Raw genomic sequence first — 256,153 nt, forward strand, 5'->3', positions numbered from 1 at the left:
GCCTTCCACATGCCCAGCACCGAGCCAGACACAGGGGAAGGAGGCTCTGGTCCAAGAGGTTCACAGAAGGGGAAAAAAATGGTCAATAAATAAACGGAAAATGTTAAACCTTGCTAGTGTTTATTTATTTGTGCACTGCTATGTTCCAAAAAAAGATTTAAGGCAGCTTACAAGGATGCATAAAACACGGCCAGATTGCATAAATTTTAAGTAGGAGAGACGGGAGAAAAAGAAAAACAAAACAAGAATGAGGACTGAAATGGGGCCAGAAATGAGAATGACACAGAGGTACATCAGATAAACTCCTCTCTGCCTGCAGCCTGGTGTAGTCACTGGTGTAGTAGATACTGTGGGGGCCCTGCCCAGAGTCCCTCAGCACTCAGCTGTATACAACAAAGGATGCTCATTGTTATACCTGGGACTCTGAATGAGGGCTCTGCTTTGGCTGTGGAAGCACAATGGCTCCGAAGGCCTGAAGTGTTTGTGTCCCTACAAATAGCCCCACCTAGTGATGGGTGGGATTGATAGAGGAGTTTGCCAGCTTCCTCTCCTTCCAGTGAGGTGACGTGAGGCTTGTTCTCTGCAATCTCCCTGAGCTCCCTGGGATACTGAGCTCCAGTTGCCCATAGGAATAACTTGCTTGGCACATGCCCTTTATTGGCCATCTTTTTTCCTGTGCCGCCCTTTCCCTCTCCCCATTCTGTTGTTTCCTGGGATCTCCTCCCAAATAAGCTATCTGCCCTTGAATCCTTGTATCAGAATAAGCTTTTTGAGGAACCCAGCCCAATAGACCAGCCATCCCTCACCTGCTCTTTATTGTAGGACTCCACGTTCCTGCAAAGTTCACCCCCTGTCAGAATTTCTGGGGTTGCCCAGGAGAAAGCCACCCATGCTCAGAAACAAGTCTAGTCATCTACCATGTTTGCGGACATTTTCCTCTTTTTCTCCTGTCTTGGACACCCCCACATCAACCAGGCATGCTGCTATTTCTGCTCCTTATGACTAGCTTGGTTGACTTCCACTTTATCTAAGAATCACCTCCATCACTGGGTATAAGATGGTACCCATCTTGTATCACTGGATAAGACCTTTCCTACTAGGGACTGCTGCCTCCTTTTAGGTACCAGCTAGCACAAGGTGCCAGATGCCAAAGCTGTCCGATGTTCAACAGTGATGTTCAGTAGAGAGGAATGCCTCCCATCCATGTGTGTGGATGAGATGACAGGACAACATTACCGGGGGACCAAAAAGAGATTTTCACTAGACAACTACCTTAGTTTTTACTTACAGAAATAGCCACATATAACTCAGCCATGGTAAATCCATAAGAACTGGTCATGAGAACTAATCTGTGTGACAGGTACTCCACTGTCCTCCAAAGTCACCCATCCAAACTCTAGACAAATATAAGTGTTGTTTTGAGACTAACTCATTGACTAGTACTGTTTTTCCTTTGATGAGTGATTGCCTGGGAGGTCCTTGGACCCCGGTGCAAATAGGATACATGCAAAATCTCCAGGGTGTCTTGGTAAGTGGAATTAAATTAATTAATTAAAATGCTATTGAGTATTGGAGGACAGCTACCCATACTAATCAGTGTTTAGTTCTTTCTGGCAATTATAGAACAGGGTCAGCTATCCAGTGAAGCTACTACTGGATCATATGTGTGAAAAAAATGTGTCTGGTTACTCTTGTGCTCTAAAACCTTCAATGACTCCCCATTATCCTTAAAATAAAATTTAGGCTTCTTAATATGCCCTACTGGCTCCTGCTTGACAGCCTCATCTCCTATTCCTTTCGACTTTGCTCACCATGTCCCAGCTGTATGACTGCCTTTCTGTTCCTCAAACACATCATACTCTTCCCCAGATTAAGGCCTTTACATCTCTTGTGCCTGGACTGCTCTTCCCATGGCTCTTTGTGTGGCTGACTCCTTTTTTCTCCAAATGTCATCTTCTCAGACAGATTGCCCGGCTACCTTATCTAAACTAGAGAAATACACACACACACACACACACACACACACGCCACGCACACACCACATATCAATAAGTTAACTCTTTATCAAATCACCGTGTTAATTTTTTTTCATAGAATTTGTCAGAACCTATGATTATCTTATTCACTGGTTTTCTGTCTCCTTTCATTAAAATGTGGGCTCCATGAGGGCAGAGACTTTTTTTCTCCTAAATTCCCAGCACCTACTACAGTGCACACAATATCCGCCCGATACTGTTTTTTTGTCTTTTTTTTTTTTTTTTTTAGGGCGGCACCCACGGCATAGGGAGGTTCCCAGGCTAGGGGTTGAATCAGAGCTGTAGCTGCCGGCCTACACCGCAGCCACAGCAACGCCAGATCCTTAACCCACTGATCAAGGCCAGGCATCGAACCTGTGTCCTCATGGATACTAGTCAGATTCATTTCCGCCGAGCCATGCCAGAACTCCCACCCTATATGCTGATGAGTGACTGTATATAGACAAGTGCTTATTCTTCTGGTCTCAATAGCAGAAAGGTGCATACTTTTGGTTCATCAAAAACTGATAGTATATCATTGAAGTACAGTTTAAAAAGCAAGGAGGCCAGTAAACATCCTGTATTTTCCCTCATTTAAAATACTTTTAACTATTGTATCATAAGGCATTTCCTGGTGAATCTGACTCTGTCTGAGCATCAGTAGCTGGCAGGAGAGGAGGAAAGCTTCACCAAACTCCCACAACTTAACCCACAACCAATTTCTGGTCCAGCCTAAAGTCTAATAAAAGGTTCATAAAACTGGCAAACAGTATTTCTAACCAGCTTTTTCACACAGTAGCAAAAAAATATCAAATTCACCATAGATGCTCAAAGAAATATTTGAATTAGTAGCTAGTTTGTGTTAGATCTTTCAACTAGACTAGCACTGTCCAATAGAAATATAACGCAAGTCACGTGCAGAATTTAAAATTTTCTAGTAGCCGCAATGAAAAAAGTAAAAGGAAACAGTTGAAATTAATTTTAATAATACATTTTATTGGAGTTCTCTTGTGGCACAGCAGTTTAAGGATCCAGGATTGTCACTGCAGCAGCTCTGTTGCTGCTGTGGTGTGGGTTTGATCCCTGGCCCAGGAACTTCCACATGCTTCAGGCACAGCCAAAAAAAAATTTAGAGTTGAAAAAGTAGATTCATATATCCAAGGAGTTCCAAACATACTTAAAAGTGTTTCCAATAATGAAATCAAGTATCAGTTTTAAAATTTAACACAGAATGATATTATGCTAAGTTAAGGAAACCAGAAATATGATTCTATTTCTATGCAATGTCCAGAATAGGTAAATCTATAGACATATAACATAGACTGGTGGTTGCCAGGGGGTAGGGGGAGGGGAGAGTGAGGAGTAATTGCTTAGTGGATATGGGTCTTTTTGGAGGTGATAAAAATGTTTTGGAACTGAAGAGTGGTGGTGGTTGCACAACATTGGGAATGTACCAAATGCCATGGAACTGTTCATTCTAAAATGTTTAATTTTGTTATGTGAATATCACATTGACTTTTAAAAACTGAAATTTGGAGTTCCCTGGTGGCTCACTGAGTTAAGGATCTGGCGTTATCACTGCTGTGTCTGGGGTCACTACCATGATGCTTGTTCAATCCCTCACCTGGGAACTTCCACATGCCACAGACATAGCTTAAGAAAACCAGAAATTAATAAAATGTAATTAAAATTACAACCTCACTTCCTCCGTCACACCAGCCACAATCCAAGTGCTCAAGAGCACTAGACTACAGCATTGTACAACATGGGACCAAACTATTCCCGTGCAGAGGCCATGGCTTTTTAAGTCATTTATTTCTGTTTTCATAGGACTCACTTCCCAGCACTTACCAAAAGATTTCAAGGTGAAGTGTCCTAGATTATTTAAGCACCACCTGGCAGCCACTGAAGTGTCACGTTTCTGTTTCACAAGAGCTAGCTATGAATCAGATTGCTCCTGTTCCACATGATTAGCACATTTGGGTGACAGATTGTTAGGGCCGTCACACTTCTGAGCATGTCGTGACTCTTGAATAGGTTTTCTGAAGGGCACCAGGCATCCAGAAGCCTGTGGTCAGTGATAATGGTCTCCAGTAGCCTTGACCTCCAGAGAGCTGGAGGGGAGCCGAGGAGGAGTGAGGTGACAGATAGCACACAATGTGCTGGTCATGACACACATGAAAAGGGCAGTTTAAATGATTAGGGACATGAGACCCTAGGAACCCTGAAGACAATGCATAGGACTCTGAAGGAGCTGATGAACTCACCTGGTCCATCCCAAATGAACATGAACAACTTGCTCTTTTCTTTCAACTCCCCAGAGATAAAGATCTACAACCACTCTTGTCTTCGCATTGCACTGAATCAGACCTCTCAGGTATCAAGAAGTGTTCCCTGGGAGGTCTCTTCTGGTTCAGTGAGTTAAGCATTCAGCATTGCCATTGCAGTGGCTCTGATCACTCTGATCCCTGGCCCAGGAACTTCTTCATGGCCTTGGGTGTAGCCAAAAAACAAAAACAAAAAAGTAGAAGAATAAGCATGCCCTAAGTCTTTCTTATCAAAACTTTTTCTATTAGTTTATCTTTTAAACCTACCAGCCAAGCCTTATGTCATCATTCAGTGATGGCTGTTCTCTGAATGTCAGGACCCTTTATCTGGATATATCTCCTTAGCACTCTCTCAATTTTGATGCTTCTACATCCCAATATGATTATTCAGTTCATAGGTTGCCTGGACTGTTTGTTCTCTCTCTGTCTTTTTTGCTCCCCATTGCCCTCCCCAACCCTCACTCCTGGCTCCTTTATCAGATAGGAAAGAAAAGTAAATAAAATTTCCACTGGTCAGTTTTTTCTTGGCCAGTTCAGTAGTGGAAATGAATTCAAATTCTACCTTTCTGCTACTGAAGTGATAGCTATCACAATAAATCTGTATCTCTTATTTGTTTATAATACAGACCTTGGGTAATTTCTTTAAACTGCAACAACAACAATAAACTATAAACCATGGTGGCACATTCAGTCCTGTTGCTGATAAAAGTGATGTCTTTTATTTCTTATTTTATTTTATTTTTGCTTTTTATGGCCGTACCTGCGGCATATGGAGATTCCCAGGCTTGGGGTCAAATCGGAGCTACAGAGGCCGGCCTACGCCACAGCCACAGCAATGCAGGATCCGAGCCACTGCGACCTACACCACAGCTCATGGCAACACCAGATCCTTAACCTACTGAGCGAGGCCAGGGATCGAACCCGCAACCTCATGGTTCCTAGTCAGATTCATTTCCGCTGCACCACAATGGGAACTCCAAAAGTGATGTCTTTTATAGATGCCTCAGAAGGAATGAAAAATATTCACCCCAAAGAGTTGGTGTCCTTTTTACCTCTTTCTAGGTTGGCTGTATGCAATATCTTATTGGCAAAATTTTGATTGCAGTTAACAGAAATGTCCTATGGTTAACTTAAACCAAAAAAGAAAAACCAGATAAGAGAGGAATTAATGGAAGGATGCTGAGGTATTTTGTGGCATCAAAGGAAGAGTTGAACAACTAAATCTGGGGGAAGGAAGAAACCAAGGGTGAGTTTTAAGAATTCAGTAGTGGTTCATGAACTTTTCTCCAGAGCACTGCCAGCACGACTTTGTTCCACATCTCCTCCTACCTTGTCCCTTTCTATTTCCAGTTTCCGATTCCTAGGAGAGCCCAGAGTGTGGGTCAGGTGACCTTTAAGAAATTTGGTGCAAGAGAAAGATGAAACTAATGTGTAAGAAGGAGGTCATTCAATTTGCTCAAATGAGATAACACCAGTATGGCGAATTGCGTTTTCCAAAGATATCCACAACCACACTTCCCAGCCCACACACTCTTCCACAGTGTGACCTTGTCATTCCCTCATCAAGAGTTACTATAATCCTTCTCCTTGAATCTGGATGGCTTAATGGCTAACACATAACAAATGCAAAAAAGACAATACCAGTGACAAAAGTGATACCATTCTTTGTGCCCCATTATTAGGTTTGATGGATAAAATACAGAACATATGGTTAGCTTTGAATAGAAGATAAATAACAAATAATTTTCAGATAAACAATGAATATGTTCAAATGGGTCACACATGTGAAAGAAAAATGTGTATCTGAAATTCAGTTAACTGGGATTATCATGTGCTCATTCTGGCAATCTTATCTATATCTATTCTCCCTTTCTTCTTTTTAATCATAGTACCCCCTGACAGGAGTTTCGGCCCAGCTAGAGACCATGTCCATGGTTCCCTTGCACCAGGAGCAGTCATGTGACTAGATTCTCACCAGCAGAGTGTGAGTGGAAGCGAAGGGCCACTTCAGCAGTTTTCCCACTTGGTTCCTTTCTCTTGCCCCCTTCTCACAGGATCCAATGCTGACGCAGTGCTAGAGAGCCAACTGGTTCTATGTAGATAAAGACAGTACTGCTCGGTACTGCGGAGCCACAATGCAGAAGGAACCTGGGTTCCCACTCAGCTTCCTGGAGCAGAGCTGCCTAGTCTCCTCGGACCAACTCCTACCTATTGACATGAGAAAGGTGGAAATTTGTACCTTTACTAAGCCCCTATATTTTGGGGGTCTGTTTGTTACAGTAGCTTATTGGTCAAATAATAGAGTTGGCATCACTGTGCTGGATCTGAAGGGACTTACATTTCCTGCCTACAATCTAGTCATTCAGAAACCCAGCAAGATCCAGTTTCCACACAAACAGCAGAGCTGAGTTGTATGCTTTTATCTCGATTCCCATGAGGCCTGGCAGCCTTTTGAGATCTCTGCTTTCCTCATTTCCATTCACATGATTGTAGTAACAGACCATCTGTTTCCTGATACCAAACTCTCCTAAAAAAACAATTCTCCCCTTTAATCTTGCACTTCTCATTTATATGTGTCCTTTCTGTTTTCTCAGATAAATGTGGGCTCCATGAGGACCAGAATCATTATCTCTCTCCACTGTTATTTCCTCAGCACTTGGTGTGATACCTGACACATAGGAAGTGCTCTGTAGAGGATGGATGGATGGGTGGATTGATGAAAAACTAGACTGTGGCTTATAGGAAGGAAGGTTTTATGGAATTTCTCTCTCTAAGCTCCTTCTGCCTTGACATTCTATGTGTCATTGTGACATTTGAATAGACCGCATTCCCTTTTTCATCTCCAATTGTAGAGGCTTGCCTCGACAGAAGTGTTAAATTAGGGAAGTATGCCTTTGGGACCTTTCTTTTTAGTGTTTTCTAAATTTTACAACCGTCTTCCTAAGAAGCCAGAGGCCTGCTATTATGAACCTTCCCTTTATCATAATCAAAGATCCCTTTCCTTGGTTCTATCTACTTCACCTGGTTCATCTAGAAAACAGAAACTGAGACAAGGATTAAAGTGCTAGCACATTATTTAGGAGGCAAATCCTACAGAGGTGAGGATGTGGGGGAAAAAAGAGAGAAATGAGGTGGGGAAAGATGCAAAGTAATGTGATGCCCTCCCACCATGGCCACTGATCCCAGTCATCCATGGCAGGAAGCTGAGGCTTGTTCTCTTGCAGACAGTCTTTTCCTGAGAGGCCACGGGAAAAACCACAGCTAAGAGCAGATCTGCAAAGGGGAGGGAGGAAAGGGAATGTATCTGCTCGGCCCTCTCCCATCTCCCACTTCCCAGTGGTCAAGACTCATCACTTGGGAAACCAACTTCCATACATGTCCTGGTTGTGTGTAAGCTGGCACCTTGCAGCCACCCAGGCTGGAAAATTCCCATGGCATGGCATCGCATCAAGGCCAGAAGTAGAAAGATAGCTCAGCGTGGGTAGGAAGCTGATCAGGAGAGAAGAAAGAAGGGATAGTCATGATATCTGGAAAGATTTATAAGTGCATTTCCCCTGCATTACTCAGGTCCACTCATGCCCTCCTGTAAGATAATACTGGGCCACCATTGTGTCTGTAAGAACCCCATCGCCCGGACTCTTTCCCAAAGAGGGGAGAGACAAGTTCAGTCATTTATAGAGCCTTTCTCAGGGAGGTGGCTGTCACCAACTGCAGGAAGGCTGAGACAAGAGGATTAGTGACACAAGTTATGGTCTGTGGTAGAAGGAATAATGCTCCATCACCCCTGAAACATATCCATGTCCTAATCCCCAGAGCCTGTCAGTATGTCATCTTACGTGGCAAAAGGGTGTTGCATATGTGATACAGTTGAGGACTTGGGGGAAGGGGAGCATAGCCTGCATTATCCAGGTGGTTCTGATCTAATCCCATGAATCCTTAAAATCAGAGAACCTTTCCTGTGGTTAAAAAGACATGACAACAGAAGAAAGGTCTGAGTAAGGCTGCACCGCTGGCTTTGCAGTGGAGAAGGGGACCACTAGCCAAAGACTGTGGGAAGCCTCTCAAAGTTGAAAAGACAAGGAAATAGATTGTATCCTAGAGCCTCAGAAAGGAATACGCCCTGAGGACACTTGATTTTAACTCAGTGAGATCCAGCCTAGACTTCTGAGCTAAAGAACTGTAGGAACATTCATTTGTTGTTCCAAGCCACAAAGTTTGTGGTGATTTGTTACAGCAGCAATAGGACACTAACACACAGTCTCTACTACTAGAGCTAGTCCTAGGCCATAAGTCATTTATCATCTCCCTCCTCTACTACCCATCTGGATTTCATCTAGGATTTTGGTTGCTCAAGGTGATCTGCCTGGTGGGGTGTCCAGACCTTCATCCCCAAGGGGAGTTTGTGTTTAGGTGACCTGCCAGGTCATAGTTATTGTAACTGACCACTAACAGCCATTTCAAGCATAGACATAGCAAGTGATAACACTAGTGGCTCCTCTGGATTCCAGACATTCTCTGACCTCCCCCTGTTGAGTCCAATTGAACCATGAACCACAAGAGGGTTAATCCACATATAATTTGTAGTCAGCTGTCTGAATCCATGGTTCCTCTGCATTTATGGGTTCAACCAACCGTGGGCCAGATCATGTAGCACTGTAGCTTTACTGTTGAAAAATGTTGGAGTATGAGTGGATCCTGGCAGTTCAAATTCATGTTGTTCAGGAGCTAACTGTAGCAGCAGCCCTAAGAAGTCCCCCTGGTGATCAGAACTGACTAATAACTCAAGTAGTACAGTAACTCCCTTCTCTGTGGGTTTGATGACATGAGAAGCCTGAAGTGACTTAGTCACAATGTGGCTCGGTGGAATGTTCATATGTCTCCTGGCTTCAGTGCTTCTCCAGGAATTAGAAACTTACCCTAAAGAGCCAACTGTCACAGGGATGAGAAGCAGGGAATCCGCAAATGTATCGTTGGGTGGAACTGTGAGAAAGTCATGGTCTCCATCCCTGCCACCATGGTCACCTTGCTCATGGGCCCATTGCGCAAGTTACAAGTGCATTGGGTAGTCAGCCCCACTAAAGACAGAGTTCCTTGCTCTTTTTTGTATAACCAGCATAATAATGCTTTTTACATTGTAGTTAATAAATATTGTTGAACTTTTTGTGTGTCTTTTTGTTGTTGTTGTTGTTGTCTTTCTAGGGCTGCACACACAGCATTTGGAGGTTCCCAGGCTAGTGGTCAAATTGGAGCTTTAGCCGCTGCCAGCCTACGCCAGAGCCACAGCATCTTAGGATCTGAGCTGTGTCTGCAACCTGTACCACAGTTCACGGCAATGCTGGATCCTTAACCCACTGAGCAAGGCCAGTGATTGAACCCACAACCTCATGGTTCCTAGTTGGATTCGTTTCTGCTGCACCACAACAGGAACTCCTGAATATTGTTGAATTTGATTTATTTCCTCAACAACATTTATCTACAATGTTGTAGATGGTGAGATAAGAGTATCAGCTAAAAGTATCAGTCCTGTATTGTGGAGTTGGTTTATATGGAAGCAAACACTGAGATGGAGTTTTGGGGAAAAATATTTAAAAAACTGGAAGAGGCAAACGACAATGTGCAAATGTGAGCTTGACAGAGCCTTGGGCAACCCATGTCTTAGTTCATGTTTGGGCTGCTATACCACAATACACAGACTGGGTGGCTTATAAACAGCAGGCTTTTTTATCATAGTTCTGGAGGCTGGGAAGTCCAAGATCAAGGTGCTGGCAGATTTGGTATCTGGTAAGAGCCCTGGGTCACACGCAGCTGTTTTCTTGCTATAACCTCACATGGTGGGACAGGGGATTTCTCTGGGGTCCCTTTTGTAAGGGTACTAATCACCCCCAAAGGGCCTACTGTCAGTACTATCACATTGGGGATTTGGTTTCAGCAGCTGGATTTTGTGGGAACACAAACATTGGGTCAACCCAGCAGGAAGGTCTTAGGACAAAACAGCCATCCCTTGATATGCCCTCATCTTTTCAGCCCTGATGCAGGCTGCCCTGACAAGGGCATGATCTCAGGCAAGGCCCAACCTGCAGGAGCTGACATCTCTGCTGACTGCACTCCTCACAGCTGGGCAGCAAGTCCTGCCTGGAAGAGGGATCCTAATGGGACATCCTGCATCTCCCAGGGTCCACCTCTTGCTCTGCTTGGCCCCTGTCTCTGTGTGCTCCCCCCCCAAGGACTGGCTCCTCCAGGGCTCCATGGGTCTCTTTCTGAGGGAGAGCTCAGAACACACAATCGGTCGGCTGAGCCACAGCCCCGGCTGCTGCAGTTGGTCTCAAGGCTGCAATCGATGCTCATCCTCTTCCTCCTCCACTCCCCATTCTCGATTCACCTTCACCTCCACCTCACCTTCCACCCCTGCTGACTTTGGTGTCTTCAATGGTGATTTGATTCAGACCTTGTGCTGGAGCGTCACAGGCAGGAAGTTTCTTAGAGAAGGTTCTCAGCAGCAACACTTGTGGGGCAAGTGAAGGAAGCAAGATTGGACAGAGAGAGATGTTATGACACAGTCACAGTGAGATTCCAGCTGACCCCATGGGGAGCTCTGAAGCTGGCTTTCTGTTCAGAGCTGTCCCCAACTGAGACCAAAAGGCCCTGGCCTTTTCTGCCCTGCCTTGACCTCTCATTGGGTGCAAGCTGCCTGGGGGAGTGGGTATGGCATGTGGTCAGATGGCTTTCTTCCATCGAGGACAATTCCTACAAAGGGCTGACAGCTGAAGGCTGGTAACTGGGGCGTGTCAGCTGTGGCAAGTGTCCTTCAGTCCTGTAGGGGGTGGGGCGGTGCCAACCACAATAGCCTCATCTGTGTCCAGGAGTCGATGCTTGTCACTCCCTGTCACGGTCTCAAACTTGGCATCAGAGTTGTTTCTCACTGGCTCTTCTTTCCAGGGTTTATTATTGTAGTAAGATGCACATAAAAGAAAATTGACCATCTTAACCATTTTTAAGTGTATGGTTCAGTATCATTAAGTATATTCACAGCATTGTGCAACCAGTCTCTGGAACTTTTTTATCTTGGAGGGCAAACTCTATAGCCAGCCATGAAATTACTCCTTATTCTCCCTTCTCCCCAGACCCTGGCAACCACTATTTGGCTCTCTATCTCTGGAAATTTGACCATTCTAGATACCTTATATAAGTGTCTTTTTTAAGACTAGCTTGTTTCTCTTAGCATAATGTCCTCAAGACTCACCCAAGTTGAAGCACATATCAAAATTTTCTTCCTTGGGAAACCTTACTGATCCTCCATTGTGGAGCTCCCGTCATGGCTCAGCAGTTAACGAATCTGACTAGCATCCATGAGGATGCAAGTTCAATCCCTCACCTTGCTCAGTGGGTTAAGGATCTGGTGTTGCCGTGAGTTATGGTATAGGTCACAGAGGTGGCTCGGATCCTGCATTGCTGTGGCTGTGGAGTAGACCAGCAGCTACAGCTCCAATTGGACCCCTAGGCTGGGAACCTCCATATGCCATGGGTGCGGCCCTAAAAAAAAAATACTCCATTGTGTGTATGTACAATATTTGGTTTATTCATTCATCCATCAATAGATACTTGGGTTGCTTCCACCTTTTGGCTATTGTAAATAATGCTTCTGTGGACATGGATATCTCTGTTTTTTATTATAGTTGATTTTAAATGTACCAATTTCTGCTGTACAGCAAAGTGACTCAGTTACATATATATATATATATATATATATATATATATATATATATATATATATTCTTTTTTAAAATATTATTTTCCATCATGGTCTATTCCAGGAGATTGGATACAGTTCCCTATATTATACTGTAGGACTTTATTGTTTATCCATTCTAAATGTAATAGTTTGCATCTGCTAACCTCAAACTCCCAGTCCCTCCCACTTCCACCCCCAACTCCCTCCCCCTTGGCAGCCACAAGTCTGTTCTCTCTGGCTGTGAGTGTTTCTGTTGTTTTTTGTTGTTTTTTTGTCTTTTTGCCTTTTCTAGGGCTGCTCCCTTGGCATATGGAGGCATATGGAGGTTCCCAGGCTAGGGGTCTAATTGGAGCTCTAGTCACTGGCCTGCACCAAAACCACCACAACTCGGGATCCGAGCCATGTCTGTGACCTACACCATAGCTCATGGCAACACCGAATCCTTAAACCACTGAGCAAGGCCAGGGATTGAACCCGCAACCTCATGGTTCCTAGTTGGATTCGTTAACCACTGAGCCATCATGGGAACTCCTGCTTCTGTTTTGTATATAGGTTCATTTGTGCCATATTATAGACTCCACATAGAAGTAATGTCATATGTATTTGTCTTTCTCTTTGACGTAATTAGTATGATAATCTTTAGTTGTATCTATGTTGCTGCAAATAGCATTATTTCATTCTTTTTTAAGGCTGAGTAATATCCCATCGTATGTATGTACCACATCTTAATCCATTCATCTGTCGATGGACATTTAGGTTGTTTCCATGTTTTGGCTATTGTGAATAGTGCTGAAGTGAACCTAGGGGTACATGCATCTTTTTTTTTTTTTTTTTTTTTTGCTATTTCTTTGGGCCGCTCCTGCAGCATATGGAGGTTCCCAGGCTAGGGGTTGAATCGGAGCTGTAGCCACCGGCCTACGCCAGAGACACAGCAACTCGGGATCCGAGCCGCGTCTGCAACCTACACCACAGCTCACGGCAACGCCGGATCGTTAACCCAGTGAGCAAGGGCAGGGACTGAACCCGCAACCTCATGGTTCCTAGTCGGATTCATTAACCACTGCGCCACGATGGGAACTCCCCATGCATCTTTTTGAATGAAAGTTTTATCCAGATATATGCCCAAGAGTGGGATTGTTGGATCCTATGGTTGTTCTATATTTAGTTTCCTGAGGTACCTCCATACTGGTTTCCATAGTGATTGTACCAATTTACATTCCCATCAACAGTGGAGGAGGGTTCCCTTTTATCTACACCGTCTCCAGCATTTGCTCTTTGTAGACTTATTAACGATGGCCATTCTGACCTGTGTGAGGTGGTACCTCATTGTAGTTTTGATTTGCATTTCTCTAATAATTAGCAATGTTGAGCATCTTTCATGTGCCTACTGGCCATCCATACAAATATCTCTTTAAAACCCTGCTTTAAGTTCTTTTGGATACAAAGTCAGTTCTAAGAAATTTTTATCCAAGAGGGTTTTAATCTCACACTGGCTTAGCTTCTTTAAGATCCAGACAGAGGTTAGAATGAACCACCTACTGTCTTCTTAGGGAGGCGTATCTTATAAATCGGAACATTCTAGGAGAGTCAGCTTGATGGGTATTAAACCTGGCTCACGATTAATTATGAGCCCATATACGCTGTCCAATAGCTCTTTCCACCAAAGGTAAAGAAACCATCTGTAAAGGAAATTTCCCACATGCTGCTTGAACTGTTTCACCTTTTGTTATCCTAACCGCCAAGGTTAGTTAATCACAAACAGGACTTTGAGAAACAGTTTCTATGATGAAAGAAAATCAGGTTAAGAAGCAGGCAGGGGGCCAGCTCATTACTGTGCTAAAGCTGATGAGTGTATCTTTGTGATGAGGAGGGGTAAAAGCAGGGGCTGACAAAGGAGGGTGAGTGGAGTTTTAAAATTTTTGACCAAGAATCTAATAGTACCTCATTTTGTTGACCTGGTTGTTTTAGACTAAATAATACCTGAGATTTCAAACAGCAAGAATGAAAAGTGCATTCATTGTGCATTTTTAAAAACAACTCAGCCTTCTTGTATAAGACCTATAAATTTGAACAAACACATACATTGGGTTTACTTCCTCTGTTTTCATTAAAGTTAAATCCAATCTGTACGATGCTAGCTAAAAGCCAAAAGCGGCATCAGATGTCTTTTGAACTTTTCTTCACCCCAGGTAGCCAGCTGAAATGAGAAAGTGATGAAAGTAAACTTAAAATTCAGAACACATTTCTCAAAGGAATTCTCAACTCTGCCAGTCGCCCACACAGGGCTGTGTGCAAGTGGATAATTGATACTGAATACATTAATGGCAAAATCGTATGCATGCTTCCTAAAATAAGCACAACTGTATCACAGTGGTTGGGAAGGAGGCTTGAACTAAATAAATAAAATAAATAACATGGAAGTTCCCCTGTGGAGCAGCAGGTTAAGGATCTGGTATTGCCGTAGCTGTGGTATAGGTGGCAACTGCAGTTCAGGTTCCATCCCTGGCCTGGGAGCTTCCACATGCCACAAGTGCAGGAAGGAAAGGAAGAAAGGAATGAAGGAATGAAGGAAGGCGGGGAGGGAAGGAAGGAAAGAACTCCCTACCACAGACTCATTTTAAACATCATGTGAAATAATACCAGATGACTCTGTTTGAAATTCCCAGGAATGTGTTCTGAAAAGACCAATTAACCCTAAAAGTTGTGTTTTTATGGTGCAGTGTTTAGTGAGCTATAGGATAACCATAGCCGTTAACTTTATCCTCTTGAGACATCCCCATTTTTATGGAGCAGTTGCATGTGATACTATATATGTTTTCAGTTTTGTATAATGATTCTATACCTTAAATGACTTCCCTGGTGTTCATTTCAAGGAGAAAAAGAAATTGGCATAAAATTAACAAAAAACACCAAAACACCTGAGCACATCTGACTTTCTCCATAGTTTCTCCTTTAATTGACCAAAACATGGATAATTCTAAACCCCTTTCCCTTATTCCCTTCAGCAAAGTTGAGATCATCTATAATTTTCAAAAGGAGCTTCATAGTAAACACAGGAGGTACCAAAAACAAGAAAAGAAAAAAGTTGAAAAATAGAGATTTCTGAGTTTCTGATCCTACGAATGCTTGCTAGCTTACTGAGACAGCTGGTTCTGATCTGACATCCTGATCAAACAAGTTCTTGCTTAATTTTTCCCCCCTTTCCCCTCTGGATGAGGGTTTGATCCCTGGCCTCAAAGGATACAACGTTGCCACAGCTGTAGTATATGTCACAGATGTGGCTCAGATCTGGCATTGCTGTGGCTATGGTGTAGGCTGGCAGCTACAGCTCTGATGATTCAACCCCTAAACCTGGTTTATATGCTGCGGGTTCACTCCCCTCCAAAAAAAAAAACTTCAAGGGAGAAGTGAATGGAAGGTAAGTGAGGTTAGTGGCCCAAACAATGGACTTTTCACTCTTCTCTAGGTGGTTTTGCCATAGAAGGTCTTCCCATCCCTAGGAAATGGTCATGAATTCATGTCTTAGAGTAACAGTTTGTGGTAATACCTCATTCAGAATATCCATTATACAAGAATCTAATGAGCTTCCTTAAGCCAACTTAAGTGCTGGAGACTTAATCCTGGCTTTAAAGTCAAATTCCATCTGTATGAAAGGAGAAGTAATTTTTATCATGGAAGTCACAGCTGTCTTTGATGTAAAATTGTATCCTTCAGTTTTCACGGCCAAAACTTTCCACAGCTGAAACAAACCATCCTGAACTGTTGGTAGACATCTTAAAGGCCAGTTACCATAATGACCTAAGTGTTAAATTAAGGGTGAGAATTTTCTGAAAATGTTGTCACCATGTTACATAAGTGGCCAATATAGTGGATGTGCTTAGGTGAACACACACTAACTTGTTTTTCTGGTTAATTAGAATAATATTGCAGAAGAGATTAATGAAAGGCTCATTTGTACATCATTCATTTATATTTGGATATTCACCATGGCACATCCACACCATCCTAACCCACTTCCCCAGTTTGTAAAAGCAGTCCACAGTCTATAAACTCAGTAAATGAGTCAGGAAACCAGCATTTTCTGAACGTTTTCTTTGATATTTAATTAAAATCCTCATTTCAATTAGTGAGCAATTGCTTACCACTGTGATGGTTAATTTTATGTGTCAACATGATTGGGCTAAGAGATGCCCAAATAGCTGGTGAAACATTATTTCTGGGTGTGTCTGTGAGGGTATTTCTGGAAGGGACTAGCATTTAAATGAAATCGGTAGACTGTTAGAGAAGTTTGCCCTCACCATTGCAGGTGGGCCTCATCCAATTCCTTGAGGGCCTGAACAGAATAAAAAGGTAGAGCAAGGCTCTATTACTTTTTTTTTTTCCCTGAGCTGGAACATTCATCTTCTGCCGCTGGACATTAGTGCTCCTGATTCTTAGGCTTTTGGACTTGGAACAGGATTACCCCAGCAGCCCCCCAGTTCTTGAGCTTTTGGACTTGGACTGAATTACACTGGCTGCTTTCCTGCTTCTCCAGCTTACAGAGAGCAGATTAGCAGATCATGGGACTTCTCATCCTCCATAATCATGTGAGCCATTTGCTGTAATAAATCTCATAGATAGATAGATAGACATAGATATCCTATCCTATTTTTCTGGAGAACCCTAACTGATACAACAACCTTAAGTAAAATAACACAGGGTATGTGGGTATGTTATTACCTATCTCTGGTTAAATAAGTCCACTCATTCACATTTTCTTTCTAAGTTCTGTTTTCCAATTGTCTAACCATGTTTTGTGCTTCTCTGAACTATTGCCTGTTTGGGCATCAGATACTGACTCATAATGAGAGCAGCAAAGTGGTTGGTGGATGGTCCCTCGCTTTGCTTCGGGTCTTTTGGACTAAGCCTAGTTTCTTCAAAAGAAACAACCAATGTCTGTCCTAGGTTCAGACCAGTTCCCTTCCATGTTACTCTTCTGCACCTGCTCTCAAACTACCTTATACTTACTCTTCAGCAGCTCACCCACACCTGGAAGCCTCTAATTTAGCCCAAGAATTTCTCTAGTCTCACCCAGAGTCATGCAACTCTCACAAAACACCTTACATTCACACAAGAGCAAAAGCCCTTTCTTTAATGGCCCAGAATGCTTTTTTTTTTGTCTTTTTTTTTTTTTTTTTTTTTTTGCCATTTCTTGGGCTGCTCCCGCAGCATATGGAGGTTCCCAGGCTAGGGGTCTAATCGGAGCTGTAGCCACCAGCCTACGCCAGAGCCACAGCAACGCGGGATCCGAGCCGCATCTGCAACCTACACCACAGCTCACGGCAACGCCGGATCGTTAACCCATTGAGCAAGGGCAGGGATGGAACCCGCAACCTCATGGTTCCTAGTCGGATTCGTTAACCACTGCGCCACGACAGGAACTCCTGGCCCAGAATGCTTTAAAGGGACAGTAGAGATCAAACAACAGGCTTGAGAGGTGACATCAAATGGGTCTCATATGACCCAAAAGTTTTTCCCTATTGACCAAACTCAGTCAATTAAATTCTGCAATTTGGGAGTGTTCCTTGGCAATAAATTTCCAAGAAGGTTAAAACATCCATGTGTAATCCATTGTCATTATCAGTCATGACTTCATTGGCATGAGTAAATTTCTCATCTTGGCTACACTGACCCTGCCAGCCCTTAAGAACCTGCAAGCTGGGATATGTGAAGGCCAGAGCTTGGGGTACTTCCTGTGGGTTTTCTGGCTTTGTCCTGCCGGAATACAAAATCTTGAGGGTGAGGGGTGCTTGGAAGCAGAGGGAGAGGCACCAAAGGAGGAGGTAAGAATAGACAACCAAAAGAAACCCTCACAAGTTTGCTTTCACTTTGAAAATAAGAGTTATATTGGAGTTCCCGTCGTGGCTCAGTGGTTAATGAATCCGACTAGGAACCATGAGGTTGCGGGTTCAATCCCTGCCCTTGCTCAGTGGGTTAACGATCCGGCGTTGCCGAGAGATGTGGTGTAGGTTGCAGACGTGGCTCGGATCCCGCGTTGCTGTGGCTCTGGTGTAGTCTGGTGGCTACAGCTCCGATTAGACCCCTAGCCTGGGAACCTCCATATGCCACAGGAGCAGCCCTAGAAATGGCAAAACGACAAAAAAAAAAAAAAAGAGTTATACAGATTCCAACAGAAAAGGAGCAAATGTGCTCTGTGGGGTCAGACTTTATCTACCAAGCAAGGTCATGTGGTAACAATGTCTTGGAGAATTTCCCATCAATAACAAGATTCAACACATGTACAGTGTTTATTATGTGGGAGGCACTGTTTTCAACACTACACATGAATTCATGTAACCATTACAGCAACCCCAGAAGGTAAGCCTTGTTTTTAAACTCCATTTTCAGATAAGAAAATTGAGGTTCAGAGACATCTATGGCTTGGCCCTGGTCTATGATCTGAAAGGCTTAAAAACCAGATTTTGCCAGCGTTTCAAGAGCAGGTCCATATTTTAGACTGGACTCATATTAATTAAGATTACTAAGTCCAACATTCAAAGCCAAGATGCCAAATTATTAATTTAGTTTGACGAATGTAAACTCTCAAAGACCACAATGCTGAGGTTCGCATGACTAAAAGCATTCTCAATTGATAGAGAAACCAAGTTGCAGTCAGTACACACCCTAAGGAACATATAATTAGAATAAAGAGAAATTGATGAATGAGCTAAAAAAGCATCCCTCAGTTGAGTTTTTAATTTTTTAATTTTAATTTTTTGTCTGTTTTGTCTTTATAGGGTCACACCCGCGGCATATGGAGGTTCCGAGGCTAGGGGTCTAATCAGAGCTGTTGCTGCCGGCCTATGCCAGAGCCACAGGAACACCAGATCCGAGCCATGTCTGCCACCTACACCACAGCTCATGGCAATGCTGGATCCTTAACCCACTGAGCGAGGCCAGGCATCGAACCCGAAACCTCATGGTTCCTAGTGGGATTCATTTCCACTGAGCCACAACGGGAACTCCAGTTGTGTTTTTTAGACACACTTGCCCCTCTTGCCAATGAATCTGTAATACCAGACGTCCACTGCTGAGTCACATTTAAATAGGATTCTCAATATTTACATCTATCCTTTTTTTGTGCTTTCAAATAGACTAACTCCTCTTCTGATAGACAAAAGTTTCTGGCATTTGTGTTGAACCCCTGATTTCAAGCCTTGCTCTGGCTTAGGAGTGACTGTATCTCTCTACTCTAATACATTGTGTATTTTCTAGATCTCTTTTGTACCACCATATAAGTCTTATTCATAAACTTTACAGAGCCTAGCACAATGATTATACAAGTCCTCAGTAATGTTTATTGCAAGAAGCAAAAAAAAAAAAGACAAAAAAAAAGCAGAGTGAAGGAATGAATGAATAAGTACATCTCAATGGCAGATGACTAAAAATAACTCTCCCATCACAGTGGAAATCAGTATGGCAGTTCCTCAAAAAATTAAAAATAGGATTACCATATGATCTGGCAATTCCACTTCTGGATATATATGCAAAAGAAATGAAAGCAGGGACTCAAAGAGATATTTGTACACTCATGTTCCTAGCAGCATTATTCATAATAGCCAAAAAGTGGAAGTAACCCAAACAATCCAACTGATGAATGCAATGTACACATACAATGGAATATTATTTGGTTTTAAAAAGAAGGAAATTCATACACATGCTACAACATGGAAGAAACTCGAGGTCATTATGCTATGTGAAAGAAGCCAGTCACAAAAGGACATATTCTGTCTGATTCCACTTATAGGAGGTACCTGGAATAGTCAAATTCATAGAGACAAAGGTACAACAGTGGTTGCCAGGGGGTGGGGAGAGAAGGGAATGGGGAGTTAGTTTTTAATGGGTACAGAGTTTCAGTTTTGCAAGATGAAAAGAATCCTTTGATTGGGTGATGGTGACAGTTGCACAATATGATGTACTTAGTGCCACTGAACTGTACACTTAAAAATGGTTAAAAGAGAGTTCCCATTGTGCTCAGAAGGCTAAAAACCTGACATAGTGACCGTGAGGATGAGGATTCGATCCCTGGCCTTGCTCCGTGGGTTAAGGATCTGGCATTGCCACAAGCTGAGGCAGAGGTTGCAGATGCAGCTCTGATCTGGTGTTGCCATTGCCATGGCTGTGGCATTGGCCGGCGTTTCCCATAGCCTAGGAACTTCCATATGCTGCAGGTTTGGCCCTAAAAAAAGTTAAAAGAGGTAAATTTTCTGTTATGTCCATTTTATCATATCTGGGAAAAAAAAAAAAAAAAAAAAGCTCCTACATGCTGACTCCCAGCTTATGTTTTTATTTTTTGTCTTTTTAGGGCCATACCCATGGCATATGGAGGTTCCCAGGCTAGGGGTCAAATTGGAGCTGTAGCTCCACCACAGCCACAGCAACTCAGGATCCAAGCCTCACCTGCAAACTACACCACAGCTCACGGCAACTCGGGATCCCCAACCCACTGGGTGAGGCCAGGGATCAAACCTGCATCCTCATGGATGCTAGGCAGATTCGCTTCCGCTGGGCCAGGACGGGAACTCCCTGGCTTATGTTTTTAAACCTGAGCTTTGTCTCCACAAAACCAGTATAATCAACTCCTATATTTGCCCCTATGCAGTGCAAGGTTTGTCCTGTTAAATTTCATTCTGTTTGAGACTCCCTATTATATGTATCACTTTATCAGCTATATTGCAGAGTGGTGCAACACAAAATGCAGCATTTCAAGGTAAAATGACAAACAATATTGTCTCTACTTGCCAACTAAAAGGACAGACTTTCAATCAAGAAAATCATTTTTTATTTGTGGTTGATAAACCAAGCAATTTAATATTGAGTTAACACCAACTTTGACAATCTTAACATACTTATTTTTTAAGATCTGCAAGAAACAAATGTACCAGCTGAATGCAGTTGAACAAAATCGTTATAGGATTAGCAGTTTTCTGACCCACTTACTAAAATAAGCTGAATCATTCAGTTGAGACCCCAGGGAAATGCAGATTTCTACCTTTGACGTATTGCTTGGTTTTCTTCAATTAAATTAAATTCTGTAAAGTTTTTGAATCCTTACCATCTTCTTTTAATTGGGTGATTTCAAATGCCTTCTTGAATATAAGCCTTTGCAAATTCTTGATTTTTGCAAGTGCAAATGTATAATGAAACATGCATACTGCTTTCTTCTATGCAATTATTTTCTCAACACATCAGGGAGGCCTGCCTCTCTCCCTAATCTTTCCCTTTATTAGATTGGGGGTGGGTGGGTGGAGTGGTCTTTCAGAAAGAGAAGTCCAGTGCTCCTTGCTTGCAGATAGAATGTGGAAGATAGGAAAATGGTCATTCCATCTGTAGTCACAGTGACCCAGTAAAAGAGTGGAGCATCCATTCACATAGATGTGGAGCCATGGTCAGCTATTTCCTATTGCCAGGCCTTGACTAAAGCTTTTCCAACCACAGAGAGCAACCTTCCTCCAGTCAAGTATTCTAGCCCTTCTTTTCCATCCAGCGTGGCTTCCTAGGAGAAGACCTCTTCTAGAAGAGGAAACTCTTTTCATTTTCAAGCCCATTGATACAATTCCTGATCAATACCTTAACAATTCACTCTTATAATTGTTATACTGATTACATGCTTATTTCCCTGTATAGGCCAGATGTACTTGGTCACAGCTAAATCAAAGGGCCTGATTGTGTGATTCTCTTTTTCTGGCTTTCTTGTTTCTGGCAGTAGCACCATCATTCTGTTGCCCAGGTTAGTAACCTCAGAGGCATCTCTTTTTCCTCACTCCCACTCCCTAATCTCAATCAGTCTCCAAAGCCTAGGAATTCTTTTTTCTCAACCTCTCTGACATCTTGTCTCCATTTCCATCATCCCTTCCAGCAGCATCATAACCACTCTCCCTGATTCTCAACTCCCACCTTGAGCTCATCCTTAACACCAGTGCCAGGTGAATCTTCCTGAACTACAGCCTTATTCAGATCACTTCATGATTTTTTTTTTCCACTTCATGATTTTAAAATCTCCAATGGCTCCCCATGGTCTTTGACTTGGTGTTCAAGGCTAGATAGGTGAAAAGATCACAGGTTTTATAAGCAATCTGATCTCTGTTCAAACACTAACTGTGCCCTTTACTAATTGCAGGATTTGGCGCAAGTCCCTGACACACTCAGAACCTCAGTTTCCACATCTCCAAAATGGGTATAATAATACCTACCTGGAAAGATTATTGTCAAGTTTAAGCAAGATAATGTAAGCCAGTCCTTTGTCTACCCATAGTAGGTATTCAATAAGTGGCATCTCTCCTTCTTCAGCAAGTCAATGCCAACCTATCTTTATTCTCCCTCCTTGGCTGTTCTCCAAACACAGCTTACCAACCCCTGTCTTTGTAGAAGCTGTTCTACTTGCCTTCCATCTTCCATAGGGAATCCTCTATGTCCTTTTAAGGATCAAAGTCATGAAGTGTTCTTTGATCAGTTTTTGTCAAATATTGTCAGTGTCATGCCAAGGGGGGAGGTGAGCGTGTGTCACCACTGAAATTGCTTAGAATTGCCAGCTCATAGCAATAATAAAAAGCACACAGACTTTTAGTTTTATGCTACTGTATCTAATACCTCCTTTCTCTGAATTCCAAAAAAAACCATATAGTATAATTTATAAGATATTTAATCTACTGTTTAATATAATTCAATATTGGTTATAATTATAGTTATTTCTATTCATGTTTTCATCCTTTATTAAATTATAAACTTTTTGAGGGAAATTAGTGTAACATAGTCATTTTTGTTCCCCTACATAATATCTGACACCACAGCTTCTATGCAGTAACTGTTCTAGATAAATGAAGAGGTTAATACCAACCATACAGACCAAGTTAATATGTAACATGTTTGGCATTCTGAGATCAAGGTCGTTGGTTTTTTTTAACATCTTATTTAGTGAGCCCCTACTGTGTGCTAGGCAATATGCTAAGTGTTTTATATACATCAGTCATTATAAAAATGTATCAAGTTCCTACTTTGTCGTAGGCACTGTGCTGGGCCTTAAGAACAATGGGGGTTTGATCCCTGGCCTTGCTCAGTGGGTTAAGGATCCAGCATTTTCGTGAGCTGTGGTGTAGGTCGTAGATGCGGCTCAGATCTGGAGTTGCTGTGGCTGTGGTGTAGGCCAGCAGCTGTAGCTCGGATTTGACCCCTAGCCTGGGAACCTCCATACGCTGCAGGTGCAGCCCTAAAAAGACCAAAAAAAAAAAATCTTATTTCTCCCAGTCACTGTCAAGTATAAATTAAATTACTATTAACTGCTGCATTATTCCAACTATCTATCTTTCCAGAACATTTAACATGCCCACAAACACACCCCAGACACAAACATAACTACATTCTGCAGAACATACAATTAAACCTTGACTTCAGACAGTGATGGTTCCTCTTATCACAGCAAGACACCAAGAAGTCCATATAGGTTTTTTACTAAGAGCAAGAAGGGTAGCAGTAAGCAATGATAACACAAACTATGAAAAATAAGCAAAAGGCGTTTTACTTATCTACTAGCAGAAGTTTTTAGTTGTCCTGGCCACTGGATGATATACTGATTCTCTAATCAGTTTATTCTGAAACTAACAAAGAAAAATAAAGACAACATGAGGGGGGGATTCATTTAAGAAACAGTGTTAGTATGAGCAGTATCAGCGGGTATAAATAACTTGCCTGCCAACAGATTAAACCAGAATGTGATGCAGAAAGAACAAGACACAATAAATGTTTGGCAGATTCTTGAAGTGAAAAAGAACTAGGAAATATCTAAAAGTAGCTTTGGATGAATGATATATGTGTAAAACACATCAGTAGTGTGTTGAGGGCCAAGATCATTGAAAAGAAGCAGGAGTTTCCCCTGTGGTGCCGTGGGTTAAGGACCCAGTATTATTGCAGCTGTGGCTTGGATTTGAAAAAGAAGCAGCAGGTAAATGTGAACACAGAAAATTAAATCACAAATCCTTCTAGATGCGGGCATTGGAAGAACCAAAGATAGCCACAAAGCAGTTGTTTCCTGATGAATTTGAGCAATGGAGACCCCTAAGTCACTAGAAGAAGGAGAAGGAAAGTATGGAGTAATTTAGTCAATATTGGTAGCAGTTCAGTCCAAAACAGAGGAGTTTTGTTGTTTGTTTATTTGTTTGCCTAAGTGGTATGGGTCTATTATGGGCTGGCTTCCAGATGTGAATTCCTAAGAGGACCCCTAGGCTCATGTCACAACCTCTCTTGTGTATCACACATTTATACCTTAGGCAACAAATCCCATTGTCAGATTGTAGAGGCCTGCTGTTTTAGATCAGGGTTTCTCAACCTCGGTGCTACTGGCACTTCGAGACAGATAATTCCTATTGTGGGAGGCTGTGCTGTGCACTGCAGAGTGTTTAGCACCATCTCTGGCCTCCACCCAGTAGGTGCCCATAGCAACCCCCATTCCCAGCTGTGAAAACCAAAAATGTCTCCAGATATGGCCCCATGTCCCCAGGAGGCAAAATCACTCCATGTCGAGAACCACTGGCTTAGGAGATGAAGAGATGATCTTCCAACCCAACCTTGTACCGTACAGATGCGGAGACCAAAGCCCACACACCCTGAATGCCTTGCTCAAATGTACACAGCTGGTTAATGATGGATTTAATCCAGGAACCAGAACATCACTCTCAATATCTCCACTCTACACCAATTTTAGTCAGCTAAATGCCACCATCATGATTTTGCTATACCCAATGTCACTTATTTTTCTAGTTGACTCATTTTTTAACCTTATAAATTCGTCTTTAAGAAGAAAAGGGGAACTGTACTCAATACTTTGTGATAACCTTTAATGGAAGTGAATCTGTGATCTGAGACTCACTTTGCTATAAACCAGAAACTAACATAGTATTGTAAATCAATTATACTTCAAAAAAAGTAGCAGGGGGAACAGGCATATAAAGGAAAAGAAGTCAGATATAAATGATGTGATATATTGCGGTGTCAGAAGGAGAAATCTGTGCTCGCTTATTTTATGTATTTATTTATCAAGCACCCACACTGTCCTCACCATGTGCCAGGTACCATTTTAAGTAGTGCAAATATATGAAATATTTTTATCTTAATAACAACCTAAGGGAAAAAGGGAAAGGGAGTGTGGGTTCAGGTTGAGGGCCAGGAGAGGACCTTGGAGGGTGAGGGGAGAGGTGTGAAGGGGCTGCTAAGGGGAGAACCTAGAGATGGGAGGGCTGGGAATGAGGTCACTACTGAGTATCTGTCACTGAAGTTAATGTTTTTCCCTTAAAAATCAAGTTGAGAGTCACTAGAGGTACATTTGCAAAATGTTGAGTCAGTTCATCTCCAAAAAACATAAAAAGCTTTTGGGTAACATTTTAGGAATTTTTGAGACTTTTATGTTCTCATGACTAGTTCATAAATAAAATATAAAACTTTAAAAAAATGCATACATGCTTAAAATTGCTGAATGAAAATAGCAAATGTAGAACTACTTTATCACATGTTTTGCCAGCTCCTCATGTTTCTTCCACACCTGACTTCAAAAACAAATTTTCTGGAGGATATTTTGTCTTTTACACTTTCTAGTTTTTGCAGATCAAGATGCTAATAAAAATGAACTTAAGGAAATTTGATGAGTCTTATCATATTTGGAAATATCAGAATCTCTAAGGAAGAAAATTTCATGCTTTACCCTTAGTGATGTGACCGCAATCTACGGCATGTTAAGATGGGTCATATCCAAGTTTACCAGAATATCCAGGTACCAAAAGCAACACTGATGCAGATACATTATAGAGGAATATGAAAATGATTTTTTAAAAAAGGTGAGGCTGAGTAACTAAGAGCAAGTGCTTTAGAGTCAGACAGCATCATAGCATCATGTAGTACTATGTAGTGGTGTTCTATACTAGCATTATAGGGTTATTGTGGGGATTAAATAAGATGTCATGTAAAGGACTTAAGGAATTAAATGATGAATATATCAGTTACCATTATTCTAGTATGAAGCAGAATAAATGAAATAATAAGCTTCTTAGAAGTCTGAGCTTCTTTTCATATCTTTGCTTGGATGGGTTTTGCATCCCATCATCAACTTCCATGTGGGGAGGTACTTGTTCATTCTTCTTAGCTTAAGGTTGACCTAATGGTCTCAAATAAATGATTTTCAAAGTGTGGTTCATCAACTCCTGAGCTCCCAAAGACCTTTACAGAGGGTCAGAGAAGTAAGCACTATTTTTGTAAGAGTTGCAATGATAACGATTCTAATTTTATTAATAACAGTAACACTAATTTCATAATCTCATGGTAGTAGACAATACCAACTGTCTACTACTCTTTTTGTTTTTCAATGTTATTGACATTGGCATTGGTTGTGCAAAGGAAGTATTAGGATAGCCTACCTTAGCATGATTCATGGCAGTGGTACCCAAGCATACTCGTAGACACATTATTCTTTACCATTATGTGCTCACAGGATGAAGAAGAAAATTATTTTCATTAAAGAATGTGCTTGCTGAAGCAGTCCTTTTTTTTTTCCTTTTTTTTCTTTTTAGGGCCATACGTGTGGCATATGGAAGTTCCCAGGCTAGGGGTTGAATTGGAGCTACAGCTGCCAGCACACACCATAGCCACAGCAACTCAGGATCTAAACCATGTCTGTTATCTACACCACAGCTCACAGCAAAGCCAGATCATTTAACCCACTGAGTGAGGCCAGGGATTGAACCCTCATCCTCATGGATACTAGTTGGATTCGTTTCCTCTGCTCCACAACTGGAACTCCTAAATATTAAATCCCAATACTTGAGTATACATCTTTTTCATATTCCATGTGATGAAACAGGAAGTACCCATAAAGCACTTCTGCGTCATACCTGAGTGCGTTGTTGCCTTGAGATTAAGCCCTTGTACCATCATTTGAGTTAGGAGTTGAACTAGTCACATTTTTCATGGAATACTGCTTTTACGTGAATGAATGATAGACACTATGGTATTCAGATTTGGGCACTTAGTAGACATTTTCTCAAAAATGAATGTACCAAGTCTGTCACTTCAAGAAAAACCATAGATGCTATGGTTACCAATGATAAAACTGAAACCTTGCAGCAGAAATAAGAATTTTGGAAACCTCACACCCACATCAGTGAGCTTGATAGCTTACCAACACTTCAAGACTATTCTGATGAGATCAGTTGTAATATTAATGAATGGTATTTTTAAATATATAGTATAGGTGAATATGATAATATAATAGAATATGTATATTCTTTCAGATTTTTTTCCCACTATAGGCTATTAAAAAATATTGAGTATGTTTCCCGGTGCTGTACAGTAGGTCTTTACTATTTATATTTTATATATAGTGGTATGTATATTTTAATACCAAACTCATAATTTATCTCTCCTCTCCTTGCTCATTTTTTTTGATTTGAGAATATATAGTTATTTTTCATTAAATACATTATGTTAACATATAATAGGTTTATTATAAGTATTCAAAATAAATATTAAGAAATTTTCCATTTCAGTTTTTTGATACAGTAAATATCTAAACCCCTATAAAGTTTTTTGAGATCTTCAACAAGTATTAAGACTGTAAAGGAGTTCCCGTCCTGGTGCAGCAGAAAAGAATCCAACTAGGAACCATGAGGTTGTGGGTTCAATCCCTGGCCTCACTCAATGTGTTAAGGATTTGGTGTTGCGGTGAGCTGTGGTGTATGTTCACAGACACCATTCGATCTGGTATTGCTGTGGCTGTGGCTCTGGCGTAGGCCAGCAGCTACAGCTCTGACTGGACCCCTGGCCTGAGAATTTCCATATGCCACAGGTGCGGCCCTAAAAAAAAATAAATAGTACTTCAAGGAGTTCCCTGGTGGCCTGTTGATTGGGGATTTGGCATTGTCACTGCTTTGGCTGGGGTTCAGTCCCTGGCCTGGAAACTACCCACATGCTTCCAGGGTGGCCAAAAAAAAAAAAAAGTAGTCCTCCAAGCTTAGGGTGGTCTCCTTTGACTTCCTTTCACAGGAGGATAGTACTTAGGGCCAAAGCTGTAGTAGCAAATGATCACTTCTTGGTCAGGTTAGGCAGGAGACCATTGTGAGGAAGGACTTTCAGAAATTAGAGTTGCACTTTAATATGAACTTTTGTTCATTCTTATAGTAACAGGCAAGTCTAATAGAGTGGGACCATTGAGTTTAGGGTAAGACATAGACTTCTGGGGAAAGATAGGCTGCAAGTCTGTATCAAGGAAAAATAAATAGCTGAAACTGCTTTTGATTAGGAATTCTGTTTGCTTTTGATATGTGTGTCCCTAATCTATTTTTAAGAGTAAATTATTGGAGTTCCCATTGTGGCTTAGCAAAAATGAACCCGACTATTATCCATGAGGACGTGGGTTCAATCCCCAGCCTTGCTCAGTGGTTCAGGGATCCGGCATTGCTGTGAGCTGTGAGGCAGGTTGCAGATGTGGCTTGGATCCCAGGTTGCTGTGGCTGTGATGCAGGCCGGCAGCTATAGCTCTGATTACTAGCCTGGGAACTTCCATATGCTGCAGCTGTGGCCCTAAAAAAGAAAGAAAGAAAAAGACAAAAGGAGGCGTTCCCGTCGTGGCTTAGTACTTAGCGAATCCGACTAGGAACCATGGGGTTGCGAGTTTGGTCCCTGGCCTTGCTCAGTGAGTTAAGTATCTGGCGTTGCCATGAGCTGTGATGTAGGTCGCAGACTCGGCTTGGATCCTGCGTTGCTGTGGCCCTGGCGTGGGCCGGCGGCTACAGGTCCGATTCAACCCCTAGCCTGGGAGCCTCCATATGCCGCGGGAGTGGCCCTAGAAAAAAGGCAAAAAGACAAAAAAAAAAAAGACAAAAGGAATTTGCAGCTGGATCTCACCATGGGCCCACAGTTTCTGCTCAAAACGGCATAATAAAATAATGTTAGAACAGTGCATTGTTGGAATAGTACCATGGTCAAACTTTCAAAATTAGCTCTATAATTGATGTAGGAAGCCCTCTGTTGTCTATCTCCTTTTCAGTCAAAAGAGAACAAAGTTAGCCCTGAGGCTCAGAACCCTTTTGGGATTCTCACCTTCAATCTGAGGGTGGAAAATGATGTATACACCTGAGTATCATTTAGGTCCTGAGTTTAACAAGGAGAAAAAGCCATGAGAAACTATTTGACTAATTTCAGCCACTGGTCCTGAAATTTCCATCTCACTGTGATGAAATAAAGTATGATCTAACTCAGAAATGGATCATTGTCCAATAGGAAAGGGAAAGAATAGGGACCAATTCTAGCTTCAGATGGGATTGTTTCTGAAAATAGGAAACAAACATCACCAATGAGGTCAAAGCAAAAGCTGACTGGAATCACCCAGCAGGCTCTTCAGTTCTTGGTTTGGTCATTGCAGAAAGCTTTCCAGATAGCACTGTGGAGTTAGACCCAGGTCATTTTGGTCACAAACTACCATTTACCTTTCTCAAGACTTAGGTGCGAGGAAAGTAAAGAATATTACCGTGAACCCTGGAATCAGCCTGCCTGGATCTGATCCTGTATCTCTCATGGCCTCAATTTCCTTGCCTGTAAAATGGGACGAGTGATCGTACTGACTTTATAAAGTTCTTGAGAGAATTACTTAAGATAGGGCATAGAAATAACTCAAGACACGGTACATACTAAGTGCTTAATAAAACATAAGTTACGATCAAGGAGTCTTTCCTTTGTATTCCTATCTGTGAGCAGGTTTTCTGTCACTTCTCAACAGGACCCCTTCCTTTCGGGCTGCTGATCTTCAAGGTATCTGGTCCCTTATATCCCTGAGTCATCATCAAGATGCTGGGTTTCTGAAGTCATCCCTCTTACTGCTCTCTAGGGCTCCCTCTCTTGACTGCTTAGCTCTCGCGGGGGTGCAGGCCCGGAATCCGTGACCGCGAGTCTGTGTCGGGCTTGGCCAGTCGGGGAACTGTCGCTACTCCCCTTGGAGACCGCCTAAGACTGGGAGATCCATCAGACACAGAGAAACGCCTCAGTCGAGAAGCCGGCGTGAGGCCAAGGGCGGCGCAGTGCCCCAAGCGAGAACAAGGCTGGGGGCGGGGCAGTGCTCGGAGGTGCGCGTGAGGCCACACCTCGAGGTGAGCGTGCTGGGGGGCGGAGCCACACCCGGAGGTGGACGCGAGGCCGGGGGCGTGGCCGCGCCGGGGGGGGTGGCGGGGGGCCCGGACCGTTAGGGATGAGCCACTCGTCGCCACAGGCGGCGCGCGCAGCCGCTCCTGGGCGCGAGGCAGCGCAGGGGTTAAGGCCGCGGTCGCCACCTGAGCGCCGCTGAGGAGACCCACGAACTGGCGAATCGCGCGCGGGCGCGGTGAACAGGTGCCCGCGCGCGTCAGGCGCCAGCAAGGGGCGGGGAGAGGGGGCGCGGCCGGAAGCCCGGGGCAGGGTGCGGCCCGCGGGGTGTTAGCTAGGAGCCTAGGAAGGCAGGAAGGAGCTCGCCCGGCTGCGCCGCGCGCGATGTGGAGCCGCCGCCTCGGCGCCTGCAGCAGCCGCTGTCGCCGCCGCTGCTGCTGCTGGGGCTGCTGCCGAGCCGAGGGACATGGAGCGCGGCTGCAGAAAGCGGCCGCCGGCAGCAGCAGCAGCGAGCGTCGCAGCGACAGCGGAGCGCAGCCCTCCCCGTGAGGCGCTGCCTGGCCGGCGGCGGCAGCGGCAGCAGCAGCAGCAGCAGGGAGGCTGAAAACCCGGCAGCGGCGGCGGCGTTCCTCTTCGCAGTCTCTCTTCCCGCTCCGCATCCCCTCAGTCTTTCCTTCCTCGGCCTTGCCTTTGCCACCCCCACCTCTTACCCAGCTCGCGCTGAGCAGCTGAGCCCGGGGGCGGGGGGAGGGCGCGCGTGCCGCCGGCGCGGGGGAGGGGCGGGCCGGCGCGCGCCGCGCCCAGGGCTCGCGGGGACCCGGGGGGCGCGTGCTGCGGCGCGAGGCAAGGAGCTGGGCTCGGGGCGGCGCGGCGGGGCCCCTCCCCCCTGCAGCCTGGCGCGCGCCGGCCGGGCCGCACCGCTGCGGGCTCCGCACGCGCGGGCCATGTCCGCCTTTTGCCTGGGCTTGGCTGGCCGCACTTCAGCACCCGCTGAGCCGGACAGCGCCTGCTGCATGGAGCTGCCCGCCGCGGCCCCGGACGCTGTCGGGAGTCCCGCCGCCGCCGCCCTCATCTCCTTCCCCGGGGGCCCTGGGGACCTGGAACTGGCTTTAGAGGAGGAGCTGGCGCTGCTGGCGGCCGGGGAACGGCCGTCCGACCCCGGGGAGCATCCTCAGGCCGAGCCCGGGCCTCCGACCGAAGGGGCCGAACTGCAGCCGCCGCCTGCCCAGGATCCCGAACTGCTGTCAGTGATCCGGCAGAAGGAAAAGGATTTAGTGTTGGCTGCCCGACTGGGCAAAGCGCTGCTCGAGAGGAACCAGGACATGAGCCGGCAGTACGAGCAGATGCACAAGGAGCTGACGGATAAGCTGGAGGTGAGGACGTCCCTTCTGGGATGGGTGGGAGGCGGGGGAGCCCAGGCACCCGCCCGCTGGCCCTGGGTAGCCTCAGGAGTCACTCGCCCCGCCCCACCCCTTCGTTGCTCATCCTACCTCACAGAAAACCACCTGGAAGGGGGTTAGAATCGAGGGTTTTGGATTATCAGACCAGGGCATTGATCGAACTCACCTGACTTCGCAACCTGCTCCCAGCAAATAGGTCCACTCACAGCTCCAAACGCTGTGGGCCGTTCTATATAAGTAATGTACACAGCGTCTAAAATAGAGCTTACAGTATGACTAATTCATACAACACTGAGGTGATGTCTGCACAAAGAGAAATTAGAAAGTCGGGAAGCATTTAAAATATGCTCCAGGTTTTCAGAGAAGTAGGTAATCGCTAATCAGGGTGTTAGCCTAAAGCTTTACAGCTTTGGCGTTAAGGCCTCCAGATGCCCTTGTCTCAACTTCCCGGCTGCTCAGAGTTGTGGGAAACAAGTGCCCCTAAAGGAGCTTTATATAGCCTTCAAATACTCGGGGATTAGGAAATAAGGTTCCATTGCAGAAATCAGGCGAGTCTGATTGGGCTCAACATGTGACGGTTGTGTGTTTGATTTGGGCCTCAGTATTTGTATTTAAATGATACTTTTCTGTTTCTGTTCTGGGTCTCACGTGTAATTGGATGGCCACATACATCCTATGAGAACCATCTAACTTTATTGTTGTAAATATCCCTTAAATTATGTATAAAATTTCTGCCAGTCCTCTGGACCAAAGTCTTGCAGCTATGCCCTTTTTTTCTTGCCCTTAACTAGAAAAGGGCAATGAAAGTGGTACAGATGGCCACCATTTCTAAAAATTAGAGATTTAAAAAAAAAAGTGAGGGTGGGGGTGGTGCATCTTTGGCACTGGGGATGAGTTTATCTTCTGCCTGTGCATTTCCTATTGTTACTCAGTTTAGCTGCAACCAGTTCTTTTTATTCTTAGTTACAAGAGAGCACAGCCCTGAGTAAGGGGTCTGAAAATGATTGTAGTGGAGTTCCATATCACTGCTACTGTCCAATAGTCAGAATGTAGATTCAGAAACTTTTCTATAATAAGTGTATCTGTAGTCCAGCGACATATCAGAAGTAAATAAGGAAGGAAAAAAGGGAAACCAATGAGTGCCCTGTAGTTCAGTTAGCCTGTTAACTAGGTCTGCCAGTCGATGAACTCCTGAGATACTTTTTTGAAAAGTGGTTTGTGAAACCTATAGGTAGACTGCCAAAAAGCAACCCAGTGAATTGAATTGTTTAATTTTCACTTGAAGTAAAGGTCTGGAAATAAAAGGGTGTCTTTTATTTTTTAAAGGATTCAGTTACAGACTCTATATAGAAGTATTGTTGCAGAGATTTATGCTTGTGATTTGTTTGAAATTTCTTCAGTGAGGGACCTGATTAAAGAGACAGCTAACTTGAACATCACACCAATCAGTGTGATTCCTGATAGATTTCAGGGAAATTCTGTGTGTGGTTACACACATCCTGGGTTCCATTTGGAACCTGTGTACTAATGTCTTCAACAAAGGAAAAAGATTTCAAATTCTGTAGCAAGAAGGGTTCTATTGTAAAAGAAGAAACTACATTTGACTTTTTGCTCTTGACTTGATAAACACAATAAAATAGTTTAAAACTCTGAACTATTTTTTAAAAACTTCACTCCTTTCAGGTCAGCGTATGAACTCTAGTGTTAAAATTATTTTTAATTTCTGGAGGTTGGTTGCACAACACTGTGAATTTAATTAACACTGAACCAACAGTGCAGTTAAAAATGGTTAAGATGGTAAATTTTGTGTTATGTATACCTTACCACAATTTTTAAAATAATGTTTTTTAAGTTTATTTTTAAAAAGTAAAATATGGGGAGTTCCCATCGTGGCTCAGTAGTTAACAAACCTGACTGGTGACCATGAGGTTACAGGTTTGACCCCTGGCCTTGCCCAGTAATTAAGGATCCGGCGTTGGGGTGAGCTATGGTGTAGGTCACAGACACGGCTGGGATCCTGCATTGCTGTGGCTACGGTGTAGGCTGGCAGCTGCATCTCCGTTTCAACCCCTATCCTGGGAACCACCATATGCTGCAGGTGCAGCCCTAAAAAGACAAAAAAAAGTAAAATATTGATCATTAATCAATATTAATAAGTTATAAAGGGGTTCAGTTATACTACTACTTCTAGGTATGTAAAAATTATTAAAAATTGTTAGTTTTTAAAAAGGTATATTAAAAATATCAAAATATTGTCATTAATTCCTGGTTAATTCTTTTAGTATTCATATGAGAGTGACAAATCTGATTAACAGGGAACTATTTCATTTGATACTTGGAAGTGAAATTTTTCCTTGCAAATTATACCTGCAAGTAAATTTTTTTCCTTTTTTTGGTCTTTTTGTCTTTCTAGGGCCGCACCTATGGCATATGGAGGTTCCCAGGCTAGGGGTCTAATTGGAGCTGTAGCTGCCAGCCTATGCCACAGCTACAGCAACACCAGATCTGAGCCTCGTCTGCGACCTACACCACAACTCACGGGCAACGCCAGATCCTTAACCCACTGAGCGAGGCAAACACGCAAACTCATGGTTCCTAGTCGGATTCGTTTCTGCTGCGCCACGACAGGAACTCAAGTAAATTTTTTTAAGCAGCCTAGATTTTAGAATGTCTGGTTGGACAAATTCTTTCTAAGGTTTAACATAGCCAGTGTGCTAGCGTTTCAAATAAATTCAGTATTTAGGAGTAGAGAGCCACTCCTTATTTTAAAAATCATGCATAGTTTTCTACAGACTATCAGACAGTGGAGTCAAACATTTTCTCATGGGTTAGTTTGAAAGATAAACACATGAATGGACCAGAGAATGCTGGTTTGACTATTAAACAATGAGCCTGGTTATGTTTTAGTCCCATCTGCTTCCTTACAACTTTAGAATTGACCCCTTTCTAACTTCAAGACCAACAAGTCATTTTCAAGATCTTTTCTCCCTATTTTTTTGTTAATATTGACTACCTCTCCAGTTCTGTGCCTCAAACTCAAGGTTTTGTTTCTTCATTTAAGACAGAAAGTACTTGATCTTACACTACTTTCTCACTAAAGGTATGCTCTTTTTAAAGTTTTTATTGGTTTAAAGATTAACATAGAAGTGTTTTTTTTGTTTGTTTGTTTTTTGTCTTTTTGCCTTTACTTGAGCCACTCCCATAGCATATGGAGGTTCCCAGGCTAGGGGTCGAATCAGAGCTGTAGCCAGTGCAGGATCCGAGCCGAGTCTTCGACCCACACCACAGCTCACGGCAATGCCAGATCCTTAACCCACTGAGCAAGGCCAGGGATCGAAAACGCAACCTCATGGTTCCTAGTCGGATTCATTAACCACTGCGCCACAACAGGAACTCCTAACGGAAGTTTTGAGTTATGCTTCTCTTAGGGTTAAAATGAATCTTCATTTTAACTTGAGAGACTGTGAGGTTTTTATTATTTTTTCCACCCTTAAATTGACTATACTGTATTTCATGCCCTGAACTAGATTTTCATATGCTCAAGTATCTGAAAGCATTTTTAAAAATTTATTTCTTCTGCATCTACAATTAGCCATTTTGCTTTTAAAACATTCAGCCATGCCCTTAGATATTTTCCCCCGAGAATATGAACTAAGACAATAACTTGCATTTATACACTTTTTTCGTCAGAGATTCTTTATCTAGTTTTTTAAAATATATTTTTAATATGCAGGCTCCCCTTTCTCCCCATTCTGAGTGAATTACCTCTTCAGAGGTAGTCTTTTCCCTCAATTGCATTTTCTTCCCCCTTCTCTAGGCCAATTCTGAGGATTCTATCACTATTTTTTTTTAAGAGGCAGAACAAATAAGGTGAAAATGATTACCTAATTGGCTAGTAGACTTAGGTAAGCAAATACAGGGATCCTTATTTGCATTCAGTGCTTGGTCCACATACAAATATTTTTTCTTTGTGTATTTCAGGAACCTTAGCCTTGATTTAGAGAATAGTATTGCTTTTTCGGTTCTTTGAAGAAATCCATTTCTGTAGCAGCCAATTTTAGGTGGGCTAATGATACTTATATTTTTTCAAAAATCTTGAACTTTTTAAGAATTGTTTTAGATTTTTTAAATTTACAGAAAAATTGGAAAGATAGTACAGAGTTTCCATATACCCTACCCCCAGTTTCTCTGTTACTAACATCTTACATTTAGCATGGTATACTTGTCATAATTAGCGAACCAATAGTGCTAAGTTATTATTAGCTAATGTCCTTAGTTTATTCAGATTTTCTTAGCCTTTGTCTAATGTCCTTTTCTGTTCCAGGATATCACATTACATTTAGCTTCTGTATCTTCTTAGTCTGCTCTTTGCTGTAGCAGTTTCTTAGACTTTCCTTGTTTTTGATGACCTTGATAGTTTTTGTGTGTATGTGTTCTTTTAAAAAAAAAAAATTTAGTTGATTTACAGACCTTGATAGTTTGGGCATTAACTTTTTTTATTGAGGTATAACTGACATTGTATTAGTTTCAGGTATAGATATTAACTTTAAAATAACATATAACCCCGAGAAACAAATAGCATGGGCAGAGGCTGACCTCCACACCTGCTGATGTTCTACCTAGAGTTTACTGGTTAATTTAGCACTTAATCGAAAATAAAAGTCCAGTAGAAACTTAACTTTTTTCAGAGTAGACAAAAGGCTAAATTCATTATTTAGTATTTTCATTAACAGGTAAGTGTTGATTTTTTTTTCCCCCAGGGTGTGAGGAGACCTGAATTAGGAAGTTTGTCACACGCTCAAAGAAATGTAAGAACAGAATAGACTGATCAGCACCACCTGTCCTCAACCCTGCGCCCCCCTCCCCCAACCCCAGCCCCGCAAGTGGATTGGATTGTTTTAGTTGCTTGGTTGAGCTGTTCACTAACAGCTGTTTGCTGAATATTTTTAAGTCTCTCTGTTCTTTTAGAACACAAGCCTAATTTATCTGGCCTCTCAGTAACACTGTGATTACTGAGTTCTTGCTGTTGCCTTCTGCTCAGTCTTTTCCATTTTGGAAAAACTCAATAAAACCAAGTATCACAATTTTAGGATTGCAATTAGCACTTGCTTCTGTATATCATCTTTCTGAAGTTTGTACAGTGATTAAAACATTCTCATTTTTGGAAGTTTACAAATTGAGGGCAGCATAGAGCAGGAAATTCTCTTGCTAAGGAGTTCAAGTCCCTCTTTTGTCAATCCTTTTCCCATGTGCTCCAAACTGAGGCCATATAAAGTTAACTATAATGTGACTCTCAACAAACACACCAGAGTGGCTATAACCAAATTTTTTTTTGTCCTTTTAGGGCTGAACCCATGGCACATGAAAGTTCAGGCTAGGGGTTGAATCAGAGCTGTAGCTGCTGGCCTATGCCACAGCAACGCCAAAACATTAACCCACTGAGTGAGGCCAGGGATTGAACCCGAGTCCTCATGGATACTAGTCGGGTTCATTACCGCTGAACCACGGGAACTCTTATATCCAAATTTGTTATTCCCTTGAAGTGGTCAACTTTGGGGAAACGTGTTTATTTCATTGAGAACTGCCTTTGCTAGTGTGCTCAGAATTTTAATTGACTGCTCTGTCATGGTAAATTTTCATCTTTTGGGGGTAAATTAGACTCTCAGAAACATTCACAAGTCACTCAGAGCAAATCAGGGGAAATGGAATAATCTCTTTTTAGATCTATCTCATATGTGAAGTAATGGAACTGATTTTCTTGTAAATGTATGCGGGCCCTTAAGGCTTTCCAAAAGAGGAATTCCAAGAAAATTTGTAAGGTTAGAACTTGGATAGAATAAGAACATAGGTTTGCAAGTGAAAAAATGTCTGAGTACTCAGAAGAAGATACAGATGTTCATGTTAGCATGTTGAAACAATTTCAGTGCTTGGTGTCAACCTTCATTGCCTTAAAAATTCCTGTAGAACTTAGAAAGATAGATCCATCCCTAGGCCAATCTTTGGAAGTGATGTTCAGGTGGATATATAACATTTTCTGATAGCACCAAAAGTTTAGGACTGTTGCTTTACATTTCAGTACTCCCTGAGGTATAGACTTGGCTTTTTTGTATGTTTGTATACATATTTGTATAATATGCTTCGTAAGGAAGAGAACATACTTGTTTCTGAAAAGAGGCATTCTTATATCACAGAAACAGAAAGATGTTCTTCCTTCAATCCAAATGATTATTTTCTGAACTGCTACTTCAAACCTTGTGTACTTTCCCTACATACCATTTGTCATAATGTACAATTTATTACTTTTATCACCCTCTCCCTATAGAATGGAAACTCCATAAAGGCAAGCATCATGTCTGTTTTGCTCATTATTGTGTCAGTGGTGTGTCCATAACAGGCTTTCAAGAATGAATGAAAGCCCACTCCTGGGCATCTATCCAGAGAAAACCATGACTCAAAAAGACATAAGTACTCTGGTGTTCATTGCACCACTATTTACAGAAGCCAAGACATAGGAACAACCTAAATGTTCTTGGACAGAGGAGTGGATGAAGATATGGTACATACACAATAGAATATTACTTGGCCTTTAAAAGGAAAGAAATAATGGCATTTGTAGAAACATGAGTGGACCTAGAAGTTATCGTGGGAAGTGAAGTTAGACAGTGAGGCACCAGTGTCAGATGCTGCCACTTACATGTGGAATCTTAAAAAAAGGACACAATGAACTTCCTTGCAGAACAGATACTGACAGACTGAAAAACTTATGGTTTCTGGAATGGTTTAGCAATGAGATCCTGCTGTGTAGCACTGAGAACTACATCTTAGTCACTTTATGATGGAGCATGATAATGGGAGAAAGAACAATGTATACATGTATGTGTAACTGGGTCACCATGCTGTACAGTAGGAAAAGGGTAAATAACAAGAAAAAATGTTTTCAAAAAAAAAAATTACGGTTTCCAGAGGAGACAGGTTGGCAGGGGTGGGGTGGAGGTATGGGCTGGGGGTTTGGAATGGAAATGCTATAAAATTGGGTTGTGATGATCATTGTACAACTATAAATGTAATAAAATTCATTGAGAAAAAAGAATGAATGAAAGGATCAGAAATAAATATGCAGGGCTAATAGGTCATGATTTAATAAATGTAGACCTGAATTTGAAGTTGCCTTAATGATTTTGAAATACAGTCCTGTATATAGCAACAAATGTTTATTGAATTGTCATTTAGAGCATTAAACAGTCTTAATATTAAATATTTTCATTAGGAATGGCATTCTCTTTGTGAAACCAATCTTCTCATCTCTGAAAGAAGGGAATGCTTTTGCAGCTGTGAAATGGGCAACTTTTTCTACATAGCAGAGTGTTTTGTTGTGCTGACTAGAAAAAGGAAAATTAAAAGAAGTGAAAAGAGGAAAAAAATGAAAGACTCTGGAGTTTTTAACATATTTAAAATCCTCTTCACTTTTTATCCAGCACTTAGAACAAGAGAAACATGAACTAAGAAGACGATTTGAGAACCGAGAAGGGGAGTGGGAAGGGCGTGTGTCTGAGCTGGAGAGTGATGTGAAACAGCTCCAGGATGAGTTGGAGAGGCAGCAGGTTCATCTACGGGAAGCAGATCGAGAAAAGACACGGGCTGTCCAGGAATTATCAGAACAGAACCAAAGGTTATTGGATCAGCTTAGCAGGGTGAGTCACAAGTTAATTTATGGTATAAAATACTAAAAGTTGAAACAGAGCTTCTGTGTAATGTCAGTAATATATTCAGTAAGAGTAGTTCTGATTTTTGTTGCCTTTGGTATTGGTGTCAACACATGATGTCTTTTTCACCTATGAGAATTTCAGCTGTGGTGAACTTGAGTCAAGAGCAAAGACGCTTTCCTGTCATTAGCCAGTTGTGAGACTTTGGCAAGCACTTAACTTGGGTGTCTTCTCATTTTTAAAATGAAGGACTTTGCTTAATGATTTGATGTTCGTTGTAGCTCTGAAAGCCTGATTGTTTTACCTAGAGAAAGTCTGTCACTGGTAAAAATTATGTTAATGCATTTAGTTCAGATGTTAAATGGTGCCATCTTTGAATTGAAAAGCTTAGGGAAAATTTCTAGAGCAAATGTTTTTCATTGATTTTTACAGTTGTGAATGTACCTCCCTTATTTAAATATGAAAGGAGGTGTGTGTATCTGTATCTAAAATTTGTTCTTATTTCTACCTTAGGTAAAAGTTCTTTATTTGTGAGTTGAGAGAGTGGTGTCTTGAAGTATAATTAACCAAAATCAAGACTTTAAAATCCAAGCTTCCCGTTGGTGGCTCAGCGGGTTAAGAACCCAACTAGTGTTCATGAGGATAAGGATTCCATCCCTGTTCTCACTCACTGGGTTAAGGATCCAGCATTGCAGAAAGCTGTGGCGTAGATCACAGATGTGGTTCACATCTGGCCTGGCTGTGGCATAGGCCGGCAGCTGCAGCTCCCATTCAACCCCTAGCCTGGGAACTTCCATTATGCCACAGGTGCGGCCAGAAAAAAAAAAACACTATAAAATCACTGAAAAGACAGAGTTTAAGGACTGAATAGGTGGAAATCTAATTTAAATACAGAACACATACCTTTTTAACAAATGCAGGAATGTTGTTAATGCCCTGGTCTCCAAAGCTACCTACTTTTGAAAATTAAGAGGTGGATTTATTATTGTACCTCAGTCCTCTTTAGGTGTTGAAAATAAAACGAGTTCAGTTATCAGAGGAAAAAAGAACTTCTCTGCTCTCATCTAAGCACTAAGTTCTCCTGAGAGCACTGCCCTTGTCTGCCTGGTTAGTGCTTGGTACTTAGGTCTCTGGGAAAGTCTTAGCTAGAGCAGCATATGAACGTTTCACTAGTTTGTGTCAATGTTACTTTCCCTGGGGACCTTGAGACTGGTCAGAACCTTCATGGCTCATAAGGAAGTGCGAAATAAACGCTGCCACAGAGAAAGGGAGAGGAAGAAGGAGAGGTACAGGGGAGAATGGAACAAGGGGACCCTGGGCAGATGGGAGATGGGGAGGGGAGGCAGAGAAGACAGGAAGAGAAAGAGAGATGCCTAATAACTTGGACAATGTCTAGTTGCAGGAGATTTCAGAATGTCTCTGCAGGTGAGAATTCAGGTGGTAGTGGAGCTAAAGATACTGCCTGCAGGTTTCTTCTCTAGGGAATCAAATCACTATTTGATTGGAAAGGAAGAGCATGACAGTTCTTTGATTGGTCAGCTCAGTATCCTTTCGGAGTCAGTCCTAAAACCTTTTTCAAAGCCTGGGAAGGGAATCTCTATCCTTGTAAGATTCTATAGATTTTTGACTCTTTGTTCATTATTCATTAAAGATTAACCATTAAAGATTGGTCAGATTGATTTATTTGTTAAGAAACATTTAATGCTTTATCTGAACAAATGTTTCTTATGGAGACTTAGGAAAGGAATACAACAAACCAGAACTGGTGAAGGGGAAATAACTTGGGAGCTAAGTGTTACATGTTACAAAATAATGTGAGCAGAAGCAGACTCAGCTTTGCTTTCTGATCTGGTGAAAGATGGGAGGTCAGGAGACAAGGGAGAAAGCACATATTAGCAGGACATAGTGAGAGCAGTGAGCTTGGAAACTTGAGTGCATGTTGAGTCTTAACTCTGCTTCTCATTAAATAAGTGACCTTGTTTGTGCTTCCCTTTCCTTATGTTTAAAATGGGGGCAAGGGAGTTCCCGTCTTGGTGCAGTGGTTAATGAATCCAACTAGGAACCATGAGGTTGCAGGTTCCACCCCTGGCCTTGCTCAGTGGGTTAAAGATCCAGTGTTGCCATGAGCTGTGGTATAGGTCGCAGACGCAGCTCGTATCCCACGTTGCTGTGGCTCTGGCGTAGGCCGGCAGCTACAACTCCGATTAGACCCCTAGCCTGGGAACCTCCATATGCTGCAGGAGCAGCCCTAGAAAGGGCAACAACAACAAAAAGATAAAATGGGGGCAAAAATTTGTATCTCATGCAAGTACTGTTGAAATGAAAATGAGATAATGTGTTTATGTTAAGCAGTGTATGAAGTTAAGGGTTCGTTTCAGTGTTGAGGGTTATTTTACTAAGGTGGTGTCTTTGTGGTTGAAGTTCCACTGCCTCATTTCTCTGTAGAAAATCCTGATAAGCTATTCCCAAAAGGATACAGGAGGCTAAGGTTTCCACTAGATCTAGATTCTTGTTATTCTGTCTGGCCTCGAATGTAGGGCCTTGGTGAGTTTTATGGCTTTTTCTCCTTTACTTTTTGTAAGCAGGACAAGCCTCTTGGGTTTCCATCAGTAGCCAGTTTAGATTGCATTTTATTATCATTTTATTAACTGTGTATTCAGGAACTAGAGAAGTTGAGTACTTTGAAGTGAATCAAGATTGTGGTGTAGGCCGGCAGCTATGGCTCCGATTTGACCCCTAGCCTGGGAACTTCCCATGTGCCACAGGTGTGGCCCTAAAAAGACAAAAAAAAAAAAAACAAAAAAACAAAAGAAACCATTGATATATTTGAGGCTCTCATCTCATTCCTTTCCACGTCTCCAGAGTTACTGTCCTTTCTATTCATGTTTTTTTACTCAACACTACACACATATGTGTGTGTATGTGAACCTGTACATATATCTCCTTATGTACACATATATATTTGTTAACAGTGTATAATTCATTTTTTCCATGTTGCAAACATTTAATAAATGGCAACATCTGTATACATCATTCTGCAACTCATTCTTCTGGCTCAGCGTTATGTTTTGGGGATTGACCTGTATTAATATAGTTTCAGTTCATTTATTTTATCTGTTATAGTATTCCATCATGCAAACGTAGTACAATACATTCATTCTTTTTAGACACATTTAAGTTATTTCTTTTTTTTTTTTGTCTTTTTGTCTTTTTGCCTTTTCTAGGGCTGCTCCCGCAGCATATCGAGGTTCCTAGGCTAGGGGTCCAATCGGAACTGTAGCCTCCGGCCTACGCCACAGCCACAGCAGCGCAGGATCCGAGCCACGTCCGTGACCTACACCACAGCTCATGGCAACGCCGGATTCCCAGTCCACTGAGCAAGGCCAGGGATCGAACCCACAACCTCATGGTTCCTAGTCGGATTGGTTAACCACTGAGCCACAATGGGAACTCCTAGATACATTTATTTCTAACTTTTCATTATTACAAACTTTGCTGGAGTGAATATTCTTGTACCTTTTCTTCTTGTGCACATGTATTTGTGTTTCCCTGGGGATAATCCTGGAGTAAAATTGCTGGGTCCAAGAATAAACACACCTTCAACCTCTTGAGATACTGCCAAATTACTCTCCAAAATAGTTAGGCAAATTTACATTCTTAAGCAACAATGTGTGTGAGAACCAATGTGTGTGACTCTTCACATCTTCACTAACCCTTGGTATTGTCAGATTTTTAAAATTTAATCAGTCTTGTGTGTAAGATGATATTTTTTTGTTTTAGTTTCCATTTCATGAATTACTAGCAAGGTTGAGCATCTTTTGTTTTTATGTTTATTGTACATACGTATTTATATCCTTCACCTATTTTCTTATTGGTGTGTAAGTGTTACTTTAAACATTCTCAATGCTATTCCATTTTCACTTTAAACTGTTTATGGAGGCTTTGTTTTTTCTTTTTCTTTTTAGGGCTGCACCCATGGCATATGGAGGTTCCCAGGCTAGGGGTCGAATCAGAGCTATTGCTGCTGGCCTACACCAAGCCACAGCAGCACCAGATCCAAGCCATGTCTACAACCTACACCACAGCTTATGGCAACTTGGGATCCTTAACCCACTGAGTGAGGCCGGGGATCGAACCTGCTTCCTCATGGATGCTAGTCAGATTCGTTTCCACCGAGCTACGATGGGAACTCCTATTTATGGAGTCTTTTACCAACAGAAGTGTGTGCTTTTAGTGAAGTCAGGTTTATTAATCATTTTCTTTATGATTTGTCTTTTTCGTTTTGCTTAAGCCTGTCCTCTAAGTCATGAAGATAATTATGATTATGTTTAAAAACTTAAGTCTTGTTTTTTACATTTAGATCTTTAAACTATCTAGAATTTATTTTTTACCCTGTTAAGACATAGAAATCTAGTTATGTTTTCTATGTGGTTTACTTTCTCAGCACTGTTTATTTCCTCACAGATTTCTAATGCTATGTGGATTTTCTAATAAAAAGAAAAAATCCTAACGTTTGCTCTTGACTGAAAGGCCAAGATAACTTAAAATGAAAATTTTAGAAGGTTATTAAAAAACTGTATTATTTTGCTAGGGCTACTGTGACAAAATACTAGACTGAGTGGCCTAAACAACAGGAAATTATTGTCTCATAGTTCTTGGGAGCTAGAGGTTCAAAATGAAGGTGTCTTAAGTGTTTCCTTCTGAGGGCTGCGAGGGAAGGATCTGTTCCAGGTGATTCACCTTGGCTTATAGATGGCTGTCTTGTCCCTGTGTCTCTTTCCTCCTTGTATATCTGCCTGTTTCCAGATATCCTTTCCTTATAAGAACACCAGTTATATTGGATCAGGGCCCAGCCTAATGATCTCTTAAAGAAATTTTTTTAATTGAAGTGCAGTTGAATTACAATGTTGTGTTAATTTCTGCTGTATAACAAATTATACAGTTTTATACACACACTTATACACACACACACACACACTATTTTTCATGTTCTTTTCCATTATGGTTTATGACAGGATATTGAATGTAATTCCCTGTGCTGTACAGCAGAATCTTGTTGTTTACCTGTTTTATACATAGTAGTCGCATCTGCTAATCCTCGAATCCTAATTTATCCCTTCCCCACTCCCCTTAACCTTTGGTAGCCATATGTTTGTTTCCATGTCTGTGAGTCTGTTTCTGTTTTGTAAATAAGTTCACTTGTGTCATTTTCTTAGATTTCACATATAGGTGATATCATATGGCATTTGTCTTTCTCTTTATGACTTCACTTAGTATGATCTCTAGGTCCATCCGCATTGCTGCAAATGGCATTATTTCATTCTTTTTATGGCTTAGTAATATTCCTTTGTACATATGTACATATCTTCTTAATCCATTCATCTGTTGATGGACATTTAAGTTGCTTCTATGTCTTGGCTATTGTATAGTGCTGCTATTGACATTGAGGTACATGGATCTTTCCAAAAAATTGTTTTGTCTGGATATATGCCCAGGAATGAAATTGTTGCATCATATGGTAAATCTATTTTTAGTTTTTTGAGAAACCTCCATATTATTTTCCTTAGTGGCTGCACCAACCAGTTCACATTCCCACCAACAAGCTAAGAGGGTTCCCTTTTCCCCACACCCTCTCCAGCATTTCTTAGTTGTAGACTTTTTAATGATGGCTGGTGTGAGGTGATACCTCATTGTAGTTTTGATTTGCCTTTCTCTAATAATTAGCGATGATGAGCATCTTTTCATGTGCCTCTTAGCCATCTGCATGTCTTCTTTGGAAAAATGTCTGTTTAGGTCTTCTGCCCATTTTTCTGATTGGGTTGTTTTTTGTTGTCATTGAGTTGAATGAGCTGTTAGTGTGTTTTGGAAATTAAGCCTTGTGATTGACCTTTTTAATTTGATTACCTCTGAAAAGACTCTATCTTCAAATAAGGTCATATTATGAAGTATTGAAGTTTGGACTTAAGCATAGGAATTTCAGCCCATAATAGGAACTATTTTTTTTGCATGTGTGTGTGTTTTTATTTTAAAAATTTTTTTGAAGTGTATTCAGAATATACCTTTTTATTACTCAATGAATTTATTACATTTATAGTTGTACAATGATCTCACAATCCAATTTTATAGGATTTCCATCCCACAACACCAGCGCATCCCCCCACCCCCCAAACTGTCTCCTTTGGAAACCAAAGTTTTCAAAGTCTGTGAGTCAGTATCTGTTCTGCAGAGAGGTTCAGTCTGTCCCTTTTTTCAGTTTCCACATGTCAGTGAAAGCATTTGATGTTGGTGTCTCATTGTCTGACTGAGTTCACTTAGCGTGATAATCTCTAGCTCCATCCATGTTCCTAAAAGTGCCAGTATTTCATTCCCTTTAATGGCTGAGTAATATTCCATTGTGTATATGTATCACATCTTCTTGATCCACTCCTCTGTCAATGGGCATTTAGGTTGTTTCCATGTCTTGGCTATTGCAAATAGTGCTGCAATGAACATTGGAGTACATGTGTCCTTTTGAGTCATGGTTTTCTCTGGGTAGATGCCCAGGAGTGGGATTGTTGGATCAGTGGTAGTTCTGTTTTGAGTTTTCTGAGGAATCTCCATACTGTTTTCCACAGTGGTTGTACCAATTTGCATTCTCACCAGCAGTATAATAGGGTTCCCTTTTCTCCACACCCTCTCCAGCACTTACTGTTTGTAGACTTTTTGATGATGGCCTTTCTGGCTGGTGTAAGGTGGTACCTCATGGTGGTTTTGATGTGCATTTCTCTAATGATGAGTGATGTTGAACATCTTTTCATGTGTTTTTTGGCCATCTGTATGTCTTCTTTGGAGAACTGTCTGTTTAGATCTGCCCATTTTTTGATGGGGTTGTTTGTTTTTTTGGTATTGAGCTGCAGAAGGTGTTTATAAAATTTGGAGATTAATCCCTTGTCAGTTGCTTCATTTGCAAAGATTTTATCCTATTCTATATGGGTTGTCTTTTCGTTTTGTTTAGGGTTTCCTTTGGTGTGCAGCAACTTTTAAGTTTGATTAGGTCCTGTTTGTTTATTTTTGTTTTTACTATCATTACTCTAAGAGGTGGATCTGAGAAGATGTTGCTGTTGTTTATGTCGAAGCGTGTTTAGCCTATGTTTTCCTCTAAGAGTTTTACAGTGTCTGGCCTTAAATCTAGGTCTTTCACCTGAATAGACATTTCTCCAAAGAAGATATACAGATGACCAACAAACACATGAAAAAATGCTCAACATCGCTGGTTATAAGAGAAATGCAAATCAAAACTACCATGAGATATCACCTCACACCAGTCAGAATGGCCATCATTCATAAATCCACAAATAACAAGTGCTGGAGGGGCTGTGGAGACAAGGGAACCCTCCTGCACTGTTGGTGGCAATGTAAACTGGTACAGCCACTATGGAGAACAGTTTGGAGATACCTTAGAAATCTACACATAGAACTTCCATATGACCCCACAATCCCACTCTTGGGCATCTATCTGGACGAAACTCCACTTAAAAGAGACACGTGCACCCGCATGTTCATTGCAGCACTATTCACAATAGCCAGGACATGGAAACAACCCAAATGTCCATCGACAGAGGATTGGATTCGGAAGAAGTGGTATATATACACAATGGAATACTACTCAGCTATAAAAAAGAATGACATAATGCCATTTGCAGCAACATGGATGGAACTAGAGACTCTCATACTGAGTGAAATGAGCCAGAAAGACAAAGGCAAATACCATATGATATCACTCATAACTGGAATCTAATATCCAGCACAAATGAACATCTCCTCAGAAAAGAAAATCATGGACGTGGAGAAGAGACTTGTGGCTGCCTGATGGGAGGGGGAGGGAGTGGGAGGGATCGGGAGCTTGGGCTTATCAGACACAACTTAGAATAGATTTACAAGGAGATCCTGCTGAATAGCATTGAGAACTTTGTCTAGATACTCATGTTGCAACAGAAGAAAGGGTGGGGGAAAAATGTAATTGTAATGTATACATGTAAGGATAACCTGACCCCCTTGCTGTACAGTGGGAAAATAAAAAAAAAATTATAAATAAAAAAAAAAAATCTAGGTCTTTCATCCATTTTGAGTTTATTTTTGTCTATGGTGTTAGGGAGTGTTCTAATTCATTCTTTTCCATGTGGCTGTCCAGTTTTCCCAGCACCACTTATTGAACAGGCTGTCTTTTCTCCATTGTATATTCTTGCCTCCTTTGTCATATATTAGTTGGTTTTTTTAAATGATTTTTCTTTTTTCCGTTATAGCTGGTTTACAGTGTTCTGTCAATTTTCTACTGTACAGCAAGGTAACCCAGTCATATATATATATATATTCTTTTTTTCTCACATTATCATGCTCCATCATAAGTGACTAGATATAGTTCCCAGTGCTATACAGCAGGATCTCATTGCTTATCCATTCCAAAGGTAATAGTTTGCATCTATTTGCATTAACCCCAAATTCTCAGTCCATCTAACTCTCTCCCCCTTGGCAACCACAAGTCTGTTCTCCATGTCCATGATTTTCTTTTCTGTAGAAAGGTTCATTTGTGCCATATATTAGATTCCAGATATAAAGAACCATTTTGAAGTTTTTTTTTTTCCCCCTCGCAATAGGTTCAACTGTTGGATCTTAGTACTGTCTGTCTGTTGGGTGTTCCCAATGGTGCCACTTTCTTTGTGGGTTTGATACACTTAGTAGCATATTTATGCAGCAGAGATACTTATGCCTAGGACCATATGGCTAAGGTCTACCATGACCAATGGGGAGAGAAAGAGAACACTTAATTTTATTCCTTGAAAAAGTCCCAGATCTGCTTCTCTCATATTTTTTCTCTAATGACTAGCTGGCATTCAAATCTTCTGAGTAATGAACCTTCATTATTACTATTTTTAAATCTTCTTTAATTCAATATTCGACAAATACTTATTGAGCAAGCACAGAAATATAGTGGGAAACACAAGACCTCTGTTTGAAACTAGTAGGAAGACAGATATAAATAACTAAACAAATCCACGAGGTAATTGTAGATTGTAGTAGGTACTATGAAGGGTGACGTGATGGCAAATGACCAGAAAGAAGAGAGAGACTTGAGATAGGATAGGTAGGGAAGGCTTCTCTGAGGAGGTGGCATTTGAGATGAGACCTGCTGGCTGAGGAGTCAGCCATAGAAGAGCTGTTCTTTGAGGGGTCCTGTTAGGTTATAAACTCTCTGAGAGTGGGGACCACATCTGGCTTGTTTATTGTTATAACAGGTATCTAGCAGAGTGGGTATTCAGTAAAATTTTTTTGGTTGTTATTTTTGTTTTAAAAAACTACATGGTACCTAATATATAGAACTGTCTTTCTGATGATTACACTGCCCCTCAGTGCTCCCTGTAGAAGACCACTCTGACTCTTTCAGACTCACTCTATGCCACATGTGCCATGTGAAAACCATGGATGTCAGTAATGTGACAGGCCAGCTGTGAATAACAGTGACCCAGTTTCCTAGAAGTCTAATGTTGTCTTCATAAACCCTCCCTCTACAATTGGATGAAACCCCAATCTTCCATGAATTGAGAAGAGTGACTACAGAATGGACAGTGCTTTTGTGTATTGATGTCAAGCCCTCAAGTGATTTTGTGTTGTGCATTGACTCTCCGTGGTCTGTAGAGTTATGCTGTGTCTCTCCAGTTGGTCAGTTACTGAGTGACTGGCCCTATCATCCTCTGACCTTTCTGGTGGAGATGGAAATGAGCATTTTAGCTTTTATCAAAAAATTCTCTTGGGAGTTCCCATTATGGCACAGCGGAAACGAATCTGACTAGGAACCATGAGGTTGCAGGTTCGATTTCTGGCCTTGCTCAGTGGAGTAAGGATCTGGCATTGCCATGAGCTGTGGTGTGGGTCTCAGATGTAGCTCAGATCCTGAGTTGCTGTGGCACAGGCCAGCAGTTGTAATTCCGATTTGACTTGTAGCCTGGGAACTTCCATATGCCGCGGGTGCGGGCCTTAAAAAAAAAAAATTATCTTGGAGTTCCCTTTGTGGCTCAGTGGACTAAGAACCTGACTATGAGGATGCAGGTTTGATCCCTGGCCTTGCTCAGTGGGTTAAGGATCTGGCACTGCCGCAAGCTGTGGCATAGGTTGTGGATGCGGCTCGAATCTGGTGTTGCTGTGGCTGTGGTATAGGTCAGCAGCTGCAGCTCCAGTTCAGCCCTTAGCCTGGGAACCTCCATATGCTTTGGGTGCAGCCCTAAAAAGACACACACAAAAAAAATTCTCTTGTCTTATGGGAGGGTTGGGCATTATTTGGGTATCATTATGGTTTCCCCTCCCTTATTGGGAACTTATAAACTGGACAAAACTGTCTCCAACTGTCATTGTATCTATTCTTAGAACCCAAAATTGTCTGCAATGTGGAGAATTAGATAGAGGTTCCCTTAAGGAAAGCTGAAGAGTGAGTGCTTTTGAACAAAGCCTCATTGAGAATGTTTAGTTGCTCTGTGTATATCTCGGGATGTAAAACACTTGAGAATTCACCTAAAAGACCATTTTCCCCCTTATTGTTTTCATACTTTGCCATATTCTTTCAGTTTTTATTTTCCCAGTGTCCTCCCTATGAGTCTTCCCTCCCTCATTGCATCCCTACAAGTGTCTCTAACAAACTTCTTCCTGATTCCTCACATCTGAAATTGTGGTCATGTGCCTGGTCACTCTGCCTCTGAATATTACCATCTAATTGTGCTAGTAGGAGCAGCTGTACTTGGGGCAATATGTTCCAAAGGCTAGGTGAAGCCAAAAAAGGTGTTACTGTCGAATCAGAGATAGGGAGGGGGATAAAAAGAATTCAGTGGGGAGTTAGGCCCAGATCCAAGACCAGGAGAAACCAAAGCCTGAATTTTTAAATTGAAGAGCTTAGGCCAAGAGATACCTGGAGGAATAGTTTAATTGTGATGATTTGTGATGGAGAAGTTGTAGTTCAGGTGGAGCCAGGCAGTTTGAAATCTATGTCTTTGAGAGCCTGGCACCCAGTAGGGTTGTTCTTTTTCTGAAACTTAGTTTTTCTGTCTAGGAGGGGGGTGGCTTCTTAAAGCATTAATAAGCCTTACTGAATATCCCTTAGTAGATATTAAGGAATTTCAATCTTACCTCTGCCTTAAATTCCCATGTACAGATTTTTAAATTAAAAAAGAATGTATACATATATATAGAGAGAGAGAGTTGTATTGTTTTATACAATAGCAGAAAGAACTCATAATCATTGTAAAATGATATTTAGACAGTAATATTTGATGTAAACAGTTAAAATCTTTCTTTATTCTCTGTCAGAGAAAATGCTAGTGACAGTTTGGTGTTATTTTGTATTTTTCCATATACACACACAGTTTTTGTTTTTCTTTTGTTGTCTTTTGTCTTTTTTTAGGGCCACACCCATGGCATAGAGGTTCCCAGGCTAGGGGTCCAATCAGAGCTGTTGCCACTGGCCTACACCAGAGCCACAGCAACACCAGATCCAAGCTGCGTCTGTGACCTACACCACAGCTCATGGCAACGCCAGACCCTTAACCCACTGAGCACGGCCAGGGATCGAACCTGTAACCTCATGGTTCCTAGTCAGATTCATTTCCACTGCACTACATGGGAACTCCCACACACAGTTTTTCTGTTTTTGCTTTTTTCCTTTTAAACAAAATGATTTTGTTAATTTTTTGCATTTACTATGTCTTAGACACTTTTTTTTTTTTTTTGGCCACACCTGTGGCATATGGAAGTTCCCAGACCAGGGATCAAACTCCTGCCACAGCAGCAACCCAAGCCACTGCAGTGACAGTGTGGATTCTTAACCCTCTACACCACAGGAGAACTCCACATTTTTTGTATTTTTTAATATTTGTGTATTGTATTGTGTGCACATATGGAAATACAGTACTTAGTGTAATCATTTCCTATTGAAGAGCATATATACTAGTTACAGTGTTTTACTGTCACAAACAATCTTGCAGTGAACATCCTTGTTCCTTTATCTTTGTACTCATATTAGTATTTATGATGAATTCCTAGAAGTAGGATGTTGAGGTCAAAAGGTATGTATATTTAAGTTTTTAATGGATACCATATTGCCCTCCAAAAATGTTTTAGTAGTCTGTATTGTCCCTAACATTTATCTTCATTAAGGCTGAAGAACGTGTCATTCTGCATGCATAAGTAGGAAAACTGTAAAGAAAACTGAGATGATTTTCATCACAAAAGTCAGGATAATGGTTACCTGAATGGTGGGAAAGGATGTTTGTCATCATGGGATGGTGCTTGAGGAGGAGGCTTCTGGGCTGTTCTACTTCTTGTCCTTGGTAATAATTACATGGGTGTTTACAGTTATTTGTTAAACAGCACATACTTGTTTTATGTGTTTGTCTTTTTAGATATTTTGTAATAAAAAGAAAAAATCAGGAGAAAAAAATTTCTCCCGTTGTGGCTCTCAGAAACAAACCCTACTAGTATCCATGAGGATGCGGGTTCAATCCTTGGCCTTGCTCAGTGGGTAAGGAACTGGCATTGCCATGAGCTGCTCTGATTCTACCCCTAGCCTGGGAACATCCATATTCTGGGGGTGTGGCCCTAAAAACAAAAAAAAAGGAAAGAAAGAAAAAAAAATCAGGCTAAAACGTGAAGGGTTGCCAAATCCAGCTGCTGCCTATTTTTGTAAATAAAATTTTATTGGAATACAGCCATACCCATTCATTTTCATACTCTCTGTGGCTGCTTTCATGCTATGATGGTAGAGTTGAGTAGTTGTGACAGATTGTATGGTCCTTTACAAAACAAAGTTTGCCAACTTTTGCTCTATGTAATGGGACTAGAATAAATTAAAAGTTAGATGAAGAGGCTGTCTACTTATAATTTATTTTTGATCGGAAAAAGTACTCTAGGCAATCATTGTGTATTCATAATCATAAAATAGTTATAAATATACCCTATAGTTTGGTTAATAAAAAATAAACAGCGAGTTCCCGTCATGGCTCAGCAGAAACGAATCTGACTAGTATCTATTAGGACACAGGTTTAATCCCTGGCCTTGCTCAGTGGGTTAAGGATCTGGCATTGTCATGAGCTGTGGTGTAGGTCGCAAACATGGCTTGGATCTGGCATTGCTGTGGCTGTGGTGTAGGCCAGCACCTACAGCTCTGATTTGACCCGTAGCCTGGGAACCTCCATATGCTGCAGGTGAGGCCCTAAAAAGACAAATAAATAAATAAATAAATAATAAAATTTAAAAAATTAACATGACGTGAAAAAAAAATCACTCAACCAATATTAATAATGTGCACCTACTATGTATGACAGCACTGTTCTGGGTAACAGATACTGTAGTGAATAAGATGAATTCTTTGTCCTGAAATAATGCGGGAGGTTGACAGTAAAGGCAAAAATACAGATCGGTGTCCCCAGGGTGAGCTCCACTTGCCTCCTACCTCTCTGGGAGATCCTACAAGATCAGGGTTCAATGTGCGGACCAGAACCCAATGTGTAGCCCCAGCATTCTCTGATATTGAAGGAAAATTTGGTACAAGGCAGCTCTAACTCAGACCTCATCCTCAGTGTGTTAGTTATTAAAGTTGATTCATCTTAAAAAAAAAAACAAACTACATTAAAAAATACAAGTCAGGTAGTGGTAAGTGGCTAGGAATAAAGTAAAGCCAGGTAAGGGGGAGAAAGTGGCAACTCAGTCTTTGATAGGGTTGTCAGGAAGGAATCTTTGAAAAGGTGAAGTTTGAGCAGGCATCTAATAGATAATAAAGGAGTGAAAGAGCATCCCAGGCAAAACAGCCTTCAAAAGCCTAGGAAATGGAAAGCAGACTGATGTGACCGGAGTGCAGTCAGTTTAGGAAGAATGTAGGCGATGAGGTCAGGAGTAGTCAGCAGCCAGATTATGTGAGGCCTTTCCTGCTATGATATGCATTTGGGGTATCATTCAGTGTGCTGTGAAACCAGTGATGTGTTTTTGGCAGGGGAACATCATGACCTGATTGATAACTGTTTTTAAAAGACTACTGTAGGGGTTCCCTTGTGGCAAACCAGATTGAGAATCTGGCATTGTCATTGCAGCGATAATGGACACTACTGTGGCAGGGGTTTGATCCCTGGCCCAGGGAACTTCCACATGCCACAAGTGCCGCCCCCCGCCCCATTACTCTAACTACTGAGAGAGAATGGATTATAGGGGCCAGGGGTGGAAGCCTAGAGATCAGGGAAGAAGCCATGAGTTTAATTATAGAGGTGATGCGAGGGTTAGATGAGGTAAATGTTTTGAAGGTAGACCCGGCAAAACTTTTTAATGGAATAGATAGATATGAGAAAGGGAGTTAAGGAAAGAATGAAAAATAACTCTTAGATTTTTGTCTTGAGCTACTGGAGGAATAGTGGCATCGTTAACCTGAGAGAGATCAAAGACGAGAGGGGTAGGTTGGGATATAAAATTGAATAATTTTTTTTTTGGACTAAGTTTGAGCTACCCTTTTAAAAATATTTTATTTAAGTATAATTGATTTACAACATTAATTTCTGCTATACAGCTAAGTGATTGAGTTGTACATATATTTTTCTCATATTCTTTTCCATTATGGTTTATCACAGGATATTGAGTATAGTTCCCCTGTGCTATACAATAGGTAGAACCTTGTTGTTTATCTATCCCATACATAATAGTTTGCATCTGCTAATCCCAAACTCCCAGTCCTTCCTTCCTCCACCACCCCCTCCCCCTGCAACGGCAAGTCTGTTCTCTATGTCTGTCTGTTTTTATTTCATAGATATGTTGATTTGTATTTTAGATTCCACATACAAGTGATGTATGATATTTGTCTTTCTCTTTCTGACTCACTTCACTTAGTATGATCATCTCTAGGTCCATCCATGTAGCTGCAAATGATATTTAATTTTTTATGGCTGAGTAGTATTCCATTTTGTGTGTGTGTGTGTGTGTGTGTACCACATCTTTATCATCTGTCAATGGACATTTAGATCATTTCCCTGTTTTAAGCTACTGTGACTAGTGCTATTATGAACATATGGATGCATGTGTCTTTTTATAATTTTTCTGGATATATGTCCAGATGTTGGATTGCTAGATCATATGGCAACTCTATTTTTAGCATTTTGAGGAAGCTCCATATTGTTTTCCATAGTGGCTTTATCAGTTTACATTCCCACCAACAGTGTAAGAGGGTTCCCTTTTATCCACACCCCCTCCATTATTTATTATTTGTAGACATTTTAATGACGACCATTCTGACTTGCGAGATGGGACCTCATTGTAGTTTTGATTTGTATTTCTCTGATAATTAGCATCTTTTCATGTGCTTATTGGCCATCTATATGACTTCTTTGGAAAAAATGTCGATTTAGGTCTTCTGCCCATTTGTCTGATTGGGTTGTTTTTTCCTTATTGAATTATATGAGCTTTTTGTTTATTTTGGAAATGAAACCCTTGTCAGTCACATCATTTGCAAATATTTTTTTCCCAGTCTGTAGGTTTTCTTTTCGTTTTGTTTATGGTTTCCTTTGCTATGCAAAAGCTGATGTTTGATTAGATGCCATTTGTTTATTTTTATTTCTATTGCCTTGGGAGACTGACCTAAGAAAACATTGGTATGATTTATGTCAGAGAATGTTTTGCCTATGTTCTCATCGAGGAGTTTTATGGTGTCATGTTTCATATTTAAATCTTTAAGCCACATTCATATATGTGTGTGTGTATATATATGGATAATTTTCTATTATGGTTTATCACAGCATATGGAATATAGTTCCTTGTGCTATAGAGTAGGACCTTGTTATTTCAGCTACCCTTTCAACATCCATGTTCACATAAGTAGAACCATGAGAATTCTGTTGTATTGAGGTGAAATAACTGAGTTAAATTTCTCACAGCCATCTGAACTCTCTCAGTGCCTGAGACTTTTTTTTTTGTCTTTTGTCTTTTTGCTATTTCTTGGGCCGCTCCCGCGGCATATGGAGGTTCCCAGGCTAGGGGTCCAGTCGGAGCTGTAGCCACCGGCCCACACCAGAGCCACAGCAACTCGGGATCCGAGCCGCGTCTGCAACCTACACCACAGCTCACGGCAACGCCAGATCGTTAACCCACTGAGCAAGGGCAGGGACCGAACCCGCAACCTCATGGTTCCTAGTCGGATTCGTTAACCACTGCGCCACCACGGGAACTCCCTGAGACTGTTTTAATACCTTCTGTTAGGCTGTCACCAGGAATTTATCATTCAGAGTGATGGAAGCTGTATTCAATTGAGTACTCACTCCTCCCAGCCTCATCTTCTACCTTCTATGATCCTCCCTTCCCTCATCCACCCTTTACAGTCTCAGCCCCTAGAAGAGCTCCTCTTCTGAGTTGATGTCTGTGAAATGACTTGAGTAGGAGGAAGTTGGTGCAAACAGGTGCTTTGTCTCCTGCCTGTTTGGAGCTGTGTTCCTCAGTCTGCCTCTAAGCTTTTATCCACACACAAAGATAGGATGCATGCTAGCTGGAGCTAATCTTCCCTGAATAGACTAATTTTCCCCTGATGAGTAAACATATCTCTGTTCTTTAAACAGCTCATTTGGGATTAGCATCTCTGAATCTGTATACTTATTTTTTTTTAATAATTAAAAAAATTTTATGGCCGCACCCTCAGCATATGAAGGGTCCTATAGCCCAGGGGTAGAATCTGAGCTGCAGCTGCTATCCATGCTTCAGCTGTGGCAATGCCAGATCCTTTTAACCCACCGCACCCGGCCGGGGATCAAACCTTTGCCTCTGAAGGGACCCCAGCTGCTGCAGTCAGATTCTTATCTGTACCACAGTAGAAAATCCAGCATCCGTATATACTTCTTAAAGCAAATTACTCCCAGTTTTCTTTTCTTAGGATTAAAGACTTTAAAATAGTGACCATTAGTATCACAGTTACTCTGCTTGGTGAGGCATGGCCATCCTTGTGACTAGAACACTTGATAGTAAACAACAACAGCTGTTCATCCGAAGTAATTTTAATTGCTGAGTGAGCTTTTGTTCCTTTTGAGGGCAAGGGGCTGTGTTTTATTTGCCTTGAAATCTGTTTCACTTACAGGTGTTGTGTTGTAGAAAAAAGACATGGCTAAAGTTCTAGCATATTAAGTCTAAATTTGAGAGTTGCAAGGCCCAAGATTTAGATGAATCACTGTGGGAGCAGATCTTTTTAACGCTACTGGCTTTGACTTAATACATTGGCGGTCAGCTTTTTTTTTGACATTGAAATCTGATTCCTTGGTCTCTGTAGACAGCTTATAGTGTATTGTGTTGGAGTCATAAAAACTGTTAAATGAGCTGCACCTGCCTGGTGTGAGGTGCGGCCTCTAAGTTTTGAACCTGGCAAATGGATTGCAGGGGTAGGAAGGTGGAAGTTTACTGGCAGAGGAAAAAAAAAAAAAAAAATGGCTGCAGGTTATGCACTCTTCTGTTACCTATGCTGACTGACTCATAGTTCTGGTCCCTAAATATTGTTGCCTTGAAAAATAAAGTATCCGTATTTGGTGAGTAAACATAATCAGCAGGAAAGCAGGTAATGTTTTGACTCTGATAGCATCTTCTCCAGTGCTCTTCATTAGAGTCCAGGACAATGATCCCGTGCTATCTTATAATTTTTAGAACTGAAAGAGAACTTCTGACCTGGCTGGACCAGACTATAAAATGTTTGTAAAATGTCTGCTTTTCAGAGCTTCTGTAAATTTGTTTTTTAAAAAAAATCTGTGACATTCTGAAAAACTACTACCAAAATAGGTATCATGTGCTCTTTTGAGGTGAATTCCATGTTCACAGGTGAAAGATTATTGGTGCCCAGGTTGTGCTGTCAGCTTTCCAGGCCTTTGTGCTGTCTGTGTTAACTAAATAGTATTAACGCTGTTGTAAGATGAGCTGTGTAAGAACTGGTAGCATTTAACTATTTCACTGTGTGACTTTAAAAAATTGTGTTCAGGGATTTCCGTTGTGGCTTATCAGTAACAAACCCAACTAGTATTCATGAGGATGCAGCTTCCATCTCTAGCCTCACTCAGTGGGTTAAAGATCCAGTGTTGCTGTGAGCTGTAGTGTAGCTCACAGATGTGGCTTGGATCTTGCATTGCTGTGGCTGTGGTGTAGGCCAGTAGCTGCAGCTCCAATTCGACCCCTAGTCTGGGAACTTCCGTATGCCCATGTGCAGCCCTAAAAAGCAAAAAATAAAAAATTGTGTCCAGTACTTTAAAATCAAAGCTAAATCCACAAATATGTCAATACTGAGTAAAGCTACCACTATCATCTTTATGCTCCAATTTAAAATTTGTTTTTAAAAGGCCTAATTAGGAAGTTCCCATTGTGGCTCAGGAGTTACAAACCCAACTAGTATCCATGAAGATGCCAGTTCAATCCCTGACCTCACTCAGGAGGTTAAGGATCCCGAGTTGCTGTGGTGTAAGCTGGCAGCTGCAGCTCCGATTTGACCCCTTGCCTGGGAACTTAATATGCCACAGGTGCAGCCCCCCAAAAAGCAAAAAAATAAGGAGGGAAGAGGACTAATTATTTTTTAAAATGTTAATGAAGTATTGTTGATTTACAGTGTTGTTAATTTCTGGTGTACAGCAAAGTGAATAAGTTATACATATTCTTTTTCATATTCTTTTCCTTTAAGGTTTATCATAGGATAATGAGTATAGTACCCTGTGCTATACCATAGGACCTTGCTGTTTATCTGTCCTATAATAGTTTGCATCTGTTAACCCCAAACTCCCAGTTCTTCCCTCCCCTAGTTCCCCCCACCTTGACAACCACAAGTCTGTTCTCTATATCTGTGAGGCTGTTCTTATTTTGCAGATATGTTGATTTGTGTCATTTTATTTTTTAATTTTTTAATATTTTTATTAGAATACTTGAGTGTTGTGCCAATTTCTGCTGTACAGCAAAATGAGTTTTATATATATATATATATATACACACACACACACTCCTACACTCCTTTTCTTACATTATCTTTCATCATGGTCTATCCCAAGAGATTTGATATAGTTCTCTGTACTATACAGTAGGACCTTATTGCTTATCCATTCTAAATGTAGTAGTTTGTGTATACTAAATCCAAATTCCCAATCCATCCCTCCTCCATCTCCCCTTCCCCTTGGCAACCACAAGCGTTTTCTCTGTGTCTGTGAGTCTGTTTCTGTTCTGTAGATAAGATTCATTTGTGGAGTTCCTGTCGTGGTGCAGTGGTTAACGAATCCGACTAGGAACCATGAGGTTGCAGGTTCCATCCCTGGCCTCGCTCAGTGGGTCAAGGATCCGGTGTTGCCATGAGCTTTGGTGTAGGTTGCAGACTCGGCTCGGATCCCACGTTGCTGTGGCTCTGGCATAGGCCAGCAGCTACAGCTCCGATTAGACCCCTAGACTGGGAACCTCCACATGCCTTGGGAGTGGCCCAAGAAAAGGCAAAAAGACCAAGGGAAAAAAAAAAAGATTCATTTGTGCTATATTTTAGATTCCACATGTAAGTGATATCATATAGTATTTGTCTTTCTCTTTCTGACTTACATTAATTAGTACAATAATCTGTAATTACATCCGTGTTGCTGCAAATGGCATTATTTCATTATTTTTTATGGCTCAGTAGTATTCTTTTATATATATGTACCACCTCTTCTTAATCCATTCATCTGTTGATGGACATTTAGGTTGTTTCTATGTCTTGGCTATTGTGACTAGTGCTGCAATGAACACAGGGGTGCATGTATCCCTTAGAATTATAGTTTTGTCCAGATATATGCCCAGGAGTGGGATTGCTAATCATGTGGTAGTTCTATATTTAATTTTCTGAGGAACCTCCATACTGTTTTTCATAGTGGTTGTACCAATTTGCATTCCCACCAGCAATGTAAAAGGGTTTCCTTTTCTCCACACCCTCTCCAGCATTTGTTATTTGTAGACTTATTAAATGTTGCCATTCTGAGGGGTATGAGGTGGTACCTCATTGTAGTTTTGATTTGCATTTCTCCAAGAATTAGTAATGTTGAGCACTTTTTCATGTGCCTACTGGCCATCCATATGTCTTTGGAGAAATGTCTGTTTAGGTCTTCTGCCCATTTTTTATTGGATTGTTTGTTTTTTTTGTGGTTGAGTTGTATGAGTTGTTTGTACATTTTGGAGATTAAGTCCTTGTTGCATCGTTTGTAACTATTTTCTCCCTTTCCATACATTGTCTTTCATTTTTTAAAAAATGATTTCCTTTGCTATGCAAAAGCTTGTAAATTTGATTAGGTCCCATTTTTTTATTTTTGCTTTTATTTCTGTTGCCTTGGGAGACTAGATTTGTGTCGTATTTTAGATTTCACTATAAGTAATATCATGGTACTTGTCTTTTTCTTTCTGACTTTACCTCACTTAGTATGATAATCTCTAGATCCATCTATGTTGCTGCAAATGGCATTATTTCATTCTTTTTTATGGCTGAGTAATAATCATTTTAAATATATACCACATCTTCTTTATCCATTCATCTGTTGATGGACATTCAGGTTGTTTTCATGTCTTGGCTGTTGTGAATAGTGCTGCTGTGAACATAGGGGTGCATATATCTCTTCAAATTACAGTTTTTTCTGGAGTTCCTGTCATGGCTTAGTATTAGCGAACCCGATTAAGCTCTGGCATAGGCCCAAGGCTACAGCTCCGATTGAACTCCTAGCCTGGAAACCTCCATATACCACGGGTGCAGCCCTAAAAAGACAAACAGACCAAAAAAAAAAAAAATTATAGTTTTTTTCTGGGTGTATGCTCAAACATGGGATTGCTGGATCATACGGCAATTCTATTTTTAGATTTTTAAGGAACTTATACTGTTTTCCATAGTAGTTGTACCAGTTTACATTCCCACCACCCATGTAAGAGAGTTCCCTTTTCTCCACACTCCCTCCAGCATTTATTACTTGCAGACATTTTAATAATGGCCAATCTGACTGATGTGAGGTGGTTCCTCATTGTAGTTTTGATTAGCATTTCCCCTAATAATTAGTGATAAGCATCTTTTCATGTCCCTATTGAAAGTCTAGTTTTTAATGAGTGTATAAATCTTAAAAGTTAAATTTATAAAATATTTAATGTTAATAAAAGATGACCTTTATCTGTACCTGTTTATTGAGACTTCTTAAAAGATTATTATATATGGGTAGCTCCTTCCCATTGTGGCTTAGCAGTAATGAACCCGACTAGTATCCATGAGGATGCGGGTTTGATCCCTGGCTCTGCTCAGTGAGTTAAGGATTCGGCGTTGCCATGAGCTGTGGTATAGGTTGCAGACGTGGCTCGGATCCCACTTTGCTGTGACAAAGGCCAGCAGCTGTAGCTCTGATTTGACCCCTAGCCTGGACACTCCCCTATACTGCAGGTGCAGCCCTAAAATTAAGGAAAAAAAAAAAATATATATATATATGGAAAAGCTTGTGGGTGGGAAAAATCCCACCCTACATAATTTGGAAAGCCATTAGTTTAGATCAGTGGTTCTCAAACTACAGTCTCAGGAGCCATAGGTCTCCAAGAGGTACCTCAGAATAGTTGCAAGGAAGAACAGAAAAGGACATTTAGCTGGTGAATTCTTTTCCCTTTCCCCTTCTCCACTTCCATTTCAGCCTGAGCATTTTTATGTTTCATATACTGAAGTTCTGCTAAATATTTCATTTGGAAAAAATGATTTTTCAGCTGTATATTAAAACATGATTTGTAAATCACTAATCTGTTAATATATTGGTGAGGAATCTGAGACCCAGAGAAGTTAAGTAACTTGCCAAGTATATAGTCCTAGTCCATTGCTGTTTCCACTGGAGGTCTTAAAAATAAAAGAAGCCTCTCTTTGGGAGTAAATAATATAATACCAATCAAGAAAAAACCTAAAGGAGTGGTGTTCACTATTTGTAGAGGGGTAACTCTAGTTATAGTTTTACTAACTAATACTGAAGTTTCTGTGACAGATAGGTCACAAATCTAAGTATCTTAACAGAGGAGTTTAAAAACCGATATTCCTAATTGGTGGGTGGCTCTCAGTTCAGGCAGTGGCTCAGTAATCCAGCCATCTCCTTCCATCTTGTGAGTCTGCCACCTTCCGCAAGGTCACAGCAGGAAGGAAAGAGCCTGGAATTTTTCTGGGCACCAAGCCTGGAGACTGTGCATGAACCTTCTACTCATTCACTGGTCACAATTCAGTCTCGGGGCCACACTAAGTTACAAGAGGGGTCTGGATGTGTAGGCTGCTTTGTGCCCAGAGAGAAGTGAATGGGTGAACAGCTAGCCGGGCTCAGCCATAATGGCATCAGTAGAAGGATTCTTGGGCTTTCCTTTTCTGGGCCTCAGTTTTCTGAAGGAGTTGGAGTTCCTGATTGCTAAGATTCCACCAGATCTAAGAAGGATGGCAGACATAGTTGTAATAGTACCACCTTTTTGTACACATATACCACTTTGTTCCAAATAGAGAAGCTGTTGGCCTTTTTGTACTCAGGCAACATCTCTGCTAATCACAGATTTGGATAATTTCCTTTGAAGCTGTAACCTGATCCATAATTTAATTTTTTTGAAAGTGAATGTGTTTTCAGATTGCCTTAGGGTTCAATAGACTCATTCATTTTTATATTAGGTAAAATAACGCTATTACAACAGATTAACCCTAAGAGCTCAGTGGCTTTTGTTTCTCATTCCCTAAGTCCAAAGGGTATTCCTGTTTAAACACAAGAAATTAAAATGGCATCATGTTTTAATGGAAAGAATTGGGCTGGGAAACAGAAGCCCTCAGTTCTAGTCCATGCTCTATCACTAACTTTCTGACCTTAAATAAGTTCCTGCTCTGGGTCTTAGTTTCTATGTCAGTAAAACAAGGGAATTGTTTTGTTTTGGTTGGTTGGTTGGTTGATTGGTTTTTTTTCAACGGTCCATACTCGCAGCACATGGAAGTTCCCAGGCTGGGTCAAATGAGAGCTGTAGCCACTGGCCTATACCACAGCCACAGCAAGGCAGATCTGAGCCAGGTCTGCGACCTACACCACAGCTCACAGCAATGCCAGATCCTTAGCCCACTGAGCAAGGCCAGGGATTGAACCTACGTCCTCATGGATACTGGTCAGGTTCGTTATCAGAGCCACGATGGGAACTCCAAAACAAGGGAATTGAACTAGATAGTTCTTTCATGCTCTGCATGTCTGCACAGATACATATTATCTCATAAAAAAATTTCTACATTATGTGGTATATTGGGAATCTGGTGGCTTTGTAATGCTTTCTTCCTTACACGCAGAACATACCCATCCTTCTCTGAGACCACGGGCAGTTTCTACTCTCACCGAAACTCATTGCCTCTGTATAATGAAGAATAAAGGTTGACATGATTAGTGCCACAACAAAATTTATTTTCCATTTCTGTCATGACACCTAAGGTACTTTCCCTGCATAGTGCTGATGATGTAGCCAGTGAGGAGGTGTTTATGTACTTTTCCTGTTTAAAGTTAGGCAGCATAGTACTGAGGTTTTACAAGCCCCATATTCCCAACTCTCTACAAATAAGTCAGATTTTCCACGTTGCCTTCGTATTATTAGTTGCATTCAGTGCTCTTGTGTTTATCATTTGCGAAAGTGGAAGAATTCCCCCTACACATACTTCTCATCATCCATTGCTAGGTTACAGCTCTTTACAGGGTCCCAGTCTGGTGATGTTACTATGGATACCAGTTATTCTTCTGTGATACTGTTGTGGTCAGGCTCAGAGTGTAGGCAAGACATAACAGTGATGTCAGAGATGTTTTAGCATATGGCTTCCCCTCTATATTAATGATAAGACCTAAATAATAATCGATTCCATGTTTTCTAATACTATATAAATTAAGGAAATGAGGTATTAACTGAATCTTGGATATACTTCACAACTTAAGATCTTTTTTCCATAAGTACTTCACAGAAGTAAAACTAGTAAATTAGGAACTGTGAATAGGAGACCAGCTCTACTATGTCCCCAGAGACCAGCATCTTGCCTTGTGTAGAGAGGGCTACCCAGGGAATATGAGCATTGTCTTTGACATTGTCCTCAAAGGTTAGAGACACTTGAGGATGCTCTTTGTCAGACTTGGTTTATCTAAATGATAAAGCCTGAGGTCTGAATTTTTTCTTAGGATCCTCATGGATCCTAATAGAGTTCAGTAACCACTTAGCCATGAAGGGAACTCCCCTGAGGTCTGAATTTTAACCGACAAGGGCTTACTCTCCAAAGTATACAAACAACTCATACAACCCAACAACAAAAAAACAATAAAAAAATGGACAGAAGACTTAAATAGACATTTCTCCAAAGAAGACATAGTAGATGGCCAATAGGCACATGAAAAAATGCTCAACATCACTAATTCTGGAGAAATGCAAATCAAAACTACAACAAGGTGGAGTTCCCATTGTGGCTCAGTGGAAATGAATCCAACTAGTATCCGTGAAGATGCAGGTTTGACCCCTGGCCTCACTCAGTGGGTTAAGGATCCGGTGTTGCCACCAGCTATGGTATAGGTTGCAGATGCCACTCAGATCTGGTGTTGCTGTGTCTGTGGTGTAGGCCGGCAGCTGTAGCTCCGATTTCACCCCTAGGCTGCGAACTTCTATGTGCCGCGTGTGTGGCCCTAAAAAGCAAAAAAGCAAAACCAAAATAAAACAAAAAACAAACTACAACAAGGTACCATCTCACACCCCTCAGAATGACCGTCATTAATAAGTCTACAAATAACAAATGCTGGAGAAGATGTGGAGAAGAGAACCCTCCTACACTGTTGGTGGGAAGGTAAATTGGTACAACCACTATGGAAAACAGTATGGAGTTTCCTCAGAAAACTAAATATAGAACTACCACATCCAGCAGTCCCACTCCTGGGCATATGTCTGGACAAAAGTATAATTCTAAAGGATACATGCACCCCTGTGTTCATTGCAGCACTAGTCACAGTAGCCAAGACATGGAAACAACCTAAATGTCCATCAATAGACAAATGGATTAAGAAGAGGTGGTATATACATGCAATGGAATACTACTCAGCCATAAAAAATAATGAAATAATGCCATTTGCAGCAACATGGATGTGCCTTAGATTGTCATACTAAGTGAAGTATGTCGGAAAGAGACAAATACTATATGGTATCACTTATATGTGGAATCTAAAAGCGACAGAAATGAACCTATCTATAGAATAGAAACAGACTCACAGACATGGAGAACAGACTTGTGGTTGCCAAGGGGGAGGGAGTGAGAAGGACTGGGAGTTTGGAGTTAGTAGATGCTAAAAATTACATTTAGAATGGATAAGCAATGAGGTCCTGTTGTATATAGCACAGGGAACTATATCCAATCTCTTGGGACAGATCATGATGGAAGATGATATAAGAAAAAAGAATGTAGGAATTCCTGCTGTGGCTCAGTGGAATTGGCAACATCTTGGGAGTGCTGGGACCCAGGTTCGATCACTGACCCTGCACAGCAGATTAAGGACCCAGCGTTGCCACATCTGTGGCATAAGTTGAGAATGTGGCTCAGATCTGATCCCTGGCCCAGTAAATCCACAGGGTGGCCAAAAATGAAGAAAAGAAAAATGTGTATGTGTGTGTATACGGATGACACGGTCACTTTGCTATACAACAGAAATTTGCACAACATTGTATATCAGCTATACCTTAATTTGAAAATTTAAAAGAGGAGTTCCCACTTTGACGTAATGGAATCGTGGCATCTCTGCAGCACTAGGACACAAGTTCAATCCCCAGCGAGGCACAATGGGTTAAAGGGTCCAGCATATTGGAGCTCATGTCTGATCCCTGTCCCCGGAATTCCATATGCCACAGGGCAGCCAAAAGAAAAAGAAAAATTTTAAAGAAATAAATTTTATTGCCATTTAGTATCACACCAGATGAAGTTCACCTTCCTGCTGGGTTTTAGACAATATGAATGTAGGAACTGTGTCTTTCACTGGTTTTATCCCAACGGTGCTTAGTGTAGTGCCACATTCATGGCAGCCATCCAGAAAAGGTTTATTGATCTGAAGACTAAGAGTAGGTAATTACGCTTTTCTAATTTGAGTTGAAGTTTCTAGCATAATGTTTTAAAATGATGAGAACATCTTTATATTAAAATTTTGAAGTTCAAACTTAACCTGTTACTTAGCTTTTACCATCTGACTCTTTGATCTCAGAGGAAACAACTAAGGCCTTAAGAGGATGTGACTCATCTAAGGTCATGGAGCAAGAAATGCTGCGGTTTATGCAAATGTGTATTATAAAAAAATGTGTAAAAAAACGTGGAGTTTAAAATCTTTGCAGTAAAAATAATTCTTCTAAGCAGTAGTGTTTTGTTTTATGCAGTCTGTGTACTTAAAAAGCGGGCATGCAGACGTATTAAAAAGGAACTTCAGTTTTTAACAGGAGTGCAGAAGCATACAGTTTTTATTTAGAATCACCTCAAAGCCTTGCAGTCTATTTAAATATTTGACTTACTCCTCAAAAACCAGAGTGAAATTGAACATTTCAAAATTAACTTCCTATTTAAAAACTGTCAGAAATGAATTCAAAAGTCATTCCCTTGCATGTAATGGCACTTCCTTAAAGTGAAAAGAATTTATATGCCAAATAGAATTCTTTTGTTTGAGCAAAAACAAAATGAATGAAAATTGTGTCCCCTGGAACAGAGACTGTGGAAGGTGTCAGTAGTGGAATTGAACTGCCAGTGGGAGAGACAGACAGATCCTAAACGCACTGGGGACAATTAGATCCTGCTGTGTAGCAGAGGGAACTATATCTAGTCAACTGTGATGAAACATGATGGAGGATAATGTGAGAAAAAGAATGTGTGTGTGTGTGTATATATATATATATACACACACACACACATATATATATATGACTGGGTCAGTGCTGTACAGCAGAAATAAACAACATTGTAGATCAACTAAAAAATAAGAAAAAATAAAAATTTTTTTAAAAAAACTAAGAGCATTGGGCAAAGTGACAAAGCAGAAGCCCTCAGGAGGTGAACTGTAATTCAACGTGAACCTCCCCTCCTTCCTGGGACTAGAGAATCAAAGAATCTGTCCCCTCCTTTCTCTCTATACTGCCACATCCTTTGTGGAACTTTATGTAATAATGGCCTGTGTATCTTCCTGTGTATATGCTCTGCCCTTCATTTTTTCCCTTTGTCAGATTACCCTCCTCTCTGGAAGTTCTGAACAACTCATTGCCTTCTGGGACTTCTTTTGCCTACCAAATAATGTTGAGGCTCCTTGGCACAGCGTTCAAAGCCCTGTGCCATCTGTACCTAGCACACATTTCTTTTTTTTTAATTTAATTTTATTTTAATATAATATTTATTTTTTCTCCATTATAGCTGGTTTCTAGCACCATTTCCAGCTTTGACTCCCACCACTTTTCTGCTTGTGTCCTGAGCTTCAGCCAGATGAGCCTCTTTCCTGACAGTGTCCTGTGCTTTCCCACCTCACATTGTCTTCTCCTCTTGCCACCTGTTGGGGTTTTCCCCAGGCTTAAGGCCAAGCTCAGTTCCTTCTTGAGGCCTTTGCTGTTCTTTCCCCATCTGTTTTAATCTCTCCTTATACTGACCACCAAGGGCACTTCAGTGCCTTTCTTTTGTCTCTTATGTTCTGCCATCTCTTATGGTTAATTCATGTCCATGACTCTGTTTAGTCAAGGGCAGTGCACTCAAGGCACTTCCCACAGGGGACTGAAAACCTTGTCTGAAGATGAGTGAGTATAAGACTTCGTTCACAAGTCAAGTGAGCGTATCATATTTTACTTCCTTTAATGTACTCATCCTTGCTGAATTCCTTCACTATTGTCTTTATCACTGGTTCCCAGTCTTTTAGTATGATAACTCTCCCCTCTTAAAGATATCATCCAGTGACCCTCTATAATATTTTTGAACAGCTTTATTGAAATATAACTTATGCTTTATAAAATTCATCCATTTTAAGTGTGCAGTTATTTATAGCAAATTTATAGAACTGTGCTGATATCCCTGTGATCTAATTTTAGAACATTTCTATACCCCTGCCCCCTAACCCCCAAAAGTGTCCTCATGACCTTTTGCAGTCAGTTTCCGCCCCCTTCTCCACTCCCACCCTCAGCCCCAGGCAAACACTGATCTGCTTTTGATCTGTATTGATGTACCTTTCCTGGGTATTTTATATAAATAGAACCAGACCACACGTGGCTTTTTGTGTGTCTGGCTTTTTTAGCATGATGTTTGTGACATTCACTTGCACTGTCACATATATCAATAATTCCTTCCATTGTGTGAGTGTAGTGTATTTTTTTTTTCATCACCAGTTGATGGACATTTGGGTTATTTCTAGTTTTCTGCTATTATAAATAGTGCTGCTGTGAACATGAACTTGATTCATGTACAAGTCTTTGTGTGGACATAAGTTTAATTTCTCTTGAGTACAGCTGCTTTCCAGTATGTCTGTTACTTTTTAAGAAACTGCCAAACTGCTTTTCGGAGAGTCTTGTATCACTTTATATTCCCACCGTCAATGTTCCAGTTTCAACACAAGAGGATCCCTTTTTAATATTAAAAAAAATGTTGTGTACTCTCTCATAATAGTAGATGTCATTTTAGTATCTACAGGTTGATGAAAAGAATAAAAATGACATTAGGGAATTAGTAATATTCTAGAAGGATTTATTTTCTATAATCACAACATTTAATGACATTGTATTTATCTAAGGCAGTGCTTTGTGTTCACTCTTAGAGCAATTCATTGTCCCCCTAGGACCCATGGTTGGGGGCTAATGGTCCAGATGACTTGTTTAGAAATAAACGTAAGCTATCTTTTGATCCATCTTCTGTAAATGAGAGACGTACCTCATAAAGTTGTTTAGAAAGTAAAACATTTGGCCCATAGTAGGTGCTCAATTAGTGAGAGTGTGACCTGATAGAATATAAGCTTTGGAGCCATACAGATGAGAACTCTAGCTTTCCTGAACCGGGCTAAACTAATAGCAGTCTCTCCTTTATTCAGACTGCCTTGGAATGGAGACTGTATGGATTCTTGAAAATACCTCTTTCCATACTTATTCCTTGGTGATTTCAAAATGCTGTTTGTATCTACCCATTTTGTTTGGTCTCATCTTTTTTGGACTGGAACCTTCTCCCTGCCACCCTGTTTATTCCAGTCACTTAACAAATGTCATTCCTGTATTCTAAAGCTGTAGTTCTCATTCCTGATTGTGCATAAGAATCACCTGGACAGCGTTTGCCCTGAATACTGATTCCTAGGTCCCATTGCCAGAGATTCTCATGTAATGCTCTGGGATGTGACCTGCATGTCAGGGTTTTTTAAAACAGGTGATTATAATGTGTAACCAAGGATGAGAATTACTATTTAATGTGAAATCAGGATTGATGACAGCTGTTCTTACCTACTTTTGTATCAGCATCCAGTGTTACAGGTATCTTGATTCCTTCACCAGTAAAGGCAAAAGCAAAATAGAGTATCTGGAGTACCCTGTTAATAGCCACTGGAGGAACCTCTCAGTAAGCCTTTCTTCCACTTAAGTGGCACAGTGTCTAAAGGGAGGTTTGTGGAATGAAAGGAAAAATTTCAAACCATGCTGAAGTCAAGGCATATTTCATCTGTCATCACTCCTTCTAGGAGACAAGATAGCAGAATGAGATGGATTCAGGTTTTGGCACTAGACAAATTTGAGTTGGTTTTGGTTTTTTGGCCAATCTGCAGCATGTGGAAGTTCCCAGGACAGGGATCAAACCCACGTCACAGAAACAACCCTAGCCACTGCAATGATAATGCCAGATCCTTAACTGCTCTGCTTCAAGGGAAATCCTATTTTGATTTTGTTGATTACTGGCTGTGTTGATTGGGATTCAGAGTTTGCAGTTTACACTTTGCTCATGTGGAAAAGATTAGGGTTTATTAAAAACAAGCAGAATCATACACTATGTCTTGCAGGGTTGTTAGGATTGTAGACTATATATAAAGTCATCTGCATACTTCCCGGCTTAGTAAATAGCAGTTGTATTGTGTGTGCTGCTACTACTCATGCTAAAGACTGTCTTTGACTTGTTTGTATCTACAGCGCCCTAATGCTCAGAAGGTTATAAAGTTAGGTCATGATATAGAAAATAAAGTTTGATTTTTTTTATCATTCTGACTTTTCTCATAGGTAATTAACAGATGTAGCATTATAAAATTAATGCTCAGCAAGTAAATGTTGCTGCACGTTATTTTAATGGCAGTTTCCTTTCATATTTGTTTAATGAGATTCATGATCATTGTCACGCATTGTCATTACAACCTAGGGGCAGAATAGTAGCACCTTCATGTTTAACAAGAGATGCTTTGTAGTTATAGCAAGTGTGATATAAGCCAGAGAATGGTTATGAGGGACAGCTGTGAAGAATCCTCCAGCAAGAAGTCACTATCAGAATAATCAGGAGTTCCTGTCGTGGCTCAGTGGTTAACGAATCCGACTAGGAACCAACCATGAGGTTGCAGGTTCAACCCCGGGCCTTGCTCAGTGGGTTAAGGATCCGGCATTGCCGTGAGCTGTGGTGTAAGTTGCTTGGATCTGGTGTTGCCGTGGCTCTGGCATAGGCCAGCAGCTACAGCTCTGATTAGACCCCTAGCCTGGGAACCTCCATATGCCACGGATGTGGCGCTAGGGAAAAAAAAAAAAAAAAAAAAAAAAGAATAATCAGAGTCAAGAGTTCCTGTCGTGGTGCAGTGGAAACAAATCTGACTAGGACCCATGAGGTTGTGGGTTCGATCCCTGGCCTCGCTCAGTGGGTTAAGGATCTGGCATTTCCTTGAGCTGTGGTGTAGGTCGCAGACAGGGCTTGAATCCTGCATGGCTGTGGTTGCGGTATATGCCAGCAGCTCTGATTTGACCCCTAGCCTGGGAACCTCCATATGCCACAGGTGCCACCCTTAAAAGCAAAAAAAATAATCAAAGTCAAAAAGGTTGGGATAGATAGACAAGCCAAAATCAGAACATACACCACAAAGTTTATTTCGTCATGCATTTCTTCCTAGTTCTGGCTGTAAAAGACTTAGAGGCAATGAAATACTGGTAGTAATGAATACTCCTAAGGAACAGATTTTACTTCCTAAATATCATTCCTCACTAAAGGGAACTAGAGCTCCTTGGAGAAATGACTAATTCCAAGTCTGGAGTAGGAACTTAATTAACCTTGTGGGCCTGAGATAGTGTTTTGTGCTACAAGCAAGAAAGCTTTCAAAATCAAATGGAATAATTATATGTGTACTTCAGTTTAAAACAAGCTAACGGAGTTGTGTCAAAAGGACACAGAAGGCGGTTTGAAGGGATTCCCACTTCCTGAAGTTGGGACAATTAGATCATTAGGGAGAATAATGGCTGTAATTTATTTATACGCATGAATATATAAAAATCCTTAAGTCCACAGTGACAGAAAGGAGAAGCTTCCCCCCCCCCCACCCCACAGTTGTCCATGTTAAAAATTACTCTAGTATCACCTCCTTACTCTAGATACTATTAAAAGGAAATAATTGAGCATTTTTTTCTAGGAGCAACTGTTTTGTTTACAGTAACTGAATGACTGTAGGTAATGAGAGCATGTTTTTTATGTAAGAACGCTAGCTAATATTTATAGAAATAATGGTATAGTCAGAGAATCGCCATTTCACTCCTAAAAAGATAATCTGATTCAGGCAAAAAAAAAAAAAAAATCTACAGATGATAAAAAGCATTAGGTAAAAAAGGTAGAGGAAGAACTGGAAATATCACCCCACAGATTATTTGGTTATTTCCAGGGGAAAAACACAACTTTACGGTAGAGGGATTACCTTAACCTAGTGGTCTCTCTTGGCATCATGAAAAGTATGATAATCAGGCTTTATGTACTTAAGCTCAAGGGGTGCAGCTTGAAGTAAACAGCATTACCTGTAAAGTGTTTTGTGAAAATTGTTTAACCTGAATCTATTCAAGGCTTTTGGATTGACTTTACAGAAAGCACAGGACTTAGAGTGAGAGCAAACTATGGCCCTTAGGCCAAATCCATTATGGCTGGTGAGAGGTGGTTCCTCATTGTACTTTTAATTTATATTTCTCTAATAATTAGTGATGTTAAGCATCTTTTCGTATGTTTTTTGGCCATCTGTATGTCTTCTTTGGAGAAATGTCTTTAGATCTTCTGCCCATTTTTTGACTGGGTTGTTTGTTTTTTTGATATTGAGCTGCATGGGTTGTTTATATATTTTGGTAATTAATCCCTTGTCAGTTGCTTTATTTGCAAATATTTTCTCCCATTCTGTGGGTTGCGTTTTCTTGTTGTTTATGGTTTCCTTTGCTGTGCAAAACCTTTTAAATTTAATTATGTGCCATTTGTTTATTTTTTTATTTTTATTCTAGGAGGTAGATCTGAGAAGATACTGTTGTTTATGTCAGAGAGTGTTCTGCCTGTGTTTTCTTCTGAGAATTTTATAGTATCCAGTCTTATATTTAGTTAGTATTTACTTATATTTATAGTATCCGGTCTTATATTTAGTTAGTATTTACTTATATTTAGTTAGTATTTATATTTATAGTATTTACTTATATTTATAGTATCCAGTATTATATTTATTTATACTTCAATAAAGCTTTAAAAAGAAGAATTTCTCATGAAGAAAACAGGGTCTAGCATATATTGTTTTTAGTAGAGAAACTTAATTACTACAAAAAAAGATAATATGTGGCAGAGATAGTATGTGACCCCTAAAGCCTAAAATATTTACCTTCTGGACCTTTAAAGAAAATTTGCTTACCTAAGAGGAAGAAGTTACTTGATTTTACATGGAAATAATGAGACAAATCAAAGTAGACATCTCATAGGAAAACTGGCCGGGTCTATTAAATGTCATAGAGAACTAAAAGATATGGGGTAGAGGGAGTTCCCATCGTGGCTCAGTGGAAATGAATTTGACTAGTAACCATGATTCAATCCCTGGCCTTACTCAGTGGGTTAAGGATCTGGTGTGGCTGTGACTGTGTGTAGGCTGGTGGCTACAGCTCCGATTCCTCCCCTAGTCTGGGAACCTCCATGTGCTGTGTTGTGGCCCTAAAAAGACAGGGAAAAAAAAAAAAGATATGGGGTGGAGATTTATTCAAGGTTAAAAGAGATTTTGAGAATTAATACTATTAAAATGACCATTCTACCCAAAGCAATCTACAGATTTATTGCAATCCCTATCAGAATATCCATGGCAGGAGTTCCCTTTGTGGCTCAGCAGGTTAAGGACCTGACATTGTCTCTGTAAGGATGTGGGTTCAATCCCTGGCCTTACTCAGTGGACTAAGGATCTGGTGTTGGTATGGCTGTGGCCTAGGCCTCAGCTGCAGCTCCACTTCGACCCTTGGCCCAGGAACTTCCATATGCTGCAGATGCAGCTATAAAAAGGAAAAAAGGAACTGGCTCCATACCTGGCACAGGTTTGATCCCTGACCTGAGAACTTCCACAATGCCACTGTCACAGACAAAAAAATAAGAAAAAAAGACATTTTTAAAATATTTTAAAAATAGGACGTTAGTATAGTTAACATTTGAATATATACTGTCTGTCAGATGATATTAAGGAATTATTTTTAATTTTTATAGATGTGAAATGGTATTGTGCTATGTAGTAAGCATCCCCTTTTAAGAATGTAATATTATTTTTTGTAGAACATGACAATGCACGTTATCAGTTCTAAAATTCATGTAGAAGTGCATGTGAATATGGACTCACAAAGATGAGTATCCTAATGTCTATGCTTTATTTTTTAAATACTCTAGGAAAACATTGACAAAGCAAATAGAGTAAAACGTTAACCATTTAATACCTGTAGGTGATGGATATATGGACCTTCATACAGTATTTACTGTATGCTTAAATATTTTTCCTGTCAAGAAAAATTTTAATGAGTTTTAAAGGATATATATATCATTTAGCACAGTGGTCTAGAAGGCAGATAGATAAGAATATGAAAGTTAACACATGCTGTGGACTGAATTTTGCCCCCACCACACCCCTCAAATCCATGTGTGGAATCCCTAACCTTTAGTGTGATGTTATTTGCAGGTGGGGCCTTTGGGAAGTAATTAGGTTTATTTTTACTTACTTTTATTTATTTTTGTCTTTTTTTATTTTCGGGCCGCACCCACGACATATGGAAGTTACTAGGCTAGGGATCTAATCAGAGTGGTAGACACCAGCGTACACCATGGCTCATGGCAACGCCGGATCCTTAACCCACAGAGCAAAGCCAGGGGCAGGGCCCCCATGATGGATTAGTGTCCTTACAAGAAGAGGAAGAAAAACTAGAGCTCTCCCTCTTTTCTACCATGTGAGGACGCTGTGGGAAGGTAGCCATCTCCAAGCCAGGAGGAGAGCCCTTACCGGGAACTGAATCTGCCAGCATCTTTATCTTGGAATTTTCTGCCTCCCAAACTGAAAGAAATAAATGGCTATTGTTTAAGCTACCCAGTCTTTGGTATTTTGTCATGGCAGCCCCCGCAGACTAAGACAAAAGGCTGTGCCAAGTCTAAACAAGCAGGAACTAAGTACCTGAAAAAGGTGAAGCAGATCCAGTGTAGGGAGGGCCCACTTCCTGGCTTACAGATGGTTTTCGTCTCATTGAATCTTCACATGGCAGAGAACCAAGCTGTCATATAAGGATGCTAATCCTATTTATGAGGGTTCAATCCTCATGAACTAATTACCTCCTAACATCATGGCATTGAGGGTTAATATTTCAACATATGGATTTTGGGAGCATACAAACATTCAGTCCATAACAATGAAATAAATGAATTTTCACAAAAGAGAGCCAGAAAAAAGTTAAAGTCAGGATATATTAATATAGTGTTATTATTTATTGATTATGTAAAGTATAACCAAAAATATTGTTTTGTAATATACATGTTTATTACTCCTGTATCTTTATTACTCCTATTATTTTTTGTCATTTTTTTTAATCATTTTATTTTTTTATTTATTTATTTCTTTATTTTCCCACTGTACAGCAAGGGGGTCAGGTTATCCTTACATGTATACATTACAATTACATTTTTCCCCCACCCTTTCTTCTGTTGCAACATGAGTATCTAGACAAAGTTCTCAATGCTATTCAGCAGGATCTCCTTGTAAATCTATTCTAAGTTGTGTCTGATAAGCCCAAGCTCCCGATCCCTCCCACTCCCTCCCCCTCCCATCAGGCAGCCACAAGTCTCTTCTCCACGTCCATGATTTTCTTTTCTGAGGAGATGTTCATTTGTGCTGGATATTAGATTCCAGTTATAAGTGATATCATATGGTATTTGTCTTTGTCTTTCTGGCTCATTTCACTCAGTATGAGAGTCTCTAGTTCCATCCATGTTGCTGCAAATGGCATTATGTCATTCTTTTTTATGGCTGAGTAGTATTCCATTGTGTATATATACCACTTCTTCCGAATCCAATCCTCTGTCGATGGACATTTGGGTTGTTTCCATGTCCTGGCTATTGTGAATAGTGCTGCAATGAACATGCGGGTGCACGTGTCTCTTTTAAGTGGAGTTTCGTCCAGATAGATGCCCAAGAGTGGGATTGCGGGGTCATATGGAAGTTCTATGTGTAGATTTCTAAGGTATCTCCTAGTGGCTGTACCAGTTTACATTGCCACCAACAGTGCAGGAGGGTTCCCTTGTCTCCACAGCCCCTCCAGCACTTGTTATTTGTGGATTTATGAATGATGGCCATTCTGACTGGTGTGAGGTGATATCTCATGGTAGTTTTGATTTGCATTTCTCTTATAACCAGCGATGTTGAGCATTTTTTCATGTGTTTGTTGGCCGTCTGTATCTCTTCCTTGGAGAACAGTCTATTCAGGTCTTTTGCCCATTTTTCCATTGATTGATTGGCTTTTTTGCTGTTGGGTTGTATAAGTTGTTTATATATTCTAGAGATTAAGCCCTTGTCGGTTGCATCATTTGAAACTGTTTTCTCCCATTCTGTGTAAGTTGTCTTTTTGTTTTCTTTTGGGTTTCCTTTGCTGTGCAAAAGCTTTTGTTTGATGAGGTCCCATGGGTTTATTTTTTCTCTAATTTCTATTGCTTTGGGAGACTGACCTGAGAAAATATTCATGATGTTGATGTCAGAGAGTGTTTTGCCTATGTTTTCTTCTAGGAGTTTGATGGTGTCCTGTCGTATATTTAAGTCTTTCAGCCATTTGGAGTTTATTTTGGTGCATGGTGTGAGGGTGTGTTCTAGTCTCATTGCTTTGCATGCAGCTGTCCAGGTTTCCCAGCAATGCTTGCTGAAGAGACTTTCTTTTTCCCATTTGATGTTCTTGCCTCCCTTGTCAAAGATTAATTGACCATAGGTGTCAGGGTTTATTTCTGGATTCTCTATTCTGTTCCATTGGTCTGTCTGTCTGTTTTGATACCAGTCCCACACTGTTTTGATGACTGTGGCTTTGTGGTATTTCTTGAAGTCTGGGAGAGTTATGCCTCCTGCTTGGTTTTTGTTTCTCAGGATTGCTTTGGCGATTCTGGGTCTTTTGTGGTTCGATATAAATGTTTGGATTGTTTGTTCTAGTTCTGTGAAAAATGTCCTGGGTAATTTGATAGGGATTGCATTGAATGTGTAGATTGCTTTGGGTAGGATGGCCATTTTTACAATATTGATTTTCCCAATCCAGGAACATGGAATATCTTTCCAGTTCTTTACATCTTCTTTGATTTCTTTGATTAAAGTTTTATAGTTCTCGGCATATAGGTCCTTTACCTCCTCGGTCAGGTGTATTCCGAGGTATTTGATTTTGTGAGGTGCAATTTTAAAAGGTATTGTATTTTTGTATTCCTTTTCTAATATTTCATTGCTGGTATAGAGAAATGCAACTGACTTCTGAATGTTAATCTTATATCCTGCTACTTTGCTGAATTTATGAATCAGTTCAAGTAGTTTTGGGGTTGAGTCCTTAGGGTTTTCTATGTATATAGTATCATGTCATCTGCATACAGTGACAGTTTGATCTCTTCTCTTCCTATCTGGATGCCTTTGATTTCTTGTGTTTGTCTAATTGCTGTGGCTAGGACTTCCAAAACGATGTTGAAGAGCAGTGGTGAGAGTGGGCATCCCCGTCTTGTTCCCGATTTGAGTGAGAAGGCTTTCAGTTTTTCCCCATTGAGGATTATATTTGCTGTGGGTTTCTCATAAATGGCTTTGATTATATTCAGGAATGTTCCCTCTATACCCACTTTGGCGAGGGTCTTGATCATGAATGGATATTGGACTTTGTCAAATGCTTTTTCTGCGTCTATTGAGATGATCATATGATTTTTGACTTTTTTTTTTTTGTTAATGTGGTGTATGATGCTGATTGATTTGCATATGTTGAACCATCCTTGTGAACCTGGGATGAACCCAACCTGGTCATGGTGTATAATTTTTTTGGTATGTTGTTGGATTCGGTTGGCTAAGATTTTGTTGAGAATTTTTGCATCTATATTCATCAATGATATTGGCCGATAGTTTTCTTTTTTGGTGGTATCTCTGTCTGGTTTTGGAATGAGGGTGATGGTGGCATCATAGAATGTCTTTGGGAGTATTCCTTCTTCTTCAACCTTTTGAAAGAGTTTAAGGAGGATGGGCACCAATTCCTCTTTATATGTTTGATAAAATTCACCTGTGAAGCCATCTGGTCCTGGACTTTTATTTGTAGGGAGTGATTTTATGACCTCTTCAATTTCATTTCTAGTGATGGGTCTGTTCAGTTGGTCTGTTTCTTCTTGATTCAGTTTTGGCAGGCTGTAAGATTCTAGAAAATTGTCCATTTCTTCCAGATTGTCCAACTTGTTGCCGTATAGTTGTTCATAGTATTCTCTTATGGTTTTTTGTATTTCTGCTGTATCCGTTGTGATTTCTCCTTTTTCATTTATAATTTTGGTTATTTGGGTTCTTTCTCTCCTCTTTTTAGTGAGTCTGGCCAGGGTTTGTCAATTTAGTTTACCTTTTCAAAGAACCAGCTCTTGGTTTTATTAATTTTCTCTATTGTTTGAGTCTCTATTTTATTGATTTCTTCTTTGATCTTTATAATTTCCTTCCTTCTGCTGACTTTAGGACTTTTTTGTTCTTTTTCTTTTTGCGGTTTCCTCAGTCCTAGTTCTTCTTCTTCTTCTTTTTTTTTTTCTTTTCTTTTTTCTTCCCTTTCCTTCCTTTCTTTTTGGTTTAGGGAAGCCCTTTCAATATTTCCTTTAACCTGGGTTTTGTGTTGCTGTATTCTTTAAGTTTTTGTTTGTTGGAAAAAATTTTTATTTCCCCTTCTATTTTAAATGATATTCTTGCTGGATAGAGTATTCTAGGTTGCATATTTTTTCCTTTTGGCACTTTAAATATCTCTTGCCATTCCTCCTGGCCTGTAGTGTTTCTGTAGAGAAATCAGCTGATAATCTTATGGGGGTTCCCTTGTAGGTAACATTCTGCTTTTCTCTTGCTGCCTTTAGGATCCTCTCTTTATCACTAACTTTTGCCATTTTTATTATGATGTGTCTTGGTGTGGGTCTATTTGGGTTCAGTTTGTTTGGCGCCCTCTGTGCTTCTTGTATCTTGAACCCAGTATCCTTTAGATTTGGGAAGTTTCCAGCGATAATTTCTTCAAATATATTTTCCATCCCCTTATCTTTTTCTACTCCTTCTGGAATTCCTATTATGCGTAGATTGGCCCGCTTTATATTATCCCATAGGTCTCTTATATTGCTTTCCAGTTTTTTGATTCGGTTTTCTGTCTGCTGACCGGATTGGGTGATTGCCATTATTCTATCTTCCATATCACTGATTCGTTCTTCTGCATTATTCATTCTGGTTTTTACTGCCCTTAGTTTAGTTTGCATCTCTGCAAATGAATGTTCTAGTTTTTCTTGGCTCCCCCTTATATTTATTTTCTAGTTCCTTTCTGAGGGTATCTGCATTACTGTTCATATCTTCTCTTAATTCCTTCAGTATTTTCACTATTTCTCTTTTGAACTCCAGGTCTGTCAGACTGCAGAGATCTGTTTCATTGTTGACTGTTTTAGGTGAGTTCTCCTGTTGGTTTGACTGGGGGTGGTTTCTCAGCTTCTTCATCTTGCTTGTTGTTTTCTTTCTCCTGAGGGAGTTGTACTCTCCGTTATCGGGCAGTGTTTGCCTTGTCACTGCCGTGGAATATTTCCTGAGGGCTGGCGTTGTTGGTCAGTCTTTTTTGAGGCAGTGTGGCTTTTCTGGAGTGTTGATGGGGCTAACAGTGTTTCTTTGAAGCAAAGGAGGACTTCCTGAGGGCAGACAGGACTGGGAGGTCCACACCACGATGGTAGCAGATTTCACTTGGTCAGGCAGAGCTTGCTCTGGTGTTTTTAGGCTGTGGGGTTCTTGCAGGGGGTTGGCGGTGTTGGGCAGCTGTTCCTCAGGAGTGCAGCACCCCCTGGGGGCTGGAGCAGCTATCTGGGTCACTGAGAACCTAAGGGGCTCTTCCCTAGGGCAGCCCAACTCAGAAGGACAGCCTGAGAATGTAGGCGGATCTTTTCACAGTCTGGCCAAGCTTGTTGCAGCTTTTCTGGCTGCAGGGGGTCCTCCAGGGGGCTGGTGGTGCTGAGCAGCTATTCCATGGGAGTGGGGCACCCCCTGAGGGCTTGGGTGGGTAGCAGGGCCACTGAAAACCCAAGAGGCTCCTCCCCGAGGCAGCCTGACTCAGAAAAGCCGTCCGAGAATTAGGCAGATCTATTCACAGCCTGGCTAGGCTTGTTCTAGCTTTTCTGGGCTGCAGGCCTTTTCCCAGGGGCTGGTGGTGTTTGGTGCTGCTCTGCGGAAGTGTAGCCCCTCCAAAGGGCAAGCAGGCCTGTGCAGGGACAGCCCCTGCGGTGGTAGGCTTCAGGCAATTGTTGAGGCCAGCCCTCCTGGATGGCAGGCAGCCCCAGGTTGGGCGAGAGTGTAGGGGGTGGTGGGGGGGGGGGAGGGGATGCACTGGGAAGCCCAGCTTTCAGCTAGCTATCAGGCCTGTAAGCTTGCTGTGTCGTGGGGGGTATTCTATGGGGACCCACCCCTTCTTCTCTCCCCTCTCCAGCACGGGCACAGACCAGGCTCTTCTCCCAGGTTCCCTCTGATGGGGCTTTCCACTTCCCCGCCCCTAGAGTATTTCTCCCTTTCTCTGCCACAGCTTTGTTTTCTAGTCTCCCAGGCAGTCTCTGCCCCGTCAAATGGTTTCTAGACCTCCCAAGCAGTTTCTGCTCCACCCTGCTCCCCCAGCCCGTTCTCGCGGACTAACCTCTGGAGCCGAGGTCTCGGTGCCCAGCCCCCACCCAGGCGTCCCCCGGCCCTTTCCCGGGGACTAACGTCTGGAGCTGAGGATTCGGTGCCCAGCCCCCACCCAGGCGTCTCAATTTGTGGTGACTGTGCCCGTAGTTCAGATGGTCCATTCGGTTCTTGATCAGCTTTTCCGTACTCCAACTTACTGCTACACTCTTCTCTGCATCTGGAGATTCCTCTGGTTCGTTTGATCTTTCCCCCGTGTAGGAGACTTCCCAGGGTGCGGGATCCCTTTCTCCTCCTCAGTTCCCTTTCGGGAGCGCCCATCCCGCTCAGATTCACCTTCTCTCACTCTCCTCTTTTCTCCCGTTCTGCCCAGTAATGTCACGAACTTCTTGCCGTCATTGGAGTTTAGGTTCCTCTGCCAGCGATTGGTTGCTGTTCTGTGCGAGTCATTTATTCTGTAGATGTGCTTTTTTTATTGTTGTGTTTGTGGGAGAGGGCGAGCGTGTCCCCCTACTCCTCTGCCATCTTGTCCTCTCATTTTTATTTTTTAAATTTTATTACATTTATAGTTGTACAACGATCATCACAACCCAGTTTTATAGCATTTCCATCCCAAATCCCCAGCACACTCCCCCCCTCCCCAAACTATCTCCTTTGGAAACCATTAAGTTTTTCAAAGTCTGTGAGTCAGTGTCTGTTCTGCAAAGAAGTTCATTTTGTCCTTTTTTTAGGTTCCACATGTAAGTGATAGCATATGATGTTGGTGTCTCACTATCTGACTAACTTCACTTAGCATGATAATTTCTAGGTCCATCCATGTTGCTGCAAATGCCATTATTTCTTTCTTTTTAACGGCTGAGTAATATTCCATTTTTGTGTGTGTACCACATCTTCTTGATCCACTCCTCTGTCAGTGGACATTTAGTTTGTTTCCTTGTCTTGGCTATTGAAAATAGCACTGCAGTGAACATCGGAGTACATGTATGTTTTCGAGTCATGGTTTTCTCTGGATAGATGCCCAGGAGTGGGATTGCTGGATCAAATGGTACTTCTATTTTGAGTTTGCTGAGGAATCTCCATACTGTTTTCCACAGTGGTTGTACCAATTTGCATTCCCACCAGCAGTATAATAGGGTTCCCTTTTCTCCATACCCTCTCCAGCATTTATCGTTTGTAGACTTTTTGATGATGGCCATTCTGGCTGGTATAAGGTGGTATCTCGTAGTGGTTTTGATGTGCATTTCTCTAAGAATGAGTGATGTTGAACATCTTTTCATGTGTTTTTTGGCCATCTGTATGCCTTCTTTGGAGAATTGTCTGTTTAGATTTTCTGCCCATTTTTTGATGGGGTTTGGTTTTTTTTTTTTTTTTTTGGTGTTGAGCTATAGAAGGTGTTTATAAATTTTGGAGATTAATCCCTTGTCAGTTGCTTCATTTGCAAAGATTTTCTCCCATTCTCTGGGTTGTCTTTTTGTTTAGGGTTTATTTTGCTGTGCAGAAACTTCTAAGTTTAAGTCCCATATGTTTATTTTTATTTTTATTGTCAATACTCTAAGAGGTGGATCTGAGAAGATACTGCTGTGGTTTATGCCAGAGAGTGTTTGGTCTACGTTTTCCTCTAATAGTTTTATAATATCTGATCTTATATTTAGGCGTCTAATCCATTTTGAGTTTATTTTTGTGTATGGTAGTTAGGGAGTGTTCTAATTTCATTCTTTTCCATGTGGCTGTCCAGTTTTCCCAGCATCACTTATTGAAGGGCTTTTCTCCATATATTCTTGCCTCCATTGTCATAGATTAGTTGATTGTAGGTGCTAGAGTTTGATTCTGGGCTTTCTATCTTGTTCCACTGATTTATATTTCTGTTTTTGTGTCAGTACCATATGGTTTTGATGACTGTTGCTTTGTAGTGTATTCTGAAGTCAGGGAGCCTAATTCCTCTAGCTCCATTTTTCTTTATCAGGATGGCTTTGACTATTCTGAGCCTTTTGTGCTTCCAAACAAAATTTAAAATATTTTGTTCTAGTTGTGTGAAAAATGTCCTTGATAATTTGATAGAGATTGCATTGAATCTGTAGATTGCCTTGGGTGGTACAGTCATTTTGATAATATTGATTCTTCCAATCCAGGAGCATGGTATGTCTATCCATGTGTTTGTGTCATCTTTGATTGCTTTCATCAGCTTCTTATAGCTTTCAGAGTACAGGTCTTCTGTCTCTTTAGGTAGATTTATTCCTAAGTATTTTATTCTTTTTGATTTGATGGTAAATGGAATTGTTTCCCTGATTTCTCTTTCTGATCTTTTGTCGTTAGTATATAGAAATGCAGTTTATTTCTGTGTATTAATTTTGTATCCTGCGACTTTGCCAAGTTCATTGATGAGCTCTCACAGTTTTCTGGTAGAGTCTTTAGGATTCTCTAGGTATAGTATCATGTCATCTGCAGATAGTGGTAGTTTTACTTTTTCCTTTCCCATTTGGATTCCTCTTATTTCTTTTTCTTCTCTGATTGCTGTGGATAGGACTTCCAAAACTATGTTGAATAGTAGTGGTGAAAGTGGACATCCTTGTCTTGTTTCTGATCTCAGCAGGAATTCTTTCAGCTTTTTACCACTGAGAATGATGTTCGCTCTGGGTTTGTCATATATGGCCTTTATTATGTTGAGGTAGGTTCCCTCTATGCCCCCCCCCCCCTTTTTTTTTTTTTTTTTGCTTTTTAGGGCCTCACCTGTGGTATATGGAGGTTCCCAGGCTAGGGGTCCTATCGGAGCTGCAGCTCCTGGCCTATACCACAACAACAGCAATGCCAGATTTGAGCCATGTCTGCGACCTACACCATAGCTCATGGCAGTGCCGGATCTTTAACCCCCTGAGCAAGGCCAGGGATTGAACCTGCAATCTCATGATTACTAGTCAGATTTGTTTCTGCTGTGCCACAATGGGAACTCCTGAGAAGGGTTTTTATCAGAAATGGGTGTTGAATTTTGTCAAAGGCTTTTTCTGCGTCTTATTGAGAGGATCATGTGGTTTTTATTCTTCCATTTGTTAATGTGGTGTATCACACTGATTGATTTGCGGATATTGAAGAATCTTTGCATCCATGGGATAAATCCCACTTGATCATAATGTACAATCCTTTTAATATATTGCTGGATTTGGTTTGCTAGTATTTTGTTGAGGATTTTTGCATCTATGTTCATCAGTGAAATTTGCCTGTAATTTTCTTTTCTTTCTTTCTTTTTTTTTTTTTTTTTTTTGTGGTATCCTTGTCTGGTTTTAGCATCAGGGTGATGGTGGCCTCATAGAAAGGGTTTGAGAGTGTTCCTTCCTCTGCAATTTTTTGGAATCGTTTCAGAAGGATAGGTGTTAGCTCTTCTCTAAATGTTTGATAAAATTCGCCTATAAAGCCATCTGATCCTGGGGTTTTGTTTGTTGGAAGGTTTTGTTTGTTTGTTTTGCCTTTTTGTCTTTTTAGGACCATACCTGCAACAAATGGAGGTTCCCAGGCTAGGGGTTGAATTGGAGCGGTAGCTGCCTGCCACAACCACAGCCACAGCAACACGGGATCTGAACCTCATCTGCATCCTACAGCACAGCTCACAGAAGCGCCAGATCCTTAACCCACTGAGTGAGGCCAAGGATCAAACACATGTCCTCCTGGATGCTAATCAGGTTCGTTAACTGCTGAGCCATGACAGGAACTCCCTGTTAGGAAGTTTTTTAATCACAGTTTCAATTTCAGTACTTGTGATTGGTACATTCATCTTTTCTATTTCGTCTTGGTTTAGTCTTGGAACATGGTACTTTTTTAAGAATTTGTCCATTTCTTCTAGGTTGTCCATTTTATTGGCATATAGTTGCATGCAGCAGTCTCTTCTCCATTGTATTTCTGTGATGTCTGTTGTAACTTCTCCCTTTTTATTTTTAATTTTATTGATTTCGAATCTTCTTTTTTTCTTGATAAGTCTGGCTGAGGGTTTATCAATTTTGTTGATCATTTCAAAGAACCAGCTTTTGGTTTCATTGATCTTTTCTCTGGTTTTCTTTGTTTTTATTTCATTGATTTCTGCTCTGATCTTTATGATTTCTTTCTTTCTTTTTTTTTTTTTTCTTCTGTCTTTTCTCTTTTTAGGGCTGCACCCATGGCATATGGACGTTCCCAGGCTAGGGGCCTAATCCGAGCTGTAGCCTCCAGCCTACACCACAGCCACGGCAACACAGGATCCGAGCCGTGTCTGTGACCAACACCACAGCTGATGGCAACGCCGGATCCTTAACCCACTGAGCAAGGCCAGGGGTCGAACTCATCTGCTGTGTCACAATGGGAACTCCTGATCTTTATGATTTCTTTCCTTCTGCTAACTTTAGGTTTTGTCTGTTATCTCTCTAGCTGCTTTAGGTGTAAAGTTGGCTTGTTTATTTGAGCTTTTTCTTGTTCTGAGGTAGGCTTGTATGTCTATAAACTTCACTCTTAGAACTGCTTTTGCTGCATCCCATAGGTTTTGGAGTGTTGTATCTTTGTGTCTTTTGCTTCTATGTATTTTTTAATTTCCTCTTTGATTTCTTCAATGATCCATTGGTTGTTTAGTAGCATGTTGTGTAATCTCCACGTGTTTGTGTTTTTTTCAGTTTTTTTCTTGTTTTCCAGTCATATTGCGTTGTGGTCAGAAAAGATCCTCGATATGATTTCAGTTTTCTTAAAGTTACCGAGGCTTGATTTGTGGCCTAGAATGTGATCAATCTTAGAGAATGTTCCATGTGCACTTGAGAAGAATGTGTATTCTGCTGCTTTTGGATGGAATGTCCTATAAATATTTATTCAGTCCATCTGGTCTAATGCTTCATTCAGGGCCTGTGTTTCCTTGTTGATTATCTGTCTGAATGATCTGTCCATTACTGTAAGTGGGGTGTTAAAGTCCCCTGCTATTATTGTGTCAATTTGTCCTTTTAAGGTTGTTAGCAATTGCCTTATATATTGAGCTGACCCTATGTTGGGTGCATATATATTTACAATTGTTACATGTTCTTGGATTGGTCCTTTGATCATTATGTAATGTCATTTTTTTCTTTTTTTTTGGCTTTTTGCCTTTTCTAGGGTCACTCCCACAGCATATGGAGGTTCCCAGGCTAGGGGTCTAATCAGAGCTGTAGCTGCTGGCCTATGCCAGAGCCACAGCAACGTGGAATCCGAGCCGCGTCTGCAACGTACACCACAGCTCACAGCAATGCTGGATCCTTAACCCACTGGGCAAGGCCAGGGATTGAACTTGCAACCTCATGGTTCCCAGTTGGATTTGTTAACCACTGAGCCTTGACAGGAACTCCTTAATGTCCTTCTTTGCCTCTTATAATATTCTTTATTTTAAGGTCTATTTTTTCTGATATGAGTATTGCTACTCCAGCTTTCTTTTTATTCCTGTTTGCATGGAATATTTTCCTCCATCCTCTCACTTTCAATTTGTATGTGTCCCTAGAAGTTACGTGGGTCTCTTGAAGACAGCATATATATGGGTCTTGTTTTTGTATCCATTCAGCCAGTCTGTGTCTTTTGGTTGGGGCATTTAGTCCATTTACATTTAAGGTAATTATTGATATGTATATTCTTTTTTTTATTTTAATTTTATATTTTTTATTTAGTTATTTCCCCAATACATTATTTTTTTCTACCGTACTGTTCTTATTGCCATTTTGTTAATTGTTGGATTTGTTTTTGTTGGTCTTTTTTTTTCCCTTCTTGTTGTCTCCTCTTGTGGTTGGATGACTATCTTTGGTATTATATTTGAGTTGATTTTTCTTATTTGTGTGTGTATCAATTGTACATTTTTGGTTTGCAGTTACGTTGAAGTTTTGATAGAGGAGTCTGTATATTTATATATGTTTATGAAATTTTTTTAAGTTGTTGGTCTCTTAATTGCAAGTGCATCTCCAGTATCCTGCATTTGTACTCCCTCTTCTCATGTTTTCTGATTTTGGTAGCATATTTGTGTATGGATGATTTCCTACCTTTACTGTATATATGCCTTTACTGGTGAGCCTTGTCATTTGCGGTATTTTTGTTTCCAGTTTTGGCGTTTTCTGCGTAGAGAAGTTACTTTTGTATTTGTTGTAAAGCTGGTTTAGTGTTGGTGAATGCTCTTAGCTTTTGCTTATCTGTAAAGTTTTTGATTTCTCCTTCAAATCTTAATGAAAGCATTGCTGGGTAAAGTAATCTTGGAGGTTTTTTTCCTTTCATCATTACACATATAAGTATATCATGCCACTCCCTTCTAGCCTGCAGAGTTTCTGCTAAAAAATCTGCCAATAACCTTATCGGGGTTCCCTTGTATGTTATTTGTTTCTTTGCCCTAACTGCTTTCAGTATTTTACTTTGTCTTTAATTTTGGTCGGTTTGATTAATATATGTCTTGGGGTGTTCCTCCTTGGGTTTATTTTATGTGGTACTTGTTGTGCTTCCTGGATTTGAGTGAGTGGTTCCTTTTCCATATTGAGAAAGTTTTCAGCTGCTATCTCTGAATATTTTTTCTGTCCCTTTCTCTCCTCCTTCTGGCACCCCTATACCAGTGTTGGTGCTTTTAACATTGTCCCAGAGTTCTCTTAGACTGTCTTCATTTCTTTTCAATTTTTTTTCTCTTTTCTTTTCCACTTCAGAGATTTCCACTAGTCTGCCCTCCCACCTCACTTCTTTATTCTTCTGCCTCCTGTGTTCTGCTGTTGGTTGCTTCTAATGACTTTTTTATTTCAGCTATTATATTTTGCATATCTGCATACCTAAGTTCTATATCTTGTATTTCTTTGTTCAGTGTTTGCTGTAAATTATCAATCTTTGCCTCCAGTTTCTTTCCAATGTCTTGCATCATCTTCAGCATCATCAGTCTAAAGTCTTTTTCCTGGAGGCTGATAATCTCCAGATAGCTGTTTTTCTGGGGTTTTTTTCTTGCTCCCTTATCTGAGTTATAGCTCTCTGCCTTTTCATTTTTATAGGTTTTTGGTGTGGTGAGCTTTTTACAGATAATGGAGTTATAGCCTCTCTTACTTGTGATGTCTGCTCCCCTTGTGGCTGAGGTTGGTGCGGGGGGTGGGGGGGGGGGGCGGTTGGGGGAGGCTTGATGTAGGCTTCCTGATGGGAGGGACTGGTGCCTGCCCACTGGTAGGTGGAGCTGATTCTTATCCAGTGGGTGGGGCTTTGTCTCTAGGTGAGATTAGAGATGGCTATGTGCTGGGGGGTCTTTAGGCAGCATCTTTACTGATGGGTGGGGCTGTGATCCCACCTGGATTATTGTTTGGCCTGGGGCTTCTTAGCACTGATAAGTGGGGCCAGATTTTTCCAAAAATGGCCACCTCAAGAGGAACACACACTGATAAATATTGCCAAGACCTTTGCTTCCAATGTCCTTCCCCCACAACCTGCCACAGTCACCCCCCCTTTTCCCAGGAGATCCTCCAAGAACTGCAGTCAGGTCCAACCCAGATTCCTATGGAGTCTGCTTTGCCCTGGGAACCAGGACACATGAAAGCCTGTGTGCGCCTTTCAAGAATGGGGTCTCTGTTTCCCCCAGTCCTGTGGAGCTCCTGTGCACAAGTCCCCTGGCTTCCAGTGCCAGATGCTTCAGGGGCTCTTTCTTCCAATGCCAGATCCCCAGGCGTGGGGACTTGACATGGGGCTCAGAACTCTCACTCCTAAAGGTGGGTCTCTGTGATACAGTTACTTTCCAGTCTGTGCATTGCCCACCCAGCAGGTATGGGGTTGCTTATATCACATAATTGTCCCTCCTACCATCTTGATGTGGCCTCCTCTTTGTCTTCTGGAGTATGGTATCTTTTTGAAAGTTTTGAGTCCATTTGGTTGAAGGTTGTTCAACATTTGGTTGTAATTTTGTTGTTTTTATGAGAGAAGGTGAGCTCCAGTCCTTCTAGTCCACTATCTTTGTTTTTCGTTTGTTTTGTCTCTTCCAGGGCCACACCCACGGCATATGGAGGTTCCCAGGCTAGGGGTCTAATTGGAGCTGTAGCCGCAGGCCTATGCCAGAGCCACAGCAATGCCAGATCCAAGCCTCATCTGCAACTACACCAAAGCTCACGGCAACACTGGGGCAACACTGGATCCTTAACCCACTGAGCGAGGCCAGGGATCAGACTCGCAGCCTCATGGTTCCTAGTCCAATTTGTTAACCACTGAGCCACGACGGGAACTCCCTAGTCCACCATTTTAATCCCATCTCCTATTATGTTTTAAAAGTAATAAAATATTTTAAAGTGGAAAAGGGGCAGAAGAAGACAGGAGATAAATTTAAAGTACCTATAACAAGGAAATACACTAAAAACTGAGCAAAGGGCTGCTTCAGGTCAGATTTTATGGATTCCTGTGGAAGGAAGGATGCAGCTTCACAACACATGTTGGAGTGGTTATAAGAAGGAAGTTCCTGCTGTGTTGTCACTAGGCTTTTAATTGTTAGCTTTTTTTGCTTTCTTTGTTGTCTCTATGGATGTGCATATTAGTTTGAGATCTCTGTGCTATGGTCTGACAGAGACTTGGTACTACAAATAGTTGTTTTTTTACAGATCCAACTAAGTTAGGGTTGGTATTAAATTACAGTGGAAATCCCTGAGGAGACTGGGGTCATACAAAGAATGTAAATTATTGGCTCTTTCAGTGCTTGAAATGAGAATGATGGAATGCTCTCAAATCTCTTTGAAATAAAATTTAATCTCATCATATTCCCCTTGAGGAGGTACCACTTTACCTTGAAATTGCTTAGTAATAACAATATTTTTTTGCTTTATGGTTTGATATGTTTTCATATATTATCTCACAACTCTATTGTTAGATGTTATTATCTTTATTTTACAGATAAGGACACTGAGATCCAGAGAGGCTGTGATTTGCCCAGAGTTGATAAGCTAGGTTCTGCACAAACTGTTAAACTTTCTGTGTTGTATCGTAGCTGGTTTTCCTCAGACTTCCTTGAGATCTTTAAAAATCCAATTTATGTTCCTCAGTTGTTGTTGAAAATATGACTTTTCTTGTGGAACAATGTATCCCCCCAAATTTTCTCTCATGTATAGTGTAGTAAGTATCTAGAATATCTTTGGTCCTGATAGGACTAGTTTAGCTGTTTTCATCCAAGATAGAGGCTAACATCATTATTCCTAATCAACAGATTTGTTTACTCTGAATTTGTAATTATAGTAAAGGTAGGTGACAGCAAGAAGATTCAGGTTCAGTAGCACTAAAATCTTGATTGTTGTGTTCCTAAATCATTGTTTTTAAGACAGAGTTTTGAAAGAGGTAGTAGTGGGTATTAATCTCACTCTGCCTTACCCACCCCTAAGCTGTTAATGACTCAGAATTCATCCGGGAAATTGGGCTATTTTAGAAGCTAGCTATTACATGACTTTTACTCATAGCGTCTGGTCACTGGAGTCATGACTGTCAATTTCGCCAAAGACCTGGAGTTCGAATGTAGCTCTATCAATATCTGGGACTATGGGCTTTATTAGGAAGACCAGTTTAGTAGTGTCTCCAAGTCTCATTTTAGAGTTTTAATTAATAAGAAAACATCTCTAATTCTGTGTTCTGCTCTCTACCTTTCAGATTCTTCTGTTTCATTGACTTTACCAAATGTTTGAGAGGCCCTTGGTCAGTCATCTATCTGAGAACTGGTTCCCTCCCCAAAAAAGAAGAATATTGAAAATAACAAGTAAACATGTTATTTTATGAAATAGGCAGCAGTGGAACAAGAGTGGCCAGGAACTGAGCCTTTTAGGCAGTCTACAGATCCCATAGTTACAAGCAATCACAGAATCAAATCAGAGGGCAGCCAGCAGACTTGGGGAAAAGGGTGGTAAAAAGGGATCACTGAGGGATCATGATCCAAGAAGCCAGTGAGGAGGCTCTAGCAAAGGGTACTGAGCTCAAGTAGGCCCTGAACTGGAGATGTGAGGCCTTGGAATCATGCTCTTAATGCTGTGGTCAGAGGCCCAAAGTGGACTTGCTCTAAGTCATTTAAGGGTAGGCGTGTTAAGATCGCAGCAGCTATGAATAGAATGTACTATGGAGGCCACAGGGTAGTGTGCTGCTCTGTGCCCTGAATTGCGTAGCTATAATTTTACTTAAAGATTAGCACCATTTTTTTCCCCTTCAAGAGATAGAAGAAAGGTCTCCCAGCTTCATTGTACAGAACACAGTCATTATTTTTTTTTCCGTTTTTTCTGTTTCAATTTCAGGAGCATTTTATGTTTCTGATCTTATTTCTTCGTTGCTACTCCTATTTTTTTTAATTGGTGTATAGTTGACTTACAGTGTTGCATTGGAGTTCCCTGGTGGCTCATTTGGTTAAAGATTTGGCATCGTCATTGCTATGGGTGCAATTCAGCCCCTGGCCCTGGAACCTTCGCATGACGTGGGTGCAGACAAAGCAAAAAACAAATAAATGAAAATGTACTGTTATGTCATTTCTGTACAGCAAAGTGATTCAGTTTTTTATATGCATATGTATATATATATATACACATTCGTACATCCTTTTTTATATCCTTTTCCATTATGATTGATCTTAGGATATTGAATATAGTTCCCTGTGCTATACAGTAGAACCTTGTTGTTTATCCCTTCCATAAGTAATAGTCCACATCCACCAACTCCAAACTGCCAGTCCATCCCCCTTCCCCTTGGCAACCCCAATCCTGTTTTCTATGTTTGTGAGACTATTTCTGTTTGGTAGATAAGTTCATTTGTATCATATTTTAGATTCCATATGTAAGTGATATCATATGGCATTTGTCTTTATCCTTCTAACTTCACTTATTATGATAATCTCTAGGTCCATCTATGTCGCTGCAAATGGCATTATTTCATTCTTTGGTAAGGCCGAATATATACACAAAATCTTCTTTATCCATTCATCTGCTGATGGACATTTAGGTTATTTTCATTTCTTGTAAATAGTGCTGCTATGAATATAGGGATACATGTATCTTTTTGAATTATAGTTTTGTCTGGATATATGCCCAAGAGTTGGATTTCTGGGTCATATGGTAATTATATATTTAGTTTTTTGAGGAACCTCTATACTGTTTTCCATAGTGGCTGCACAAGGTTACATTCCCAACAGTGTAGGAGGATTCCCTTTTCTCCACACCCTTTCCAGCCTTAGTTATATGTACTTTGGGTGTTGTTTGTTTTTGTTTTTGTTTTTTCTCTTTTGGCTGTCCCACCGAAGATGGAGTTCCTGGACCAGGGATCAGATCTGAGCCACAGTTGTGACCTATGCTGTGGTGGCAGCAATTCAGGATCCTTAACCCACTGTGCTGGGTTGGGATCAAACCTGCATTCCAGCATTGCAAAGAAGATCTTGTTGAGCCACAGTGGGAACAACTATTTACAGACTTTTTAATGGTGGCTGTTCTGACTGGTGTGAGATGGTTCCTCGTTGTACTTTTGATTTGTATTTCTCTAATAATTAGCAATGTTGAACATCTTTCATGTGCTTATTGGCTATCTGTTAAGTCTTTGGATAACACTGTCGTTATAACTATGTTCTTTTGTTTTTTCTTTTTTTAATTTTTGGCCACATCCAGACCCACTCAGGCCAGGCATTGAATCTGAGCTGCAGCTGCAGCAACACTGGATTAGGCTCAGGTTGAGGACCAGATCCCTGCCTCTGCAGCATCCCAAGCTGCTATAGTCAGATTTTTTCCCCCTCTTTTAAAGCTGCACCTGCAGCATCTGGAAGTTCCCAGGCTAGGGGGCTGAATCTGAGCTGCAGCTGCCAGCCTATGCCACAGCCACAGCAGCATGAGATCCAAGCTGTGTCTGCGACCTACACCACAGCTCATGACAACACTGGATCCTTAACCCACTGAGTGAGACCAAGGATCAATCCCACTTCCTCACAGACTCTATGTCAGGTTGTTAACCCACTGAATCACAGTGGAAACTCCCTGTTACTGTGTTCTTTTTTATTTTTTAACTTGTTTGCCATCTGAATTGAAATGCAGACCTAGTTAGAGTTTTACAGTAGTAGCTTTCTCTCAAATTGTTCCATTATAGCATCAATCCTAAAAAAAATGTATCGCAATAAATATTTGATATTATATCTCTCTCAGAGATTTGCAGTGTCAATTAGTATATTAGAAGGTTTTGGGAGTTCCCATTGTGGTTAATGAATCTGACTAGGAACCATGAGGTTGCGGGTTGGATCCCTGGCCTTGCTCAGTGGGCTAAGGATCTGGCGTTGCTGTGAGCTGTGGTGTAGGTCGCAGACACAGCTCGGATCCCACGTTGCTGTGGCTCTGGCATAGGCCGGTGGCTACAGCTCCGATTAGACCCCTAGCCTGGGAACCTCCATATGGCAAGGGAAGCAACCCTAGAAAAAGGCCAAAAATAAATAAATAAAAATAAATATAAAAGTTTTTGTAAATCTTATAGTAAAGAAACCTATTTGATCCAGTATTTCCCCAGTTTTTTTGATCCTAGAATTTTTTTGATGCTAATACCTACTAACCTTCTTTTGAATTAATATTTCTTTTTTTTTTTTCTTTTCGTCTTTTTGCCATTTCTTGGGCTGCTCCCACGGCATATGGAGGTTCCCAGGCTAGGGGTCGAATCAGAGCTGTAGCCGCCAGCCTACGCCACAGCCATAGCCACAGCAATGCGGAATCCAAGCCACGTCTGCAACCTATACTGCAGCTCACGGCAACACCAGATCCTTAACCCACTGAGCAAGGCCAGGGATCGAACCTGCAACCTCATGGTTCCTAGTTGGATTTGTTAACCACTGAGCCACGACGGGAACTCCTTGAATTAATATTTCTTAAGCAACTTGAGAAATAGAACATACTCTTGGAATCAATAGCTATATGCCAAGTGGATTGAGCTTGAAACAAATTGAGGAACTGTAGATTATCATTAATGTAGCCCCATGATTAGAAAGAATTTCAAACCCTCATTAGGGGAATAGATAAGCCCAAGAAAGGGACCATTAATGGTCTCTTCTATTTTCCTGATGAGATGGATGTATTTTGGAAAACGGGACAGGTTTCTGTCACTTAGACCTAACAGGATAATGAGACTGCCTTACATTTGCTTTATGCTTTAAAAACTACAAAACTGGAGTTCCCATCGTGGCGCAGTGGTTAATGAATCCGACTAGGAACCATGAGTTTGCGGGATCCGTCCCTGCCCTTGTTCAGTGAGTTATAACAATCCAGCATTGCCGTGAGCTGTGGTGTAGGTCGCAGACGAAGCTCAGATCCCTCGTTGCTGTGGCTCTGGCGTAGGCCGGTGGCTACAGCTCCGATTAGACCCCCAGCCTGGGAACCTTCATATGCTGTGGGAGCGGCCCAAAGAAATAGCAAAAAGACAAAAAAAAAAACTACAAAACTTATATTTCTGTGATTGGAACCCTGTGAGGTAGAGAAAGGCAGATATTGTTTGTCCCCGTTTTATAAAAGAGGAACTTTAGATTAAACGAATTGTCCAGGGTCACATGACATGTGTAGTATGTTATAAAAAACCTAGATCTGGAAACTCTGGGCTCAATTTCCAAGTCCCACCTCACCGAAGTAGTTGCTTGTATCTATGCTAATGAGTACTGCTCTTATGGAAGTGGGCACTCTTTCTCATTCACTTTCTTTTTTTCCCTTATATGTACTTAGTTACACTTCTACCCATGAGTTCTTTTTTGCCTCTGCTACTTCCCACAGTGTAGCTGAGTGATCAGCGGTCTGGACAGTTTGTCTCTAGGCATCCAACCTCTCAGAGGAGCAAAAACTTTAGACCTGAACAGATTTCACGTTTCTCATCTAGAACATGCTTTCAGATATGAATTTAGAACCTACTATATTTAAACTTTTCTGGCTTCTGTTTTCATAAATCGAGCAAACATTTATTAAGAACTGACTACCTGTTCCAAGCAAGGCATCAGGTTATCCCTCACTCCATCTTATTTTTGATGCATTTCAAAAGAAGTTGGAGACATCAGTACACTTTACTCCTTTAGGATGCATATCATTAACTAGAGTTCAGCATTTGTTTACAGTTCCTTTTTTGTTTTTGTGTGTAGCTTTTTGGGTGCCAGGCACATGATAGGTGCTTATCAAATGTCTATTCAATGTATAAGTGACTCAGATCAAAACACAGAAAGAGAAAGAAAACTGGAGTGTGTGCACTCATGAGAATGGTAGAACCCTATGCAGTCTGCAAAGGCCACTTCATGTCTGCTGTCTTGACAGCCCCCAAATAAAATTACTTCCACCATATCCTCCCTTCAACCCATTACATGTATACAAGGCCTCACACATACCTATGTTAGAACATTCCATTCTCAGAGGCAAAACATTTATGGAATCTTTTAGGAAAATGAGGCCAGAATAAGTCAGTGCTCCTCTTCCTGGTAGTGACTCTGAGGTCATGAGCCATGACAAAAACAAGGAGCAGCTAATGAGGATTTCACAGGAGGTTTGTTAGTCTCTTTAGGGGATTTTTTGGCCTGAGTATCTCAAGACCTAGCCAGGATGTCCTCCATACAGACCTGTCACTTTTAGGCTGACTGATGGGTTAAAGAATTAAGTTTCTGCCCATTTTCCCAGGACCATCTGGCAGTTTGGCTCCTTCGTGAAGGCTTCCCTCATCATTCTTCCAGTGCTTGTTTCATTTTATGAACTCATTATCATTTACTTGCCACTTATTATTTCACTGCCTTAGAGCTTTTAACTCATTTTTTATTGAGATGTAATTGGTTTACAATATTAGTTATAGGTGTACACATAGTGATTCAAAATTTTTTAGGCTATATTCCATTGAAAGATATTATTAAATATTGGCTACATTTCCTGTGATGTGTAATATATCCTTTTAGCTTACTTATTTTACATATAGTGGATTGTACCTCCTCATCTCCTGTCCCAACCTACCCCCTTCCCCTCCTTCCCTTTTCCCACTGGTAACCACTAGTTTATTCTCCATGAGTTTGTTTCTGTTCTGTTATATTCATCAGTTTATTTTACTTTTTAAATTTCACATGTGAGATAACATACAGTATTTCCTTTCTGATTTTATTTCACTAAGCCATGATACCCTTCAGATTCACCTGTGATGTTGCAAATGGCAAAATTTCATTCTTTTTTATGACTGAGTAGTATTTCTCTCTGTGTGTGTGCGTATTTATTTTCTCTTTTTACATCTTCTTTAAACATTCGTCTCTTGATGAACAAAATGGTACTTGCCAGCAACAGCATCCTTGTGGTAGAATGAGCTCCCAAAAGTGGCTGCTGTCAGTGTCTATGACCCCAGGGTGTGCTCTGGTTGCCTCTTGCCTCACAGGATGACTGTCTCATAAGATCAGCAAGTGGGTCTGACCAGTGTTCCTTATAGATTACTCCTGCCCTGGGTCCTGGAGCAGGTGAGGTTTTGTGTGCACTCTTTAAGAGTAGGGGGCCTCTATTTTCCACAGTCCATTAGGCCTCTCCAGAGTAAGTGCCGATGGCCTTCAAAATCCAAACATCCTTTCCAGCACAGGACCCCCAGGTTGGAGTGCATGATGTGGGGCTCAGTCCTCTTGCTTCTTGGGAAGAACTTCTGGAATTGTAGTTACTGTTCGGTTGGTGGGTCACCCATCTAGGTTGACTGTATTTACACTCTGACCCTCCTATTCATCTCATTGTTTCCTTCTTTATACCTTTAGTTGTAAAAGGTCTTTTCTGGTAGGTTCTGGACTTTCTCATCAATAGTTTCTCTATAAATAATTGTAATTTTGATGTGCCTGTGAGAGGAGATGAGCTCAGGGTCTTTCTACTCTGTCACCTTGGAAACTCTTCTTGGACATAGGCAATTCTTGTTTAACTTATTTTTTTAACTTATAATTACAAAAGCAGTACATGTACACTGAAGAAAATTGGAAAATAGAGACAAGTAAAATCATTTAAAAATCATCACATGTTCACCTTCTAGAGATCACCATTGAAACAGCTTAGTGCAAATCTTTAGGGACCCTCTCTTAGATATATGTAAGTGCATCTATAATTTTTAAAATTAAAATCATATGCTGCATGATACTTTGTAACTTGCTTTTAAATTAGTGACCTACACCTTTTCACTCTAATAATTTTTCATTATCCTGATTTCAAGCCCATATTCCCAATTGACCTCCAAAGATCCTGATTTCAAGCCCATATTTCCCAGTTGACCTCCAAAGATCTTCTTTACTCTGAGTTTGCACATCAGGATCCAGTCCAGAACCATGCATTGTGTTTGTTGCATTGTGTCTGGTCCTTTAAGTATTATTATTCCAGTACATTTTCCCTTTTTCATTGACATGTTGAAGAAACTGGGCCAGTTGTCCTGCAGAAGGTTCCAGTTTCAAAATTTATTCAGGTGCTTCCTCAAAGTGACATTCAGCTCATTCTTCTATTCCCTGGCATTTCCTGTTATCAACTGGAAGTTATATATTAAAGCTTGGTGGATTAAAATCAAACATTTTTGGCTAAAACATATGCACTTATGATGATGCGAGTTGTGTTTTCCTTCTTATGACAAGGTAAGTAATCCCTGTGAAGTTTTTATGCATTGACTTTTGAAAGATTCTGCTTTCAAAATCACCAAATTCTGGAACACAATTTCTTGTCTTTTGTGGTCACTGAGCATTTTGATGAAAATAGCATATCACCGACTAAATTTTTGCATATAACTTTCCTATGGTTTCCTATGGCTGTAAGGTTTTCGTCCATATAACTTAAATGTTCTGATTTTGGGAAATGAACCAGTATTAGTTTTAGGCTAACATAAACTTTACCTTTAAAAATGAGATTAGAAAGACTTCAAATGTAATGGATAAGATCTGTCATCTGTAGGAATGACAAACCAAGAATTGTCTTTTAATGAGTACAGGTTTGGGAACATGCAAAGTGCAATCAAGGTGTGACTGGACTTGTTTTTAACTAAAGTTATGATACTAAAATTAACTAAACACAAAGGAGTTTGAGATCTGCAGTCTGGCGGTGGGTCTCCTTCCCTGGAATGGGAGTACTGGGCTTGAACAGAAGCTGGTCCTGGGCAGTCGATCCCTGGATAGGTCATGACATGTGACGTTATGATCCTGATTGGCATATAAGATCACCCAAGGGACTCTTTAACTGGAATTTGGTGTCCATGCTAATTTCTTTGAGTGGATGAAGAGATCAGCAAACCTTTTTATTTATTATTCTTCCATTGTTGGCGATCAGGAGTCAGCATGGCTGAACTGAGCCCTGTGCTCTGGGTCTTAAAAGCCCTTCCGCATGCACAATACCCTTCCAAAGGAAACACTATCCATGCTTTTATGGTAACCATTCCTTTCCTTTGCTTTATAGTGAGTTTTACTTGATAAGTATGTATCTGTAAGTAATACTGTTTTGTTTTGCCTGTTTTGGAATTTTGCATAAATGGAGTCATACGGTGTGAATTATTTTGTGTCTGACTTCTTTTGCTTAACATTTTGTTTTTACAGTTCATCCCTGTTGATATTGTAGCTTAGATAATTAATTTGCTATGGTGTATTACATTCAATTGCATGAATATATAACATACCAATTTTTCTGGTAATGGCTGTTTATAAGTTTTAGCTGTTAACAAGTAATGCTGTTTTAAACAATCTCGGATGACTATTCTGGTAGACAAAAACACACATTTCCGTAGGAAATATACATAGGAGTTGTCAAGTACATAAAGCTTTGACAGCATCTCTGACTACTCCTAAAGATAGATGCCTAGCAGTAAAATTAATGGTCAGAAGGTATAATAACCATGGAAGATGATTTCATGATTTCTATGAATTTATTCCATAAATAAAGGATAGTCTTTATTCTAATTCTTCTACAAGGATAGTCTTTATTCTAATTCTTCTACAATGTAAACTAGCTACACTTCATTCAGTATGGAAACTATAAAATCAGTAAGCAGTTCTCTTGTACTAGGAGCATCAGACTTGTTTTTTTCTAAATTTCATCTGGAAATATATTTCTTTCATGCTGCCTAATGCCCATTCATTTGGGTTTATGTGATAATTATGACTGATTGGCTGGAAAGCTTAGAACTGTTGAATCTCATTGTATAGCAATATCAATTAACCATGATCAAATGTATAAAAAAAGACTTTTGATTGAGTATGGTTTTTTTGAGGATTCACTTTCCAGAACTTAAGTTCTGTCAATTAAATGTTTTAATATATGTGCTTCTATGTTGTTATCTTCACTTTAGCAAATGTGAAGTGTGTTTATTTTCAAACACATGTCCTTCCTTGAATGCAGGGTAGATGTTCAGAAATTGTATATTGAAATAGTATTGGATTACCACATTAAATGGAACTGATTGCCTTTCGTATTTTTGCTCTTCCTTAGTATGTTAGTGTGTTAGGTTTATCAACAAATGATCATTTTGGTTTACAGAGCACCTTCTCTTCCACCTAGGAGCTCTGAGATGGCAGGTTATTTGGATCTTTTTGCTTCAGAATAATTATTCTGACATTTAAATGAGCCTCTGTCTGGATGTGCCCATCTTTTCATTTCTGTCTGTTTAAGCTCCCCTGCTCCCAAGAATCTTCAGACTTACAAGACTGCAGTTAATTAATAATCTAACTCATGGCATCCCAGATAGACATGGGAGTTGACTAACAGAAAGGAAGCAGAAACAAGTTTAAGCAGAATAAATAAATAAATAAATTATATAGCTGTGGTGTAGGCTGGTGGCTGCAGCTCCAATTGGACCCCTAGGCTGGGAACCTCCAATATGCCTTGGATATGGTCTTAAAAAGCAAAAAAAAAAAAAAAAAAAAAAAAGTTTAAGCAGAGTGTGCATAGATAGCACTGAGATAGCTCTTTATACCTGAAAGCCTTCACAGACATTAACTAATTGATTTCCCAGCACATTGAAGAAGTAGGAATTGGATTTTTATTATGTATGTAATAGTTGAGAAAGCGAGATACACTTTTTTTTTTTTTTTTTGCCTGTGTCCAGGCATGTGGAAGTTTCCACAGTAGTGGAACATTGCAAAGTGACCTGAATCACAGCAGTGACAACACTGGACCCTTAACCTTCTATGCCACCAGGGAACTCTAAGATATGCTTTTAATCTCTTAACTTTTTCTAAGAAGTGGATATTCACTTGGGAACAACATACTTAGTTTAAAATCATAAGGACATTTTTTGTAGCCAAGTTCACATAAATTTCTATTTTTTTAATCCAGTTTTTTTTAAAAAAGAGACTCATCCTTTGACCTATTTTTTTTCAGAAGGAGACAGCTAAGTCAGTTTCAAAGCTTACTGTTTTTTTAATAAGATTTTTATTTTTTCTATTATAGTTGATTCACAATGTTCTGTCAATTTTTGCTGTACAGCAAAGTTGACTCAGTCATACATGTATATATATATTTTCTTTCTCTCACTTTATCCTCCATCATGTTCTATCACAAGTGACTAGATATAGTTCCCTGTGCTATATAGCAGGATCTCATTGCTTATCCACTCCAATGCAATAGTTTGCATCTACTAACCCCAAACTCCCAGTCCCTCCCCCTCCCCCTTGGACCACATGTCTATTCTCCAAGTCCATGAGTTTGTTTCTTTTCTATAGATAGGTTCATGTGTGCCATGTATTAGCTTCCAGGTATAAGTGATATTGTATGGTATTTGTCCTTCTGACTGACTTAGTATGAGAGTCTCTAGTTCCATCCATGTTGCTGCTAATGGCATTATTTTGTTCTTTTTTATGGCTGAGTAGTATTCCATTATGTATATGGTACCACATCTTCTTAATCCATTCATCTGTTGATGGACATTTAGGTTGTTTCCATGTCTTGGCTATTATGAATAGCGCTGCAATGAACATAGGGGTGCACGTATCTTTTTCAGTGAAAGTTTTGTCTGGGAATATGCCCAGGAGTGGGATTGCTGGGTCATATGATGATTCTGTATTTAGTTTTCTGAGGTACCTCCATCCTGTTTTCCATAGTGGTTATACCAATTTACATTCCCACTAGCAGTGCAGGAGGGTTCCCTTTTCTCTACACCCTCTCCAGTATTTGTTATTTGTGGACTTGTCAGTGATGGCCATTCTGACCTGTGTGAGGTGGTGCCTCATTGTGTTTTTTTGATTTTCTTGTTTGTTTGTTTGTTTTTGGTTATTTTTGGTTTTTAGGGCCATACCCGCAGCATAAGGAAGTGCCCAGGCTAGGAGTTAAATCAGAGCTTATAGCTGCCGGCCGAAGCCACAGCAACTCAGAATCTGAGCTGCATTTGCGACCTATACCACAGCTCACAGCAACACCAGATCCTTAACCCACTGAGCAAGGCCAGGGATTGAACCCGCATTCTCATGGATACTAGCCAGATTCGTTTCTACTGCGCCACATTGGGAACTCCCACTTCAATGTAGTTTTGGTTTGCATTTCTCTAATAATTAGTGATGTTGAACATTTTTTTCACATGCCTGTTGACCATCTGTATATCTTCCTTGGAGAATTATCTATTCAGGTCTTCTGCCCATTTTTTAATTGGGTTGTTGGTTTTTTTGCTGTTGAGTTGTGTAAGTTGTTTGTATTATTTTAGAGATTAAGCTCTTGTCAGTTGCATCATTTGAAAGTATTTTCTCCCATTCCGTAGATTATCTTTTTTTTTTTTTTTTATGGTTTCCTTTGCTGTGCAAAAGCTTGTAAGGTTGATTAGGTCCCATTGGTTTGTTTTTGTTTTTATTTGGGTTTTTTTTTTTCTTTTTTTTTAAGGGCGGCACCCACAGCATATGGAGGTTCCCAGGCTAGGGTTCTAATCGGAGCTGTTACTGCCGGCCTACACCACAGCCACAGCAACACCAGATCCGAGTTGCATCTTCGACCTACACCACAGCTCACAGCAATGCTGGATCCTTAACCCACTGAGTGAGGCCAGGGATTGAACCCGCAACCTCATGGTTCCCAGTTGGATTTGTTTCTGCTGCACCACAATGGGAACTCCTGTTTTTATTTCTATTGCCTTGGAAAATTGACCTAAGAAAACATTTGTATGGTTGGTGTCAGAGAATGTTTTGCCTGTGTTCTCTTCTAGGAGTTTTATGGTGTCTTTTCTTATGTTTAAAGCTTACTGGTTTTGTTTTCATGAAGCCAATTTACCAGGCAGTTTCCAGAAGTGGTAAGCTCCTCTTGCTTCCTCACCATCCTTGGAGAAACAAGAAAATAGAATAGACACCAACTCAGAACACAAAGTTACGTCTGATTGCCCCTGAAAGATCATCTGGCTGTGCACAGAATTAGTTTGTCTCATGTATTGAAGGCTGGAGGAGTAAGAGGTTGCTTACATGAATTGCTGTGTTCATTCAGTTAGGAATGGAGTCTAGTGACAGGTAATCCCTGTCCCAGTACTTTTTGGTTCTTAACTTTTTTTCCATCAAGATGCATGTTTAATTTGCCCAGAGAGCTAGCTCTAACTATAGCTTTTCTAGCCAAGAAAATATAGTGAGTTAACATTTCGAATACATTGCTATGGAAATATTGGTCACGCCCATGGCATGCCGAAAGTCCTGGGCTAGGGATTGAAGCTGTGCCACAGCAGTGACAACATCAAGTCCTTAACCTCTAGGCCACCAGGGAACTCCTGGAAATTTTTTGAAGTAATGAAATATTTAATTACTCTATTAGTAATAACAAATAACTTGCAGCAAGTCTCACAACTGATCATGACCAAATGTATGCTCATAGTTACAGGTTTATATGAGATTTAAAAAATTTTTAATATAGTAAATGGACATTGTTAGAAGTCTTTCAGTATATTTGATTTCTTAAAAACAAACAACTTCAGCAGTTTCTGCCTCCCCACCCGCTTACATGAAGTGTAGACTTTTTTTTTCACTGTTGATTTTAAGTTCTTTTTTTTTTTTTTTTTTGTCTTTTTAGGGCTGCACTCACGGCATATAGAGGTTCCCTGGCTAGGGGTCAAATCGAAGCTACAGTTGCCGGCCTACACCACAGCCACAGCAATGCCAGATCCAAGCTGCATCTGCGACCTATACCACAGCTCACGGCAACACTGGATCCTTAACCCACTGAGCTAGGCCAGGGATCAAACTCCCGTCCTCATGGATACTAGTTAGGTTCATTAATCACTGAACCTCTACGAGAACTCCTTAAGTTCATTTTTTTTGTCAGCTGATTGCCTGTTGTGAGCCAAGCCTTTTCTGAATCCTGGAGAAGTGGGAAGAGGTGAGTCACCCTTTCTTTGAGGTGCCTACAGTCAAATACTAGTGATTGTTTTGAGGGAATAACTACCTGTATTGGGAAAGTCACTTAATCTCCCCAAAGTTCAGTTTCCTCATCTAAAGAGTGGATTAATAACACCTGCTAACAGGTATCATTATGATGACTTAAGGGAGTAAGTAATTTGACAGCACTTAGCGCTGGTACAGGGTAGGCACTCAGGAATGTTCATTCACCTTGTATCAGGGATATCATGTAAGACACTGTCATTAGATAATTAAATTATGGTATGAAGGCTGTTTTAAAAATATGAATTGAGAGACAGAAGTGAGAACTGAAAGGTAGGTTTATTAGGAATGGCTCTGCAGAGGATGCAGGATTTAAAAAGGCATAGGAGTTCCTACTGTGGTGCAGCGGGCTAAGAATCGGACTGCAGTGGCCTTGATTGCTACAGAGGCACAAGTGCAGTCCCCAGCCTGGTGCAGTGGGTTAAAGGATCCAGCACATGTGGTGTAGGCCAGCAGCTGTAGCTCTGATTCAACCCCTACCCTGGGAACCTCCATATGCCTCGAGTGCAGCCCTAAAAAAAAAAGGATCCAGCATAGCTGAGGCATAGGTCGAAGCTGTGGCTCAGATTCAACTTCCATATGCTGCAGGTGTGGCCATTAAAAAAGGCAGGGTGTTCAGAACTTAGATGATCAAGTTGTAGGTATTGTTAGGATAAAGGATGAGTTGGCTCTGATTTAGAGAGAGAGTTTGGGCTCCTCTACCCCCCTTCTTAAGTCTCACCAGCTTTTTATCCCCACATAGTATCTGTGTTGCTTCTGCAGTGATTTTGCAGAAAATAATTCTGTACTCCGTGGTAAAATTCTATCAGGCTAATCCTTGTTAGCATTACTGCTATTTCCATGGCAACCATCAGATGATATATAATCTTAGTGAGGTAACATGTGAGAAGTATTTTCATCAACAAATACCCTAATTTACTGGTAGAATGTCCAACTAGGAGATTACCTTAGCTGCTGTCTCCAAAACCTAAACCTCTGCTCTTCCATATTTCCATGTTTGAACATTTAGTAGATTTCTTTTTCTTTTTACTGTCACACCTGCAGCATATGGAAGTTCTCAGGCTAAGGGTCAGATTGGAGCTGCAGCTGCTGGTCTATACCACAGCAGTGCCAGATCTAAGCCACACCTGTGACCTGTGCTGCAGCTTGGGGCAACACTGGATCCTTAACCCACTGAGCAAGGCCAGGGATCGAACCTGCATCTTCATGGATATTAATTGGGTTCTTAACCCTCTGAACTACAACAAGAACTCCAGAAGATATTTTTTAAGAAAAAAACTTGCCATGGATTTTTTTCTATAAAAGAATATCATTATGTTTGAATTCTGTTTGAGTAGTTTTTGCAAAATAGACATGACACAAAGTTCCCTGGTGGCCTAATGGTTAAAGATTTGGCATTTTGGCACTACTGTGGCATGGTTTCTATCCCTGGCTCAGGAGCTTCTGCATGCTGCAGGTGTGGGGGAAAAAAATAGACATAACCAATAAGGTAAATCTGAGGATGGGAAAGGCTTTATATCTCGTTTCTAGATAGTGATTATTTATAGGGCTTTGTTACTACTGAAAAGTGATTGGATACCAAGGTAAAATTGGCTTGACTCATTGTCCATCTGCTTTACTCAAATGAAAGATTTAAAAATAAATTCTTTTTTTTTTTTTTTTGGTCTTTTGTCTTTTTAGGGCCACACCTGCAGCATATGGAGGTTCCCAGGCTAGGGGTCTAATCGAAACTGTTGCTGCCGGCCTATGCCACAGCAACACCAGATCCGATCTGCGTCTGTGACCTACACCACAGCTGATAGCAACGCGAGATCCTTAACCCAATGAGTGAGGCCAGTGATCAGACCTGCAGCCTCATGGTTCCTAGTTGGATTCGTTTCTTCCGTGCCATGATGGGAACTCCCCTAAAAATAAATTCTTAACTTTAAAAGTAAAATTTCCCTGCTGAAAACTGAACTCATTGTGTAATACAGGGATTTTATAGAATTTGTTTGTTCTCTGTGACAGTTTAGGAGTATGTTATAGACAACCATAAGTTGAAAATGAGTGAATATATACATAATTTTCTTGTATTCAACAAATTTGTCTACTTTATGTCTGGCATGGTTCTGAGTACTGGGGTTATGGTGGCAAATGAAACAAAGGCCCTGCCTTTTTGTAACTGACATCAGGAGCAGAGAGAGGCAGTAAATCAGTTAAAGAGTATGTATCAGGTGTGATAATAATTAAAATTTATATGTATTTTGGATTAAAATTAAATAGAGAGGGACTAGAGATTGAGACATGTAGGGGCTGGATGAACAAAAGAGGCCTCTCTGGTGAGATGACATTTGAGAAAAGACCTGAGTGAGTGAGGGAACAGGCCTTGGAACTCTCTAAGGGAAGAGTGTTCCAGGCAGCAGGATGGCAGATGCACAGATGGTGGTGGAGAATATGCTCGACAGGGCTGAGGATAGCATGAAGGCCAGGATGAGTAGAACCAAGAGAACTTCTTCTAGTGGATAGAAGAACAGATCAGAGATGGGGGTGGGTGGGAGAGGAATCTTACAGAGTCTCATCAGATATGATAAGGACTCTATTAAATTTATTCTGAGTAGAATGGAAAAATTCTAGGTGGTTTTGAGCGGTAACATGATGTGACTTGGGTTTTTAAGGATTTGTTCTGGAGTTCCCATCATGGCTCAGTGGTTAACAAATCGGACTAGGAACCATGAGGTTGCGGGTTTGATCCCTGGCCTTGCTCAGTGGGTTAAGGATCCAGCGTTGCCATGAGCTGTGGTGTAGGTCACAGAGGCGGCTCAGATCTGGCATTGCTGTGGCTCTGGCGTAGGCTGGCGGCTACAGCTCTGATTAGACCCCTAGCCTGGGAACCTCCACATGCCGTGGGTGCAGCCCTAGAAAAAGACAGAAAGACAAAAAAAAAAAAAAAAAAAAGGAAGAAGATTTGTTCTGCTGCTTGGAGAGTAGCCTCTAGGAGGATGAGGCTGGAAGCAGGGGGACCACTCACCCACTGCAGTCAGCAGTCTAAGTGAGCGATGATGCTGGACAGAACTAGGTGGGAGGCGGGGACAGAGTAGCGGTAGGATGCTGGATATTTCTTTTGCTCCATAAATAGTCAAAGTGCTTATGCCAAGCACTGTTCTAACAATTTTATAAATAACAACTCATTCAGGATCCTAACAACCCTCTGAGGTAAATTTCAAATGAATAGCCCACAGGATTTGTAAATGGATTGGATGTGGGTAGAAAAAGGGAAACAAGGAGTCTGGAATAATTCCTTTATGTGGGCCTAAAACTCCTTAGAATGGAGTTGCCATCTCCTGAGAATGAGAAAATGCAGGAGAAGCACTAGTATCAGTTTGGTTTGGTTTTTGTACATGTCGAGTTTGAGATGCAGGTCAGCTGTCCAACCAGATGTGTCATGTAGGCTGTTAGATATAGGAGTCTGAAGTCAGGGAAGGGGTCAGGGCTGGAGACTAATTACAAAAGTCGTCTGAAAGTGTTCAGGAAGGAGTGCCAACTGGAAGTCTGGTTTTTGCTGCTAAACCTAACCAGAGGTGGGTATGAGGGGGCTTTTCCTGTGTGTGTGGTTGTATAGTGGCATTTTCATTGGCTTTCGGATCAGACCTCCATTTGAATACTAGCTCTGTCACCAATTAAGTGACCTCAACTATGTGACTTAATGTCTTTTAGCTTCACTTTCTTCATCTATAAAACAGGTTAACAGGACATATCCCATAGCATTATTAAGATAAAATAGCATATCTTACCCAGAGCAGTGTTTGGACATGGAAAGTGCTTAATATAAATGTTCATCTTCCTTTTCCTCAGATGTACGTTGTTGCATTCAACCCAAACTAATAGAACATGAACTTCTCTTCTAGGATAAAAGAAATCTGAATTTAAAGCCTACTCCCACATATACTTTTGAGGGTGCCTATTTAATGACAAGCTCCAAAAAAGATTTCAAATAGTAAATAGATTTTACTGTTTTCAAATCTATTTACTGTCAATAACCTTATAAAAGAAAGGACTTTTGTAAGCTTTATTGAAGGCACAGAGGGAAGAAGTTGTGGGTTCTGAGTATTAGAAGATTCCTTGTGCAAAAGCAGAGTGAAGGTAGAGGTAGAAGCACCAAGCAGCAAATCCACAGGTCAGTCATGGGTAATTTACATCAAAGCCTAAGTAAATCCGCTTGAGTCATGGTGATGACCTATAGGAGGAAGTAGTGCCCTTTTGGGGGATGAGCTGTTTAAATCAAAGAGACTTATCTCATTAACTACTTGGTGATCCTGCTGGAAATTTGCTAAGGGGACACTCCTGGGGTTTAGCTTAACCACTTCTGTTTTCTGCAGTCTTAGCTTGACTATCTCAAAAAGTACTCACTGAAGGTGTTCACATTTTATTTTATACAGTAAACATTTGAGCACCTTCTGTGTGCTATGTACTTTTTTAGACAAAGATGAATATGAAATACAATTTCTGTCAAGTCCTTCATAATGTAAGAGAGAAAACAGACATGTAAACAATTAAACAGAGCAGACTAGGGGGGTAAACAGATAAGTAAAATAGAGTGTGTAATACTCAAAATAGAGTATTTGTACAAGACTGCAAATAATGTCATTTTGCCTTAGGAGGTTATAGAAGCTATATAGAGTCATCTCTGAACTGGGCCACTAAGGTTAAGAATTTATCAGGTAAAAATTTTAGGGAAAGGTAGTCCCAAAGGGGAGAACACCATAAGTAAAAATCATAGAGGCATATTAAGGGGAAAAAGACAAAGACCTGGAGTTCCTGTTGTGGCACAGTGGAAATGAATCTGACTAGGAACCATTAGGTTGCAGGTTCGATCCCTTGCCTCGGTCAGTGGGTTTAGGATCTGGCGTTGCCATGAGCTGTGGTGTAGGTCACTGACACAGCTTGGATCTGGCGTGGCTGTGGCTGTGGCTTAGGCTGACAGCTGTAGCTCTGATTTGACCCCTAGCCTGGGAACCTCCATAGCCGTGGGTGCGGCCCTAAAAAGAAAAAGAAAAAAAAAAAGGCATAATTTGATTAATAGTTTCATTTTTTGGAGTTGCTCTTGTGACTCAGTAGGTTAAGAACCCAACTAGTATCCATGAAGATGCAGGTTCCATCCCCAGCCTTGCTCAGTGGGTTAAGGATCAGGCATTACCATAAGCTGTGGTGTAGGTCACAGATGTGGTTCGGATCCTGTATTGCTCTGTCTGTGATTTGACCCTTAGCCTGGAACTTCCATACGCCACAGGTACAGCCCTAAAAGGAAAAAAAAAATGGTTCATTTTTATGGTGGTGGGAAGAAGAAAGTGACCACCAGTTTGGAAAGCAATTTTTCCTTAATCCTTCTCCAGCTACAAAGAGGAACATTTGAACTTTTTAGCTTCTTTTAAGGTCTACATGAGTGCCCTGGTGAGCCATATAACCAAAAGAAATAAAATGCATTAAAAATACTAGAATTATCTTTTTTTATTAGGACTAGACATGACATTTATTTTCTGAGAGAATTCTGTGTCCTTGTGACACACCATTGTCTTCCAGTGAAGGAGGACTCCTCAGTGTTTACTTAGCCAAGCCCATTCCCGTCATAGACCTAAATTAAAATTTAAGTGGAACATTAAAGTATCTATTGTCTCCCTCAGCCTTTCTGTTTATTACAAAAAGGTTCTCAGTTTCTTTTCCAAGTATCTCAATGTAATCCTTTGAAAGCATAAACATTTCTAATTCTGGGAAGTCTGCGGTGCTCCTACTTTTTTCAACCCTCAGGGAACAGGGAGGCCAGTTCCAGGACAGACAGGTTCTTGGAGACAGTGCATTTCCTCAGTTTAGCTGTGGGGTAATTCTTTTAGCTCTACTACATTTCCATCTCCACTCCGCTTTTTACTCCTGAGACCTTTCAAGGTTTCTCTGTTATCATCACACCACCATTTGTGGATAATGAGTGCCTAAATTCCCTGCAACTCAGCCTCAGTCATTCTCTCCATCAAGCTCTATGCCATGTTTTCTTTTCTTTTTCTTTCTTTCTTTTTTTCTTTTTTCTTTTGTCTTAGGACCACACCTGTGGCATATGGAGGTTCCCAGGCTAGGGGCAGAATCAGAGCTGTAGCTGCCAGCCTACACCACAGCCACAGCAACGCCTGATCCTTAACCCACTGAGTGAGGCCAGGGATCAAACCCGCATCCTCATGGATACTAGCTGGATTTGTTACTGCTGCAACACAATGGGAACTCCACTATGCCACATTTTCTTAGGCTCTTTGTGATCTGCACTCTTCTACATTTAATCTTTCAAACTTTTCTGTGCCAGTGACTTGAACATCACATCATCAGTTGCTGTTGAGGTTATTAGAGCTATAATAGTGATGAAGGTAACAACAATAGCAGCAGCAGCTCACAGGTACAGTACTTACTGTGGAACAGATGTTCCTTTCAGCACTTTACATAAATTAATTTGTTTGAGCCTCACAACAGCCTTCTGAGGTAGCTACCACTGTATCCTCATTTTCCAAGTGAGGAAGCTAAGGTGCAAAGAGTTACACAGTTTTTGAGGTTATACAATGCAATAACTGGTAGAGAAAGACCATGTTCTTTGCAGATACTGAGTTTGGAAGACAGTTTTCCCACAAGAACTGAATCTTATTCATGTCTGTATCCTCAATTAAAAGCATAGAAAGCAAGTGTTCCATCCATATTGGAGTTAGTGCAAAGGGCCAGGCCATCGAGTAAACACAGAGGATTTTGTCATTTTGGCTTGGGGGGAAAAAAAAGGACTGAGTGAATCAAAAGCTCTGATTGTGAATATAGTATGTTGGCAATATCTGGGGCCTATTTTATTACATGGGTCCTCATAGAACATTTAAAAATAAAAATTTAAAAATCTATTCTCTCTGATTCCTGAAATATTTTTCATTTAACTAGCACTAGGGCTCTGACATTCTTTTTCTTTTTCAAGTAAAAGCCTGTGCTGCCAGAGTTGCTTGTCTTTGATGCCAAGGGATTACATTTGTGACAGTGATTAAAAGGATGATAATAAAACCGTTATTGTGCTCCCATTTTAAAATTAGTTCAAATAAAACTAAGTTGTACCTGGCCCCTATCAAGTGAGCATACAATTTCTAAATGTCCAAGAGCAGCTTTTCACCTATCTCATGTAAGTAGGCCTCCCCTCCCCTGAGTAATAAACATTATTAGTGGCATCAGACTTTCCTCCTTCCAGGGATGAGTTTTTGACATCCCTGAAAATCATCCAATATGTGGTTATTTGTTTTTGTCTAAGAAAAAAAACGGTTGGTATTGAAATGGAAAGAAACTAAAAATGCTAATTAGCTTTGTAATCTTAGGCCCTTACTTTCACTCACTCAGATCTTATGAAAAGCCTAACATTGTTGACCATCCCTCAGTTTCATCTGCTGCCAGATTAGGAGTTAGGACCAGATAGTCTCCGAGGTTTCAACTTTTATGCATATTTTCCTTTGAGCAAATGTCAGCATTCTATTTGGAGTTTTTACTTTGTCGTAAATAATAGTAATAGTTATAACATATATTTAATCTGTGCTAAATATAACATATATTTAATCTGTGCTACATTATTGTGCTTTAGTGCTGGCATAGCTGCTAAGGTAAATCTTTTAATCACCGTTTTTCAGATGAAGAAATTGAGGTATAGTGGTTGTATAATTTTCTCAAGATCCCACAGCCAAATACTTTGTTCTTTCTTAAGACATCTCCCATGTTTTGTCTTGAGCTGTCTCTACATTTCTCATACCACCTGCCAGTATGTACAAGTATTTATCTGTACCTTATGTGGGCTGCTTCATGAGTGTTCATCTCATCCCCTTCATCTCCTTGAGGATGAAGATTGTGCCTTGCTTTTTTTAGGGCCTCGGGGTGGCATGTGGAAATTCCCAGGCTAGGGGTCAAATGGGAGCTGCAGCTGCCAGCCTGCACCACAGCCACAGCAACTCTGGAGCCAAGCTGTGTCTGCGACCTACACCATAGCTCACAGCAATGCCAGATTCCTGACCCACTGAGCAAGGCCATGGATTGAACCCACATCCTCATGTGCACTAATCAGATTCATGTCTGCTGCACCACGACGGGAATGCCGTGGTTTTTGTTTTATTTTGTTTTTTTTTTTAGGGCCACACCTGTGGCATATGGAAGTTCCAGGGATAGAGGTCAAATCTGAGCTACAGCTGCTGGCCTATACCACAGCCACAGCAGTGCCAGGTCCAAGCCGCATCTGTGACCTACTCCACAGCTCACGGCAATGCCAGGTCCTTAACCCACTGAGGGAGGCTGGGGATCAAACCCACATCCTCATGGGTACTAGTCGGGTTCATAACCTGCTGAGCCACTTCAGGAACTCCTGTGCCTTGTATTTTTTTATGTATCTTCTAGGGACATGAAACTTTGTAAATTTTCAAGCTTAAAAGTTTAAAAAATAATAACTTTTCTTCCTCTTCAATCTTTCTGAGCTTATACTTTCTGAGGTTTGTTGTGACGATTGTATCACTTGCTCAGCCTCATTATTACTAAAATTTATGGTCTCTGTTTGGTGTTAATAATACACTTCTTTGGAGTTCCCATTGTGGCTTAGTGGTAATGAACCTGACTAGTATCCAAGAGGATTCAGATTTGATCCCTGGCCTTGCTTGGTGGGTTAAGGATTCAGCATTGCCATGAGCTACGGTGTAGGTCACAGATGCAGCACCAATCTGGCATTACTGTGGCTGTGGCGTAGGCTGGCAGCTGTAGCTCCTATTCCCGTAGCCTAGGAACCTGTATTTGGCACAGGTGTGGCCCTGAAAAACAAATAATAATAATATACTTTTTTTCTTTCACCTTTCTCCCTAGGTTGCTAGCTTATGAATTTACCTATTTTTATTTATTTATTTATTTATTTTGTCTTTGTCTTTTCTAGGGCCGTACCCGCGGCATATGGAGGTTCACAGGCTAGGGGTCTAATCGGAGCTGTAGCTGCCAGCCTATGCCGCATCCACAGCCGTGTGGGATCCAAGCCGTGTCTGCAACCTACACCACAGCTCACAGCAACGCCAGATCCTTAACCCACTGAGTGAAGCCAGGGATGGAGCCTGCAACCTCATGGTTACTAGTTGGGTTCATTAACCACTGAGCCATGACGGGATGAACAGTTTTCTAGGCATCCTTCTATGCATGTGTGCACTTAAATATATGCACATAATTTTATGTAAATAGGATGAAATATGCTATTTTTTCACTTTATACATTGTTGAAATCTTGCCATATTAATGCCTATAATTGACTCATGGGTGGCTCAGCAGTAGAATTCTCACCTGTCATATTAGCGCAGGTAGATGTATATCGCATGCCATTTGCACGGATACATCCATTCTGCTAACAGTGAACACTTAGATTGCCTCCAGTTTTTTACTGTTATAAGCAATGCTGCAGTGAACATCCTTCTGCATAAGTCTTGCTTACAAATGAATTTTATCTCTTTGTATCACGTATCTGAACTAAGGTAGTATTAATTAGTAAGGTAGGACAGAGATGACAATAGACACACCATTATCTTGTGACAGCATAAACATGCAAGAACCTGGTAACCCAACATGGATTAGATAGGCAGTCTACCTGTAACAGGCATTGAACTTTGGGTTGTTCAGAAAAGCAGGTTATTAAACTAAAATAAAATGAAAAGCTTGATCAATATGAAACTTATCTTCATTTTGTTAAAGTCTTAAAATTTTTGGAGCTCCCACTGTGGTACAGTGGGTTAAGAATCCGACTGAAGAGGCTTGAATGTAGCTTTGACCCCAGAAGTGTGGGTTTAAGCCCAGTGCAGTGGGTTAAAAGATCCGCTGTTGCCACAGCTGCAGCCTAGGTCCCAGATTTAACCCATGACCTGGGAACTTCTTTATGCTGTGGTTGTGATCATTAAAAAAAAAAAAATCTTAAATTGTTGAGGTAAAAGAATTGTTATATGTTTCTATGTTTGCTTTGGCTTGGTAGTAAAGTAATGCTTTGCATTATCTAGAGAAGATACTCTGTATTAGAAAAATAGAACATGACAGGAGAACTGACTTTTTGATAAAACATAAACCATTTATTCTCCAAATATGTTTTAAGCATTATATATTGTACTAAATAATGTCCTGAATACTAGGGCTCAGAGTCTAGTAGGAGAGTGATTAAAATAATTAGTAGAATATACTTCAAACTAGTTGAAACCCAAAGTGAGGACCAGGAAAAGGAAATGTTTTGGGGTATCTTCAGACATCAATATTCTACTTATTATGTATCAGGTGTGGTTTTGCTTCCTCCTTTTCTAACCTTTCTCTGTCAACTGCTTTGCTATTAAAATTATAAGTCCCTGTTTCTAGTGATTGTCATTTCCATCATCCTTTTTAGTCATTCTTCCTAATAAATTGATATCTCATTTGTTTACTTTTCACTTACTCAGTCTCTGACCCTACGCATCCATTCTGGGCTTCATTTTCCTCATCTGTACAATGAGGGAGTTCAGGTAACTGATTTGTTTTTTCTAGTAAGGTCCAGCTTTGACATTTTTAAAATCACAAGTAGGAACCGGATCTGTCTTCCTCACTATTGTATCCCTAGTACGTAGCTTAAGTCTAGCCACGCAGTTAAAGCTTAATAAACTTTTGTTAATATCTTGACTTAGGGGTTCCTGTCGTGGCGCAGTGGTTAATGAATCCGACTAGGAACCATGAGGTTGTGGGTTCGGTCCCTGCCCTTGCTCAGTGGGTTGACGATCTGGTGTTGCCGTGAGCTATGGTGTAAGTTGCAGACGCGGCTCGGATCCTGCATTGCTGTGGTTCTGGCATGGGCCGGTGGCTGCAGCTCTGATTAGACCCCTAGCCTGGGAACCTCCATATGCCGCAGGAGTGGCCCAAGAAATGGCAAAAAGACAAAAAAAAAATATTGACTTAAATTTGGGATCTGTGTGTCTACTCTAGTTCTTTGAAGATTTTTACTTTTGTTTTTTCATCCCATAGTAGCTATACTACTATACATCTAGACTTGATTCTTTATTATTACTCAATTTATTACTATGTAGTACAATGATCATCACAATCCAATTTTGTAGGATTTCTATCCCACAACCCAAGCACATCCCCCCACTCCCCAAACAGTTTCCTTTGAAGACCATAAGTTTTTCAAAGTCTGTGAGTCCATATATCTGTTCTGCAAAGTTGTTCAGTCTGTCCTTTTTTCAGATTCCACATGTCAGTGAAAGCATTTGATGTTGGTTTGTCTCATTGTATGGCTGACTTCACTTAGCATGATAATTTCTAGGTCCATCCATGTTTCTAAAAATGCTAGTATTTCATTCCTTTTAACGGCTGAGTAATATTCCATTGTGTATATGTACCACATCTTCTTGATCCACTCCTCTGTCAATGGGCATTTAGGTTGTTTCCATATCTTGGCTATTGCAAATAGTGCTGCAGTGAACATCAGAATACATGTGTCTCTTTGAGTCATGGTTTTCTCTGGGTAGATGCCCAGGAGTGGGATTGTTGGATCAAGTGGTAGTTCTATTTGAGTTTTCTGAGGAATCTCCATACTGTTTTCCACAGTGGCTGCACCAATTTACAATCCCACCAACAGCGTAATAGGGTTCCTTTTTCTCCACACCCTCTCCAGAACTTATTGTTTATAGACTTTTTGATGATGGCCCTTCTGGCTGGTGTAAGGTGGTACCTCATAGTGGTTTTGATGTGCATTTCTCTAAGAATGAGTGATGTTGAACATCTTTTCATGTGTTTTTTGGCCATCTGTATGTCTTCTTTGGAAGACATACTGTCTGTTTAGATCGTCTGCCCATTTTTTGATGAGGTTGTTTGTTTTTTTGGTATTGAGCTGCAGAAGGTGTTTATAAATTTTGGAGATTAATCCCTTGTCAGTTGCTTCATTTGCAAAGATTTTATCCTATTCTATATGGGTTGTCTTTTCGTTTTGTTTAGAGTTTCCTTTGGTGTGCAGCAACTTTTAAGTTTGATTAGGTCCTGTTTGTTTATGTTTGTTTTTACTATCATTACTCTAAGAGGTGGATTTGAGAAGATGTTGCTGTTGTTTATGTCGAAGAGTGTTTGACCTATGTTTTCCTGTAAGAGTTTTATAGTATTTGGTCATAAATCTAGGTCTTTCATCCATTTTGAGTTTATTTTTGTCTATGGTGTTAGGGAGTGTTCTAATTTCATTCTTTTCCATGTGGCTGTCCAGTTTTCCCAGCACCACTTATTGAACAGGCTGTCTTTTCTCCATTGCATATTCTTGCCTCCTTTGTCATAGATTAGTTGGCTGTAGGTGCGTGGATTTAATTCTGGGCTTTCTATCCTGTTCCACTGATCTATATGTCTGTCTTTGTGCCAGTACCATATGGTTTTGATGAGTGTTGCTTTGTAGTATAGTCTGAAGTCAGGGAGCCTGATTCCTCCAGTTCCATTTTTCTTTCTCAGGATATCTTTGGCTATTCTGGGTCTTCTGTGCTTCCAAACAAACATTAAAATATTTTGTTCTAGTTGTGTGAAAAATGTCCTTGGTAATTTGGTAGGAATTGCATTGAATCTGTAGATTGCCTTGGGTAATATAGTCATTTTGATAATTTTGACTCTTCCAGTCCAAGAGCATGGTATGTCTTTCCATCTATCTGTGTCATCTTTGATTTTGTTCATCAGTGTCTTACAGTTTTCAGAGTACAGATCTTTTGTTTCTTTAGGTAGGTTTACTCCTAGGTATTTTATTCTTTTGGATGCAATGGTAAATGGGATTGCTTCCCTAATTTCTCTTTCTGATCTTTCATTGTTAGTGTATAGATTTCTGTGTATTAATTTTGTATCCTGCGGCTTTGCCAAGTTCATTGATGAGCTCTCACAGTTTTCTGGTAGAGTCTTTAGGATTCTCTAGGTATAGTATCATGTCATCTGCAGATAGTGGTAGTTTTACTTTTTCCTTTCCCATTTGGATTCCTTTTATTTCTTTTTCTTCTCTGATTGCTGTGGATAGGACTTCCACAACTATATTGAATAGTAGTGGCGAGAGGGGACATCCTTGTCTTGTTTCTGATCTCAGCAGGAATTCTTTCGGCTTTTCACCATTGAGAATGATGTTAGCTGTGGGTTTGTCATACATGGCCTTTATTATGTTGAGGTAGGTTCCCTCTATGCCCACTTTCTGAAGGGTTTTTATCAGAAATGGGTGTTGGATTTTGTCAAAGGCTTTTTCTGAGTCTATTGAGAGGACCATGTGGTTTTTATTCTTCCATTTGTTAATGTGGTGTATCACACTGATGGATTTGCAGATATTAAAGAATCCTTGCATCCCTGGGATAAATCCCACTTGATCATGATGTACAATTCTTTTAATGTATTGTTGGATATGGTTTGCTAGTATTTTGTTGAGGATTTTTGCATCGATGTTCATCAGTGAAGTTGGCCTGTAGTTTTCTTTTTTTGTGGTATCTTTGTCTGGTTTTGGTATCAGGGTGATGGTGGCCTCATAGAGTTTGGGAGTGTCCCCTCCTCTGTGATTTTTTGGAATAGTTTCATAAGGCTAAGGTGGTTAGCTCTTCTCTGAATGTTTGATAGAATTCACCTGTGAAGCCATCTGGTCCTGGACTTTTGTTTGTTGGAAGTTTTTTAATCACAGTTTCAATTTCAGTACTGGTGATTGGTCCATTCACCTTTTCTATTCCATCTCGGTTTAGTCTTGGAAGATTGTACTTTTCTAAGAATTTGTCCATTTCTTCTAGGTTTTCCGTTTTATTGGCATATAGTTGCATATAGTAGTCTCTTATGATCCTTTGTATTTCTGTGATGTCTGTTGCTTCTCCTTTTTCATTTCTAATTTTATTGGGTCCTCTCTCTTTTTTTCTGGCTAAGGGTTTATCAATTTTGTTGATCTTTTCAAAGAACCAACTTTTCGTTTCATTGATCTTTTCTATGGTTTTCTTCATTTCTATTTCATTGATTTCTGCTCTGTACTTTATGATTTCTTTCCTTCTGCTAACTTTAGGTCTTGTCTGTCCTTCTCTCTTGAGCTGCTTTAGATGTAAAGTTAGCTTGTTTATTTGAGCTTTTTCTTGTTTCCTGAGGTGGGCTTGTATTGCCATAAACTTTCCTCTTAGAATGGCTTTTGCTGCATCCCATAGGTGTTGGAGTGTCGTATCTTTGTTGTCATTTGCTGCTAGGTATTTTTTAATTTCCTCTTTGATTTCTTCAGTGATCCATTGGTTGTTTAGTAGCATGTTCTTTAGTCTCCACATGTTTGTGTTTTTTGCAGTTTTTTTCTTGTTGTTGACTTCCAGTCGTATAGCATTGTGGTTGGAAAAGATGCTTGATATGATTTCAATTTTTTTTTTTGTCTTTTTGCTATTTCTTGGGCCGCCCCTGCGGCATGTGGAGGTTTCCCAGGCTAGGGGTCAAATCAGAGCCATAGCCACCGGCCTACGCCAGAGCCACAGCAACACAGGATCCGAGCCGCATCTGCAACCTACACCACAGCTCACAGCAACACCGGATCCTTAACCCACTGAGCAAGGCCAGGGATCGAACCCGCAACCTCATGGTTCCTAGTCGGATTTGTTAACCACTGCGCCACGATGGGAACTCCTGATTTCAATTTTTTTAAAGTTACCGAGGTTGGATTTGTAGCCCAGGATGTGATCAATCTTAGAGAATGTTCCATGTGCACTTCAGAAGAATATGTATTCTGTTGCTTTTGGATGTAATGTCCTATAAGTATCTATTCAGTCCCTCTGGTCTAATGCTTCATTCAGGGCCTGTGTTTCCTTATTGGTTTTCTGTCTGGATAAACTGTCCATTACTGTAAGTGGGGTGTTAAAGTCCCCCACTATTATTATGTTATTGTCAATTTGTCCTTTTAAGGTTGTTAGCAATTGCCAGATATATTGTGGTGAACCTGTGTTGGGTGTGTAGATATTTTAAATTGTTATATCTTCTTCTTGGATTGATCCTTTGATCATTATGTAGTGACCTTCCTTGTCCCTTATGATAGTCTTCATTTTAAAGTCTATTTTGTCTGATATGAGTATTGCTACTCGAGCTTTCTTTTGATTCCCATTTGCATGGAATATTTTCTTCTATCCTCTCACTTTCAATTTGTATGTGTCCCTAGAAGTGAAGTGGGTCTCAGAGTTCCCGATGTGGCTCAGTGGTTAACAAATCTGACTAGGAACCTTGAGGTTGCAGGTTCGATCCCTGGCCTCACTCAGTGGGTTAAGGATCCAGCATTGCCATGAGCTGTGGTGTAGGTCACAGACACAGCTCGGATCTCACATTGCTGTGACTGTGGCGTAGGTCGGTGGCTACAGCTCCCGTTAGACCCCTAGCCTGGGAACCCGCGGGTGCAGCTCTAAAAAATACCAAAAGAAAAAAAAGAAGAAGAAGAAGAAGTGAAGTGGGTCTCTTGAAGACAGCGTATATATGGGTCTTGTTTTTGTATCCATTCAGCCAGTCTATGTCTTTTGATTTGGGCGTTTAGTCCATTAACATTTAAGGTAATTATTGATTTGTATGTTATTATTGCCATTTTATTAATTGCTTTGGATTTGTTTTTGTTGCTCTTGTTTCTTCCCTTCTCTTGTTCTGTCCTCTTGTGGTTTGAGGACTATCTTTAGTGTTGTATTTGAGTTGATTTTTCTTATTTGTGTGTGTATCAATTGCAGATTTTTGGTTTGCAGTTACTCTGAAGTTTTTATATGAGTCTCTATATATAAGAGATTGTTTTAAGTTGCTGGTCTCTTAATTGCAAGTGCATTCCAGTGTCCTGCATTTGTACCCTGCTCATGATTTCTGATTCAGTGGCATAATTGTGCGTGGGTGATTTCGTATCTTTACTGTATATATACCTTTACTGGTGAGCCTTATCTTTTGTGGTATTTTTATTTCCTGTTGCTGTTTGTTCTTTTCTGCCTGGAGAAGTTCCTTTAGCTGGTTTAGTGATGCTGAATTCTCTTAGGTTTTGCTTATCTGTGAAGGTTTTGATTTCTCCTTCAAATCTGAATGAGAGCCTTGCTGGGTAGAGTATTCTTGGTTGGAGGTTTTTTCCTTTCATTACGTTAAGTATATCATGCCACTCCCTTCTGGTCTGCAGAGTTTCTGCTGAAAAATCTGCCAATAACCTTATCAGGGTTCCCTTGTATGTTACTTGTTTCTTTTCTCTGGCTGCTTTCAATATTGTCTCTTTGTCTTTAATTTTGGTCAGTTTGATCAATACGTGTCTTGATGTATTCCTCCTTGGGTTTATTTTATATGGTACTTGTTGTGCTTCCTGGATTTGAGTGAGTGGTTCCTTTCCCATGTTAGGGAAGTTTTCAGCTATTATCTCTTGGAATATTTTTTCTGTCCTCTTCTCTCTCTCTTCCCCTTCTGGCACCCCTATAATACGGATGTTGGTGCGTTTAATGTTGTCCCAGAGTTCTCTGAGACTCGCTTCATTTGTTTTCAATCTTTTTTCTCTTTTCTGTTCTGCATCTGTGATTTCCACTAATCTGTCCTCCACCTCGCTTATTCCATCTTCTGCCTCCTATATTCTCCTGTTGGCTGCTTCTAATGAATTTTTTATTTCAGCTATTGTATTCTGCATCTCTTCTTGCTTAAGTTTTATATCTTGTATCTCTTTGCTCAGTGTTTCCTGTAAGTTATCCATCTTTGCCTTCAGTTTCTTTCCAATGTCTTGCATCATCTTCAGCATCGACAGTCTAAAGTCTTTTTCCTGGAGGCTGAGAATCTCCTGATCACTTAGCTGATTTTCTGGGGGGTTTCCTTTCTCCCTCACCTGAGTTATAGTTCTCTGTCTTTCCATTTTCATAGGTTTTTGGTGTGGTGAGCTTTTTCCAGATAATAGAGTTGTAGCATCTCTTACTTCTGGTGCCTGCCCCCCTTGTGGCTAAAGTTGGTATGGGGCTTGCTGTAGGCTTCCTGATGGGAGGGACTGGTGCCTGCCCACTGGTAGGTGGAGCTGATTCCTATGCCTCTGGTGGGTGGGGCTTTGTCTCTGGGTGAGATTAGAGGTGGCTGTGTGCTTGGGAGGATCTTTAGGCAGCCTGTTTACTGAGGGGTGGGGCTGTGATCCTACCTGGATTGTTGTTTGGCCTGGGGCTTCTCAGCACTGATGGGTGGGGCCAGGTTTTCCCACAATGGCCACCTTCAGAGAAAGGCATGCTGCTGAATATTCCTGAGAGTTTTGCTTCCACTGTCCTTCCCTCACAACAAGCCACATTCACCCCTGTTTTCCCAGGACGTTCTCCAAGAACTGCAGTCAGGTTTGACTCAGATTCCTATGGAAACTTTGCTTTGCCCTGGGACCCAGTGCATGTGAAAGACTGGTGTGCCTTTTAAGAATGGGCTCTCTGTTTCCCCCAGTCCCATGGAGCTCCTGTGCACAAGCCCCACTGGCCTTCAATGCCAGATGCTCCAGGGATTCTTTCTCCCAGTGCCAGATCCCCACATATGGGAGTTTGATGTGGGGTTCAGAACTCTCACTCCTGTAGGTGAGCCTCTGTGAACCAGTTAGTTTCCAGTCTGTGGGGCTTCCCAGCCAGGAGATATGGGGTTGCTTATATCACGTAATCATACCTCCTACCTCTTGATGTGGCCTCCTCTTTGTCTTCTGGAGTAGTAGACTTGATTCTTTTAATTGCTCAAGGGCAGTGTCTGTCAGCCATAAAGGATACTTAGTTCAGATATTTTTTGAGTACTTGTCATGTGCCCAGCATTATACCATCCACTGGCAGTAAAAAAAAGAATTAGATACCATCACCCCCCACCTTCAAAGCTTAAAATGTGGTAAGGGAGAAGGATTCAAATGGATAACTGTAATAAAATGTTGCATGTGCTCTGCTAGAGGTCTGTGTCCAGGGTGCTGTGCAAACTCAAGATTGGGGTTTTTTTACGTCTTAGTCTTTTTGAGTCTGGATGGTTGTATCTTATATTTTCTGGTTGGTTCCATAGAGACATTTTTAATCACCTCTTTTATTTACCTAAACAAAATCAACACAATTGTTCTAAAATCTGTATCGGCTAATTCTGGGATGTGAGGTCTTTATGAATCTGTGTCTGCTGTTTCTGCTGGTTCGTGCTCAGAGTCCCTGTTTCCATGAGTATATTTGTCTTTGTGTACCATAATCTGCTTATTTTTATTAGAAAATTCTTTGTGGAGATATTTTGATTTTTGTATGAAGTTGCCATCATTCAGAGATGACTTATTTTCTTCTGCCAACTGTCTAGGAACACTACTAATCTTTTTTTTCCCCTTAATAATGTTAGCCTTACAGGGAAGTTAGAAAAAAATACAGAGATTCTCAGTACCCTTCTTCTGGCTTCCCCTAATATTAATATCTTACAACCCATAATACAGTTATCAAAACTAATAAATTAACATTGAGGCAGTATTAACTAATGTATATACCTGCTGGAATTTTGCCAGTTTTCCCACTAATGTCCTTTTATTTGGCCTAGGATCCAGTCCAGCCCTCCCATACTACATTTAGTTGTCATGAAATAAAAACAAAAAATAAACAAATGAGACCTAATCAAACCGCAAGCTTTTGCACACACAAAAACAGTAAGCAAAATGAAAAGACAACCTACAGACTGGGAGAAACTATTTGCAAACGATGCCACCACCAAGGGCTTAACTTTTCAGAATACGGAAACAGCTCATACAGCTCTATATCAAAGAAACAAACAACCCAATCAAAAAAATGGGCAGAAAACCTAAATAGGCATTTCTCCAAAGACATACAGACACTTGAAGGTGCTCAGCATCTCTAACTATTGAAGAAATGCAAATTAAAACTGCAAAGAGGTATCACCTCACACCAGTCAGAATGCCCATCATCAAAAAGTCTACCAATAACAAATGCTGGAGAGGGTGTGGAGAAAAGGGAACCCTCCTGCACTATTGGTCAGAGTGTAAATTGGTGCAGCTGCTATGGAAAACAGTATGAAGGTTCCTTACAAAACAAAAAATAATGTTCCTGGTGGCACAGTGGGTTAAGAATCTGGCATCATCGCTGCTATGGCTCTGGTTGCTGCCCTGGCACATGTTCGATCCCTGACCTGGGAACTTCCTCATGCCAAAGGTGTGGCCAAAGGAAAAAAAAAAAAAACCTGAAAATGCAGTTACATATAATCAAACAATCTTATTACTGGGTATGTATCTGGAAAAGATGAAAACTCTAATTTGAAAAGATTCACATATCCCAGTATTCACAACAGTACTTAAAATAGCCAAGACATGAAAGCAACCTTAAATGTCTATCAACAGATGAAAAAGATGTGTGTGGGGGTGTGTGTGCGTGCACATGTGCACTCATGCATGGATGCATATACATACAACACACAACAGAATATTATTCAGCCATAAATAAGGAATATTGCCATTTGCACCAATACAGATGAACATAGAGATTATCATACTAAGTGAAGTCAAACAGAGAAAGCCATGTATTGTACGATATTACTTATATGTGGAATCTAAAATAAAGAACTTGTTTATAAAGCAGACATAGGAGTTCTTGTCGTGGCTCAATGGTCAACGAATCTGACTGGGAACCATGAGGTTGCCGGTTCGATCCCTGGCCTTGCTCAGTGGGTTAAGGATCTAGCGTTGCCGTGAGCTGTCGTGTAGGTCGCAGACACGGCTCGGATCCTGTGTTGCTGTGGCTCTGGCGTAGGCCAGTGGCTACAGCTCTGATTGGACCCCTAGCCTGGGAACCTCCATATGCCACGGGAGCGGCCCTCAAAAGGCAAAAAGACAAAAAATAAATAAATAAATAAAACAGACATAGACAGACATAGAAAACAAACATGGTAACTAAAAGGGAAAGGGGAAGGGAAGGGATAAATTAGGAATATGGGATTAACAGATCCACACTACTGTATATAAAATAAACAATAAGGACTTACTGTATAGCACAGGTAATAACCTATAGTGGAAACAAGTCTGGAAAAGAGTTTATATGTGTTTCGGAGTCCCCCTCATGGCACAGTGGTTAACGAATCCGACTAGGAACCATGAGGCTGTGGGTTCGATTCCTGGCCTTGCTCAGTGGGTTAAGGATCCGGTGTTGCTGTGAGCTGTGGTGTAGGTTGCAGACACAGCTTGGATCTGGTGTTGTGGCTCTGGCGTAGGCTGGCGTTACAGCTCTGATTAGACTCCTAGCCTGGGAACCTCCATATGCCACGAGAAGCGGCCCTAGAAAAGGCAAAAAGAAAAAAAAAATATATGTATATGTATATGTGTGTGTGTGTATAATACATATATATAATATGTAATATATATTATATAAAACTGAATCACTTTGCTATATACCTAAAGGTAACACAATATTGTAGATTAACCGATTTCAATTTAAAAAAGGAGTTCCCGTCGTGGCGCAGTGGTTAACGAATCCGACTAGGAACCATGAGGTTGCGGGTTCGGTCCCTGCCCTTGCTCAGTGGGTTAACGATCCGGCGTTGCTGTGAGCTGTGGTGTAGGTTGCAGACGCGGCTCGGATCCTGCGTTGCTGTGGCTCTGGCGTAGGCCGGCAGCTACAGCTCCGATTCCACCCCTAGCCTGGGAACCTCCATATGCCGCGGGAGCGGCCCAAAGAAATAGCAAAAAAAAAAAAAAAATAGATCTCTCCATCTGTAATTTCTCTTAATTGACTCATTTTTTTCCTTTTGACAAATAAGTTAAATGGATGCTCATGTGTAACTAATGCAATTTCCTTGTCTGCATTTAACAAGAAAGTATATAGCTAACAGTTCTGCTTTGTACATTTAGACAAATTTAAGAGTTCCCATGTGACTCAGTGAGTTAAGGATCCGGCCTTTGCCACAAGCTGTGGCATAGGTCACAGATGTGGCTCAGATCTGGCATTGCTGTAGCTGTATTGAGGGCCAGCAACTGCAGCTCCACTTTGACCCCTAGCCCAGGGAACTTCCATATGGCCATAGGTGCAGCCCTAAAAAGAAAAAAGAAAATGTTTCATTTGGTGAAATACTCTTATGTTATTAATCATATCAATAGGAAAAGTAATCATGGAACACTTAAGGCTCCAGAGAGGAAGTAATTGTCTTAGATGGTACTCTGACCAAATCAGGTATTTCAGAAAGAAGGAACATGCTGTCAGTTTGTTTTGCCAAGTTGAGAATTAAATAGTAAATAACAACCCAAGGACTCAAATTATAAAATGATTCGGATAGTTCAAGAACTGTATGTATTAAACTTTTCTGCATTCTTTAATAGAACTGGAATTATTTCTCAAATGTCATGTTTTCTTTATTTAATCTGTATGCACTGAAAGTAAAATTTTTTGAGAACATTAGAAATAAGTACCTAAAGAGCAAAACATATCATAATATCCAGTGGTGACAAGGAATCAGGAAGCAGGCATATTTGTACTCCGTCAGTAGGGATACAGTAAATTAATCCAACATTTTTGTTTTGTTGTTTTTTGTTTTGTCTTTTTGCAATTTCTTGGGCCGCTCCTGCGGCATATGGAGGTTCCCAGGCTAGGGGTCGAATCAGAGCTGTAGCCACCAGCCTACACCACAGCCACAGCAACTCGGGATCCAAGCCGAGTCTGCGACCTACGCCACAGCTCACTGCACACCGGATCCTTATCCCACTGAGCAAGGCCAGGGATCTAACCCGCAACCTCATGGCTCCTAGTCAGATTTGTTAACCACTGAGCCACGACAGGAACTCCTAATCCAACATTTTTGAAGGATAGTTTGGCAGTACCAATCAAAATAAATATGCATATCCTTTTACCTAGCAATTCCACTTTTAGGAATTTATTCACTTACAGGGTATTCTCCCATAAGCATAAAGATGAATAAGCAAGGATGATTTTTGAAAGGAATATTTATAATAGCAAAGAATTGAAACAGTCTATAAATGCTTATGAATAGGGACTAGTTAAATAAATTATGGTGTAGTCATATAAATAAATGAGATAGTTGTTTAAAAAAAAAAGTAGGGTAGGTCTACACATTGACATGGAAAGATGTTAAAATACTATATATAGGAGTTCTGGGTTTGATCCCTGGCCTTGCACAGTGGGTTAAAGATCCGGCGTTGCCGTGAGCTGTGGTATAGATCGAAGATGTGGCTTGGATCCTGTGTTGCTGTGGCTGTGGTGTAGGCCAGTGGCTACAGCTCCAATTAGACCCCTAGCCTGGGAACCTCCATATGCCGTGGGAGCAGCCCAAGAAATAGCTAAAAAGACCAAAAAAAGGAGTTCCCGTCGTGGCGCAGTGGTTAACGAATCCGACTAGGAACCATGAGGTTGCGGGTTCGGTCCCTGCCCTTGCTCAGTGGGTTAACGATCCGACGTTGCCGTGAACTGTGGTGTAGGTTGCAGACGCAGCTCGGATCCCGCGTTGCTGTGGCTCTGGCGTGGGCCGGTGGCTACAGCTCCGATTCAACCACTAGCCTGGGAACCTCCATATGCCGCAGGAGCAGCCCAAGAAATAGCAACAACAACAACAAAAAAGGCAAAAGACAAAAAAAAAAGACCAAAAAAAAAAGAACAAATACCTGAGCTAAAACCATACCATCTTTTTATTTTCATCTGTGATTACAGATGTCATTCCTTTTTAAATTTTTTGTTAAAATATAGTTGATTTACAATGTTGTGCCAACTTCTACAGTACAGCAGAGTGACCCAGTCACACGTATATATACATTTCTTTTTTCAGATTATCTTCCATCCTGGTCTATCCCAAGAGATTAGATATAGTTCCCTGTGTTGTGCAGCAGGACCTCATTGCTTATCCATTCTAAGTGTAATCATTTGCATCTACTAACCTCAAACTCCCAATCCATCCCACTCCCTCCCCCCTCCCCCTTGGCAGCAAGTCTGTTCTCTATGTCCCTGAGTTATGTTTCTGTTTTGTAGATAGGCTCACTTGTGCTGTATTTTAGGTTCCACATACAAGTGGTATGGTATTTGTCTTTTTCTTTCTGACTTCACTTAGTATGATAATCTCTAGTTACATCCATGTTGCTGCAAATGGCATTATTTCGTTTTTTTGTTGTTGGTTTTTTGTTTTGTTTTGTTTTGTTTTGTCTTTTTGCTATTTCTTGGGCCGATCCCGCGGCATATGGAGGTTCCCAGGCTAGGGGTCGAATCGGAGCTGTAGCCACTGGCCTACGCCAGAGCCACAGCAACTCGGGATCCGAGCCACATCTGCAACCTACACCACAGCTCACGGCAACGCCGGATCGTTAACCCACTGAGCAAGGGCAGGGACCGAACCTGCCACCTCATGGTTCCTAGTCAGATTCGTTAACCACTGCGCCACCACGGAAACTCCCTATTTTGTTATTTTTATGGCTGAGTAATATCCCATTTTATATAGGTACCACCTCTTCTTAATCCATTCATCTGTTGATAGACATTTAGGTTGCTTCTATGTCTTGGCTATTGTGAATAATGATGCAATGAACATAGGGGTGCATGTATCTTTTTGAATTCTATGTAGTTTTATCTGGATATGTGCCCAGGAGTGGGATTGCTGGATCATATGGTAGTTGTATAGTTAGTTTTCTGAGGAACCTCCATATTGTTTTCCATAGTGGTTGTACCAATTTACCTTCCCACCACCATTATGTGAGGATTCCCTTTTCTCCACATTTTTTATTTATGGGCTTATTAATGATGGCCATATAGATGTCATTCTTTGTCACAGTCTTGACACAGCTGCTATTGGCCACTTGCTTAATCAGGCACAGAAGCCAGAACTCGTCATTTTAAGAAGTAAACTGTCAGTGCCATGCTTTCCATTTTCTGCTTGCAGAATGAGTTTTTCCTGATCTCACCCTCACCACCAGGACCAAAAAAGGGTCCAGGGCCATGACTGCTGCCCTAAACCTAGAAGTAGAAAACAGTTTTATCTCCAAGAAAGGTGTGACTTCTGGATATTTGCTGACTATGAAATAGCTTATCTTTGAAAGGCTACCAGGAGAACAGAACAGAAAGGTATGGCTACCAAATATTTCTGTATTCCCTATGTTTTTAGCTTGACCCATGACCTTCATGATGTTGGCTGAGTCTCCTCATAGACTGTTCTCAGTGCAGACTCTATAAGTGGACTGTGCCTATCACACAGTGCCTTACAACATACACATGGTGTTCTGCACCTTAGTTTAAAAAAAAAAAAGAAAAAGAAAAACCAGTTGATCCTAGTTGCCCTAAACATGTAGCAGTGCGGTATTTCTTTCCTTTATTTATTTCTGTAAACTTCAGTGATTTGACTGAATCCCACAAAGTGGGATTTTCCTGAATTAGAAATAGGGAAATGGACATAGCTTTAGACCTGCCCTTTTGTGTGTAAAGGGGGAGTATATGTATAATTTGGGAAAGTGACACTCAGGTTAAATGATGCAGATAACTTGTACCTGTGTCTATGCTAGAACAGGACCTCTAATCTGACCGCGTGTCCTTTAACTTTTTTTCCTTCATACCATCCCTTAGTGCATATCTGTGGCTTGGTTGTCTCATGATTCATGTCAAGATGGTAATGCTTGAAATGAGATCAGCTTCCTGATCCCTCAGCCGAGCAGGTCCTTTCAGAAAGACCACTGTTTCCTGGGCTTACTCTCCTCCTTAAAGCATGTCAAAGAAGCTCTGAAATTCATTATGGAACTAAACTGGCTTTCTAGCCTTCCTGAAAGCATTTAGAACATTAGAGTTATATACAAACTACAGAGATTATTATTTAATTTATGTGCAGAAATAGCTAATATTCATTTTGTTAGGTCTAAATATCTAAGCTAGTTTCCATCTCTGAAAAAGAAGGAAATGGCATACTTTGAAAGGTGTAATAGCTCCTTGCAGATGGTACATATATGTCGGACTGATCTGTCCCCTCCATACCATCACAGACAAATGATTGACCACCTAGTTGAAGGTGGCTGTATCATGGTGGGAAAGTGCATAACCAGGAGGCCAAAGATCAGGGCAGTGTCCCTCCCCCTCAGTCTCCACCTTCTTGACCTTCTTGACCAATATGAGGCCAGCAATTCCTGCTGCCTTTTTTTTTTTTTTCTGTCTTTTTGCCTTTTTCTAGGGCTGCTCCCACGGCATATGGAGGTTCCCAGGCTAGGGGTCTAATCGGAGCTGTAGCCACCGGCCTACACCAGAGCCACAGCAACGCGGGATCCAAGCTGTGTCTGTGACCTACACCACAGTTCACGGCAATGCCGGATCCTTAACCCACTGGCCAGGGATCAAACCTGCAACCTCATGGTTCCTAGTCAGATTCGTTAACCACTGCGCCACGATGGGAACTCCAGCAATTCCTGCTTCTTAGGGCTGTTCGAGATTCAAATGGAAGGTGTGGGTTAAAAGCTCTTGGACATGTCTGAGGAGTAAGCCATTTAAAGGAGACATTATAACAGTGGTTAGGGGCTCAGCCTCTGGTGTCATTCTTCCCAGAGGGAAGAAACAAGTTTTATTTCTAGCAAGATGGCTTTGAGAGGAGCCTAGTCCTACAGGAACATTTCTCATAACACCTGGGCTAGATGTGTAGCCCTCAGCACATCTCTGTGGCTTGATTGTCTCATGATTTCATGTCAAGGAGGTGATGCATGGAATTAAATCAGCTTCCTGAATTACCCAGTGCTTTGCAAATCTAAACATATCTGAAACCCTGATAGTCAACTGAATTCAGTATAGGCAGTCAAACTGCAGCATTTATAAGAGGAAATTTTCCTTATGGGCCCAAAGAAATTTCAAGTCTTAATAAAATTGCTTAGTATTTTTTTAAAAGAAAGAAAAAAAGCCTTGCTAAATTGGACTCATAAAATTGGTTTCAATAGTGAGTGATAGAAATAGGAAAAACTATTTCAAGATACTGTATAAAAAGACAGTAGTGCAGTCCTAATTTCAGGGTGAAACAGTCCAAAATTTAGTATTCTCATGCTGTCGTTTATTGAGATGTGGTGCAAGTTGCCGTGCTTCCCTGATCTTGTTGCCTGGGTACTCAGTTGAGGGTAATATTTTGGTTGTGACAATTGAGATAATGCATTGAAAGCATTTAGCACAGTTCTTGGCACATAGTATTCAGTAAATAATACTAATGTTATTTTTAGGCAAGTATGACTAATATTGTGTTTCTAAGTGATTAAGAAATCTAAGGGAGATCCCATTGTGGCTCAGTGGGTTAAGAATCCAGCTAGTATCCATTAGGATGCCAGTTCAATCCCTGGCCTTGTTCAGTGGGTTAAGGATCCAGCATTGCTGTGGTTGTGGTGTAGGCTGGCAGCTGCAGCTTGATTCAACCCCTAGCCTGGGAACTTCCATATGCCGCAGATGCAGCCTTAAAAAGTAAAAAAGAAAGAAAGAAATCTAAAACAAGCTGGTAGTGTCTAAAATTAAATTTAGAATAAGGAAGAAAAAGAAATGGTTTGGGAGTTCCCGTCGTGGCGCAGTGGTTAACGAATCCGACTAGGAACCATGAGGTGGTAGGTTCAGTCCCTGCCCTTGCTCAGTGGGTTAACGATCCGGCATTGCCGTGAGCTGTGGTGTAGGTTGCAGATGCGGCTCGGATCCCGCATTGCTGTGGCTCTGGCGTAGGCCAGTGGCTACAGCTCCGATTCGACCCCTAGCCTGGGAACCTCCATATGCTGCGGGAGCAGCCCAAAGAAATAGCAAAAAGACAAAAAAAAAAAAAAGAAATGGTTTGGTTTTCTTTTGTGTGTATTTTCTAATTGTTTGAAAATTAACACCAGAGATTGATCCTTGAGGCTCTATTGTTGGGAGTAGGGGATGGGCTCTGTTGTTGAATCTGTGGGACCAAAAAAAGATGGACAATTGATTATATAGCACTTGAAGATAAAAGGAACTATTTGAACATGTAACCATTACTGTGAGAGCTTCATTGAACAGCTAGCCTACCATTTCAACATTATTACCATCCCACCTCCTCTGAAAGCCTTTCCTAACTATTTCTGCCCACCATGATCTCTCTTGAGAACCCATAAAGCTTACTGACCCCGATTGGCCTCAGAGAGGTACTGAGGTGGTTACTGAACCTGTCCTGTGGGTCTCCTTAGTGGGGGCTGGGCCGGGCCTTCAGGAGGATGACTGACTTCTTATCTTTCTAGAGGGGCATTCTTTCAAATACTCTTCCCAAGTATTCAAGAGAAGGTGCTGGCACATGGAATGGAACTTGGTGTGTGCTATGTTTCAGCGTTAGAGAATAAATGGATTGAGTGGGAAATGAGCACCTCAGCTAGCACTCCTCAGAGAACTGAAAGTTGGAGGGAAAAAAAAAGTCCTTGAGGAATGAACAGCAAAAATCTTAAGAGACATGACAGGGTTTTTGTTTTTGTTTTTGTTTTTTTGTCTTTTTAGGGCTTCACCCACAGCATATGGAGGTTCTCAGGCTAGGGGTTAAATCGGAGCTGTAGCTACTGGCCTACACCACAGCCACAGCAATGCCGGATCCTTAACCCATTGAGGGATTGAACCTGCCTCCTCATGGATACTAGTCAGATTCATTTCTGCTGAGCTGTGACCGGGACTCCCTACGGTCTATATTAAATAGTGCCCATGTTGAGTGGAAGTAAGAAATACAGAGATGATTTGTCTGGGTGGGAGAAATAAAGGAATTTCTAAAATAGCAAGCATATTGGTCTCATTCTTTCATGTAAAATACTGAAACGGTCTTTCAATTTAGTAGATGTTTGCTGAGCTTCTGCTGTGTGCAGAGTCATAATGATGATAAAACATTTGAGAACTTAATGTTTTCTACGCCTCTTTCCTCTGATCTGCAAAGTGATCTTAGACACGTACAGAGTCCTTTATGGTGGAGGTAGGGGTAGGGGTGAGTCTTGTTTGGATGTGAGAGAACAAAGCGATCAGGGGTAGGAAACCAGCTTCTCATCCTATACTTCTCAAAGTGTAGAGCTGCAAAGAGATGCTTGAGAAGTGGAGAGGCAGAAATCTGAACAGGCTTCCTTTGCCTAACCTCTGAATCAGCTCTAAGGTCTCTTCTGCTTGTAGGCATCAGAAGTTGAGCGAAAACTCTCCATGCAAGTCCATGCCCTCAGAGAAGACTTTCGGGAGAAAAACTCATCAACCAACCAGCACATCATCCGGCTCGAAAGCCTTCAGGCCGAGGTGAGCCTCCCTGTGCAGCAGTGCTCAGATGGAAGTGCTTTTCTCATTGGAGGTGCTGCCAGACCTTCTAAATAAGGAGCCCTCTGAACAAGAACCTGCTCTATCTAAAGTCTCTGGGGAGACATATCTGGGAGAAACTGAATGGGAACACTTGATCCTTGGGTAGCCTTTTGTCTAGAAAAATAAGGTTGCTCAGAGTTTTTGCTGAGTGTCTTGAAATTATGAATGACCTACTTTTTTTACTGAATATGTTGATCCCGCCAGAAACATCCTTGCTAACTCTAAATAGAATTTGGGAAATGGAATCTTTCCTTTCTCTATTCCATCTGGGTCAACTTCAGTCCATTTTAATAGGGCCTAATGTTCTCACCTATAAACTGAAAGTAATAGAAGTTTCTATTTCATAGGATTATTATGAGGATTTGATGAGTTAATACATAGAAGGCAGTATGTGTGGTGTTGGAAGGAAGTAATGTTTTATTGAAAGCATATGAGAGGCCAGGCCAGGCTCTTTTTTCCACAAGGGAGAAAAGTAGCACTTAGGGGGCAATACTGTGAGAATCCAGTTGTTGAGGGTGAGGAGAAGGGAAAGGCCATATCACCAACCCAAACAGAAGCTCTCTCCTAGGGAGGTTCCCACCTAATCTGCTCCCAAGACCTCTCAAGTGTCTGACCAGCAGCGCTTTGGCTGAATTACTCTTTGAAGAACAGTTTAGGGCCACGTGAACACTCCCCTGCTTCATAAATGACATGAACATGTTTTTCTAAAGTCTGTCAATATCTTCTTTTTCCTCCTGCCTTTCACTCCCTTCCTTCCTCCCTTCCCTTGGAATTCCTCCTGGTATTGAGCAGCAGGTTCTTGAAGTAAGTAGTTTGTGCATGTGGGTTTGGCATGCCTGTCTGTGACCCATTTGTATGCATGATATGCTCTTCAGCTGCCTCTGCCAACGTCTTGCTCCTTCCTCCAAGTCGCCTCTCTTCCTCCCCTACCCCCCAACTCACTCTTTCTAGACCCTTGTTACACAGGGTCGTTCCCAGGAATGTTTATGGCCAGATTTGGTCACAAGTTTCAGGGTGTGTATGGTGAAGTGAGGGAGTTGGCTGTCTAATGCCAATTGCTTGCTTCATCCATTAACACTGTAACTTTTAAAAGGAAGCTATTGTTTCAATCAAGTTAACTTCATGTAACTCTGAACTTCTACTTTTTTTAAGGGGTGGGGTTGTGTATCAGATCCGTATTACCTCTGACTTCGCCGAGTGGAACTTGGGAAACAAAGATGATCCATGGGAAGGAAAATGCAAAGGTTTTCAAATTTAAATGAAAACCAACTAGAGTAAGAATTCCCTTCATGTGGGTAACATTGCTTCAGTGCAGGGGAATAGTAGACCCATTCACAAAGGGCCTGCCCCTTTCAGTCCCTTACCCAGGTGCACACTTTAAGAGACTGTTTCTTTGTTTAGTCAGATACCTGATCCCTCTGGACAAAGGCCACATACTTCATTTCCCCACAACAGCATCCTATCTGATCAGTGGGTAGCCAGGGAAGATCTGTGCTCTATGAACACAGCTCTAGTGCAGAGAGTGAGAACAGCCAGAAAGCAGAGGGAGAGTAGATTTCATAGGACTTGGGACAAGTAGATATTCATTTCCACAACTCCCCCAGAAAAGGTCTGAAGTTGATTCCCCTCAGTGGATTGTTACCATGCTAGACTAGAGAGCACAGGGAACATCTTAACCATGATCAGAGAATATTCATGAGAAGCTTGTTAAGAGATCAGTCTAGCAGGGAACTGATAAATGGAAGGAGCTGGGGGACCTGCAGGACTCCAAGGCCACTAGCAACTGGGGGGACATGGACAGGCTTCCCATAGCCCCTAGGCAGGGCAGGGTTCTTGGCTGAAGCATCACAGGCCTTAGGAAGTCCTGGGCAGCTTTTCACCCTGCAGATCTTGAGGCCAGAGAAGACTTGGCATCTCTTTGCTCTTTGCCTCTGTTTTCTCAATGAAACAGAAGAGACTAGACAGAACTTCCAAAGGTCTCTCTCGTGAGACTAGCTAGGTACTCAGTGTATCAGCCTATTTAATAAAAGGAGAGAAATGGCTTCTATTCACAAATTCCCTTGCACAAGCAAAAGATGTTTTGAGTAGAAGCAGTTATTTACTTATGACCGTGTCCTGTTCCTTCTTGGGACATAGGGTGATGCAGGCACTGCTATCTTTTCTGTATCCTCCTGGCTCTACGGCTAACCAGGGGCACCATGTCCTCTAGAGCCCACTTTTCCAGCAGAGGGGTGGACAGAGGAGAGCCATGGGATATGAGAATGCAATAGCTCCAGAGGCTGTCTTGGGCATTTTCTTGTGCTCAGGACTTGAGAAAGAAGAGTGGTCCTGCAGGTTAGATTCCACTCCCCCATAGACTGGGGTTGAAGTAAAATCTTGGGCAACAAGGTGGGGCCCTCCTCTGTCTTATCTGTGGAATTTCCAGAGCTCTAACCTTCCCTGCCTCTGCCTGGCACCCCACATTCCAGCTTCCCCAGAGCTCACCTCCCACCCTTTCCCAGACAGGTTTCCAGAGGGGGAGGGGTTTTCTCCTCAGCTTAGGAGTTCACAGCTATTGCCTTAGAAATGGGGGCACCAGGCCCCTGGGCAGAGCCCTTGGAGAGACACTGGGATTCATATTTTGGGGCTGTTCCCTCCCTCCCTCCTGACACCACCCCTGTGGCTCTTCAACCTTTCAGATCAAGATGCTGTCAGATCGGAAACGGGAGCTGGAGCACCGTCTCAGCGCCACCTTAGAGGAGAATGACCTGCTCCAAGGGACTGTGGAGGAGCTACAGGACCGGGTGCTGATCCTGGAGAAGCAGGGCCATGATAAAGACCTCCAGGTACTGGGGCAGAGAAGCAGTCATAGGTAGAGGGCCAGATCAGAGGCCAAAAGGAAAGGCTGAGAGGCCAGTGCCAGTGCTGGGGTCAGGAGTAGGTGAGCTAAGGTCTCTCGGCAGGCCTGGTTATAGTTCTCCTCAGGTGCTACCAACCCAGCTGGGCTTTACCTGCCAAGAACAAGTGCATTGTCACCACAGTCCTCCTTCCAATTTGTTCTGAGCCACTGACCCCGGGAGTTGTTTCACCGAGTTCTTTCTGGACTGTTAACATGGCTGGAGCACCAGGAGTGCTGTTCTGCCTTCCAGGTTTTGTGAAATCTGCCAGAGATTTCCGAGGGAGCCTGCAACTCTGTGCTTGGCTCACAGTGCTCTCTGTTGCTGCTGCCCCAGGCCATTGCATTTAGTTGACCGTCACCGAGCAGAAACCAAGAAGCTGCCCACTGAACACAGCAAGACTTGTATCCTGCTTCTGCCAGTTGCTAGCGGAGACAGCAGGCTGACCCCTCTGTGAGCTAACTAGCTTCTTTTTTCTTCCTAAAGGAAATTGCTTCATGGCTCTATTTGTCCCTATTTGGGAAGTGCTACCAGGCCTCAGCTGAATCCTGAAGCTCATGCTTGACAGGAAACAATCCCCTAAACAAAAAGATCATCACTCAGCTGCCCCCAAAATAGCATAGCACCTGCTGCCAAGAAAGCTTTGCAGTTCTGGCCCAGGAGCACCTGGAGCCTGTGGCTAAGAGTGTACTGTTCCCCCTTGGGCATCCTCTGAGTGTGTCAGGGAGTGGAGTGGGTTGCAGCAGTGTCATTTGTGTGGAAGGGTTCAGCCAGGTATACTGAAGCACCAGGTAAGTCCCCGCACAAAGACCAGGCCATAGAAGGTCGCACTGGCTCAGCAATCAGCAGTTAAAGAAAGCCCTGTGTCCTGGGATAAGGAGACATCTTAGGCTGAAGTCACTTGACACCATCATTTAAACTGGTCTGAGTGATTAACCTCTTTCAGGGCGAATTAACAGTCTTTCCTCTCTCCCTGTTTTTTGTACCTTCAGCTCCTAACTTCATGTAAAGTGGAGCCTCGGTAAATGTTGAATACAAAATGATGCTGGCTACAGCATCACAGCAGTTTTCAAAATGTTGCTGGCTATGGTGTCACAGCAGTTCATATTTTAAGGTTGACGGTAATAGCCGTGAACATTTGTAAGCTGCTTTACAGAGAACGGAGTGTTTTTGCATACATTCTAAACTGAAGCTTAGAGAGATGAATCCTTATCCAAAGTAGTGTAGTAAGTCCTTGATAGAATCCAGAAGAGGACCCTCAACTTGGTTTAACCTGCTTAAGTGATAACTTCCACTGTATCAACTTGCCTCTGCAAGTCAGTGTTTCCTCAGCACTATGCCATCAAGCACTCTCCTGAAGGTTGCTCTGGTAGCCTATAGAGAGGAGAAGAAAAAGAAGTACAGAAAAACAGGAAAATGGCCCTGCCTGAAAGGAACTTTTGGTCCAGCACAAACCCCCAAGAGGGTTTTAGATCAAGGATGGAGAGTTCCTGTTGTGGCTCAATGGTAATGAACCCAATTAGTAACCATGAGGATACTGGTTCGATCCCTGGCCTCGCTCAATGAGTTGAGTATTGGGTGTTAACATGATGTGTGATATAGGCTGCAGACACAGCTCAGATCTGGCATTGCTGTGCTCTCCTTAAGGGGTTGCTAATTAGTTCTTTTGTTGAAATGGCCTGTACTGATACAGAAATAGAAATTCACTCACTCAGGGAACAGGTGAGTCCTAGATGTGGCCTTGGAATGTATCTAATCCCACGATTCTAATCCTTTTCCCCAGATAAGGGATGAGAGGAAGGCTGAGCAGGCAGGGCAACAGGCCTGCCCCAAGCAGAGTAGCCCACTTTTTAATCTGGTTCACTGGGTAATTGGGGTTCTACTGCCACAGATTTTTAAACCACTGATCAAATCCAGCACTGATTTTTTTTTTTTTAAGTTAAGCAGGAATAAAAATTATTTATTAAGCACCCAGTAAATTTAAAAATCAGGCATTTCGGGAGTTCCCATTGTGGCGCAGCAGAAACAAATCCGACTAGGAACCATGAGTTTGTGGAATTGATCCCTGGCCTCACTCAGTGGGTTAAGGATCTGGCGTTGCTGTGGCTATGGTGTAGCCTGGCAGCTTGTAGCTCTGATTAGACCCCTAGCCTGGGAACCTCCATATGTTGCAGGTGCAGCCCTAAAAAGCAAAAATAATAATAATGAAATTTTAAAATAAAATAAATCAGGCATTTTGCCAAATTTGTTTTTAAAAGTTTATTGTAGTATGGTTGATTTACAGTATTAATTTCTGCTGTACAGCAAAGTGTTTCACTTAAACAAATACATGTTCTTGGGAGTTCCCGTTGTAGTTTGGCAGACTGCGAACCCGACTAGTATCCCTTAGGATTCGGGTTCAATCCCTGGCTTCGCTCAGTGGGTTAAAGGATCTGGCATTGCCATGAGCTGTGGTGTAGGTGCTAGATGTGGCTTGGATCCCACATGGCTGTGGCTATGGTGTTGACTGGCAGCTGTAGCTCTGATTCAGCTTCTAGCCTAGGAACGTCTATATGTTGCAGGTGTATGTTCTTTCATAATCTTTTCCATTATGGTGTATCACAGGATATTAAATAAGGTCCCTATGTTATACAATAGAACTTTGTTGTTTATCCATTCCTATATATAATAGTTTGCATCTGCTAATTCCAAGCTCCCAATCCTCTCCACCCCCTTGGCAACCACAAGTCTATTCTCTATATTTGAAGATCTTTCTCTTTCATAAATATATCGATTTGTGTCATATTTAGATTCCACATATAAGTGATATCATATGGATTTTTTCTGATTTATTTTCTTATTAGTATAGTAATCTCTAGGTACACCCGTGTAGCTGCAAATGGCATTCATTTTTTTATCGCTGAGTAATATTCCATTGTGTATATGTGCTATATCTTCTTTAAGTATTTCTCTGTTTATGGACATTTAGGTTGTTTCCATGTCTTGGCTATTGTGAATAGTGCTGCTATGAACATAGGGATGCATGTATCTTTGTGAATTATAGTTAGGTCTGGGTATATGCCCAGGAGTGAGATGGCTGGATCATATGGCAACTCTATATTTAGTTTTCTAAGGAACCTCCATACTGTTTTCCTTGTGGCTGCACAAGCTTACATTCCCACCAACAGTGTAGGAGGGTTCCCTTTTCTCCACACCCTCTCCAGCATTTGTTATTTGTAGACTTACTGATCATGGCCATTCTGACTGATGTGAGGTGATACTTCACTGTAGTTTTGATTTGCATCTCTCTAATAATGCATCATCATCTAATAGTGATGATGAGCATTTTTTCACATGCCTATTGGCCATCTGTACATCTTCTTTGGATAAATGTCTGTTTAGGTCTTCTGCCTTTTGTCTTTTTAGGGCTGCACCCATGGCATATAGAAGGCTATATGTGGGCTAGGGGTCAAATTGAAGCTGCAGCTGTGAGCCTATGCCACAGCAACACAGGATCTGAGCTGCATCTGTGACCTACATCACAGCTCATGGCAACGCCAGATCTTTAACCCACTGAGCAAGGCCAGGGATCAAACCCGAATCCTCATGGATACTAGTCAGGTTCATTACCACTGAGCCACAAGAGGAACTCCTGCCCATTTTTCATTTGGATTGTTTGTCTTTTTTGTTATTGACTTTGTATGTGTGAGATATCTATATATTTTGGAAATTAAGCCCTTGTCAGTTGCATCATTTGCAAATATTTTCTCCTACCCTGTAGGTTTTTATTTTGTTTATGGTTTCCTTTGCTGTGCAAAGACTTACAAATTTGATTAGGTCCCATTGGTTTATTTCTGCTTTTATTTCTATTGCCTTGGGAGGGTTAAGTATCTAGTGTTGTCACTGCTGCAGCTCGGGTTCAGTCCTTGGCCCATATACCATGGGTGTAGCCAAAAAAAGGAGAATACATGCTATGACTTAAATCTGAGAATGTTTTGTCTGTGTTCTCTTCTAGGAGTTTTATGGTATCATGTCTTATATTCTTAAAAAGTTTTTTATCGTAGTTGATATACAATGCTTTGTCAATTACTTCTGTAGAGTGACCCAATCATTCATATATACATATATATACACACACATATATACATACACACCCACATATATACACACACACAAACACACATTCTTTTTCTCATATTATCTTCTATCATGTCCTATCGCAAGTGATTGGGTATAGTTCCCTGTACTATACAGCAGGACAGTATCCATGTCTTATTTAAGTCTTTAACATTTTGTTAATTTCTTAATACCCAGTGAAGGAATGTCCCTTTGAGGCCCACTTACTTGCCCTATTTCAGCCCAGCTGATCAGCTCTCAGACATGTGCAGGGGCTTCAGCCCAGTGAGTGGAGACTTTTGTCAGTAGACAGCATGGGCCCTGCTCACTGTGGGGACCCAGGAAGCAAGTGACCTGGGTCTGTACCTCACTCTGACACTGAGTATATCCTGTTAGGCAAATCACTTACTATCACGCCATCTGAGTTCCCTCAACGTAAAATGGGGAGAATGCCCCCACTTCTGCCACCTTGAGGGCATGAGTATTGTAAGCTTGAACTTAGTATAGTCTCCAAACACAAGGTATTTGGTGTTTTCCTTGTACATACATATGAATACATTTAGTGTCATCTTTGTTTTATAAAGGATGGATTATATTTAATAGACTCTTCCCTGGTCTGGTTTGGTTTTTCTGCATATGTCTATGGATCAGTTTTTGACCAGAGAGGGCAGACCTATCCTTGTCTTTGTTCTCTTGCTGTTATAATTAATTAAGCACCTTTGAGTGTGCAAGAGTAATTGAACTAATGTTGTCCAGTGCCTGAGAACTTGTACTTGTTTGTGCTGAACTTCTCCTGCTGAGATATATGTGGATTGTCTAGAAAATAATTACAAAGCATTTTGTCAATTAATATGCCATTTATAATTGTGCCAAATGCTTCCTAGGCATATCTTTAAAAAAAAAAAAAAGCAAAATCAACCCTAATTTCTTTGTTCTGAGTTTCCTCAAAACCAGGGTTGGAGGAGTTCCCACTGGACCAGGAGGTATTGCTGATCTATGGGAACCATGCAGAACAGGATTGCAAATTCCTTTTTCGTTCTCCAAGCAGCCAGGCTCCAAACTCTTCCTAGTTAAGGCATATTCAGGCCACTGCTGCCATTTGCCAACTGTTCTCTGATACTGACCAGCAGAGGGGAGGCTCCCAGGGCACTGAAGGGATTGGCTACAGGCTCTGCAAGGCAGCTTGCTCCATTCATGAGAACCACAGAGCTCTGAATCACTGACTGCTGGCCTTGGTCTCTGTATCTCTGGGAGCCACAGAGCCACTCACAGGACGGTCTGGAAAGACAGTACAGTGCTCACTATTTTTAATGAGCAGGGGTGACCCAGAAATGATATGTTATGAAAGGATAAAATAAATATAAATCCAAGGAAGTTCTCCCATCCCTACCCTCAAAGATATATTTTAAAAGGGGATGGGGTGGGCAGTCCACAAATACAAGAGTGGAAAACATTGCTCCTATGCACGTGTGGTATGTGGACATGCACACAGCAGTTAGCAAACAGATTGATTCTGCAGTTAGAGTCTGTTGTAAAAGCAGGTGTAGAGATGAGTGTGCTAGTGAGAGTGTGGCATCTAGCAGCTGTGTTGGTCGCCCCTCTCATTCAGCAGTAATAACCTCACCAGGACTCCATGGAGAAGGGGCCACAAAGGATGCAGAGAGGCGTAAACTAGTGGCAACAAGAGAGAGGGAAGGAGCCCTGGCCTTTAGGTCTTAGGCCTATATTGCTGTCTCCTCTCCATTACTGGCGTCACTCTCCTTCCCTGAACCACACATGCTGTGTAAGGCCCTTCCCAGGCCTAGGGTCTTATTTGTAAATTGTGAGATAGGACATAAAATGGAGAGAGACTGCTCTTCCCATGGGTTTGGGAATTCTTGGTATTACTGCCCAGATGTTATTCCAGATCCCACCCCAGCTCCTTTCCAAACAACCCTTTTCCTCTTAATTTTTTTCATTAAAATACAACATGCATATATTAAACCATATAGATCTTAAGTGGATAGCCCATTAAAGTTTTATATATACTTTTGGGACCACCACCCAGATCAAGACATAGCCCATTATCAGCACCCACAAGTCTTCCTCCTGCCCTCTCCTAGTCAGTACCTGCCGCTTTCTCAAAAGCAAACCTCTATTCTGATTTACATTTCTTTTATCTCAATGAAGTTTTGGAATTTTTTGTAAGCAGAATCATGCATTATATGTTATTTTATATCTGGCTTTTGCTGAACATCATGTCTAAGAAATTCCTCCATGTCGTGTTGTAAGTAGCATTGTGTTCTCTTTTCACTGCTATGTAGTATTCCAGCATGTGAATATATCCATTCTATTTTTATTGGCATTTGGATTATTTCCCATTTGGTGTTTTTATGAATAATGCTGCTATAAATGTCTTGTCTGTCTTTCATGCACATTTTCAGTCATTTATGCACCTAAGAGTGAAACAGCTGGATCATAGAATAGATGTGTATTCATTCATTAGTAACTGCCAGTGATCCAAAATGGTGGTTCACCTTCCATCCTCACCAGCAGTGAGAGTCCCAGTTATTTTACATCCTCATCAAAACTTGATGTTACTATTCTGTTTACTTCGTATGCCTGTATGTATGTGTATTCAACTTTTCATTATAGAGAATTTCAGAAAACTCAAAAATAGAATAATACACTGACACCCCCTATACCCCATGGCCCAGCTCTACAAACCATCTGTCCTGCCCTATCTTCATTGCATCCACTTGCTCCCCTCTCATATTATTTTGAAGTAAATGCCAGAATTTTTTAATTTCATCCATAAATAATACCTCTAAGTGATAAGAACTTTTAAAAATATAACCACAGGGAGTTCCCGTTGTGGCGCAGTGGTTAACGAATCCGACTAGGAACCATGAGATTTCAAGTTCGATCCCTGCCCTTGCTCAGTGGATTAAAGATCCGGCATTGCCATGAGCTGTGGTGTAGGTTGCAGACATGGCTGGGATCCTGCGTTGCTGTGTCTCTGGCGTAGGCTGGCAGCTACAGCTCCAATTAGACCCCTAGTCTGGGAACCTCCATATGCCGCAGGAGCGGGCCAAGAAATGGCAAAAAGAAACACACACACACACACACACACACAATATATATATATATATATATATATATAAAAACCACAGGACTAGAATCCCTAGAAAATCTAGCAGTATTTCCTTAATATCATCAAATATCTAGTCAGTGTTCAAATTTTCAATTGTCTTATAAATGTCATAATTGTTTTTCACATTTTTCATTTGAGTCAAGGTACAAATTAAAATTTGCCTACAAGTTGCAGTTAATTGGTATGTTTCTTAAGTCCCTTAATCTATAGGTTCCTCCCTGCCTTTTTTTCCCTTGAAAAAAAGGGAAGATAAACAGCTCAGAAGAAACTGAGCTGTTTGTCCTATAGAATTTTCCAAATCTGGTTTTGCTGACTCCATCCCCCCTGGCCTAGTGTATTCCCCCCTCCTTTTATGTTTTTCTATAAATTGGTGGTGGGATCTAGAAGGATGATGGGGTTCAGGGCCAGTTTTCCGGTTTGGGTTGGGTGCAGGCATGCCTCACCACCATTTGCTGTCTCTTTGAAAGCTGCATCAGAGCCAGATGGAGCTCCAGGAGGTGCGGCTCTCTTACCGACAGCTGCAAGTGAAGGTGGAGGAGCTCACCGAGGAGAGGAGTCTGCAGAGCTCTGCCGCCACCAGCGCCTCCCTCCTGTCCGAGATAGAGCAGAGCATGGAGGCCGAAGAGCTGGAGCAGGAGAGAGAGCAGGTGCTGGCCTCCCCATCCCTGTGACAAGTGAGGTGGCCCGGGGCTCCTGGGGGCAGACCCTGGCCTTGGAGAGCCCATCAGCCATCCTTGTCAATCCTGCCTGCTGTTTCAGCTTCAGCCTGACAAAGGCCCATGGCCCACACTTGTGCAAGCTGCTAGGCCTGCTGACTGGAGCTGTCGTGAAGCAGTGCCTCTTAGGAAATGGCTGTTAACTAATCATCAGACTCATGCCTCTTGGTTCTAGAACATTCCTGACCCATCCAATTGACTTCTTTTTATACTACTCATAACCCCTCATTCCCCCAATTGTGCACTGATTTCCACCAAGGTAACTGGCTATATAAGGAAGTGCTTTATGTGCAAATGGGAGGGGTTCAAGGGCATGGAAAGTAAGAACTCAGAACCTGTATAGATAGATGGACTGGACCCAGAATAAGGATCAGAAGTTCTCAGGACGAGAGATTTAAAAAACAGCTTTTCCTATAGCTAGTATTTGGGTTCATATACTAGGAGAAGATGGCCAGGTGGCAGTCTTCTCTAGAATCATAACCAGGATAATTCTTTGTGGGACAGCTGAGACTGCAGCTCTGGGAAGCCTACTGCCAGGTTCGCTATCTCTGCTCACACCTCCGCGGGAACGACAGCGCTGACTCTGCCGTCTCCACTGACTCCTCTATGGACGAGTCTTCAGAAACCTCATCTGCCAAAGATGTGCCAGCAGGCAGCCTGCGCACCGCCCTCAGCGAGCTCAAGAGACTGATACAGAGTATTGTGGATGGCATGGAGCCCACGGTAAGAGACCAGGCCGAGTGCTCCTTGCCCTGCAGGACCTGGCCAGTGGGATGTTGAAACCCAGTGCAGAGGGTGAGGTTAACCCTGAAACTGGATCCTTATAAAGTCCGCAAGAATTTTTTCTGAGCCTTTGTCTGAGAGCACTGACCACGGGGGAGCAGGCAGAGGGTCCGAGTGTCTTGGGATGGGAGGCTCCAGCAGCCCTTCCTGCAGGCTCAGGATGCAGAGAGGCCTTGCTGAATATGGGGCCTTGAGTGCAAGGGCTTTCCTGGGAGGCTTTGAAAGTCGAAATTTGGATCCAGGTAAAAACTGCAGGTTACTTTTCTGTAGCCTGTTGTTTCTGGTGGTGGAGTTAGCTGTGAACAGGCAAACTTAAAAGAGTGGAAGCATGTGCTTAAAGGATAGAAGTTAGTATATCAAGTAGAGACAGTCGACAACCAGGGCCTTTTAGAATTCCAGACCTGGCTCCTCTAGCAGAGGAGAGGAAACATTCCCAGGGGCTTCCTGGGCAGACTGGCCTTTCTTCCAGCTTCATGTCAGGTTTCTGCCCAACTTATTCTCCATTCATACCCCCAGCTCTCAAGCTGTTGCCTCTTCGGGTTTCTTCCTATAGAATAGTTGCGTCTTTCTACCCATATTAGGTGAAGTAAGGTGAAAGAGTGGTTGACCTCCTCTGAACAAGCCCTGTTGATTCATGGAATGTTCTGTAGTATGGAGGCCGGGTCATCGTGGGAAAGGGAGCTGTCAGAGCGAGATGTGCTATTGTCTCCACACAGTTTCCCTTCCCTGAAGCCTGAAACAAAAAATAAATGTCTAGTTACTATTTGCAGATTGAATTGAACAAGAGAATCTCCCTCCTCTAACTCTCTGTTTCTTCCCTCCTCTGCCTCTCCTCTTTTTCTCTCCCTCCCCTTCTCTGCTCCACCTCCCCTACTGTCTTGCTTTTCCCCAATCATCTCTCTGTTTCACTCCCCATCACTCCCCTCCCCTCTCCATCTCTCTTACTGTCTCTCCACTCTCACCATCTCTGGTTGGCGCCCTCTCTCCCTCCCTCTCTCGATGTCAGAGCTCTCGGAGAATTGACGATGTCTCCTTAGAAGAACAGATAAGGCAGACCAGTGAGGATTCGAGAGCCCTAAGGGAACTCATGGAGGGAGAGAGGGGTAAACTGAGGCAGAGCCTAGAAGAGCTGCAGCGGCTCCACAGTCAGGTGAGCACCCATTCCTCAGCCCGGTACAGGGCCCTGTGAACTTCCCTTTCCACATTTGTGTGAAAAGTGACAGATCCTCAGGGTAGTGACCTCAACCTCAGGTGAACTGGGTATCTTCAAGAGCAGGAGCCGGTCCTCTGCTTTAGTCCAAAGTGAAACTGTCAGGGATAAGAATAGCTGACCCTTCATTTCTTCTGGTGACACACTGCCTTCTACAGAGCCTGAATAATGGGGTGGTTCTGACAGTTTTAAAGTGCCACAACTCCCAGGATGCTTACAAGATGTTTTTTCCAACAGCTTCTGAGCAGGGAAGTTTGCAAACCAAGGAACAGTTGATCTTTGCAGGCCTGTTCTCCCTTTGTAAGTGCCTTCACCTCTATCAGCCTGTTGTCCAGCTTTAGAGGCACTTACTGCTGCCCTTACCTTTCCTTTCCTATTTGATCATGATCTCATCTCTTGAGAACCCTGGAGAAGGACAGTTATATTCTGATCTGAAAAGCATTTAAAGGGCTTAGAAGCAGCCCCACCCAGAAAGGAGCTTCTGAAGTCTGTCCCAGGACATAAATATAAGCTCTTCCTTTTGACTAGAGTCACGTGTGGAGGTTCTGTCCCACTTGTGGGGGACACCAGGCAGGTAGCATTTCAAACCCTGCCCCCACCCGGCCTGCCCCATTCTTTCCTCATCCAAAGCTAGACATCCCTTCCTGCTATAAGAAGAGATTGCAGGAGATAGAATAAGCCTGGTTTTCACTTCGGTTAGTATTTCTTAAATTTAAAGGAACTTATAGAAATAAACCCCTGCCTTTTGGGGGTACTACCCATTAGACTTCCTAATGTCTTACCTAGAACAGGCACTCAAATGATTGTCAGCTGTGGATGTATGACTTCAGGATGTTTCCTTTTGATGCTGTTCAGTCTCAGGAACACCCACCTTACTGGGGAAAATGGATTTAGGGGTGACTGTAATCTAAGTCACAGGTAAACAAGTCTCATGGGTCCTCGTTACAGGTTGTCTGCTGGAAGGGCTGCATGGGGGGAGGTGGGGGGTGGTACTTAACATGCTGAGCCAGGCCCTTGATGTTGTTTATCTCATTTGATCATCAGAACAACTTGATGGTGGGAAATGTTTCTTTTTATTTCTACTTCTTAGGAAACATACATGTAGCTCAGAGAGGGTAAGTCCTTTGTCACTCCTGAGCTGACAGTCTCTGCTCTGACCAGGGTTTCCAAGCCAAAGCAAAAAGTACTTGTGGAGTTTTATCTGGAGTATATTAAGTGTTGGCATTTCCTGCCTAGCATGTAGTATTGTCTGTTGCTGACTCAGCTGACAGAACACCTGGCCGGTCCAAGGCCCTGTCAGGGCTCATGTGGTCTGAGGAGGGCTGGCTGTCTCCACCAGATGCTTTCTGGGTCCTCAGTTCTGGTCTGCCAGGCTGCGGAACTTGCTAAGAAATTGGGTGAGGCCAGGCTTCTCACCTGTTGACTCGGCCACTTCAGAGTTCACTGCACCTGCATGCCCTGGCCTCTGCAGGTGCCCAGCCTGTTCTTCCCTAAAGCTTCTCATCCTGTTCACTGGAGCTGTCCCCACAGTGAGAGCATAGAACACCAGGTCCTGACATTCCCTACCAGGAAACCTAAGAGTATTAAATCCGTCACCTGTAGCAACAACAAATTATTCCCTCCCCCACCTCCGCTTTTTTTATTTTTTATTTTTTTTGGCCACACCCTACAGTGTACAGAAGTTCCGGGGCCAGGGATCAAACCCAAGCCCCAGCAGTGACAACACCAAGTCCTTAGCCACTAGGCCATCAGGGATTCCCCATATCCCTCTTTGTGATTGGTTGTCCTCTGATTTGCTCCTGAGTGGCTGCTGTGCAAGGACCTGGCAGCTCTGCTATCTCAGCCTGGGGCGTCTGAAGTACCTCCAGGGAAGCCTGATCTTCAGCCTTAATCCTGGGCCTTTGCTTAGCTTCATTGTCTGAAGGTGATTAGACCTGGGCCCTGAAGAACAGAGGAGTGTACAGAAAGGTGATGTCTGTCCTTGTGGGACAGAATACTTGTATGGATGGATCCTCCCTTGGAAAAATGTCAGAGTATGTGTAATATTTAACAAGAGGGCAGGGCCAGGCATCCTGACTCCAGTCTGATCCTATTGACTGTGAGAAGAAGGGCCCCCATCCTTCCGTTCATTTAACAAATACTTACTGAAAGCTCTACCAGGCAGGGTTTCTGATTTAAACAACTGAAACTCTCACTCTGCTTAACTTAAGCAGAAAGAGGATGTATTAGAATTAAATCTGAAAACTTATAGAATCAATAGGAAGGCTGAAGAACCATAACAGGAAAGAGCAATAGGAAATGGGACAACAAAACCCCCTGCTGTCCATGTAATAATTTTCCACTGGCCAGTGGCTCCAGAGCTGCAGCCCCAAGTAGGGGCTTGTGACTGGCAAGTCTGGGTCTTACACCATGTACCTGGGAAAGGATGTCTCTTCTTTTGGCTTCCTTAGAGGGTGGGCATGCCCTGTATCCCACCAAGGCTCATGCAACTAGGGATACCCCAGATAGGAAGGGATTTTTGGATGGAGACCAGCCCCCAAACGATAGCCATCCACTGTACAAGCATTTTGGGATTAAGCATTGTATGTAGTCAGGCTGAGACACACAAGTGGACAGGACATGCTTCCCACCACGGCAGAGCTCAAGGTGTACAAGGGGTTACTGTACAGTGGGTGGAATAAGCTGTGGTCACCAAGGGAGCTCTAGAAGGGGCACCTTGGCACCAGAGTTTGACTCCCATTGAATGGCTGTGGTGGCATGACCATCATCACTGAGGTATGGATGACAGAAAAGGTGACAGGCTTGAAGTAAGAGGTAATGACATCATTTTTCTATCTAAATTCTGTGTGGCTTTGACCTGGGGAACAAAAAGGAAGAAGAATGAAGAGCCAGGCTGTGTCAAGTACTGTCACACAGATGGGAGCCAGGTGCCAGACTTTGGGAATCATCCAGGACCCTGGTGTTCCACGTTGAGTGGAACATGGCTGGAACAAAACTTGAGTCCTAACCCTCCCCCTCCAAAATGTGTGTCAGAGCCCTGATGCACAGGTGGCCTTCACTCATGAGGTCCCAGGGAGTGCCTCCAGGTGAAGAAAGTACAAAGAGAATCTGGCCGCAGGGTGGTAGTCTAGGGCTGAACTCCCCCTGGCCACTGAGCTCCAGCCTGGCACCTGGCCTCCTCCCTCCAGGAGAGAGGGCCCTTCTCTGGAGCAGGGGCAGTGGGAAGCCACCAGCCTGCCCCTCACTCAGGCCAGCAGCAGTGTCATCCTCACTTTTATCCTCTCCGTCTCCCATTAGGTGACACTGCTGAGTGTGGAGATGACTGCACTGAAGGAGGAGAGAGACCGACTCAGAGTGACATCTGAGGACAAGGAACCAAAGGAGCAGCTTCAGAAGGCCATCAGGGACCGGGACGAGGCCATCGCAAAGTGAGTGGGCATGGCTTGTTTAATTGCAAGTAAGATGAGTATGTGCTCAGTTTGTTGGGTTTCTTTGTTTTTCTTTTTAGGCCCGCCCCCACAGCATATGAAAGTTCCCAGGCTTGGGGTCAAATTGGAGCTCAGCTGCCAGCCTACACCACAGCAACATGGGATCCAAGCTGTCTGCAACCTACACCACAGCTCACGGCAATGCCGGATCCCCAACCCGAGTGAGGCCAAGGATTGAGCCCACATCCACATGGATACTAGTTGGATTCGTTTCTGTTGAGCCACGATGGGAACTCCTTATTTGCCTTTTTTTAAAAGTAATATAAAAGTAATATGACACATTTTAATTTCTGATTTTAAAATTCTCCACACATCCCCCCTTCTTACTTCTGTATACATTTGTCCCCTCCCTTCCATCATCATTTCCATCATCTCCATTTTGCAGTTTTACCTTTGAGTCCCCTTTTCTATCTGGTTAGAATCTCATTTCAGGTTGTCTCTAAATTTCCAGTTCATTTTGGAATTATCCTCAGTGAGGCTCACAAACCTGTGTATCTTTGCCATTCCTGGTGGATTTAGTTAGTACGTACTTGAATAGCAGTGTGGTATTTTGGAGTGAGACTTGTGCTTTTATGAATAAAAAAGTGTGAAATTGCCTCAAACAATTAGGGAATAAAATGGTAAAATTAGGGTGCTAATTATGGAAGCCCAGTGGGAATAAGAAGCAGAATAAGTTAAAAGTACAGACTGGTACTTTCTCTCAGATAGACAAGCAGAAAAGAGCTGACAATCAAGTTCTGGCCATACTCTGTCATCAGCGTGGGCGGCAGTGGGAGATACACCCAGAGAAAGTACCAGGGTGCAGGAGAGCAGAAGAAACAAGTTGCCCAGACCCCCTCCCTTAAAATAAGTGCACCTAGCTCTGACACCTTGGTCTCTGAGGAATTCACCAAATCTCCATGAAACATTGAAATCCATGCCATTGCCGCTTGTCAAAGGAGGCCCAGTTAACTTCCTGGGGTCTGACTGCGCAGATTTGAAGATTAGATTCTTCACCTTGAGTAAGGAGAATTCTAGAGTGAGGCCCCTGCCTTCCAGGGCCCTATAAAGCAGGGCTGGCCCTTAGGGTATTAGATCACTCCAGAATAGTACTTTTTCTGTCCCTTAGAAATAATGGAGTCACTGCTTTCATTAAAATAAGGAATTCGGGAGTTCAATGTCGTGGTGCAGCGGAAACGAATCCAACTAGGAACCATGAGGTTGCAGGTTCAGTCCCTGGCTTCACTCAGTGGGTTAAGGCTCTGGCATTGCCATGAGCTGTGGTGTAAGTCGCAGAGGCAGCTCAGATCCCGCATTGCTGTGGCTGTGGTGAGGCCCAGCAGCTGTAGCTCCAATTAGACCTCTAGGCTGGGAACCTCCATATGCCACAAGTGCGGCCCTAAAAAGCAAAAAAAAAAAAAAAAAAAGGAATTTCTCCAGCCCTTGGAAATACGCCTTTTAAAAACTGATCAATGTATTAATCAGGGCTTTGCTTTCCTTGTCTAAGGTTTCTCATGAATAACAAGCATCAAGATTCCCTAGTGAAGCAAATGTCCCCAAGGGTGCTGTCCAAGGCCGGGACACCTAGGTTGACAAAGTAGACCCAGCTCTGGGGGCTTTCAGGAGAGGAAGGGACCCCCTCCATGCCCAGCAGGCTGCAGCTGGACCTCTGCCCCTCCACCCCGCGGCATTAGTCAGCACATTCCAGCATCTCTAGGCTGCTCCTTGCGCCACCTGCCGGGAGACGCCTGTAAGCTCTAGAGGCTGCAGCCGCCATGGGCACCAGAAGTTTGCTCTGACGTTCTAGGACCGCTGGGTTGACCGGTTGGGCGTCCGTGGCAACCGGCGCCAAGGAAGGAGGTCCACTGTTCATGGTCAGCCAATAGCAGCGGGCATGACGGAAGCAGCCTGAGGCAGCTGAGAGGCCGGCGCTCATGGGACAGGCTCGGCTCCTGTCCCTGGTAGCCGCAGTGCGCGCGATTAGGGACCCGCGTGGGGTGAGCTCTCTGAAGTGATTCCTCTAGGAAGGTCGTTCTGGGGTCCTGGGGTATCCGGGGAGGTGACTGACTGCTCGGTGGATTTGAGACCAGAGAGGAATTGCTGGCCGGAGCGCTTTACCCCAACTGTTCTGGCTTCATTTAACTTGGTGCTGGGCAGCCTCTGCAGGTGGGTTAGCTGACCTTGGGCCATGCACATTAGTCGCTGGCTCTGTGCACCGAAGACAGTTTTGTTAGTTTTGCTCTTTTGAGTGTGAAAGGTAATGGTTGATGAAGACGGGCTAAATAATGGTCATTTGGGCAGCTAGGCAACCAGTGACACTTCATAGAAGCTGTCCAGCTAGGCTCCGCCCCCCATCCCCCATTGGCTTTTGCATTGAACAGCCATGGTTTAAGAATGGGAAGACAAAATAAAATGTAGAACTTATCAAAATGTGAAAATACAAAATGCAAAAATGTGGGAGTAGTTACCCATCAATGATCGTTATGCAAAGATAACCAAGTAGACATTTTTGTGTACTATTTTTATTTTACAAAGCTAATATCATGTGATACCTTGTCTTTTGGTGCTTTTTCTTTTGGTGCTTTTTTTCCAAAATTCAGCATACATCATGAGTATTTCCCCACTGTCAGTAAATATTTACCGTCGTTGTTATTGGTGGCTGTGTTCCATCATATTATTTACCACTGGTCCCCTAATTGTTGGCCATTATGATTAGCTAGGCTGTGATGATCACCACTGTGTGGCTATCTCTGCACATATCCTTAAAGGCGGATTGCTGGTGAAAAGGAGGGCACCAGGAGGTTAAGGTACCCAGCTTCCATGGGGATTGGCATTTAGGGGAAAGGATTAAGAACTCCTTAGTGCTCTTGAGGCCTTTGATCTCTAGGTTCCAGTCCTAATTTAAGTATCATCCTCTTTTAACCTCTTTAACCACTTCTTCATCTTTGAAATGAGGATAAATAATCTCTTCAGCTGCAGGTTGGTTATGAAAATTTGATTAAATATATATGAAAGCATGTTGTAAAACTTTCCAACCTTCTACAAGTAACATCATAGTTACTATTGTTTTTGAGTTTGGGGTCAGAGGCTATTTCCTCAGCCTGTGGACTGCAGGTATCCCAGGCAAAGAACCTGATGCCTCTGGCACAAGATGTCCACACTCAACTGAGCTTGTCTGTTTTCAGGAAGAACGCTGTGGAGGTGGAACTCGCCAAGTGCAAAATGGATGTGATGTCTCTGAACAGCCAGCTGCTGGATGCTATTCAACAGAAACTGAACCTCTCACAGCAGCTTGAGGCTTGGCAGGTAAGGGAGAGTGAAGGAACAAGCACTTGTTACTGGAGGGTCCCATGCGTTGGGTGAGCAGTAGCCCCGGTCTTCACCTGAAGAAATTCAGGGCTCTTGGTTCCCCAGTCCTTGGGGAAGAATGCCTAGAGAGTGAGGAACCCCAGGCTGGGCTGACCTCCAGGCTTGGAACAGGGGCCTCCTTCAGCTAGTCTTCTTGGCTTTGTTTAAATTAGCTAGAATAGTTAGAAACAGCTGTTAACTGAAGGGCCATGGAAGCCCGATGTGACTGACTGAAAATTCACAACTGAATGTAGTTCAGCCACCCATGGGTTACTAACAGCGGCTGCCCTTCCCAGCTTCCTTTTTCCAAAGAGTACTGCCCTGGCGCAGGTCTGGGGAAAGTGAGTCAGTGCGTCCATCTCTGGGACCACCTTTGTCAGAGTTCAGTCAGCCTGCCCGGTCCCAGGCCCTGCATGACTCCCTCGGTGGGCCAGGGCCATCCTTGCTTTTTGTTAATGAGGTTATGGTAGTACAATTTCAGGGTGTGGTGTCGCCATTCATGATTCTCCCTAAGAAATCCTGACCAGACAGATGAAAAGTCACCTGTGGCTTTCCCAGGCAAACCCTGTGTGGAAAGCAGGTTAGAGGGGACCGTTCCTCCAAGGACTCTGCTGGGCTGGCCTCCCCAGGAGTGCTGGCGTCCCCCACCCCAGAGAGCTACTCCCTGGCTCCCTGACTCCCGCCTGCAGCCAGAAGGCGGGTTCCTGGCTCACCGCCCCTCTTTTCTCTTCTCTCTTGGCTACAGTTTGCTTCCTCAGGGCTTTTTACTATCTGGCTCCTTTGGTTTCTGATCTAGTGGCCTTTCTCAGTTCCCGTATCAACAGCTTTAGTTGTACACCCCTCCTGCCTTTGAGGTGAGACTGAGCCTTCATCCTACCCACCCTCTCCCCCACCACCATCACAGTCCTGCCCCTGCCACCTCCCTCGTGGGCCACTGTGTTGTGTGTGTTTGTCAGCACCAGTATCATCTCCTCGTAGTGTGCCAGGACATTCAGCCCCGGCCTCCCTTCTTCCTCCACCATCATGTCCAGTGAGCACGGTGGCACGTGGCCTGGTACTGACAGGCTGACTCATCTGACTCTGGTCTTTTGGTTCCACCTTCTCATAAATGGGTTGTTTTACAGAAGTACTGGCCAGCAGCATGGTATGATGAGCAACTTGTACATTTCTATGTGAAGTTCTGAAGTGATCTATTTCATGGGGTTATCTTGATGAATTTTAAAGTATAAACAATTCAGTTTGCAATAGACCAGAAAAAACATTGGCAGCTTTGAAAGGCTTTCTTTCTGAAGGACCCTGTGACATCCCTAAGGTCACATTCAACAACATAGATTTTGTGGAGCATGTCCCAAGTGCAGGGGACTGCTGAGGATTGGACACTGGGACCTTAAGAGTAGGGACCGTGTCTCGACTCTGTGAGGAGGGGAAGGAGAGGTGCACATGGCAAGGACGTGAGCAAGGGGTCCACACTGCTACCATTTACAGGGTCAGGAAAGTCCCTTTGTTTCACACTTAAACCTACAAAGGCATTTGAGTGACGCCCACTGGTGAGAGTGTGGGTGAGCAGGTAGGAGGTGACGGACAAGCTGGTCAGGGAGAGGGGCCAGCCAGCCCCACTTCCTATGCTCACCAAGTGAGCGGCTGCTCTGGGCCACAGAGGTCATCTCTCCCAACCTCAGGGAGCGCCCCGCCTGAGCGCGGGCCTCACCGTCCTGTGCTTGGACACGAGCGGCTGACTCACTGCAGTATGCAGCCCAAGGCTCAGTCTTCTCACCAGGACATCCCAGAACCCTCTGGCTTTAGGGATTAGATGCTTGTTATGTTTCCTGCCAATGTCTACTAGACAGGGCTGCTAAAGTTTCTAAACCAGTGGTTTTCATAATTTGTTGGTGGCCAGATGCCTTTGTCGAATGGAACCTTGCACAGACTCAGAATCTAGCAGCTAGAATGCAGAGAGTGGAGCCATGCTGTCCATTAGCCCCCCTGCAGCATAAAAGCTGATGTTTTGTAAGGCAGTCAGGCGAGGGGGACATTTTCTTTGCAACTTTAACAAATCGGAGGAGAAAGGTGCTACTCCAGTGAGGAAGCCAAGGAAAGGGGCCTAAGCTGGAGCAAGACAAGCCCTGAAGATAATGATATCCCTGGCCTTTGTTAAATTGGCACCTCACCAGTGAGGGCCAAGTGCATGGTTGGTGGTGGGTAAGGACAGCACCAGGGTCTGTGGCCTTGCATGTGGAGCTGCCAGTGGTGCAAGGGGTAGGCAGAGCAGCTCAGGCTGGTAGTAATTTGAAGGAGAAAGGGGGCAGCAAAAGCCCTGAGAGGCCAGGCCATTGGGCTGGAGAGCTAGCAAGCTGAGGTCACCCTCAGGCCTGGGAAAAGGGATGGGTATCAAGTGAGGCACCCACACAGCTCCCAGGGACACAGGAAGCAGGACAGAGGGCCTGTCACAGGCAAGGCTGAGAATGCTAGTGTGGGCTGGTGAGCTGGCTTAAGAGACAGGCAGGTATCAGCTGCAGCCATCATCCTCTGGGCCTGTAGGGACGTACCTGATCTGCAGGGTCAGCTGAGGGGATAACACCAGCCAGAAGCCAGGCCAAGCCCTGGAGGAAGCCGGAGGTGCAGCATGGCTCCCATGTGTTCCTGCACTGTGTTCACACTTGCTGCTTTCTTGGTTGGGTCAGGGCAGTCATGGCCACAGCTGCTCACTCATCTCATCCTCCTCACCTCTGTGTTTCCCACATTTGCCACCTCCCTGCCCACCCCAGCGCCAGGTCAGAACCTGCTCAGCCCCCTCCACTCTGCCCCCTGCAGGATGACATGCACAGGGTCATTGACCGGCAGCTGATGGACACACACCTGAAGGAACAGAGCCGGCCTGCTACTGCCCTCTCCAGGGCGCATGGCTCGGGGCGCACGGACGAGCCCAGCACCGCTGAGGGCAAACGGCTCTTCTCATTCTTCAGGAAAATTTAAGCTGGGAGGAGTCAGGCCAGCAAGGATGGGTGCACTGGAGGCGACTGAAAAGGGCATGTAGGCGAGGGCTCAGCCCACCATGTTTACATGCCGGCCCCCCAGCCCCATGCCAGGCTCAGGGGGTGCACTGCCCACCCGCACTGGGGCCAAACCATCCAGGAAGGCCTGCTCCGCCTCTGAAGGCTGCCCCCAACAGAGGGACAGGCAGAAGCCTTGTCCCCACCGCCTGGCCACACCCAGCCTGGGCTTCCCCAGGATCTGCTGCTGTCAGCAGGCTCAGCCTGCCTCCAGAGTAGCCCCTTGGTTGGGCTCTGCTGCTCAGACCTGACAGATCACAGCGCACCCCCGCCTTCCCCTTGGTGGCTCCCGTGCCCAACCCCAAGCACCGCCACCCTTGTGTTTTGGAATACGGGGATTGGGGAACAGAAGAGATGGAGGCCCTTTCTGCATGCCTCAGGAGGCCCTTGCTATCCCCAGCTGGCCTGAGCCGTGGGGGCCGGGTTCTGCAGGGCAACAGGCCCAGGCCCAAACCCCATCCTTCTGCAGCCCCTGGCCCAGGAAGGAGGCGGCTCCTCACCCACGTGCATGCACCTCTGCCCCCAGGCCAGGAACCCCAGCCTCCGGCCTGCCAGCTGGGGCTATCCTATGCTCAACCACAGTTGGGCCCTGCCAGGGTTTGGCTGAGGCCATCCTAAGCTCAAGAGGAAGAAGGTCCTGTCCCCTCCCCACCCCCTTGGACATAGGCCCTCTGCAGGCTCAGCCCTTCCCTTCCTTGGGCCAGGGCTGGGAGGGGGGTCTCCTCTTCCCACAGCACCCCACCACTACCACTCTGCTCATACATACAAGTTCTTGGCTTGGCCAAAGCAAGTCCAGGCTCCAGAATGGCCCCAGAGGGGTCTGCAGTCAGCCACTGCACCTTAAAAGGCAATGTTGGCATCACGGGGTGGACACCTCCAGATACTGCCCACCAGGCCCCCAGAAGGACAAACCTGGCAACCTGCTGCTCCTGCTCCTTCCTCAGCGGCCACTTCACCTTCTCTGCTGAGCCCCCAACTCTAGACTCAAGAGGCACCCAGGCTGAGGCAGCCCACAAGCTGCTTTACAAAAGATCATCTCCCTCCCTCACGGGAAAAGCACAGCAGGGATGAGTGGAAAGAATGTACCTATAGATATGTACATACCACAGTGCTGTAATTTTGTATGTAGCAATCATGTAAATACATGTATGGATTTTATAATATACATATTATATATGAATCTATAAAGGCATATTTTTAGAAAAACAGCGCACCACTGCTTCTTTTGAAAATAGTCTAAGAATAAAATGAATTTCTACAGAGCTTTCCGCCTCAGTCACTTGGTTACTTAGAGGGGGTGTTTGGTCAGAATGCAGCTTGCATTTTAGAACTGCTGGCTGGCCAGCCATGAAGAGGTGATGACAGTCCCCCCACCCTCCTGAGGGTCACCCCATATGTTGTACCAATCAATGGATTCAGCCAGGAAGGGGCACCTCCCCTGGATACCCCTGGATGTATTGTCAGTGAAGTTGTTTTGGGAGCTATGGCTGAAGGTACCTCTTCCATGTGCCCCCAGCCAGTGTTACAGTTGCCACTTGACAGGCCCTGCCAGTGCCCTTTCCCAAGCCCTGAACAGGTCCAGCAGCTTGGCAGAAACTTCAAGTCAGAAAGAAATCACTGTAGGCAATGCTTCCGCTGAATCCTCCCAGGTACATGGAGAATAAATGCGGCGCTTCCCCTGGCATCTTACCACGTGTGCTCCCCACCAACGGGGAAGCTCAATCTGGACCCACCTGTCATGGAGAAAACCAACATGGCTTCTGAAAGCATTCCTGTGCCTCAACAGCCACCTGTGCAGGACTCAGACCAGAACAAAGAGCTGGACACAGTGGGTTGGAAGAAGCCAGGCCCACCTAGAGCACAGCTGGAGAGCAAATAGACCCCGGAAGAAAATTTGGCAGCTTGAACCTTTATTTTTAGTATTTTTTTTTAAAAAGCATAATTAGAAACTTTCAATACAGAAATAATCCTACCAAACCATTTAAAAGTTTTGTTGTTCGACAGGAATTTCACATCAGATCCACCAGGATGCTGGTCCAGCCTTGAGTCGTTCCCCCCCACCACCGCCCCCCCTTCATGCGTGTGACACTCAGTGGGACAGGCACACTGTTGTCACCAAATCAGCCCACCATCTGGGTCTGGATGTCTGGTTGCTAGAAGCTTCCAGGACCCCCTCCTCTTATTGCTTGAATTTGCAAGCACTGCCACACTGGTGTCACCTGAAATGCTCACAGTCTAGTTGCAGCTCACCCACGAGCCCCAAGCTCTCCACACCACCCACAGGACCTGTGGTCACCAGGATAGTCCTGAGGATGGAGACTCCCAGCCCCCCAGCCAGATGGGGCTGCCTGCTGTCGCTCCCACAGCACCGTCTTCCCAGGCCCAGAGCTCCTCCACCTCTTCCTGTGGCTCCAAAGTGAAGGCCTGTCACACAGAACCACGGCTTTTGGCAGTTTGGGGAGTGGAAAGACAGGTGAGAAGAAACCCCTAGTTTTTATTGATTAAAAACCCATCAACAATGACATGGAAAATCTACAGTGAGATCCATGATGTGATTGTCCAATCAGGGCTCAGCCTGGAAATTGACTAAGAAAGGAAATCTAGTAAAACACATCATGGTGTTGGAATAAATTATTCCCAAGTTACGTGATCCTTTTAGGGGAAAGGTGAATGAAGTGTGGTCCTGAGGGGGTGAAGGTGACAGTCATCAAGATGACCCTAGTTTTTCCTCCAGGGCACCAGGGTGGGTCAAAGCTGGCTCCCAGCCCTGGCGGCCATTCCTTCCCACCAGCTAAGAAGTCCTCCTGCTGCCTTTCTACTAAAACAGTCCAGTCAGTGATCCAAGGCTGCCTGTGTCCACCTCAGAGACATCGTCCCCAGGGCCCAGCGGCCCCTGGCACTCACTCTCCACACTCAAAGGTGCCTGGTGCTGCACTGGAGACCAGGACTCAGTGGGAGGCCCCTCCTTAACGTCCAGGAAGGCAGAGCTGCTTGGCCAAGAGCCCAGGTCCACAACGACCGGCAGCCATTCACTTTTTCTAAAAACACTGGACCCAAAGTGGGGAGGCCACAACTTTCTGCTTGCTGTGCCAACCAAACCTCAGGAAGAAAAAAAAAAAGTGAGGAACTTAATTCATTTGATTTGGCTTCATTTTTTTCTTTATCTGATAAAATAATGCTCCTAGCCCCACTGCAAGACCATCCCTGCACGAACACACCTCTGCCTTTCTACTGGAACTGAAACAGGTTGGTATATAAGTTAGAAGCCGTGGCTCCCTGGGTTTGTAGCTCAGAGGCGTTTAAAAGGCAGGGCAAGAAGTCTGTGGGCCAGCAGGCAGGAGTGACTCCTGATGGGAACCCCCTGGCCCACCTCAAGGCCAGGTTTCCCCAGCTGCCAGAATGGTGATGGGGAGGGGATGGAGCTGGGATGGCACAGGACCCAGCCAGGGGTGAGCCCCTACATGCCAGGGACAGATGCCGACAGCCTGCAGAGAGAATGAGTCACACGGAGCCCACTCCACCAGCCCAAGTTGGCAAAAGGTGCATCAAGAATGCGATCCTGTCTCCTCAGGAAGCTGCTGGCAGTAAGATGGGGTGGGGAGGGGTGTCGCAGCAGGCTGGCATTAAGGAGGAGGCAAAAGCCAGAGCAGGACGAGGGTGATACGCTGGTTAAAGCAATATACATTATGTACAAACTCCGGTTAATCAGTCCGCTCGGCTGGCAGCGTCCTCGCTGGGCCCAGGCACCTCGGCCGGGGGGCAGGGGCACCAGAAGGGAAGGGCAGGCTGTCCACCTTCTTGGCACTCGAAGGGGGAGGGGAGGAAGTGCCAATGGCGCCTCCCGGTACAAAACGTGGAGAGAATTCTTTAAATAACGGCACAAAACTGAGACTGTCCCCCAGGAGAGGAGCCCCGCGGCCTGGGGCCGGGGGAGTGGCCACAGTGCAGTCTCTGCAGTGGGCTGGGGGCATTAGCAGCAGCGTTTCTTTCGTTTACTGTTCTTTGTGAGCTTCACCACATCGTTCTGTTGCTGCTGCTGCTGTTTTGCTAAGTTGTCTTTCTTTGCTCGGAGGACCAGCTCTGTGATGCAGTTGAACATCTGTGAGGATGAAGGAGGCAGGGCAGGCCTCAGACCAGCGTGGAGACCACCCCCCACAGCCACTTCCCTGGGCCCAGCTTTCTAGTTCTAATCATCAATTGTTTGTATGTGTGCCATCAAACCCTTTCTAGAAGGAGGTGGTGAGTTATAAAGGTCAGCAAGGAACAACATCAAAGACCTCTGAGCTATGTTTTGGGGAGCTCAATCTCTCAGGGATTTTCCAGTCTTTTAAAGGGGAAAGAACTTTCCTTCAGCTAGAATCTTCAGGTAACACAGATAAAGGTGCCCCACTCTGGAAACAGACTAAAAAGCACCCAGAGCCTGCCCACTCCGCGTGCCACCTAGCACCCTCCCTACCCTCCCTGGGCTGCCCCAAGACATCCTTGCGATGCCATCCCCCCATGCTCCTCCACTCCCAGGAAAGGTATCAAGCATGTGACATAATTTGCTTCACTCGCTCCTCACAACCTGTCCACACAGGGAACAAGGAGAGGACACAGGGCCTCACCACAGGCCCCTAAGTGGACAGGCATGTGCTTCCCCAGGAGCCCACAGGGAAGCAGGCTGTCTCTGCAGGAGGCTGAGGCCCCAGGCAAAGCCAGAGAGCAGGAAGAGGTGACCAAAGTGGGGCAGGGAGGGATGGGGCAGCAGGGACTGAGTGGACACCGTGCACAGCTGTGGTGTGGGGCAGGTCTAAGTTCAACTCAGATTCTGATGATTTGGGTGACAGTCCCTAAGCTGGAATCTCCATTTCCCATCTGAATGTGAGACTGCTTTAACTCAGAAGGATTGAGATATGAGGTGACAGCTGTAGAGGGCTTAGCATACACAGCAGGCACTCAATAAATGGCAGTTACCATGATGCTTTCTGTCAGCCCCTCAGATGCCCCGGGCAGGCCCCACTTGCACCCCTGGCCCCTCCGGCACAGGCCTCACCTCTTCCACATTGACATTCTCTTTAGCACTGGTCTCAAACAACTGGATTCCCATTTGCCCGGCGAATTTGTAGGCATCTTCTGTCTCCACCACCTTTCGTTCAGGGTCGTCATTCTTATTCCCCACTTCAAGGCAAAGCAGAGTCAGCCCGACCACGAGGGAACGCCCGCCACCCACCATCCACCCTGCTGGGTCTGGCCTCACCTAGTATCCGGCACACGTCATCACAGTTCTGGTTGATTTCGTGAAGCCACCGCTTGACGTTGACGAACGATTCAGCACTGGTGACGTCATAAACCACAATGACCCCGTGGGTCCCCCGATAATACCTGTAGGGCCAGGGTCTGTGTCACATCTTCAGCCTAAATACGAGAAGCCCCTTCGTAGGACCTGCCTGCCTGCATCTGGACAGCGGCTGGGAAACAGCAAGTGGGCACAAGCCTCCCCACTCCGGGTCTACTCCCCCTCTGGCCTCTGCTGGACATCCTGGGGCCCAGCCTGCAGGAAGAACACTTGGCAGGACTGCTGCTGGCGCTGTCCCCAGACACAGTAGGCCCTATGGTGGCGGTGGTCAACCAGGTTGTTCAGGGGCTTCCAACAGCACGAAGCTTCTTTGAAGTTCTTGTTTTATTTTTAAAATTCAGGCAATGTTTGCATTTGACATAGTATCACTACCACCTTTTTAACATTCAAAAATTGTTTCTGTACTCAAATCTGTCTTAGTAAAATGCCATTCCAAGAAGGCACACCACTCATGAAGCCTACCAAGGTCTGTGTTCACTCCCCTGGGGCAGGTGGACACCTCCCCTCCTGCCACACTGGGGGCAAGGAGGGCAGGGACACTGCCTGGGCATCCGGGCACATCCAAACGGCAGACCCTGGGCCTGAGGTCAGCTGAAAGGTCTGCAAGGCAGGAGGATGTGAACATTCCTCTCCAGACACCACCAACCCCCTCACTCATATGCTTCAGGAGGATGGACAGAGGACATCGACTGGGAGGAAGAGGAGGACCAGGCCTCACACTTCCTGAGGGAGCCTTCACTGACCTGGCAGCCAGGGCCACCCCCTGCCCTGACCCTACGCCATCACCTAGCGCTGCAGACTGTCACTCACCAGGGGCTTCTGAGAAGGGGGGAAGAACCACTGCCTGCAAGAGGTCACTCATGGGGGGGACAGGCTGCTTCCTCCTGGCCCAGCCCCAAGCATCTCCGCCGCTTCTCAGGGCCTGGGCGCTCAGCCTCTCCTGGGGAGCGATTCTGAGATAGCACAGGCTGCGCGAGGATGGAGCCAGCCAGGCTGGCACATGCAGCTCCCTTCTCACCTGCCTTCCCATCAGTACTCTGGCGACTGCACAGTCTAGGCCCAGTCACAGGACAAGGGTCAGCTGAGCTCCATCTCCAAAAGGTTGTGGGACCCTGGGAAGTGACTGCATGTACCTCGTGATGCCTCAACTGTAAAATGAGGGTACCAGTACTAACTTTGGGGTGACCATGAGGACTAAGGAGATAATAATATACATTTTCACAAGGGCCAGCTCTTTATTATCACTGTTGATTTAAGTTCCTTCAGTGACAATCTGGGCTCCTGACACAGAAGAAAACCCAGGGACAGCATAGCGAGGCAGCTTCCCTGAGCTGGCCACCAAGTCAGCAAGCAAGAGCCCAACCTGCCTCCCAACCCCAGCTCTCCACCCTCAGACACCTGCTGGCCCCAGGGGCTCTGTTCTGCCCGCAGCTCTGCCTTCCCAGGACAGTGCCCTGCCTTGGGGACCCTAAGCAATCAAGCCAGCCAGGCCCTGGGCCCTGCCCTCCAGAATGCCAGGTCATCACCTGGTTCCACCTGGTGGACACCCACCTGAGCAGGTGAGGAGAGCATGCTGGCAACCAGGGGACAGAGAAGACTGTCCCCTGCCAGCAAAAGATATGCAACCAGTGGAATGCCTTTCCAGGTTTTCCTTTGCTGAAGACAATCGAAGATGCCAAGAAATGCCTTCAGCCACAGTCCCCACTGCTCCCCAGGAACCTCGCCTTCTCTGGATTTCATCTGGGAGAAAGAACTAGTCAGGGCTCAGAGCCCAGGCGAGAAGGGCACCATGGGCTGCCCATTCCTCTGCCGTCTCAGTCATCACGTCCGTGCCCCACAGCCTCGCTCTATGCCAGAACTTCAGACCCCCTGAACTGTACGACAGACATGAGGGGTACCATGACACCAGTGAGGACATGGGGTCAGTGGAGCAACCTGCTAGCAGTCACAGCTAGGGTCTGAGCCCAGGGCCAGGTACAGAAGGAGCTTCTCTGCCTCTCCCTCCCCCTCACTACCTGACCCCACCCTTCTCTCTCTCTCTCTCTCTCTCTCTCACACACACACACACACACCGCCCCCGCAACCTGCGGCCCAGCCACACTGCTCAGGGTCGGTACACCCAGCTACCACGAGGCAAGCAACGGTAATCGGGGGACAACAGGGTCTTCTCGTCAGACTACCAGGATACAGTTTTAGTTTCTTTTTCAATGCCCTGAATCAGAACAGGCCACACTATTGCACCTGGATTGCCCCATCCTTGAAGGAGAACAAGCTCCTGAACTCTTCACAGACTCCTTCCCCTGGCAGGCAGGACACCAGCGAGCAGAGCCCCCTCCTCAAGCACCCTGGGTTGCCCTTGGGCACAGAAGGAACTGTCCGGAGGATGAAGGCGGCAGTTCAGGCTGTCCCCACCCACCCAGAAAGGAGCTGACCTCAGGACTGTGCTCCTCTGATGAATGGCTCAGGCTCCTGGGCCCCACTGCACTGCCCAAAGCATTTCTTGTGGCCACAGGCCCAGTATTCTCAGCTGCCCTGTACCCACAGGAGGCACTAGAGCATCTGCCTCAGCCCCAGCTCTGGGGAGGGGGCGGGACAGCAGAGAGCAGGGCAGTGACCGGTTAAAGACAGAGCTTTGGCTTAGACGGACCTCAGTTCAACTCCTGACTAACCAGCCAAGCTAGGTCACTTCACCTTCTCTGGGCCTTCAGTTTTCTTGTCTATAAATTGGAGATAATCACGGGACTCTTTCCCAGGATTAAATGAGCAGGTGAAGTCCTTAGCAACAACCCCGGCTGGGAGTAAGGACATCCAGGGTCCCTGCCCAGACTTCCCGACCCTGACAAGAAGTCCTGGGAGGCTTATGCCGCCCAAAGGGCATGACGTCCACCCTACCCCAAGGAGCCTCGACCCCAGCACCCTCCTTAGCCGAGGCCTCAGGAGCAGCTGCCGAGACGCAAGGGGACTAGTAATGGCAGAACTGCACCGGGCAACCCCCAGGACAGGGGGTCTCAGTGAGTCACAGACCATGGCACATGTGCTCACCACAGGGCCAGCCCAGTGACAGGCATCTCCTGCTTCAGGGCTGCTCAGGCTCTGGCCCCTTGAACCCCCTTACCAGGGCCACCCCCCCACCCCCCACCTATCACCCCTCCCCACCCAGCCAGCACCCCTGGAGTCCCCGCACACTCCCAGCCACCACGAGGACTCTTCACCCCTCACACTTTCCACCCCCAGAGATCCCCAGATGGGCAGCCAGCCTGGTGTCTGGCCATTTCCACACAGCAGGGAGTAGAGGGGTCTCTGGCAGGCACTTCCTCACACCCTCCTAAGAGATCCACTCACACAGGCTGCTGGCAGCGGTAAAGGAGAGACTGACGGAAGAAGCAACTACTCCAGGCCAGGCACCGGCTCCTACTCTGCATACTCCCAGGTGCAGAGCCAGGCACTGCCCCTCGCAGGGAGCAGGACCCCTAGTGGAAGCTCCCTCATCTGTAAAATGGGATGATGCAAGCACCATCCGTGTGAAGCCCAAGCAATGGGAGTCGGCATTAAATCAAAATCCAAAGACAAGCCCTCTGGGAAACTGAAGCACAGAGAGTTTAGGCACCTTGCCCAAGGTTACCAGCAGAGCAGAAATGTAAAATCCAAACTATATGCCTTCAAAGCCCTGCTTTTTCCTGGAAGCTGTTCCATTAACAGCCTGAGAACCAGCAGGCCCTCCACAGAATCCCTGCTGTCTGGAGCTCTAACTGGGTTTTCCTCCTGTTTACAGCTAAGAACCACAAAGGTTCTGCAGCAGCAAAGGAGGGCAACCCTCAGGGTGGGCCAGCTTCCCAGTAAACAGCTTTGGAAGGCAGCCTAGTGGCCTCCTACCTCCCAGTGCTGCTTCCAGGCCCCTCATCAGAGAGAAGTCAGGATGGAGTATGGCCAACCCCAGCTGTCACAGCTGACACCTAACAAGAGTAACTGTCATTGCCTAAGTGACTACCTGTTGAAGCCAACATCACCGTTACTCCATCTTACAGACAACGGAACCCAAGGCCAGAGGGTTGGCTGACTGACGCGCGCTGTCCTGCCAGCTCCAGAGCCAAGTGTTCAGCCACTGCCCACTGAGGGCAGGGCCACACCAAGGGCCCTCCTCCTCCTCTCGCTTCTTCAGGAGAAGGAAGGGCTCCACTCGACACCACCCGCTGCTGCCAGCAAGGGGCTCGCCTCCCCACAGCCTTGGGGGCCTGCCCCAGGGACATTTCTACCTCGACTCAGCATTAGGGGCTCAACTGTGTCTAAATGTCAGCGGTGAGGTGCTGGCCTGACTCACGTGGAGGTGATGGTGCGGAAGCGCTCCTGCCCAGCCGTGTCCCAGATCTGCAGCTTCACTTTCTCCCCGTTGATCTCTACGGTCCGAATCTTGAAATCCACGCCAATCGTGGTGATGTAACTGCCTGCACACACAAGCATGTTAGCAAGGCCACGGCTGCCCTGGTCAGACCCGCCCCACGCACTCCTTGTGCCTGGAGGACACAGCCCTGAACAAAAAAGACAAGGTTCCTGCCCCAAGGAGCCCTCAGTGGAGGTGAGGACAAAAGACAGGATACAATGAAACAAAGCGATAAAGACAATGTCTAGAGCAATGAGTGCCATGAGGGAAATAAAACAGGATGTGACAGGGGGAGGAGACACGCTCCTTTACTAGAGTGGCCAGGGCATGGACCTGTTGGCTGCGGCCAACAGGGGAGATGATGATGCTCTCGGAGTTTCTCTTTTCTAGTCTATTCCAAACATTTTAAGTGACCTACAAAAGTAACTTCCTAAAATACAAGTCATGACCTGGACAGAAAAGAGAGCAGCAAAAATAGCAATGGGGTGTGTGTGTGGGTGGGGGTGTGTGTGGGGGTGTGTGTGTGTAGGGGTGTCATGTGAGGTCAAGCACCAAAAGGAAGTAGGTGGGGAGTAGAGGGCAAAGCCAGATCTTGAGGTTTTCGTACCATTTTCAAGAGCTTGTACTATCTCTTATGTGTGACAAGGAGGCATTGAAGGGTTTTAATCTGAGCCTGAGCTGCACTGTAAATAGCTCTCTTGGGACATCTGCATGAAAGATGGGAGTTGAAGAGAATTTCTAGCGACAAAACAGTCCTGTCCAGGCTTACAGAGGCCCAAATACTAAGAAGAAAGAGCACATGTTCTCACCCCATGTGGAGCTTACAGTGACCCAGTGCCACCAAGACACACTCACATCTGACTATATGAAGTGTGGAAAGTAGATGGGGGAGGGTCAAAGTTCAAAGTAGGGTGGGGATCAAGGAAGGCTCGGGGTAGAAGTCACATTTGGGCTGGCCTGAAAGAACAGGTATGATTTCAAAAGTTGCAATTAGGTGGGGAAAGATCCCACCCAGAGGCAAAAAGCTGAGGCAGAAGCACAGACAGAGAAAACATTCAGAGAACAAGACGGCATCTGGCTCTCCACAGGGACTGGATGACACCAAGGAGATGGGCCCGGGACCTAGTGCTGATGGCTGAATGAGTGAGCTGGTGAAAACACAAAAGAACCAACAAAAGGCATGAGAAAGGAAGTTGGAAAGGTGAGCTGAAGATCATCAAGACCAGTGGCTTTCAAGAGGGGATGGCCGAGTGCCCCCAGAGGACCCTGGGCAATGTCTGGAGATATTTTTGGAGATATTTTTGGATGTCACAACTAGGCTGGGGGGAAGGCTGCTGGCCTCTGGTGGGTGGAGCCCAGGGATGCTGCTCAACATCCTTCAATGCACAGAACATCCCCCCCCCCCAAGCAAAGAATTACAAGGCCCAGGGTGTCAATGATGCTAAAGCAGAAACCTTGCTAGAGGCTCTGCTCATATGAGAGAGCACTGCTGAGGTTTTTAAACAGAGGAGACCCTGCCAGAGACCTGTATTAACAAGGTGAATTCAACAGTCTGGTATGGGATGGGCAGGAGCTGCTGTAGTACTTCAGGCTAGAACCAGCCATGGTCTAAACTAAGATACTGGTAGAAATGGAAAGCAGGGGAGAGAGTGCAAAAGAAAACCCTCCAGGAGCTGAGAGCTGACAGGAGGGGGAGTCAGAGGGACATAATGAGGAAGAGAAATGTTTCTCAGCACAGTGAAAAGTGCCCATTAGTCACCATTCTTGAACCACTGACAAATCACTGGTGTTTACTGAGAGGTTACTTAGTCCCAGGCAATCCTCACAATAACTCTGAGTAGGATTGTGGGGGTGATAATCAATCCCACTTTACAGATGAGGGGAGACTCAGTCATACTCATGGTCACAGAGAAGACAACTCTTTCCAACATCACACCACCAGGGGTGTTGCAGGGCCACTGTGAAGAGAAACCCACCTCTCCCCCAGGAGAGAGGCGTCTGCCAGGTAATCGGTCACTTCCTGACTGAAGCGCACCCTTCAACCGCATCGCAGGGAATCCAACAGGCAGTCACACCCAGTCTTCGATCACAAAGGCCAGGCCAACCTGAAGTACTGATGTACTCAACCAACACAAACGTGTCCAACTTCACCAGTCAGCAGGGAAACACAAGATTAAATGAGACAGCACTTTATACCCATCAGCTGAGCAAAAATGAAGACCCTTAAGACCCAGCAGCCATCAGTGTTGACAAGGCACTCTTCTGTCCCTTTCAGTGGGAGTGTCCTTTCACATCTTCTGTGAAAGGTGACTTGGCAGTACCTGTGAAAGTTTTTTGTTTCTTTTTTTTTTTTTTTTCATTTTAGGGGTGCACCTGAGACACATGGAAGTTCATAGGCTAGGGTTCAAATCAGAGCTACAGCTGCTGGCCCACGCCACAACCACAGCAACACAGGACCCAATCCATGTCTGCAACCTACACCACAGTTCATGGCAATCCTGGATCCTCAACCCACTGAACGAGGCCAGGGATCAAACCCAAATCCTCAAGGATACTAGTTGGAATTGTTACCACTGAGCCACGACGGGAACTCTGTGAAAGCTTTAAACATACATACCCCCAACCTAGCATTTCCACTTCTTATACTGTAAACAAGAGTAAACACAGAGTGTGTTCCAAGAAAGGCAGCATCATTTAAAATAAAGGCAACCAGAAAGTACACACGGATCGAGAACAACACTGCTAATGGACCTCATGCATCCCTGCACAGCCCAGGAAGTTGCACAGCCATTCAAAAGAACCACAGGTCTTCACAGGGACATAGAAGGATGATCCCTGATGTGCTGAGGGGGAGGCAAGGGGCCGACCTGCCACACGTGGAGTTTGACTGAGAGACAAGGCTACCAGGACACCCAAGAGGGTGAGGAAGGGACAGCTTTCCTTTTTCACCTGAGTTTTCTTGTTTGAAACTTTATATAGGTATGTCCTAACCTGTAGTTTTTTCCATCTTTTTAAAATGTTGAGAGAGACACAAAGAAGACCCTGAGTAGTAAAAGGATGGGCCTGCAAAAGGATTTTTTTTTAATGGCCGTATCCACAGCATATGGGAGTTCCTGGGCCAGGAAGTGAATCTGTGCCACAGCTGTGACCTACGGCACAGCTGCAGCAACATCAGATCCTTAACCTACTGCACTGAGCTGGGGATCAAACCCATATCTCCACAGTGACCTAAGCCGCTGCAGTCAGATTATTAACCCACTGTACCACAGCGGGAACTCCCAAAAGGATTTTTTGAACTAGATAAAGACAGACCATAGGTGCCAAGGGGAAGGAGTAGGGGAGAGAAGGACTGGGAGTCTGGCATTAGCAAAGGCAAACTAGTATATATCGAATGGATAACAAGGTCCAACTGTATAGCACAGGGAACTATATTTAATATCCTATGATAATCATAATGGAAATGAGTATGAAAAAGAGTGTATACAGATATATAACTGAGTCACTTTGCTGCACAGCAGAAATTAAAACATTATATAAATCAATCATATACTTCAATAAAATTTTTTTAAAAGAGAGGGAGCAACCACAGAGACCTAACCTATGCCCTGTCCTCCTCCTTCCCAGTCTGCCAATCAGAATGAGGATGTTTCTGATCCAGTCAGAAGCCAGGGCCTTCTGGCACCAGAGGAAAGGATTTCAAATTCAAAACACCCAGCAGCCCCCCAGGGGCACACTCACCTGAGAAAGTGTTGTCTGCAAATCGTAAGAGTAAACTGCTCTTGCCCACACCTGCAGGGGAGAAAGCAGGAGATGAGAGGAGCCTGGGTCCCCACTCCAACCCTGATCCCTCTTCAGGGAGATGGCCAAGGCCTAACTCTTCAGAAGAGCAGTTAGCACTCATCTCCCTCCCCAACCAGCCACCACCAAGACATCTCTCCCCTCAATCTCTGACCTTTTTCACCATCTCAGTGTAAGACAGGTTGCCCCCAAGTCCCCCAGGAGGAGAAGAGAAATGGACCCATGCTGAGGGCCAGCAACCCTGAAGAAGGGACCCGACGATGGAATTAAGCAGGGGAAGGCCAAGTGATACTGGTCCCAAGGAGTGTCAGGAATGTGGTCCCTAGAAAACACACACACATGTGTGGAGCTTCAGTTTGTGAGCAGTGAGAGACCAGGGGCTGCTCAGCTGGGAAGAACCCAGGAGACCATAGGCGCTATTCTGCAGGCAAGGAAAGTAAGGCCCAAATAACATGAGCTGACTGTTGGCCAGCTTTCCTGGGCTGATGCCATTGGTGGCTGCATGGGTGGGGAGGGGGTGTTCACCCAGGACCCCTCAGCCAGACAGCTCACTGTGCTCAGACCACTTCACTCACCACAGCGTCTCCTATTCCAAGAACAGGCAGAATCCTCATAAAGCTGGCTTCCCTTCAGCACAGCAGCTTTAGCCTTCCGGGCACCTGTCCTATGTCCTGCGTCCTCCTGTCCCTACTACCCCCAAGGCCAGTTGGGTCAACTGAGCACAGAGGGAAAGCACTAGCACACACAGCACTGTGTATGGCCACGCTTTGATGCTCCTGCAACTCCAACTGCACCTCTTAGATGGGGCACCTGAGGCTCCAAGAAGCTGCACTGGTCTAGGGGCCTTGGTGGGGCCGCGCAGCTGGATCTGAATTCAGGGCTATCCACCCCAGAGCGCCAAGGCTCTTGCCAATACATGCTGCTAGGGGGACCTTCTTTTGTCTCCTTCAAAAAGTGGAATAAAAAGACCCCAAAGTGGCTTTTATGTCACCCTCCTGTCTGATTTTGAGCAGCAGTGCTATCAAAGCTAGACGCGAGGAGACCCTAACCCAGGGTCTCGGACCCACCGCTACCCCCCAAGATTCAAGTGAATTTTGAGTATCCATACATGGGATGGGGAGGAACCCTCAAGTTAACCTGCTCCTCAGAAGGCGCTGCTCCAGGCGCCCAGAGATGCCCCACAGAATTTGTCTTATGGAGGGAACCTAGTTTGAAGACAGGCTGGGTGCAGCTCTGAGCTGACAGGTGCTGCAGCCCCATCCCTGCCTTGCAGCCCCTGCTGCTCGGGCCACTTCCTCGTTGCGGCCTCTGCGAGACTTCCTGCCGCCCAAGAAGAGCCGCGGTCCTGCGCTGGTCCCTGGTGGCGCTCTGCCCAACACCGACACCCCATTGCCCCGCCAGCTCCTTGCTTCCTCCCAGAGCCTCTTGGGTCCGCTTACTCAGCAAAAATTTTGTGTCTGGCCCACTAAGCTGTGAGTTCCTCTAGGAAGGAGATCCTGCTTCACCCACCCTGCACGTTCACAGTGCTGGAAGCCGGGCCCAGCACTTAGTAGGCACCAGCAAAACACTGTTTGGTGAACTCATGACTAAGCCAGTGCCAAGTGCAGATGGCCATGCTACCTAACACCACTGCTGCAGGGGCAACAGGAGCCCAAGCTGTGGTGTTCAAACTTGGAGGGGAAGTTGGGGGCGGCAGCAGAATCCTTTTTTTTAAAGGTAAACTGTATCCAACTCCCGAATGTCTGGCGAGGGGAGGAGGGCACTCTCTGCATGAACCAGAGAAGCAACAGTGCCCAGATAGCTCGGCCTCTCTGAGGTCCCTCCATTCACCCCAAGCTCCTCTGCAGAGCTGCCCAAAACCACTACAGTCCTGTCAAGTGCTGCTTCAGGCCTGACACCCGCCTCCAGCCTCACTCTTCCCTCTGAAAGGAAGGGAAACCCAGCCCAAGACACACCATCTCCTAAATATCCCTAAAGAGGCGTCCCTGGGACCATCCACCCCACAGCACCCGCCTAAGCAAGTGATAGGTACCGCCAATGCCTTCACCACAGCCGAAATCAGCAGCTGCTCAAGGGTCATTTCCAGCATGAAACCCAACCAGTCCAGCCCCATCATCCTCTTCCCTGCAGGGAGCACAGGTCCCAGCCCCCAATGCCGCTTGGGAGTCAGGAGACATAGATTTATTTTGCAATAAAACCTTACCCACCACTCTCAGTCACCACCACTCCCCCTACACCAAGCTCCCTGCTCTCCCCTGCTTTCTGCCTCTTAGCCTACACAGATGCTCTGGTCCTCAAAAAGCCTCCACAGAAGTCCCCGCTCTCGGCTGTGTTCCTCCCTTGCGCTCTAGTTCCCTCACTCCTCTTTGCTTCAGTTATACGACTGTTGAAGACCCTTAGACTTTTGAGTAAAGTGTTTTCCATTTTAATCCTGGCTCAGCAACTAATTCACTGTATGACCTCAGACAAGTCACTCCCCTCTCTGAGCCTCAGTTCACTCATCTGTAAAGTTAAAGGCTTTAACTAGATCTCTGATGGCCACTGCAGCCTCCAGGTTCTAAAAATGAGGATGGCTGGCCCCATGGATCAGATGAAATGCTGTTACAAATCAAAGCCAACACCAGGAAAGTATAAGATAAAGTATGTAATCTTAGGCACAAAGAAGAGCTGCAAAAGCTGAGAGAGTGTATTCCAGAAGCATGTACAATGTGGCAGAGTGGGAAGAAGAGCTCTAGACTTATAAATAAAGAAACTAACATCCATTGAAGGCCTACTGTTTGCCAGGCCTGACACCAGCTGCTCACAAAGCATTGATGTACATTAACTCCTGGCTTTGCCTCTGATGAGCCGTGTGACTTGGGGCAAGTCATTCAGCTCCTCTGAGCCTTAGTTTCCTTATTTGACAAACCACACAGGCAACAGGTGAGAACCAGATGAGAGAGTGTCTGTGGAATCATTTGAAAAAACTTAAGAAATCACCACATAAAAGGCCAGGTTCAGGGCAGGGCGTGATGTTAGTCTCCTTGCTCAGTTGCCAAAGCACAGTTTGAACTTCCATGGCTACCACCTCCCAGCTTCAAAAGCACTGGGCTTTGAGTATCAGCTGTCAAGAGAAATTAAACTGCAAAGGATCCATCTCCTCTACACAATGCAGTCCTATATGCTCAGGCTGAACCAGGAACCAGATCACATAAATCTTGACCCACTGAGTCTTCTTCCACACATGACTTCTGAGTGAAAAATCAATACACCATGCAAAACGTACAGCGAGATAGGTGGCCAAAATCATCTCCTGGGTTTCTTGGGGGAGAAAAGCCAAAAAGTTGCATCTTCTTGCTGAGCTATCCATTTCTGAATATCAACACACAGGCCTCAGATGTCTTGTAGAAGGATAAGGACCTGACTATGGTGGGCTGACTTTAACTCCAAAAGGACAGAAATCACCCTGTGCCAGCCCCTAAGAACCAAGGTGAGGGCTGAAATCAAATCCTGAAAGGCATAAGCCTCAGGACCCCATGAAACACCATAGGCCTTCTCCAAAAGCAAGGCTACAGCTTCTCTAGTTTTCTTTCATTCAAACCACTCCACCTTCCTAACTCCTCTGTCAGCCACAGCTACTCTTCATCTCCCTAGTTAGCCCCTAACTTTTCTCCCTTCCACCAGCAATCACAGAAACCTCAGATACCCTTCACCTTATCCAAACCATCAGCACCGTCCCAATCCAGCTCCACAACAAGACCAAAACCCACCCACTTTCCTGGCCCAGCTATGACACTGTCACAACACTGCCACATCAGTTACTGACAACACCTTTGATTTCCCCTCTTTCCTTAATAATCCGTGAGCTCCACCACCAACCTGGCCTCTGCCTCCAGTCACATGACCTCGATGCCCACATTCAACTCAAGTCTGGTCTATAAACTTGGCACTTTCCCAAGCCTCCTTCCCCATCATAAAGTCCCAGGACCTCAGCTATGCTCCCATAAACCTCCTGGGGCCTGCTTCCCTGACCTCTTGGTCACCCCTTTAATAAACCTGCTTACCTGCCGCACTCCAAACACCTCTAAAAACCCTCCACCCTTTCCCAGAAACCAGACTAGCTTTTCCGAGGGTACTTGATATTCATTCATTCATTCATTCGACAAACATATATTAGGCACCTACTGGGTGCCAGGCACTGCACTAGCCACTGGAGAGGGAGCACTGCCCCAAGCTAAGAGCTCTCTAGGAGTGTATAAACGGTCAAAGCACTTTTGTAATGTTGGCAGACCCACCTCCAATATCTGTCTAGCATCTAGTGTACAATACGTAACATTAAACATACTAAGAACTCACTATGTGTCAGACACTTTTCCCAACATAGTGTGTGCAATATCTCACTGAATACTCAATCAGCTCAGTGAGGCAGATCGTACTACTATTTCATTTTTACAGATGAGGAAACGGAAGCATACAGAGATAATAATTCAGCAGGAATGTGCCAGTCCTTGAGTGAAGTGCTTTACCTGTCTTACTTCATTTAAACCTCACAGGAATCTCATGAGGAAGGTTCTGGGAATATCCCCATTTTACAGAGGATGAAACTGAAGCTTCCAAAGGCTACTGATAACCACATCGATTGCTAACATCTACCTAGAGCTAGTTCACTCCGCCAGGTCGAGTGTTAAGCACTTTTCCAGCTTTATCTCATCCAATACTCACACCACTCTACGAGGCAAGTCCCCACTTCTCAGATGAGGAAACTGAGGCTCGGAAAGGCGAAACAATTCGCCCAAGGTCAGAATGAGGAAGCTAGTAGTCCCGGGACTCGAACCTGGGTCCCTCCAACTCCAGACACCGCGCGACTTGACCAAGGTCACACGTGAGGCAGGGGCCGGCGCGACCAGTGGACCGGGAGCCCAGCCCCGAGCCCCGCGCACCCGGCCCCTCGGATTCGTATCCCCGCGCCCCAGCCTCACCTCGGAGCCGCCCCGAGCCCCTCCGCGCGCCCCTGCGGCCGCCGGCTGCCCCACCCGCCCCGCGCGGGCCGGCACCTCCCCGCCTGTCTGCCCGCCCCGAGGCCCCTGCGGGCCGCGCCCGGCAGGGCCCACGCCGCCTCCGGCCGCCGCGGCCCTTACCGCTGTCGCCGATGATGAGCAGCTTGAAGAGGTGGTCGTAGTCCCGGGCCATGGCGGGCGGGGGAGGCGCGCGCGGGCGGGCGGGGTCGGTGCTGGCCTCGCGATCCGCAGCTCCCTCCGGGCTGCTCCGGCAGCGGCGGATCCACTTCCCGAACAAACAGCCGGAACTGACAGAAACACCTCCCTCCGCTCCCCCTCCTCCTCCTCCTCCTCTTCAGCAGCCGCCGCCGCTGCCACCGCCTCCCTCCTTCCCGCCCCGCCCCGCCACTGCGCAGGCGCAGCGCCTGGCCCCGCCTCTGCGCAGCCGCGGCCGCAGCCAGCCGCGCCCTCTCCGTGCTCACGCACTGCGCGTGCGCCCAGGCAGAGTCCCGCGGGCGAGGGCTGGCCTTTCCTGCGTCTTTTCGCCGATCACAGCCGCCGCCGCCCGCAGCCCGCAGCCCGCGGCCTGGAGGGTTCGGAGAGCAGAGCTGCGGTGGAGCCCTAATTGGAAGAAGCCTACAATGAGGAAGAAGTCCGGCCGTGGCCCGGAAAAGACCCGCTCCTTCATCTTCAAGACCCGCAAGCGCTGCGGAGAGGAAAAGACTGGCAGTGACCGCTGGGGCGGGGCTTACGCCGAGCTCCCGGTTTCTCGGGACTGGGGACTCTGACACTCCGCCCCCTTCTGCGTGGACGCCGCCTCCGGGGTGCTAGCTCCGGCCCCCTACCGTCTCCCGAGCCTATGGACAGGACGCCGAGGCGGCTGGAGGCTGCGGAGTGTACAGGACCGGAGTCGCCCGCTGGGGAGTAACGTGTTAGGTGTATGGCTTTGACGTCAGCGCTGGGGAGAAGTCCCATCCTAGCCCAGAGACCTCTTGGAGCTTGAGTTGCCTTGTTGATAAAACGGGGTGGGTGGTACCAGATTCAGGGTCCTGTCCAACATGACGTTGAGCCTGGGAGGTGACGAACCCCGCAGATCGACAGCAGCAGCTCCTGCAGCTTCAATTTCACAGATATGCCACTGGGTTGCAGAAGTTAAGCGGTATTCGGTTTATCATCAGCCCCAGTTTTTTTCCGGTTGTAGAGTAAGTTCCCACCTGCACTAAAAGTAGAATGCGCCTCTTGCCATCCTCGTTTACAGAATTGAAGAGAAAAAAATTTAAGTTACAAGTTCTGTATGTCCCTCTCACTTTCTAGTGAAGTACCTTTTATATATTTCTACTTGCTTTCTCAAACTTCCTTTTACCTTGACTTTATACAAAGTAATTCTCTTGGTTTTTAAATATATTCAGAAGGTTACCAAAAAGTACAAATTACTGCTTTTCCCTCAGACCCATTCCTCACAGGTAAACAAACCCTGTTAATAAATTTCTTAAAAGTTAAATGTTTTAAGTTTAACAAATATTTGTTGAATGAATAAATGTCCTTCAATTAATTTCCTTTGCCTGTGCATAACTTAAGTTGCTTTTTCTCTTTAACAACATACTTGGGCCTTCTGTCATCACAGCTGCATGGGTATGACACTCCATCATATATATATGGTGATACTGGAGTTTCCATTGTGTCAGTGGTAACAAACCCAACTAGTATCCATGAGGAAGAGGGTTCGATCCCTGGCCTTGCTCAGTGGGTTAATGATCCGGTGTTGCGGTGAGCTGTGGTGTAGGACTCAGCTTGGATCTGATGTTGCTGTGGCTGTGGTTTTGCCAGACAGCCAAAGCTCCGATTTGATCCCTAGCCTGGGAACCTCCATATGCTGCTGCGGATGCAGCCCTCAAATAAAAAGACAAAAAATGTGTGTGTGTGTGCGTGCGCGTGCGTGTGTGGTGGTACTATTGAACTACTCCTGCTGTTGATAGGCGTTCATGTTACAATTTCTTGTTGTCATAAGAGAAGATCCTTGAACAATATATGGAGTGTCTGACTCAAGTTTTGAGTTGTTTTTCCAGGAACTGAGATGGCAGAAGAACAGGGACTTGGGATCTGAAGATACCAGCTGGGAGGGCAGCTCATATAACCACTGACAAAAATGGTCCTTCTTTGCTGGGAAAGGTTAGTGGGATCCCCTGTTGATCCAACAGTTTTAAGAAATAAAGGGAAGAAAGAAGCCTCAGAGTGTTCCCCCAGGCAAGCATGCTCCATCCTACAGTGAGGCAGGAAGTCACTCTAGATCATCTCCTCAACCTGCTCTGGAGTCAGAGAGACTTTGCTTTAAATGCTAGCTTTGAAATCCTGGCTCCATCCCTTAAAAGCTTGGAGATTTTGGAAAAGTCACATCATAATGTCTCAGAGCCCCCAGTTTCCTCAGAAGAGTTGTGAGAATTAGAGATATGTCTGCAAATTACCCGGCATAGGCATCTGATAAATTGTAACCAATGCTGTTAAGCCAAGGTCATCTTGCACTGACTCATTCATGCTTTCTGCCATTTCCTGCTGCAGACTCCAGCACACATGCCCAGGGCAGCCTCATGATATCATGCCTACAGGATACTTTTGAGAAGAAGAACAGAACTGGGCATTTTACTTTTGTTTGTTTTTTTAGGGCCACACCTGTGGCATATGGAGGTTCCCAGGCTAGGGGTCTAATCGGAGCTATAGCTGCTGCCTACTACACAGCCACAACAAAGCCAGATCCAAGCCCAGTTTGCAACCTACACCACAGCTCATGGCAATGCCAGATCCTTAACCCACTGAGCGAAGCCAGGGATTGAACCCACAACCTCATGGTTCCTAGTTGGATTCGTTTCCGCTGTGCCATGATGGGAACTCCAGAACTGGCCATTTTGAAAATAAGACTCCTGACCTGCCTTCATGTGCTGCCTGGAAAGCAATAGGCATTAATTCCACCATTTATTCAGGAGCCATTTAATGAGTGCTCACTTTTTATTATGTGCCACAGACTGTAGGATAGAGCCTTTCCTATCAAGGAGCTTTCAGTCTCATCAGAGACAAGACACACTTATGAGGAGTAAAAAATATAAGACGATATAAGAGATTAAATAGCTGTCAAATAAGCAGCCTAGTTTTCAGAGGAGAGCTATCACTTTTAGCCAAAATGACGGGGGAAGGAGTTCATGATGGAGTTGGAATTTAGAGTGCCTTGAATGGCGGGTGTATTTGGACAGCCGCTGTCACAGCCTGTGAAAATCATCCATTTAGCTTTGAGGGAGAATTCCCTGCAGGCTAGGATGTGTGCCTGACTCCCAAAAATGAAACTCTGAACACATTTTCCTATAGAAACATTGCATTATCTAAGCTATAATACAATGACTGGAGCTGTTGTAGCAGGTAGGTAGATATATATATATATAAAGTCCACATAGAGAGATAGACATAAACTTTTGTGACTTGAGGTAAGTAGCAGTGTGTACCACTGATGGGAAACTTTGTTCCACTGTTAAGAATAGCTAGTTTACAGATGAGTTTCGCAAGACCACCTGTTTATACATTAGAAGCTATAGTCGGGGAGTTCCTGCAGTAGAGCAGTGGATTAAGAATCCAGTGTTGTCTCTATGACAGCTTGGGTCATTGCTGAAGCACAGGTTCGAGCCCTGGCCTGGGAACTTCCCATATGCCTCGGATGTGGCCAAAAATAAAATAAGTGGGTCCCAGATATCACATGGGATGAACTAGAGAGAGAGAGGGAGGGAAGAAGGAAGGAAGAAACTATAATGGGGAGGCATTGAAAGTTCCTGAGCAGAGAAGAAATATCAAAATATTTGGGGAAAGTTATCTGGAACAAGCTTGCAGGGTGGATTTCAACTGCAGAGCTTTAAAGATTACTGCCAAGGCCCAGATGTGAGGTGGCAGCAGGAAGGGACAGATGCAAAAGACAGTATGCAAACAATATCTACCAAATTAGCATTCTTTAAAAAAAAAAAACATTAATTTACCTGATGACTGTATTCGCTTGCTAATTCAATAAGTATGTTTTTGCCTACTAGGTGCCAAGCACTGGGGATATCACATTGACAAAACAAAGCCCCACCCTCAGGGAGCCTACCATACAGTTGGGAAAGTGAGTAACTTGTTACTTACACAAGCATTTGAGGGCTTACTGTGTGCCAGGCACTGATGGAGGAGCCAGAGATAAAGCAGTAAATAAAACTAAAATCCCTCCTTCTGGGAGTTCCCCTTGTGGTGCAGCAGAAACAAATCTGACTAGTATCCATGAAGATATGGGTTCAAACCCTGGTCTCACTCAGTGGGTCAAGGATCCGGCCTTGCAGTGAGCTGTAGTGTAGTAGGTCGCAGGCGCAGCTTGGATCTGGTGTGGCTGTGGCTGTGGTGTAGGCCGGCAGTTGAGCTCCAATTTGACCCCCAGCCTGGGAACATCCATATGCCAAGGGTGTAGCCCTAAAAAGCAAAAAAAAATTAAAATTAAAAAAAAAATCCCTGCTTCTGTGGAGCTTATATTCTGATAGAGAATGCAAATAAATATATGTTAAAAGGAAAAACCAAGGAGAGTATGTGGGACAGGGGTGTACAGTGGTTTGCCAAACAGACAGTGATGCCCTGGAGGTAGCAGGTATATACTGTTCATTCAGTAAGTTTGGTTGTAAGTGAAGAGAAATGGAGTAGTTGGTGAGAACAGTGGGGTGAATGAAGTATCCTTCAGGACTGCATAGGTAGATGTTTATCAGCCATTGAATAGTAAGGATGGAAAGAAGATGGGTTAAGAGCACTTTAAAAATCTTTAGGAGTTCCCGTTGTGGCGCAGTGGAAATGAATCCAACTAGGATCCACAAGGTTGCAGGTTTGATCCCTGGCCTCTCTCAGTGGGTTAAGGATCCAGCATGGCCATGAGCTGCGCAAGTGGGGCCCTAAAAAGTAAAAAAAAAAAAAAAAAAAATCTTTAGCAAAGAGGAAAGTTGGGAAGTGTGGTGTCACTAATGCAGAGGCTAAGAGGGTAAAGGAGAAGGGCCCTCAGGCCTGAGGCCTGGGATTCAGAGCCAGCAGTGCCTCAGGGCAGCAGCAGGAGAGGCAAGGGCTAGTGCAGTGGAGGCCTGGAGGGACCTGTGAAATTCACGTTTCAGACTGGTCAGCAGTAGATTCTAAAATTGGTGAAATTAGGAGTTCCCGTCGTGGCGCAGTGGTTAACGAATCCGACTAGGAACCATGAGGTTGCGGGTTCGGTCCCTGCCCTTGCTCAGTGGGTTAACGATCTGGCGTTGCCGTGAGCTGTGGTGTAGGTTGCAGACGCGGCTCGGATCCCACGTTGCTATGGCTCTGGTGTAGGCCGGTGGCTACAGCTCCAATTGGACCCCTAGCCTGGGAACCTCCATATGCCGCGGGAGCAGCCCAAGAAATAGCAAAAAAATTAAAAAATAAAAATAAAATAAAATTGGTGAAATTAGGTGTTGAGGGAGAAAGCACATGCTGCAGTCATGTAAGAAGGGGAAGTGGGAGAGGGCAGGTTCACTGAATGTTGGACTTCACATGAGGAGTGGGAATGAGGCACCAACACACATGCTGGTCCAAAAGGGAAGGAATAAAGCAGACCATCTGGTTCTCCCTGAGATGGGACTGGGAACTGGCCCTTTATCTCTTATCTGCACAGCTGCGGTCATACCAAGAGACTTGGTGATGACCTTGCCTGACCTGTGGTAGCCCCCCAAAGTCAAGTGAGCATGAAGTTCCTTGATTGCAGGCACCATCCTGATACCCACTGGAACCTAGCACACGGTGCTTGGCAGAGACCCGAGCTGCTACATTGACAATGCCAGATCCTTAACCCATTATGCCACAAGGGAGCTCCTCCCTATGACCCTTTCAAAGGATCTGTTAAAACGTTTTCATAATACTGAGATGTATTTGCCTTTTCCATTCATTCACCTACAAGTGTATAGTGGAGTTTTCCAGAGCCTGCATGACGTGTGATATTGCAACAGAGTTGGCAGAAACAGATATGAGAATGCAGACATTGAAGAGACTTATAAAAATGCAAAGCAATGCCACTCTCCTCACTAAAATGGCTTTGTTTTGTTATGGTTATCTATGCTAACATGTAGTGAATTTATTATTTTAAAATGAATTAATGAAGCTTTTAAAGTTGACCAGTTTTCCCGTCTGAGAAGGTAAATATCAACAGGCAAGTTATGTATCATTTTTCACAGTGTAAAGGAGTCTTGGGGCCAAAATGTTTGAGCAACACTGGGTTAGGTACTGCTGCACCCCAGCTTCCCACCTCCCTTTTTATGGGAATCTAAATGGTGAGAAGGCTCAAACCTCACCTATGACCAGGCTGCCACCCCAACCCCAGTGCATTCAGAACAGCACCAGACAGTGACTGGTGTTCCCAGGCGCACACACTCAGGAGTCTCACTCAGAAATCCCACTGAGCTAATAATCCTTGGACCAGTTTTTCCAGTTTCCTGAGCTTTGTTACTATCAACACTATCCTTCCACAGGGCAGCCTGCAGGGAACCCTCCTAGCTGCTCAGAACCACCCAGTGAAAAGCTAGGCTCCACCTCTTATGAAGTGAAATCCAGTCACCCCAGAGAGCCACACACGAAGAATTTGACTAGTTTCTTTTGTTAAATTCACCCTCCAAAAATATTTTTATCATATGCCCCTAGGGCTTAGTGATCAGAGTATCAAGAAATGTGGGTTTTTTTTACAGTTCTGCAGCCAACCAGCCACATGACCTTAGAGACGCTCCTTTCCTTCCATACCTCAACTTTACTCCTCAAAAAACAGGGTCCATCTCCTGGCCTCTCAAAGGAAGGTGTCAGAAGCTGTGTCTCTAGCAATGACAGGAGAGAGCCTTCCAGCAGTAAAGCCCCACGTGCTTACAGACCTCTTCTTAAGTGTTTTAGATTCTCAAACATAGTAATTACCATGCCTCGAGAAAAATCTGGTTTTAAGTTAGTAGCTTTTCAAACTTCAGGCTCAAAAAATTAACAATACACCTGCAAATTCTGGGTCTAGCAATTGCCTCCCAGATAAGCTCTGCACTTGTGACTGCCCTACACAGACCTCACGCCCACTGTTGGGTCTTTTCATCAACATACCTTGTTTTACTCACATCATTCATGCACGAAGCAACTTAAGAGTGCCTGGCTGTGCACGGAGCACGTTACCTCATTAACTCCAGACTAGCCTGTGGGCTGACTGACACTGTACAGAAGACACGTGGGCTCAGACAGGTTAGGGGACATGCCCTGGCTTAATATTAAGTAGCAAAGTAAAGGTTTAAACCTGACTTCTAAGTCCATGTGGCTCCACTAGAGCACTCTGTACTGGAACTTTAAAGCAATAGCTATATTTCCTTAAAAATATTTTAGAAACTAGATCTTTAAGTTAGGGTGGTTCCTGTTTTTCCCTATTGCTCTAATTTAGAAAGGCTTGGACCGGTCCACACAGAACCATACTTAGAAGAAAAACTTTTCTAACCACGCTATCTTGTCTCCAGATCTATTCTCAGTAAAGTAACATCTCCAAATCCCTGCAAGTAAGTGGGACCCTGCAGGTCCCCTGCCCCCTCCAAAGCCCTCTAGCCTCATAGCAGTGGAACAAAGGGAACTCACCTGTACGCTTGGTTCTCAGAAGGGACATAAACCATGTCATACTCCCCCGCAGTTTAAAATAGTCTTGATGCCCATGATTACAGAGGCTCCCAGAGTTAAAGGGTTGAGGGTGCTCAATTTAGTTTTCCCTGGACTAGCTAAAGGCATGCCATTTTGTCACCGCCTTTTGAACTCATGGCAGAAAAAGATGGGAGTCTCCTGGAGGACCACGAAAGTCTTAAGAGAAGAAATGTCTTTTCTGAAGACAGCAGTGCCCTGTACATGGAGCAAGCTATGATCAGTCTGCAGAGCAGCTGGATAAGGCCAGTCACCTGGAGCTACCTCAGCACTTCAAACTCAGTTTGCTGCCCCTGCATGGTCGCTGCCTGTGTGCCAGGACGAGAAAGGTCTGTAAGCCCTGGTCTGAAGAATGACAGGTGCTTGCGCCCAACTAGCCACCGTAGGAGGAGTAAGAGAAAGGCTAAGTATATGAGTAGCTCTGGAGACAGACCACCATTTATTAGCCACGTGACTTTTCTCTGCCTCATTTCCTCTTCCAGAAAAAAATAATACAAGAGAAGCTACTTCGTAGGTTGAGTGAATTAAGTGAAAAAAAAAAAAAAAAAAAGCCAAATGTCAGAGTTCCTGTCGTGGCTCAGCAGTAACGAATCTGACTAGTATCCATGAGGATGTAGGTTCGATCCCTGGCCTCGCTCAGTGGATTAAGGATCTGGTGTTGCCATGAGCTGTGGTGTAGGTCGCAGACACGGTTCAGATCCTAATGTTGCCGTGGCTGTGGCATAGGCTGGCAGCTGAGGCTCTGATTGGACTGTTTGTTAGCCTGGGAACTTCCACATGCTGCTGGTGTGGCCCTAAGAAATAAAACAAAGCCAAATGTCATCTGTTATAATTACGATAATTTTGAGATAGTTAGTTTTCATTCCAAATTCCTCATTTTATAGAGAAAATTGGCCCACAGGAGTTGGATGACTTTGCCAAGGCTAAAAAGCTCTACCAACCATCCAGGCGAATAGCTTTGTTCTCTGCCGCCAAGCTCCACTTCTAGGATCTTCAGTCTGTCCAGCTGTTTTCGGGATTATGATGATTCTGGGCTAATGGGGTTCCTTTGGCCTGCTCCACTGTCATGACTGTGACAGCCCTTTGCAGCTCACTTTCTGGGAGCTCACACCTTCCTGCCAGACCCGGGGAATGCAACTCAACATGCTCTGGGAAGCTTTGAGTCATCTCCGTCTGTGAATCAATCTTCATCCATCGATCCTGAACACAGAGATCCTCATCCTCCTCCAGCTTTTGGAACTGGAACCTGGTGTTTTTCCTTTGGATTTTTGCTTAGTGTCTTCCAACTCCCGGTTTCTAACTGGGGACTGAACGCCAGAGGTGGACATAAGCATCTACTCTAAGATCCTGGAGAAAACACTGACTTCCCTCGGGGCCTCAGAGCGGCTTCCCAGCCCATGTGCCCCTCACATAGGAACTTCATCTGCCACCCCATGGCTAACCGGCAGAGGCAACTGCATATGCAGACAGCTCGTTGGACATACGCCCCAGGCAGCTGGGAGGATGCTGATGACCATCTGAATCCCAGAAGCAGGAAACTGTTACCATGGCTACCAAAAGCTGTAACCATTGGCTGCTTTGGCCACGGGGACCTGTTCAGCTGACCCCTCAAGCTCCCTTCCAGCCCTGGGATTCTACAACTACAGCAAGACAGCTGAGACCATGTCTGCTGCAAGGAAATAGAAAATCCTGTGATATGTAAGGCTCAGGCACTGAAAGCAAGGATTTCATCACAAGATCTCAGAGGTCACCTTGTCTTATCAGAAGTGCTGAGTCACAAGGCTACTTTCTACCTCTGCTGCATTATTAATAAGTAAAGCCTTGCTCTTTTTGATATAGCACTTTAGGCCTTTTATAAAATGAGTTCGCTACTACCATGTTTAATTTTCTCCCTTTTGCAGCTCTGACCAGAAATTTTGATAGAGGTTTGTTCCACATTGTGACCAAAGGAACAGCCAGAAAAACTTGCGTCACTGGGTCTGGAGGGGCGTGCTCCATCAGAGAGGACACTTGGATCACGAGCCTTCTAAGAACAAGGAGGAAGGAAGTCATTCATAAAGGAGGCAGATGCTGAACTGCAACTTTGGTTTCCTCCAGCAATTCAGATTACAGGAATATGGTTTGTTCTTATTCCAGAGGGGAAGGGTTTCTTTTTAAAACTTCACTCCCAAAAGCTCCCTACCTTTCTGAGTCAGGACAGAGGAGGGAGGTGGCTAATTCGACCCCTGCAATCTCCAAACCAGCTGATATCACAGGCCTGGCTGCATACCTCTTGACACCCAGCCTCGGGAGAAAGAAAGCTGTAGACAGCAACGAAACTTCAACAGCAGCAGGAGAGAGATGCCCGTGCCCTGCCTTGTTCCTAAAGCAGGAAGCTTCCTGTTTAGTGGATATTTGGAGGTTTTTTAAAAAATCTGCTTATATCAAGATCAATTCAAAGCCTTTATTAAACATTCCTCCTCAAACCATCTGTGTTTAAACCTATAACCCTCCCCGACTCTCAAACTTCCAGGGCTGTGTGTGTCATTGGCACCTGACGGGTCAGATCCAGTCGAGCCGCACAATGCTGAGAAGCCACTCTGAGACAAACCACCCTGGGCAGACCTCCACGGTTCCGTGCCCCCTCAGGATCTAGGCAAAGGTTGGCAGCACTGGCCCTGGAACCAGCACTTGAGCACAAGAGACCAGGAAGCAGAAGTCCAAGCTTCCTTGTTCCAGACCTATCCACGCAGAGCAGACAAGCAGCTCCTGGCTACCAACTGAGTGAGGCTCAGACATGTGCTTTTTCTTCTTTTCTCCAAAGAAAAGGGTGAGAGATGGAGGAGGCAATTTTCAGTTGTGTGTGTGTAGGGGGGGGTTGACTTAAGGCTTTGGCTGTGGTCTGTTGATATATTAAAATACTTTCTGGGAACACCATCTCTTAAGCTCCCCATCAGAACAAACGTATTTTCAAAAATGAAAACACTAACAGAGAGGTGGAGCTGAAATGCTGATGCGGAGCCCAGGGGACAGGCCCAGGCCTGTCAGGTCAGGATGGTGTCATCCACCTGCTCCGTGGAGTCCACCTGGCCGGCCAGCTTCTTCAAGGACCTTCGGTTGCACTCATTCAGCACCTCCAAGCTGGCCACATCCAGGATCTTGCAGAGGGACTAGGAGGGAAGATGGAAATGAGGTGACACAGTCAGAAAACATGGCTTCTGTTTTCTCCAAGGACAAAAATGAATGTTAACCCAGAACTAGAACCACTGAGGTGGGATCTGGCAAAATAAGGGAATCAGATAGATCTCGGGAAAGCCAAGACAACCACTTATCACGCAAAACGTGGTGAGGTAGTAAGGCTGAGAGCATTCAGTGCTTTAAAGGTTGCTTAGTGGGTAGCGGATGGAGTGACCCACTCTGGGCCTTAATGAGCAACCCCTGTGGGGATCTGTTATAGGTCTGAGTGCCACGTGAGATTTTATTTGAAGAAGGGGCTCTGTTGCTGAAAGAAGTCTCAGGAATAGAGACGAATGTGTTTTCAGGCACCAGACCAGTCACCTGATCACAATCTGCCCATCAACACACACACAGATTGGGCAGCGGAGACAAGTATGATGCCTAAACACTGCCTTGCAGAAGGCCTGCAAGACGAATGCCCACAGCAGGCCCCAGGGAGGCACTCCAGCCCCAGGCTCGCACCTGAAACACCTCTTCTCCCTGCCTCATTTTGAGGAGGTTGACAATCGCCTGGTCGCTATAAGCCCTCACAACAGTGTTTTTATCCTTGGTGTTGTCCAGAAGAGCCTTCAGGATGGGCTTGATGGCCTGGGGGTCCAGGGCAGGCAGTGGGTCTTTGTTTGCCCACCAGATCATCTTCTCAGCCACCAGCCTGATGTCACTGGATGGGTTCTGCAGACACTATGAAGAGGAACACAGGCTCTTAGTCAGGCACATCCAATCTGTTTCTGAAAGCAACACAGGAGTTCCCGTCATGGCGCAGTGGCTAACGAATCCGACTAGGAACCATGAGGTTGCAGGTTCGGTCCCTGCCCTTGCTCAGTGGGTTAACGATCCGGCGTTGCCGTGAGCTGTGGTGTAGGCTGGTGGCTACAGCTCCGATTCGACTCCTAGCCTGGGAACCTCCATATGCTGCGGCAGCAGCCCAAGAAATGGCAAAAAAAAAAAAAAAAAGAAAGCAACCTAGACTTCTGCCCTGACACTCTATCATGGACACTGACCCCACTGCTCCCCTTCGATGCCATCCCCACTGTGGGAGGGGAACCAGGTGTGATTTGGACTGTTCTCTTCCATCTCATCTCGTGCACTCTCCTCTTTGCTCACTACTCTCAGCCCACTCGGGCTTTCAACTTCCTCAAACACACCACACTGCTCCCTGCCTCAGGCCTCTGCACTGGCTGGTCCCCTGCCGGGAATATGCTTGCCCTGGATCTTTACCTGGTCGGTTCCTTCTTTTCTTTTCCTTTTTTTTTTGTCTTTTTGTCTCTTCTAGGGCCACACCCAAGCCATATGGAGGTTCCCAACCTAGGGGTCTAATTGGAGCTACACCTGCCAGCCTACACCACAGCCACAGCAACGAGGGATCCAAGTCATGTCTTCGACCTACACCACAACTCACAGCAACGCCGGATCCTTAACCTGCTGAGCAAGGCCAGGGATCAAACCTGAAACCTCATGGTTCCTAGTAGGATTTGTTAACCACTGAGCCACGATGGAAACTCCTACCTGGTCAGTTCCTTCTCACCCTTCAGGGTTCAGCTCAAACATCAGCCTTTAGAGGTCTCCCCAACAGCCCTATCTGAATTAGGGCCTTCCCAAGGGCTTTCTGCGCACCTCCAACTCCAAAAATCTTGTCTTCCCTGTTCCTCTCTACACCTTCAGGGTCTAGCCCAAATAGTCACCCAGCAGGCACTCAGTAATACATGCCGATAGCAGCTGCAAGCAGGGTGATGCTGTCACAAAGGCTCAACCGAATTGGGCCCTATAAACTCTCGAGGAGTCTGCAGGGTGGGGCAGTCAGCCTCGGGAACCTCAAAGTGAGGTCCAAACACCAGCAGCACAAACACTGCCCAGGAGCTGGATACAAAGGCAGAGTCTCAGGCTTGGCCTCATCTCTTGAAATGCAAACTCTGGTTGTTCTGTGTGCAGACCAGTGTGTGGGAAGCATGCTTTACTCCACGGTGCTGGGGGCCCACTGTGAGGTTCCCCGGCTTTCCTAATTGGGCCCTGCAGACATCAAAACAGCCACACTAGTCAGTGCCATGCCAGCTAAAGGGAAGTAGGGAAGAGATTTATTAAGATGTGAATCCAGGTCTATCCCAAATTTTGGAAAATTGGGGTGCCTAGAAAGAATGCCTAAACAGACGTTCTTAATGTGATTTGGAGTCACAGGTCTTTTGAAATTCTGATAAAAAGTTGGGCATTCTTCCAGAGAAAAATGCACACACAACCATTCTGCGCTCCTAAGGGCTCAGAGACCATGGAGGCTCCTAGGACACAGCAGACACACTTCCAGTGTTCTTTGGTCACAAGTCCTTCTCACATGCCAGGCTGCCCTGCTCACCTTAATGAACAGGCTGGAGAGTTTGGCTGGCAACTGTCCTCCTCCTGTTTCGACGTGATACTTCATCAGAAAGCCCATGCCCCGGACCCCGCTCACAGCAATGGGGATCTGTAGAGCAAACAGAGAGCTGGACAAGGTGGCCTCTGGCTACTTCCTCAGGGCAGCAGGGCCAGGCACCATCCCTCCCCCAGGAATATCCAGGGGCCCTGGCTCTTTACCACCCATCCCCGACCCCTACTACATCACATTCAAGACCCCCGACAGCAGTCATGTAGAGGGTCTACCCTGGCTGTGAGGCAGATGAACAAAGCCCGAGTCACTGGCTCCCAGGAACAGGAATCAGAGACTTTCTGACCTAGAAGGGACCTCCTGATGCTCCAACCCAAACTCCTCCTTGTTTAGGTGATGAAACTGGGGACTAGGGAGGTCAAGTACTGGTACAAGGGCTCAGGAAGTTACCAACAAAGGTAAAATTCAAACCCAGGGCTCTTACCACCCTGTCTGGCTGCCCCAGAGCCTTACCCTATCTGCCATGGCATTGCTGAGGATCATGTCCTGAACTTCACTGCTGTATTTTCCTGTGCAGAGTCTGCTGGGAGCCACATTCACAGCCACGGATAGAGCCAGGCTCCGCCCATGCCGAACCATCCAGTCAATGCCGGACACATCCGCTGAGTGGAAGTACACAACTGAGGTCAACCTGCACCTCACAGCGTGGCCCACCACCCACGATGCCCACCTCTCCCAACCAAGACTCGTGTATCAGCTCGGAGCCTGGAGGAAAGAAACCCCAGTGGGCACTGCACACAGACCTCCCTGCCGTCTCTCACAGACTGCTCAGACTGCTTCAGACCCTGATGGTTTCCGGAGCAGAGACACTGGAGGCTGCAGGACTCTATTTTGTTTTACCAGTTGGATTCCCAAGAAGAGGGTAGGCCAGCTGCCAGAAGACCCTCTGGGGGAAGGGGAGACAGAGAAGCCTACCGAGCAAGCACTGCTGAAGAACGGCGCTGAGCTCCTCTTCCGTCAGAAAGGCACACAGTTCCCCCAAGCACCCGGCTGAGGAGATGCGAGTATTGTCCTGACGAGCAAAGAAGGCAGTGAAAGGGGGTGCAAGCCACACACTGGCTCTGTGGTAACCCGGGCGGAAGGAAGGGGGCCCCCCTAAGTCTCATCCTCCCTCCAGGCCCTTGTGCTCCCACCACCAGAGCGAAACTGCCACTCTCTGCTGCTGCCACTCGGTGCCGAGTTAAAAACTACACACCCAGCACTTAACTTAATTATAGAAAACTCCAGTGTGTGTGCATATGGTAATCATCATCATAATAGCTGTAATAACTCTATTTACATAGCACCTTTCTTCTCACAAGTCTGAGTGCTTCACATTTATTATCCCAGTTACTATCAACAGCCCTGTGAGGCACGGAAGGATCCCGCCAACAGTCCTAGGAAGGCGCTAGAGGACCACTCAGGGCTCCGTTCCCCCTGCAAACTCCTTGTGCATCCAGAGACGCCCCACTGCCCCCGACATTATGCGGGTGTGTCCTGACTGAAGCGCTAATCAGCCTAAAGTGACAGGTTAAAAGTCCAGAATTTTGTTGCAAAACCAAAGCTAGGAGTTTCCATCATGGCTCAGAGGTTAACGAAACCGACTAGCATCCATGAGGACATGGGCTCTGTCCCTGCCCTTGCTCAGGGGGTTAAGGATCCTGCGTTGCTGTGGCTGTGGTGTAGGCTGGAAGCTACAGCTCTGATAAGACCCTTAGCCTGGGAACCTCCATATGCCAAAGGTGAGGCCCTAAAAAGACAAAAGGACCAAAAACAAAACAAAACAAAAAAACCAAAGCTACATACACAAGTGGTTCCATGCCAGCTATTTATGGGACCTCGTGCAGTGGAACAGCCCTCAAGAAACAGAGGGGAGGTTATGTGTACAATGTTAGGAAGTGCCAACCTGGTACTTCCCCCAGTGCCTCCCCCAGGACAGACCAACCAACCAACCAGGGCCTCATGGGCCTGTGGGAGGCAGATGCTGGGCTGGCCCCCTGAATTGCCACCTTTGGTCCAGCAGAAGTTCTGATGCAAGAGAGGAGTTGGCCAGCAGTTTGGGCCTCTGAGCTCCAAGCCCAGGTGCCAAGCAAGGCTAAAGCTGGCTCTCTCTCTGACATGACACCCACTCTCTCCAACGGGATCTATTTTAAGCTCCATTGTGGTGAAATGCAAATTGGTTTAAATACTAACTTTTGCTTGCACTGTGCATGGCCCTATAAAAACCCCGACAGACTGTGACCAAAAGAAGGTGGAATCTCCCATTTGTACCCCAGGGAAGGCTGAGGCCTCAGTCACAGGGCCGTGATAACCAGCCCCACATGTGGGCGGACGGTGAGGTGTAACACCCTGTGAGCCATGGGCCTCTCTCCAGAGATTAGCGCCCAAAATATAAATCTGGCCACACAACAGAGGGCTGCCTGTCAGAGGGGAGAGAAAATTCTTATCCAGAGACTCAACTCCTACTGGACCTGCCACAGTGCTGGGCAGCCAGTGGGAACTCTGCAAATGCTTCCAGATTGAGTCAGAAAGGGCTATGCTAGAGCATTGGGACAGAACCAGGAGTCACAGGGCTCAGGTTCTGGATTTGAGTCTACCCCTTGCTCGGATGGGGCCCCAGGTGAGTCTCGCCCTCCCAATCAGTGCTAAGCCCGCCCACCTACACGGATATCAGACTCTGTTTCTTGAGGGCTGTGACCTTGCTTTATTCACCTCTGGGCTGGGCCCTTCAGCTCAGCAAATGTTTCCTGAACCAACAAACAAACCTCTTCGTTTTACAACTAAGGAAAAGAGGGGAAGAGAGAGAAAGTGAGTGGTTTAAGACTCAAGAACAAATGGATGTGTTTTAATCTATACAACACATCATCTATATCAATGCCACGTGCTTTATCTCCCTTGCTACCAGCTGTGTGGTCAACAGAGAGTGATAGGAGTGTCCAGGAGTGATTATTGCTATCGACCAAGTTCTTCTAACACAAAGCAGAGACACAAACAAAGGAAAGAGAAGGGAAAGAAGCCCACCCCAATCAGCCCTGCATCCACCTGCTGTACCTCGTCGTGTCCCAGCATGCTCAGCAGGAGTGAGACGATGTTTTTCCGGATGACCACATCCACTTTGGCCCCTGCTCCCTGAATCACAAACCTCAGGGCCTGCAGCATGGTGTCCCTACAGAACCAACGCATCCAGCATAAAACCCGGCCCTCCTTCAGCCCTGCCCCGCTACACAGGAATGGCCCAGCCTCCCCATGGCCACAACTCCCCCGACAGGCACCTCACCTGACACCCGGGTCCTCCATGACACGGATTCCGTTCAGCAGCTCTGTGAAGAGAGGATCCACCTTGATGTGGATAGAAATGAGCTTCCCCAGGGCATCAGCGGCCTTCAGGCGCACACCCCGGTTAGAGTCCTGCAGGGCTTTGGTGAAAGTGGTCTGCAGCTGGGGCAGGAAGGGCTTCAGGGCAATCCCAACCTGTTTGAGAAACCCACATCCAAAAACACAGCTGAGGTGCAGTCCAGGCCCACAGTGCACTACAGGCAGGAAAACAATCACAAACCACCAGGAGCTGCCCCAGCTCCCCACACAGGCCAGGAATACAAGTCCCATAAGAGCAGCACCCAGCACAGAGAGGGTATGCTCAGCCTCCTCTTCTGTTTTTAGCATCCTCTGCTGCACTTCAAGGAGGAGGAGGAGGAGGAGGTGGCAGAGGATGGTTGCCACTGCTGCTGCCACCACCACCACCACGATTGAGGGAGCCATGGGCTTGGCCTAGTGAAGCCCTGTCCACGTGGATAAATGACTTGAAAGCCCATCTCCCAATACATTAGAGAGCGAGCCAGCAGATGCCATCAGCACCGTGAAAGAATGTTCACGGTGCAAAACCGGGAAACGGACTAGGTGCTTAAGGGCAGGTACCATCTACTGGACATTTGATGTATAGCCTTCAGAAGAATCCTATGAAGCAAACGGCCTCGGAAGGTCATCCCTGTACACATGCACATCCCTCCAATCCAGCCTAATCTGTGACCATACATAGAAAAACAGGCACACTTGTGACAAAGTACAGATGGATCCAAGACAAAAGATTTACTGGAGTTCCCGTCGTGGCTCAGTGGTTAACGAATCCGACTGGGAACCATGAAGTTGCGGGTTCGATCCCTGGCCTTGCTCAGTGGGTTGGAGATCCGGTGTTGCCGTGACCTGTGGTGTAGGTCAGACACGGCTCAGATCCCGAGTTGCTGTGGCTCTGGTATAGGCCGGTGGCTACAGCTCCCATTCGACCCCTAGCCTGGGAACCTCCATATGCCACAGGAGCGGCCCAAGAAATGGCAAAAAGACAAAAATAAATAAATAAGTAAATAAATAAAATAAAAGAACTCTTAAAAAAAAAAAAGATTTACTTATTTCTAAATGGGAAAATCAGAGTAGCTGTTTGGAGGTGCCATGCCAATTAAGGTCTGGAGATACTGGGGTCGGGGGCTTGCAGGCCGCTGGGAAACACTCCATGGAGCAGGGAGCCACCTGCTCATGGGGGACAGTTGACTCATGACCTGAAGAGAAATTTCAGAAGGAAAGGGCTCCATTTGAACACAGTTTTAGAAAACAAACAAACAACAGCGCAGAAATGTAAGGTAAAGATGATACTTAATTTAAAAGGAAAAAGGAGTTTCCCTGTGACTTAGCAGGGTAAGGATCCAGCATTGTCACTGGCTCTGGTTACACCTGGGAACTTCTGCATGCTGCACATGTGGCCGGACAAAAAAAAGAAAAGACACAGTTTCCTACAGAATGAGGCTGATGCTCACAATCCCATTTTTTGGCTGGGAAGTTGCTCTCCACACGTTCTTCCCAAAAGGTAAATACTACAAATCTTAAGTTTGCTTTTGTTTCCAAACCTCAAGAATTTTTTTTTGTGTGTCTTTTTTTAGGGCTGCACTGGCGGCATATAGAGGTTCCCAGGCTAAGAGGTCCATTTGGAGCTATAGCTGCTGGCCTACAGCACAGCCACAGCCACATGGGATCTGAGCCGTGTCTGTGACCTACACCGAAGCTTATGGCAACAGTGGATCCTTAACCCACTGAGCAAGGCTAGGGATCGAACCCGCGTCCTCATGGATACTAGTCGGGTTGGTTAACCACTGAGCCATGACAGGAACTCCAATAATTTTTTTTTTAACAATAACAAATCTTGGCTATTTATACTTTTTTCAATCTAAAGGGCTTGATTACTATGTAAAATATCAGAAATGGTTAACATGTTGGATCTTTGTTTCTAACACTTTAGGTAAAAACTGAAGTTACTGCAGCTACTTGCAGTCTTCCTTTTCATTCTCTCCTCAGTTTTTTTTTTTCATCTCCCTTTACGAGGTGGTCATAAAGAAGAGAAACATATCTGAATAGGTTTTCTTTATTTGTATTTACATGGCCCTAGATTTTTATCCTCTGAACCACTTTTAAATAATAGCAATTTACATGTCACAGAGTATAAGGAGCTTAGAATGTATGAGGCCTGTGCCTGATGTTACGTCATCTGAGCTCCATGTCACACAGCCCTCGGAAAGGCAGGCTGTATTAGTACTCTCAAAACACAGGTGAGGGACCAGGCTCAGAGGCTGTATGCCTTTCCCAAGGTCATTCTGGCCACCATACAGTTACCAAGTGGTGGACCTGGAACTGACCACATGTGGTGAGTCTACAGAGACCAAGGTCTTAACGCCCTCTGCTCTGCGGATTTTCCGTAATAACTGCATGCCAGTCTTCTGCACACAGATCTGTCCTGTCCAAGATCCAAGAGAGCAAACTCATCAGTCACTCACCTTAGCCAGCAAGAGGCTGAGTGTCTCAAGCAGAGCTGCCTTCACATTCCAGCTGAACCGGTCCCCCAGGATGCGAATCAGAGGGCCGGTGATGCTGACCACAGAAGGCCTCAGGGCGTCAGCTGAGGTCAGGCGGATCACCAAGCCTAAAGCTTTGGCTGCTTCCTCTTTCTGTTCCGGGCTGCCGGTCAGGACGCCCTCCCGCAACACTGGAAGGATGGAGGTTACTCCCTGACAAGAGAACCACCCATGAGAGTCAAATCTCAAAGGTTCTGGACCCAGGTGTCTCCCACCCAAAGCAAGGCACTCCTATCAGCCACCCTCTCCTCAACTCCATGAGAGACCGATTCAGGCTGCTAGGGTCACAGCCTGAGAGGGTGATGTCTGGGGAACAGTCTTCGGGTGAATATTCAAGGTTTCAGTCTTGAAAAGTGACAAGACGAGTGGAGTCCCAGCAGGCCTACCACACAGAGGTACCTGCACTGCTGTCACTCACTTGCTCTGAGGTGGCCTCCACAGCTTAAACCAAAGGCGATGCGCTCTGTCACAGTAGGGCCACCATGGGGAAAAACATGCTGTCTGTGAAGGTGTGGAATGGCACCTCGAGCTCTAAGCCAGATTAACATGGCTGCTCCAGTGGCCCTACCACAGACCTGGGTCCTGGGTGGAAGGCAGAGGAAGGCGCCGGCCTGCCACACCCTGCATGAGGCCCTGGCTTACCTTCTTTGGGAGACAGAACCCTGGCACGTGCTCGCCTTTGCTCTCATTCCCTATGAGCCGAATTTCCTTGTGCAGTTCCTCAATTAGTGCCAGCTGGTTGCCAGCATCCAGTTTCTGTGGGAAGCCAGGAAAAAGCAGAGAGGATGTCAGAGTTCTAAGTACAGCCTCTCGGGAGTGCTTCAAAATAATGCAGCAGGGGAAGGGTGTGGGTGGGAGCATAGACAGGACTGGCTGAGATCCACAGATACTGAAGCTGGGATAGATACATGAGGGGGTTAAAGGTCTAGTCTTACAAGCACCTGGAATTGTCTACAATCATAGGTGGCTGTGGGGTCAGCAGTCCCTCACCTTGGTGATGGCATTCAGGGCGTCCCAGCTCTCCTCCAAAACCACAGGGCTGGAGTCGTTGAAGAGGCGGATCAGGCCTGAGACCAGGCTCCGCAGGTGGCTTGTGTAGTCCGCCTTAGAGCGGGAACAGTAGATGTTGAGGATGATGGCAGCAGCCTGCCTCATGCCCACCTCTGGGCTGCGGGTGGCTTCCAACAGATCCTCGATGATGATCCGGTGCCCAGTGTCATCCTCGACCGACAGGATCACAGCCTGACAGTTGGCCATCTCCTAAAACCACAGGGGACACCAGAGCTGAGCATGGCTCCTTCAGGATGGGATAGGACAGGATGGTGTTAGAGAGCCAGCACAAGTGACCGTGACACTCACCAGCTGCTCATCTGGAGTCCCCAGCTTCTCCTTCAGAGCCAACATGACCGCTGGGAGGATCACGCCAAGATGGCGGGTCAGGGCGTCACCTGCCACAGACGAAAGGAAAGCCAGCACCCGGGTATTGACAGGTGGGGTCGTCAGCTGCAGAACGATAAAACAGCTCAGTGGGTGCTGCTCCATGCTGGCCATGGCACTAGGCTCTGGGGCATCCCATCCCATGGCCAGAGTCACCAGCCTCCGCCAGCATCCACGTCTAGAGCTGGTCTTCACGCAGGCCCAGGAATGCTGATGGGCTGTGGCATCTGGCCCGAGGGGGTCACCATGTGTTGGGACTTACCTTAGGCACGAGGTAGGGCAGCACCACACGGCTCTTGATGGCCATCACTTGCTTCAGACCGTCCAAGGCAAATTCTGACACCTCCTCATCATCCTGCGGAGGGGTATCAGGGGCAACGTTCAGGCGCCAGCTCTTATCCCCGCCTCTGCTGTAGGGACCAGCTGGTACCAACTTCCTTCTCCACTTTCCTCCTCTCCTCCCTCTGCACCCACACAGACTATCAAAGGAGAAGCATAGAGCCAGATCCCGTCCTGTGCACCCACTCCCTCTGGGGCCCACACCGCAGCTGCCTTGGCAGAAGTAGCCCCCTGTGTGTTGCCTCGACAGAGATGGTAAAAGCTAAACCGGTAGGTGTGAGGCAGAGCCACTCACCAGCTGCTTCAGTAAAAACGGGAGGATGTCCTCCAGGGCCTGGTGGCCGATGGTGGAATGCAGCTGCTCGAAGGTCTTGGCCGCCGCCTCTCTGACCTCCTCCAGTGGGTCACACAAGGCCTTCCTCGCCGTGGGCACAAGGGACTCAGAGAAATACAGCACCTGCGACAGCACATGTGCACTGTACCGATGCAGCAGAGGGCATGGAAATCAGCAGGGGGCCATGAGGACCAGCCAGGCCCACCACCGCTCCCTGGGCCCGACTTTTAACTTCGCTGGGTTCCATGGAAATGTGCAAGTATAAAAAAAGCAGAGAGCATGTGTAATCTACCCCCAAAGAGCCTTCATCCAGACCTAATAATTAACAGGAGGAGTTTTTTTTAGGCAAGTTCCCCAGGTACTGCTGATTTCCTACAGGAACTCCAACCTCCTTCCCACAGCGAGGCCCCTCATGACATGGCCTCTACAGTTCAGACCCTTTCTTTTGCTTATCCCCTCGGGAAATTCCAGGTTCTTCTTCAAGTCTCAGCTCAAATGCTTCCTCCCTTACGCAGTCTTTTTGGGTCTACAGTGGAGCCAATGATGGCTCTGTTCCCTCTGTAACTAACTCCACCAAAGCAACACCACCTCTGAATCTAGGGACTGGTTATGTGGAAGCCTTGCCACCAACAAGGCCTCAGCCTTTGGGACACTTACTATACAGAAGTTCCCAGGCCTGGGATCAAACCCACGCCAGATCCTTAACACGCTACTCGACCTTTATCTTTTTTTTGCCTTTTTGCCATTTCTTGGGCTGCTCTCGCGGCATGTGGGGGTTCCCAGGCTAGGAGTCTAACTGGAGCTGTAGCCACCTGCCTACGCCAGAGCCACAGCAACGCGGAATCTGAGCCACCTCTGCGACCTACACCACAGCTCACGGCAACGCCAGATCCTTAACCCACTGAGCAAGGCCAGGGATCAAACCCGCAACCTCATGGTTCCTAGTCGGATTTGTTAACCACTGTGCCACGACAGGAACTCCTCGATCTTTATTCTTTGAAAAAATGCAAATACAAAACCCCCAATGTAATACATTATACTGATACACACAGGAGGAAAAGGATCTCATAAATAAGAGGAAGCCGTTCAGGCTAAGCAATTGGCTGCACGCTCAAACTTCTGCCCGGCCACTCCCCCATCGCTTTGATGCTTTCATCCCAATCAAGAGAGCGCTATGCATGCTCTCAGCCTATTCCCCTGGAAGGTTCTGAGGATCAACTACTTTAGCAAGTAGGGTCAGTGAGAAGGACTCCAAGCCAATTGAATGTTGCTACGATGGAAACAGTCTCATTGCTGGAGAAATACCTGTCCATCCACTGGGTACTTACTCTCCTCTATTCCACTCCTTCTAAGACTGAGCACATGCCCTCCTGCTCTCTGCCGCCCTCTACCACTCACACACACACCTCCCTTCCCCACTAAGTGCACCCCACGTATGAGCTGAACTGATACAGTGGCACAAAAGGATTAACTTGGAGTAACCTCAGGAGTGGTGAGAAAAAGACCATCTCCAATCCCTAAAGGCCACTCCAGGCCTCCAAATCGCTTAGGTCTCAGCCTCCAAAACTCACGGGAAAGCTGCGAGGGAAATCCCAGTGTTCGTGGCCCTGCCAGCACCCCACTGCCAGCAGCACCCTCTGGAGTGAGGTTGGTGTGTCCCTGAGGGTGAAGTGAAGTGTGGCTATGGTGCAGCTCCTCCTGTAACTTCCCCAGGCCCTCTGAGTCAGGTGCAGGCCTGCAGGGCCCTGAGGAGATACTCACGGCGTCCCGGCTGGTGGACTTCATGATCTCGCTCAGCCCGATGCACACGCCCTGCCTCTCATCGCTCTTCTGAGACCTTAGGCCTTCCTCAAGGATGGGGATGATCTCTGGTAGGATTTTCTCCCCTAACTTCCGGACAAGATCTCCCAGTGTCCTGGCTGCAATCTGTCAGGAGAGCTCAAGTCAGGACATGAAGTCCCTGCAAATCCCAGGGCACCCAGTGGACAACTCTAGGATGTAGACCCTGCAATGTCCAGACTTTATCTGAGCCAGACTTAACTTTCCCAGCCCCCAGGGTGCCTGCATAACACCTCAAAGAAAAACTGTCCCTGCGTCACACACACCTACACAATGTAAAGCAGGAGCCTGCACGTTATATATGAACAAGAAATTCATCAAATGCTGACCAGTCAAGGGCCAATTTCCCTGGATTGAAAACTGTGGCCTAGAAGTCACTTAACCCCATGTTCTTGCCCAGGAAAGGGGAGCTGAATTTGGAGTAAACACTTTAAGGAAAAAAAACATCTCTTAGGCTTCTTCAGAGCCAAGTACGCAATCTGCTTGCTAGGGATGGGTGTTGGGAGTGGGCCAAAGAGGACTGGCAGAAGTGATCATCGGCCTAGGCTCAGCCTCTCCTCCAGCCACACTAGCCTTTGCTCAGCCCCTGCTCTTGGTTGAGTTCCCACCCACCTCAGGGCTGGTGCACATCCCAACCTAGCATCTCAAGTCCCTCGGTCCAGAACAGTCTTTCATCACCTCCTCACCCGTTACTGCTCACTCATCTTTCATCTTCAAGCATCATTCTTCTGAGAAGCCTTCCCTGACCACCCCCTGCAAGTCGGCCAATCTGTTATAAGCATTAGCAGTGCCATGCAGCACTTGTCATAGTCACATTTTCCTTCTGTTTGTGTGATTATTTGATCATATCTATCTCCTCTACCTACAACTCCACGAGGCTGCCTTTCTTCTCTACTATGTCCCCAGGTCTTAAGCCCTTGTTTAGCGTATCAGGTGCTTTAAAAGTATTTGTTGAATAACCAAGTAAATAAATGAATGTTCCCCTGTCAAATAGGGGACCCTAGGCGCTCTCGCATTCTCGGAAGACCTAGCCTTCTAGCCTCTGAAAGGAGGCATCAACGGCTACTTGGTCAGAAGCAAGGTCCAAGAAACTTACTGTTCTCTTATCTGCACATGTGCTGGCCAGGAAACCCAGCAGGAGCCCAAAGAGGGTGGGCAGGATCTCACGTAAGGTGCGGGGCGTATTGGAGACCACGATCTTCCAAACATGCAGGGATGCTTGTCGCACAACCAGCTGGGTGTCAGAGCGGCCCATGTACAGCCCTGCCAACACCCGATTCCGCCGATCTACCCCCAGGGCAGTGATGATCGCCTGCAACAGCAGAAAGAAACAGAGAACATGAGGTGGTAAAGCCCCATAGGGCGAGTGCCAGAGTGGCTCCCTACCATCAGCAGAGGGAGGAAAATCGTCCAGGTGCACACCTTGTTGGACTGAGCAGTTCCAAAGTTATCGTCTTCAGAGGCAGTTTCTGTGGTCATCTTCCCAGTGACTCCTGAGATGTGGAAGAGGAGATCCCCAAGGAGCTGAACAGAGCTGAACCTGAGAAGGATACCAAGAACAGAGTCATGTAGTTGCAAGGGGAGGTCTCAGTGCATGACCAAGCCTCGGACAGAAAAGAGTCTAGAAGGAAATGTACCCAAAATACTCATGATGGTTCTCTTAGAATAGGAGAGGTTACAGACAATATTTGATAAGTGATAAATGATAAAGATATAATTTCTTTATAGTCTCCCACATATTTTCTTTCCAAGTTTTCTACTAATGAACACAAATTACTTTAATAATGGAAAAGAATAAACATTTTTAAAAAGCAGATATGAAAATCTCTATGAGTGGGTTAAGGATCTGGCATTGTCACTGATGTAGTGCAGGTTCTGTCCTTAGCCCAGAAAACTGCATATGCCGTGGGCATGGCCAAAAAAAAAGGAAAAAACAAAATTTCTATAATAAAAGTTATTATTATAGAAAGAGAGCACAGATAGAAGTATTAACAAGAAATGAGGAATGCCAATCATCCAGAACTAGAGACATAAGGAAAGGCTTTCTAGAAAGTTAAACTTTGTTCCTCCTCAAATTAAATTAGGTTTAATATTTTTAATGATTGTAAAAATGATAGTCACATTCAAACTGAAAATTTTTTTTATCTTTTTTTTAGGGCCACACCCACAGCATATGCAAGTACCCAGGCTAGGGGTCGAAGCATAGCTACAGCTGCTACCCTACACCACAGCTACAGCCACAGCAATGTGGGATCCAAGCCACGTCTGCAACCTACACCACAGCTCATGGCAATGCCAGATCCTTAACCCACTGAACAAGGCCAGGGATGGAATCCATGTCTTCATGGATACTAGTTGGGTTCATTACTGCTGAGCCACAATGGAACCCCCCAAACTGAAAATTTTAAAAATACAAAAAAATACGAAGAAACAGAGTGTAAACCATCACCCAGACACCCACCACCCAGGCAACCACTCTGATACTCTGGTGACAATCTTGTACACGTCTACGTGAAGACATGTCTCCCCCACATACAAAGCTGGCCTGCACGACATACACTGGGCCACAGCCCACACCATTTCATCAACAATAGGTTGAAGAGCTTTCCTTGTCATCTAGCATAGTCCATATACTTTGTCCTTTGTAACAGCCAAATCAAAGGTCATGGTATGGATGTGCTATGACTTTTTAAATCCTACTTTCAGGGAGTTCCCGTCGTGGCGCAGTGGTTAACGAATCCAACTAGGAACCATGAGGTTGTGGGTTCGATCCCTGGCCTTGCTCAGTGGGTTAAGGATCTGGCGTTGCCATGAGCTGTGGTGTAGGTCACAGATGCAGCTTGGATCCCCGCATTGCTGTGGCTGTGGCGTAGGCTGGCACGTACAGCTCCGATTCGACCCCTAGCCTGGGAACCTCCACATGCCATGAGAGCAGCCCTAGAAAAGGCCAAAAGACAAAAAAAAAAAAAATTAAAATTTTGACACAAACCGAAGGACTGAATAAAGAGAACTTTTTAGAAGAGAATCAGAATTGAAGACACTGCTACAGGAAACTGGAGAGTTACCAAGTGGGTAAAAGTGAGGTTCTAGAAAAGCTGAGAGTCCTTGGCAACACTGCTTTTTATTTCTCAGTTAGTTCCCCCAAACACGAAACTAGGGCTCCTGGGTCTTTCCACCTGAGTTCTCACCTTATTCTCCAGAGGTCATCAAAGAGGCCTTGCTCCAGCTGGGGCAGCAGCAGGGCAATGGCCGTCTCGGCATACATGGAGATGACTCGCTGGCCTGCACGCAGGGCAGTATCACGCACAAACTCATTCTCATCAGCAAGAGCCTGTACACACAAAGGGTGGGTGAGCCAGACCTGCTTCCCCCTAGGCACCCAGACCCAAGAAGAAATGGAACTCCCTGAAGGGCAGGAAGGGACGCCTGCCACCCAGCCCCAATAGGCAGGGAGCCCTAGCTCTCTAGGAGAACACGCGCGTCCTGCCCTCCTCAGTAACACTATCCTCAGCAGTCACCGGTGCCTACTTTGAGGATACAGGGGATGATGGGCCCCACATAAGGAGTGAACTTGTCCCCAAATGTGATGGGCAGGTAGTTGAACATCATGATATATCCGTCTCGAACGTGCGGTGCAATGTCCACTTTGCTGGCTGTGGCCACAATTTCTGGCATCAGCTTCTCCAATTTCTCCACCCCCAAGCCAGCCATGACTTCAGCCAATCCTGCAAGAAAGGAACAGAATAAGCCCACTGGATCTGGGGGTCTCCAGAGGACATTCCCAACCTGGGCCCTCCCTGCCTCACCCTGTGCGGCGCCTGAGCGATCCACAGAGCTCTGCTCATAAGTCAATGTCTCCATCAGCCACGGCAGCAAGTCCTCAAAGCACGACTCCCCCATGCCCTTCACCATGGCCCCCAGAGCCTTTGCAGACACTGTCCGCACCTGTCAGGTAACCAAGAGCAGGGATGGCAATGAGATGTGGATTGAAACTAGGTGACCATGAAGGAGCAAGAAAGGATCCTTAGGCTCGTTACCAGTCAGACACAAATGCAGAAGGGAAGTCTCAGGAATCAATTTTCTGGGACTGGGCTAAAACAACAAGCCCTTGGCCCCTCCCCTCCCAGACTCACCTCAGGTACAGGGTCCAAAAGAGAGGCTTTTAGACCAGGTGTCACACTTGGTAGGTAAGGAGCCAAGTCCTACAACAACAGAAGAGACACAATGGAGGCTCAATTCTGGCTTTCTCCAGATATGTTCCACTGTATACCCTGACTGCACCATTCTGCTGACTACAAGTACTCACAGGGGTCCCCTGGAACAGGTAGGCAAGAGCAGGTGGCAAAGAACATCCCCCGCCCAAGACTGGTTCCTTGAAGGCCCCAGGGTGATTGATCAGGGAAACCTATGAGGGACCCCAGTCCCATCCTCAAGAGGTCAAGAGAGCAACCAGCTACAGTTCAAGGCTCTTCCTCATCCTGGGACCAAGGCCTGCCCAGACTCTGAAATTGAGCAAATTCTTTATGGCACTTTCCTTTCAAAATTGCATTATCATCTTTTCCCTTTCTTCACCTTAAAAAGGTTTATGTCTCTTGATACAACATTCAGCTTTCAGAAACAGTTTTAAATATAGAAAAGCCTTATGTTCACTGCAGCATCATTTAAAATAGCAAGAAACCTTGGACACTATATGAGTGACAATAGAATTATATAAGTTATGATATATAAACTTGCTAGAATATTATATAACTATTAAAGCTCGGTCTTATGAATAACTTGCTATAACTTAGAAATACATTTATGTTCAGGAATGTCATTTTCTAAATGTAATAAAAAAAACATTAATAGTAATTGTTTTAGCTTTTGGAGGGCTATGGATAAAATTTTTTGGTTTTCAACTTTCAATTTCCCAAATTTTCTAGGATTGACATAATTTTCTCACTGTATCTCTTGTGCCCATAGCCTCAGCAAGCAAAACAGAGCTGGGGTAGTGAGATCACACATACAAGCCCCTACAAGCAAGTAAACAAACAAAGTAAATCTCCCAAATTAAGCTAATTTCCTCTGAGAGGCCTACAGAAGCAAATGCTTATGACAAGAAAACACTGTACTCAGTCAAAGCAATAGCCACCTTCCCAACACTCCTGAAAGGTCAAAGCAAAGGCTGGACCTTTCCTCCCACTCAGTCTATAAAAGGGGCCATGGGGATGGGCACCCCCAGGGGGCTGAACTAATGACTTGGGCCACTATGTTGTACAAGATGCTCAGAACATAGACTCCCACCCTCAGCCCCAAATGGTCCATTTCTCCCCCCAAATATAATCGGGATCAAACTGTTGTGTCTATTGTCAGTAGGGACCCTGCGCCTTAAACCAGCATCCACTGGTCTGTCCTACACGAGCCCCAGACAGGCTGATACCTTCTGGTCTGTCAGGGAGTACATGTTGCCAATGATCTGGGCGGCCATCTTCCGTGTGTCTGTGGAACGGTCCTGGAAGGCTCTCTGGACGATGGGCATGATGAGGGCCAGGGATGGGGCATCAATGAAGTGGACAAACTTGGTGTCCAGCAATGTTTGCAAGCACTTCTGGGTCTTCCGAGAGGGGTCCGTCAGGGCATCCAGCAAGACTGGAGCAATGGCTGCGTGTCCAAACGAGAGAGAGCAGCTTTATAGGAGTCTATGACGTGGCAAAGCTGCCAGATTCCCAGCACTAGAGGGGGGTCAAAGGATAAGGGAGTCTGGGGCCACCTCTCCCTGGAGCCCTGCAAGTCACCAGCGGGGGAAACAATTCTTTTTTTTTTTTTTTGTCTTTTCTAGGGCCGCACCCACGGCATATGGAGGTTCCCAGGCTAGGGGTCTAATTGGAGCTACAGCTGCCGGCCTAACACCACAGCCACAGCAATGTCAGATCCAAGCCGAGTCTGCAACCTACTCCACAGCTCACAGCAACGCCGGACCTTTAAACCCACTGGGCGAGGTCAAGGATCAAATCCGCAACCTCATTCCTAGTCTCATTAACCACTGAGACACGATGGGATCTCCACAAAGAGCAATTCTATTGGTGTGGGGCATCAGCTGTCACCCCTTTGCACTGTGGAGCTGTGGTCTGGTAGGGCACCTGTGGCACTGAGCTGCAGCCTCAGCACTGGGCTTCTTTGCGAGAGCTCCTTGGGGACCATGCACCTTATCCTGGAAGCACAGTGGCTTTGTGAAAAACTAACTGGAGACACTAAAGGCCCCTGAATCAGTGATGGGACTAAAACACACAACGTTCAGAGGAGCTAAGCCCAGATACAACAAGCTCCCAAAAGTCAGCACTATCAGCCTGCAGAAAGAGTTTCAAAGGGAATACCTGGTTTATCTTTCCCACAAACTCAGGGAATTCAACCACTATAAAGATACAGGCTGGTCAAGAGTTTTAAAAAAACTAATAAAAAAACTAATAACCCGGAGTTCCCGTCATAGCTCAGTTGAAACAAATCCAACTAGTATCCATTAAGATGTAGGTTCAATCTCTGGCCTTGCTCAGTGGGTTAAAGATCTGGCATTGCTGTGAGCTGCAGTGTAGGTCGCAAATTCGGCTTAGATCTGGTGCTGCTGTGGCTGTGGCATAGGCCATCAGCTATAGCTCCAATTCAACCCCTTGCCTGGGAAATTCCATATGCTGCAGGTGCAGCCCTAAAAACAAACCAACAAACTAATAACCCATTTTTTTTTGTCTTTTTTTAGGGCTGCACCCACGGCATATGGAAGCTCCCAGGCTAGGGGTCAAATCAGAGCTATAGCTGCCAGCCTACACCACAGCAACGCAGGATCCAAGCTTTGCCTGTTACTTACACCACAGCTCAGAGCAATGCTGGATCCTTAACCCACTGAGTGAGACCAGGGATCAAACCCACTCCCTCACAGATACTAGTTGGGTTCGTTGATGCTGAGCCACAACGGGAACTCCCTAATAACCCAATTTAAAAATGGACAAAGGATTTGAATAGATAGTTCTCCAAAGAACACCTGCAAATGAAAAATAAGCACATGAAAAGATGTTCCACATCATTAGTCATTAGGGAAATGTAAATCAAAACCACAATGAGGGAGTTCCCGTTGTGGCTCAGTGGCACCGAACCTGACTAGTATCCATGCGGATTCGGGTTCAATCCCTGACCTTGCTCAGTGGGTTAAGGATCCAGCATTACTGGGAGCTGTGGTGTAAGCCGCAGACATGGCTCAGATTTGGCATTGCTGTGGCTGTGGCTGGCAGCTGCAGCTCTAATTAGACCCCTAGTGTGGGAACTTCCAAATGTTGCGGGTACGGCCCTTAAAAACAAACAAACAACACAACACAACAAGATGCTGCTTCACACCCACTAGGATGGCCATAACCATACAGGCAGACAAAAACAGTGTTGGCAGTTAGGACTTAGATACATTGCTGCTGGGAATGTGAAATGGTAGTCCCCTGGGGAAACAGTCTAGCAGTTCCTCAAAAAGGGTATTACCACGTAACCCAGCAGTTCCATTCCTAGGTCCATAACCAAAAGAACTGAAATTATGTCTACCAAAACAAAAAACAACTTTTTACCCTAATGTTCTTAGCACCAGTATTCTTAATAGCCAAAAAGTGGAAACAACCCAAATATCCATCAATTGATGGATAAACAAAATGTGGTATAGTCATACAATGTAATATATTATCCAGTCATAAAAGGGAAGAAGTACTGATACATGTTACAATGTAGATGAAAACATAACGCTAAACCCAAGAAGCTAGACACAAAAGGCCACATACGGCATCATGCCATTTACACAAAGTGTCCAGAATAGGCAAACTGAGAGAAAATAGACCAGTGGTTGTCAGGGGCTATAGGTAGGAGGGGAAATGAGGAGTGAATGCTAGTGGGTAGTGAATGCTAGTTCCTTTCTGGGGTGATGAAAATGCCCCAGAACTGGATAGTGGTGATGCTTACATAATTTCTTTCTTGTTTTTTTTGGTGGGGGGCTGTGCCCATGGCATGTGGAAGTTCCCAGGGCAGGGATCAAACCTGCACCATAGCAGTGACCTGAGCCACAGCAGTGACAAGGCCAGATCCTTAACCTACTGAGCCACTAAGGAACTCCCATAATTTTGTGAATATGCTAAAAACCACTAAGTTGTACTTTTTTTTTCATTTTTTTTTTACTTTAGGGCCACAGGTACAGCATATGGAAGTTCCCAGGCTAGGGGTCAAATCGGGGCTACAGCTGCTGGCCTGTGCCACAGCCAGAGCCACGGAAAAGCCAGATCTAAACCATGTCTGCAACCTACACTACAGTTCACTGCAACACCAGATCCTTAACCCACTGAGCGAGGCCAGGGATGAAATCTGCATCCTCATGGATATCAGTCGGGTTTGTTTCCACTGAGCCACAACGGGCACTCCAAGTTGTACATTTTTAAGAAGTGAATTTTACATTATGCAAACTATAGCTAAAAATAAAAAAAAAAAAAGGCCCAGGCTGGATTCCCAAAATGAAGGCATTCATTTGATAGAGATGATGCTGTTTTAGTCCTTAGAAATCCCCAGGGCTGCTGGACCATGTTAAACATCCAAATCTATCTATTCATCCCTTAAAAAACAAAAACAAAACCTCATCATTTGCTGTATGAAAATAAGTCTGGAAATATGCAGGCTGAAACACACTGAATGAACAGTGATGCTCTATGCTGAAGCTTAAAACTGAACAATGTGCTGGTCAAGGCAGCTGGCTGGGATCTGTTTCTAGAAATCAATCTTTCCTTAATCACTCAAGGAAAAAAACATACTAAAGAAAGAGTAAGCTCCCTAGAGTTCCTATCGTGGTGCAGTGGAAACAATCCAAGTAGGAACCATGAGGTTGCGGGTTCGATCCCTGGCCTCGTTCAGTAGGTGGAGGATCTGGCATTGCCGTAAGCTGTGGTATAGGTCACAGATGCGGCTTGGATCCTGTGTTGCTATGGCTGTGGAGAAGGCTGGCAGCTGTAGCTCCAATTCAGTCCCTAGCCTGGGAACCTCCATATGCCGCACCGGCCCTAAAAAGCAAAAAAAAAAAAAGAGTAAGCTCCCTAACCTTCCCTCTATCACAGGTCTCCTGGAATGAGACAGAACAGAAAGATCTGCAAAGACTTTCGATGATGCTGACATGGTCTAAAGCTGGTCACTTAATTCTGTTGACCTCAAGGCTCTCTTAGATTCAAGCTGCTTCTAGGCCAATGACTGTTTCCCTACCTGTACAGTCAATGACTACTTTAGACCAATAGGAAAACACTCCACTTTCCAAACTACTTTCCACTTATTATTATAGGAAAAGGGCTTCCCCAAATTTAGAGGTCATCTCAATGGAAACATATCTGTCCTTGGAGGACATGTGCTGAGTGGGTGCATGTCCCCTGCGGTGTCCAGGACGGGAGGAGGAGCCGGGGCCAGTGCCCTCATTGGAGAGGCATACCCAGGATCTCTGGGTTCCTGATGACGGAGCCAATCTGCCTGAGCGCCTGCTGTCCTGCCTTCTGCACCTTGACATGGGAGTCGGTGAGCACCTCCGTGAGCTTGGGCACGATGTTGGGCAGGCACGACGACAGCTGCTTGGGAGCACAGTATGCCATCGCCCCAAGCAACTCCACCGACCCTGCAGACAGCAGACACATGCCCAGCATGAAATCACTGAGAACAGGTTGGCAAGTTGCCTGGGCTGGCTGCCCGGGCAAGGGATAAGCAGGCTGCCCCTCTGCAGACTGTGCTCTCACAGTCCCAGGAGGAGGGCAGAGGGTCTGGCTCCAGCCTAACAAGCAAAATGCTCCCAAGGCCTGATGCGCAACGGGAGGCTGGGCGAGAGGCTGGGTGATGTGGGGGAGAAAGGCCAGACATGGCTTAGTGTGGGCAATGATCCAAGGCCAATTCACTGAATTTCTCTGGCCGCAGTCCCCTCATCCACAAATGAGGAGACTGATTAAGACTGTGATTGTTCAAGATGTAGGGCAAAGTCTAAAGGATGGAGGAGGAAGCCAAGTGGGAGGTTCCTCTCCAAACCAGAGCAGCTCTGTTTTGCATATTAGGATTCCAGATAAGATATTTTTTAAAAAGGGTTTCATGGAAGAAAAGGCTTTAAAACCACAGACCTCGATGGCCACAGATTAGCTTTGAAGCTCAGGGACCTCCTGACCTAGGTCTGTGGCTCCTATCAGAGGCCTGTTCTTTGCATGAAAGCATACAAACTACTAAGGGACTGAGCTGCCTCCCTACTGGCCTTGTCACTGGGCTGGGGAGCAGAAAGGACAAGAGCTGTGGCTCTGGATCCCTCCCTGTGAGGGCAGTTTTCAGAACAGGACGTTCAGACAGAGACACGGAAGGGAGTGGCCTTACCGGCTTTGGTCCTCCAGGATTCCTCCTCCAGGGCAGCCAATAAGGAAGGAAGCACCAGCTTCACCCCGTGAGCACTCAGGTTGCTCATCACAGCCTTGGCACAGTCATCTGCAGCCTCAAGGGAGGAGAAAAGACATTCAGGGGCCTCCTTGGCCATACAAGGGTCAAGGCCTGATGCTAGACCTGATGCTATGACCAAGGCTCACCGGGGGTCTACGGGACAGACCCTGTGCCCAGGCCTGCAGAGACAGCTGAGAAGGAGACACGTGGTTTCTCATCTCACAGGGCTTCAGTGCTTCACTAGGAACCAGAGGAGTCCATACCAGTGAACCGTGCCCAAGGTTTGGGCAGAAGGTTCCAGCAGCAGGGCCTCCTACCACCTCAGAAACTCCCTGCCAAGCCTCACACCCAGCACTGGGTCCTGGCTGTCATCTGTTCCCACATCAGCTTCAGGACTTACCTCACGCACATACTGGTTCCCATCCCCGAAGCACAGCAGCAGATGGGGCAGAACGTGAACTACATACGGCTCAAAGAGCTTCCCCAGCATGGTGCAGAGCATCTCGAAGGCAAAGAGGGCCCCTGAAGGGAGGTGGGACAGCTGGGGACAGGATATCCTCTCGGGGTAGCCACAAGACAACCTCCCCACCACCTCCTCACCTCTGGAAACTCTCAGGGCAGCCATGGGGCTAAAGTGGCTGCCCTGTGAGGGAGCAGCATCCTCTCCCTTCCCTGAGCAGGAAGGAGGTGAGGACAGGGAGCATTAACAGATAGAAAGGCAAAGTCTCTCTCAGTTGAGGGCGTGGCTGAGTTAGAGTAAGGAAGCCCCGGCCACGTCAGCAAGGACGTGATGGACTAGGTTACAGACAGCTGCCCCCTCAGCACACACACAAATGCCAGCCTTCAGCAGGGGAGGAAAAGCCCCACTCCCTCCTCTGGCAGCCAGGGAGACCAACCTCTCAAGCTGGGTGGCACCAAGCTTGGGGACACTCACCCTCTCGCCGGCGGAAGTTCTTCTTATCCTGGATGGCATCAGTCAGGGCAGCCATCATTTCCTGTTGCTTCAGCGAGAGGATGCCCAGGCCCTTTACCAGGCCTGCCAGCCCGTAAGCAGCCCCTTTGCGCTCAGCGTACTTGTCTGACTCCAGCAGCTGCTGCATTAGCCTCTGGATCATCCCTCCGGCATCTTCCTTGATGGCAGGGACAAGGGGGGGCAAGCAGCTGGCCACGGATTCCTGGACCTGTGGAAGAGGGCTGCCAAGTCAGTGCTTCAGCTCAACCACAGCCAGTCCCTGGTGGCTGATGCAGCCCTGTGCGGCACTTTGCCACTAGATATCCCCCAGCCCCATCTTGGCCACTGCATGTCGGACAACACAGGCTGTCAGAGGCAAATGGTGTTACATACTCATGTCGCCGCATGCTGTCAGGGTCACACTACACATCTGTTAGCCAGGAAAGCAGCAGCTACTACAGTGTTCTTTCTGGTCAGAAGGGAAACCTAGGACTGGGCAGGTGGGATAAAACCTCACGAAGATTATACCCACTCACAGAGAAAAGATCGAGAGAGAAGTGTGCTACTGTGCCTCCTTAAAAACAGAACAAGTCTTGGAGATCCCATCCTGGCTCAGTGGTTAACGAATCCGACTGGGAACCATGAGGCTGCGGGTTCGATCCCTGCCCTTGCTCAGTGGGCTTAGGATCCAGCGTTGCTGTGGCTGTGGTGTAGGCCGGCAGCTATAGCTCCGATTCGACCCCTAGCCTGGGAACCTCTATATGCTGCAGGAGCGGCCCTAGAAAAGGAAAAAAAACAACAACAGGAGTTCCCGTCATGGCGCAGTGGTTAACGAATCCGACTAGGAACCATGAGGTTGCGGGTTCAGTCCCTGCCCTTGCTCAGTGGGTTAACGATCTGGCGTTGCTGTGAGCTGTGGTGTAGGCTGCAAACGCGGCTCGGATCCTGCGCTGCTGTGGCTCTGGCGTAGGCCGGTGGCTACAGCTCCGATTCGACCTCTAGCCTGGGAACCTCCGTATGCCGCGAGAGCGGCCCAAGAAATGGCAAAAAGACAAAAAACAAAACAAAACAAAAAAACAACAACAACAGAACAAGTCTCTCCGTTCTCAAATCTGTCAGTCACAGGGAAATGTGGCTGGGCCTTACAGGGCCAGGGCCAAATTGAGTGGTCCCAAAAGACACTGTCAACAGCCTTCCAACACCAGCTCATGAAGCCCAACCAGAGCAGTGAGGCAGTGTGTGGCCAGCCGCCTGGGTGGGACTTTTGCAGGCTAGGTTCTCTGACAACTGCGGTTTTCAACTGGGCCTGTGAGGACACTCTGGGTGGTCCAAAATGCAAGTCACAGAAAACACATATAAATGTTTTTCAAAAAAGAGGGGGAAAAAATTATTTGCACAGTGGCTTGGAAGCTACATTAAAAGGCCCCCAAAACATGTCACTAACACAGAGAGAGAATCAGGAAAGCCTAACACAGTGAGAAGGATCTTTTTTTTTTTTTTTTAAACATCCCAGGACCAGGTTTACACTAATGCAAAAAAAGACTATTAGGGAGCTCCTGCTGTGGCACAATGGGATCAGTGGCATCTTGGAAGTGCAGGGATGAAGGCTGGATCCGTGGCCTGGCACAGTGGGTTAAGGATCTGGAATTGCTGCAGCCTCAGCTTCGGCTGATACTGCAGCTCAGATCTGATCCCTGGCCCAGGAGCTCCATATGCTGTGGGGCAGCCAAAATTGAAAAAAACAAAAAAGAAAAAAAACTATATTAGTAAATGAGTGGAAAAAATGAAAACAGCTGAAAGACCTACTAGAACAAAGTAACAACTCCCCCTCCAGGGGTGTTTCCGATTATAAACCAGGCTGCTCCCTGAGAGATGGGACAATCCCTTACAGACAACTGGGTCTTCTAGACCCTGACACCAACTCTGTGCTAAGCATCCCGCAGCCCATCCATGATCGGGGCCCCAGGCCAGAGGGCAGGCACCTGCTGGGAGGGGGTGGAGAGGGCGGCGATGAGCTTGGCAACGATAGGCTTCACTTTGGGGTCGCTCTTGTCCAGGTGCTTGGCTAGAGAGCCCATTAAGACCACCACACTCTGCCGCACAGCATCGTAGCTGGCGTCATTGGGTGCGTTCTTCAGGAACTCCTCAAACACAGGCAGCAGTGAGTTGACGTTCTCCTGGAAAGTCAAGCACACCCGGAGCCTCTCATTAACTGTATAGGCTGTGCCTGGGGATGAGAGTCTCTGCCCAAGGATGAAGCCTAGGTCTGGCTGTGGGACAGGCATCCTGACAAGCCAGCCAGCAGTGCCAGTGAGTTTCCCAATTTTCTGGCAGGACTGCAGCAGACTTATAGAATTTAACACTTTTTGGGGGTCTTCATGACTTAAAAGAAATATAATTTTCCATGGGGGCTGGTGCCCTGCCAGGATTTCTGGCACTCAGCCTTCCTGTGTCACCACTGTTCAGCTCCATCACCTGCCCTAGCCCAGCCTTCTCCCCACCTTCTCAGCTGGCTGAAATTTTTACCTTCCCGTGTATGTTGAGTGTTGCAAGGGCTGCATCTAACATGCACTTCCGGACATCTGCGTTTCGGTCGTTGAGGGCATCAGGGACAAAAAACTGAAAGAGTGGCTTCACCTGAGAGCTGTCCAAACATTGGGAGAGCTTATTCAGGGCCAAAGCCAAGCCACACCTGAGAAAGAAGGAGGGCGTGTGTCAGAGGGGTGAGGGCAAGCCCAGGGCCTTCCCTGCTGGTGGCATCTATCTCAGTATGTCACTGGGAGAATGGGGCTGCCAACGGCAAACACTGCTTGGGGGGCAGAGCACAGCATGGATCCCACTGCCCCAGTGCTTATGCAATGGTCTGCCCACTGGTCTGGAACAACCCACTTCTAGAATAGAGACCTGCCCTCTTCCCAGAGTTTACCTCTTACAGGGTCACCCTGGGCAAGGACCAGATCTGCCTGTTTCCCCAAGTACAATACCTACCCTCTGCCCCTCAGGGCAGGCTGCAGGAGAGAGGGCTGAAGGAACCAGATACAAAGGCACTCAAAGGCTAAGGGCTACTATTCTTTCAGCTACAGCAGTAAGGAGGTCCCCAGGGGCCTCTAAGGAACCTGAGTCCGCCAGAGGAAAGGAGAAACACGCCCACAGTTGCATGACTGCCCAGGAGGAGCCACAACCTGAACTCAGGACTGATTCAGAGGGTGGTCCACCCTTTCCCTCACTGTTCTATTTATCCCATGCTGCTGCCTCACAGCACCCAGGCCAGCCAGCCTGCCTGCCAGGCCTCAGTGCTGACCAGAACAAGATTCCAACAGCCGTTATACCTGGCTTCCCACTGATCTGGAGGAGAGTCTGAGATAATTCGTCCCAAAGCATCCAGCACTGGGGGTGGTCGCTGCAACAGACAAGTTGATCAATGCACTACAGTGCTCTCTCTGGGCAAGCTGGGCAAGCCAGCCACCCAGGTGAGGTGGAAGATCAGGCACAAGCCACCCTAAGCCACAGTGATTTCCAAGACTCCTGTCTGGAGCAGGTCAGAGGCTGAACAGAGTCCAATCCACCGTCATAAACTCAGACCGCATCAGGGCTACTCACATAGAGCTTCTCCTGGTAAATCCCCATGAGCTTGTCCATGACCTCCGCTGCCTGCCGCTGGTAACGCGCCACTGCTTGGGAGAGGGCTTCGGCCCCAGCTTGCCTCACAGCCGCCTCATGGTAGATGACATCATCGATGAGCAAGGAGCAGAGGTCTGGCTGCAGATCTAGGCCCATGATTGACCAGAGCCTATAGCAGACCAAAGGTGGGGCTGGGCAAACAAGGATCTGCAGCACCAGCCCCACCGACCCTGACCACCTAGCCCTTCTGCCCTCTGTAGGCTGAACACACTGGGTCATTATTTCATGAGGGAAGAGGATGGAGCAGGAAAAAACAGCCTTCCAACAGGTCTCACCTCTCAGCCAGCTTCCGGATCTCCTCTTCCTTGTCAAACTTGACCACCCAGAGCCTCCGCAGAAGGTTCAGGCCATTCTTCTCATCTGTGTCGGGTGCTGGCAACACCATGTGGAGTTCCATCAGCCCCTGAAAGGGGGTGGGATGGTGCCGTGTGAGGCATGACCTTTGGGAACAGTCTCCAACCTACTCCAATGTACCCCCCCCACCAAGCTCCTCCCTCTAGGGCTGTACTGTCCAAGAAGGATGTAGCCACCAGCTGCACATGGGTCTCCACAGTTAAATCAATTAAAATCAAGTCTAAGTTCTTCAGCTGCATCAGCCACATTTCAAGTGCTCAAGAGCCACACGCTGGCTGGTGGCTACCCCTTTGGACAGCACAGATATAAATTCCCACCCCTGCAGAAAGTTCCACTGGACAGCGCTGGATAGGGAGTGCCATTAGTCAGTTCACCTCATTAGCTGCTCTGTCTCTTCATGATGGCATGCAGTGGCAGAATCTTTTTTAAGGTAAAATTTTACATTTTAATTCTAAACATGCAAGAGAGACAAATCCTCAGATAAAGGACATTACTTTTTTTAAAGAAATATTTGCCACACTGCCATTGTTTTTGACATTTTACCAAGGACCAGTGAAAGCTGTTACAGAGCAACAGCAGGAGGCTGCAGACAGGCATTAGGGAATCAATGTCTCATACTCCCAGGGGACCTTTTAGTTTTGGGTCCAAAAGCACCAAGAAAAGGCAAGTATAAGGTAATGGGTTGAAAAAATGAACCAATCCTGGGAATTATATCTATCTATGAAAGTACCAAGATCCACATTTCATTCGACGAATTAGGTGAAGTCTCCCAAGGTGAAGAAAAAATAGACTGCTCAGTTGTTCCAATTCTTGGAATGACCCCAACCCACACCCTGTGACCTCTTCTCTTTGCCTCCAGGACACAATGGTGCAAACGTGCAGCATCGCCCAAATGTGCAGCATCACCCATCGGCTCAAACACCAGCACTGAGGGACAAGGCACGCTGGGCAGTCCTGGGAGGGAGTGGACACGCACCCGAAGTGCCGTGTCCCGCACACTGGCACAGGGGGACAGCAAGGCACAGAGCAGCACGTCCACCTCCTCCTGCTCTGCAAAGGCACAGCCATCTTCGCCACTGCTGCTGGCACATAGGGTGGTCAGGGTGTCTGAAGCCAGAACCTAAGAAAGACATCGATACACTGGGCTTAGTTCAACCAATTTTTTCCTACCTCAGGGCCAGGCAGGGGAACCAGGTGATAGGCTGAGGGGCCCAGGAGGAATATGAACTGAAAACACCCACCCCACAGCCCTCCTTGGGCTCTGACCCCAATACCAGGCCAAGGCCAATGGCAAGACCCAAACAAAAGCCCTCACAAGCTGACAACAGGTCAGGCTGGCTCTCAAAAGCAACCCTTCTGCCCAAGGCCAGAAGTGAGGGCTGAGAGAAAGAACCAGGACCTCAGGTCAGGGTCACGAACGGCAAAAGCCTACTGGGAATCAGATCACCTGCAGTCGGGGAGAGGCCGTCCCGATCACCCAAGTCAGAAGTCGCAGCATGGCCACGCGAGGCAGCAACTCTGGGCCGTTCTGAGAGAGAACAGTGGGTAAGTCAAGGTAAGCGTCTGGGGAAGGTCGGTAACCAAGCTGGTGGCACATGAAGCAGCATCCTTTCACCCACAGGGAACAGTCTGGGTCATGGTGCTGATTACTGTAGAAACCCTATCAGGTTCACAATGAAATCCACAGGAACCAATCCCAGTCAACCATGATTCTCAGGGACCAGAAATAAATTCTTAACTTTGTTTAGAATTCAGAAAATATGAAATACAGGTGGCCCATAAACATGTGAAGAGATACTGAACTTTAAAAGTAAGTAAAGAAATACAAGGAATTCCTGCTGAGGTTCAGTGGGTTAAGAACCCAACTAGTATCTACAAGGATTCTGGTTCAATCCCTGGCCTCGATCAGTGGGTTAAGGATCTACCGTTGCCATGAGCTGTGGTGTAGGTCAAAGCGCGCCTTGGATCTGGCATTACTGTGGCTGTGGTGTAGGCTGGCAGCTGCAGCTCTGATTCAACCCCTAGCCTGGGAACTTCCATATGCCACAGGTGCAGCCCTAAAGAGATAACCAAAAAAAAAAAAAAAAAGAAAAGAAAAAAATACAAAATAAAATGGGATAACATTCTTTCACCCATGATTGGCAAGATTAACACCAGGTTTGAAAAAAAGGGGACGTTTAGTGAGGGGATAGCTCAGAACATGTCACATAACCTAGCAACTCTATGCCCAGGAATCTGTGCTACAGAAGTGCCCACAGTGTGCAAGGGACATATACATAAAAGGGGGTACACCACAGTGATGTTTAAAATACAGAAACATTAGAAACAACCCTAAAATATCAATCAATAAGAGTTCCTGCTGTGCTGCAACAGGATCAGTGGCATCTTGGAAGCACTAGATGCAGGTTCGATCCCCGACCAGGCATAGTGGGTTAAGGATCTGGCATTACCACAGATGCAGCTTAGGTCACAACTGCGACTCGGATCCAATCCCTGGCTCAGGAACTCCATATGCCGCAGGAAGGCAAAAAAAAAAAAAAAAAAAAAATTAACTAAAACATGGTACACCCACAACACAGAATCCCATGCAGCCCATAAAATTAGATCCATGTGACACAGATCATATGGTTCCTGACATGAGAGGGGAACCCAGAATATACAGTCCCATAAAAGAAGCACTATGATCCATTCTTGCTTTACTGTGTTTGTGAGTGTGCTGCAAATATGCTTAAAAATGTCCACAAGAGTACAAGAAAAACTGTAGCAATAGCTACCTCTGGGGAATGTCACATTTTTCTTTATACTTCTTTTTTCTTTTTTTTTTTTTAATCTTTTTTTAGGGCCGCACCCGTGGCATGTGGAGGTTCCCAGGCTAGGGGTCAAATCAGAGCTGTAGCTGCTGGCCTACACCACGGCCACAGCAACGTTGGATTTTTAACCCATTGAGCAAGGCCAGAGATAAAACCTTATGGATGCTAGTCAGATTCATTTCCACTGAGCCACAACAGGAACTCCAGAAAATTTTTTTTTTTTTGGGGGGGCCACACCCATGGCATGTGGAAGTTCCCAGGCCAGGGATCAAACCCAAACCAAAGCAGTGACCTAAGCCACTTCAGTAATAATGCCAAATCCTTAACCTGCTGCTCCACAAGAGAACTCCATACTTTGGCAAGTTTCTAGAACATAATCTATTAAAAAGAAAACTTGATGAATAAGCTCTAATCTCATAATCATAAGCAAGTCAAAGGAAAATTGATTGGTACTATTGTCTGAGTTAGAAACAAAATACAATTAATACAAAATCCTTCAACTTCTTTGGGCCAGAAACTATCATCACGGGAGACCCATAAGCTGCAGTGAGGCCTTGACAGCAGCACCAAATAGAACATTTGGGTTCTCATCACCACTGGCTGCTGCTATAGGTATACACGTATGTTCTAGGACACCCCCACCCTGCCAGAATTGTTCATAGGTCAGGAACTGTCAGAAGCCCCTGCCTCCCCCAACCCCTCAAGCTAAGAGGACAGCCAAGCTCCCCGGCCCACCTCATCCACACGCCCAGGTGGGTTATCAGGTGAGGCCCTTAGCTGGGCATGGATGGTGAGGATCTGAAGAATCTGGGCCATGCGCTCCTCCTCCTCCTCACTGTTGTGGGGCATCTCAGTCAGCACCATCTTCAGAAACGGGAAGACTAAGGAGAAGGCTGGCGCAGACAAGGGCGCGGCATCTGTGAGAGCAAGAAGCAGATCTTGTAGGCAAGGCGAGGCCCCAAGTGCGGATGCCTATGTGTCCATCCTCAGGGTAAGTGGTAGGGTGATGGGGAGATAGAACCTGAAGCACGCGGCATCACAAGAGGGACGACAGACAGTAGCCCCATTCTAAAGGCGATCCTGCTCCTACCCCACACACTGCCCGGTTAGAAAGGGAGAGTTAAAACAGATGAGCTGATTCCAGTAACAAGAACTAAACCTTCAATGGGGTCAAACTGACTCAGAATACCAGGGACCGGGCTCAAAGATCATCCATTTGGTTCAACCCTCGTTTTTCAGATGAGGAAATCAAAGCCAGGGAGGGAAGAGATTCACCTGAGGCCATAGCCTCTGGAAGCCCCAGGGGACGCTGCAGCTCACACAATCGCCACAATGGCCCACATGGCCTCATGGCCTCTGTCCCTCCTGTCCCTTACCTGGCTCACCCTTGCCCACCCTGCTGGTGACAGTGTGGCTGTGCAACAGGGTCACCGCCCTCTTCACGGCCACCGACAGCTCTTCCTGGCACCATGACTTATCCAGGGCACATTCTGGCTTCAGCAGGCGCAGAGTCACGTGGCTCACCAAAGTGCCTGTGTTCAAGACAAGGGATCCAGCTGGGGATGACCCACACGAAGATGCAGAATCTGGCTCAGGTGCAAACCAGGGACCCAGGGCAGAGGTACATCTCTCTGACTTAATCATAATCAATTCTGCTCTGCCTAAGTATCCACAATCTATTTTCTCATTACAGCACCAAAGAATAGGCAGGCAGGGAGCTATCCTTCAGACACTAAGAAATTAAAAGTGCACTGAAAGGGGGCATGAGCACCTGGGGGTTATTCAGCCAAGTAAAGCTCTGTTCACAAGGTGTTCCTGCCTTCCATGCAACAGCCCAGCCAGCCAGGCAACGCTTTAGGCAGGTTCGTGTGTACTGACTAACTCTAGTCTCACCCATAGGAACATACAGTTCAGGTTAGGAAGTTTGTTCAAAGTTGTTAAGTAACCCACAAACCAAGGCCACCACAATTCCCAGCCACCCCACTTGGTCTTTGTTTCTCCACAGTCAACAGAAAGCTAAAAGCCACAAAGATCCCAGATTACCCACATGTGGCTTCTCAGGAGCTGTGGGCCACAGGACCAGCCACATGGAACCAAACAATCCCACTGCCACTGAACTTAAAATTGCTACCAAAAGATCACTGACTAACATCTAAAACTCGGTCCTCAGAGTGAAGGCAGAGCAAACATAAAACAGGAGAGAGGAGGAGGCACTGTATGCACCCAGGGATATGAAGCTTGAAGTGCCAGAGGCTTTGTCCATAGGAACACAAATCAGTGGCCTAGGTCACCACAGGACATCCCTGCCCACCTCCGGTCCTGCCCCAAACCACGCCCACAACCAGCCAATGAGGACTAACCCAAAGCCTTGAGCCTTGGGGGCATGACACAGGCAGCCAAGGACAGGAAAGGGTTCTTGATCCTGGGAGCGGCCAGGGGAGATTTCAGCAAGGGCAGGAAAGAGTCGACCAGGACAGGGATGTACTGGGTCAGGCCAGACGGGTTCTTGGCCAGGATGGTGTCCAGCAGTCCTAGTGCAGCCTCCAGCTCACTGTCCAGCTGCAAGCAGAGTCACCACAGAAGGCTGGTCAGCAGGGCGCTGCTGCAGGACAGTGCCATGACTCAGGGTGCCGCTGTGTGGCAGCAGCAACTGCTTACCTCCTGCAGCCGCCTCCGGATCTGTGCCTCCTTGTCCAGCTGGGCCTGCAGCATCTCCTTCTGCTTGCTGGTCAACTGCACCTCCTCTTTTATGCCTTTCTTCTTCTTTATCTCCTGAAGGAAACAAGCAAAGCAATTCCATCCTCAAAGAACAGACCTCCCTCCCGTTGACCAAGGAGGGTAAGCTCGGTTCTACAATCAGCACCAGGCCAGCTCTAAGTCGGTGACCTGGACCCCTAAACCCTCCACGGGGCTCCCCCACCTCCCAAAAGCCCATAGGCACCTGGTTTCTACAGAATGGAGAGAGCAGTAGGGAGGCAACTGCTTACCAGATTCTCTACTAATAAACACAAGAAGGGCCTTTGTACGTTAGAGAAAGGAAAAGTCTTTTAATGTACTGAAAAGGGGATTCTAGTAGCTGTGCAGCTTCAGAATCCTAACCTCAGCTTCCCCTCCTGCCAGCCCCCCCTACAGACACTCTCGTCCAGTAGAAGCTGAGGACTGGCAAACGCCAAGAGCACACATTCATCTGATAAGCATTTACTGAGCACCTACACTGTGCCAGGCACGGTTTCAGATGCTGGGGAGAAGACGATGGGAACAAGACCAAGTCTCTGCCCTCACAGAGCTGATGCTCTAGTGGGCGAAGGTAGACAGTGAACAAGTAAACAGATACATAAACAAAGTGACTTCAGATCATGACAAATGTTATGAAAGAAGTAAGTACAATGCATAGCAACTGAGAAAAGGGGCGGAGGCTACTCTGGATAGGATGGGCAGAGGGATCACTTCTCTGAGAAGGGGACATGTGGGCCAAGATGTGGAAGACAAGAACCCAGCCTCGCAAAGACCAAAGGAGAAGCAAAGGCTCTGAGAAAGAAAGAGCCCTGAGTGCTTTGCTCCTGTCAGAACCAGTTCTGTCACTGCTGAATACAGCAATGAACCACGATTCCCCAGCGGCTACACTGTGTCAGGCCAAGTGCCTGCTATCAGGACAGACGGGGCCCGGCCTTCCAGGAGATGGGGGGACAGGCACGGGATCAGGCAACACCACTTAGCAGAGGAACTATATAAACTGTTGCCAGCACCCAGCAGAGAGATAAATTTGCTGTCCCCAAGTTGGGGGTGGAGAAAAGTACTGAGAAAGGACAGAAAAAGTGTGGCAGGAGGACCCAGGATGAGTGGGGAGATCAGAGGAGCATGCCATGAGTCTTAGGATGACCCAAGGTAATGGCACGAATGCAGGTCAAAGTCACCAGCCTGAGGCCACCCCTGTGCTGAGGCCTCTGTGAACCCACCTCCTTCAGCTCCAGCTCGATGATCTGCTCCTTGAAGGAGTAAGCTTTGTTCTCTCGCTTCATGTTGGCCTTTTTTATGCTGTCCTGCTGGGCACTGAAACACCAGAGCAGATGATCAGCCAGGTCCAAAATAACTACCAGGCCCTTCAGCCTCCCGCCAACCATGAAATTCCAGCTAGCTTTTCAGTCACAAGCGCAGGAAAACGCTGAATACTCCACATGCTCTTGTATCCCAGACCTAACCACCTGCCTGCAACAGGGCAAGCACTGCTCCACGCTTCATTTTCTCCTCACAAGACGTGACATGGGAGACAATGGCAAGAAAACGAAGGCCTGGGGCAACCAAGCCCACAAGTACAAGTACAGGCTTACCTCTGGATGATGGATTTGTCGTATAGCTCCCCGGCAGGGGTCTGCATGATGGCAAACTCCTCCCGCGTCACCTGGCACAGTGCAGGGTTCTGCACAGAGGCAGTGATGGTGCTGATGAGCTGAGGGAGGACCCGGTCCGGGGACAGGATGGAGAGGGAGCCCATGGCGTTCATGGAAGACTGCCAGACAAACATAGACAGGGTCAGTGCGTGCCATGGCTGGCCCTGGAGAGGAGCCCTGGCCCCTCCCCTAAATGCACTAGGCAATCAGCTCCCCTTCTTCTTGCTACTCACTGCCCACTCTTGCTGAGCACTGCCTGCCCTCTCAGCAAGCTGTACTCAGCTGGTGCTAGCACCCTGACCTGGGGGACACACTCTTCTCCCCATTCTCAATCTCTATGGATCAGGTGGGGCTGCCCCTACCCTCTCCGGAGGTAGGCATGTGACCCAGACCAGAAGGATGGGCCCCAGGATGAGCACAAGACCAAAGTCAGGTCAAGCACAGTGGTAAGACCCAAGGTCAGCTGAAATGACTGGAAAATGCAAGCCTTTCTCACTAGAGCTAATGGGTAACAGGACCTAAGCCTGGAATAACTACCCTGCTGCCAGAAAGGGGAAGACTGAGAATGGAGCCCATACTGTGGAAAGCAGGGGAGACACAGGTGGATGACACACAGAGATGAACTGAGAACAAGAGACACACCATCTACAAGGTCCTGAGGACATCTGAGTCCCCATCCAGTTGTGGACCTACCAGTTAGATGAGAGAAATAGCAAGCTTCCTCTTGTGCTCAAACTAGCTCACATTTTCTGTCACTTGCAACCCAAGGGTCCAACCCACATTTCATCACATCTTCACCTGTTTCTTTGACTCTTTCCTATCAGCACTCTGACCTGAGGCCAGAACCAGCTCACGCGCCAATCACCTGGTTCAAGGGGCTCTGTGTGGTGATCCTGGGAATGATCTGATCCAGGTGCCTGGTGATAAAGGCTTCGGGATCGATCTTCATCCTGGTAAGAAGTGCTGGCCAGAGTCCAGACTGCACAGTCACTGAAGGGGAGGGGAACTCTTTGAGGCCTTCTGCTCGGCCTGCTCTTATGATAGAGTCCCAGCCCCTCCCATCCCTACCGCAGCCACGGACCTAAGGATGGGTGGTGGGAGATGATCAGCATCTCCTGAGCCAGCTGTTCCATGCTGGTGACATCACCTTCCAGCCCTGGTACCCCAGAGATGACAGACAGAGCCTCCTGCAGGACTCTTGGAGGCACGTAGGCCTTGCCTGCCTCAGTCACCTCCCCAGCATCAGTCACCAGAGCCTCTAAGGGCAGCACCTGTGGGAAGACAACACATGACACCCCACTGCTCAGAGCCCCATGCAGGTCTGGCACACAGGAGACAAAGCTGCCAGGGATGCAGCTGCCTCTGATTCATGCTGTTCTCTGGGCTCCCTGCGGAGTGGAGACTGATGCCCATCACCCAGCACTGGGATCCACAGGCTGTGAGATGGGCCTGGAAAGAAGCACCTATAGTCCTGCACCTAAAAAAAGCCGACAAGGGAAAGAAAGCAATAGAAACTCATCCAGCGGACCCAGTCTGAGACTGCAAGTCTGTCTCTGGCCCACATTCCTCAAGCAGGCTTAGGGAGGTAGGGAGTCAGCGAGACAGGACACAAAGAGCCAGGTCTTGGGCATTAACTCCCATTTCTGCCACCCACTGGCTGGAAGACCCTGAGCAAGTCGTTTCAGCTGCTGGAACTCTGGACAACTCATAAAATAAGCAGAGTAAGACTAGTGGCTTTTTAAAGATATGGTGAAACATCAAAAGAGAAAATGTAATTCCTTGGTGACTCAGTGGGCTACGGATCAGGTGTTGTCACTGCTGTGGCGCAGGTTCAATCCCTGGTCCAGGAACTCCCTCATGCCTTAGGTGCAGCCAAAGGGAAAAACAAACGGGACAATGGATAGAAAATGCTTTAAATATTATAAAGTACTTTAAAAAAAGTTTTATTTCATAATTCAAGAATAAAAAGTTTGGGAGTTGCCGTCGTGGCGCAGTGGTTAACGAATCCGACTAGGAACCATGAGGTTGCGGGTTCGGTCCCTGCCCTTGCTCAGTGGGTTGACGATCCGGCGTTGCCTTGAGCTGTGGTGTAGGTTGCTGACACGGCTCGGATCCTGCGTTGCTGTGGCCCTGGCGTAGGCTGGTGGCTACAGCTCCGATTCAACCCCTAGCCGGGGAACCTCCATGTGCCGCGGGAGCGGCCCAAAGAAATAGCAAAAAGACAAAAAAAAAAAAAAAAAAGGAATAAAAAGTTTGGAGTTTCCGTCGTGGCTCAGTGGTTAACGAATTCGACTAGGAATCTTGGGGTTGTGGGTTCAATCCCTGCCCTCCATCAATGGGTTAAGGATCTGGCATTGCCGTGAGCTGTGGTATAGGTCGCAGATGCAGTTTGGATCCCATGTGGCTGTGGCTGTGGCATAGGTCAGCGGCTACAGCTCTGATTGGACCCCTAGCCTGGCACCCTCCATATGCCACAGGTGTGGCCCTAGAAAAGACATAAAGACAAAAAAAAGAAGTTTGAAGTACATGGCATATGATATGGGAAGAAAAAAGCAGCACCTGAAAAGGAAACAAAACTAGGTGTTACCTGAACTTAAGGGCAGAGCAGAAAATTCTTGCAACACAGAGTCTAAGTGAGTGAAAACAGCCCAGGAGTAGCCCAGTTAAAATCCCCCAGGTAAGCAGAGTGGGCTAAGGAGGTCTGAGACCCCAGTTCTACAGCTCAGATCCTCACCTTGTGAGAACTGAGGACAGTCTTCAGTTCCTCCAGGAGCCCGTATGCCAGCTTAAAGCCCCCGAGAGAGGACAGCAGCTTCCGAACCGTCTGCTGGGCCTGCCTGCGCAAGTGCCAGGTGCGGCTCAGGAGCACTGCCACCAGAGCTCGATGGTACTGCCTGGGAACAATGAAAGCGTGTCCTGGAGGAGGGCTGGGCGCAGGGCCCTCTGCAGCCAGCCTCCTACCCCTCACACCACCTCACCACAGGCTCCTGCCAGGGTTTGCATCATTTGGCCCAAGGGAGAAGGTAAATGAGCCCCACGTACTGAACTTTGTTGCCTGTAAGCCTGTGCGGATGGTCAAGGAACAGTCTCTCTGTCAGATGTAGCACGGTACATAGGGCTGTGAGGGGACAGAAAGAGCATGAGTGTTTTTAAAATAAAGAACACATCAGAGTTCCCATGGTGGCGCAGTGGTTAATGAATCCGACTAGGAACCATGAGATTGCGGGTTCGATCCCTGGCCTTGTTCAGTGGGTTAAGGATCTGGTGTTGCCGTGAGCTGTGGTGTTGCTCGCAAACGCAGCTCAGATCCTGTGTTGCTGTGGCTCTGGCATAAGCCGGTGGCTATAGCTCTGATTTGACCCCTAGCCTGGGAACCTCCATATGCCGAGGGTGCAGCCCTAGAAAAGACAGAAAGACAGAAAAACAAAAAACAAAAACAAAAACGAAAAACCATATCCACAAAGAACTGGGAGAACTGGAAAATGAACACCAAGAGAACTCCCAAGTGTACACTTTCTTTTGATTACTTAAAATTACTCTGCAGTTCTAAAAAGGAATGAGGGCACACATCATGGCCTGACATAAAGTGATTTCCAAGTCTAGGCAGCACAAAGCATATAGCTGGCACATTACCTACTGCTTGTGTAAAAAAGGCAGAGAACTACTACATGGAGATATTTATTGGTATAAATATAAAATATTAAAGATATACAAGAAGCTGATAAAAAGTGGTTCTCCATGGCCAGGGACACTGGCCAGAGATCAAAGCAAGGGTATAATTTTCAGTGTAGACCCTCTTGGATCTTTTATTTTTGTATTATGTTAATATATTTCCTATTCAAAAACTAGATAAATGTTTTTTTTAACACCAGGAGGTGACTAACAGTTGTAGCTCATTAATGGAATGTTTTGATTTGTAAGTCAAAAGACTTTTTAAATCACCAATTAGCGGCAGATACTTCTAAGGCACCCTAGAATTTTAAACATACATTTAAAGATCAACTGTTCCTTCCCTGCCAAGATAGAAACCAGTAGTTTTTCTATCTCCTGGTGGGGGAGTGCAGCCAGCCACACTTCACCAGAGCTTCTGAGCTGCCTCTTAATATAAGAAAACCTCTAAGACAGCACCAATTACCCAATCAGCTATAATTACACCTAATATCACAGCTCCACAACCATTAGTGCTGTCTCCACAAATCTCCCACTTCCCCCCCATTTCCCTAGCCTTCCATTCCCCAGGGGAATAAATTCATTCCCGTGAAAGCTGAGCTGTTGGCCAGATCACACTGGTCCAGATTTTTGTCCAAGAGATTGGCTAAAACAACAGGCAGTCAGAGAAGGATCTTCTCTGAAGATGCACCAGAAGGACTCGGCCCCAAACTCAATTTCAACTAAGGGGCTAGCAACTCACCATCCTCTGAAGCCACAAGGAGGAATTTCTCAGAAGTGAAAACCTGCTTCTTCTCATCTAAAATCAGCTGCCAGAAACTGCTCAGTTTGGCCTCTGCAAGAAATTAAAGGTCACTCCATGACACAGCTCACGACATCCACCAGGGCTTGTCCCATCCATGCAGAAGCTGCCGGGGCTGGCTTTGCTGATGGACCCCCGGCTGCAGCAGGCTAGAGTATTCCCTTGGCAGGGATAGGTCACTCCCAGGCTCACTCTCCTCCTGTTCTGAGAACTCACCCGTTCTTCCGCTAGCATCGCCTTTATGAAAACCTTTGGTGGTTCTCTGCTGCCCGCAGAAGGCCAGAGGAGCTGCTTCCCATGTGCAATGCCCACCTGCTCCAGGTGCCAGCCTGAACTACTTAAGGTCCGCATGTGGTGCTTTCTCTGCCCTTCCCTGATTGAGATTGGTTTGATCTCACACTGGGCTATTCCCTTCCAGCTCATGAACCATGCCCCGGCCCCCTGGCCTTCAGAGCCCTAGTTCAAATGTTCGCTCCTGCACCAAACCTTTCCTGATACCCAACCCCTAAACTGAAAGCAATCCCTCCTTCAAAACTGCTCTAATGCTACAATGTGGCTTAAATAACAGATAAATATTTGCATATCCTCACTCCCACTCGAGTAAGGCAGCTTAAAATTTGCTGAAGTCAAGTCATGTTCATCTTTGTCTCCCCCAGAAGACATAGTCCAGTGCCTTGGCACATACTCAGATGGCACACAGTAATATATGAAGAGAGCTGAACTCCATTTCTAACCACAGGAAAAAGTTCAGCTATGTCCACATGCAGAGTAGGAGGCAGACTAAACAGGCATGGAAAACCATGTAGCCACAAAAAAGAAGGAAAGCTCTTGTTGTTGGACTGATTTGGAATCTTCCAAGATGTGTTCAGCACATACCCAGCGTGTCTGGGGGTTACACACTGATCATCTATGAGCATGAAACTGGTAATGCTATCCAAGGAGGGAAACTTAGTTGCCTGAAGACAGGCTGGCTCTGGGGAAGCCTTTCATGTTATACCCTATAAATGTATAAGTAATTAAAAACAAAGTCTCACTATACTAAAACTATGTCAGTCTGGGTTTGATCTAAAAGCCCGGCCCTGGAGTTCCCGTCGTGGCGCAGTGGTTAATGAATCCCACTAGGAACCATGAGGTTGCGGGTTCGGTCCCTGCCCTTGCTCAGTGGGTTAACGATCCGGCGTTGCCGTGAGCTGTGGTGTAGGTCACAGATGCGGCTCGGATCCCGCGTTGCTGTGGCTCTGGCATAGGCCGGTGGCTATAGCTCCGATTCAACCCCTAGCCTGGGAACCTCCATATGCCGCGGGAGCGGCCCAAGAAATAGCAACAACAACAACAACAATAATAACAACAACAAAAGACAAAAAAAATAAAAAATAAAAAATAAAAATAAAAGCCCGGCCCTGAGCACTGGAGCCACATGACAAAGGACTGGCTGTCTTCCTATCGCACAGTGTGACTCTTGAGGCTCATCCCTACAGACGACAAGTGGCCCTGTGGCTGCCCAGGGTAGTAAGTGGCCAAGCTGATCCTATAAAATCCTCAACATCAAGGCACTCCTTCCAAGGGCTCTGAAAGAGGCCTTGTCTGCTAGCATCCTGGACATTTCTGGACTCTTACCAGCCTGTGAGTCAGCCACCGAAAGCTTTGACAGCAGCAAGGCAGCAGCGACCCCTTCAGTGATTATGGGAACCTGAGTGCTTTGGGCAGCTGCCTTCTCCACTGTCTGGATGAGCAAGGGCAACAACTCCAGGGCCTGCAACAGCGTGTCACCTGTGGAGAGAGGACAAGCACCTTACAGAACACTCCAATCATGAGGGTGACAAGACTACTCCAGAAAGGAGTTAACCACCTACATCTGAACTAACACCCTTCAGTTACCTTTCAAATATCCTGAAGAAGTGGAATTAGAACCTGGGGCTTAAGTCAAACTCTACAACCATGAAGTTAGAGCTAGAAGGGTCCTTACTAATCCAATAGTCTAGCCATTCATCTGATGGACAAGAAAATAGACCAAGAGAGGTGAAGTGAGTTGCCCAAGGCCACACAGCTGGTTGAGGAAGAGCCAGGGCCAACTCTAAGTCGACCAGTTCTCACTGGGGCTCTTCTCCCACACCAGACAACCTCTGGACCCCAATTTCAAAACCAGAACCTATCTGTTGACCTATAAACTAAACTCAATTTAAAAAAGAAAAAAGGAGACATCTATTAAAACTAGCTAGGAGTTCCTGTCGTGGCTCAGTGGTTAACGAGTCCGACTAGGAACCATGAGGTTGCGGGTTCCATCCCTGGCCTTGCTCAGTGGGTTAAGGATCCGGCGTTGCCGTGAGCTGTGGTGTAGGTTGCAGACTCGGCTCAGTGCCCACATTGCTGTGGCTGTGGTGTAGGCTGGTGGCTACAGCTCTGATTAGACCCCTAGCCTGGGAACCTCCATATGCCACCAGAGCAGCTCTAGAAAAGCCAAAAAACAAAAAAAACAAAAAAACACTAGCTAAACCCACGTTTTCTTTCTTTTTTTTTTTTTTTAAACCCATAACCAACGACTAAGCTGGTGAATTATAACGAAACAAGTATTTCATTTGGATGATGTTATGGACTTGAATCCGAGAAATGTGTATTTTATTTTATTTATTTATTTATTTGCTTTTTAGGGCTGCACCTGCAGCATATGGAGGTTCCCAGGCTATGGATCTAAGTGGAGCTACAGCTGCCGGCCTAACACCACAGCCACACTAATGCCAGATCTGAGAGGCATCTGTGACCTACACCACAGCTCATGGCAACGCCAGATCCTTAACCCACTGAGCTAGGCCAGGGATCGAACCCGCAACTCATGGTTCCTAGTCAGATTCGTTTCCTCTGTACCACGACGGGAACTCCAAGAAATGTGAATTTTAGGGGGTTCCCATGGTGGCTCAGCAGTTAAGGCCAACTAGGATCCATGAGGATACGGGTTCAATCCTTGGCCTCGATCAGTGGGTTAAGGATCTGGTGTTGCCATGAGCTGTGGTAAGTTGCTGTGGCTGTAGTGTAGGCCAGCAGCTACAGTTCCCATTTGTCCCCTAGCCTGGGAACTTCCATATGCCACAGGTGTGGCCTTAAAAAGGAAAAAAAAGAAAAGAAGGAACTGTGTATTTTAAAGGCTTATTTTATGTTTTTATTCTTTTTTAGGGCCACACCCATGGCATATGGAAGTTCCCAGGCTAGGGGTCAAATCAGAGCTGTAGCTGCCAGCCTACGCCACAGCCACAGCAACTCAGGATCCGAGCCTCATCTGTGACTTACACCACAGCTCATGGCAACGCCAGATCCTTAACCTACTGGGTGAGGCCAGGGATCGAACCTGCATCTTCATGGATACTAGTCGGGCTCATTACCAGTGAGCCACAACAGGAACTTCCTTTTATTCGTTTTTTTAAAGTATCGAGCAGAACTAGCTCAAGCTCAAGAGACTAGGTTAAACCCAAGACTTGGCTATCTAGAACTCAATCTAAAATCAAGTTTGATCGGTACAATAAAACTGCACACCCACATACAACTGCAGACACTGTACAGAAAGGGGTCGCCTCTTTAGAGGCAGCTCTGGAATCATTTCTCTAAACAGAACATTTCTCTAAATAGAACTCATCATAAGTTTAAACTCTAAGTGAAATACACCGCATCTCAGAGGTGGAAATCAGTATTAGGGATTTTTACCTTGAAGATCAAGTTCCTACAGCTTTACTTGGGGAGGATATGTGTCAGCACTGAAGTGAGGGCAGTGGTTGTTTCTAATGGGTCTGGTGTAAAGACTACGTAATTTACACCTTATAAATCAATCTTATCAGAATCACTTCTCTGTGATTTCAGAAAAAAGAGTAACAGGTTCTGGTTGTGGGTCCTCTCTGAATAAAGCTGTGTATTCTGAAGGTCTAATAAGGGGGAGAAGCCCAAATCTGTCGAGAAGATTGGGCTCCAATTCTAGGCTTTATGGATGACTAGATGCTCCCAGCAGCTCAGGAGGAAATGATGCAAAATAAGCTGGACCAAAAGAAAAAGCCCGGAACCATGATGATGCTCTAAAGACTGGGTCACCTCTGTGGGGGAAGCATCTCACCTCGGAAGCAGACCAACATGCACTGCAGGTAGGCGTGCCTCACTGCAGAGGTGGAAGTTTTAAGGCTGAAGGCTTTCTTGAACCACTCAGTGAGCTTCCTGGGCACTTCCGTGGTGAACCGGTTACACCAGAGAGCCAGGACAGAGACGGCGTGCACCAAGGTGCCTTCATGAACTAGGGCAAGAAGCAGAAGGCCAGTGAGCCCAGTGTCTTAGGCCAATGTCACATCACTGCCAGTTTCCACAAAAGCAAGAAGGAGTAAAGAGAGAGGAAGAAGGCCTTCAGAAGAGGTTCACAGCAGGCTTCAACTCTGAAAACTGGGTCAAGGATGGGTCCAGGCTGCGTCCTCCCCATGCTGCATAGAATTACCTTCTTGCTGGAGGAATGGGATGAACAGTTCAGCCACGGTCCCATTCAGAACTTGACTAGAAGGGCCAGACACCGCATGATGACTGACACTCCCGATTCCTGCAAGTCAGAGGATTCCCTGCTCAGCCTGTCAGTGCACAACTGCCAATCTGTCAGTCTTGCTGACGCCGCCCACCTCCTGGGCAGCCATGCCTCTCCTCTGGCCATCACTGACCCTCCCTCAACCCCCACCCCCCACCCCCCAGATGCCCTGCCTTTCACAGAAGCCACGCTGGGATGTCCAAGGTTGTCAGAGGCGTCAAGATCCAATGGACTCACCTAACAGTTACGTTACACCGTCTACTACTACACTTCCTACCACCCATGGAAAAGCTCTGTACCTGAGAGGACACTGATCTTCTGGGCCACAATAGTTAGTTTTCCTTCCGAGCCTGAGAGGAGAGACAGCAAAGATTCAAAATTCACATCTGCCAAATTTCCCAAAAGGCATACGTGGTATGACATCAAGATAGGTTCTTTTTTTTTTTTTTTTTTTGGTCTTTTTGTCTTTTTAGGACAACATCTGCGGCATATGGAGGTTCCCAGCCTAGGGGTCCATCAGAGCTAAGCCAATGGCCTACACCAGAGCCACAGCAACATGAGATCCAAGCTACATCTGTGACCTAGTTTCTGATTCCAGAAGCAGCCTTTCTATCATGAAACTGGGCTTAAAATTACATACCGGCTTTTTTTTTTTTTTTTTGACTAAAAGAGTAAATAAGAAGTTCTTGTTGTGACGCAGCAGAAACGAATTGACTAGCAACCATGAGGTTGTGAGTTCGATCCCTGGCCTCACTCGGTGGGTTAAGGATCTGGCATTGCCGTGAGCTGTGGTATAGGTTGCAGATGCAGCTTGGATACTGTGTTGCTGTGGCTGTGGTATAGGCCAGCAGCTATAGATCCGATTTGACCCCTAGGCTAGGAACCTCCATATGCTGCAGGTATGGCCCCAAAAAGCCAAAAAAAAAAAAAAGTAAATAATATGCTCTTTCAGAAAATGTAACAAACAAAATATAAAAAACAACATCTAAAATTCATCCATGTTCCCAGTACTCAAAAATATTAACAGTTTGGTATATTTCTCTTTTGTTTTTCCGTATGTAAATAAATATCTACACTTAAAACTGAGATCACCCTCACCCATACTGCCCTGCATGGGCTTCTATTCACTTCACACATACACACCGGATCCTTAACCCACTGAGCAAGGCCAGGGATCGAACCTGAAACCTCATGATTCCTAGTCCGATTCGTTTCCACTTCACCATGACGGGAACTCCCACACATATATATTTTTGACACAAGCAGATTCAGAGCACTGAGCCCCATCAGGTCCCTTCAGCCACCCCTCAGCCACCTTCATGCCCAGTAAGGCTTGCCCACCTCCGAGGATAGCAAACAGGTGCCTGGCCAGGGCCTCTGTCACCGAAGAGTCACTGCACTGGCGGGCCAGGTTCCGCAGCGCCAGCACGGCTTCGTCCATCAGGCGGGGACTGTTGGATTTCAGCTGACCTGGACATGGAGAGCTGCTGCTCACAAGCTGCCACGAGCTGAGTATCCTGGCTCTCATCTTTGTTTTTCCTGCTCCCTACTCTTCAATCCTAGCTCTGTGCACTCATTATAAAGGTTCTCAGGGGAAAATCTATGTGAATGTGATTTATTTCTAAACTGAGCTGTCCCCTACCTCATTTTTTTTCACAATGATTGGGACAAGTACAACCAAACCCAAGGTGCCATTCTAGGGGCTAGAGGGGGGTCAGGGCACTCACCAGCCAGTCCTTTTACGATGTCCAGGGCATACTGGCTGAGATCGAGAGTCACTGATGCCAGGAGGCTGGAGATAGCTGATGGGGACAGAAAGCAAGCACATGTCAGCCTCAAGTGGAAATGCCTGTGTTTGCCCCACTCCATAGCCATGTTCAGGCCTGTTATCTAGACACTCTTCATCTCTATATGGTCACACAGTGGTCACACCTTCGTCCCACTGTTCTCTGCCATAAGGATATACACTGCCCCTTCTCAATCAGGAAAAAACTGTCCCTCCAACACTCCACCTACACCTCTTACCAAGATAAACAAGGACTCAACTCTCATATCCTATGGTTTCAAGTGCCACCTCCACACCAAGGTCAAATGTCTAGAACAGAGGGTTTTTTTTCCCCTTTTTCTTTTTTGGCTACACCTACTGCATATGGAGTTCCTAAGCCAGGGACTGAATCTGAGCCACAGCTGTGACCTACACCACAGTTATGGCAATGCCTGATCCTTAACCCACTGTGCCCAGCTGGGGATCGAACCTGTACCACTGCAGAGACAACACCAGATCCCTAACCCACTGCACCACAGAGGAAACTCCTAGAACAGAGGTTCTTAACCTGGTTTCCAGAAGGTTCTCAGGCCTCTAAAAATGTATGCAGTATTTTAAGTGGGTATACTTTTGCGCATTCTTCTAGCAAGAGGGCCCATGACTTTTCGTGGGTGGAGGGCGCGGGGGGCATGCCTACAGGAGATGGAAGTTCCTGGGTCAGAGAGGGATCAAACCCGAGCCACAGCAGTGACAACACCAGATCCTTAACTGGCTGAGCCACCAGGGAAACTCCCCCATGATTTTCAACATATTCTCTTAAGGGTCCCTGACCTCTCTCCCAAGGGCCCAAAGAGGTAAACTGTGAATACAGTCCTACCCCCTATTTCCTGCTGCCAAGTAGCAGGGACCCGATTCATCAGGCAATTTCATCTCCCTCCCACCATCCAGTATGGCAGTGACCTACTTTCAATAACATTCTCTGGACTTCTCAGTAAAGACTTCTGTATGGTGGGCAGTATCAGCTCCTTAAACTCCGAGTGGGACATGTATCGGAGTAGAGGGGCACAATTATCCTACAAAGAGAAAGGAGTCAGGCACCCATCCCTCATGGGAACAGAGGATAAGGGATGGTCTGAATCACAGAATTTAAAACAGGATTTAGCTTGTTGGGGTGAATAAGGGCTACCTCTCACTCACCAACAGATACTTCTGAGGCTTTACTTTGCTCATCAGGATATTCTTCATGTAAAACTCCAGCAGGGCAGTCTAGAGAATACAGAGAAGACCTGGTTAGATCTGGACGTTCTGAGATTCCTCCTGTGGGAGCACTTCTAAAAAGCACCCATTGGTGCCCCCAAATGTCACAGTGTCAAGCATGAGAGTCCCAGTGATCATGCCATTCCCCATCTAAAAGCTTTCCAGAGCTGTCCATGGCTCCTAGAGTCAAGTCCAAATCCTTGGCATGGCTCCCAGGCTGCCTGCTACCTTCTCTCACCCAGGTACCCATGTGCCCCTACAATCACACTTGTCTCTTCGACATCTCTGCCCACACGCTTCTTTCTCTGCCGGAAATGCCCTTCCTCGCCTCTTGACTTTGTAACACTTATTCACCCTTTCAGTTCCTTCATTAGAGATGTGTTCCCTGACTCGCAGCCTAAGTCAGGTCCCCAACACGGTGCCACAGCCTCTCGTGCTTTTCCTTTGTAGCACTTCTCACAGAAGTAATGAGATGACAACCTGTCTGATGGCAGCCTCCTCAGACTCAGTCCCACCCAGTGGGGATCATAGCTCTCTTGTTCACTGCTGCATCCCCAACACCTGGCACAAAGCTTGGCTCGAGGAAGCTGCTCGATGGTGGGTGAATAAATGACTGCATGAACAGACAAATCACCCTCTCAGTAACTATGGCAGGATCCACCCCAAGCCAGAACTGGAGGCGAAACTTTCCAACCCCTCACGTTCATACATCACCGTGAAAGGCCAAGGTCTCAGGCGGGAAAACCAACAAACTTCAGATAAGATCAGTGACTGGGGCCACCAAGGCAAAACAGGGTTCCCCTCCTCCCTTCCAGTGAGTCCACCTGCCTTGCGCCGGTTGACCACATCCATCTCCTTGTGGCTCGTGCAGAACTGCACCAGCAGCCCCAGCATGCCTGCGTAGTTCTGGTTGGGTTCCAGGCTGAGAATGGCAGACAAATACTGCTCCACCAGCCCCGGGTTCTGAAGGGGAACAGGCAAAGCAGGTGTATCAGAGCCAGTGAGAGTGCATGGAAGAAGCAATGCCCACCACCCCTGCTGCCTCCTGTCACCTCTTTCCATAGCTTGGTGAGCTTCTTCACAGCACCATCCACAGCGTGCTTGTGGGAGCCGCCGAACACCTCCAGCAGGAGCAGGCACTGCACCTCCACCTGCCGGGACAGGAAGAGGCTCAGGTCTAGGTGTAAAATGGGAGTGGAGGTCCCAGGACCCTCACAGCCTGCCCAAGGCCTTCATCCGGCCCACCAGAACCACAGGTCACCTCCACCAGGCCTCTCTCACTCAACTCCAGCCAGATCCTCTTCCCTCTACCCCCTCATACTTAGCCCTATCCTGGAACTACATCTGTTCATTCAAGCACTTTGAATGAAATATTTGTTGAGTACCCACTACAAGTCAGATGATGAAAACACATGGAGAATAGACAGACATGGTCCTTGCTTTCATGCACCTCATAATCCCGAGGGAGAAAAAGATACTAAACACATAAACACACAAATTAATACATAATTCTAGTGGGGTAAATGACAGCGAGGAAAAGGATAAGTATCCTTTTTCATGTATTTCTTCATGTGCCTTGACTTTTCCTTCATTAATTCCAGATACTTACTGAACACTGACTAAATGGCAGACACTATGCTAGGCACTGTGGATACAGAAGTGAAGACTGATATGAAGATCCTGCCTGTGGGGAGCTCACTGTCCAACCCAGAGTGAAGCACATAGCAGGTGCTCAATTTAAAAGCTTCACAGGAGTTCCCGTCGTGGCGCAGTGGTTAACGAATCCGACTAGGAACCATGAGGTTGCGGGTTCGATCCCTGCCCTTGCTCAGTGGGTTAACAATCTGGCGTTGCCGTGAGCTGTGGTGTAGGTCGCAGACGCGGCTCAGATCCTGCATTGCTGTGGCTCTGGCATAGGCTGGCAGCTACAGCTCCGATTAGACCCCTAGCCTGGGAACCTCCATATGCTGCCAGAGCGGCCCAAGAAATGGCAAAAAGACAAAAAATAAATAAATAAATAAATAAATAAATAAAAGCTTCACAGAAACTGTAGGTGCCACAAACACCCAATGTCACTGCTGAGCAGTGTGGACTGTCACCCTGAGAAAAAAAGACATGATTAAGACGTCTGCCAGGAGTTCCCTGTGGTGCAGCAAGTTAAGAATCTAGCACTGTCACTGCAGTGGCTCGAGTTGCTGGTATGGCATGGGTTCAATCCCTACCCCGGGAACTTTCACATGCTGCAGGCGTGACCTACACCTTATCATGTATGTGTGGACCTGTTTGGGTCTACCTTCTCCCCAGAAGTATAAGCTCTGAGAAAGCAAGGTCCTCTGTCTTATTCCTGCTTCAGCCTCAGCTCCTGGAACAGCACCTGGCACATAGGGGGCCCTCAACAAATACTTCAGTGACTGAATGAACTAAAACCTATGTGTATAGTTAACATTAGCAACCAGCAAAAGAAAAACCCAGGTTCAAGACACAGAAAAAACCACCATGGGAGTCCCTGTTGTGGCAGTGATAATGAATCCGACTAGTATCAATGAGGATGCAAGTTCGATCCCTGGCTTCGCTTAGTGGGTTGGGAATCCGGCGTGGGGGTAAGCTGTGGTACAGGTCACTGACACAGCTTGGATCCTGAGTTGCTGTGGCTGTGGTGTAGGCCAGTAGCTGCGGCTCTGATTTGACTCCTAGCCTGGGAATTTCCATATGCCGTGGATGAGGCCCTAAAAACCAAAAAAAAAAAAAAAAGAAAGAAAGAAAGCAAAAAAGAAAAAGAAAAAACCACCATGGTCTCAAGCTCTTGATGCATCCTGCAATTACTCCAGGGTTGACCCCGCCCACTCACTAACTCAGAAGCACATTGACTTACCTTGGATGATGATTATGAGAATTCACTAGAGACATGTCAACAAGAGAACCTATGATGAACCATCTTATAAGATGGTCTTTTGGTGACAATGAAACCCACACTCTGAAGGGGGATTTCCGGCATACCCACCTGTGAGTTTCAGTGGCCTTATCCTTCTGTCAATTGCTGACGGCAATTCTATGTCATCCCCAGAAGTTTGCTGGATAAACTTCCATGGATGAGGCCAGCAATATGTCTTACCAGCTGGCTGTGTCCAGTAGAGCTGCTTATGGAGTTCCAATGCCACTCCCAATTTACCTGCACAGCCTTCAACAAGTTTCTACAGCCCCTTTGCACCTCCTCTGAGCCCATTTTCATGACAACTCGTTGAGATATATGGGTGGGTAGTACTTTTTCTCATTTTGCAAATGGGAAATGGACTCAGATGTTGGTACTTGGCCAAACTTTGTGGCCAAGAATCAGATCCGTACCAAGATCCTCACTCTTTTTGTTAAACTATAAGACCATTCCTCTTCCCCTCCACTAAGCACAATCAGACATTCAAAAGAACCTCCCAAACTCTGGTTGGAAAACATGCTGAAAGGCAAGGCAGGGAATGTGAAAGGAACAGGCATAGAACAGAAGAGAGAATTTAAGGTTCAAAGCACATGGCAAGAACCACATCAGCCAGCTCAACACTGAAATCCAAACACAGCGAAAGGAATGATTAGCCAGAAAAAAACAAAATGATTTACATTATTGCATTTTCTGGTTTCTTATTTTCCGCTGTCTTCCACACATGCCCTGAAGGCAGAGACCACATTTCTCTTGCCCATCACTGTATTCCCAAGGCCTAGGCACCATGCCTGATGCAGAAAAGTTCAAAGACATTTGATAAATAGATGAACGTCATTATGCTGCGCTCACATCCATCCATCAGTCACACACCCCAGGAGAACTCAAAGTGCCTGGTCACCTGGCACTAAGAGCACTGGTGAAGGTGCTTACATATGTTCAAACTCTGTGCAGAGAGCTAACCAGCATGATTCCAAATGCCTAAGGAACCTACCAGTTTGTTCCAGATGTCTCCTTGCCGCTTGGCTCTTGCAGGAAAGACAATGCGAACCAGTAGGCAGGTCCAGGACAGGGCCAACAAGGCAGCCGAGCCACTGCTCTTACTAAGAGGGGAGGGGAAGAGTGGGGAGAAGAGAGCTAAGTTCAGAGCACCAGCCTCCATTTTTTTTTTTTTTTGTCTTTTTAGGGCAACACCCATGGCATTTGGAGGTTCCCTGGCTAGGGATCGAATCAGAGCTATAGCTGCTGGCCTACGCCATAGCCACAGCAACTCAGGATCCAAGTCGCATCTGCAACCTATACCACAGCTCACGGCAATGCCTGACCATTAACCTACTGGGCAAGGCCAGAGATAGAACCCGCAACCTCATGGTTACTAGTTGGATTTGTTTCCACTGCACGACAATGGGAACCCCAGCAGTCTCCATCTTGAGAACAAATGCTCACCCACCACAAAGCCCAGCCTGATATGTAGGACCCTCTACTGACTGACAATTGGACAGAACTGGAAAATGGTTCTAAACAAATCATTTGTGATAATTCAGGACAAGGCATACAGGCCCCATCAGCCAAACTCCCAAATATAGCAATCACAAATATAAAAACAAAAGGATGGGAGTTCTGTTGTGGCTCAGCAGGTTAAGGATCCAGTAATAAAGCTGGGGTCGCTGCTATGGTGCGGGTTTGATCCTTGGCCTGGGAACTTCCACATGCAGTGGATGCAGACAAAAAGGGGAAAAAAAAGGATGGTTTCTTCCATACAGTGCCAGTGGGCATGTGGTTTCTCCTTAAAACAGCCTTGCTTCAATAGTTTCCCAACCCTATTCCTTAAGAAAGTGGTCTCTCCACTGGGCCTGACACCCTGGCTCCTCCCATCATTCAGAAGGCAGACTGCTGGCACCACTTAAAGTTGCAAAGGGGAAGCGGACAGGCACGTTCACACCTGCTCATCTGCACCGGCTTCTCCGGAGTAGAACCCCTGGTGGGCAACCACCTTTACCTCTTACCTGGGCACACCTGCTTTGGAGCCAATCCCTGAAGACTGCAGAGAATTCAGAAGGTTCTTAGCAGTGGCTTCTGGCTGGGCCTCAGCCAACTGCTGGATGGCTGCCTGCAGGGCCCTGCGTGAGGCTGCATCTCTAGGGGGAAGAAAGAAGGGGGAAGTGAACATGTGGGCAGGGCAAGGGTGGCGGGCTTAGGCCAAGCTGGTCTTTCTCAGGAAAATGAGATTGTACTGTATTTCAGTGGGTCAAAGATGAGAGGATTAGAAGTAACTGGATAAATCTACCTCATCCTAGAGTTCTGGAAGTAGCTAATAAAGGCAAATGAGCCTTAAGGCTGTTAAAGGGAACAGCTCCATTTATGGAACACTTACTTGGCCTCAAACTAGGCCAAGTGCTTTTACATGCATGACTGGTAACAGACTGAGCACTCTAGTGGCAGGCACTGCTCCAGGAACTTGAAACTTACTAACAACCACCTATGAGGTAGATAATAGGATCATCCCTAGCTTGCAGATGAAGAAACTAAGGCACAGAGAGTTTAAGAAACTTGCCCAGGATGCAGGCAGCCTGGTCCCAAAGTCTGGGCTCTAACTACTACCTATGTCACCCCACTGCACAAAGTGCTCAATCACCGGGCTTTTGGTTAGGACTCACCTGTATCGATGCAGAGTCAGGCAGAATAATCTGCAGAGCCCCTTCACTGCTCCCTCCGGTAAATCTAAAACCAAAGATTATACAGAGATTAGTCTATAAAAACCACTTCCTGGGCATCTACCTGAGCCAGGCATTCTGCTGACATGATCTCGGCCCACTGGACACTCCCAATACATTTGAGATAGAATTCCCAAAAGGAAAAAGTAATGACAAAATAGGACTCAAGAGAAACATCTAGTACCGAAAAGCTCTCAGACAGACATCAGTTTACTGAATGAAACCAAGGCAAGACAAGTGGCCTCAAATTTTAACATGCTGTTGAGTGGAGGTGCTAGGGTTCTAGAACTCTTCTGCTTCTTGATCCAGGTCCCAGTCACATGGCTGAGTTTAGTTTGCAATAATTCAGTAAGCTGTTCACTTATGGTACGTGTACTTTTCTTTATGCACATTCTAATAGATGGTTTTAAAACAGAGGACAAAAATTAAAGTATTCTGATGGATCAGAAAAGGGAAGATGGAGTTCCTGTCATGGCACAGCAGAAACGAATCCTACTAGGAACCATGAGGTTGCCGGTTCAATCCCTGGCCTCACTCAGTGGGTCAAGGATCCGGTGTTGCCATGAACTGTGGTATAGGTTGCAAACATGGCTCGGATCCTACATTGCAGTGGCTCTGGTGCAGGCTGGTAACTACAGCTCCAATTAGACCCCTAGCCTGGGAACTTCCACATGCCGTGGGTGCAGCCTTAAAAAAAAAAAAAAAAAGAGGAGTTCCCGTCGTAGCGCAGTGGTTAACGAATCCGACTAGGAACCATGAGGTTGCGGGTTCGGTCCCTGCCCTTGCTCAGTGGGTTGACGATCCAGCGTTGCCGTGAGCTGTGGTGTAGGTTGCAGACGCAGCTCAGATCCCGTGTTGCTGTGGCTCTGGTGTAGGCTGGCAGCTACAGCTCCAATTAGACCCCTAGCCTGGGAACCTCCATATGCCGCGGGAGTGGCCCAAGAAATGGCAAAAAGACAAAAAAAATAAATAAATAAAACAAACAAAAAAAAAGAGTTGAGTAGATTTAAAAAAAAAAAAGGGAAGAACACCTATAATGGAGTGGTTTCTGGAGGTTTTAAGGACCAGAAGCTTGGCCTTAAGAGAGGAATAGGCTGTGGAAAATGGAAAGTGAGGGGCGTGCATGCTGAATGGTGTTAAGAACATGAACGAAAGTACGAGGGTAAGAAGGCATAATGCCTATGCAGGACACCTGAGGAGGATGTGGAGGAGGAGGAGTAACAACTCCCAATACTTCGCTAGTGCCCACAAAGCACCTGGCTCTGCTCTCAGCATTTTATACACATTAGCTGAATTCCTATTAGGTAGGTACTGCAGTAGAGCGCCCCCTTTTTTTCTCTTGGCCATACTTGTGGTATATGGAAGTTCCCAGGACAGGGATCAAATTCGAGCTGCAACTGCAACCTATTGCCACAGCTGCGGCAACACCAGATCCTTAACCCACTATGCCACAGCAGGAACTCCACACAATAGCCTGTTCTAACTAGGACCCTGTTGAGGAATAATCAGAAAGACTTTTGAAGGTGCCACAAAACTCACACATTAGAGCTTTAATACAAAGGAGAATCTCCAAGAAGCTCACAAACAGCAATTTACTTAATTTACACACAGCTTTAACAAGCTTGGGTATGTAACCAGGCAAGAGTTACCAGAAGCAACAAATGAGAATGTGAGTGAAAGAGTGGTAGGAAGTAGGCTCTTTACTAGTAAGTGACAGCTGACAGAAGGGGAAACCCAACTCCATACCACCATGGCCATCAAATCGCAGCAAAGAGAGGAATCAGCCAAGGGGCTTGTTAAAACACAGATGCTGGGCTCCACCCTCATGGTTTTTCAGAATCTAAGTTTTTGCGGTGGGTTTGAGAATCTGCATCTCAAACAAGTTCTAAGCTAATGCTGATACTGCATCTAGGGACCACACTTTGATTTTTTTTTTTTTTTTTTTTGCCATTTCTAGGGCTGCTCCCGCAGCATATGGAGATTCCCAGGCTAGGGGTCTAATCGGAGCCATAGCCTTTGGCCTACACCACAGCTCACGGCAACGCCGGATCCTTAACCCACTGAGCAAGGCCAGGGATGGAACCCGCAACCTCATGGTTCCTAGTCGGATTCGTTAACCACTGCGCCACGACGGGAACTCCATGGGACCACACTTTGAGAACCAATGCTGTATAGCAAAAACACACCAAAAGGAAATGCAAAAACTGAGTTAAAACTAATGAATTTTTTTAAAAAAAAGGTAAATTAGTGGATGCAAATACATTTTTTTATGACCTGCGGCACCATTTTTCCCAGTCACTGTTCTTCCGTGGTAACAAGTGATTTGCTAACAAAGGATTCCAAGACCATATAAGTTTGCACGATGTCACCTTTTAATTCAGCGTTTTCCTTGAACCTCTTTTTCTTTGTTGAAAACCTGCCCAGGGTTTGGGCAGCCCATTTTGAGAAATGCTGGCACATGTAATTATTCTGATTCTGTACAACAACTGAGGGTTCTTGCTGTGACCTCTGAGGGGTGTATAAGACTAGTTTCCCTTCACAAGTAAATCCTCATTTTGCTGTTGTTGTTGTTTCGTCTTTTTAGGGCTGTACCCGAGGTAGATGGAAGTCCCAAGGGTGGGGGCAGAATCGGAGCTGCAGCTTCTGGCCTATACCACAACCACAGCAATGAGGGGATCCAAGCCGTGTCTGGGACCTACACCACAGCTTGCAGCAACGCTGGATCCTTAACCCACTGAGTGAGGCCAGGGATTGAACCCACGTCCCCATGGATACTAGTTAGGTTTGTCACCACTGAGCCATGATGGGAGCTCCTGCTGCTGATGTTTTTTAGAGCTGCACCTGCAACATATGGAAGTCTTGGGCTAGGGATCAAATCAGAGCTGCAGCTGCCAGCCTACACCACAACTCACACCATCAATGGATCCTTAACCCACTGAGCAGAGCCAGGGATCAAACCCGAAGCCTCACAGATACTAGTTAGGTTCATTACTGCTGAGCCACAATAGGAACCCCCTGCATCCCATAAATTACTTACAAAAGACTGTTATCTTTCAGAATTATTTCCAATCAAAATGGTTAAAATTGTAAAAAGATTTGGCATCTAGAAGGATAAACTCTCCACCAATCCAAATGTATCAATGCACATTATAACAAGCAAATACATATAGTAAAGGCAGAAAATGCTTTAAGGGAGTTCCCACTGCGGTGCAACAGGATTGGCAGCATTTTGGGAGTGCTGGGACTCAGGTTCGATCCCCAACCTAGCACAGTGGGTGAAGGATCTGGCATTTGCTGCAGCTGCAGCTTAGGTCAGAGCTGTGTATCGAATCAGATCCCTGGCCCAGGAACTCCACATGCCACGGGGTGGCCAAAAAAGAAAAAAAGAAAGATGTTATCAGGAGAAAAGACCATGGTTCTAAACAGAAAAAAATGATTCTAGTTTGAAATGAAATCATCACTAGGCCACAGGGATGGAAAATAAATACCTTTTCCAGCAACACATTTCCCCAGTTCACTGAGGATTTCTCTTCGTTCCTTCACACTGGCTGTTGTCACCTTCCCTGCAAAACGCTTTAGTGTCTCGGAAACCTGTGAAGACCAAGCCCAGAAAGAAAATTTCACCAGTCAGACGACAAACATTGGAAGGGAGAGACAAAGAGCGCATGCACCAGGATGCTACAGAAGGAGGGATGCAGAATTCAGTGAACCTCTTTCTCACCCAGGGTTTTTCAACCTCCATGCTCCTGACTTTGGAGGCTAGATAATTCCTTATTGTCGGGGTTGTCTTTAGACACTGTAGGATTTTGAGTAGCATTCCTGGCCTCTACCCACTGGACACCAGGAGCAGCATCCCATCCTCTGGCCTCAGTTGTGACAATCCTAATTGCTTCCAGACCCTGTCAAACATCTCCTGGGGGACAAAATCACCCCAGCTGAGATGTACTGCTTTAACTCAACCAGTCAGCTACTCTCATTAACCTCACTTAAACTTGGACAAAAAGAAGAAAGGCAAAAGGCAAAAACCTCAGGACAGAAAATATCCTTTTCAGTAGTTCCCTTGTGAACCCGTCATTGTGTCTGTGAGGATGCAGCTTCGATCCCTGGCCTTGCTCAGTGGGTTGAAGATCCAGCATTGCCAAAAACTGCGGCAGAGGTCAGAGATGGAGCTCAGATCTGGTGTTGCTGTGGCATAGGCCTTAGCTGCAGCTCTGATTCAATTCCTAGCCTGGGAACATCCATATGCCACAGGTGGGGCTATAAAAAGAAAGAAAAGAAAAAGAAAATATCCTTTCTGGAGTTCTCATGGTGGTGTAGCAGTTAACGAACTCAGCTAGTATCCACAAGGATGTGGGTTTAAGCGCTGGCCTCGCTCAGTGGGTTAAGGATCCAGCATTGCCATGAGCTGTGGTGTGGGTCGAAGACATGGCTTGGATCCTGCGTTGTTGTGGCTGTGGCTAGTCCGGCATCTGTAGCTCTGATTGGACCCCTAGCCTGGGAACCTCCATATGCCGCAGGTACGGCCAAAAAGACAAAAAAACAAAAACAAAAACAAAAAACTCCCATAAGAAAGAATGTCCTGGCAAGTCACAAGCACAGTTGGCTAAAGGGCAAAAGGTTAAGAAACTGAATCCTAGCTCTGCCTCCTATCAGCTGTGGAAACTCAGTCAGATTCCATCACCTCCTTGACCTTCATGTTCCCCATCCATACAATGAGATAACAGCACCTATCTCACAATTGTTACAAAGACTAAATGCAATCAGTACGTAGAGCATTTACTCTCATCCCAAGCACAAAATCAGCTACTACTACCAGCAAGCCTTTGAGGTAGGCATCATATCCCCATTTTACACATAATGAAGAAACTCCCAGAGGGAAAACCATTGCTCAGACTGGAGTCAAGAGCCACAGCACCTGCAGTTTTGAAACTAAACATGAAACCAATAGGTCTAAAAACTGATGCTGACAAGTCCTTAGCTTTCAACCACCATCCATGTAACCACAACTGCATCCCCTTCTGCACAAGGACATAAGCAGAAGGCCTGGAAAAAGGGGCAGTTTGCAAATATCCCTGAAACAATATTCTACAGGCGACAAAGAGGCCAGATCCTGAAGACATGAGCAGCAGAGCAGGGCATAATAAGACCCAAGTGACTAACACCCTGGTGTCGCCATCTTTTTCTTCTGAGGGTATTTCGCAGGGAGGCCTTATTAGTAGAATAAGACTCCACAACTCATACAGAAATAAAATAATACTGATTTTTTTTCCTTAAGGTTAAATCCCTGCTATAAGGCTATTGGCAATGAATAAACTCATGTCCAAAACTCTGTCTTCTACATAAATGATTTAACACTGTCTTTTGTTTTTAGTCATACATGCATATAATTACAGAGTCAAAGGTCAAAGAGTTCTGCTCTAAACACCAGTCCCTTGCCCCCACACTCAATGACAACTTTTCACCAATACTGGTTATTTTGGTAGTTATCTCCATACCTCTAAATAATTTGCTTCTGCTACTACTTTTGCCTTTCTACCAAAGATCTCTCTCCTCCAACTCCACCACAGACACTCCCCATTCTCCCAACACAATTCCTCAGTTTCATAACATGAATTAGCCCAGCAATTTATATGCAAATAGCATTCAACTTCTCTTTAAAAAATTGTTTACTCTCCTGCACAGCTTTGTTTGTCTTTTTAGGCCTGCACCTTTGGCATATGGACATTCCCAGGCTAGGGGTCAAATCAGAGCTGCAGCTGCCAGCCCCAGGCACAGCTGAGTAGGAATCATATCCCCACTTTACACATAATGAAGGTCTTCGACCTAAACACACAGCAACACCAGATCCTTAACCAACTGAGCGGGGCTAGGAATTGAATCTGCATCCTCATGGATACTAGTCAGGTTCGTTACCACTGAGCCACAATGGAACCTCCATCCTACACAGCTTTTTATTTCTATATTTTTTATATATATATTTTTTATTTCCCCAATACATTATTTTTTTTCTACTGTACAGCAAGGTGACTCAGTTACACACACGTACACATTCTTTTTTCTCACATTATCATGCTCCATCATAAGTGACTAGACATAGTTCCCAGTGCTACACAGCTGCACAGCTTTTTAGAATTAACCCTGGAGTTAAATAATTGCCCGTTCCCTTTTCACCTCTGTGTGCCTTGTTTTTATCTGTTATACATATTTCTTTTCTTTTTTTTTTTTTGGTCTTTTTGCCATTTCTTGGGCCGCTCCCTCGGCATATGGAGGTTCCCAGGCTAGGGGTCTAATCGGAGCTGTAGCCACCGGCCTACGCCAGAGCCACAGCAACGCAGGATCCGAGCCACGTCTGCAACCTACACCACAGCTCACGGCAACGCCGGATCGTTAACCCACTGAGCAAGGGCAGGGACCGAACCCGCAACCTCATGGTTCCTAGTCGGATTCATTAACCACTGCACAATGACGGGAACGCCTGTTCTACATATTTCAAACCTAATTTTTCTGCCACTTGTCTAAATCTAAATACATTTAGGCAGATCAGGTTTTCTATCAAATTCCACCTTCCCAAATATGAATAAGCCTCTCCAGATCTTTCTGACCTGCCCCAATTTGGTGGGTGACTTCTTACAGTTGGGACATAGCTTACCCTGAAAATGTACTCTTTCTTATGTTTGGGTGAAGCACATTCTCCATCTTGTAAAGTTCTTGCAAGTTTGAAATGTTCTAGCCTCATATCTGAAGTCTGTCTGGATACAGAATTCTAGGTTGGGAGTTCCCGTCGTGGCTCAGCAGAAACGAACCTGACTAGCATCGCTGAGGATGCAGGTTCAATCCCTGGCCTCACTCAGTGAGTTAAGGATCCAGTGTTGCCGTGAGACGTGGTGGAGGTCTGACTTTGCTGTGGCTGCAGCATAGGCCAGCAGCTACAGCTCCGATTCGACCCCTGGCCTGGGAACCTCCATATGCTGCAGATGCGGCCCTAAAAAGACAGAAAAAAATAAAATAAAATAAATATTTGTTGAGTACCCACAAGGCAAAAAAAAAAATCTAGGTTGAAATTTTCCTCCAGAATACTGAGAACCTTTCTCCACTGAGTTCTAGCTTTCGGGATTGTAGGGAATCCCAATACAATTCTGACTCTTGATCCTTTGTACGAGACCTGATTTTCCGCCCTGGAAGCTTTAAGATCTTCTCTTTGTGTCCAAGGTTTTGAAATTTCACGTTAATGTGCTTTGTTGTGAGTCTATTTTCATCCATTGTCCTGAGCATTTTTGATCTGAAAATTCATCTTTCAGTTCAGGGAAAGTTATCTTTAATTACTTTGTTGATGATTACCGTGGATAATGGACCTCCTACACTTTTGTGTGATCTTGTTTTACACTTTCAGAAACTTCCAGTCTTTTGCCAAGGTGGAGAAAGAAAGCTGGGCATCTGACCGCAACTGAAAAAGGCTTTTCTTTCTTTTTTTTTTTAAATCATTTTTGGCTGCCCCATAGCATATGGTGTTCCCAGGCCAGGGATCAGATCCAAGCCACAGTTGCAACCTGTGTGGCAGCTGGCAGCACTGGATCCTTAACCTGCTGTGCCAGGCTGGGGATCAAGCCCGCATGCAATCCAGTGCTCCAGAGATGCTGGAGATCCCACTGCACCACAATGCGAACTCCTGAAAAGGGCTTTTCAATCCTCCTAACTTAGCTCCTCCCCACTCAACCTGACTTCTAGAGGTTAGCTGATACCACCAATTCCCTCCTGCCAGAGATTGCAATGTAAATCAGGCTGGTTGTCAACTTTCCTAACTGTTGGCTTAGGATTCATTTTCCCTGGGTCTGCCAAATCTCTTACCACTCATCACTTTCTGGTTTCCAAAAGTTTGCTGCTGGCATCTGCTCCCCACTCTTCCAATTCTTATGAGATTATTTTTTTTTTATACACTTTACTAGGTTTAGTGAGGCTTGAGGAGACAGCAAAAATAGATGCATGTATATTATATAATCCAGCCTCTACCCAGAATCCCCACATAGCTGTCCTTCCATGCTAATATTAAATTCCTGGCTATAGTTTCCCCCCCTGAAGATGAAAGAGCCTTCCAAGTTTAATCAGAAAATGAATGTTAGGAGTTCCTGTCGTGGCTCAGTGGTTAATGAATGTGACTAGCATCCTTAAGGATGCAGGTTCAATCCCTGGCCTTACTCGGTGGGTAAAGGATCTGGCTTTGCTGTGAGCTGTGGTGTAGGTCGCAGATGCAGCTCAGATGTGGCATTGCTGTGTCTGTGGTGTAGGCTGGCAGCTACAGCTCCGATTCAATCCCTAGCCTGAACACCTCCCTATGCCATGGGTGCGGCCCTAAAAAAAAAAAAGAAAATGTATGTTACCAACACGGGATCCTGTCAGAATAAAACTGAGGAAGAGCACACTAAGATCCTTCAGAGAAGTCGTTTTTTGGTGAGATGAGATACAAACAGCGTTAAAGTTCACAGGTTTCTCTCTAGAGTAACACTGTTCAGGAGAACTCGCTGAGATAATGAAAATATTCTTCTGCACTGTACAATGCAGTAGCCACCAGCCACACAGGGCTACCTGTGCACTGAAATGTAGCTAGTGCAACCAAAGAACTGAATTATTATTATTATTCTTTTTTTTTGTTTTTTTGTCATTTTAGGGCTGCACCCATGGCACATGGAGGTTCCCAGCCTAGGTGTCTAATTGGAGTTGTAGCTGCTGGCCTACGCCAGAGCCACAACAACACCAGATCCAAGCTGCGACTGCAAACTGCACCAGAGCTTGCGGCAATCCTGGATCCTTAACCCACTGAGCAAGGCCAGGGATGGAACCTGCAACCTCACAGTTCCAAGTCAGATTAGTTTCTGCTGCACAACGACAGGAACTCCTTTTTTTTTTTTTTGCTTTTTAGGGCCACACCCACAGCATATGGAAGTTCCCAGAGTAGGGGTCAAATTGGAGCTATAGCTGCCTATCTACGCCACAGCCACAGCCACACGGGACCTAAGCCATGTGTGCAACCTACACCACAGCTCACGGGTGTAAGGCAACAACGGATCCCAACCCACTGAGCAAGGCCAGGGATTGAACCCACATCCTAATGGATACTAGTTGGATTTGTTTCTTCTGTGCCACAATGGGAACTCCCTTGAATTTTTAATCGCATTTAATTTTAACTAACTTAAACAGCCACTTGGCTATTAATTAAATTAACTGGCTACCATACCGAACAACATAGCATAGGTTTTTTTTTTTGCATTTGAGTTTTAAAGTTACACATTCAGGGGTGGTTTGGGAGCTTGGGGTTAATAGATACAAACTATTGCCTTTGGAACGGATTAGCAATGAGATCCTGCTGTGTAGCACTGGGAACTATGTCTAGTCACTTATGATGGAGCATGATAATGTGAGAAAAAAGAATGTGTACATGTGTGTAACTGGGTCACCGTGCTGTACAGTAGAAAAAAAATTGTATTGGGTAAATAACTATTAAAAATAATAATAATAATAATTTAAAAAGTTATACATTCAGCATGTATTCTCCCAAGCCCTTTCAAAATATCCAACAGCCATTGCATCAAAAAGAATAAAATTTTTTAAAAATTCAAAATTAAAAAAAAAAAAACAGAGTTCCCATAGTGGCACAGTAGTTAACGAATCCGACTAGGAACCATGAGGTTGCGGGTTCGGTCCCTGCCCTTGCTCAGTGGGTTAACGATCCGGCGTTGCCGTGAGCTGTGGTGTAGGTTGCAGACGTGGCTCGGATCCTGCATTGCTGTGGCTCTGGCGTAGGCTGGTGGCTACAGCTCCGATTAGACCTCCTAGCCTGGGAACCTCCATATGCCGTGGGAGGGGCCCAAGAACTAGCAAAAAGACAAAAACAAACAAACAAACAAACAAACCCTAGGAATCAATCTAAGGAGGCAAAAGACCCATCTGTACTCTGAAAACTGTAAGATGATGATGAAGGAAATGGAAGATGACACAAATAGATGGAAAGATATGCCATGCTTTTGGATTGAATCAATACTGTCAAATGACTCTACTACCCAAGGCAATCTACAGATTCAATGCAATCTCTATCAAATCACCAATGGCATTTTTCACAGAACTAGAACAAAAAAATTTTAATTTGTATGGAAACACAAAAGAGCCCTAAGAGCCAAAGCAATCCTGAAAAAGAAAAACAGAGCTGCAGGAATAAGGCTCCCTGGCTTCAGACTATACTACAAAACTACAGTCATTAAAGTCACGGTACTGGCACAAAAACAGAGATATAGATCACTGGAACAAGACACAAAGCCCAGAAAAACCCCAAGCATATATATGGTCAACGAGTCTATGACAAAAGAAGCAAAAACATACAGTGGAGGAAAGACAGTCTCTTCAAAAAGTGGTGCTGGAGGAGTTCCCATCATGGTTCAGTGGTTAATGAATCCGACTAGGAACCATGACGTTTTGGGTTCGATCCCTGGCCTTGCTCAGTGGGTTAAGGATCCGGTGTTGCCATGAGCTGTGGTATAGGTGTAGGTCGCAGACGCAGCTCGGATCCCACATTGCTGTGGCTCTGGCATAGGCCGGTGGCTACAGCTCTGATTAGACCCCTAGCCTGGGAACCTCCACATGCTGCAGGAGTGGCCCTCAAAAGGCAAAAAGACCAAAAAAAAAAAAAAAAAAGTGGTGCTGGGAAAACTGGACAGCTACATGTAAAAGAATGAGATTAGAACGTTCTCTGACACCATACACAAAAATAAACTGGATTAAAGACCTAAATGGCATAAGGTCAGACACTATAAAACTCTTAGAGGAAAACACAGGCAGAACATGCTTCAGGACATAAATCGCAGCAAACATCTTTTTTGATCTACCTCCTAGAGTAATGAAAATATAAATAAATGGGACTTAATTAAACTTAAAAGCTTTTGCAGAGCAAAGAAAACCACAAAAAATACAAAAGGACAACCCACAGAATGGGAGAAAATCTTTTCAAATGAAGCAACCACCAAGGGATGAATCTCCAAAATACAGAACGACTCATGCAGCACTGTATCAAAATACGCAACATACTAAGCTTTTCTTTCCAACATTCACTATGACAAACTTGGAACAAATTACCAGCCCTTCCCTTGCACAGGAAACTCGAAATACGCATCTCTTGAACACTCAAGTTAAAGGCTCACTCTGTGGACTCAGGAGCTCCACATCAAAATCAATTAATCGCCTTACTCTGGATACCCAAGTAAGCCAAGATATCTTTCAAAGCCTGGTTTCTTTTTTCCAATATTGTCTTTTCACCCTAAAACACTCACAGCTACAAAGGAGGAAAAAGGGTTCCCCAGCCCTTTCCTGTACTATGAGGTACAGGAGATAACACTCAGGGTGACATGTGGTCGAGGAAAAAGGGTTTCTTTCCCAGCCCTCCCCTGAACTATGAGGTACAAGAGATGACACTCAGAGTGACATGACTCTTACTGAGTTGTGACAGTTCTTTCATCTAACGCTAGACCCAATAACAACCATCGACATTTATGAGACCCTACTTAATTGCACTGACTCCTCACAACAACCCTAACTACAGGTACTAATTTAGCCCTATTTTATGGATGAAAAGATTTTGAGACTTGGAAGGGTTAAGAAACTTGCCCAGCATCTCATAAAAACTGAGACTCAAAACTCAGATCTGTATGAATCCAAAGAATATGCTCTAAGTCCTGGCGCATAGTAGGTGCTCGAGAAATACTTGATGAATATAAAGTTTAAGCAAGAGTTGTCGATGGCCCGGGCTCAATGCCGGAGGGCTTTGGAGAAACCGAGCGGAGACCCCGAAAGGGGAACTTTGGAGACTCTGGGATCGGGGAGGGCCCACCACTCTCCAGCTGCCGAGGCCCAGGCCAGAATCTCTCCTCGAGCCCGCGGCCGGTCAGCGCCGCCCGGGGCGGGACGAACCCGGGTCCATGAGGGGTCGGCCCGAGGAATTCCCGGGTCTGCCCCCTCCACAGCCGCCGCCTCCCTGCCCCCTAAGCCAGCGGCACGAGCAGTCCCGCCCGACAGCCGCCGTCTGCACCCAGTGGTTGGCCGCGTTGGTCTCTCAGCCGCCCGCCTCACCTGCGTGTCGGCCGCCATCCTGCCAGCGCTGACTCCGGAACGGCTTCCGGAGCGCTTCCGGGTCACAGCGCGGGCCCACGCGGCAGGGCGAGGCCGGGAAAGGGTTGGGACCCGGGGCCGGGGGCCTGGCGCCCCCGGGCGGGACGGCGGCCGCAGCCACTCGGGCTTCGAGGCGGGCACGAGTCCGGACGCCTGGGTGCGCTCCAGATTTTCAAAGCCTCCTCTCCAGGGACCTTAGCAGCCCGGCCTCGTGAGATGAGGGTCCCTGAGGGCTTTTAACACGGTGAGACCAGCCTGCGGCTCCGACCCACGAGTGCGCAGGCCCAGCCGACACACTCCTGAGTGAAGATCATTGTAGAAAAGTAGTTCCTAGGTGTTTCCTAGAGGAGTTTCCTTGACGACGGGAACAAAACTTGGTGAAAAGGCTGAGAGCAAACAATTGTCTTATCCTGCTAGAGCTTACACCCCAGCGTTGGACAAATGTGAAGTTTGGAAACAGTAGTAGTCAGCAGATTCTGGAACTGAGAGCCTGGCCTGCCCTGGGACAGCTCCCTAAGCCAAGCCCACAGAGTGGTGAAGGTTGGTGGGGAACGTGCCTCACCGCTCAGTTTATTACCCGGCACACACACCTGCCAACCTTCCCTAGCTTAAAATACCGCGTGCACTGCACAGTTGTCTGTTAGCAGTGTCTCAAACTTTAGAGACCTGGTTACAACTAGCACACTTACATCATGACTCAATACAAGAAGTCAAATGTAAGATTCACAACAAAACACCTACCCTTTCAGTGGGAGATGCTTTCTCTCCTTTAATGGTCACCACTAAACTCACCATGAATTGGATCACCACTGTTTGAAAAACCCTGAGTTTCTTTTTCAATACTAATCCTATTCTGAAAGTATCGTAGAGCAACCCAGGCTAGTGGCCTGATGGTCATAGAAACAATTCTAGTTTAATAAGTTAAATCTGGGTCTAGAAAAAATATAGGATGCTAAGAGAGTAGTACTTCAAGATACCCAAATATCAACTCCAAATAAAGCTCTTAAAACTTTATCATGGCTTTTTAGTGTCTGGCATACAGCACCATAACCTCAGTATGAACAAAATCAAGAGTTCAGAGACTTTTAGAAGTAAGCCTTTATTTCTTTGTTTCACAAATAAAGCTGGCTGACTTGGTTGCTTTTTGGTAATTTAGTCAAAGAGACCAAATCCCATATCCTCGTCCGACTCCTCCGACTCCTCCTTTGCTTCAACCTTGGCTGGGGCCGCAGCAGCAGCAGCAGGAGCAGCAGTGGTGGCTGCAGCCACAGGGGCAGCAGCCACAAAGGCAGATGGATCAGCCAAGAAGGCCTTGACCTAAAACAAGGGGAAAAATCATGTCAAAATGGTCTACAACCCTACTACCCACAACCCTTCAGCCTTGGCAGAGCTCTAGTTTTAAGGGCCAAACTAGTGAAGCCTTCCCCTGGAAGTATCCAGGCAGGGCTACTTGGGTATGGCCTGGTAAGCTTAGACCCAACTCTTAACTAACCCTTCTAGAGGACACACCTCCCCTGGCTCAAGCATACAGTTGGCCCTCTGCAGCCACAGATTCCACATTTGCAGATTCAACGAGGATGGAAATTTGGAGAAAAAAAAATTCCACAAAGTTCCAAAAAGTAAAACTTGATTTTGCCGTTCATAGGCAACTCTTTACATAGCACTTATACTGCATTAAGTATTGTGAGTAATCTAGAGTTACATCGTTTTATATAAAGGACTTAACACTAGTGGATTCTGGTATGGGGGGGTGGATTAATCCCCCTAAGGTATTGAGGAACTATACTCTTAAAAATCTGGGGAGTTCCTTTTGTGATGTAGCGGAAATGAATTGACTAGGAACCATGAGGTTGTGGGTTCGATCCCTCGCCTCACTCAGTGAGTTAAGGATATGACGTTGCTGTGAGCTGTGGTGTAGGTTGCAGATGTGGCTTGGATTCTGCATTGCTATGGCTGTGGCGTAGGCCAGCAGCTACAGCTTGGATTAGACCCCTAGCTTGAGAACCTCCATATGCTGCCAGTGTGACCCTAAAACGACAGAAAAACAAAAAACAAAATTTAAAAATCTGCTACACAAAAGCATTAACTCAGCAGACAGCTATTTATCCTCCTGCTGTCAGCTCTACTGTGGTCCTGGTGGATTCCTTTTACCTTTTCAGCAAGTGGGAAGGTGTAATCAGTCTCCACAGACAAGGCCAGGACCCGCTTGTACCCATTGATGATAGAATGGGGTACAGATGCAACAGTTGGGTAACCAATCTGCAGACATACACTGGCAACATTGCGGACACCCTATGGAAGGAAAGGGAGGGGGAAAAAAAATCACACTTTAAATGGAATGTCATAGAGACAACAAAGTCCAAACTCAACAGCAAATAAGACTTGCTAGGTTAGCATCTTAGCCTCACATAGGACACCTCACCTCCAACAAATGCTTCTGGCAGGGAAATTCAGACTCAGTAACTTCAAAATGCTTTTTGCTCTTATTCTCAACACAGACATTTCCTTTACCGTAAGAATCACACTTACTTCAAAAGCCACTACTTTGTGAAAATGTAACTATTAACTTGTGTTCCAAAGAAAGAAAACACATTAAATTGCAAACATGAATTTCATCTACTAGAGAGATTTCCAAAAACTAGTTGGTGTTTATATTTATAATGGCAATGTTTCATTTGCCTAAGAAAAAATGAACTATATCTCCTATCACCTTAAAACTAGAAGATACGAGAGTTCCCATCGTAACGCAGCAGAAACAAATCAGACTAGGAGCCATGAGGTTGCGGGTTTGATCCCTGGCCTCGCTCAGGGGTTAAGGATCTGGCGCTGCCGTGAGCTGTGGTGTAGGCTGGCAGTTGTAGCCCTGATTAGACCCCTAGCCTGGGAACCTCCATATGCTGTGGGTGCAGCCCTAAAGTTAAAAAAAAAAAAAAAAAAAAGGTGTATTAGCAGCAAAAATAAGTAAGACTATCCCTGCAAGAGTCTCTATCCTCCCAAGACGGGGTACTTGACAACATTCATCCATTAACTACCTCATTTTTCTCATTCTTCCTTTCACTGATTGACTCTATTCGAAATCTCATGTCTTATTACAGGCCCTAGCATAATAGCCCTTACTGTGTGCCCAGCACTGTATATTCATTAATTTGTTAAATCCTTCATCAATTTTATACTGTTCTTGCCATTTTACAGATGAGGAAACTGAGATAAGAGATTAAACTGTCCTTGATTATTACACTGCAAGCCAGCCGCATGGCCAGGATTCCCTCTGAAGCTAGACATGCTCTCAGCTATTAATGTAAGAAAGGCCTGGAGGAGTTCCTATCATGGCTTAGCGGAAAGGAATCCGACTAGGAACCACGAGGTTGTGGGTTTAATCCGTGGCCGCGCTCAGTGGGTTAAGGATCTGGCGTTGCTGTGAGCTGTGATGTAGGTTGCAGACATGGCTCGGATCTGGTATTGCTGTGGCTGTGGCAGAGGCTGGCAGCTGTAGCTCTGTTTAGACCCCTAGCCTGGGAACCTCCGTATGGTGCGAGTGCAGCCCTAAAAAGGAAAAAAAAAAAAATGAAAGGCCTGGAATGGGGAGCCTGTACCTCCAGGAAGCGAGAATGCAGAGTTTCCTCGGTGATGTCAAGCACTTCAGGGTTGTAGATGCTGCCATTGTCAAACACCTGCTGGATGATCAGCCCAAAGGAGAAGGGGGAGATGTTCAACATGTTCAGCAACGTGGCTTCACTGGCTCCCACTTTGTCTCCAGTCTTAATCAGCTGCACATCACTCTGAAAAACAAGGTAGGTGACAGTTAACCCAGACATCCAGCAGGTCCACAGCAACCAAGCCCCCGCCACTTGCCTGGCTGGCACAGGCAAGCCAGGCCCACTCACCAGGATTTCAATGGTGCCCCTGGAGATTTTAGTGGTGATGCCTAAAGCCTGGAAGAAAGAGGTCTTCTCAGGCCCCAGACCAGTGTTCTGGGCAGGTACAGTGACTTCGCATGGGGCTATGGCACCAGCACGGGCGGCAGCTGGCACCTGAACAAAAAGGACAAACAATGAGAAAACTTCTTTCCACAGCTACAACCTGAAAAAGATTGTCTTCTTTTTTTCTTGCTTTTAAGGAGCCAAAATTAATGATAAGGCCTCTTCAGCCAAACTGATTCTCCCCTCACCTTATTGGCCAGTAGCATGTCCCTGATCTCAGTGAGGTCCTCCTTGGTGAACACAAAGCCCACGTTCCCCCGGATGTGAGGCAGCAGTCTGCAAAGATAAGTTTACAAGAGATGGTCAACTTTGAGCACCATTCTTCTCCAGGAAAAGGGAGAAGGATGGACAAAGATGCCCAGGAGGAATGACTGACTTCTCCAGGGCTGGGTTGTTTTCCAGGTGCCCTCGGATGGCCTTGCGCATCATGGTGTTCTTGCCCATCAGCACCACGGCTTTCCCGCGGAGAGACATGCGGATCTGCTGCATCTGCTTGGAGCCCACATTGTCTGCTCCCACAATGAAGCATTTCGGATAATCATCCAGAAGTTGCTGCCCAAACAAGCCAGACACAAGCAATGTTAACAGAAGGAAAAAGAAAGGATCAAGAAAAACCAAATCCCACAATCTCAAGTTTCCGTTTCACCCACTCCCTTTTGTGCTTTTCAAATGTCTGAGGTTAAGACAATTCCTCCTACTAGCAGGCACCTGAGCTGTGAGAGCCAGATTTGCCTAAGATTTGCTTGTGGGGTATGAATGGTAAGATCATGTTTCTACATTCAACCCAAAGGTTTAATTGTAGCTTCCATTCTTAATTTTTCTCAATTAAGACATGTTTCTGATCCACTAAAATGGCTGCATTAACAACAAAACCCAGTTTTGAAAATACAAAGTAAGGCAAACACAGCAAAACATTACTTGTAGAATTTAGGTTTTGAGTATGGATCATTGAAAAATTCCTTTAAGTTTTTTGTCTCAGAACCATGAAAGATGGAAAACATAATGGACTAAGGTCCACAAAGCTGCCTAAAGCCTAAAGAGCAGCATGACCTGATGATCAACAATTCTGGGCAGAGAAGACACACCTCAAGGCCACCCAAAAGAAAACACTCACTGAATTAGTTTCTTGACAGGATCTAAATCTGCAGCAACTTGCCTCTTTATAATGAATCATTCAGTGCCTCAGACTTCCCCAAAGATGGATACAAAAAAGTAAAAGTATGACCAGAGCTCTTTAGAAGTAATCTTAACAGCCATTTAACCTACCTGAGCCTGTTTATCTGCAACACAAGGAAGCAGAGGAACGCTGACCTCAGGAAATTATTAAGATTAAAGAAGACTTGCCTAAAACGACCTAACTTGATGGTTGGCCACCTGCAGGCACTCAGCACCTGGCCGCTGGTTGTCCCTATTACTGCCCCGGGCGAGGCAGCACAGTGGGCGGCCGAGACCTACCCCGCACTTACGATTATCTTAAGGAAGTAGTTGGACTTCCAGGTCGCCCTGTCTTCCCTGGGCATCACGGCGGTGCGTCAGGGATTGCCACGCAGGGTTTAAAGACGATGTCACTGAGAAAAAAAGAGAAATTCAGCATACTCCAACACGCGTCCCCACGGAGCGGCGGGCTCCAAGCCCGAGGCCTAGGGGAGGAGACCACTCTCCGGCGCCCGGCGGCCCGAACGGGCCCTGGACTTGCCGCCGGCGGAGCCCCAGGCCAAAGATGCCTGGACCCCGCGGCCCCCGAGCACCCCCGAAAATATACCCGAAAGCCCCATCTCTCCCGCCGCCAGTCCCCTACGCTACCACAGCGGACGAACAGACCTCACACGAGGACGCCTGGCGAGAGGAGGGCTGTGCGCCGGCACGAGTCTTTTATATGTGAACAAAACAGCCAATCCAAAGCCGCAGACAGAGCCCCCGCCTATTGGCTGGCTTCAACGTCTGTCTGGAGAAGCCGGGTTGATCTATGCAGCCATTGGATGGTATCGCTGCCACTCCAGCCAACGGGAAGCTGCCTTTAAACACGGTAGCTAAAGAAAGCACTGCTGTGTGTGGAAGGAGGTGCTTCCCTCTGCTGGGCTGGAGCTGTTCTCGTGTAGAAGCTAGAGTTTGCGACCTGAGTGTACGTTTCCTTCTGTCACCTGGCCAAGTCGCAAGCTGAAGAGTATGACGTGGAGCTGAGAAATAATTGTACATGGTTGAGAAGCAGAATGGTTTCTTGTTTCTTCTACAGTTCTTCGCTCTTTGGAAACAAAGGGATGCTTTAAAACCTAAGTCTCAGAGTTTCCATTATGGTTCTACGGGTTAGAGACCAGACGTAATCTCCGTGAGGATGCCGGTTCCATCCCTGGCCTCGCTCAGTGGGTTAAGGATCCGGCTTTGCAGCAAGCTGCAGCGTAGGTCACAGATGCGGCTCGAATCCGCAGCTGCACCTCCCCATTCTTTTAAGAAAAATAATAATAATATGGAGTTCCCGTCGTGGCTCATGGTTAACGAATTCGACTAGAAACCATGAGGTTGCGGGTTTGATCCCTGCCGTCCGTCAGTGAGTTAAAATAAAGATCCCGCGTTGCCTAGAGCTGTGGTGTAGGTCGCAGACGCGGTTCGCATCCCGCGTTGCTGTGGCTCTGGCGTAGGCTGCTGGCTGCAGCTCCGATTCGACCCCTAGCCAGGGAACCTCCATATGCTGCACGCCCTAGAAAAGACCAAAAAAAAGAAAACCCACTTCCACTCCCTCTTTCCTCTGTTCCTATAGCACTTACACAGCACACTATATAATTTGTTACATTGTTTCGTGTCTCTATTTTTGCCTTATACCTGGCATAATAGGCATATGCTAAATATTTGTTGAAGAAAAGAATGCAGGGTTTGCAATCAGATAACCTGGATCCATATTCTTGTTCTGCCACTTGCTGGTTGTGTCATCTCAGGAAGGGATTTCACCTTGCTGACTCTGTTTCCTTATCCGAAAAATGGAGATAATGGTATTCACATTCTAGAACTGTTATGAGGATTACTGCGAGATATGTTAGGACAACACAATTCCTGGAATGTAGGAGGAAATCACTGTGGATGTCAGCTTATTTTTTAATTTTTTAATTAAAAAAATTTTTCGTCTTTTTGTCTTTTTCCAGGGCCGCACCCCAGGCTAGGGGTCTAATGGGCGCTGTAGCCACTGGCCTACACCACAGCCACACCAACACGGGATCCGAGCGGTGTCTGCCACCTACACCACGGCTCATGGCAGCGTCAGATCCTTAACCCGCTGAGCAAGGCCAGGGATCGAACCCACAACCTCATGGATCCTAGTCGGATTCATTAACCACTGAGCCACGACGGGAACTCCTAATTTTTTAATTTTTTAATTTTTTTTTTTTTTTTTTAGGGCCAGGGGGCTGCATATGGAAGTTCCCAGGCTAGGGGTGGAATTGGAGCTGTAGCTGCTGGCCTATGCCACAGCCACAGCAATACGGGATCTGAGCCACGTCTGTGACCTACACCATAGCTCACGGCAATGCTGGATCCTTAACCCACTTAGCAAGGCCAGGGAACAAACCCTCATCCTAGTCAGGTTCGTTACCACTGAGCCCCAACAGGAACTCCCGGATGTCAGCTTATTTTATTCATCATTCAACACTTATTTGAAAAATTGTACCTGTATCAATAATTTTTTTTTTTTTTTTTGGCTGCAAGCACATGGAAATTCCCTGGGTCAGGGATCGAACCTGCGCCACAGCAGCAATCCCTGCAGCTGCTGCAGTGACAACGCCGGATCCTTAACCTGTCCTGCCACAAGAGAATTCCCAATAAATATGTTGGTTTTTTGGGGGGTGGGGAGGTGGTTTTATTTGTATGTTTGTTTGTTTTTTGCTTTTTAGGGCCTCACCCACAGCATAGAGGTCTAATCGGAGCTACAGCTGCAGGCCTACACCACAGCCACAGCAATGCCAGATCCAAGCCACATCTGTGACCATAAATCATGGCAATGCCGGATCCTTAATCCACTGAGCAAGGCCTGGGATTGAACCTGCAACCGCATGGTTCCTAGTCAGATTCGTTTCCGCTGCACAATGGAAATGCCCCAATAAATATGTTTTTAATGAATGTGCTTAGGTCCTAGGGCAGAAAGGTGTCTTCATCTTATCTCCACCCTTTTCATTTGACCAAGTGAGAACTCTCCATATGGTGTTTTCAAGCTTCCCAGTGCCTTTGATAATGAGCCTGTTTAGAGGAGTGCTGGAGTCCATTACTGCTAAGATCTCTTTTTAGTGACAATGTATTACTGCATGCTCAGCACCGTGCTAAGTACTTTGTGCGCATTACGGCCGTTAATCTTTGCAACAGCTCCCTGAGGAGGGAGGGACAGTATTAGTATATCGGTATTATCAACAAGAAAATTCACTAACAAGAAGTTAATGATGGCTTCAGAACTGAAATCTAGGAGGAAGTTCAAAGCTCCTGGGCCTCACTATACCATACAGTCCCTTCCAAACCCTGAGGCTGTCTCCCTCCAAATGCACTTTTCCAAGTACATACATACTAGCATAGTAATTTCCCAAGGACATCCTGGATCCGGTGATACACTGTCTCTAATTGTAGTATATCAATATAATGGAATACCATGAAGCCATTAAAAAATGAGGCACACCTAGATTTATTGACAAGAAAAAATATAAGGTATAGATGAGTGAAAAAAATTACAATGAAGTGTATCATATTGATTTAAATAAATATATCCAACCTGGGGAGTTCTCTTTGTGGCACAGTGGAAATGAAACCGACTAGTAACCATGAGGGTGCGGGTTCCACTCCTGGCCGCGCTTAGTAGGTTAAGGATCCAGCACTGCCGTGAGCTGTGGTGTAGGTCACAGACTCTGTTCAGATCCCGCGTTGCTGCGCCTGTGGCATAGGCTGGCAACACAGCTCCAATTCTACCCCTAGCCTGGGAAACTCCATATGCCAGGTGCACAGCCCTAAAAAGCAAAAAAAAAAAAAATATATATATATATATATACATATATATATATATATATATACACATACATATATATGGGGCTAGATAAATTATCTTTGGGTGAGGGGTGAAGGTCATGTTCACTTCTGAGCTCAGTGTGAAATGGTCAGGGTTCACACTGGAAGTCAACGCATGGCTTTTGGAGGACCATTTCAAACAACAGAGAAACTGTGAAGCTATAAAGATATCCAGGAGCTCCTAAGGGCCCAG

At 44.9% G+C, this 256,153-nt stretch overlaps 4 protein-coding genes across 9 annotated transcripts; 1 reads left to right on the forward strand and 3 right to left on the reverse strand.

The window, feature by feature from the left end:
- The first annotated feature begins 31,111 nt into the window (after nt 1–31,111).
- On the forward strand, nt 31,112–154,121 carry BICDL1 (BICD family like cargo adaptor 1). 3 transcript variants are annotated; one of them, XM_047762740.1, is made up of 10 exons: nt 31,112–31,597; nt 39,100–39,315; nt 130,005–130,121; nt 132,860–133,006; nt 140,753–140,932; nt 141,506–141,724; nt 142,791–142,934; nt 146,292–146,422; nt 149,647–149,767; nt 152,575–152,756. In XM_047762740.1, the coding sequence occupies exons 1-10, from the start codon at nt 31,169–31,171 to the stop codon at nt 152,623–152,625; spliced, it is 1,755 nt and encodes a 584-aa protein (XP_047618696.1). In that variant the 5' UTR covers nt 31,112–31,168; the 3' UTR covers nt 152,626–152,756. The 3 variants fall into 3 exon arrangements, with proteins under 3 accessions (XP_047618696.1, XP_047618695.1, XP_047618697.1); XM_047762739.1 differs by having other exon boundaries at nt 31,114–31,597; nt 152,621–154,121; XM_047762741.1 differs by lacking the exon at nt 142,791–142,934 and having other exon boundaries at nt 31,115–31,597; nt 152,621–154,121.
- Nucleotides 154,122–154,752: 631 nt separating this feature from the next.
- RAB35 (RAB35, member RAS oncogene family) lies at nt 154,753–171,670 on the reverse strand. Of its 2 annotated transcripts, XM_047762742.1 has the most exons (6): nt 171,491–171,665; nt 166,314–166,364; nt 162,516–162,639; nt 158,099–158,223; nt 157,895–158,019; nt 154,753–156,958 (listed from the first exon to the last, which is right to left on the reverse strand). In XM_047762742.1, exons 1-6 carry the CDS (start codon nt 171,540–171,542, stop codon nt 156,830–156,832), a joined length of 606 nt encoding a protein of 201 aa, XP_047618698.1. In that variant the 5' UTR covers nt 171,543–171,665; the 3' UTR covers nt 154,753–156,829. The 2 variants fall into 2 exon arrangements, with proteins under 2 accessions (XP_047618698.1, XP_047618699.1); XM_047762743.1 differs by lacking the exon at nt 157,895–158,019 and having other exon boundaries at nt 156,852–156,958; nt 171,491–171,670.
- A 9,806-nt stretch (nt 171,671–181,476) lies between these two features.
- GCN1 (GCN1 activator of EIF2AK4) lies at nt 181,477–246,963 on the reverse strand. 3 transcript variants are annotated; one of them, XM_047762772.1, is made up of 58 exons: nt 246,911–246,963; nt 238,291–238,393; nt 234,746–234,809; nt 234,095–234,226; nt 233,083–233,191; nt 230,215–230,313; nt 229,991–230,125; nt 229,103–229,171; nt 228,870–228,978; nt 227,868–227,942; nt 227,482–227,610; nt 226,440–226,490; nt 226,060–226,158; nt 225,691–225,864; nt 223,215–223,367; nt 221,538–221,630; nt 220,169–220,244; nt 219,861–220,020; nt 218,208–218,397; nt 217,992–218,116; nt 217,067–217,245; nt 216,695–216,788; nt 215,397–215,510; nt 215,099–215,297; nt 214,115–214,270; nt 213,474–213,655; nt 211,376–211,456; nt 210,905–211,048; nt 209,850–209,977; nt 209,494–209,683; nt 209,223–209,293; nt 208,420–208,585; nt 207,876–208,070; nt 205,876–206,122; nt 205,342–205,463; nt 204,882–204,996; nt 203,968–204,147; nt 199,924–200,144; nt 198,638–198,706; nt 198,311–198,449; nt 198,033–198,229; nt 197,693–197,835; nt 195,927–196,044; nt 195,601–195,816; nt 194,427–194,591; nt 192,627–192,788; nt 192,255–192,347; nt 191,915–192,058; nt 191,546–191,815; nt 191,198–191,311; nt 190,478–190,708; nt 187,939–188,132; nt 187,713–187,827; nt 185,598–185,694; nt 185,136–185,284; nt 184,614–184,721; nt 182,732–182,950; nt 181,477–182,202 (listed from the first exon to the last, which is right to left on the reverse strand). In XM_047762772.1, exons 1-58 carry the CDS (start codon nt 246,926–246,928, stop codon nt 182,077–182,079), a joined length of 8,016 nt encoding a protein of 2,671 aa, XP_047618728.1. In that variant the 5' UTR covers nt 246,929–246,963; the 3' UTR covers nt 181,477–182,076. The 3 variants fall into 3 exon arrangements, with proteins under 3 accessions (XP_047618728.1, XP_047618727.1, XP_047618729.1); XM_047762771.1 differs by having other exon boundaries at nt 187,704–187,827; XM_047762773.1 differs by lacking the exon at nt 205,342–205,463 and having other exon boundaries at nt 187,704–187,827; nt 204,882–204,989.
- Nucleotides 246,964–248,029: 1,066 nt separating this feature from the next.
- RPLP0 (ribosomal protein lateral stalk subunit P0) lies at nt 248,030–252,810 on the reverse strand. Its single transcript, XM_047761479.1, has 8 exons — nt 252,751–252,810; nt 252,396–252,497; nt 251,306–251,481; nt 251,118–251,205; nt 250,834–250,980; nt 250,543–250,728; nt 249,101–249,241; nt 248,030–248,266 (listed from the first exon to the last, which is right to left on the reverse strand). The coding sequence occupies exons 2-8, from the start codon at nt 252,447–252,449 to the stop codon at nt 248,102–248,104; spliced, it is 957 nt and encodes a 318-aa protein (XP_047617435.1). The 5' UTR covers nt 252,450–252,497; nt 252,751–252,810; the 3' UTR covers nt 248,030–248,101.
- Between the last annotated feature and the right edge of the window lie 3,343 nt (nt 252,811–256,153).

Source organism: Phacochoerus africanus, chromosome 15 (genome assembly GCF_016906955.1).
Source record: "Phacochoerus africanus isolate WHEZ1 chromosome 15, ROS_Pafr_v1, whole genome shotgun sequence".
Classification (NCBI taxonomy): Eukaryota; Metazoa; Chordata; class Mammalia; order Artiodactyla; family Suidae; genus Phacochoerus; species Phacochoerus africanus.

Excerpts from the sequence above, each read along its gene's own strand:
- RAB35 (XM_047762742.1), bottom strand. The coding sequence starts at position 171,542 with ATGGCCCGGGACTACGACCACCTCTTCAAGCTGCTCATCATCGGCGAC. Across the intron at positions 166,365-171,490 it reads GCTCATCATCGGCGACAGCG|GTGTGGGCAAGAGCAGTTTA; the intron begins GTAAGGGCCGCG and ends TCTCCCCTGCAG. Across the intron at positions 156,959-157,894 it reads AGAATGTCAATGTGGAAGAG|ATGTTCAACTGCATCACAGA; the intron begins GTGAGGCCTGTG and ends TCATCCTCACAG.
- RPLP0 (XM_047761479.1), bottom strand. The coding sequence starts at position 252,449 with ATGCCCAGGGAAGACAGGGCGACCTGGAAGTCCAACTACTTCCTTAAG. Across the intron at positions 251,482-252,395 it reads ACTACTTCCTTAAGATAATC|CAACTTCTGGATGATTATCC; the intron begins GTAAGTGCGGGG and ends TTGTTTGGGCAG. Across the intron at positions 248,267-249,100 it reads CCTTCCCACTTGCTGAAAAG|GTCAAGGCCTTCTTGGCTGA; the intron begins GTAAAAGGAATC and ends CCCTTGTTTTAG.
- GCN1 (XM_047762771.1), bottom strand. Across the intron at positions 215,298-215,396 it reads TCCGGAGGCGGCTGCAGGAG|CTGGACAGTGAGCTGGAGGC; the intron begins GTAAGCAGTTGC and ends CTCTGCTTGCAG. Across the intron at positions 209,294-209,493 it reads TTTACCAGGAGAAGCTCTAT|CGACCACCCCCAGTGCTGGA; the intron begins GTGAGTAGCCCT and ends TGTCTGTTGCAG.
- BICDL1 (XM_047762739.1), top strand. The coding sequence starts at position 31,169 with ATGTCCGCCTTTTGCCTGGGCTTGGCTGGCCGCACTTCAGCACCCGCT. Across the intron at positions 140,933-141,505 it reads TGGAGCAGGAGAGAGAGCAG|CTGAGACTGCAGCTCTGGGA; the intron begins GTGCTGGCCTCC and ends TTTGTGGGACAG. Across the intron at positions 141,725-142,790 it reads TGGATGGCATGGAGCCCACG|AGCTCTCGGAGAATTGACGA; the intron begins GTAAGAGACCAG and ends TCTCGATGTCAG.